Below are 288358 nucleotides of genomic sequence, written 5' to 3'. Positions count from 1 at the left end.
CTTTTTTGTTGTGTTTTGAAAACATTTATGTCACCGAATCAAGACTGCTTAACATGTTTATAGAGATCCGGGGGTCGATATGAAGGGAAAATGGAATAACAAGCGCTCTGAGGAAACGAATGGTAGAGAAATTAAATCTACTACTCAACAATATGAAATATTAGTCTAACAAAGCTAAGGGAAACCTTTGGTCTTACCGGATCTAATAAAGACTTTCTTACTATGTTAAGTGGCTTTTGTTATTTAGTGTTATATAATACTTTACTAGGATTGTTTCTGTATACAGTATCCTAATTCAGGTTTTTATTAGATTGAACAAGTTATTGGTTGGAAGATATCTGCAAGTTGTAAGATACCAAATGCTATTGCTTTGCATTGTGTTATTCCTATGTGCTCACACTATGTAAGGCTATGGTCACATAACATCTTTTTTTGGTCGTTGAATCGCTGGTTGTTTTTAGACGCCCATCATTTTGACGCAAAAGTAGTGCCGTTTTGTGCAAATTACGGCCAAGATGACGACCGTCCGAAAAATGGCCAAAAAAAGACGTAATGTGAACATAGCCTGAGATAGTGTTATACTGCTCCTTAATGTATCTAAGCTGTTATGAGATAGGGGCCTAATAGAAAACATTACAACTAATTTTACATGACAGAATATGCTGGTTTTGTAAGAGGAGCTTCCCTAGCCACTCAGAAGAGGAAATCCTGTTCAGGCCAGTCTACAGACTAGCATAGAGTGAGTAGAAGTGGGGAGTATCTGGTCTGTATTTACTTCATTAGATAGGCCTCACCACCTAGGGCTGCTTTGGGTATTATTAAAGGGGTTATCCAGCGCTTCAAAAACATGGCCACTTTCCCCCTACTGTTGTCTCCAGTTTGGATGGGGTTTTGAAACTCAGTTCCTTTGAAGTAAATGGAGCTTAATTGCAAACCGCACCTGAACTGGAGACAAGAGTAGGGGGAAAAGTGGCCATGTTTTTGTAGCGCTGGATAACCCCTTTAACACTTCTGTGAAGGCCTAAACATTCTGGACTACACCCACTCTTATCTCCTCAGATAACACAGGAGCTAATGAAGATTTTTCTGAGACCTTCTGTTGAAGGTTAGGTCCTGAGTCTGCTAAGGCTTTAGCCGTGGCATGAGGACATCATGGCTTTCAAACCATACATCTATTTCAAAAGTACATTCCTCAGTGGACATTGCAGCTCAGTTACTGTGGCTGCAGTTATACTATGTATAACCTAGAGTCAGTGAAGATTATCTATTCAGGACTAGTACCTACACCCTAGGAGAAAGGCAAGAGGAGAACATAGACCCCACACACATTTCCCCACATCTTTACCATAGGAGAGACTATACAGTGGTCCCTCAACATACGATATTAATTGGTTCAGGGATGATCATTGTATGTTGAGACCAAAACTCTATGGAAAACTGGTAGTTGGTTTTAAACCCCCAAACTGACAGAAAAATGAAAATTTAAAGGAAAATAAGCAGCTAATAAGCAGCCCTTACATACAACAGTCAGAAAGAGCTACAAGAGTTTCTAAATTTCTTTCTATGTAAAGGACAGGAGAGTTTTCGGGTCCTATACAGGTCACACAGGGTCCCAGAGAAATAAAATAAAGCCACCCTCACCTGATGCCCAAAGGTGCAACTGATCCTGGCCCAGGTAAAGCAGTAGTACAGCAGTACAGGACACAGCAGTACAGGACATGTAGTATCACTCTGTACTATAGAGAGGAGACATCAGACAGCCAACCAGTACTTGTACTTCACTAATACTGGGATTTTACTAGTAAAATGGCCACTTTCATTGGTCGATCAAGCTAGTTTTTTTTACATGTTCTGCAGATCTGGACTGTCTGTAGCGTTGTATGTTGAGTCTGGTCTCAAGTTACGATGGTCCAGAAAGTAACATTGTATGTTGAAAATATTATATATCTTGAGGCCATTGTAATTTGAGGGATCACTGTACCTCCAAACAATGGTGGTAGATTATTTGCCAAGGTCAACTAGTTGTCACGGCCGCGGCGGCGTCCCGTGTTCCGGGCCGCCGCCGCGACCTCCTCCTGCCCCATGCAGCCGCCGGGGTCCTTGTGCAGGGACCCGGCGCTGCTGCTAGTTCGGCCCCTAGGGGCGCCTCACCTCTCCTCCGCTCCTGTCTCCGTCTGTGCCGGCCGGCGCGCGCGTCCCCGCCGCCTAGGGCGCGCGCGCGCCGGCTGTCTCAGATTTAAAGGGCCAGTCCGCCCTTAATTGGTTAGTTGCACCAATCCCTCCCTATAAATCCCAGCATGCCCTGTCCCGTGTGTTGGAGCCTCTACATGCTTCCCATAGCGTTTGGCCCAGCCCCCTGTTGTTCCTGATACCTATCCGCTACCTGGTCCCTAGTCCTTGTTCCTGGTTCCTGCTCCCCTGTCACTCCATTGCTCCTGTGTTCAGCCTGTCACCTGCAGTTACGCCTACAGACCTCTGCCAGCACTATCTCCTGCCTACTGCTCCTGCCACGCCTCGCCTGCCGTCACTAGCAACCAACCTTGCGGCGGGCTCTGGTGAATACCAGCGGCCCCTTAGACTCCGCTCCCTGGTGAGGTTAGTGCCATCACTGGTGACGGTCCAGTGGATCCACTACTCCAGGCGTTACACTAGTAAATACCTTTTCGTCCACCACTGTGACTTATTGCACTGTTACCACTGTCACTTTCCTAACACCAGACATACCACATAGGGTTAACCCAATGTGTTGACCTGGAGGAGAGAGAAGGACCAGTGAATGTACTCCTTCCACCGTGACATCTAAATTTGTGACCTTTAATGTTGAGTGAAGTGGCCAAACTGTTTGGATTTACGAGTGTTCTTTGAACCCCAATGCTTGACATTTAACCCCCTTAACTGCAGCCCTAGAGGGTCATAGAAAGCATAGATACAGCCTATGATGCTTTCCAGGACTCCCTAACATCCTCCTGCATCTAACCGAGGGTTCGGGTTTGTAGAACGTTGCCAAACCTGAACAGTTCAGCCTCTCCACTCACTACTAGTAATCTTTCATACTACAACTACTACAACTTCCATCTTTATAGCTATCCTCTGGACCCCTTGTCACTGGATACCTATCCCCTGGGCTACTTGGGCAGTCTGGGTAAATGTGGGGTAAACAGGGGCCCATTGTGGACAGGTTGCCATTATCCAGCTTTAAATGGAATGCCTTGGTATTCAGAACTTGTGTTTCCCAATGGTCTTTAGTGGTCAGTACAACCATATCTGCTTGTCTCCATGATTTAGTCTGATAATTTCACACACTATTGGTAACACGCTTCTTATTTTGTGCCTTGTACCTGGTAAGCAATGGTATATTGTGACGGTCTGTGATGTACCCGACATTCACTTCAGCTAGCTAACGCAGTCGTTCATGACATAGGTGTCATGTAGCGGGGAAAAAAAATATTCTCGAATCTTGAAAATCTTCTCTGGCATTGATATCGCTAGTAAATAACACTAGTCAGTCTTTAAGATGTTATTATTTCAGCTTGGATTATCTGGTTTCAGATGAGTTGAGTCACTTGCTGCTTATTTGACTGGTCTAAAAAATAATCGAATCTATCCTGAAATTATAATGATTTTCAGAGTGGAAATTCAGTGCTAAAATCCCAAATCTCAATCATTGGGGCCCATAGACCTTGACAGCCATGAAAGTGCACTGAATTAATTGCATGGAATCCTACACTTCTGGCTCTTAATATTCCGTCTCACTGGGACAATTTGCTGCAGACGTCTTTCTAACCAGGGATACAAAGCGGCCAGATACTGCTCCCTCCCTGACTCTGTCATTCTTCATTTTAATGAGGAAAAAAATGTCACAAATACCAGGATGCGGTTGCTATATTATATTTTTCAAAAAGCTTAATAATTCCATTTTCTCTTTTTTTTCCAGGTTGAAAAATATTTATATTTTTGACTCTTCAGTATGGATTTTTTTTTCTTTTTTAAAAAAATTCATGAATAAAGATAGGAGAAAGTTGTTGATATAGTGTTTACCGGTAAATATATTTTTATTCCATTGCGCTATCTAGGAGGCACGTACATAGGCGTGTTGGCATGACTTTCTCCAAAGTGCAGCTATAATACAAGATTTATAGAGATGGGATTATAAGTAAATAATTTAAATCTATTATCGTAAAGTGACAGCTAGGTTGGAGATTTTGCTTTTTCTACAGTACATAGTGAAACTCTATCTTCTGCATTCAAGAGTGTAAATATACAGAATTTCCAGTGGCTACAAAATCATCTGTAATGTATTGTTAGGTTATAAAAATGTACACTACCGTTCAAAAGTTTGGGGTCAATTTGAAATGTCCTTATTTTTTAAGGAAAAGCACTGTACTTTTCAATGAAGATAACTTTAAACTAGTCCTAACTTTAAACAAATACACTCTATAAATTGCTAATGTGGTAAATGACTATTCTAGATGCAAATATCAGTTTTTTGGTGCAATATCTACATAGGTGTATAGAGGCTCATTTCCAGCAACTATCACTCCAGTGTTCTAATGGTACAATGTGTTTGCTCATTGGCTCAGAAGGCTCATTGATGATTAGAAAACCCTTGTGCAATCATGTTCACACATCTGAAAACAGTCTAGCTCGTTACAGAAGCTACAAAACTGACCTTCCTTTGAGCAGATTGTGTTCCTGGAGCATCACATTTGTGGGGTCAATTAAACGCTCAAAAATGGCCAGAAAAAGAGAACTTTCATCTGAAACTCGACAGTCTATTGTTGTTCTTAGAAATGAAGGCTATTCCATGTGAGAAATTGCTAAGAAATTGAAGATTTCCTACAACGGTGTGTACTACTCCCTTCAGAGGACAGCACAAACAGGCTCTAACCAGAGTAGAAAAAGAAGTGGGAGGCCACGTTGCACAACTAAGCAAGAAGATAAGCACATTAGAGTCTCTAGTTTGAGAAACAGACGCCTCACAGGTCCCCAACTGGCATCTTCATTAAATAGTACCCGCAAAACACCAGTGTCAACATCTACAGTGAAGAGGCGGCTGCGGGATTTGGGGCTTTAGTGCAGAGTGGCAAAGAAAAAGCCATATCTGAGACTGGCCAATAAAAGAAAAAGATTAAGATGGGCAAAAGAACACAGACATTGGACAGAGTAAGACTGGAAAAAAGTGTTGTGGACGGATGAATCCAAGTTTGAGGTGTTTGGATCACAAAGAAGAATGTTTGTGAGACGCAGAACAAATGAAAAGATGCTGGAAGAATGCCTGACGCCATCTGTTAAGCATGGTGGAGGTAATGTGATGGTCTGGGGTTGCTTTGGTGCTGGTAATGTGGGAGATTTGTACAGGGTAAAAGGGATTCTGAATAAGGAAGGCTATCACTCAATTTTGCAACGCCATGCCATACCCAGTGGACAGCGCTTGATTGGAGCCAATTTCATCCTAAAACAGGACAATGACCCTAAACACACCTCCAAATTGTGCAAGAACTATTTACAGCAGAAGCAGCAGCTGGTATTCTATCATAGGTAATGGAGTGGCCAGCGCAGTCACCAGATCTGAACCCCATTGAGCTGTTGTGGGAGCAACTTGACTGTATGGTACGCCAGAAGTGCCCATCCAACCAATCCAACTTGTGGGAGCTGCTTCTAGAAGCGTGGGGTGCAATTTCTCCAGCTCACCTCAACAGATTAATAGCTAGAATGCCAAAGGTGTGCAATGCTGGAATTGCTGCAAAAGGTGGATTCTTTGATGAAAGCAAAGTGTGATGTAAAAACAATGTTATTTCAAATACAAATCATTATTTCTAACCTTGTCAATGTCTTGGCTCTATTTTCTATTCATTTCACAACGTATGGTGGTGAATAAGTGTGACTTTTCATGGAAAACACAAAATTGTTTGGGTGACCCCAAACTTTTGAACGGTAGTGTACATAGAATGTAGGGTGTGGTAACAAAAAATATTCCCTATCGTGATGAAAAAATTCATCTATTGGGTCACCAGGCAAACCTGGCAAGATGTCTGGGCCAACCAGAGGCAATACAGGATTATCAGGTGAGAAGGTTAAGCAGTCATCCCACTACAATTCTGCCGTGGCCCGGGTTGCTGGAACTGATGTTGGGCCTTCTGGTTGGTTCTGGTGTTTTGGAGGCTACTTGTCTCATTGGCCAGAAGTGGCAACACCCACCGTCGTACACACAGCAACCGGACCTTGGTTTTGATTAAGGTGAGGTGCGAGGTGTAGGTGCAAGTGTGGTGGCAGAGATGACAGAGTCCGACTTCAAACAACTTTTAAACTTTACTTGGAAAAGGTTTCTTAGTGCAAAACAGTTACAAACAGTGCTCAGATACTTAGTGCAACAATAATCAGAGCTGGCATGTAGTGTCCTTCCTACAAAGAGTGTCAGTCAGTAGAGAGCGGCTTTCTGGCACTGTGCTCTACTGCAGGTCCAGTCTTGACTAATCTGTCCCTTTTATCTAAGGTGGTTGACTGTCCTGTTCTAGCTGTATGAATCCTCCATGTAGGCAAGGATAAAGACCCCCTTGTCTCCAGTTTCTCTAGGGGTCTTGTCTAGTGACCCATAGTGGTTAGGTGATTAGTGCAGGAACAACTACATACACGTCCTGCCTGGCCTGAAGCCAGGAACTAAATAACTGACTAACAACTAGTTGGAAGTAGTTACTAGAAAAGGAAGTGTGTGTGTAGCTAGTGTTAGATGCAGCTGTGCTGTGTAAGTGTGACATCTAGTGGTTGGAGTAAGGAACAGTGGCCACCTGTCCTAACTTGTGACACTAGAAAGATGCACATTTAGGCTAGGTTCACACTATGTATCTGTGCGGCTGTATTGCGGGCGGTAAATCATCGGCCGGATTTTTCCGGTTCATGCGTACGCTGGAAAGTATACGACATACGGCTGCACAGTGCACACTATGTATGAACCTACGGCCCTATCGTAAACGGACCCGTAAAAAATGAACAAAACCATTGTTTGCGGCTTGAAATGTGCAAATTCACGGCCGTGGATTGACAGGCGGTCCGTACGGAGTACTTCAAAAATAGCCGGCAATGATGCCGAATGCCGATGCCTCTAATAGTTAATATATTAAATTAATAAAACACATTTTTTTTGTAATAAAGTCCCTTTCGTTGTTCAATAATTTAATTCTAACGAATCCATCATTGTGCAATTAAATATACTGTTAAAATAAATATATATAAATAAATATATATTTATATATATATTTATTTTTTGACAGTATATTTAATTGCACAATGATGGATTCCTTTAAATTAAATAATTGAACAACGAAACTGATTTTATTACAACAAAAATGTGTTTTATTAATTAAATATTAATTAGTACAGGAAGCTCCATTAAGCCGTTAATTCATATTGCCGGCAATAGAGCTTTCTGTACTAATCATCACTTTACTTTAATTAAAACATCACTTAACCCCTTCCTTGCTGGGATGCAATACATCCTCACTTAACCCCTTGGGGGCCAGACTGTAAGCAGCGATCTGTAAAGATGCTGCATACTGTAAGGAGCACAACACCGCTCACAATGATGGGTGTTGTGCTCCTGTTTGTGTGTTTTTTGTGTGTTTCTCTCTTTTTGTTTTTCAGATATCGGTATCCTGTGGATTACGTCGGATTCCATGGACTACGTCGATGACCAGCGGTTGTTTGGTGTTTTTTTTTTAAATAAAATGGTCAATGAGGGGTGTGGGGGTGTTTTTATTTGAATAAAAAAAAATTTTCACTTGTGTGTTGTCTTTATTTCTTTACTTTATAGACTTAGTAGTGGAAACCGTCTAATAGACGGAATCCATTACTAAGTCGGGGCCTAGTGTTAGCTGGTATAAAATGGCTAACACTAACCCCCCATTATTACCCCAGTACCCAATGCCACCAGGGGTACTGGGAAGAGCCGGGTGCCAGTGGTCCCGGTGCGTCACAATTGGCGCTCCTGGACCGGGCGGCAGCAGGCTGGTAAGATTTAGGCTGGGGAGGGCCTAAACCAATGGCTCTTCCCACCCTGGTGTTACCAGGCTGCTGTCGTTTGGTTTTTAACCCGGCTGGTTATAAAAATAGGGGGGACCCTATGCGGTTTTTTAAAATTATTTATTTATTTAAAAAAAAACGCATAGGGTCCCCCCTATTTTTATAACCAGCCGGGTTAAAAACCAAACGACAGCAGCCTGGTAACACCAGGGTGGGAAGAGCCATTGGTTTAGGCCCTCCCCAGCCTAAATCTTACCAGCCTGCTGCCGCCCGGTCCAGGAGCGCCAATTTTGACGCTCCGGGACCACTGGCACCCGGATCTTCCCAGTACCCCTGGTGGCATTGGGTACTGGGGTAATAATGGGGGGTTAGTGTTAGCCATTTTATACCGGCTAACACTAGGCCCGACTTAGTAATGGATTCCGTCTATTAGACGGCTTCCACTACTAAGTCTATAAAGTAAAGATATAAAGACAACACACAAGTGTAAATTTTTTTTTATTCAAATAAAAACACCCCCACACCCCTCATTCCACAGGATACCGATATCTGAAAAACAAAAAGGGAGAAACACACAAAAAACACACAAACAGGAGCACAACACCCATCATTGTGAGCGATGTTGTGCTCCTTACAGTATGCAGCATCTTTACAGATCGCTGCTTACAGTCTGGCCCCCAAGGGGTTAAGGGAGGATGTATTGCATCCCCCTTAACCCCTTGGGGGCCAGACTGATGTCAGACTGCACCCATCCCAGCAAGAAAGGGGTTAAGTGACCCCCCTTCCTTGCTGGGAGGGGTGCAGTGCAGGGGAGGGGGTGGGGAGAGCTTTATACTCACCCCGATGTGTCCTCTTCGCTGGTCCGCAGCACAATGAAGTCACTGTACTGCGGACCGGCTCTTTATATGTGCGCTCAGCCGATCAGCCAATCAGCTGAGCACACATATAATTCAAAATGTTTTTTTCTAATAATGCTATTGTGATAACATAATTAGAAGAAACATTTGATGTTTTCATTAAAGTAAAGTGATGATTAGTACAGAATGCTCTATTGCCGGCAATATGAATTAACGGCTTAATGGAGCTTCCTGTACTAATTAATATTTCATTAATAAAACACATTTTCGTTGTAATAAAATCAGTTTCGTTGTTCAATTATTTAATTTAAACGAATCCATTATTGTGCAGTTAAATATACTGTCAAAAAATAAATATATATATAAATAAACATTTATTTATATATATATTTATTTTAACAGTATATTTAATTGCAAAATGATGGATTCGTTTAAATTTAAATATTGAACAACGAAAGGCACTTTATTACAACGAAAATATGTTTTATTATTTAAATATATTAACCATGAGAGGCATCGGCATTACTGCAGAGGATCGCAAACCCCGGTAATAGCGATTCCTGTAAACTGTTTCCCTGCTTTCCCAGATGCATTCCAGAGGTGTTTGCATCACTTTCTAAAGATTTTATTTGTTTTTTTTTTAGTTGAACCAGATTTCCAAGTAAATGACCGTATGTTTTCAGCCGCATGTCTATTTTTTCCCACGGCCGTAGTTTCAGCCGCACATTTCCAGCCGCATAAAAAATACAGCCGCACAGATACATAGTGTGAACATAGCCTTACCAAGGTGTAAGAAGAAGAAAGAGAAACTTGTAGTTGGACACTACAATTTTGACAACAAAGGGGCAACATGCACATGGAGCGGGAACTGATTTGCTTGCTAGATCCTTTGTACTGACAGGGCCAAGTTCTAACCATGCTATTGATATTTTGGTGTTATCGTCCATCTTTTGTGGTCTTTTTGAAATTATGGAATTAATTCGTAAGAGAATCCATTATCTTACTGTCATAAGAGAATACCGCTGCCATGCATGGGTATATAGGGTTCAGGTAGGCGGTAAGTGTCACATTGCCATCCATTGGCATTTCATGAAATAAAAACATCCATTCTGCTTTTTAGCCATTTGTGGTACACTAGCTCTTCTGGATGGAATGGACTTGATTGACTAGTCTGCTCACCATTAACATCAATGGTTCTTGGACCCCTATGTAGCTGTTGCTGGTTCACTTGTTCAACCAAGTTTCATAGGTACTAACAAGGTTCTGTATGTTTTTGTCCTTATCTGACTGATCCTTATAATTTCATTGTACATTCTGTTAGCCATTTTTTTTTTTTTTGCTTAGTCCAAGCGATGCGGCTGACATGTATGGCTTCTGTACATCTCATCACTGTCTATTTTTCATTTCTACGTTTTGGCAGTGTAGAATTTTCTCCAGTAACATGTTATTTTCCTCTTTAGAAGAACGCTGATTGCAGTCTCCTCCAGTACTCAGCATGTGAACTGAGTTTGCAGTAAATCAGATAGGAAATCATTATATAAATCTGTGTCAGCCAGCCTGTCCCATGCTTCCTGATTGCTACTGTCAGAGCCATACAATGCAGCGGACCTCAAACGCCTCATTTTTAGATGTTCCCTTAGTGATTACGCTGAAACCACAAAGCACACAAATCCCATGTTTACACCACATACCACAAATATCATGAATTTACAAATGTAATCCTGCAAGGTACCACAACAATATCCTTATAATATATATATATATATATATATATATATATATATATATATATATATATTACATAAACTACTGTGTTAAGAAATTACATATCATTAAGAACCCTTTTCATAATAACATTGAATTCACGCTCTCCCCATGGAGAAACATAACCCCTTTGGTCCCACTGAATTCACAATAAAATACTAAGGTGCATTTTGTATTCAGCATAGGATTTGTCAGGTTCGTGCCAGGGACTTTACTTCGATCAATTTCAAATTGCATGCAGAGATCTTAAAGAAACCAACACCTAGGGGGGACATTTATGAAGGTTACGGCAGGGACGTACGCCAGGGAGAAGATGCAGATTTGCCCCTTTTTCCTGGCGTACGCCTGCCTTATCCCCTGTTCGCTTAATAGGCGGGCAGGGGGGTTCAGTGGGGCGCGGTAAAGTAGGGAGGAGGAGTAGCCTCCTCCTGTGCCTCATTTATCATGATCTACGCCTGCTCACAGATGTAAATCATGATCCACATCTACGCCTCGATTTGTCGCGTCGGGTGGGGCGCATGGCGACAGGGCCTAATTTAAGGCTGGTCTTGAATAATTCCCCCCCCTTGTATTATGTCTTGTACAGAATCTAAAGGGGCATTGTCTCCTCAGGCTCTGCCTTACACACAGTGGCGTAGCCACCGTGGTCGCGGGGGTCGCCGCCGCGACCGGGCCCGCCACAAAGGGGGGCCCGCGGGGCCCTCAGGGCCCCGCAAGGCCCTCCCTTTCGATCACTCTTGTGACCGCAAGCATTGTTTTGCTTGCGGTCACAAGAGTCCGGCTCCGTCTTCCCCCGGCTGCTGCGCGGCTGCCGGGGATGTCGCGTCTTATCCCCGGCAGCGCACGCATCCCAGAGCTCCCTGTGCGCCTTGGACCCTGACTTCCGGTTCCGGCGCGCAGGGAGCTCTGGGATGCGCGCGCTGCCGGGGATAAGACGCGACACCCCCGGCAGCCGCGCAGCAGTCGGGGACAGACCGAAGGCGAAGGAGTGAGGATCAACGTGGGAGCGCGTTGTCAGGTGAGTTAAGTTTTGTTTTTTATCAGCCTGTACGGGTGGGGGGAAAGAGGGGGGCATCTATGAGGGGGGCATCTATGAGGGGGCGGGTGTGAAGGGGACCATCTATAAGGCAGGGGGGTTGAAGGGGACCATCTATAAGGGAGGAGGGGGGGTGAAGGGGCCATCTATAAGGGAGGGGGGTGAAGGGGACCATCTATAAGGGAGGAGGGGGGGGTGAAGGGGACCATCTATAAGGGAGGAGGGGGGGGGGTGAAGGGGACCATCTTTAAGGGAGGAGGGGGGGGGTGAAGGGGACCATCTATAAGGGAGGGGGGGTGAAGGGGACCATCTATAAGGGAGGAGGGGGGGTGAAGGGAACCATCTATAAGGCAGGGGGGTGAAGGGGACCATCTATAAGGGAGGAGGGGGGGGGGTGAAGGGGACCATCTATAAGGGAGGAGGGGGGGTGAAGGGGACCATCTATAAGGGAGGAGGGGGGGGTGAAGGGGACCATCTATAAGGGAGGGGGGGGGGGGGAAGGGGACCATCTATAAGGGAGGAGGGGGGGGTGAAGGGGACAATCTATAAGGCAGGGGGGTGAAGGGGACCATCTATAAGGCAGGGGGGGTGAAGGGGACCATCTATAAGGGAGGGGGGGTGAAGGGGACCATCTATAAGGGAGGGGGGTAAAGGGGACCATCTATAAGGGAGGGGGGGAAGGGGACCATCTATAAGGGAGGGGGGGAGAGGGGGCCATCCATAAGGGAGGGTGGGGGGAGAGGGGGCCATCCATAAGGGAGGGTGAGGAGAGAGGGGGCCATCTATAAGGGAGGGGGTAAAGGGGGCCATCTATATGGAGGGGGGAGAGGAGGCCATCTATAAGGGAGGAGGGGGGGTGAAGGGGACCATCTATAAGGGAGGAGGGGGGGTGAAGGGGACCATCTATAAGGGAGGGGGGGTGAAGGGGACCATCTATAAGGGAGGGGGGGGGTGAAGGGGACCATCTATAAGGGAGGAGGGGGGTGAAGGGGACCATCTATAAGGGGGGGGGTGAAGGGGACCATCTATAAGGGAGGGGGGTGAAGGGGACCATCTATAAGGGAGGAGGGGGGGGTGAAGGGAACCATCGATAAGGGGGGGGTGAAGGGGACCATCTATAAGGGAGGAGGGGGGGTGAAGGGGACCATCTATAAGGGAGGAGGGGGGGAGGGGACCATCTATAAGGGAGGAGGGGGGGTGAAGGGGACCATCTATAAGGGAGGAGGGGGGGGGGTGAAGGGGACCATCTATAAGGGAGGAGGGGGGGGGGGTGAAGGGGACCATCTATAAGGGAGGAGGGGGGGGGGTGAAGGGGACCATCTATAAGGCAGGGGGGGTGAAGGGGACCATCTATAAGGGAGGGGGGGTGAAGGGGACCATCTATAAGGGAGGGGGGGAAGGGGACCATCTATAAGGGAGGGGGGAGAGGGGGCCATCTATAAGGGAGGGTGGGGGGAGAGGGGGCCATCCATAAGGGAGGGTGAGGAGAGAGGGGGCCATCTATAAGGGAGGGGGTAAAGGGGGCCATCTATATGGAGGGGGGAGAGGAGGCCATCTATAAGGGAGGGTGGGGGGAGAGGGGGCCATCTATAAGGAGGGCAACATGGGGGGAGAGGGGCCATCTATTTGGGGGGGCAACATAGGGGGAGAGGGAATACACAGAGGGGGGTATATATTATTAGGGGGTCACATAGAGTCAGGGCTACCCACTAAATGAGGGTGTAAAGGGGACAATACAGATGTGCAGTGTGTATAGAGATGAGGATGGTGCCAGAGTGAGGAGACTAATATGTCTGTCTGGCAGATTCTGTGGATTCGTGGCTCGGAGAAGTTCTCATAACGGCCCAGGGCAAATGGAGAAGAAGATGAAAAGGGAAGAACTCCGATCAGAGAAGACGTCCCCCTGTGAGTCACCTAATATATCTGCACTGTAATGTATATGGTGTATAGAGCCTGTGTAGAGCTGGGGCCACCTCTATATGACTGGATGAGGTGATTTAGTATACTGGATTTGGTCAGTAACAATATGGTGGTGATGGTAGTGGTTGTGGTGTGGCAGTAATGTTTCCTTCCTATATACTTGTATTACTGGTAATATAGGTCTCAGTATACAGGATTTGGTCAGTAACAGTATGGCGGTAATATGTACGGTGATAATACTTTCTCTTCCAATATGCTGGTGTTAGTGGTAATATCTGTCTTGGTGTGTGTGTATATATATATATATATATATATATATATATATATATATACACACACCAATAGCATCACTTGGTCGTGAAAGGAGGGGGGGGGGGCCCAAGTTGGCCTCTCGCACCAGGGCCCGGGAGACATTAGCTACGCCCCTGCTTACACACAATACAGTTAGAGATGAGAGAACTTAACTTAAAACCGAACTTAACTTAAGCCGAACCCGATCGTTTGGCTGTTGAATCCCGATACCTGAAAAAGATGGCTGCAGCTGAGGGCCTGTCTGGAAAACATAATGAGAATACTATGTCAATATCGCTAGATCATCGCTCGCTTACCAAGATTATTACAAAGGCTCGATTATCGTTTAGCAAGGGCTGCAATGTCTGTTCAGCCCTCGCCCTAAACTGTTCATACATCACCACTCTGTGCTGCCGGTCATCTCCTGCCCTCTGCTTTCTTCCAGACACCACATGCTGCAGCTTCTCTGAGCTGACAGTCACTCAGCTGTCAGCTCAGAGAAGATGCAGTGTGCGGTGCCGAGAAGCAAACATAGGGCAGGAGAAGAACGGGAGCACAGAGAGGTGATGTATGAACAGTTTATTCAATTGTTAGCTTTAGGCCGCGCATCCTCGTTACATGTAAGATACGTGCCTGACGCCTGATAATTTTAGGTCTGGGCCTAAGGAAATGATCAGCCTATGACTGACGATTAGCTGATTGTTGTCTCCAGGGCCGCTTTAACCAGAGGGCACATGGTGCACGTGCACCGGGCCCACTGGTTAAAGGGGCCCCCCCGAGCAGGCCGGCCGTTGCTATGTGCGACCAGTGCGGTCGCACAGGGCTCCGGCCACCAGCCTGTCAGGGGGGAGCGCCATGGATGGGTAATCTACTTACCCCTCCATGGCGCCCCCTGCAGGGCCCCCCCCGTCCGCCGCTGCCCCCGTCCGCTGCCATTGGCTCCCTCCCTGTCAGTCACTCTTGTGGCCGCACTTCCTGCGGTCACAAGAGGCCGCGCTCTCCCTCTAGCGCCCGACGTCACTGGAGCGTCGGCGCGAGGGTAAGGGGAGTGCAGCCTCTTGTGACCACAGGAAGTGCGGCCACAAGAGGGAAGAGAAGAGGAACTCGAGGATCCAGGTGAGTAACAGTGTTTGTTTTTTTCAATGTTATATAGCAGGGGGAGCTATATACTATGGGGGGGCACAGGGGGGCTATATACTATGGGGGAGAACGGGGGCTATATACTATGGGGGAGAACAGGGGGCTATATACTATGGGGGAGCACAGGGGGCTATATACTATGGGGGAGCACAGGGGAGCTATATACTATGGGGGAGCACAGGGGGCTATACACTATGGGGGAGCACAGGGGAGCTATATACTATTGGGGAGCACAGGGGAGCTATATACTATTGGGAAGTACAGGGGGCTATATACTATTGGGGAGCACAGGGGAGTTATATACTATGGGGGAGCACAGGGGAGCTATATACTTTGGGGGAGCACAGGGGGCTATATACTATGGGGGAGCACAGGGGGCTATATACTATGGGGGAGCACAGGGGGCTATATACTATGGGGGAGCACAGGGGAGCTATATACTATGGGGGAGCACAGGGGGCTATACACTATGGGGGAGAACGGGGGCTATATACTATTGGGGAGCACAGGGGGCTATATACTATGGGGGAGCACAGGGGAGCTATATACTTTGGGGGAGCACAGGGGGCTATATACTATGGGGGAGCACAGGGGGGCTATATACTATTGGGGGAGAGCACAGGGGGGCTATATACTATTGTGGGAGAGCACAGGGGGGCTATATACTATTGGGGGAGAGCACAGGGGGCTATATACTATTGTGGGAGAGCACAGGGGGGCTATATACTATTGTGGGAGAGCACAGGGGGGCTATATACTATTGTGGGAGAGCATAGGGGGGCTATATACTATTGGGGGAGAGCACAGGGGGGCTATATACTATTGTGGGTGAGCACAGGGGGCTATATACTACTGGGGAGAGTGCACAGGGGGGGCTATATACTAATGGGGGAGCGCACAGGAGGGCTGTATATAACTGGAGGAGCACATGAGGGTCTATATACTACAGGGACACCTTAAAACTATGGAGGCACAGAGGGGTGTAACTATGTAGGAGTACAGAGGGGTGTAACTACTGTATAGGGGTACAAGGGACCTAACTACTGTATGTGTTGGAGCCTAAAATATTTGTCTGGCAGATTCTGGAGAGAAGATTCACAGCCAGGAGAAGACTTCAAGGTGGCCCAGGCTAGATGGAGAGAAAAAGAAAAGGTGACAGACTCTGATCGGAGAAGACGCCTCCGGTGAGTCACTGGATGTAACTTCACTCTGTTATAGGCTTGTACTGATAGGGGTCATGGTGTGGCGGTATTATGTAATGGTATCAATGGTGATATCTTTCTGTTTTGTTTAGTGCAGTTTTTATGTAATATGTAATCACTGTATGGTGGAAATAGTGTTATAAGGTAACTACTGTATGTATTGGGGCTCTTGATACAGTGTGGGGGCAAATTCAGTACATTATACAATGTGCAGAAAGGTAAGGGGGGGGGGGCCCACTCTTGAGGGCTGTGCACTGGGCCCACCAATGTATTAAAACGGCCCTGGTTGTCTCTATTACACAGAGCAATAAGCGTCCTGATTCGGCTGATTATTGCTCTGTGTAATAGGGCCTTTAGAATGGTAAGGCTGAATTCACACTTAGCTTTTTCAATCCGTTTTTTGCAAAAAAAAAAAAAAAAAAAAAAAAAGGATGAAAAATGGATGGAAAAATCTGATGCATTTGTGTGCATCCGTTTTTCCATTGACTTCTATTTAAAAAAAAAAAAAAATGGATCAAAATGCGGTCTTTTTTTAATGTACACAAAAACGTAGCTGACCTTACTTTTGTGTACTTTAAAAAAAAACGAATGCGTTTTGATCCATTTATTTTTTTTTTATAATGGAAGTCAATGGAAAAAGGGATGAAAACGGATGCACACAAATGCATCCGTTTTCCACCCCAGTTTTTTTGCAAAGACGGATGAAAAAAATGAATGAAAAAAAACGTAGTGTGGACCCAGCCTAAGGTTAATCTCGCTAATCACAATTGAGGATCACTGGTTACCCCATTCACTTCCTCTCTCACATTCATTTTTTTTTATAACAACCTCTATATTTAATCTATCATACACCCCTAGGGCTGCACCCATCTCCTCCAGCAATCAGGGTTGTTGCCAGCCCTAATTTACTGTAATTTGCACATCTCTAGTAATGACCCTATGGGTCAAAACATTTCTTTAATGTGATTGCATATGTAATAAACTTTGAATTCTTTTAACACTACACTGAATGCTGTTGGATCTCTTAGAATTTGTAAGTCTCTACAACATGTAATTTTTTTTTTTTGTAGTGGACATTGCTCATTTAATCCCTAAATGATGGAAACTTTTACGAATTTCATGTTTTGTCAATGCAGGTGACAACTGGTGTTCTGATGTGTGATTAGAGGTTTTAGATATCAATAAATATGAATATCTCTAAACACAGGAATAAATCAAAGCAGAACCATTTTGGGCAGATGTTGTGTCTAGAGCACTCTCAGGTTCGTCCAATCACAAGTGTGCAGCAGTTGATTACCGGTAGCTGAAGAAGTTGGATGCAGCCCTAGGGAGACCTGGAAAACATGGATGCAGTCTATGGCCTATAGCTGTATCCATGTTATCCAGGCAGCCTTAGGGCTGCATCCAATTTTGATTGCACGCTTATCTCTAGTTGTGTCTCATTTTTATTGGGAAGACAGCAGGACAGATCGGAAATTTTATTATTGTTAGCAGGTGGGTATTTACTGTTATGAATTAATCTGATGACTCTATTGCTTTATACTACTCTTTTATTTCTTTTTACCTCCAAGGCAATAAAATGTTTGTGGAATTGGGAAAGTCTTACAAAAAAACTAATCCTGGTATAGCAATAAAGCTAGTGTTGATGGTTGAATGAAAATCAGGTGCAGCATTACTGAGTACAGGAGGTAGGTCTTCATGTCCAGTGAACTGAGAAAAGCAGTCTATGTCATATAACCCAACGGTGGACTCCTCTGATGGTACCATGGTCATGGGAATAGTGGAGGTCATAGATGATTCGTTGGGTTTACTTTATTTCCAGTTCCAGATCCTTCTCATTATTTAGAAGTAACATTAGATGGAAAATTATTCAGCATTTTTTTAGGAGGAGACGGGGAGGCTGGATTTGTTTGTTTCTTCTCTTATCATTGTAGTGGGAATCTTTTTTTTATTGTCAGTTAACTGTTTTGTTGACTGGAAACTGTGAATATTTGTTTGGGTCTATTTTTGTTTTAGATGTAGTCAAAAAGGGGTCTGCAATGGATTACAACATTCATACTTTTCCCTTCTTTCTAATAGTGAGGCTACAATTGTGATGTCTAAGATCACCAAACTTCTTTTGTTTTCTGTCCTTTGCCCTATAAAAACAGTTTCTCTATACTACCACTCCCAGAATCCATTGTTTTTCCTCAGTTTTTCCTCACACCCTGCTCATTCCCCCCACAGCGCTCCTGCCTTCAACAGATCATCTATTTTTGCGTATGTTTACATGCTGCAGATTTTCTGCAACTGCTTTTAAATGTATTTCTTTGGTGAAGAAACACTGAACATTTTCTGCAACAGATTCGCAGTATTTGAACCTACGTCCTGTGTGTGCTAATGTATATGTCCAATGCCGTTTTCTTGGGGTTTAAAGAGTCACAGACTTTTCCCAGCCCCCCCCCCCCCCCCCTTCTCTTTTCCATTGACTGCAAAATATCAGGAAATTGTGACTTGTTGTCTAAGACACAACCTGCCTGTTCTATAAAGAGGGGAGGGGGGAGGTTGGAGTTAGTTGGCAGCAGAGAGCAGAGAAAAAAGGATTACACAACACAGAGCTGGGTGACAGCTGTATTCAGAGGTCTGAGAGGTCAGTGCTGACTGTCAGAGGAGATAGCCGGGTGATTAACTATAGATTAACTCTTTGTTGTCCTGTTTTGGTGCCTCATCTCCCTCCACCCCTCCCCTCTCCATAAGCAAGCCATGAAGACAAGGGGGGAGCTGCAAACTGTTTTTGTCATGATAAAAATGCATTTTTCGGCTATTAAACTCAATTACAAAGTTTCTTAAAATCGCCTGTACTAAAACAACAGTGACCAGTCAATAGGAACCAGTAATTGCACATTTGTAGGTGTTTTGGGGGGCATGCTTGAAGGGTTTTCTTTGGCCAGTGGGTGGGGCTCCAGCACAGAGACAAGATCCATCCAAGCCTCCTGAGACAGCAGAGGATGATGTCTTGTCTCAGAAGGAGGAGGTAAAGACAATATTCATTGAAAATGAAAGAACTACACAACTTCCTGTTAGGGGTGAATCACACAAAAATGCCAAAGCCAGTAGTTACTTTATATGTAAGTTATCATTATTGTAAACCAGACCTTAAAATCATGTAATCATGTCCCATTACATTTTGTCAGCAATGTGTCAAAAAAGGTTGCCAATTTATACTGCACTGTATTCCCAACAGGCCCATTGTGCTTAAAGGGAATCTGTCAACTTTATATTATGTTAGAGCTCAAGTGTCAAGGAGGCAGTGCTGAGCTTTGACTCCTCCCAACCCTCCGTGCCTTATTGAAGGACCGGGCTCAGTGCAGGAATGTCAGTCAGTCAACGCAAGAAGGGGTGGGGGAGGAGGAGGCATGCATGCTGTGGCTCAGCACTACCTCTCTGACACTTGGGCTCTGAGCATGATATACCCTTTTATTGAGTAATGTAGTCAACTAGTGACTACTATTTTTAGGTCCGTTTTCCAAATGTATGGGACTCAATAGCATAGTATGCTATACTATTTTCCTACAAGAGTTTTCACATACTGAGCATGGTCAAATGGGGGGGATATGTCCCCATATGTAATGGGGACATATCCTTACACGAGCAGTCATTTTCCTCCCACTATAAAAGGAATAATATGACTGTGATGACAAACTGGTTAAACTAAATGAAATGGGGTTTGGCTGTCTTTCTTCAAAATTATATGTTACCTTAGATTTTCTGGGCATTGATTCAGGGATTTATTCACAAAACCGGATTTAGATGGACTCCTATTCTTGTTCCTATTTCTGCATTTTTTACCTCCTGCAAATTGAAGGAAAATCTGATGACAAATTGGATTTAGTTTTCATCACTTTGCATCAGATTTTTAATCCTTCACCTATTGACCTCGAAGTAGTCAGGACTAAGCCTGTAAAAAAACAGTCCGCCATGACAGGAAAAGAAATTGATCATGACGGAACTAATGGAATTGAATTACTGGAAACCAATGCAATTTGGCATAGGTGTGAGTCCCATGGAAATAAACAGGGTTCATTGATTTTTTCATGCTATTTAAAAAACAAGTGAAAATATAGCCCAAGGGGTTATGCATGTACCAAGGCCATGCGCATGCTCATACTGAATTCTTATTAGACTGTATCATGGACCTGTAGGCAAGCCATGTGCCACCATATTCAGCATTAGAAAAATGTGTATTCTTCTAGATTGCTTCCAATTGAAGATTAAACCATGAAGAGATTGTATTGTACAATACAGGACCAATTGTGTCTTCTTTTCCCAGCCACAATCTTAGAACTAAATACCCCAAGGAAGTGCTTAAAACTTAGACGGTACCTGTCACCAATTGTTGGTTGATTTGTCATTGCCCCAACTAGCCAGGATCCTGCTCCACACTGACGAGGGGCAAATACCCTGAAACAACTGTCTGTGGATGGATGCCTGCCTTGGTACCCTTGTCATGTCGCAATACTCGCACAAAAGGGGCCTCCCTGTTGTTTCCCTATTTATGTTCCAATACTCACAACCGAGTGGGAGTTAAGGGGCTATGTATCAGGGTGGTGTGGTGCTCTCCCCATTTGGAGGCACCCCGTGACAACAGGCTAGGGATATCTGGCTATTCCTCTGTCTTGAGACTCGCAACAGAGGCTCCACGGACTCCTTTTTTGCATATTTCCCTGTCACCAATAGAATAGAAAACTTTTGACATGTCACATTGATCGATCAAGATCTAAGTGTGCAAGCCCCAACTGATCAGTAGAATTAGCGTCTCTATCAATGTCAGCGAGACAGCCCCATAGACTTACATTATGCAGTAGTCCGGAGAGAAGTGTACACTCCTCCTGGCTCTTTCCCCGAAGCAGTTGGGGGTCTGAAGAATATAAACTTTTGAAATATAAAACGTTATATTTAACGTTTCTTATGGTGACAGTGCCCATTTAACTTTGTTTTAATTCTAAAATACACCAAAAAGTTTTACCCAATATGCAATTATTATTAAATAAAGTAGTCAGTACAACCACCAAACAATAATTCACCTAGACCACTCGTGATGTGCCCCCTGCCCACATCTCAGAAATAATCACCATCAAGGATACTGTAAGGCTCACGCATTCCAATAATATCAATGGTGTTCCAAGTCTCCCGACGCGTTTCTGTCACATGAATTAGTAAGGTCATCAGGGGAGAAATAAACTATAGGGCATGTTCAGCTAAATGGGAACAACCAGCATCTTTTGTCTCATTCTATATTGGATTTCCATCTTAAAGCTTTATAAGCCTTTCCATTGTTTTTATTGACAGTTCTCTTGATGGGACCTTGTTTTCTCTCAATGACCCAAGCCCTATAGCTCAGTAAAGTCTGTAAGCACTGTTCCATTTTACTGCCAGACTAATCTGCATGATTTCCATCATTTTTTTAATGTATTATTCTGGAGAAATTTGCCCTTATTAAGAAAAAGTGCCTTTATTTTTTTTTTTGCAAGACTCGAAGCCAGACTGTCCAGCTATTAAAGAGACTCCTTCAGTAGGTTTATGGTGTCCTATCTAAGGGTAGCATAAACTAGTGATAGAGAAGCTGAACAGAATGATGTATCACTTACATTGTTCTGTACAGCTGATTCAGAGATATCCTTCTGAATAACATGGACAATAAGTAGTCCTCTCTATTATGTCCATGAGCCCAGTTGTCCTGGATATTCATGAGAAGCAGAAAACTCCGCCCACCAGCTGCTGATTGGCAGATATTTATCCATGCTGTGTATAGGCAGTCAACTGTCAATCAGCAGCTGGAGGGCGGAGGAAGTGGCGCAGCATAAAGCCAATTCTCCTGCATATTAGGAGAACAGCTGAACAGAACGCTGTAAATAATAAACCGATCTGTTCATAATTTCTGTCATTAGTTTATGCTGCCCTCATTTAAGGCACCATAAACCTAGCGGCGGATTCCTTTTAAACACTGCTTTGTGTCATATCTGTGATTAGTGCATGTGCTAAGATGGGTATTCATTCTCTAGTAATGCTCTGTAACTGTGGGCAATGTTGATTTTCAGTGATAAATTAATATTTTAGGTAGTTGTTGAGGAACAACATGTGGATACTTTGAATAGGTGTAAATAAGAGGGGAAAAAAAGGAAAACATCCAGTAGCTATTTCTTTTCTACAAGCGAAAGAACATATTCAGTCTGTCACATTAATGATGGCCTTTCCAGTTCTCATCAATGCTGTGAGCAATCTACACGTGCCACGTTGTGTTTATAAGCAGTTCTTATGAAGACAGATGGAACGGTTTTGTTCTCATGCCAAATTGCTCAGGTAGACTGATGATATTTACTACGTCTTTTTACAATAAAGCTAAATTTTTTATTGGTGAGAGCTTGAATTTAAAGGCTCATACACACAGATGTAATGTGGCTCTGCATATACTCTTACGGTAAGGTAAGATTTGCTACAAAAGTAGTGACCGAGCGGTCTGCAGGATGTTATAATGCAGGCTAGCAGGTGTTATGGCACTGCTGTGGCACTGCTGCGGGATCTGAGTAGTATGCTAGCTCTCCCAGGGTACCAACAAACACTGGGTGCCAACAACTCTAAGGCTTTAGAGATAGACAGTCTTTGCTTTGAGGATGACTGAATAGAGTAAATTTTAGGCAATTGTAGCAGGGAGACTACTTGAGGAGCACTGTCCATTAAAGCAATTTACCAGCAATACATTCGCTTAAAGTTTTTCACATGGATGCAACGGAGTGGGGAAGCTGGTGCCACGGTCCTTTTTTTGAACGGCGGCCCAGTTACCGCGTATGGAGCCGTTCTATTCTTGGGCACTGGCCTAGGGCGAAGCACTGGAGGAAGACCAGCCTGCCCCCTCTATGAAGCGGCTCCATTAAAGTCAATGGAGCGGCATCACAGAGCGCCAGGGGTTTCCTCCCACTGGGAGCAGGCCGGCCCTTCTCCGGTGCTTCACCCCCGGCCAGTGCAAAGGAATAAAATGTAGAAACCAGGCCGCTGTTCAAAGAAAGGACCATGGCACAGGCCTCCGCGCAGTTCTATCGATGGGAATGTACTGCTGATACATTCGCTTTAAGTATTGGACTCTGCTGGGAAGGGTCTTGCTAGCTTTGGCTTGGCTGCAGTAACGAAGTAGCGAGAGGAAAACCAGTACTCATAGAGAATCCGACCTCGATGTGATACAACATTTGTAAGGTGCATTCAGGAGTAATTGACATGAACATGACAATAGGTAGGAGCTGACCTCGCACCTCCGGTGTTTAGCAAGGCATACTACAGAAAGTCAGGATCACAGGAAACTGTAGCAGACAGCAACTTAGAACGAGGTGGTTCTTGCTCCAATACCAAAAGTCATGAATAATCAAAACTGTGGGGGAGATTTATCAAACTGGTGTAAAGTAGAACTGGCATAGCAACCAATCAGATTCCACCTTTCATTCCTCACAGATTCTTTGAAAAATTAAAGGTAGAATGTGATTGGTTGCCAGGGGCAACTAAGACAATACTACTTTACACCAGTTTGATAAATCTCCCCCTGTATGTCTACGGCAAGCTCTCAAATTCAACAGTTCTTGAAATGTTGTTAAAAACTGGACATTCCCTTAAAGTGTGCTTACCGTTATAACTTTCAAAACCTAAATCAACAGTAGATGTAATATAAAGCAAGTAAGCAATTAACTTTTTTTTTTTTAGTTAGTTATCATGGGAAACACAGTGATTCCCTTACGTCCCATTGGCATCACAACATATGGGTAAATTCGCCCCTGCGAGCCCCTGGGACGAAGGAATATTTAATGAAAAAATAACAATTAAATTTTAATCCCCTCCTCCATGAGGTATAAATAGGCTCCACCTCCCCCTAGACCTCAGTCTTTTTTTACTTCGTTGCTGTTAGCCCTAGGGGACTTTGTCCCTCCTCCGTTTTTATGCTTTGTTAACCTGTTGCATTCAGGTTTTCTCTCCAGGTAATGATTGCTGGGATGCCGCTGGAGCCGGTGTCCAGGTAGTATCCTGATATTTGCTTCTGCAGGTCTTAGCTTTTAAGTTTTTCTTACCTAGTGCGTCTTGGAACGCACTCTGCGTGTCACCCGAGCCGCTGGCTTTTCTTCCAGTCGTGTTCGACTGTGGAACGCATCGGCGCTGCGTGCATCTCAGCACTGCGGCATCAGCGTCATGTCACTCCCGGGGCCGGCAGCGGCGCGCGCTCTCTGCATGCTGGATTAGCTGTGTGTTCAAGGCATATGGTAAGCTGTTGCTACCTCTAGGTCTGGCTGTCTCCCTCTGGAAGGATTTTCTGTGGCTCATTTGGATCTAATAGAAAACATCTGAGTGCAAAGTGCTGTGATCTCTCTTCTATATACTTAAAAGTAAGTGTTGCTGCCACCTAGTGTCTCTTTCCGGTATCACTCTAGCCAGGCTATTGGTTTATATGTATTGTAATACATTGATTATTTTCAGATGGCTGAAATGGAGACCAGTCCTGCTGCTGGCAAAAGACCTTCTAAGGAAGCACTTCATGTGCCGAGTGTGAGACTCCTCTACCTGACGGCTATGGATACCGTAGGAGGATCATTTTTTCCAGATAAGATTCATCCTTTCTTTCATAAAAATATTTATGAATGCCTAATAATATTTATAATGCCTAAGTACGCTGTCCTTCATGCAGACCTAAACCTATGAGGAGCCTGATGTTCAGGATGTAGTTGTATGGGTCAAGGACTATGTGCAAAAGACTTAGCGGCTAATGAGAATCGCCGCCCGTGTCCTAAGTTAAAGACCAAATGGAGTATTTCTCTCTCTACTCCCAGCCTTTGAGTATATTACTTTATGGCTGTATGATTATGGTCATTTTCAGTTTACTGTGATTGATGAAGTTAAGTCATCATCTTCTTCTGAAACCTCTTCTACTTCTGAAGATGAGAGAATTATTCAGGGGGTATTTCACAGCTGATAGAATTCACAAGCTCTGCTAAGCTGTGCAAGCTGAAATACACCCTGAGGAAATAGAAGAGGATAGGATTGGTCCTCCTCAAAAAAGCCTAGGGCTTTTTCTGTGGGTAAGACTTCATTGTCTATGTTACAGGCGGAATGGAAGGAACCGGAAAAGACTCCGGGTTTGAGCAAGAGGTTTAAGACCTTATATGTTCTCAAGGAAGAACAATGTAAGGACTGGAATGAGCCTCCAAAGGTGGACCCGGCCATAGCCAAACTGTCGAAATGTACTGTGCTGCCTGCGGAGGACGGATCCAATCTTAAGGATCCGATGGATAGATGGGTGGAGGTAGCCCTCAAGAGATCATATACGGCAGCGGCAGCCCAAGGGGCAGTCTCCATTTCTTCTTTGAGGTTTCTAGAAGCCTAAGAAGATGGCTGGCCAAGGTCCAGGAAAATTTGGAAGGTAGAGCTAGCAGGGACAAGGTCCTTCGCTCCTTAAAAAAGGTCATTATGGCCATTGACTTCCTCTGCGATGATGCATCTCAGGGAACCAGGTTAGCGTAAAAAACTAGTACGCTCTCAACCGCTGCCGAAGGGCGCTATGGTTAAAACCCTGGGTTGGAGATGCTAACTCCAAAATTCAGCTCTGTAATATGGAGTTCCAGCCAGGTAGGCTGTTTGGCTCTGAGCTGGATAAATTAATGGAGGAATTGTCTGACAAGGAGGGGAAGTCCCTACCATTGTCCTATAAGAGCGGTGACTCCTTTCGCAGAGCAAAATCTCCTCAGCGAGGCAAAGGGAGATACCAGTACAGAGGTTGAGGAAGAAACTATTCCAGAAGAGGCTCCGAGAAGCAGCAGAATAAGGACACCAACAAAAAACCAGACTTCTGACGCAGAAGCTGTCCAGTGGGAACATGTCTGAGTTTGTTTCTCCCTGCTGGGAAGAATTAAGAAAAGATCACTGGGTGTTAAATATTATTCAAAATGGTTATGTCCTTCATTTATCATCTCTTCCTCCTCCAAGATTTCTTCTGTCAAGAAATCTTAAGCCAGAAAGACACTTAGTCCTAGAGACAGAAATTCTTTACCTCCTTTCCATTGAGGCTCTAGAGGATGTTCCTCTATCCGAGATATCTCAACAGGTGCATCGTAAAGAAGACGTTCCACATGGAGAACATAAGATCGGTAAAATCTATCCTCCAGGAGGGAGATTTTATGGTCACCATAGATCTACAGGATGCATATCTTCATGTACCGATTCTGAAGGCTCACAGGAGAGCCTTCGCCATCCAAATCCAGGGGAAGGTAAGACACTTACAATTCAAAGTCCTTCCATCCGGAATACCTCCGCACCCTTTGTTTTCACAAAGTTAGTGTCACCATGATGGTTCGCTTCCGTTTACAGGGGATAAAGTTATCCCTTACCTGGACGATTGGTTGATTATGACTCAGACTCAGGATCTTCTGAGAGTTCAGTTGAACTATGTCCAGGACATACTTCAACAATTAGGTTGGCTCATCAACATAGAGAAATCAGACTTAATTCCTAATTCCTCCTCGTCAGGTATCCATAAGAACATAAATGCGCTTTGTAGGGCTCCTTGCCTCAGCTGCGGACGCGGTGCCATGGGCGTTATGGCACATGAGATTTCTTCAGAGAGAAGCACTAACAGTATGGAACCGAGGACTGAAGGACTTGGATGCGATGCATGTTCTATCGACTCAAAGAAGACAGTCTCTAATGTGGTGGAGACAAGTCAAACATGGAGATTTATTTTCAGAACTACACTGGATAACCATCACGACAGATGCTTCAGGAACAGGTTGGGGAGCTCATCTGACAGTCATCACGACTGCAGGATCTTGGAGTCAACAGGAATCCGCTCTGCCCTCCAACGTGAGGGAGCTCAGAGCGATTTACCTAGCTCTTCTTCATTTTTCTCCTCCTATTTTACAGAGAGCAGTCAGAATCCGGATGAACGACATGACCTGTGTGGCGTACCTAAACAGGGAGGTACCAGATCCCCTTCTCTCCTCAGGGAAGTAGAGAAGATTTTTCTGTTGGGCAGAAACCAGAATAACCAGACTCTCTGCGATTCATATCAGGGGTGTCGACAATATATTGGCGGATTGACTGAGTTGAGGCCTGACATTACCGGGGGAATGGTCTCTCTCAAGGAGAGTGTTCATTCAGTTAACCCAGAGGTGGGGGCTTCCTCAGAGAGACCTCATGGCATCGTCAAGCAATGCCAAACTGAGGAATTTCTGTTCCCTTTACAGGGCAGACAATCCCACGGTAGTGGACTCAATGACAATACCATGGACATACCAGCTGGCGTATATCTTTCCTCCCATAGCCATGATTCCCAGAGTTTGACGAAGATCAGTCTAGATCAGTCATAACTCCCTTCTAGCCGAAGGGGTCATGGTTCACCCTGCCCATGAATATGAGCAGAGGGGAATTTTGGAGATTACCTCTGCATCCGGATCTAATATTCCAGGGAGGAATCTTTCCAGCCTCAGCTTGACAGCTTGGAGACTGAGAGGACCGTATTGGACTCTAGTTTTTCTGAGAAGGTATAGTATACTCTTTCTCACGCTCGTAGTAGCACTACAAATAAATCTTATGCACGTATTTGGAAGATTTTCAAGATTGGTGTGCAAGCAGGAGTATTGATGGACTTAAACCTTCTACTCCACAGTCATTGGAGTTTTTACAGGAAGGCTTCTATAAAGGATTAAAACCTAGTTCCATCAAGGTGCAGATAGCAGCCCTCTCTGCACACCTAAACTCACGTTTCTTTCAGATCTTGGAGGTAAAGAATTTTGTTAAGGCTAGACTAGGCCTAACCTGGTAAAGCAGGTAGATCCATGGGACTTATCCTTTGTGTTGAGACGCCTGTGTCTTCCTCCCTTTAAGCCTTGGGAGGAAGTAGACTTCAAGTTAACATTGAAAGTTTCTCTTTTACTAGCCATTACCTCTGCTAAGAGAGTTGGAGATCTTAAAGCCCTTGGCTCCGCACCTCCATATGTGATTTTTTTTCCCAAGACAAGGTTATCCTTGGGTTCCTTTCAGGATTCCTGCCTATGGTGGCTTCATTTGCCAACATCAACCAGCCAATAGTATTGCCTGTATTTTCTCCTACTGGATCATCTAAAGAAGACTTGGATCTTTCTTTATTGGACGTATCCAGAGCTATCAAGATCTATCTACATAGAGTAGGTGATTTTCGTAAAGACGAGAATTTCTTTATCCCTTTCACAGGAAAGAACAAGGGGAGAAAGGCTTCAAAACCTTCAATATTCAGATGGATCTGTGACTCCATTGCCTTATGTTACTCCTCTGCTGATCTGGATCCACCAGAATTTAATAGGGCTCACTCTACTAGAGCTGTGGCCTCCACTTGGGCAGAGCGTGCCGCTATGCCACTTGAGGACATATGCCAGGCAGCTACCTGGTCGTCTTTGACTACCTTTGTGAGATATTTCAGGCTGGATACTTCTTTCTTGTCAAGAACAACCTTTGCAAGATCTGTTCTTAATGTGGACGTAATAAATAACCCGCCCATTGGGGATAATGCTTGCTAATTCCCCATATGTTGTGATGCCAATGGGACGTAAGGGAAGCTAAAATTATTATGTTAATTTGTTTTCCCTAAGACCCATTGGCATCACAAGACTCCCTCCCTGTGTTTTATGTTTCTTTATAATTAGACTGAGGTCTAGGGGGAGGTGGAGCCTATTTATACCTCATGGAGGAGGGGATTAAAATTTAATTGTTATTTTTTCATTAAATATTCCTTCGTCCCAGGGGCTCGCAGGGGCGAATTTACCCATATGTTGTGATGCCAATGGGTCTTAGGGAAAACAAATTAACATAATAATTTTAGCTTCCTTTGTTTAAAAAAAAAAAAAAAAAAAAGAGACTAAACAGGAAGTCTCGGTCATCTGCGCTCACCGAGAAAGAAGTAATTTGATTAGAGGACACGTTGAGCCTTGACTCCCCGTACTGGCCAGGACGTCCTGTGTTTAGTCTCTTTTTTTTTTTTTTTCAACCCGCAAAAGACTAAAAAGCTTCAGGAGACTGGACCTGGATTTCCAGTAAGAATAGCTTTGTTTTACAGCATGATAACAAAATAAAAAAATAAAAAATAACATTCATGCAAACTTGCTTTCTTTCACATCTCCTGTTGATTCAGATTTTGATAGTTATAACGACAGGGACACTTTAGGTAATATCTACTGGGCAAAGGATCGGTTACCATTAAAAGATACATAATATGGTAGAATGCAGATTATAACGAATAGCAATTCTGTTTCCAGAATGAACTCTTGATGCCAAATATCATCTCTCCTCTCTCAGTAACGTGTTAATTGTAGACAATAAATATGCTGATCAGTGAAGAAAAGAAGATGATTATCTATGAGTCAATGGGTCCCGGCACAGATTATATGGGCAGACACTGCAGAGCTCAGCCATGCTTACATGTAAACAGATTATTGTCTACTGATTAAAAGGACGGTGCTATGATTGCTAGGATAATCCATATAAATACAGGCAGGTAGCCTCACAGAAATCTCATTAGTTTGTTATTTTGTGCATATGATAATAGAGTTCCTTGTTTTGGACCAATATTGCTTTTTAGAAGGGTCCCTTGACAATAAACTGATCATAAAGCCCCCCCCCCCACCCCACACACACACACCATGCTAGAAAGCCCAACAATGAGATGATATCTATGAATAAACCTGGAAGTAGGGCAGCACAAGGTTTCTGGGTTCAGGGCCTACGTGATGGTATAGTGCAGGAACTAGCAGGTGTTGTGGTAGTGCTGCACTTATCACTTGTCAATTGGTTGTATGCAGGACAAGAGAGGTCCTATACCGTAAGGGACCTATAACACAGGCCTGATCAATACTGTAAATGAGCGCCGATCTAGCGAGTCTATTACACGGACCGATAATCGTTTAGCAAGGGCTGCACGAACATAGTGATGTCCATGCAGACCTTGCACAAACAGTTAATACTTTACCTATCCACACTCTCGATCTTCTCCTGTGCTCTGTATGCGTCCCGGCACTGCACGTTGCAGCTTCAGAGCGACCTGTCTGAGCCGAAAAGGCTGCTCAGCCCATCACTGGCCGAGACCACCACGGCCAGAGATTGGTTAAGCGGCCTGTCACCTGAGAAAGTCTCGGGAAGCATACACAGCACAGGAGAAGACCCGGAGCGTGAACAGGGAAAGAATTAACTGTTTGGGCAAATCGTCAGCCGTTGGCGGCGCATCACTATTACACGTAGCGATGCACATTCTGCGGCTGATGATTTTAGGTCATTTCATCGACTGATTGTTATCTCTATTACACTGAGCGAAAACCAGCCGAATTGGGCCGATTATAACTCCATGTAATAGGGCCCTAAGAGACATGGTAACTGCTCTTCACTATGACCAAGAAAGTCCAGGGTTCTAGAAAAAGCCTGTTCCCTGCTACCTCCGCCCACACATTCTTGATTGACAGCAGATCTCACAAACTTTCTAGTACTTTCTATAAAACTTAGGAGACCTGAGAGATACGCTGTATGGGCTTATTTGCACAGCTAGCTCTATTATGGCTTCATATAGCTCTTGGAGTCTTGGACATCCCAAGGGGAGATTCCCAAGTGCACTCAGGTGCTTGAAGACTAGAAGGTTGGAGGTACCAGTAATAGTGAGTCAACTAGCTCTTTATCCAAATACCTTGTACAAGGTAAAATGGCTTATTAGCGTCCACAGGAAATTGTTTGGCAAACACATGCCCCATCAGCCCCCCCCAATGGCTTGTGCCGCACACCTGGGAGCTACAGCTATAATAATTCTCTCTTTTGACTTGTTTCTATTTATTGGCTCTGGAACTTTATTTATATTTTAACATAATCCATTTAAAGTTTCTTCTATTCCAGCATTCGGTTTGTGAGTTTCGGTGGCTTTTTCACACATTGCAGTTTCATGTGTTGATCGGCACAGGTGCACCTCATTTCTCCGAAACAGCTAGAAGACAAACTTGTCATATATCTTCACTGTCTCCATCTGTTTAGGTTGAAATATTAAAAAGAAAGTTGTTTTCTCACCCAAATACAAGCAATGATAAGCCAAAGAGGAAAAAAAAAATAGAATACAAATAATAAAATACAAGCTGGAATCCAATGCACTAGGGAAAAGATATATAGATGTTATTAAGAAATAAAGGTGTAGAATAGAGATGAACGCAACTCCAGCATGCTCCAGTCTGATTGCTTGGCACCGGTGGCTGATGAAGTTGGATGCAGCCCTAGGGTGCCCTAAAAAATATGGATACAGCCATAAACATGTACACAAGTATTGTCATGAACAGCAGCAGGAAAAAAGAGCCCACATTGATAGCCACAGAACCCTCTTCAGCAAAACTAGAATTCCTATACCATAGAGTTCCTCTACCATTCACAGCTATATGTACTGGAGTCAGCACACGACACTTCCACCCAGCCAATCACTGGCTGCAGTCATGTCCCGCCTCACCCATTGATTGGCTGAGCAGCCATGACTTGTGCTGACCCCAGCACAGTGGGTAGTGGAGGCTGCAGGGAGAAAGGAAGGTAAGTATAACCTCTTTTTCATTTGTCAGCCAGCTTGAGCAAATTTATTTAACAGGAACCTGTCACCATGAAAATGCTACCTAGGCTATCGGCATCATGGTATAGAGAAGGAAGAACTTCCTGCTTCCTGCTCTTTAACATGATGGTGATAGATTACATAGCATTGTCTTGGGGACAGGTTCCCTTTAAAAAATGGTTTTACTGGGCAACTCCATTCAATGTAACAAATATTTTGTGATAAGAATTAGAGATGAGCGAACCTGGAGCATGCTCGAGTCGATCCGAACCCGGACTTTCGGCATTTGATTAGCGGTGGCTGCTGAAGTTGGATAAAGCCCTAAGGCTTTGGAAATCATGGATATAGTCATTGGCTGTATCATTGTTTTCCAGACAACCTTCGAGCTTTATCCAAGTTCTGCAGCCCCCGCTAATCAAATACGGAACGTTCGGGTTCGGATCGACTCAAACCCGAACCCGGTTCGCTCATCTCTAATAAGGATCATCTTAAAATTCTGCAGATTTCTCACTTTTCTATGATCTATCAACAAATTATTTTAATTTCTTACTTTTTTATGATCTATCAACAAATACTAACGTTCATGCACATGGTCACATTGTATCAGTCATTATCCGTAATACTGGATTTATAATATCTCATACTGTCACAGTGATCCAGATTTACATGAAGGAACAAAACATTTCTATTTCACATGGAAACAAATCATGCCAAGATTACACAGGTATTCTCTTCTAACAGACACGCCTATCAGGGGCACAAGGTTTGTATGGTGGCACAAGGTTTGCTTTTAGGACTGTACTACAGACCAATAGGCACTTTAAGCATTTTAAGCGCACAGTGATGTAAAAGAGATTGTCGAGAGCAGGGGTGGGGAACCTCCGGCCCGCGGGCCGCATCCGGCCCCTGACACCTCCGGATGCGGCCCGCGGCACCCCTGTGACATGTGCCGCTCTGGAGGAGAAGGAGCCGGCATTCACAGCTTCCTCCTGTGTCTGTGACAGTTACCAGACACAGGAGGACGCTGTGTATGCCGGCTCCTTCTCCTCCAGAGCGGCACACGTCTTTTGCGGTTTGCGGCTCTCCTGTCATGTGCACCGCGGTGGTGAGGCAGGAGCCGGCATACATAGCATCTTCCTGCGTCTGTGCCGGCTCCTTCCCCAACAGAGCGGCGCACGTCTTGTGACTCCTGCGGGCCGCGCGCGATGACGTCATTTCACCGCGCGCCGCCTGCAGGAGAAGACCGGCACAGAAGAGAGGAGGGAGAAGAGGACCTGGATAGCGTGGGAGCGGAGGAAAGGTGAGTGGGATGTTTATTTTTTTTTTATTTGGGGCAGGCACTGGGGATTAACTAGGCCACCAGGGACATGACTGGGGGGGATGGGGGGTTAAGAAGGCCACCGGGGACCTGACTGGGGGGTTAAGAAGGCCACCGGGGACCTGACTGGGGGGTTAAGAAGGCCACCGGGGACCTGACTGGGGGGTTAAGAAGGCCACCAGGGACCTGACTGGGGGGTTAAGAAGGCCACCAGGGACCTGACTGGGAGGTTAAGAAGGCCACCAGGGACCTGACTGGGAGGTTAAGAAGGCCACCAGGGACCTGACTGGGGGGTTAACTAGGCCACCAGGGACATGACTGAGGGGGTTAAGAAGGCCACCAGGGACATGACTGAGGGGGTTAAGAAGGCCACCAGGGACATGACTGGGGGGTTAACTAGGCCACCAGGGACATGACTGGCGGGTTAACTAGGCCACCAGGGACATGACTGGGGGGTTAACTAGGCCACCAGGGACATGACTGGGGGGTTAACTAGGCCACCAGGGACATGACTGAGGGGGTTAAGAAGGCCACCAGGGACATGACTGAGGGGCTTAACTAGGCTACCAGGGACATGACTGGGGGGTTAACTAGGCTACCAGGGACATGACTGGGGGGCTAACTATGCTACCAGGGACATGACTGGGGTGTTAACTAGGCTACCAGGGACATGACGGGGGGCTGACTAGGCTACCAGGGACATGACTGAGGGGCTAAACTAGGCTACCACGGACATCACAGAGGGGCTTAACTAGGCTACCAGGGACATGACTGGGGGTATTAACTAGGCTAGCAGGGACATAACTGGGGGGATTAACTAGGTTAGCAGGGACATGACTGGGGGGATTAACTAGGCCTACCAGAGGCATCATTGGGTGTGTGTGTGTGTGAGGGGGGGGGTTAACTCAGGCTACAGGGTATCACTAAGGATTCACATCAGGTACAAGGGGCATCACAGAGGGTTAACTACAATAGCAGGGGCATTAGGGGAACAATACTTTGCCTTGCCCCGGGTGCTGCAAACCCACGCTACCCTGCTGCGCACGGTATGCGGCCCTCGAATGATTTTATAAATGCCCGACCGGCCCTCGACATGGAAAAGGTTCCCCACCCCTGGTCTAGAGCTATAAATTGATGTTCTATCAATCAGTGGGGTCCCGCAACCAGCAGGACACTGAAGCTTTAGGGTCCCTTGATTGTCTATTCACGCACAGCGCTAGCCATGTGGATGTGGCTGTGCCTGGTACTGCAGCTATTCAAGTGAATGGTTCTGAGTAGAGATGAGCAAGTACTAAAATGCTCGGGTGCTCGATACTCGAGACGAATATTTCCCGATGCTCAGGTGCTCGTTTAGAGAAATGAACCCCACTGAAGACAGAAAACAGCAGGGGCAGCATGTATGGATGCCTCTGGGGCTGCCTAATCGCACCATTACACCTAATTCTAGGCAACAGCTGGGTGGTGGCCCTCAATACAATTTTGCTGACCCAGGCCAAGATAGGCAAGGCACATGTGCTGGCATATGTTAGGAAAGCACCCAACTAGGTGCAACGAAGCATGGCACCACATGCACAGGACACAGCACAGTGAGGATAGGTATAGCTGAACTACAGATCCCAGCCAGCCAAGAGAATGTCAGCACACAGGACAAATTGACTACTGACAGCTGCACTACAAGTCCAAGCCAGCAGCTGAGAGTAGCAAAAAAAAAATTAAGCCCTTAGAAGGACTGTTGGGTTCTTTGTGTCGGATTCCTGCCTAACAGCACACTAATTCCCTGACACAATTGTCTCGAGTATCGCAAGGATCTCATCCGAGTAACGAGCACCATCAAGTACCCTAATACTCGAACGAGTACCAAGCTCGGACGAGCATGCGCGCTCATCACTAGTTCTGAGCAGAAATAAACTGCAGTTCTCTGCACAACCATAGCTCTATGTATAGCGCTGTGCATGTGTGAACAATAGTTATTCTGCTGCTCATTTTCAGTTTATGTCTGAAAGTTTATGGTCCCACAGAACCTCTTTAAAGGGGACGCCAAGGGGGGAAGTATGTCTCTGCGCCGTTCTGGCGCTGCAGTTAGTCGTGTGTTCCATGGTCTGGTAAGACCATTAGGAGCACTGCCCACCCATAGCACTGATCTGCCCCCTCTTTCTAATGATAATGAATTGAGTGGAGTGCCCGGAACGGGCCAGATCTGCGCTATAGGGGTGGGCAGTGCTCCTAATGGGTGATCCAGTGCTCCAAATGCTCTCATCTTACTGTGGAGCAAAATACTAACTGCACCAGAACTGCATCAAGGAGGAAGGTATGAAGGTGTCTTGGTGTAAGATTTCTCTAACAGCTGTTAGTTCCCCTTTAACTATTTTGCAGCTAAATGGAAGTACAGACTGTAACCCAGTGAACATCTCTCATACTGCATATGTCCCAGGCAGCTGGCTAATACCATTTCATTCTGCATTACTGTAACATGGTAGCACTCCAGTGATCTATAGTTCTCTCCTATACACTCATTTAAATACAAATAGGGGCACCCTGTGCACCAGGACAGATAGACGGCGCTTTAATTAAGGTCAGTCTTTTGATGAAGAGGATTTCTGCGAGACGATTCCTCAGTGTAATTTGTGCATTTTGTGGGGTATGTATGGTAGGTGGCTGCTACATTGAGATAAGGATTCTAATTTTGCAATTGAGTGCACTTTGAGAAGACAATTATGAAGTAATGTGATAAGTAATTGTAAATTATAACAGTGGAAGAAAGCGGATTTCCTCTCCTCTCAGAACATGGCTTTGTGTATCGGACGCCGCCTCTGCACCTCAATTCTTTTATTTTATTTCTAGAGAGATAAAAGGATTGTGGCTTTATCGGGATTTACGGAAAGAGAACCCGACGGAATTTTCCACAAACTTTGTATTGTATCTTCAGTGGTGCTACTTGTTGGGGCTTTGTATTGGGAGTATGGACACCTTGTAGTCCTTTTTCCATTTTGCCAAAATCTAATATATAGTGGGATGTTAAAGAGTTACTTCTATTTCCTTTTTTTCTTTTTTTTTTTTTTACAGATAACATACAACTGTACCTATACCTAAAAAATACCTATTATATGTCTCACATTCAATATCCAATCTTCATTATTTATCACTATCGTTCCTTGGCTCAGAATGATTGGTGAATGTTACTAGGCCTTGAGTCTGGGAGTACATTGAGGGCCCTATTCCACGGGACGATTATCGTTCAGATTATCGTTAAATCTATCGTTGAATCTAAACGATAATCGTTCATTTGAATAGAAGTTAACGATTTACGACCGAACGAGAAATCGTTAATCGTTTAATAAGACCTGGACCTATTTTTATTGTTGCTCGTTCCCAAATCGTTCGCATTGAATAAGACGTCGTTCGGTCGTTCGCAGTAGTGACGAACGCAATAGCGACGACAAGACGACCGCAAGTAACGATTATCGTTCCATGTCAATGGGTGAATGATTTCAGGTCTTTGTGTATCGATAGCGGTCGTTTGGATCGTTTATCGTTAACGATTATGCGAACGATAATCGTCCCGTGGAATAGGGCCCTAAGTGTGAACAGGGATGTCAACCAACTGTTCATGGACTCCTTTAGGACTGACAGGTCCTCTCCTTGTTCTTGCTGTGATATTACATGTTGTTAACTGTTTGTAGTGCCCAAGAGCATGACGAGTCATGCTGCGGGCTAGCTGGGAGTAGTAGTGTTGTGTCACATGACAGAGTGGGGAACAAACCTGTAAGTTCTATGTGAGCCCTTTATCAAGATAGTTGCTTCAGTGATGCAAAGTGCAGGAATGAGACCTCTGGACACCAGGGGTGACATTCATGAAATGTCTACCCGAGGCGTATGCCAGGGAGAAGGAGCAGATTTGCCCCTTCTCCCCGGCGCACGTCTGCCGGAAGATTTAGTGTGCCTGGCGCAGGTTCGGGCTCCCAGCCGGCCGGATTCACTAAGAGGGGTGCGCCTCTTAGTGAATCCTGCCGGGGAAAAGGGGGCAGGGCCTAATATAAGACCGGCATACTTGTACTTCATAAATCCCCCCTAGGATTCTATTAAACATCTTTAAGTGTGACTGTCGTGATAACTTTCAAAGTCTAAATCAACAGTAGATGTGATATAAAACAAGTTTGCCATATACATTCATTATTTTTTTTTTAGTTAACATGGAGAACACAGCACTTCCTGTTTTCTGACTGTTTTTCTCAAAAAAACAGGAAACAGTCGTGAAAACAGGAAGTCCTGGGTATCCCAGGCCATCTGAGTGCTCACAAAGAGAAGGCAGTCATGTGACTGGTGGACACATTGAGCCGTGACCCTCTGTACTGGCCAGATTTCCTGTGTTTAGTCTGTTTTTTTTTCAACCAGTACAAGTCAGAAAATCTACCTTCCGGAGACTGGACCTGGATTTCTGGTAAGTTCAGCTTTGTTTTACAGCGTGATAACAACAACAAAAATAATGAATGTATATTGCAAACTTGCTTTATATCACATCTACTGTTGATTTAGATTTTGAAAGTTATAAAGACAGTCACACTTTAAAGAAGTTGTTCAGGAGAAAACAATCGAAAGGTTATCCACAAAATACGCTATCAATATTTGATATAGTCAACACCTGGCACCCCTGATAATCATCTGTTTGGTGTCTGCACTACACTGCCTGCACTACGCTAAGAATAAAGCTAGAAGAATCAATGGAGCCGCGTCATGGAGGGGCGGGTGTTTCCACCCACTGGGGGCGGGCCGGCCAGCCTCCAGTGCTTCACTCCTGGCCTGGTAACCCGGTAATGAATAGAATGTGCCAAACGCTTCCCCGTGCCAGCGCCGTTCGATTCATGTGTGATTTTAAAGAGAGTGTACCTGATAGTACGTCCTCTTAAAGGTCTCTGTCCAAATATTCTCTCAGGGCTACACCATTTGTGCAACTTTGCAAAATTGTGTAACCTGCCAGATGTGGATTCCCAACCAAATCTGGCAGCCAGGAGGTGGGGGAGCCCTTGATCTGAAGATATGAATGGACCCCATTGTGGCATAACCAGAGAGCAGAATCTAAATCATTGTGAGTTTTTTTTTTTTTTTTTACCATTAGGGCGAGTGGGATGGATATGGATTTTCCCAGAAGGAATTCCCCTAGATACTATTGCTGTATTAGCAATGGCCGTCACATGAAGTAAATGAGCTAAAGTTTCCAAGTTGTGATACCAAAGCAAAAGGCTGGAATCATAGATAAAGCAAAGTACAGTTAGTAAGTGGAGAACAAGCAAAGATCCTAGGCACTAGACATTGGATGGGTCTCTTGGACACTGGCTGAAGTCAGCATTAGCACAGACCTGGGAGCTGGCGCATGTGTACAACCTATGGGCAGTGCGATGCCCAAGGAGATTGCCAGACGCCCAGAGAGGTGAGCTGCCAAGCCATGGGAGGCCCATTCATTCTGACTATAACATTGATGGAGAAGTTCAGAAAGTGACAGAAATTAAATTTGACAGAGAATTATTTTCCTCCAGCACTTTTCTCATAGAACAACTTGGACATAGACAAAAAGCCTTATTATATTATGTGTCATTTAATTGTATGTGAAGAGGTAGGGAGGCTGTCATGTCCTCTGCTGACAGTGGCCTACAGGTTGATTCCTTAAAACCATAATGAACGCAGCCTTCACATTGGTATACTATCATGTTAGCAGCTACCGACCTTTACATGACTTTCTCTCTCATTGCTTATTTGGATGTGCGTTCTTGAAGCTCGTGTTAGTTATATAACTTCCATTTTATACATATATTTATTCACTTTCTACCAATTCCCTACCTTGAGGGGAAACTCCAGGCAAATTTGTTTACTAGGATCATTTAAGATATTAGGGCCAATAATTCGAGCTTTCTGATCCTGAGTGCTTAAAGGGGTACTCCAGTAATTTTTTTTTTTAAATGGGTTTTAGAAAGTTATATTGATTTGTTAAATACTTCTATTTAAAAATCTCCAGTCTTCCAGTACTTATTAGCTTTTGTATGTCCTGCAGGAAGTGGTGTGTTCTTTCCAGTCTGACAGAGTCCAGAGCAGTAGCAAATCCCCAAAGAAAACCTCTCCTGCTCTGAGCAGTTCCTGTTTTGGACAGAGGTGGCAGCAGAGAGCACTGTGTTAGGCTGGAAAGAATATACCACTTCCTGCTGGACATACGGCAGCTGATAAGACTTGAGATTTTCTAAATAGAAGTAAATTACAAGTATATATATTCTTCTGAAACCAGTTCATTTGAAAGAAAGATTTTCTCTGGAGCATCCCTTTAACACCACTGGTAAAAATATACTGTTGTATGGTACTGGTTCATATAGGGGAAGATGCTGACATTATTTCTCTGACACTCTATAATCCTACAACACACATATATGGTAGTCGAAAATCTACTTTGTAGCTTATTATAGGCTCAAGCTGCTGTACTGTATTATGTCTATGTTTTAGCTGTTGTGTATAGACACATGTCTACCCAGTGGCGTAGCTTTAGGGGTCGCCGGGGTCGCCATGGCGACCGGGCCCCTACGCTAGGGGGGCCCGCATGGCCCCCCCTTGCCACTTGTGACAGTGTCACTTTAAGCATCCCGAGAAGCTGCGGCCGCGCAGCTTCTCGGGATGCACAAATCGCTTTGATGTTCCGCCCGCACAGTGAGCGGGCGGAACATTAAAGCGATCAGAATACAGGAGAAGGACCTGTCAGCGTCCTCCTCCTGTATTCTCTCCCATAGGCTGCCGGCACTTCATACCTCTGGGGGCATTATTATTGTATGGGGGCACCTCTGGGGGCATTATTAGTTCTTGGGGGCACCTTTGGGGGCATTTTTAGCTCATGGGGGCCACCTCTGGGGGCATTATTAGCTCATGGGGGCACCTCTGGGGGCATTATTAGCTCATGGGGGCACCTCTGGGGGCATTATTAGCTCATGGGGGCACCTCTGGGGGCATTATTAGTTGATGGGGGCACCTCTGGGGGCATTATTATTGTATGGGGGCACCTCTGGGGGCATTATTAGTTCATGGGGGCACCTCTGGGGGCATTATTAGCTCATGGGGGCACCTCTGGGGGCATTATTAGCTCATGGGGGCACCTATGGGGGCATTATTAGCTCATGGGGGCACCTCTGGGGGCATTATTAGTTGATGGGGGCACCTCTGGGGGCATTATTAGTTCATGGGGGCACCTCTGGGGGCATTATTAGCTCATGAGGGCACCTCTGGGGGCATTATTAGCTCATGAGGGCACCTTTGGGGCCATTATTTGTTCATGGGGGCACCTCTGGGGGCATAATTAGCTCATGAGGGCACCTCTGGGGGCATTATTATTGTATGGGGGCACCTCTGGGGGCATTATTAGCTCATGGGGGCACAGCAGGGAATCCTACATACAGGGGGCATCCCACATTCCTACTCGCTTTACTGCACATTACACCACACAGCGCAGTTACTATGGGAGCCTACAGGAGGGAGGAAGGGAAGGAAGTTGCTAGAAATGTGCGGAGCCTAAATTGTTTGTCTCGCAGGTTCTAAGGGGATGAAACGTATCTGGAAGGAATCATCATGGAGGTCTGGGCCGGATGAAGAGGAAAAGGGAAAGTGACGCCTCAGATCAAAGAAGACGTCACCTGTGAGTCACTGTATGACGGTTTTCTTATTTTGTAGAACATCATTTAGTAGGGGTGCCCCGAGGTGGAAAAGGTTGGGAAGCACTGCGCTAATCTGTCCCTCTGCGCCCGCTGGCACATGCTGTCATCTGATTGGGCCTCTTACCTAATCAGATAACAGCAAGTACCAGCGCCCCCTCCTCCAGACATCTGCCTTGGCGGCCCAAGCTATGTCCTATGGCCGTATCTTTACCACGTTGAGCTCCAGCTTGTGCTGCATCTACATTATCTGTACTCAGAGATATCACTGTGTTATCTGTGGTGTTACATGGGACTGCAGGGGACATCTACTACATGATCTGTACTCAGAGATATCACTGTGTTATCTGTGGTGTTACATAGGACTGCAGGTGACATCTACTACATTATCTGTACTCAGAGATATCACTGCGTTATCTGTGGTGTTACATAGGACTGCAGATGACTACTACATTATCTGTACTCAGAGGGAGATCACTGTTATCTGTGGTGTTACATAGGACTGCAGGTGATATCAGGTGACTTCTCCAGGTTGCAGAAGTTCAAACTTCATCATGCGCTGCTGACAGTTTATAATGGGAGTTGTAGTTTTGCAGCATGTGGCTCTTCAGGTTGCAGCACTACAACCCCCATCGTTTCCAACTGGCAGTTCATGATGAGAGTTGTAGTTTTTCAGCTGTAGAGTCAAAGATTGGAATACAATGATTAGACAATGACACAGTACAGTCCATTAATTATAGGGGGCAGTAGTGCAGTACATGAGGTGGAGGCAGTGGCAGGGCATTAGAACATGGTGGCACATTAGAGTAATTGGATGTAATGTTAGATATGACTTTGCCTGATCGGGGGGAGATGGGGGGCCCCAAGCTAACATTTTGCACCAGGGCCCATCAGCCTTTAGCTACGCCCCTGTGTCTACCACTAATTCCAAGAAGGTTACTAGATGAAAAACTAATTGACAGGTTCACAAATAGTATTTTAGCCAAAACCAGGGTTCAAATCTCAAAGAAAGGCCAAATTCTATTGATTGTAGTTTTTCTGTGTGATTACTACTGGCAACTGGCAACCACTGAAGACACACCAAGTGCAATCTTTTCTTCAGTGATTTTTTATATAAAAATAAGCACATAGGGGATTATTTATCAAACAAGTGAAACTGTCTCAGTTGCCCCTAGCAACCAATCAGATTCCACCTTTCATTTTCCAAAGAGTCTGTGAGGAATGAAAGGTAGAATCTGATTGGTTGCTAGGGGCAACTGAGCCAGTTTCACTTTACACCATGTTTGATATATCTCACCCATAGTCTTATAGGATGTGTATTGTTGTTGTTGTTGTTGTTGTTGTTGTCAAAAGGTGTTCTCTCTTTCTCAAACATGAAAAAGAGAGAACACCTCTCGAAACATCATAGTGTGTGGAACGTGGATGTTTCATTAACGTGTAAGCTTTCATTAACATGTAAGCTTGAGCTGTGAGATGAGCGCAAGTCTGATTACCTGCGGCTGAAGAAGTTGGATGCAGCCCTAGGAAAGCCTGAAAAACATGGATACAGCCACAAATATCTCTAGTGGGGGTGCCTATGGTATCACTACTTACCTCCTAATTAATATGAACTGAGCAAAGTGGCATATAGGGGGACATTTATTAAGTTCAGCCTTTTCTGTGCTGGGCTTAAAAATGTCCCCGCTGCGTCAACAGTACGCTGATTTATGTAGTGGCGCATTGCCTCTAAATGTGCGCCGAGGAAACATGTGCGCTCTGAGCTGTTGCAGGTTTCCTGATCATTTTCCTGCAAGAAAAATTATAAATGACCCAGAGTCTGCCCCCCCTTCCGCCCCCTCCACACCCCCTCCCCGCCCCCTGGCGCAGCTGGTGTAAATTGGCCAGATGCGAATATTTATTCGCAAAACGGCCGTTTGCAAATAAATTTATTCGCATCTGGCCATTTCATGCCAAAAATACACCTTTTTGCCTTGATAAATGTCCCCTATAGTGTATACCTTACTGTTCAGTGAGTACAATGGCAGGGGCTCCTTTCTTTGACAAGAGTCCCTGCTATAGTATTACAGGAATCTGAATTAGTTACAAAACTTTGCAATTTGCTTAACTGTACTTGTCACCATTGAACAGGTTGTGTGGTGAAATTTTTCCAATAAAATTGTAAACCTTAACCCCTTAAGGACAGAGCCTGAAATGGCCTTAAGGACCGGAGCAAATTTTATGAATTTGACCAGTGTCACTTTATTCATTAATAACTTCGGGATGCTTTTACCTATCCGGCTGATTCTGAGATTGTTTTCTCGTGACATATTGTACTTCACATTTCTTGTAAATTGGAGTCGATACTTATAACGAATCTTTATGAAAAAACCCAAAATAGCGTGAAAAATTGTGAAAAAATGCATTTTTCCAACTTTAAAACTTTTCTGCTTATACAGAAAATGGTTATACCACATAAATTATATATTAAATAGCATTAGCAACATGTCTACTTTATGTTGGCGGCATTTATTAAACTATATTTCATTTTTTTTAGACAATAGGAAGCTTAAAACATTAGCAGCAAATTTCCAAATTTTCAGTAAAATTTCAAAATCAGATATTTTTAGGGAACTGTTCAGGTTTAAAGTGTATTTGAGGGGACTGTGTGTTAGAAAGCCTCACGAAGCACCCCATTTCAGAAACTGCACCCCCTAAACTCTGCAAAAGCACATCCAGAAAGTTTTTTAACCCTTTAGGGGAGTCACAGAAATAAAAGCTAAGTGTGTAAGAAATTTGAAAATTTTAATTTTCTGTGCAGAGATTTTATTGTAATCCAATATTTTTCATAATTATAAACCTATTACCAGAGAAATGCACCCCAATATTGATTGCCCCATTTCTGCAGTTTATAGAAATACCCCATATGTGGCCCTATTGCGCTATTTGACGCAACCACAAGCCTCAGATATAAGGGAGCGCCTAGTGAATTTCAATGGCTCCGTTATTTTTGGTCATTTTTGACTGTACCACTTCAGGTTGGCAGAGGCTCTGGGGTGCCAAAACCTAAAAAACACCCCTAAAGGGACACCATTTAGAAAACTACACCCCTCAAGGAATGTAACAAGGGGTGCGGTGAGCATCTGGACCCCACAGGTGCTTCACAGATTTTCCAAACAATATGGCTTGAAAAAAGACTAAAGTATTTTTTACACTAAAATGTTGTTCTAGCCTTCAATTTTTCATTTTCACAAAGGGATAAAAGGAAAAAAAAAAACACAAAACATGTAGCGCAGTTTCTCCCGAGTACGGAAATACCCCACATGTGGACATAAAGTGCCAAGGGGGCGCAGGACGAGCCTCCAAAGGGAAGGAGCGCCAATTGGCTTTTGGAAGCTGGATTTCACTGGAATGGATTTCAAGGGCCATGTCGCATTTACAGAGCCCTCGTGCTGCCAAGACACTGGAAACCCCCCACAAGTGACCCCATTCTGGAAACTACACCCCTCAAGGAATCTAACAAGGGGTGCAGTGAGCATATGGACCCCACTGGTGACGGGCACAAATGTGGAAAAATGTGACGTGAAAGTGAAAATTTTCATTTTTTTCACTTTCATGGCACAAATGTGCCCGTCATCCAGGGGTCCATATCCTCACTGCACCCCTTGTTAGATTCCTTGAGGGGTGTAGTTTCCAGAATGGGGTCACTTGTGGGGGGTTTACAGTGTTTTGGCAGCACAAGGGCTCTGTAAATGCGACATGGCGTTCATCATCCATTCTAGCCAAATCCAACCTCTAAAATCCAAATGGCGCTCCTTCCCTTCGGAGGCTTGCCCTGCGCCCACATGGCGCTTTATGTCCACATGTGGGGTATTTACGGACTCGGGGGAAATTGCTCTACACATTTTGTGTGTTTTTTTCTCTTTTAACCCCTTGTGAAAATGATAAATTCAAGGCTAGACCAACATTATAGTGTAAAAAATTTAATATTTCATTTTCACGCCACATTGTTCCACATTTGTGCCCGTCACCAGTGGGGTCCATATGCTGACTACACCCCTTGTTACATTCCTTGAGGGGTGTAGTTTCCATAATAGGGTCACTTGTGGGGGGTTTAACTGTCTTGGCAACACAGGGGCCTTTTGAATGCAACATGGCCCCTCGAAATCCATTCCATCCAAATCCAGCCTTCAAAAACCAAATGGCGCACCTTCCCTTTGGAGGCTTACCCTGCACCCGCATGGCGCTTTATGTCCACATGTGGGGTATTTCCGTACTCAGGGGAAATTGCTCTACACATTGTGTTTTTTTTTATCTTTTAACCCCTTGTGAAAATGAAAAAATCAAGACAAGATCAATGATTTAGAGTAAAAATTTTAAAAAAATTACACTAAATGTTGGTCTAGCCTTGATTTTTTTCCATTTCCACAAGGGGTTAAAAAAGAAAATGAACACAAAACGTGTAGGGTAGTTTCCCCTGAGTACGAAAATACCCCACATGTGGACATAATTTGCCATATGGGCACAGGGCAAGTCACCAAAAGGACAGAGCGCCATTTAGAGGCTGGAATGGGGGATGGAGGCCATGTCGCAATTACAAAGCTCCTGTGCTGCCAGAACAGTAGAAACCCCCGACAAGTGACCCAATTCTGGAAACTACACCCCATAAGGAATCTAACAAGGGGTGCAGTGAGCATATGGACCCCACTAGTGATGGGCACATGTGTAGGACATGTGCCGTGAAAATAAAAAATACCATTTTTTCCATTTTCACGTCCCAAATGTGGCCGTCACCAGGGGGCCATATACCCGCTGCCCCACTTGTTAGATTCCTTATGGGGTGTAGTTTCCAGAATGGAGTCACTTGTGGGGGGTTTCTACTGTCCTGGCCGCACAGAGGCTTTGTAATTGCATCATGGCATCCTCTAATGGGAATAGCGGCCATACCTACTTAGCTGGGGAAAAGGGACAATTCTAATTTATTTGGGGGTATTAGGCCAATTATTAGTTTATAAGGTTGAAAATGACAGGTGTCCATCAAATTCAACCTGTGTTGATCCAGAGGAAGGCAAAAACCCCTCGTGAGGCAGACGACAGTAGCCTCATCACAGGGGAAAAATTCCTTCCCGACTCCATAATGGCGATCAGAATAATCCCTGGATCAACGTGACCCCTGAAATAGGAATAAGGGACAGAATTTAGATAATGTAGAACCCCAATGACGTGTGGTGCGCCTTGGAGCGATCCAGTATGCAGAGGCCGGGGGGATCAGGACAGGTGTCACACTGGTAAATGGTGTCCTTCCTGATCCCCCTGTTACTCCACACTCTGCACTTCTTCTGGGGTCTCCTGTTCTCCTGTGTGGGGGACGTCACCTGGAAAATGTTGCCCTGGTGCGATACGGGGTCCTTCATATCCAGAAGCGCTGGGTCCGCTCCATGGCTGCTAAATATTAGGGCTCTATTACTACTTCTGATATGTTCGGATCGTGCCGCAAGCTACAGTAGCTCGGGACCGGAAGAGGGGGTGCTGGTATAAAAGTTATCCCCGTACAGGTGGTGACCTTTATCCAGCAGTGGGAAGATCAGTTCCCGGACAATGTCCCCACTAACTCCGAGGATGGGGGGGGGGGGGGGCCAGTGGGCATCTGGGGGCTGGATTCGAGTGTCCCTTCCTTCATACACTCTAAGGGTACATGCACACTGCGGAATCGCGAAGGATAACCCTTTGTGCATTCCGCAGTTGGCACCCGCCGGCGGACTGATGCAGGCGCACGTCTCCGTCCGTGTCGTAGACTCCATTCTATGCACGGGCGGATTCCGCTCTGCGTCCAACGTGTTGATGGAATGACGGATAATGGAATCCGCCCATGCATAGGATAGAGTCTATGACACGGGCGGAGACGCGCCCCTGCATCAGTCCGCCGGCGGGTGCCAGCTGCGGAATGCACAAAGGGTTATCCTTCGCCATTCCGCAGTGTGCACGTACCCTAAATCTGTAAGTGTACCCTGAGGTACTCTCACAGAGTTTGTAGAATTTCACGCCATACCGTCATCTCTTATTGGGACGGTACTGGCGGAAAAGACGTGTCTGGGGGGCAGCGTACGCTACGCTACTCCCAGACACGTCACTGGATGATGAGGAGGATGAGGATGAATGGAGGAAAGAAGGATCCCCCCATTTCATCCTCACTGGCTGTTTCGGTGTCGGAGGCAATAATAATGTATGCGTCCAATACCGAAAACACCCTGGGGGCCATCTTTATATGGGGATTGGTATATGGGGTATGTAGTGGTGTAGTGTAAAACTTTATTCAATGTAGTGTGGTGTAATGTAGTGTTTTTTTACGTGTTTTTTACAGTAAGTATACAAAAAAAACTACGCCAAAAATGGTGTTGCTGATAAATGCCGCACTTATGTTCGGCACTTATCAGCAGACCGTGGCAGTAGGATATAAAAAAAACCACCCTACGCCAAAAAGGAGGAGTTGCTGATTAGCAGCGCACTTTCGTGCGATGCTGATCAACACTCAGCGGCGATAGGGTGCGGAAAATAGAAAAAAAAAAAATTGGGAAAAAAATTTTTTTTTTTACTACATTCTGAACATCCCTGTAGTGGCTGATACGTGTATTACACTTATCAGCCGCTAGGGGGCAGCAGAGCGCAAGATCCGAAAATAGACGACGCTGGAGCCGGAAAAATACGAAAATAGACGACGCTGGAGCCGGAAAGAGACGATCGGGACTCACGGAAGAAGCCGAAGATGAAGAGGACGCCGGGAACCCGGAAGACGCCGATCAGGACCCCGGGACAGGTGAGTAATGTACAAATACCTGCTCCGGACCCCTCAGCTACCTAGCTGAGGGGTCCGGAGCAGGTATTTATTACTTGTGGGGACTTTGATCGCCGTGAACGGCCGGCCGGCTGGCCGGCCGTTCACGGCGATCGGGACGGTGGTACCGTGACCACCATTACTTTTTACAGTAATGGCGGTCGGTGCCGTCCTCGGACAGCACCGACCGCCATTTTTTTCCGGGTCATCAGGCCACCGATGGCCCGGAAAGGTTCCGATCGCCGCTATGGGCTTATCAGCCAATAGCGGCGATCGTCGGCATGGGGGGGGTTAACAACCCTCCATGCCGACAGGGAGAGATGGCCTGCTATGTATTATAGCAGGCTATCTCCCCCGATCGGGACCCGGCCGGCCGCGGCGCCCGTTTAAAGGGATGACGTACCGGCACGTCATGGGTCCTTAAGTGACAGTGATCCATGACGTGCCGGTACGTCATGGGTCCTTAAGAGGTTAAAGAGTCACTGTCGTATTTTTTTTTTTTTTTTTTGCAGAAATCAATAGCCCAGGCGATTTTAAGAAACTTTGTAATTGGGTTTATTAGCCAAATCTGCCATTATCTGCATGTAAAAAGCCTTTTCCCAGGTCCCTCCCTCCTTCCTCTTTTTCATCCACTCTGAAAAATCAGAAAATTGTGACTTGTTGCAGGAGACGTACCCTGTCTGTTCTAGGGAGAGGGGAGGGGGGAGGAGGAAGGAGGGAGTTAGCCGGCAGCAGAAAGCAGATAACAGAGGATTACAGGCACGGAGCTGGGTGACAGCTGTAATCCGAGCTCAGACAGGTCACTGGTGACTGTCACAGGAGATATCCCGTGAGGGATTTGTAGATTAACTCTTTGTTGTCCTGTTTTGGTCTTTTCTTTAGCTCTCTCCATAGGAGAACAATGAAGACAGGGGGGAGAGCTTCAAACTGCTTTTTCATGATAAAAATGCATTTTTCGGATAATAAACCCAATTACAAAGTTTCTTAAAATCGCCTGGACTATTGATTTCTGCAAAAAAAAATTCACGACAGTGACACTTTAAAGATAATAAAAGGTGGATACTCACTTTAATGTCAGCATCAGCAAAACTATAGATAAATCCTAGGCTATTGCAGAGATATCCAATGGGACCCTAGACCCAACTTCTACCTATAGCAGTATTATAAGTGGACAATGGTAGTTGTGGGGGCCCTGTAACATAGTTTATAGTGATGAGCGAATACCTATTATCTATTCGATCGAATAGTAAGGTATTCGATCTATCGAATATTATCTAATAGTTCGCTAAATATTCGATAAATATTTGATAAGCGTTCAAATCCCCCAGCTTCCGGTTTTTACCTCCAAGTGGTCGAATAGATGTTTTTCAATAATCGAATACTGGTTCCCATAGACTTTAATGGTATAGAATATTCGGGAGATATTCGTACGAATATTGAATATTCGAATATTTCACTATTCGCTCATCACAAATATTTTATATTAGGTTTCAGGAATAATAGGCTACACCTCTATAGAAAAAAACTGAATTTCCCTGCATTGTGAGACGACTCCTGAACTACAAATATCTAGGAAAGCCCGGTGACAAATGTCACATTCTGCCTCGCGAACAAGTGGGAAAAATGACAAGGTCAAAGCTTTGTACAGAAAAGCCTTTAGCTCATTAACAATAAAGACAAATTTGCTATTTGCTATGTTAAAATAACATTTAGTCCTTGACAGTGTTCCACTTATGGCAGCGCCTTGTGCTCATTGTGCAAATTCTTTCACTTGAAAAATCGCCTCCCTTCTCGTAGCAGACAGTCCAGTTCTTGTATCTGGGCCAAGCATATCTCAGAGGAGAATTGATTTTCTTGCCACACACTCTGCTTTTTTAGGAGTACTGTAGAAACAAACACTCCTGTCCGGACATTGTCAGAAAGAGAGCATTTCAAAGGAGAGCCCAGCAGGTGCGGAGGGCCGTGGACGTGGCTCAGGCTCAGACTGATCATTTATTTTCTGTCCTTGACACCACCAAGGGAAAGATGAACCTTTAAACAGCTGGAGGGAGCACGGGGGCAAAATCATTAGATCTTCTGCTTAGAGCATTGCTATTGCATAGTCCAAAAATAGACAGAGGATTTCATTTAGATAACATATGTTCAAACATTTCTCTAACTATGACATCTGAACACGCCTGATATTTCTGTGATACTCATTCAGGCCTCTGGTAAGGTTTAGGTTACCATTATATAGTGTATATATTGTACCAGTATAGATTGTAAGCCCTTGCGGGCAGGGTCCTCTTCCCCATCTATCAGTCTGCCATCTGCCTTCATGTAATGTGTTTTGATCTTGTAATGTTCTTGTTTTTTACCCTTGTCACTTGTATAGAGCCAATCAGAGGCCATGGTGCTGTCCCCTCCAAGTCAGCCTGTGATTGGCTGAGAGCGTCTTTACTACAGAAGACACTGGGATGGGACCAGAGAACCACCACAAAACACTGGGGGAGCCTGCGAACAGGTAAGAATGTTTATTTATTTATTTTTTACATGAGTGGTGTCATCTTCCCAAACCCCGATATTTGCCGAAAGTTTTGTTTTCTAGCAAAGTTTGGAATGAATCTGGGTTCGGGTACCTCGGATCGCTCATCTCTAGTAAGGTTAATACAGAGGCTTTGCAGCTGTCTGTGGATGGGTACCTAGCTTGGATGGTTTCCTTGACTGGAGACATTCCTTGGCTTGGTTGTTCCTTCTTGGAAGAAGGTCTGGCTAGGTCACTGACGTTGAGACACGTCACGTCTCTGCGGTGTTTTGGTTGATCTCCCTGAGGTCAACCAGTGTCCTTTTGCATGCACTTACTAGGAGTTGCTCCCACTAGCCAAAATGCTGCTCCACACTGATGAGGGGCAAACACCCCAAAACAGCTGTCTGTGGATGGATACTTTGCTTGGATGGTTTCCTTTACTGAAGAAGGTTTGGCTAGGGCACTGACATTAAGACACGTCATGGTGTCTCTGCAGTGTTTTGGTTGATCTCCCTGAGGTCAACCAGTGTCCTTTTGCATGCACTTACTAGGCATTTCTCCCACTAGCCAGAATCCTACTCCACACTGATGAGGAGCAAACACCCTGAAACAACTGTCTGTGGATGGATAACTTACTTGGGTGTTTCCTTGACTGGAGACATTCCTTGGCTTGGTTGTCCCTACCTGGAGGAATGTCTGGCTAGCTCACTAACGTTAAGACACGTGATGGTGTCTCTGCAATGTTTTTGCATTCTTGATGTTCATGTATGACTCTGCTCCATTCATAACAAGGACCCATTCTGGAGATCTGGGACTCATCAGGATCTGACATTAAAGGGGTGGTTCAGCAAAAAAAATCAACTGGTGCCAGAAAGTGCTAGAGATTTGTGATTTATTTCTATTTAAAATGTTATAGGATAAGTCTGTCCAGACCCATTTTTTTAGCAAGTGCTAGGGAGGATAAAAAAATAATGTTTTCTTACCTCCCCGCATACCACTGTTTTAGTCCCTTGGTCCCCAGCCTCTTTCTGGTCAGAGAGAGGACCCAGGTTGTGACGTGTGAGGTCCACTTAGCCAGTCAGCATTCATAGGTAGGTCCCGCCTCGGCCACTGACTGGCTGAGCAGACATCACACGCTGGCCGTACTTCTCCTTTCGGTCTGGCCAGACTTCTCCTTTAAGTCTTTCAGTACTTATTAGCTGCTATATGTCCTGCAGGAAGTGGTGTATTCTTTCCAGTCTGAAAAGCAGAAAACATTTTCTATGGAGATTTATTACTGCTCTGGAAAGTTCCTGTCACGGACAGAGGTGTCAGCAGAGAGCACTGTGTCAGACTGGGGAGAATACACCAGTTCCCGCAGGACATACGTTAAGTACTGGAAGACTTGAGATTTTTAAATAGAAGTAAAATACAAATCTCTGCCATTTTCTGGCACCAGTTGATCTGAAAGATTCCCCTCTGGAGATGTGTTGCACTGTATCTATGTTTTTGCAGCTATGTTTTTACAGTCCTATAATAGTAATATTTTAGTGAATTGCTAAATATTAATTTATTGTATATCTAAGTCTCTGAAAAACTAAGGTTATCCTCAATCCAACTGTTTCTGGCCATAATAAAATAGATTTTTTTTAAATGTTTTTTTTTATTTTTTTTTATTTCCCCATGTAAAAAAAAACTTGGCTATAACTTTTTTTTTTTTTTAATGTGTAAATCTTGGGATTGTTAGACTTGACATCGTATTTTGTGAAATATGTTTCCTGAAATCTGTGCAGCAACTGACAGATTGAATTCCTGCAGCTTGCTACCCCAGGGCCTGTTTTGTACGACTTTTTCCTTTGTCTTGAACAGCATAAAAGAACATTTTTGTCTTTAGGAGCCTTCACTGGAAAAAAATGTTTGATATAATCGACTTTCGCATTTTAAACACTTATAAAACCAGAGCAAATATATTTCCGTTTTTTATACATACCTACAAGAAAAGTGATAAATAATTTATTTTTCAACTTAAGAGTTTTGGCAGAAATAATGAAACTGCTCAGTTCGATTTGCTTTTACATTCCATTTTTCTTAAAGGGGTACTCCGGAGGGGAAAAAATGTTTTTAAATCAACTGGTGTCAGAAATTTATATAGATTTGTAAAATACTTCTATTAAACAATCTCAAGTCTTCTAGTACTTGTCAGTTGCTGTATGTCCTGCAGGAAGTGGTGTATTCTTTCTAGACTGACACATTGCTCTCTGCTGCCACCTCTGTCTGTGAAAGGAACTGTCCAGAGCAGTAGCAAATCCCCATAGAAAACCTTTCCTGCTCTGGACAGATCCTGACATGGACAGAGGTGGCAGCAAAGAGCACTGTGTCAGACTGAAAAGAAAACACCACTTCCTGCAGGACACACAGCAGCTGATAAGTACTTGAGATTTTTAAATAGAAATAATATAAGAATTTATATAATATTCTGGTACCAGTTTATTTGGGGGAAAAAATCCCTTTAAAGAAATATATCCATCTCCATAAGAGGCCTCCCCGTTGCTCTCCAGACTGCTTGCAAGAAGGCAGAAACTACTGAGCTTCTGTGAGATAGTAATACCCCTGTAATGATTAAAGGGGTTGTTCACCAAAAAATGTTACTTTCAAATCAACTGGTGCCAGAAAGTGCCAGAGATTTGAAATTTACTTCTATAAAAAAAAAAAAAATCTCAAGTCTTCCAGTACTTATCAGCTGCTGTATGTCCTGCAGGAAGTAATGTATTTTCTACCGTCTGACACAGTGCTCTCTGCTGCCACCTCTGTCCATGTCAGGAAGTGTCTCGAGAAGTAGCAAATCCCCCCAGAAAACCTCTCCTGCTCTCCAGACTGAAAAGAATATACTAGTTCCTGCAGGACATCCAGCAGCTGATGAGTACTGGAAACTTTTAATAGAATAGATAAGTTCTGGAGATTTTTTTTAAATAAAAGTAAATTACAAATCTCTGGCACTTTCTGGCACCAGCTGATTTGAAAGAAAAAATGCCTTGGTGAACAACCCCTTTAAAGTTTTAATTCCCCCAGTATATAAGGATACTGTATCAGGAGTTATTCCCTAATATACGTCTATGGTGGGATTAACCCCCAGGCGACCCTGGACGTACCTGTACGTCCAGGGCCACCCACAGGTGTTCAGAGTGGGGCCGATTACCTGATACAGCTGTTCCCTGGTGTCTAGTTGCGGAGATCGCCCCCCGAGATGTTGTCCCGGAGGAGTGATCCCCGTGTCTTCACCTGGCCGGGGTCTGCACTGTAATGGCGCTGATGATGGCTCTGCATTCGGTTGCTTCTGGCTGCTGCAGCCGAAAGCAACCGAGTGCCGATCTCATCGATTTATGCTGTATTACTATGCAGCATAGATCGCAATGAGAGATCCGTGTACTTATACTAGAAGTCTCCCAGGCGGAATAACCCTAACCCCAGGGGGAATAACCCTTGCCCCAGGGGGGCTTCTAGTAGAAGTAAAAGTAAAAAAAAATTGTCATTAATAATAAAAAGCCCCTTCCCCTAATAAAAGTGTGAATCACCCCCATTTTGCCATGTTATAAATTAAAATAAATAAATAAATATGTTTGGTATCGCCGCATGCGTAATTGCCCGAACTATTGAAAAGTACAATTAGTGACACAAAAAATAAGGGCTCATGTGGGTCTCTAGGTGAAAAAATGCAAGTGCTATGGCCTTTTAAGCACAAGGAGGAAAAAACGAAAAGGCAAAAATTGAAATTGGCCCGATCCTCTAAGGGTTAATAGTAGAGTGGATCTGATATTGTCAGTGAATAGGACGGAGCTGTAATACCAGACACAGCCATGAATAAAAGTGGCACTGGCTGTCAGTACAATATCCTTTTCTTTAATTTAAGGCATCCCCTTTAAAAATAGAATTCTATAGATTTGGTCTAAGGGCCCTATTCCACAGTAACGATAATCGGCCGGATCGGCCCCATTTGGCCCGATTCGGCCGATTATTGTTAGTTAAAATAGAGAGAACGATCAGCCGATGATCGTGTCATCGGCTGATCGTTCATTTAGGGCCAGACCTAAAATCATTGTTTCCCCACCGCGCATCGCTATGGTAGAATAGTGGTGCGCGGCGGGCGACCGACGATTTAATAAGCAGCAGCATCATCATACATTACCTGTCCAGGCTTCTTCTCTGCGCTGTCTTCATCACAGGGTCCCACGCGCTCTTGCTTCAGAATGGCCGCTCAGCTGATGGAGCGCTCAGCCAATAACAGGCCGGGACCGCCGTGGCCTGTGATTGGCTGAGTGTGGCTGCTGACCAGCCATTCTGAAGATAGAACGCGCAGGACCCGGGGATGAAGACAGCGTGGAGAAGAAGCCTGGACAGGTAATGTATGATGCTGCAAGGGCTGCAAGGACATCGGTAACAATGTCCTTGCAGCCTTTGCTCAACGATCATCGGGCCGTGGAATAGGCCCAGTAAACGAGCGGCGATCTAGCAGATTGCCGCTGGTTTACATTGTTGATCGGGCCCTCCTCGTCCTGTGCAATACCACCCTAAGTAACCTTGGAGCAACACGAACCAATCCCTAGAATAAATTCACCATGTTTGGCATTTACATTGAATCTGAAGGATTCTCATTTTGGAGAAAATCACTATAAGGAGAATTAAAGTAGTTGTCTGTGGATATGCCATAAATCACAATCAATAAGGATTCGGAATGATGTCACCCTTGTCATTAACAAGAGCAAAGTAACAATCAATTTACTATCGGCACCACCAAATTTATTTATTTTAAACAAGGACCATTAACTGTTAACCATTTTCACTGCAGTGGCATAGCAGTGATCAGTGTATGAAATCTAATGTATTGATGTAAAAGTCCCCTTAAAAAGTGTAAAAAAAAAAAAATCTATTAAAATAAAACAAAATTAGTCCTGCACGGTGAACGGCGTGAACAAAAAGCAGTAAAAAAAATTATATAAAAGTTATGTTCAGATCGACCTATAGAATAAAGAAAAAATGTCAGTTTTACCGTAAAGTGCATTACGTAAACATGAAACCCACACAAAATTAGCGGAATTGCTTTTTTTGACCCAAATTCCCCCCATAAATGATATTTTGGGGGTTATGTCATTCATTTTATGGCAGATTGAAAGATGCCATTACAAAGTACACCTGTTCCTCAAAAAACAAGCCCTCACATGGCCCTGTAGGTGGAAAAATAAAAGTGTTATTGGTCTTAGAAGGCGAGGAGGAAAAAACGAAAAGGCAAAAGTGACAATTGGCCCGGTCCTTAAGGTCATTTCAGGGCCTGTTAAAAGGGTAAGGTGGGCCTCAGGGAGGCCACGGGTCAGCACCCCCTGTATGAATACTGTCTAGAGATGAGAGAAGCAAATCTAGCGGGAAAAAAAATATGCTCACCTGTCCAGACTCCCCTAGTGCCCTTTTCCATGTCTCCGTTGTCTACAGCCACCTCCAGCTCGATCAGCCAATTACTAACTGAGATGGGACAGTGCTGTGGCCAGTAATTGGCTGAGCGGGCTGTCAATCTCCAGACAAGTTTCACATTTTCCATAATCATACAACTCAAAGCATTTATATACTGTTTCTACATAGAGCTTACTAATAAACCAGTATGCAGTACTCTCCTAAGCTTCCATTCTGGATGGCTGCGGGCCAATCTATGTCTATTGGAAAGATGGAGAACTGCATCAGAAAAAAGAAAAAAACAAGGATATGGCCACTAAAAAGATATACAATACTTTTCAAGGATTTGTCTTGTAAATCTGTGCCTATCAAGCTCATTTTGACAGCACACTATTTATAACAGGGTCATAGCCACTTTAGATAGTCTAGAACATGGATTAGGGCAGATAACTGCACTTTAAAGGGGAACTCCAGGTAGAGGTTAAAAAAATTAAACTTCTGCAGAGGCATAACGCATTACTTACCTGTCTATCCCAATTTTGAAACTACCAAAAATCCATTTGTTTGGGGTTTTTTTTTTTCTGTTTTGTGTTTCTGTTCTTCCTGGTTTGGCATTTCCCAGAATGCAATGCTTTCCCTCATGTGACCATCACAGCCTCCACCCATTACAATCAGTAAAATTAGTGCAGCACCTGCTTCTGGTCGGTCAGAGATGGTGAATTATTCAGCGGATTGGGTTATCCAGCCAAGCCTCTTGTGACATCACACCCTGCCCCCTGTCTGCATCATCAGCCTGATCTCAGCAAACACACACAATGTGAGACAGAGGCATGAAAGATTTGTGTCCTAGGGGGGATAGCAAAAGGAGCAGGAGACAATGTGAATTGGCACAGAGGCCATTTTTCTTCACTTCCTGGATTTCTATCAGCTACCAGTGAGGCAGAACCGTACAGATACAGTAATACATTATATAGACACATCTATATAACTTTTAATGTACTTTTAATAGAAAACAAGTTTTTCTTATCCAGAGTTCCCCTTTAACAGGATCTGTCACCTTGACAAGTCCCTTCAGAATAGTCCCCCTGTAAGAGAGATATCAGGAATATGGCACCATGGGGTTGGTTTTAACTCTTTACAATCAAACACTGGCTCCTAAATAGAGATGAGGAAGATAGAGTCAAGTGACAGTAAATGCACAGATTGGCTTTTCTAGAGACCTAAAACCATTTTGGACAGATTGGGTGAAGATTTTTATTTTATGGGAACACCATCTATAAGTTTATGTTGGATTTTTAGTGACTGTTATCGGGGGTCCCCTATCTAGTGGACTTTTAGCTTTACATGTTTAGCACATGCTTACCCAGATTGTCCTGACTCCTCAATAGAGATGAGTGCAACTGGAATACGCTTGAGTCTGATAGTTCCGCATTCCAGTACTTGAGCATGCCTGAGTTGCGCTCATCTCTACTCAACACAAAAAATCAGTAAGTATAGTATACCAGTGAGTGGTATGTCCTGTGGTTCTAACAACTGGTAACCAAAGCCTAAGAGCCCTATTACACAGAGTGATAATCGTCCAAATCAGGAGGTTCTGACCTTAAATCGCCGGGCGTGCATCGCTACATGTAATAGCAATGCTGATGACTGTAATATAAGATAATAACTCACCTTACCACGTTTCCTGGTGTCCTTGGGCCTTCTCTGGTGTCTTTGAAAGGCCTTCCCCAGTGTCTGCAGCCCCGACTTCTCTGCACTTACAGGCCACTGGGTACTCAGCCAATCACTGGCCGAGACAGGTCTGTTAGCGGCCTGTCAGTGCAGAACTGCAGACACCAGAGGAGGCCCAGGGACACCAGGGAACCTGGTATGGTGAGTTATTACTTTTATACTAAAGGCAAGGGTTGCACAGACATTGCTAATGATGTCCGTGCAGCCCTTGCTGCCCGATAGTCCATAGTCTAATTGCACGAGCACCGTCTAAGATCATCAAAAGCTCTGATTGTGGAGAACGCCTTTAAACCGCACTGAGCTGTTCTTAATTTCCACTCTATTCAATAGTCCAGAATATTTTTCAATGCACATTTATTCTTTGTATCCATTTTTTGTATTCTTGTTGTGTATGCTTCCGACATCACCAATACAGGCACGTATGGTAAGAGAGTAATATTTTACTAAATGAAATCTTATGTGCCTCCGCTCCGAGCACGACCCCTTCAGGAATCCCGGCTAATCAATATCATTTTCATTGCAGAAGAAAAAATAAATCACATGCACAATTTATTAAATGCGGCCATCAAATTAATTATAGTTCAGACTGACTGAATGAATGGGCCCATTTATAGAGAATTTCCCTGAATAGGCCGCTACCACTCGTCCTACAGTTTGCAGTAAATGAGGGATATTCATTATTGAACATTTCATCAGGTGTCATAATACTCCATTATTAACCTTTATTATCCACCGCAAAGTTACTTGTCTATTGACATCCGCTGCTGATGCATTGAAATATTCATCCGCTGCATTTCCAGATCTGCTTACATTTGCAGATACACAAACAAATGGAACAATCAGGTATAGAGCAGAGGGTTCCGTCTCTTGTGCCAAACAGGTTTCATATTAAACTTTGAATTATTTTCACATTAAGTCTGTGACTGACAGAATTCCTGGCGCCAGACGTCATTCCTAAATTATCAACAGCCTCAGAATGGATCCCACATGTAAAACTGACTTTATTGAGCATAAATAATAAAATCCATCGCATGGAACCATCAATGTGTTTTGGGCTACATTAGACCTTATTTATAGGCTGCTCCACTCGCAGAGCAATGATATTAAATTGCTTACAATTAGCTCAACTGATTTGTCACTGTGCCCCAAGCTATAACTAAGGTCTATTTCAGCCCAGAATGCTTCAGTGGTGCCATGTGATGGATTGGATCAATTGTCCTCGGTATGGTGATTTCACATGTGGGCTATGTGACTGGTAGACTGGGTTTTACAGCATATCCATTAAAAGCAGAGAGGATGGTGAGAGCCCAGAAAAAATAATAGTTGGACCTCCCACAACCATATATTGCCCATATAAGACAATCAAGGCTAAGGGTGGTATTACACGGGCCGATGGGCGCACGATAATACCTGTAAACTAGCGCCAATCTGCTAGATCAGCACTTTTTTTTACTGGGCCTATTACACAGGCCTATAATCGTTTAACAAGGGCTGCAGGGACATCAATACTGATGTCCTTGCAGCCTTTGTTTAAACTGTATACATCCTATCCATGCTGCAGGGCTCCTCTTCCTTTGTGCTTCTCCCCGGGTCCCGCGCGCTCCAGCTTCACAGCGGCTTGTCTCAGCTGACAGGCCACTCAGCCAATCACTGGCCGTAGTCTGATCTGGGATTTGATCATTTTTTAAAGGGGAACTATCAGCAAGTCAGAAGAATCTAACCTGCTGATAGCCCCTTATAGTGCCAGGGACACTGAGGAAGAAGACATGTGTCTTATCTTCCTCCTTAGTGCCAGTCCTGCACTGTAAGTTGGGGTAATCTTTGGCCAGGAGCACTGTTAGGAGTTAGGAGTGTTGATAATCAATGGGCGGTTGGGCCGGATGATGTTGTGGGGGTGGGGCAGTGCTCTAACAGTGCTCCCAGCTGAAAAATACCCTACTAACACGCGGGAGAGGCGCCTAGGAGGAACATAAGACACATTCCTTCCTCCTCAGCGTCCCCCGCGCTATAAGGGGCTATCAGCAGTTTTGATTAGTCTAACCTGCTGATAGTTCTACCTTTAAGGAATAGCCTGGGGGTCTGAATTCATTTTAGGGTCTGGATTGGTCTGGAGTCTGATAAATTTTAGGTCCTGGTCTGAGGTCTGATTCATTTCAGGGGTTTGGTCTTTAGAAAACAATTTACCGGTCTGCTCTTTAGTCTTAAGTGAAGTCTTGTCTGAAGGGGTTTGGTCGTGATATGTTAGGTCTGGGGTCTGAAATAAATTAATGGTCTGGTTTTCACACTAACAAATAATAATAATAACTATTGATGCAAATGGTTCTATAAGTTTTTCTAATGTTAACAATAATTGTTGGTGTTAAGGACTGCCATCAGGCCAAGGTAAGGGGAATGTTACTTAAACTAGTTGACTATAGTTATGCCTCCATTATTAAGCTATTATGCCCCTATTGCGCTTGAGATAGGGAAGACCATGCAGGGTCCCCCTTTTATATGGGCCCCATAGCACCTGCAGAGTTGTCTGCCTCTGTGGACTCTGACCAAGTGCCTCTGACTCATGAAATGATCATATACCCCAAATTACCCATATTCAGAACAATTGTATGTTGAATAGATGTATGTTTGCATCCCCTGTAAATGAGTCCACCTCCCTATTACTTACTGATATACATCATACATCATGTAGAACCATGAAGCCGAGAGATACCGACATCTTTTTCATTAGGAAGATCGTGGCTATTGTAGAAATACCAAATACTATACATTACATTTTAGACATATATTCGACAAGAAACCTGTTTCAGTATTATCTTACATACATATTCACTGCCTGTATGTGAAATCTATCTCCAATGATACACAGAACTGAGATAAAATACATTATGGCCATAATGAGTCATCTTAAAGGACATGTCCACCTTGAGATATCTTTATGGCTTCAATGTCTGAAATAAATAATGGAGCACATTCGCAACAGATCTTAATTAAAACTCTCCTGCCGTTTTGTGTCTACAGCTTCTCTGCTGACCTATGTGTTTCCATGTTTACAGACTATTTATTCCATTCTTCCTTTCATTGGTTGACTTTTCCAAGTATATCTCAAGTGATTTATCCATTCTAAGTTATTTTCTCCAATGTAAAAGGAGGGTTATGCCAGCTGGAGGTACAACCGTGCAGGAAGATCCGGGACTTTTGGTGGCGCTGACGGCATCAGATAAACATCACTCCTTCAATGATGGGAGTAGTAGTACTTGATGTAAAATCAAAGCTTGATGTAAAATTAAAGTTTTATTGCAGGAATTACGCGTTTCAAGGCACAGCCTCTTCATCAGATTCCCATCTGATGAAGAGGCTGTGCCTTGAAACGCATAATTCCTGCAATAAAACTTTAATTTTACATCAAGCTTTGATTTTACATCAAGTACTACTACTCCCATTGAAAGAGTGATGTTTACCTGATGCCGTCAGCGCCACCAAAAGTCCCGGGATTTCCCGGCCCGCGGACTGGCTGCAAGAGGCTCGTTATTTGATCATGCGTTCGGCGGTGTCGGGCTCGTAGCATGACCACCCCAGGTGAGTGGCTCCAAAGCCACCATTTCTAATTGAATGTCCAGTTCTATGTGCACCCCCGGTGTTTTTTAATCTCTCCATTTTCTCCAATGTATGGCAGGGATTCTCAAGTCTCAAGTATTCCAAGCACCCAAATCGCTACAAGGAATCTCAGTTGGTGTGCTAAAACTATCTGGATTTTACATTATTGAAGAGACTGATTATTGTACTATGCCTTTAAGAAGATTTTACAAGTAAATTTGCACTTGTTTAACTTTAAGCTGGACTCTGTAGTTCATTGCACAACACCTGCACCTACACTGTTCTACTTTAACGGCCGGGTGTGGGACATGGGTAGGTACATACCACCCAGAGCCTGTGACAGGAACTGAGAAGGTGCACCATCTGCCCTAGCTAACACCACCTGGATAACCTGGCTTACCGCAGCTATAAAATAACATAGTTCATTGTATACTTTATCTTTATGCAGATATACGTTACACATGTAGTATGGATCTAGTGCAGATGTGCAATGTGGTGCTCATAGAGTGTAATGGGCACAAGTCAGTGACTCTATAGCAGGGATGGGGAACCTTTGGCCCCTCCAGGCTATTGCAAAACTACAATTCCAAATATGCCTGGAGAACAAAAGCTCCAGGCATGATGGAAATTGTAGTTATGCAACAGCTAGGGGGTCAAAGGTTCCCCATCCCTGCTCTATAAGAAAAAAAAAATTGAGACATCATGTTGCTACTATGATTCTATAGCAGCTAGTGTGCCTACTTATTTATCAAATTTTCTGACAATGACATTTAATTTAAATGAGCCTCAAGTCTGGAGAATCCCTTTAAATAAGTAAAAAGCAGCAACTTGGACAGCACCGAGGACTAAGTACAATGGCAGCGCATTCACATACAAATATTACATTGACTTTGTATCTGTCGTCTATAGTATAATTTCCAATCTATGAGATCAGCAATCATGCCAAATCAATTAAATGAAAGCTTATTACGCTTCTACTAAACCCCTATTACAGAGCGAATTAAATTGGAATGGCATACTTGGTGTGTATGTCTGTCTAGGGAAAGGCAATGAATATGATCAGTTAAAATATTCAAAGAAATGGGCATAAAACAAAAGAAAGTGTAGCTCGCTGCCGAGCTCAATTATTGCTGCCTGTATCTCAGCCAAAAAAGCAGAATCTTGTTAAACTTGTGACTTGCATAGCAGGCTCCCTGTAAATCAGCCCAGCTTATGCCAAGTCAGACTATGCAAAGACTTTGACACACCAAGAATGGAAGAACTGACAGACACACCATCAGAATTATTATATTTCATTTGTGTCATTTTATTGTATGGCATTAATCTGCCCAAGCTGTCTCCCTCCTCATCTCTATCTAAGCTAAGGAGTGAGACGCAGATGGGGGAAAAATATATTCTCTCTTATATCTGGTCTGTGGATTCTGAAGGTATGCAAACTTGCTTTTCCATAAAGAGGGAGACAGTCCCTCTACTGCCACCTGCTGGAGGTAGCTAATCTGTAAGTAGTTACCCCCCAACGTAAACCCAGCTACTCATTACACTGTCCTGGTGTGGTGCAAGAACCCTGACAAAGCCGTAATGTTGTCTCTTCCTTCTGGAGGAGATTTTGGTTTGGCTGATAAGCCTAAGGCTATGTTCACACCTTATAGAAATCAAAAGTTTTATTATGTAAGTTTGTAAACCAGAATTGTTTGGTACATGGTTGAGAAAATATTTTAAGGGGTACTCCGGTATTAGAATATTGTATTCCAACAATCGCTGATAAATAATCACTAATAGTACTGGCTTCGGCATGCTTTTGTGTGCTTTACCCCTGACATATAAAATAAAACTACAAACGGTGTATTATCTCCAGCTCCCCAACTCCTCCATCTTTTCTGAGACAACGCATCATCTTTGATGTCACAGGAGGCTTGGCTGGATCTTGTCTCTGAGCTCCAGCCCCGCCCCCTGTTACTATCCCTGAGGAGCGCATACAGCCTACATTGGAGTACTCAACAACTTTTAGTGAAGGTCCACCCACCGGGGTCTATTGTCAGGTGAAGGTCCGAGCTGAACATCAGTAGTAAACGTGTTTTGTTAACTTTCACAAACATTGTTGAACTATTTACATACAGAATTGATGCTTATTAGTAAGATAACTGGATTTTTTTCTATCTCACCAGCCCTTTAAAATAAGGTACAAAGGGGGTGACTGCCCCCAGTAGTATAGTAGTATATAGACCCCCTGTTGCTCCCCCAGTAGTATATAGCCCCCCTGTGTGCTCTCCCCCTGTAGTATATAGCCCCCCTGTGTGCTCTCCTCCAGTAGTATATAGCCCCCCTGTGCACTCTCCCCCTGTAGTATATAGTCCCCCTGTGCACTCTCCCCCTTCCATATAGCCCCCCTGTGCGCTCTCTCCCTGTAGTATATAGCCCCCCTGTGTGCTCTCCTCCAGTAGTATATAGCCCCCCTGTGTGCTCTCACCCTGTAGTATATAGTCCCCCTGTGCACTCTCCCTCTTCCATATAGCCCTTTTGTGCGCTCTTCCCCTGTAGTACATAGGCCCCCTGTGCACTCTCCCCCAGTAGTATATAGCATTCTGTGCACTCTCCCCCTCCAATATAGCCCCCATCTTGTCCATGTCTTTCCTAAACATGAAAACACAGTAAATAAATAAATAAATAAATAAAAGAAATAAAAAAAACTGCCCAAAGCCAGTACTATGCTCATATTTATAAGGTTGGTATACAGTAGTTACGGCCATAAAAAGTGTAATCAATGTGTAAACTGTCAATAATTTTCCCAATTAATTCAGTGCAATTGAATAGGCAATAAATTGTCTTTTTTTAAAGACATAAAACAGATGATAGACCCTCAAAATACACTCCAAACAACTGTGAGTGAACATTGCCTTACAAGTCAGATAGGATTTACAGTACATCCACCTCCAATAGGTGGCGGAAAAGAGGCAGTTTCTCTTCATCTGGAGGCAGGGTAATTTACATACCCCTTTCCCAGGGAGCCCTGCCTGACCTGAAGAACTCCATTTGCCATTAAGCTATCTCCACAACAGATAGAGTACTCCTTGAGAGCATGGATTTTTTATAGAAAGAAAATATGTACTATGTGCAAGGTAACTAGAAAAGGACAGAGTGGAAAGTGGTTCCTTGGGCCCACCCATTATCTATATACCACATGCACATGTCCTGGTTGGGCTCCTTGGTGGCCTACAGGTATCCTACTGAATACGACTGAAATAGAAGGGTAAACAATGGTTCTTTCTGTGATTGTATTACTGTGTCTATTGTCTGGCTGTTTGGTGTGATAGGCACATGTGCGATTCTGTTACTATATGGTTGGTAATTAAGTACAATTAACTTACTGGCTAATTGATCTGTTCAATTTAAAGGAGTTAATTGATCCGTTCACTTAAACATAATGATTGTAATTTGCTCAATTTGTTCCTAGGCGAATAGCACAACATGTGTATCAAAGCTTTCTTTACAATATTTCGCCATACCTGACAATAGGCTAATGCCATCATCCCAGTAGTGGTAAGAGTCCTACATATCTCTAGAGCTGGAGGTATCTGATACAGACCACCGATCTCTATTAGCGGCATAGCATACTTAGGTCTGTTTCATAATATGGATGAATTTTAACCCACATAACATGACCACAGACAGCGCCAGGACTTCTCATGATATTATTGAACCAAACATACAGTAGCTTACTCTCAAAATCTAATTTGGATTAATAGAACTTGGGCAGTATTTTACCAAGGGGATAGAAAATCCACTGCCACTGCCTATGGTGGCACTTTGGAAAGGGCGGCACTGCACGGAAGAGTAAAAAAATTGCCTTTTGTTGGACTGGTGCCACTACCTCCTGTACAGATACAGATAATGCTGGTCCCAACCATTCACAATGTTAGCTGCTTCTAGCCAGCAGCCTACACTACTCCCTGTATTGCTGCTCTCTTGTCAATATAGTGGATAATATTATTACCCTCCACCTGTCTGTGTTGGGGTGAAAGCTACACTGGTATAGAATGGGGTGTTGGGCCCCTCCAGGGATAGGAAGGTTTTTCAATGAGCCAGTATTAATTACAGCAAGGGACACTATGTGTACGTTGATTGCTTTAAAGTGAGTGCCCCATCCTTGAATGCTATATTGCTCTTTTTATTTGTCTTTTTGAGTGTAATACTTCAATCTTTATAGTAGCCATAGCCCTGTCTATCTGATACAGAACTCTTTATCTGTTGTATTACCCTACATATATATAAAAAAAAAAATGATAATGTGGTTTTTCCAACCACCACTAGGGGAAGCTTAGTGCATACTGATTATATATTAAAGGGATTGTCCAGTTTTTTTTGTTTTGTTTTTTTTAAATCCTTCTCATGGTAACTCTTAAGGTGTTATGAGAAACAAATGTAGCCAGTGCCAAAGATGTCATATAGGTGTTGAAATATGCCATCACTGGCCACAGTACACAGCTCTACATAGACATCACTGGCCACAGTACACAGCTCTACATAGACATCACTGGTCACAGTACACAGCTCTACATAGACATCACTGGTCACAGTGATTTCTGTGGAGCCCTAGGCTACCAGCATGTACAGTAGCACTACACAAAAAAATGCACATCTGCATTTACTAAACAATAAGCCAGTGATGCTTTAAACATTGCTGGCTTACTGTTAGTAATTACTATTAAATGCACAGATCGCCAGTGGGGAGGAGCGGGAGGGGCCGTGGGAGTGGAAGCTCGGATGTCAGGGCCCATTGAAGTCAGTGACAGTCAGGGACTCCTATTACACAGAGCAATGAACATCAGACTGTCGTAGCCTTTTAAAGAAGTTATCCAGCGCTACAAAAACATGGCCACTTTTACCCCACTCTTGACTCCAGGTCAGGTGTGGTTTGCAATTAAGCTCCATTTACTTCAATGGAAATGAGTTTCAAACCCCACCCAATCTGGAGACAAGAGAGGGGGGAAAATGGCCATGTTTTTCTCCTATTACGCCAAACGTTTAATGGCCGGAATGTCTGTTATTTGGCCAAGTATGTAGTATGTAGTAGGTCAATCGTTTTGAGAAATAGGGCCTTTACTGTATTCTGCGTAGTGTGACAGGGTTATTTGGGCAAAGGCAGAAAGGACAACATATTGTGGCTCAACCTGATTGAGGTAATCGCTGAGGATCTAACCTCTGGGACCCCCCCCCCCCCCCCACTGATCCTGAAAACAGGGACACAATTGTCCCCAAAATGAATACAGCACTCATCACGTCTGCACTCCCTTCATCCTCTATGGGGCCACTGAATCTTTCCAGGCACTGATCAATGTGTGTGCCCCAGTGGTCGGACCCCCAGCAGTTAGTGTTATTCCCTATTTCATTATAGAGGATGGCAAGCTGAGATGGGAATACCACTGTAATGGGAACCCTGATAATTTATACGCCAGCAGTACGGATTCTATAGAGCGGGTTACTCAGCTTTCTCATAGTCCTGGATCATGAATCTGACTATACCTATATCGTGATGCATCATGAGTTCTAATATAAATCCATTACTAGGCAGGTTAGCTAAGATTTTGGGATTTTTATGGCATCATTTTCTGATAATGGCATTAGACCAAATAATTCAGTTCACCCCATGCACCATTTATGTTAATACTTTAATTGACCCTTCAATTGACTGTTCACATTGCCGTAAACTTGACACAGGGTTCAGGTTACACTATTCTCCATTTGTGTTGAGAAAATTGACATTAGTCGCCATATGTATTGTTAGTTCCATAGTGTGCGGCCTTTCAGGTCACTGCTATTATTGCTGCTTGTCGCTCGCTTTACAAAGTGACTCTCAGCCACAGTATAATAGTAATAATAACATGATATAAGCACAGAGGGGCCGCTATATAATGCTGGAGAAAGTATGAGGCAGCAGAATCTAAGAATTCATTCTGACAGCAGACCTCCTCCTGGGAAGAGTAATTGTCCATGTGCCGACATGCAGAGCGAAGGGAAACAGAACCGCGGCTACAAAGTCTGAGGACAATACATATTGATGTGTAGTCACAGCAAAGGAGACCAACAATGTGAATTAATGGTGTAAGAAAGAGGCCGAGGAACCTATAGAGAGAGTACAGATGGGGAAAGAGGTCAGGGGTCATGTATGTCTATGAAGAAAACCATTTTAGATGTACAGTATAGAAGTATTGTGTCTTCTGATGACAAAAATTCTTACTGACATATTAGAAAGAAAGATCTTAGATGATTGACAGATAGATAGAAAGATAGATAGTAAATAAATAGATAATAGATAGTAAATAGATAGATAGATAGATAGATAGATAGATAGATAGATAGATAGGAGATAGATAGATAGATAGATAGATAGATAGATAGGAGATAGATAGGTAGGAGATAGATAGATAGATAGATAGATAGATAGATAGATAGATAGATAGGAGACAGGAGATAGATAGATAGATAGATAGATAGATAGATAGATAGATAGATAGATAGATAGGAGATAGATAGATAGATAGATCATAGATAGATAAATAGATAGATAGATAGATAGATAGATAGACAGATGAATAGGAGATAGATAGATAGATAGATAGATAGATAGATAGATTGATAATAGATAGAAGATAGATATAGAAGGTAGATAGATATAAAGATAAATAGATAGATAGATAAATAGATAGATTGATAATAGATAGATATAGATAGATAGATGATGAATAAATAGATAGATAAATAGATAAATAGATAGATTGATAATAGAAGATAGATAATAGATAGAAGATATAGATAGATAGAAGATAGATAATAGAGGAGATAGATAGATAGATAGATAGATAGGAGATAGATAGATAGATAGATAGATAGGAGATAGATAGATAGATAGATAGATAGGAGATAGATAGATAGGAGATGGATAGATAGATAGATAGATGGATAGATAGGAGATGGATAGATAGATAGATAGATAGATAGATAGATAGATAGATAGATAGATAGGAGATAGATAGATAGATAGATAGATAGATAGATAGATAGATAGGAGATGGATAGATAGATTCATTCATAGATTCAGATCCCGTTTGAAAAACTTGGCATTTATCCAATATGGCTGCTTTCAAGATGGCATCCATGTTCCAAACATAGCTTATAAGATAGCGCCCCCCCCCCCCCATTACTTGCTCAGGTATTTAGATCTCTTTCATATCTAAGATGAATGGGTGTCCTGAGACTATTGACTCATCCTGTATACAGTATATGTATTAGATGAATATTTCCTGGCCTAGCCCTCTACTTTAAAAGGGGTAATTGAAGGTTAAAAAAAATATATAACAGACATATTTTTAAGCAGACTGATAAAGTATAGGAATAGTAACTGTAGAGAGCTTTCTTTCAAATCAACTGGAGCCAGAAAGCTCCAGAAATTTTTATTTACTTCTATTAAAAAATCTCATCTTCCAGTACTTATCAGCTGCTGAATGTCCGGCAGGAAGTGGTATTCTCTCCAGTCTGACACAGTGCTCGCTGCTGCCACCTCTGTCCATGTCATGAACTGTCCAGAGCAGCAGCAAATCCCCATAGAAAAGCTATCCTGCTCCAGACTGGAAATAATACCACTTCCTGCAGGACATACAGCAGGTGATAAGTATCGGAATTGGACTTTTGGATTTTTAAAGTAAATTACAAATCTCTAGCACTTTCTGGCACCAGATTTTTTTAAAGAAAAAAAAAAGCGAATTACCCCTCAAAACAACTACATTGGCCCTTTAGGCTTTGGTCTATGAGCGATACAGTATAGATCGCTTGTATAGTACATTGCGGTGATAGATTAACTGGCTTCTACTGCAGAGATCATAACAGGAGGTATCAGCCCCAAAAGCCCACTCTGTAAAAGAGATTTCATAGGAAAAACGGATGTGCTAATTCTCTAGCTAATGGTGCAAAAAGATTAAATAGTTACTTGTTAAAGGAAAAGTCCGGCAAAATTTTTTATTAAAGTGTTACATTGCCCCCCAAAAGTTATACAAATCCCCAATATACACTTATTACGGGAAATGCTCATAAAGTGCTTTTTTCCCTGCACTTACTACTGCATCAAGGCTTCACTTCTTGGATAACATGGTGATGTCACTTCCTGGATAACATGGTGATGTCACTTCCTGGATAACATGGTGATGTCACTTCCTGGATAACATGGTGATGTCACTTCCTGGATAACATGGTGATGTCACTTCCTGGATAACATGGTGATGTCACTTCCTGGATAACATGGGGATGTCACTTCCTGGATAACATGGGGATATCACTTCCTGGATAAAATGGTGATATCACGACCCGACTCCCAGAGCTGTGTGGGCTGTGGCTGCTGGAGAGGATGATGGCAGAGAGATGGTCAGTGTCCCTCCAGTGCCCTGTGTCCCTCAGTGTCCCTCTGCCATCATCCTCTCCAGCAGCCACAGCCCGCACAGCTCTGGGAGTCGGGTCGGGATATCACCATTTTATTCAGGAAGTGATATCCCCATGTTATCCAGGAAGTGACATCACCATGTTATCCAGGAAGTGACATCACCATGTTATCCAGGAAGTGACATCCCCATGTTATCCAGGAAGTGACATCACCATGTTATCCAGGAAGTGAAGCCTTGATGCAGTAGTAAGTGCAGGGAAAAAAGCACTTTATAAGCATTTCCCGTAATAAGTGTATATTGGGGATTTGTATAACATTTGGGGGGCAATACAATACTTTGATAACAAATTTTTGCCGGACTTCTGCTTTAAACTCGGGACCAAATAGCAGCTTTTGTCTTGGTGGTCCTGATGAGATGGGGTCCATCTATGTTTCTGCTATAGGGTCTCATTGCATAATCATGAATCTAACTTTTCATTCCATTACAGTCTTAAGTCTCGGGGAATGGCCAAAATATTATAGACTACCAACTTATGGTCTCCGTAATGCAGCGGCAATTTATAGGAACAGCATTGATGTCTATGACGACAATAATAAAGCAGGTACCTGGATAATCCGGCTGGATAATCTCAAATTGAAAATCATCTTTTCCCACTTAAAGTTTCAGCGGTGTCTTCTGTCGTTAGAGCCTCCTGTCAGGGTGAATTAGTCATGTCAGGTATATGGGGCTAAGTATACGGGAATATCTCAGCGCACATCCGGCTACTTTCTTGTCTGCTGTCTGTCACGTGTAATTGGATAAATTCACCTAGATCTCTCCGGCTCACTAATATTAACAGCAGTATCAGCTTGTGCCTCGGTCTCTGGGCATTTGTTTTTGGCTGTACATTATATTTCATTATCTGTCATGGTAACTGAATGGCATGACAACAGCCTCAGAGAGAGAATGTAAATTATTGAGCATTAGACGAGAGACCGGGAAACAAGGCTAATCATCTGCCAAAATTAGTCACTTGTTTGTGCATGTGCCGCGCTCCTCTACCGCCATTACTCCGGGAATTATACATCCTGAAAGGGAAAATGTGAGACTTGTAGTGGAAACTAAAATAGTCCACAAAATAGTCAGTCATCTATCTAATTACATCCAATTATCTATATATCATCTCATCTAGTATGTATCATCTATCTATCTATCTATCTATCTATTATCTATCTATCTATCTATCTATCTATCTATCTATCTATCAATTATCTATCTATCTATCTATCTATCTAATTATCTATAATCTATCTATCTGTCTATTATCTATCTAATTATCTATAATCTATCTATCTATTATCTATCTATCTATCTATGCAAAAAAGGGGTTCGTGGAGCCTCAGTTACGAGTCTCAAAACACGGGAATAGCCAGATATCCCTCTCTCCAGAGAAGGAAGCCCATTGCCAAGGGATGCCTCCTAGTGGGGAGAGCACCAAACCACCCCGATACGTAGTCCCTCAGGTCCTCACTCTGTTGCGAGCTTTGGGACCTAAATAGGGAAACACCAGGGTGGCCCCTGTGAGTCAAAGTCTAACTCTGTGGCGAGGATAACGACATAAGACAAGGGTTACCAAGGCTAGGCATCCATCCACAGACTGCAGTTTCGGGGTATTTGCCCCTCGTCAGTGTGGAGCAGGATTCTGGCTACTGGGGCAATGATAAATAGACCAACAAAACACAACAATCACTGAACTCAGGGAGAACAGTGAAAAATTCCAATGGAGTACTCATTTACGAGTCTCCATTCATTGTCCCATACAAAATTTTAATATATAAAAAAGGGGTCCGTGGAGCCTCAGTTACGAGTCTCAAAACACGGGAATAGCCAGATATCCCTCTCTCCAGAGAAGGAAGCCCATTGCCAAGGGGTGCCTCCTAGTGGAGTAAATGAGTACTCTATCTATCTATCTATCTATCTATCTATCTATCTATCTCATATCTATCTATCTATCTATCTATCTATCTATCTGTCTATCTCCTATCTATCTATCTATCTATCTATCTATCTATCTATCTATCTATCTGTCTATCTCCTATCTATCTATCTATCTATCTATCTATCTATCTATCTATCTTTCTGTCTATCTCCTATCTATCTATCTATCTATCTATCTATCTGTCTGTCTACAATCTATCTACAATGCACCATTTGTAGCGTGTAAAGAACAGATTGTGTCTTTCTTAAAAATGCCTGGTCATTGTTTTACATGAAGTTGACGTCAGCTTTTGCACAGTTTATGACACTTGACTCAAATATTTACTGTACTTTTATGTAGATCCTTGTACAACTATTTGCCACATATTGTAGTGGAAACGTGTAACATATTCGATAAAAGACAAAACCTACAGTAAGATGACATATGAAGAAAGCTAAGGTAAAGTGGAAAGTGTAGTGTAGTGTAGTGTAGTGAGGAGTGAAACTGTCAAACACCGGATTGGCCTAAACTTTGACTTAAACCTCAGAATATTTTTTTGGGCCAATCCTGCTAAAATTCATGACTAGAGATGAGGCAAGCTTGAATCGCAGCAAATTTTTGCTAAAGTTGTTAAAACATTCACAAAAAAAAGTTGCCATGCTCTTCCTGTGTCCTTTGTGTCTTCAGCCATGCATTCAGGCAATCACTGACTGAGGGACACCACCAAGGCCAGTGATTGGCTCAGTGGGCTGTCACTCTCTAGACACAGAGTGATAGAGCGCTCAGCCAATTACTGGCCATGGTGCTGTCCTGTCCCAGTCAGCCTGTAATTGGCTGATCAGGTTGTCATTGCTGAGACAAGAGACTCGGGGCAGCACCACTGCCAGTGACAACCTACTTATCCACCTGCTTATCCAAGACAAGTGGGCTGGAGGTGGCTGAAGACACCAGAGACACAGAAGAGGACCCCAGGGGAGCGTGGACAGGTGAGTTAAACACACAAACTGCACTAACATAGCTAAATAATTTTTAAAGTAACTCTGTACCCACAAATATGACCCCCCCAAACTGCTTGTACCGTCAGATAGCTGCTTTTAATCACAGATCTGTCCTGGGGTCCAATCGGCAGGTGATGCAGTTATTGTTAAAAAAAAACCCTTTACAACTTGCAGCCCTGTGTCAAATTGGCGTGGCTTAGAGTATCTATGCCCTAGGCTTGCCCCACCCCTCCGTCCCTCCTCCCTGCCCTGTTTCTCATTAGGAATGCGCCAAGAACAATTTCTCCTATTCATCACCTGTGTGAACACTGCACATGAGCTGGATCATTAAGGCACCTGTGCAGTGTTCAGACAGGTGATGAATAGGAAAAATCCTGCCCGGGGACGTTCCTAGTGAGGGCAAGAAGGTGTTGCAAGCCTAGGGCAGACACACACTGTAGGCCACGCCAATTTGATACAGGGCTACAAGTTTAAAAGTTGTTGTTTTTAGAACAATTACTGCATCACCTGCCGAACGGACCCCAGGACAGATCTTGGATTAAAAGGAGCTATCCGAAGGTACAAGTGGTTTGGGGGGGGGGGGGGACAGATTGTGTGTACATAGTCACTTTAAGCTGTTCAAGTGGGGTTCTTAATGTTCAGTTCGACTCTCATGATTACACAATCATCACCTATTCTGTGGATTTGGTGATAAATAATTTTAGAGGGAAAAACCTTTAACCTCTTAACCGGTACGTCATGGATCACTGTCTCTTAAGGACCCATGAAGTAACGTGCGAAATCGCGCGGCGCACCGGTGAAGATGGCTGCTGATTCTATCAGCAGCCATCTTCCTTTGTCACGTAGGGGGCCCCCCATGCCCCCCATGACATTGATCACGGTGATTGGCCGTTGACTTGTCATCGGCCAATCACAGCGATTTGCTTAGTTTCCGGGACCGGATCCCGGCACAGAGCTGTGATTGGTGCTGTACGAGACAGCACTAATCACAGCTGCCCCTGAGCATCATCTGCCCGTGGGTGCTGGCTAGTGATGCACGATGCACCGAAATATCGATACTACTATCGATATTTCGGGCAGAAAAAAGGTTCGGTACCAGGATTTCCTGGTATCGATACTTTATGTTAAACTGCCTAATAACGCAGCTTAACATAAAGTATGGTGCAGAGAACACGGCCGGCGGCTACCTGAGCGCCAGCCATGTTCTGTGTGCCGCCCCCTGCCCCCTGGTGTCCCCTCCTCCGCCCGCGCGCTCTCCGCTCCCGGCGGTGCCAAATTTAAATAGCCGGCACATAGCGATCGCTAGTGCCGGCTATTTTACAGGGTAGATGCCGCTGTCACACCTGACAGCGGCATTAACACCTCCTGAGCCGCTCCATATGCAGCAGGAGTCTGCTGCATATGGAGCGGCCCCCACTGCTAATGACTGCGGCCCGCGACCTCGCGGGCGGCAGTCATTTAACTATTCCCCCCCCACTCAGGACCCAATGCTGCAGCCGGGTCCCCCGTACCCACCAGTTCCCGCTGCTGCAGCCGGGTCCCCCGCACCGCACCACCCCCAGGACCTGCCGGTGCAATGCGGTCCCTCGCACCTTCCGGTGTCCACAATCCTGCCCCTTCCCTCGGGGTCCTCCGGTACAGTGGCACAGCAACTCCCAGCATACCTTCTTGTGGGGAGTTGTTGTGCACAAGGAGGTATGCTGGGAGTTGTTGTGTCAGGAGGCTGCTAATGCACTACAACTCCCAGCAGCACACCTTCTTGTGCACTACAACTCTCAGCATACCTCCTTGGGCACAAAGGTATGCTGGGGGTTGTAGTGCACAAGGAGGTATGCTGCTGGGAGTTGTGGTGCATTAGCAGCCTCCTGACACAACAACTCCCAGCATACCTTCTTGTGGGGAGTTGCAGTGCACAAGCAGGTATGCTGGGAGTTGTAGTGCACAAGGAGGTATGCTGCTGGGAGTTGTTGTGTTAGGAGGCTGCTAATGCACTACAACTCCCAGCAGCATACCTCCTTGTGCACTACAACCCCCAGCATACCTCATTGTGCACTACAACCCCCAGCATACCTCTTTGTGCACAATGAGGTATGCTGGGGGTTGTAGTGCACAAGAAGTTGTGCTGCTGGAAGTTGTGTCAGGAGGTTGCTGCTGCACAACTGCAACTCCCAGCATACCTCCTTGTGCACTACAACTCCCAGGATACCTTCTTGTGCACTACAACTCCCAGCACACCTTCTTGTGGGGAGTTGCACACAAGGAGGAATTCTGGGGATTTGTAGTGCACAAGGAGGTATGCTGAGGGTTGTAGTGCACAAGGAGGTATGCTGGGAGTTGCAGTTGTGCAGCAGCAGCCTCCCGACAAAACATCCCAGCATACCTCTTTGTGTACTACAACTCCCAGCATACCTCCTTGTGTACTACAACTCCCAGCATACCTTCTTATGCACCACAACTCCCAGCATACCCACTTGTGCACTACAAATCACCACAAGAAGGTATGCTGGGAGTTGTAGTGCATAAGAAGGTGTACTGGGAGTTGTGCACAGGGAGGTATGCTGCGGGGTAGAGAGGAATTAAAAAGTGTTTAAAAAAAGTTTAAATTAAAAAAACAATAATCATAATAAAGGTTCTAATAATCCCTGTTCCCTTTTTTAAAAAAAAAAAAAAAATTATATTTGTATTTTTACATATTTTTTTTCCAAACTTTATTTAGTATCGAATTAGTATCGAGTATCGAAATAAGAAAGCTGGTATTGGTATTGAACTCAAAATTCTGGTATCGTGACATCCCTAGTGCTGGCCCCCGATTGCTCATGATTGGCCGGGTGCCACAAGCCGGCCAATCACGGGCGATCCATACTACTCCCCCCATTATCACCTTCTCTGCTTGCCAAGAATCAGCAGCAGAGAAGGTGATGATGGGGGTGGTGCCTCCTCCCCCTGTGCTTCCTCTTCCTCCTCCGGCCCCCCCACCCGTGCATCCTCAGACACAGGGAGACAGCTAGGAGCTGATCTCCCCGTGCTCTCTCCTCCCCCTCCCCGGTAATTTCTCCTCTCCCGTGTGTTACCTGCTCCCCGTTCCGCCGACACCCTTCCTGGTTCTCCCCTGCTTCCTGGGGAGCAGGTAACACACGGGGGAGGAGGAAGTACCAAGGATGGGGAGGGGGAGAGAGCACAGGGAGATCAGCTCCTAGCTTCCTTTGTCTCCCTGTAGCCACCCTTTCTCCCTGCCATCACCCTGCTGCCAAAGCCACCCTCCCTCCCTGCCATCACCCTGCTGCCTAAGCCACCCACCCTCCCTGCCATCACCCTGCTGCCAAAGCCACTCTCCCTCTCTGCCATCACCCTGCTGCCTAAGCCACCCACCCTCCCTGCCATCACCCTGCTGCCAAAGCCACTCTCCCTCTCTGCCATCACCCTGCTGCCAAAGCCACCCTCCCTCCCTGCCATCACCTTGCTGCCAAAGCCACCCTCCCTCCCTGCCATCACCTTGATGCAAACCCCACCCACCCTACCTGCCATCACCCTGCTGCAACCCCCACCCACCTTCCCTGCCATCACCCTGCTGCAACCCCCACCCACCCTCCCTGCCATAACCCTGCTGCAACTCCCACCCAACCTCCCTGCCATCACCCTGCTGCAACCCCCACCCACCCTCCCTGCCATCACCCTGCTGCAACCATACCCCACCCTCCCTGCCATCACACTGCTGCAACCTCACCCACCCTCCGTGCCATCACCCTGCTGCAACCTCACCCACCCTCCCTGCCACCACCCTGCTGCCAAAGCCACCCACCACCCTGCTGCCAAAGCCACACACACACAACCACCCTCCCACCACCCTGCTGCTAAAGCCACACACCCACCCTGCCTCCCACCACCCTGCTGCCAAAGACACCTACCCACCCACCCTGCCTCCCACCACCCTGCTGCCAAAGGCACCCACCCACCCTCTCACCACCCTGCTGCCAAAGCCAAACCCACCCACCCTCCCACCACCCTGCTGCCAAAGCCACCGACCCTCCCTCCTTTTTACCACCCTGCTGCCAAGCCACCCACCCTCCCTCCACCCTGCTGCCAAGCCACCCACCCTGCTGGCATGCCAACCACCCTCTCTCGCACCACCCTGCTTTCATGCCACCCACCCTCCCTCCCAGGGCCGGACTGGGACTTAAAATCAGCCCTGGCAATCAAACCCCAGCAGCCCACATACCATATCCTTCCCTATATATCATGGATAGCCGTGTAAAATACGAGCTGTAGCAAATTCTGCTTCATTTAGCCATGTCCCCACTACTCCCCTAAACATGTGAACCCCACCATCAGCACCTAAAAATAATGCTATAACATGATCTGCTGATGATTTGATGCGGCATATATATGCATTCATTTCAACTGATTAAATAAGAAGCATCAAATCCGCATTTGATTAGGTATGAACGTGCCCTTACAGGAAACCTGTGGGCTCTATACCAGGTACACAGCTGTAGATCCCAGCGTACAGATCAGGGACTGGACCTTTAGTCCAGTGTAAACCTCTGTAACCATTCTTTTCATTACCAGCTGAAGTGTCACAGAGGTGGAGCCACAGCAGCACCTTCTGCCCCGCCCCTTCCTGCTCTGACTGATGGACATATAGGGTGCTGCTGCTGCCGCTGCTGTTGTGAAACTTTAGTTGGAAATGAAAAGGACAATTATATAAGTTTACACTGGACTAAAGGTCAGTGATATCTCCTCACACCTGTCTGCTGAGATTTATAGCCCTAGACCTGGTACGGACCTCACAGATTCCCTTTATAGGAGAAAAACATGGCCACCTTCTTCCAGAAACAGCGCCACACTCTTCTTCAGTTTGTGTGAGGTATTGCAGCTCAGTTCCATTGAAGTGAATGGAGCCAAGTTGTAATAACCATACACAGTCTGAGGACAGGGTGGTGCTGTTTTTGGACAAAAGTTACTATATTTTTTAAATCCCTTTTATCCTGACTATGTCTGCACTCCATATAATGGCGGTATAAGTAGTAAGGTTTAATTATCATAATGTGTCTGCTGGTTGTGATCTCATGTGTAATCAAAGCTACATAATAAGCTGCTAGATAGCCATTTCCTACTGGATATCTATCTATCTATCTATCTATCTATCTATCTATCTATCTATCTATCTATCTATAGTATCTATCCCCTATCTATCTATCTATCTATCTATCTATCTCCTATCTATCTATCTCCTATCTATCTATCTATCTATCTCCTATCTATTTATCTATCTATCTATCTATCTATCTATCTATCTATCTATCTATCTCCTATCTATCTATCTCCTATCTATCTATCTATCTATCTATCTATCTCCTATCTATCTCCTATCTATCTATCTATCTATCTATCTATCTATCTATCTATCTATCTATCTCCTATCTATCTATCTATCTATCTATCTATCTATCTATCTCCTATCTATCTATCTATCTATCTATCTATCTATCTCCTATCTATCTATCTATCTATCTATCTATCTATCTATCTATCATCTATCTATCTATCTATCTATCTATCTATCTATCTCCTATCTATCTATCTATCTATCTATCTATTATCTATCTATCTATCTATCTATCTATCTATCTATCTATCTATCTATCTCCTATCCCCTATCTATCTATCTATCTATCTATCTATCTATCTATCTATCTATCTATCTCCTATCTATCTATCTATCTCCTATCTATCTATCTCCTATCTATCTATCTCCTATCTATCTATCTATCTATCTATCTATCTATCTATCTATCTATCTATCTATCTATCTCCTATCTATCTCCTATCTATCTATCTATCTCCTATCTATCTATCTCCTATCTATCTATCTATCTATCTATCTATCTATCTATCTATCTATCTATCTCCTATCTATCTATCTATCTATCTATCTATCTATCTATCTATCTATCTCCTATCTATCATCTATCTATCTATCTATCTATCTATCTCCTATCTATCATCTATCTATCTCCTATCTATCTATCTATCTCCTATCTATCTATCTATCTCCTACCTATCTATCTATCTCCTATCTATCTATCTCCTATCTATCTATCTCCTATCTATCTATCTATCTATCTATCTATCTATCTATCTATCTATCTATCTATCTCCTATCTATCATCTATCTATCTATCTATCTATCTATCTATCTATCTATCTCCTATCTATCTATCTATCTATCTATCTATCTATCTATCTATCTCCTATCTATCTATCTATCTATCTATCTATCTATCTATCTATCTATCTCCTATCTATCTATCTATCTATCTATCTATCTATCTCCTATCTATCTATCTATCTATCTATCTATCTATCTATCTATCTATCTATCTCCTATCTATCTCCTATCTATCTATCTATCTATCTATCTATCTATCTATCTATCTATCTATCTATCTATCTCCTATCTATCTATCTATCTATCTATCTATCTATCTATCTCCTATCTATCTCCTATCTATCAATCTATCTATCTATCTTTTTTCTGTGCATGATAACACTGTCATAGTTAACACCAGTAAGCAAATATTATCCCCATACTGTACACGTTACTGCCATACTGTCACTAAGCAAACCCACCAATATTTCCTATACTAACAGTATATAAGTAACAAATAATATCACCCCACCATGAGCACGGCCATTATCACCACATAGTGACTAATACCGCTACACTGTGACTGAATACAATCCACTATATACAACACTAAAATTACCAATAATACGAGTAATACCATCACACCATGCCCACTACTCCCACCATACGGTGACTGGATAATACCACTATACCATCACACCATGCCCCCTACTCTCACCATACAGTGACTGGATAATACCACTATACCATCACACCATGCCCACTACTCTCACCATACAGTGACTGGATAATACCACTATACCATCACACCATGCCCACTACCCTCACCATACAGTGACTGGATAATACCACTATACCATCACACCATGCCCACTACTCTCACCATACAGTGACTGGATAACACCACTATACTGGCACCAAATAACAGCCACTATCTAAAGACCAATATTCTCCCAAAGCAGCGACAATAGAACACAGATGTTACACTCTGTCCCTCCAGCTGTTACAAAACTACAAATCCCATCATGCCTGGACAGCTAAAGCATGACGGGAATTGTAGTTTTGCAACACCTGGAGGGCAGGAGTGTGACACCCCTGATACTGAGGCAGATCCCAGCTGTATAAAGGTTCTGCAGACCTTACAGGTGATTATAGTGCAGTTACATCCTGTCACTCACAGTAGGCGTCTTCTCTGCACTTTTCTTTTTCTTCTCCATCTGGCTCCGGTCATCAGGAAGGCTTCTCTGGCCATGACTCCTCTCCACGGGATCTGTCAGACAGACATTTTAGGCTTCTTGCTCCAGCAACATCCTCATCTATAAATCCCCCCATATAGAATAGCCCCCCCTGCATCCCCCCATATAGAATAGCCCCCCTGCTGTACATCTCCCTATATAGAATAGCCCCCCCCCGCATCCCCCTCCCATATAGAATAGCCCCCCTGCATCCCCCTCCCATATAGAATACCCCCTGCATCTCTCCCATATAGAATACCCCCCCTGCATCCCCCTCCCATATAGAATAGCCCCCCTGCATCCCCCTCCCATATAGAATACCCCCCTGCATCCCCCCCATATAGAATACCCCCCTGCATCCCTCCCATATAGAATAGCCCCCCTGCATCCCCCTCCCATATAGAATAGCCCCCCTGCATCCCCCTCCCTATATAGAATAGCCCCCCCTGCATCCCCCCCATATAGAATAGCCCCCCTGCATCCCCCTCCCATATAGAATAGCCCCCCCGCATCCCTCCCATATAGAATAGCCCCCTGCATCCCCCTCCCATATAGAATAGCCCCCCTGCATCCCCCTCCCTATATAGAATAGCCCCCCCTGCATCCCCCTCCCATATAGAATAGCCCCCTGCATCCCCCTCCCATATAGAATAGCCCCCCTGCATGCCCCTCCCATATAGAATAGCCCCCCTGCATCCCCCCAATATAGAATAGCCCCCTGCATCCCCCCATATAGAATAGCCCCCCTGCATCCCCCTCCCATATAGAATAGCCCCCTGCATCCCCCCCCCATATAGAATAGCCCCCCTGCATCCCCCTCCTATATAGAATAGCCCCCTGCATCCCCCCATATAGAATAGCCCCCTGCATCCCCCTCCAATATAGAATAGCCCCCTGCATCCCCCTCCCATATAGAATAGCCCCCTGCATCCCCCTCCCATATAGAATAGCCCCCTGCATCCCCTCCCATATAGAATAGCCCCCCTGCATCCCCCTCCCATATAGAATAGCCCCCTGCATCCCCTCCCATATAGAATAGCCCCCCTGCATCCCCCTCCCATATAGAATAGCCCCCTACATCCCCCTCCTATATATAATAGCCCCCTGCATCCCCCTCCATATAGAATAGCCCCCCTGCATCCCCCTCCCATATAGAATAGCCCCCTGCATCCCCCTCCCATACAGAATAGCCCCCCTACATCCCCCTCCTATATAGAATAGCCCCCCTGCATCCCCCTCCTGTATAGAATAGACCCCCTGCATCCTCCTCCAATATGGAATAGCCCCCTGCATCTCCCCATATAGAATAGCCCCCTGCATCCCCCTCCCATATAGAATAGCCCCCTGTACCCCCTCCTGTATAGAATAGCCCCCTGCATCCCCCCATATAGAATAGCCCCCTGCATCCCCCCATATAGAATAGCCCCCTGCATCCCCCTCCTGTATAGAATAGCCCCCTGCATCCCCCCATATAGAATAGCCCCCTGTACCCCCTCCTGTATAGAATAGCCCCCTGCATCCCCCCATATAGAATAGCCCCCCTGCACCCCCTCCCATATAGAATAGCCCCCCTGCATCCCCCTCCCATATAGAATAGCCCCCCTGCATCCCCCTCCCATATAGAATAGCCCCCTGCATCCCCTCCTATATAGAATAGCCCCCCTGCACCCCCTCCTATATAGAATAGCCCCCCTGCATCCCCTCCTATATAGAATAGCCCCCCTGCACCCCCTCCCATATAGAATACCCCCTGCATCTCTCCCATATAGAATAGCCCCCCTGCACCCCCTCCCATATAGAATAGCCCCCCTGCACCCCCTCCCATATAGAATAGCCCCCCTGCACCCCCTCCCATATAGAATAGCCCCCCTGCACCCCCTCCCATATAGAATAGCCCCCCTGCATCCCCTCCCATATAGAATAGCCCCCTGCATCCCCTCCCATATAGAATAGCCCCCTGCATCCCCTCCTATATAGAATAGCCCCCCTGCATCCCCCTCCCATATAGAATAGCCCCCCTGCATCCCCCTCCCATATAGAATACCCCCCCTGCATCCCCCCCCCCCATATAGAATACCCCCCCTGCATCCCACTCCCATATAGAATAGCCCCCTGCATCCCCCTCCCATATAGAATAGCCCCCTGCACCCCCTCCCATATAGAATAGCCCCCCTGCATGCTCTCCCTGTGTGGCCATATGTGAAGGGGTTAAAAAAAAAAAAAAACATTCTCACCTCACCTCGCTCCCAGCAGCTTCTTTCTCCGGATCTTCAGCAGCTTCTTTCTGCTGCAGCAGCGTGGCGGCGGCGGCTGCGGCTCTCCTCTCTCTCCTCCAGGTCCTCAGCGGCGCGTCAGGGAAGTGACGTCACCGCTGGGGGCCTGGTGGAGGTGGCTGCAGACGTGCCTGCGCGCGGCACGTCTGCGGCCCTCGGCACTTGGGAGGGGAACAACGGGGCGGAGACACGCCACCGCAGCCCGCTCACCTTGGCCCGGCTGGCCCGCTCCTGACGTGCTCCGCCAATCAGCGGCGGGCCGCATCGGCCCCACGTTGATTGGACTGGAGGAGCATGTCAGGAGCGGGCCGCAGCGGTGATTTTTTTTTTTTCCAATAGACAGCCCGGGCGGCCCACGGACTAGTAATCTGGCCAGCCCAGCGGGCATTTGCCCGCCTTGCCAGATTACCAGTCCGGGCCTGCTCCCTCCCACCACTCTGCTGCCATCCAACCACCCTCCCTTCCACCACCCTGCTGCTATCCAACCACCCTCCCTCCCCCTGCTGCCATCCAACCACCCTCCCTCCCACCACCCTGCTGCCTTCCAACCACCCTCCCTCCCACCACCCTGCTGCCATCCAACGACCCTCCCTCCCACCACCCTGCTGCCTTCCAACCACCCTCCCTCCCACCACCCTGCTGCCATCCAACCACCCTCCCTCCCACCACCCTGCTGCTATCCAACCACCCTCCCACCACCCTGTTGCCAGCCTTCCTCCCACCCTGCTCCCAGTCACCCACTCTGCTGCCAGCCATCCTGCCACCCACCCACCCACCGTCTCTGCTGCCACCCACCCTCCTGCCACCCTCCCTGCTTTCACCCACCCTCTCTCCTGCCACCCACCCTCCTGCCACCCTCCATGCTTCCACCCACCCTCTCTCCTGCCACCCTCCCTGCTGCCACCCACCCTCTCTCTGCTGCCACCCTCTTACCCTCTCCTCTGTCCTGCCACCCTCTCCCCTCTCTGCTGCCACCCTCTCCTGTTACCCTCTTCTCTCCCCTGCCATCTTCCGTCCTGCCACCCTTATTTTTTCCTGCCCGCATCATCCCCTTTGTGTGCCCCCTAAGTAAAAAAAAAAGTCAAAAACACACAAAATGTAAAAACAGTACATAAAACACACACACACACACTTACACGTGTAAAAGCATAACACTTACACACCCCTCTAAGGATGCCTTTAAACACCGGATCCGCTGCGGATTTCACGCTGCGGATTCGCAGCGAAATCCGGATGTGGATCCTGTGTCAGTGCATCCCTATGAGAATGCATACTCGCAGCGAGAATTACATCCCACTGCGTGTATGTAAGTTAACCACCCGGCGGCCAGAGCATACATCACCTCCTCCCTGCTCCGGCTTGCCTCAGATGTTCTCGGCAGGACGTCCCGCTTAGCCAATCAGTGGCTGTGGCGGGGCAGCACACTGATTGGCTGCGCAGGATGAGCAGATGCCGGGAGCCCCGAAGCAAGCCGGAGCGGGGTGGAGGTAAAGTATGCTCCGGCCGGCAGGGGGTTAACTTACATATACGCAGCGGGATGTCAATCATAGGGATGCACTGACGCTGGATCCGCAGTGTGCGGATCCAGTGTGTGAAGGCATCCTAAAGAAAAAAAAAATGGCCCACAGGTTGTTCTCGGCTGAGGAGGAATTCGCCTGGATTGCCTCCGATACTGAGACAACCAGTGAAGGAGAAGAGGAAGATCCCTCGTTTCCTCTTCCTTCCTCTTCTTCCTCATCGTCATCATCATTTAGTGATGATAAGCCCCCAAGGCGCCGCCCCAGGACTAGGCCCCAGGAAGCCCCACAAGCCCCCTCAAGTGACCCCACCCCGTATGAACCACAGATTCCTGAGTTTGGTGGGGTCACTTGTGGGGGGTTCCAATGTTTTGGCTGCACGGGGGCTCTGCAAGCCCTTCGTCCTCCATTCTGGGCAAATCCAGCTTCCAAAATCCAAATTGCGCTCCTTCCCTTTGGAGGCTTTCCGTGCGCCGGCTTTGCACTTTGTGTCCACATGTGGGGTACTCCTGTAATCGGGGGGAATTGCGCTACGTGATTCGTTTTTTCTTTTAACCCCTTGTGAACATGAAAAATTCAAAGTTACATCAACGTTTTAGTGTAAAAAATTTAATTTTTTATTTTCACAGCACATTGTTCCACATTTATGTCTGTCACCAGTGGGGTCCATGTGCTCACTATACCCCTTGTTACATTCCTTGAGGGGTGTAGTTTCCATAATGGGGTCACTTGTGGGGGGTTTCCAATGTTTTGGCAGCACGGAGGCTTTGTAAACCCGACATGGCCTCCGTCCTCCATTCTGGCCAAATTCAGCTTCCAAAAGCCAAATGGTGCTCCTTCCTTTTGGAGGCGTGTACAAGTTTTATGTTTTTTTTTTTCCTTTTAAACCCTTGTCAACCTGAAAAATTTAAGGCTAGACCAAGTTTTAGTGTAAAAAAATTGTTTTTTTTTCAATTTCATGGCACACTGGTCTGTCACCAGTGGGGTCCATATGCTCACTATACCCCTTGTCACATTCCTCAAGGGGTGTAGTTTCCTAAATGGTGTCCCTTTAGGGGTGTTTGTTAGGTTTTGGCACCCCAGAGCCTCTGCCAACCAGAAGGGGTACTTTGAAAATTGGCCAATTGTAAGGAGGCTTCAAAATTCACTAGGTGCTCCTTTAAATCTGAGGCTTGTGGTTGTGTCAAATAGCGCAATAGGGCCACATATCATAGATTTCTATAAACTGCAGAAACAGGGCAATAAAAATTGGGGTGCATTTATCTGTCAATAGGTTTTCTATTATGAAAGATATTGGATCACAATATAATTTCTACAAAGAAAATTGAAATTTTCAATTTTCTCACACTTTTAGCTTTTATTTCTGTGACTCACCTAAAGGGTTAAAAAACTTTCTGGAATGCATTTTGAACAGTTTAGGGGTACAGTTTCTGAAATGGAGTGCTTTGTGGGGCTTCATAATATACAGCCCCCTCAAATCCACTTCAAACGTGAACTGGTCCCTTGAAAAATCAGATTTTTTAATTCTTGTGAAAATTTGAAAAAATGCCGCTAAACTTTGAAGCTTTCTATTGTTTTGAAAATTGAAAAAAAGTTTAATAAATTCTGCCAACATAAAGTAGACATATTGCTAATGCTATGTAATATCTAATTTATGTGGCATAACCATTTTCCATACAAGCACAAAATTTCAAAGTAAGAAAAATGCAATTTTTCATAATTTTTCACGTTATTTTGGGGGTTTTCATAAAGATATGCTGTAAGTATCGACTCAATTTTAACAGAAATATAAAGTATAACATGTCAAGAGAAAACAGTCTCAGAATCAGCCATTAGGTAAAAGCATCCCGAAGTTATTAATGGATAAATTGACACAGGTCATATTCCTGAAATTTGCTCCGGTCCTTAAGGCCATTTTGGGCTCCGTCCTTAAGGGGTTAATAACAATCCCATAGCAGGATAAAAAAAAATGTTAATGCCTGAAGGAACATAACGCCAAAACTGTTTTCCCTTTGCCCTGGAGATTTTGGGAGGATAGGAAGGAATGGTTATATTGATGAGAAGTATTGTTTTATAATATTTTTTAAAATTATTTTAAAATATTATAATATAATATTAATAGGTAATAATTAAATTTATGTACAAACAAACAAAAAAAACCATGCAAACATAATACATTTCATCCATTTTTTTTAATGTACTTGTTCCAAAGCACCAAATAAAATACTGGACATCTACTTGTTATCATCAGAATAGTAATGACCTCATGAATACAAAATAATAATAATAATAATAATAATAATAATAATAATAATAATAATAATAATAATAATAATACATTTTTATACCCTAAAATACTACTGACTAAAAAATAGTGCCCCATACGAACACGTAAAGAAAGGCCTGGTCAATATGGGGTTAAAGAAAGTAAGCACAACTGTTCTCTCCAGATAGATATTATGATATTGTAGCTATCTTTTCTGAGGGCCTCCTAAGGAAGCTCAATGTAGCGCAATTCCTAATGAATCTGTGACTGTGGCAGATGGTGGCGCCATGCTGGGCGCCTAGAATACTGAGATTTTCCCACATTTCCCCCAGTATGCTGCGGGACGCACTTGATGCTACTTCCATTTTTAACAAGAGCCTCAACCTGTTAATTCATAATCAGTGTGTTGGTGAACCTTCTTCATCGAGACGTCAGTGTTAGGTCAAGTCAGCGGGAAACTATTTTAATTACTTGTGGTTTGGAAAAAAGGAAAGGTTTTCCATCTGTTCTTAGGAAAAAATAATACTCAGGTAAACGTCACAATAGGTTCAAACAGCTCGCTATGGTCGACTCAGTAGATGCCTGGAGTCAGTTCATAACAATTACAACCAAGCCTTTTCCTACAGCGCAGCCAAGAAATCTAGCACTATATTGCAGTTAGCGCAAAGAGGAATTAATGAGATTTTTTATCAATACTATTATGATATTTTTATATTTAAAGGGTTGTGTTGTATTGCATCTCCGCGCCATACATTATAAGGTCATGTTCACACAACGTATAACACTGGCCATTCTGATGAATTCGGATGCACCCGCATCCAAATTCCCTGCTGCACACAATGGAGTGTGCGGCCGGAGCCGCACCCTCTATTGTGTGAACTGACAGTTCAGTTTTTTGCGGGTCCACTAGCAATCCCGGCCGGAGTGTATACTATGTGTATTCACTCCAGTCAGGACTCCCTCTAGCTGCAGCACAATGTAAGTAAAGTATTAATCAGAGCCGTGTTGCATATCATCAACAACAGCCCTGATTAATTCTTTACTTACATTGTGTGAACATGGCCTAAAGAAGCTGAGCTACGATACCAGTCACAACCTATGGACCAGTGTGGCACTGTTTCTTTTAAATCCTGGACAATAGTGTTGATCGAGCAATAGTGTGCTTAGGTACTCAAAAGGGATATGCAAAGGAAATATACAAAAATCAATTGTAATCTAATCAACTGGTTTCAGAAAGGTATATAGATATGTAATTTACTTCTATTTAAAAATCTCAAGTCTTCCTATACTTATCACCTGCTGTAGGTCCTGTAGGAAGTGGTGTACTCTTTTCAGTCTGACATAGTGCTCTCTGCTGCCACCTCTGTCCATGTCAGGAACTGTCTGGAGCAGTAGAGGTTTTCTATGGGGATTTGCTACAGCTCTGGACAGTTCCTGTAACAGACAGAGGTGGCAGCAGAGAGCACTGTGTCAGACTGGAAAGAATCCACCACTTCCTGCAGGACATACAGCAGGTGATAAGTATGGGAAGACTTGAGATTTTTAAATAGAAGTAGATTACAAATCTATATAAGTTTCTGAAACCAGTTGATCTGAAAGAGATTGTTGCTGGATAACCCCTTTAAAGATATATAAATTCTTTAGTTGAACATAACATTCATAAAGAATTCTGCCATCTTCTGTACTGTATCTACAACAGTAACAGGCATCTTACAGAAGTAAATAAATAAGCCTTCTATAGTGTTTTCTATATTCTATATATTCTGACCTTAGTTGAAAAAGATGTGTTCCAATCATCCTTATTCATTGCCTCCCCCTGTGCTGCTCCATGCGGTGATTGCTGCCTCCTGCCGGGTCCTCTCTGCCTCATCTGTCCCCATTGATCTGCTATCTCCCATGGGACTCATGTACAATGGGCACACGCTAACCTATGCACATGTAAGAGTCTGGTGCATGGTGTTCTCTTCTGTCTTTCACCAACACCCAGACTTATGGTACTTTTACACGGAGCAATAATTCGATTTTGAATGAACGATGTTTTTTTTTATAACGATCAAGAAGGAACAATACATCGTACGGGAAAATCGTTATGCGATCGTCTTGCGATCGCTTAAGCCTATCTCACACAATGAAAACGAACCGCGGCACCGGCTTCCCCGTGCCGGCGCCGTTCGATACCAGAATATATACCTGGTGGTACATCCTCTTTAAAAAGGTAGTTCAGCAAATAAAAAAATAAAATAATCAAGTCAACTTGTGGCAGAAAGTAACACAGATTTTTAATTTACTGTACTTCTATTAAGAAATCTCCAGTATTCAAGAACTTATTGCGATGCCCTGACCCGTGAGGGCCACTCCGCAGTGCAGGTGTTACTAGCAGGCAGGAACCGGGCAGCTGCAGGGTATAGAGTTGTCACGGTACTGGCACGAGGGTGGCACAGCTGTAGGCCAGTCTGCGGTTCTATCCTGGATACTGGGCATGCGATTCTTCGCTGTACCTAGTCGGGGCACCAGATAAGGGACACCAATGCCAGGGTTCAGTAACAGCGGTGGTTACAAGTTTATTGTAACTGAGGTAACCGATAGCAACAGTCTCTTCCGGATGCAACCGGGTATATAGCAGGTTTAAACAGACAGAGCAAAGGTGGTGCTGCATAGGCTGAGGTGAAGCGTGCCAGATGATGGGAGTAGTAGTGATAGAGGAATAGTGAGGCTGGGTGGAGTATAATACTTGCGGTGAATATCTTGACTTGATGAGGAGATTGAGAACAGGAACGACACCCAGATGAGAGGATACTCCAGGCACTTGAGCAGGCGGACAGCCAGGAACTGTTACAGCAGAGCACCAGCCACTCTTCTAAAGGTGAAGAGGGACGCAGGAACACATCTGTCCTCTCTGAGGTAGAGGGCAGAACTCACACAGACATCCTATTCCCTTTATGGCAGGGAATAGACTGACTTGCAAGAAGAACGTCACATGGTAACCCCTGGCCAAAGCTCGACGGCCATTGGAGGAACCATGGTTATGGGGTACGGTCACGTGATCACCAGCCCTTGCATACCACTGCACATAGTTATGCACACAAGATATACACATGAACCTGAGAGTAATAGGGATTACACAGTAAACAGTTGCAGTGCATATAGTTTCCAGGACAGGCATGGCTATAGCAATAAAAGTAACTTAAAGTGAGAAACTGACAGCATGTTCTGGGACACTGCATTATCAGCTACTGTAAGTCCTTCAGGACATTCAGCAACTGATAAGTACTGGAAGACTTGAGATTTTTTTTTTAATAGAAGTAATTTACAAATCTCTGACACTTGCTGCCACCAGCTGATTTGAAAGAGAAAAAAATTCACTAAATTTTCTCTTTATCAAGGACTATGGCCAATTAAAGGGGTTGTCCAGCGAAAAATCTTTTTCTTTCAAATCAACAGGTGTCAGAAAGTTATATAGATTTGTAATTTACTTCTATTAAAAATTCTCAAGTCTTCCCGTACTTATTAGCTGCTGTTTTTGTTACCTTGTGGTCCCTCAGCTAGGTCATGTGATGTCAGAGGGAAAAAAAAAAGTTCTGCACACAAAAACAACTGCTCCAGAAAAAAGATAATTCACACATTAGTCAAAAACACAAGGAAAAACATGCCTGAAAATAACACGTTGACATTTTTTCAGGCTTTTTTTGGGTGGTGGGATGGGGCGCACCCTAAGGATATATTTACACAAAGTAAAATAATATCCAAATACGGCTGTAATGTTGAATAATAAATAATTTTTTTTCACTGTTAGGCCATGTTCACACAACGTATGTTTAGCATAAATCACTGCCGTTGTATCAATTTGCAACAACGGCTGTGATTTATGCTAAACATATGTTGCATCGGAATGGATGGAATCCTGTCCGGAGCGTATACTGTGTGTATACGCTCCGGCCGGGGTTCCATCCGGCCGCAAGAAAAACTGACAAGCCAGTTTTCTGCGGCTGCTATTCACTGAATAGAGGCAGCACAGAACATGTCAGTTCACACAATGGAGCGTGCGGCTCCGGCCGCACGCTTCATTGTGTGCAGTGGTGAATTGGGATGCAGGAGCACACAGGTGCGCCCGCTTCCGAATTCACCAGAAATGAAGATCATCCAGTCGATACTGCAGTATCGGATGGGACGATCTTCAGTACCACCGGTCGGGTCACAGAACAGTCGGTGTTATACACCATGTAAACATGGCCTAATGTCTGTGGGAAATTATTAAAAAAAACGCCTGTAATTGAGTATGGCCATAAAAATAAGGTGCATGCTAATTTTTTTTACCTGTTTTACAAAAAACACTTTTTTTCCCCACCTATTCATCTCTGTCCGAGACAGGAACTGTCCAGAGCAGGAAAGGTTTTCTATAGAGATTTGCTCCTGCTCTGTACAGTTCCTGTCTCGGACAGAGGTGACAGCAGAGAACACTGTGTCAGACTGGAGAGAATACACCACTTCCTGCAGGACATACAGCAGCTGATAAGTATGGGAAGACTTGAGATTTTTATATAGAAGTAAATTACAAATCTTTATAATGTTCTGAAACCAGTTGATTTGAAAGAAAAAGATTTTTGCTGGACAACCCCTTAAAGGCAGTGTGAAGCCAGCCTAAGACATTCAAGATATTGGCCTGTAATTGAACATTTTTGTTTAAATTTGGCCTTACAATTGGAAACTTGTATAAGGAATAATGGTGCAGTTATTGGCAACTATAGAAATGTGGATTATGGAAATGGGTTCCATCTTCTGGACCTCAGAGATTCACACTAAAAAGCCTCAGGCGCGTGGGAGCTAATCTCCATTTCAATAATTCATGATCCTATTGTATTTCCAATTGCTGAGTTGTTTGATAGACCCCAGAACTGTTTGTACGACACGGAGCTGCTTTACCATCACTGTATAATGTAAATGTTCTACATCTGTTTTACTTCCCCGGAAAGCCATCCTAGGATAAATACTGATTATGTATGGATGTGTGGCAGCATGGAGGAGATCACCGTATATTCCTGGGTAAATAGAGAAAAAACACTGCGCCCAATATTTGTTTCATTAAATTACACAAAGTGTAGGTGGTAATAGTCTGCAGACTCTGTGATGGGAAGTTTCCACAGAGCCTGGTCATTGCTACAGCATACAAATATAATACATCTCTCTATCTATCTATCTATCTATCTATCTATCTATCTATCTATCTATCGATCGATCGATCGATCGATCTATCTATCTATTTATCTATCTATCTATCTATCTATCTATCTATCTATCTATCTATCTATCTATAGTAGAAGTATACATTTACTTACACTAAGCTCTTAAAGGGGAAGTCGGGTGATTTATAAAATCCGGCAAGGGGGAAATAGACTACAAGTACGGACATACCTCTCCCCATACCCGTGGTAAGTGGCGGGACTGGCCTCGGGACCTCCCCAGGCTCTGGGATCTCCAGCGCTGACATGCAATGACCCAGCTGATGTATTGGCCGCTCAGCCAGTCAGAGACTGGGGTGGGACGCTGCTCCAGTCACTGATTGGCTGAGCGGCCAGTCCATCAGCCAGGACAGGCCTTTTCCTTCTTTGGTGGGGCTCCTGAGGCCGGTCCCACCACTCACCACGGGCACTGGGAGAGGTAAGTGCCTACTTGTAATCGTTTTCCTCCCTGCCAGCTTTCTGATTTTATAAATTGCCGGACTTCTCCTTTAAGTACAGATAATCAAATTGATTTGTTTGAAATTGAATTCTATCTGAATTTGCCCCAAATTTTGGATTTCGGTGAATTAACACATGCCAGAATTGTGTGTGTGTGTTTTTTTTTTTTTTAACATCATATTTTACAAAATATGCAAAAATGCAACCAAAGGCTATGTTCCTACAATATAAAAACAACAGCAAATTATGGCTGTTAGTACGAAACAACGGCCATTATTAATGATTATGAGCAATAATAACAGCTCTGGAATTCTTTGCCCCTGCTTCTACAAGTGAGAGGCAGGTCTTGGAGAAATCCTGTGCAGGTGCTGTGTAATGTCACATGGTAATGGTGGTCCTCACAGTCACAGATAGCGGGATGGGTAGGTCAGGAAGGGCAGAAATTGCGAGCTGCAAAGGGGTGTTGTAGCCAAGAGCACGTCATTGCCTAGGAACACCCCTTTGACACTTTACTGAGGGGGAAGAGACCACGGAGAAAGATTATACAGGTTCCAGGGGCGTAACTAGAAATGGCTGGGCCCCATAGCAAACTTTTGATTGGGCCCCTCCTGACTGACCACAAACCCATCATGTGTAGTCAGAACCTTCAACATTTGGCTGCAAGTCCTCATCAGAAACACTTGCAGTTAAAGGGTTATATGCAGCACCCTGAAGGCCACCGGGTGCTGCAAATTATGTCTTCTCAGGGCCCAGTGTATTGCAAGAGTGGACCAGTGGGCCCCCTGATGCGGCAGGCCCTGTAGCAGTCGCCATGGCTGGTAGTTACACCCCTGACAGGTACCAAGACTCTCTGTGAACCATGTGCTACGAAATTGCATCAGTAGATTCCCTATGTTAGACTAGACTATGTTAGACTTAAAACAAATGACAAAACCAGACTAACCCATGTTAGCAGTGTCGGACTGGGGTATCTGGGCCCACCAGAGGAAATTAACCCGGGGGGTCCACCAATGAAGAACCAGTGAGAAACACTAGGTCAGTCAGTGTTTGTGCAGGATCTAAAGCTGGGGGCCCACCGGAGGATTCTCCAGTCCTCTGGTGGGCCAGTCCGACACTGCATGTAAGGCTTATCCGTTCCTGTTCCCACCTTGTCTGGGCTTACTTGACTGTACTAATCTTATAAGTTTTAGCTTTGCTGCTTAGCTCAACAGTTTAATAGTGATTTTTTTCTTGGCAGATTCCCTCTTAAGGGGACCTTTTTTTTTCTCCAGGTTTGTATCCTTTTTCACACACACACACACGCACGCACACACACACACACACACGCACGCACACACACACACACACACACACACGCACACATACACGTGAGTTAATGTCCTGCAGGAAGTGGTTTATTCTTTCCGGTCTGACAGTGCTCTCTGCTGCCACCTCTGTCCATGTCAGGAAGTGTCCAGAGCAGTAGCAATTCCCCATAGAAAACCTCTCCTGCCTTGCAGATTGGAATGAATACACCAGGTCATGCAAGAAATACAGCAGCTGATAAGTACTGGAAAAGATTTTCTTAAAACTACCCCTTTAAATAGTGTCAGTAAAGTTGACCACTAGTAAGCATCTATCTATCTATCTATCTATCTATCTATCTATCTATCTCCTACCTATCTATTTCCTATCTATCTATCTATCTATCTATCTATCTATCTATCTATCTGTCTCCTATCTATCTATCTATCTATCTATCTCCTATCTATCTATCTATCTATCTATCTATCTATCTATCTATCTATCGATTATCTATCTATCTATCTATCTATCTATCGATTATCTATCTATCTTCTATCTATCTATCTATCTATCTATCTATCTATCTATCTGTCTCCTATCTATCTATCTATCTATCTATCTATCTAGTATCGGGATGACAATATATATATATATATATATATATATATATATATATATATAGTGGTACCTTGGTTTAAGAGTAACTTGGTTTAAGAGCGTTTTGGTTTAAGAGCTCACAGTTTTTCAAAATTGTGACTTGGTTTAAGAGCATTGCTTTGGTTTAAGAGTTCCCTATACTGGGTGGGAGCGCAAGTGGAGGAGGGGTATGGTCTGCATAGCGGGGTCTACAGCCCTGTACTCTGACCCAGGAAGTCTCCCTCACCTTCCAATCATAGCATATCCACTTCAGGCTGGGGCTCACATCAGAGGACAGGACTGTGGAGGTAATCTCTCCATAGCTGTACCCACTGTGTATACTGTGCCCACTTCTGCCCTGCTCATTCCTTCCTGCTCCCTGCATTACCTGTCCGCCCTTGTGTTTCCCATCCTCTCCATTACTGTATAGTAACTTATAATATACACCAGTATACACCAGCATACCTCATCCGGTAGCCATGCGGGCTCTCCAGTTCCATCTGGAAAAATATAGTGGTTACAGTGGTGAACTCATTGAGTTCGTTAAAAGTGTCACCTGGTTCCTTATGACACATAATTATTTCAAATTTGGGGACACTTTCTACCTTCAAACCAGTGGTGTTTCTATGGGAGCCAAGTACTCACCCTCTCTCGCTAACCTCACGATGTCACATTGGGAAGAGATTTTCATTTACACGAGTGACAACCCGTTCCTGGACTCCATTCAGTGGTACGCCAGATTCATTGACGATCTGTTACTCATCTGGGACGGTCGTGAATCTGACGTGCCACTTTTTCTGGAGTATGTTAACTCTAACAGTATGGGCCTCCGCTTTACTCATAATTGTCATAAAACCAGTATGATTTTCCTTGATCTTGAGCTTATTGGCAAACCTTTACATATTGTAGAGACTCGGACACATAGAAAACCTATCTCTGGCAACACCACATTACATGCCACCAGCTCGCACCCCAGACATACTATTAAGTCTATCCCAGTTGGGGAACTGACTCGTATGCGTCGCAACTGTAGCACTGAACATGCATACTTGGAGGAAAGTAAATTGAGTCAAGACAGACTTAAAGCTAGGGGTTATCCAAATTGGATGCTGAATCGTGCAGCTCATAGATTAACCAACAGAGATAGACGAACATTACTTATCAAACAAGATAAATCACAGACTACTTATGTCCCAACACTTGTAACCCGATATAGTCCACAATTCAGACAGATCAAGGAAATCGTACTGAAACATATACATATTTTGCGGGGTGATCCATTACTAGATCTAATTTTGCAGTCTGGCTGTCGGGTAGTATCTAGAAGAGCTTCTACTCTAAGGGACGTTCTCTCCCCCTCTAGTCCTAAATACAAACCACCCTCTACATGGTTAAATTGCAAAGGCTTTTACAGATGCGGGCAAAACCCTTGCCGCACTTGTACTGTAGCCTTACCTAGCAAATCCTTCACTAGTAGTTCTGGTAAAGAATTCCGTGTTGGATGCTTCCTAAATTGTAACAGCACTAACGTAGTTTACATCATATTGTGCACTATATGCAACCTCATGTATGTTGGTTGCACAACGCGAAAATTTAAAACTCGCATTGTGGAGCACTTATATGATGTGACACACCATTCCAACCGCAGCCCATCCGGAGCCTCCAGTCACTTTATTACCACACATGGCGGCAACGTGAACTCATTCAAGGCCTTTGCCATTGATCGAGTACATCCATCACCCAGAGGGGGCGACATTAGACACGCTCTCTTCAAAAAAGAAGTGTACTGGATTTTCCATTTGAACACTACTGCCCCCAATGGACTAAATCTCCGTAGAGAACTTTTATTATACTACTAAAGTGTGTTTTGCATGTTGTCTCCATATTATATATTGCAAATGATAACCATTCTGCTGTGACTCAATATGGTATTATTTATACACAGTACACTTGCATATATGATTTAATTTTAACTATACCATTGTTTATTATGAGGTGTTGGTTTATGTAAAGACCTGACGTCATCACGCTTCCGAGCGTAGACCAGGTAGCCTACTTATACACACCTGTATGGTTACTCCTTAGCCATGATTAAGGGTACGTGACGTACCGGAAACGCGTTGGCGTGGGTCTGAGAGAGCGCACTATATGTCTCCGTTGTTCTTTGGATCTTAAAATAAAGCAAGTTTATTCAAGCACTGCATCGCTGAGCCCAGGTGAACTTTCTTTAACTTATAATATCACATATTCTGCTGTTTCTGAATGTTTGTTTCATTTGTTTTACATGTTATTCAGAATAATAAATCATTATTTTTGGGGTGTGGAACCAATTGTCTGCATTTCTAGGATTTCTTATGGGAAAATTTGCTTTGGTTTAAGAGTTGATTTGGATTACAAGCACGGTCCCGGAACGAATTATGTTCGTAATCCAAGGCACCACTGTATAATATATATAACTCTATAAGAGTAATGCGCAGTATGCAGGCCTAGCTCTGTATTATATTAGTCCCCACCTCCATTACTACCACTATTGAACGTCTCCCAGACATTTGTCTTGCTAGCCTTGGCTTTGCTGCCATGCAGTCATGTTCTCTTATTGACAAAGCTTTCCATTCCTCAGGTATCAAGTTTGCAAACAAGCCTCCATCCTTCTCGATTCAAGCTTGCAATTTAGAGATCAGGAGAATCGCTCGCTATGTAAATACTTTGTCTTTGCAATCAATCTTCCTTTTCATTCAAAATGAATTTAGGAGAATCTGCATAATTGGCCGCGTTTAATGGAAGTCTGATGTATGGCGGTGTCTCCGGACTCTCCACTGTGCAGAATGATGATGAAGAGGGAAGGGAGGATTGGGAAATGGACATGTGTAGGGGAGGGAGTTGGGTTTTACTTCATTCATAGTTATTTTATTTATAGAAAATAGACACTTTTACAGCAGTATTTTTTCTGGCATAGAGTGAGGAAGATTTGCTAAGAATGTCTAATATTTGACCGTGTAAGCTTAGAATAGACAGTCTACGGTTGTGTTCACACCTCCTTTTTTCTGTAGTTTTACGACTATATTTTGGCTTGGTTCACCCTGCGTTCTTTGCAATCCTTTTTTTCCCCATCCATTTTAGAAAAAAAAAAGGATAAAAAAATATGGATGTATTTATGTGCATGTCCATTTTTCCATTGACTTCCATTATAACAAAAAATTGAAAACGAATCAAATGCATCCTTTTTTTTAGCATACACCAAAAATGTGGTCGACCACGTTTTTGTGTACTGGAAATGGAAAAATGGAAGTCAATAAAAAATGGATCAAAACGGGTGCACACAAGTACATCAGTTTTTTCATCTGCAAAACGCAGTGTAAACCAATTTGCATAATACACCCGTTTTTTCAGACTCAGAATGACAGGCGTCAAAAAATATGGTCATGAAATGTGTACACTTCAGTCATTTGCATAAAACACCTGTATTTTCAGCAACAAAAAAGGTTGAATATATCATAAGAACGTGTCATCAGAAAATCACCTATTGTTTAAGTCAATGTTAAACATAATTTTTGGTGAGGTTTTCTGATGTTGTTGGTGATGTTTTTACAAATTTAAAATTTTTCGATAAGTGTTATAAAATAATCATGAATTCCTGCAGTTTTTATTATGGCCATTGGTCTTGAACCTAAGATGAGGCTTCCACTTCTGTCTGTGATGGTTACTATGGGGCAGACTATGGGAAGAATGACCTTTCCACGGGTCACAGAGGTCACAGAGCATACTTACAAGTGCGTCCTATACAAAGAATACGGTCTGGAGATGTTCATTGTGTCTATGTCCATGAGGTTTGTTATAAAACATGTCACTGAATGCTGCTAGCTCAGTCAAAGACACTGTTGCCATATCTGGCTCTAATAAGTAAAAAGAAATCTAGACTATATATTCCTTTTAAAAAGCTAAAAAGAAAAAAAAATCAGCCATGTGTTTTTTCTTTTTTTTTTTTTTTTGCATTTGGCCTCTTTTAAGGCTGTGTTCCCACTTTTAGGGGGAAGACGGTCGTCTAAGAAAGATCATGAACATTATTAGCAGCCATCCATATTATGAGACATCCACCTTTCCCCGCTATGTTCCAGAAGTGGGAACATAGCCTTAAATGAAAACTATAATGGTGCGTTTACACAGACAAATTTATCTGACAGATCTTTGAAGCCAAAACCAGGAACAGACTATAAACAGGGATCAGGTCATAAAGAAAAGACTACAATCCATCCTCTTTTCAAATCCATTCCCGGCTTTGGCTTCCAAAATCTGTCAGATAAATCTTTCTGTGTTAACGCACTCTTAGCAGGTTACTGCATATTTGACCCTATAAAAATATGTAAATGAACTCTTTAGCAGCACTGGGGGTGTTCCTTGGCTCCCCAAGAGCCTGCCCAAAAGGCTCATGCTCAAGCCTCCTCATTCATTTTCCAATCTGCCCGCTTATGCATATGCATTAGTAGATGTGAGCATCTGAGCTGGTGGGTGGGCCGAATGGTGCTCTGGAGAGCCGAGGAATGCAAGCAAGGACAAGCTTCAGAAGATCCATGAATTAAGAGAATACAAGGAGGCAATCACCATTAAAATCTTCTTCATTCATGCAAAACCATAAAAACTTGCAGGGTCTGTAGCAGTCGGCTTGGACGCCAATCAATCACTGAAAAGTGTAAAAACCGTTTCTCACGCGTTTGCGCTTCTTCAGACTAATGTCTGAGGAAGCGCGCATGCGCCTGAGAAATGGCTGTTACACTTTTCAGTAATTGACTGGCGTCCACGCAGTCTACTGTGCACCCTGCAAGTTTTTATTTTTTTGCACGAATAAAGAAGATTTTTTAATGGTGAGTGTTTCATACATTTTAAGGACCAGATTTTTTTTTTGCTATATTCTAAAACGTAAAATCATACAATTCTAAGAGGGTGTATTTTTTTTTTATTCAAGAATGCATATGACTTTGCTCTGCTGCATATCTCTATACATGATGTTTGTGAGCGGCACATACGTCTGTGTAGAATGTTCTAGCTTTAACGTTCAGACACTTATTTTTTTTTAGGTTATTCTTCAGAAACACTGCTGTGCCCACCTTACAGAACACTTTATAGAAACTCCACTTTGATGTCTTTGTCTGCCTACATTCTCGAATAAACTGCAACCCTCAGGTCCAATATTCAACATCCGCTGCTAACTACGAGGGCTGGAAACAATGTTTCGCTTTGATGCGATTATGCGCCATCTTTGTATTACCCTTGAAAGGTGACAGTAAAAGAACATGGATAAAAGAACAAACATTGTGACACAATCACAGGAACGCATCAATGGCGCAACTCACGAATTGTGGAGCATTGACGGAAAGTTTTATTGTTGGTCTGGGTGCTGTGATACTTCAAGGAACATAAAAATACTATTTAAAAATCCCTGCACGTCCTTCCCTGACCATTTTTGGACACTTTGTACCATTGTTAACAAGGACAATGTTTGTACTTTTGACGTGTATAAAAAAACTAGGTTATCAAACCAAAGAAAAAACAACGGAACACAGCCTATTAAGCTATGGGATCCCAGCCGGGATCCCATACGCCGCCGCAAACAACTGACGTCAGTTTTCTGCATCTGGAATTCAGTGAATTCCGACCGCAGAAAGACCTGTCAGTTCACACAGTGAAGCGAGCGGCTCCGGCCGCTCGCTTCACTGTGTGCTATGGGAGGTTCTGATGCGGGCGCGCGCTGATGCGCCCGCATCAGAACCCTGCGACCGAAAGGTCATCCGGACGGTACTCAAGTACCGGCCGGGATGATCCGGGCAGAGAACGGCCGTTCCGTGACCCGGCCGGGTCACGGAACGGCCGGTCTCTATACGTAGTATGAACATAGCCTCAAAGTGTAATTTATAGTTTTCCTTATAAACGTTTAAACATAAACAGCCGCAAATCAATGACACAAATATTAATTTGACGTCTGCTTGCGAACAGAGAATGCTATTTTATGCATTGTGAGAACCAACATCTACTGTTTCCATAGACTTCAAGGGAAATGATTAAAGATTGAAAATAACAACCGTTATTTTAAATTAATATGGTGGCCGTTATTTTACAGCATGTGAACATAGCCCAAAGGGGTTATCAGAGACATTAAGAAATCACAAGTGCTAGAAAATGTGAATATATGCATGAATAAAGAGTTCACTATTGAGGGGTGGACTGGCATAGGTTTCTCTCCGTGTGCACACTGGTGCGCACAGGATTTATGTAGAGGCAGTGCGCCGTTGGCACTGCGGGGACATTTTTAAGCCCGGCGCAGAAAATGCCTGACTGAATAAATGTTCCCCTTTGATTTCACTGAAGTTTGATGTACTTGGAGTTGTATTGTGTTGTTTTAGTTTTGTCTCTATTTTTTGAGCAATGTAATAACCAAGTAGAAAGTTGGGAGCCAGAAAAAATAACTTTTAGGCCTTTATTCATGCGTTCAGTGATTTTGAAGGTCCGTGGATGAAGTCCACAATCTACCTCCATGATTCGTGAAAAATCATCCGTGATCGCATCCGTTATGCATCAGTTTCCATGTTTTTCACGAATCTGTTTAAAGTTTTTTAAATTACACTGATAACATCACTTAGAAGTCTATAAGATCCGTGTTTTTCACAGATTGCACAGATCTGACATCCGTGCTATCCGTGGAAAACACGGATCTCATAGACTTCTAAGGGGGAATCCGAGCCGGTATCTTATCCGAGTTATGACATGTCCTATTTTTTCAGAGAACTGATTGCAAATCCGTGAAAAAAAGGGACATGTGAATAGCTCAATAGACAGCAATGGGCTTCAACTTCAACAGAACGTGTGAATAAGGTCTAAGGCCATTTTAAAAAAAATGCTACAGCAGTTTTTGAGCCTAAGCTAGGAGCAAATCCAGCACTAGGGAGGAACATAGCTCCTTCCTTTATATTTTTCAAAATTCATAGTTCATATCTGCTACAAACATTTAATGTGCATCAACAAGAAATTGTGCTTTCAAAAATGCTAAACCAGAAGCCATGTAATTTATCCTTCATCCAGTAATGTGTTATAACTATACACTGCACACTGCAAACAGCTACTATGCCACTAAAATGTCTCGTTTTTGAGAGTTCACAGCTTATCGTGTATAAAAATACAACTTCATCATCAATCTCGCCTGAGCGATTATAATCAATTACACAAAATTTCAACTTTTTGACTAAAATGCTTGCTCAAGCAGAATCCTCATGCGAACAAAATGTTTTGTTAAAACCAGTCTAAGATATGAGAAGTTTTCTCAGATAAGAGGCTCCATCCTGGGGAGGATGGAATCAGGAGCTCAGGATGGTGACAAGCTGGGAAGGAATGCTGAGAGTGGAAGTTCCTTGGCATAGTCTTATCACTGTCTGAGTCACGGTAGTCACAATGACTGGGGTCTTCCCACTAGACCTTTCATGCTCATGTAATTGCAGGCAACGATTAAATGACTAACAAGAAATCGTTGATCGCTTGTTTAGACCTGGACCTAAATTAGTTTGGTGTAATAACATGTCATTCAGTCGTTCCAATAGGTTCTGCAGGAGTAATAGCTTTGAAATGAGTGAGGACGACCGCAAGAACGAACACAAGTAACAAATGTCTTTCTGTGTATTTGAATGAATGATTTCCGTTTGTTCGCCAAAATGGCCGTTTGAGATTGAGCTATGGATCCCCTAGTCCTCTACTGTAATTTCCAGCTGTAAGGTTCACTAGTCTTCTGTAATTTCCAGTTGTGGGATGAACTAGTCTTCTAGCGCAATTTCCAGCTGTGGGGTGCACAAGTCCTCCACTGTCATTCCCAGCTGTGATGTGCACTATTCTTCTACTGTAATTCCCAGCTGTTGGGTGCACAAGTCCTCCACTGTCATTCCCAGCTGTGGGGTGCACTATTCTTCTACTGTAATTCCCAGCTGTTGGGTGCACATGCCCTTTATTGTAATTCCCATCTGTGAGGTGCACTAGTCTTCGACTATAATTCCCAGCTATGGGTCTACTAGTCCTCCACTGTAATTTCCAGCTGTGGGGTGCACTAGTCTTCTACTGTAATTCCCAGGTATAGATCCACTGGTCCTCTACTGTAATATCCAGCTGTTGGGTGCACTAGTCTTCAGCTGTAGTTCCCAGGTATGAATCCACTGATCCTCTACTGTAATGTCCAGCTGTTGGGTGCACTAGTCTTCTACTGTAATTCCCAGCTGTTGGGTGCACTAGACCTCTACTGTAATTCCCAGCTGTGGGGTGCACTAGTCTTCTACTGTAATTCCCAGCTGTGGGGTGCACTAGTCTTCTACTGTAATTCCCAGCTGTTGGGTGCACATGTCCTTTATTATAATTCCCAGCTGTTGGGTGCACTAGACCTCTACTGTAATTCCCAGCTGTGGGTGTACTAGACCTCTACTGTTATTCCCAGCTGTGGGGTGCACTAGTCCTCTACTGTAATTCCCAGCTGTGGGGTGCACTAGTCTTCTACTGTAATTCCCAGCTGTTGGGTGCACGTGTCCTTTATTGTAATTCCCAGCTGTGTGGTGCACTAGTCCTCTACTGTAATTTCAAGCTTTGGGTGCACTAGTCTTCTATTGTAATTCCCAGCTGTGGGTGCACTAGTCTTCTACTGTAATTCCCAGCTGTGGGTTTACTAGTCTTCTACTGTAATTCCCGGCTGTGGGTGCACTAGTCCTCTACTATAATTCCCAGCTGTGGGTGCACTAGTCCTCCACTGTAATTCCCAGCTGTGGGTGCACTAGTCCTCCACTGTAATTCCCAGCTGTGGGTTTACTAGTCTTCTACTGTAATTCCCGGCTGTGGGTGCACTAGTCCTCTACTGTAATTCCCAGCTGTGGGTGCACTAGTCCTCTACTGTAATTCCCAGCTGTGGTTGCACTAGTCTTCTGTAATTTCCAGCTATAGGGTGCACTAACCTTCTACTGTAATTCCAAGATGTGGGTGCACTAGTCCTCCACTGTAATTCCCAGCTGTGGGTGCACTAGTCCTCTACTGTAATTCCCAGCTGTGGGTGCACTAGTCCTCTACTGTAATTCCCAGCTGTGGTTGCACTAGTCTTCTGTAATTCCCAGTTGTACGGTGCTCTAGTCTTCCACTGTAATTCCCAGCTGTGGGTGCACTAGTCCTCCACTGTAATTTTTAACTGTGGGTGCACTAGTCCTCCACTGTAATTCCCAGCTGTGAGTGCACTAGTCCTCCACTGTAATTCCCAGCTGTGGGTGCACTAGTCCTCCACTGTAATTCCCAGCTGTGAGTGCACTAGTCCTCCACTGTAATTCCCAGCTGTGGGTGCACTAGTCCTCTAATATAATTTTCAGCTGTGGGTGCACTAGTCCTCTACTATAATTCCCAGCAGTGGGTGCACTAGTCCTCTACTATAATTCCCAGCTGTGGGTGCACTAGTCCTCTACTATAATTCCCAGCTGTGGGTGCACTAGTCCTCTACTGTAATTCCCAGCTGTGGGTGCACTAGTCCTCTAATATAATTTTCAGCTGTGGGTGCACTAGTCCTCTACTATAATTCCCAGCTGTGGGTGCACTAGTGCTCTACTGTAATTCCCAGCTGTGGGTGCACTAGTCCTCTACTGTAATTCCCAGTTCTGGGGTGCACTAGTCCTCTACTGTAATTCCCAGTTCTGGGGTGCACTAGTTTTCTACTGTAATTTCCAGCGGTAGGGTGCACTAGTCCTCTACTGTAATTCCCAGTTCTGGGGTGCACTAGTCCTCTACTGTAATTCCCAGTTCTGGGGTGCACTAGTCCTCTACTGTAATTCCCAGCTGTGGGTGCACTAGTCCTCCACTGTAATTCCCAGCTGTGGGTTTACTAGTCTTCTACTGTAATTCCCGGCTGTGGGTGCACTAGTCCTCTACTGTAATTCCCAGCTGTGGGTGCACTAGTCCTCTACTGTAATTCCCAGCTGTGGTTGCACTAGTCTTCTGTTATTTCCAGCTATAGGGTGCACTAACCTTCTACTGTAATTCCAAGATGTGGGTGCACTAGTCCTCCACTGTAATTCCCAGCTGTGGGTGCACTAGTCCTCTACTGTAATTCCCAGCTGTGGGTGCACTAGTCCTCTACTGTAATTCCCAGCTGTGGTTGCACTAGTCTTCTGTAATTCCCAGTTGTACGGTGCTCTAGTCTTCCACTGTAATTCCCAGCTGTGGGTGCACTAGTCCTCCACTGTAATTTTTAACTGTGGGTGCACTAGTCCTCCACTGTAATTCCCAGCTGTGAGTGCACTAGTCCTCCACTGTAATTCCCAGCTGTGAGTGCACTAGTCCTCCACTGTAATTCCCAGCTGTGGGTGCACTAGTCCTCTAATATAATTTTCAGCTGTGGGTGCACTAGTCCTCTACTATAATTCCCAGCAGTGGGTGCACTAGTCCTCTACTATAATTCCCAGCTGTGGGTGCACTAGTCCTCTACTATAATTCCCAGCTGTGGGTGCACTAGTCTTCTACTGTAATTCCCAGTTCTGGGGTGCACTAGTCCTCTACTGTAATTCCCAGTTCTGGGGTGCACTAGTTTTCTACTGTAATTTCCAGCGGTAGGGTGCACTAGTCCTCTACTGTAATTCCCAGTTCTGGGGTGCACTAGTCCTCTACTGTAATTCCCAGTTCTGGGGTGGACTAGTCCTCTACTGTAATTCCCAGTTCTGGGGTGCAATAGTTTTCTACTGTAAATTCCAGCGGTAGGGTGCACTAGTCCTCTACTGTAATTCCCAGTTCTGGGGTGCACTAGTCCTCTACTGTAATTCCCAGTTCTGGGGTGCACTAGTTTTCTACTGTAATTTCCAGCGGTAGGGTGCACTAGTCCTCTACTGTAATTCCCAGTTCTGGGGTGCACTAGTCCTCTACTGTAATTCCCAGTTCTGGGGTGCACTAGTCCTCTACTGTAATTCCCAGTTCTGGGGTGCACTAGTCCTCTACTGTAATTCCCAGTTCTGGGGTGCACTAGTCCTCCACTGTAATTCCCAGCTGTGGGTGCACTAGTCCTCTACTATAATTCCCAGCTGTGGGTGCACTAGTCCTCTACTATAATTCCCAGCTGTGGGTGCACTAGTTCTCCACTGTAATTCCCAGCTGTGGGTGCACTAGTCCTCCACTGTAATTCCCAGCTGTGGGTGCACTAGTCCTCTACTGTAATTCCCAGTTCTGGGGTGCACTAGTCCTCTACTGTAATTCCCAGCTGTGGGTGCACTAGTCCTCCACTGTAATTCCCAGCTGTGGGTGCACTAGTCCTCTACTGTAATTCCCAGTTCTGGGGTGCACTAGTCCTCTACTGTAATTCCCAGTTCTGGGGTGCACTAGTCCTCTACTGTAATTCCCAGTTCTGGGATGCACTAGTTTTCTACTGTAATTTCCAGCGGTAGGGTGCACTAGTCCTCTACTGTAATTCCTAACTGTGGGTGAACTAGTCTTCTACTGTAATTCCCAGCTTCAGGGTGGATATTATAAAAACATGCAGCAATTTAGCGGGTGCTAAGCCCAAATACCCAATAATTAATGATGCCGTCTCCCAAAACATGGTAAATGTGGCAGACCTGTAATGCTTTATTTATGTCACTGACATCTTGTGTCTATCAGATTTTATTGCCTGCCCCCTGCTTGCTTGTCAATTGAAAAGCTTATGGGGTGGAAGTGGTGTTTTCGCTAAGCGATTATTAGCAGAATATTTGTAGATTAATACATCAGGGGGAACATATGGCTATCACATATGGCTGTGATGTACAACACAGATAAATCTTTCTCTGGACTGCCAGATCTCACACACAGAAAACCTAAGACCAAATATAAGAGATAAGGAACATATTGGTCCTTCAGTTTCTATATTTCTAAAAATGTATCCCAATTTTACTCAGCCCTTATACAGTAGTTTGACCTGCTTCTAGGTAATGTGGATCATGACCATGTACAGCTACTACAATTGTTTGGCACCCAATTCTAAATGGAGGAGTCTCAGGTTCGGATAATATGACATAATATTCCTTCTAATAAAATAGAGCTAATTTGCATACATCTTCCCATAAAACATTGCCTGAAAGAAGGGGGGGGGGGGGGCACAGAAACTATGTACGGGAGCAGAGACTCCCTGCTTCCATACAGTAAGTAGTGGTGCTGTTTCTTCCCAGAAATTCTAGCAGAGCATGAATGGCCTACAAGTAGCGTTGAGCAAATTTGTTAAAATATATGGGTTTGGCAACGTTATCCAAACCTGAAGCATTTGATTCCTGTGGCTGCAGAAATTGGATACCACCCAAGGGAGCCCTTAAAACAGCCATAACTTTCAGTCTTGCATTCTTCATTGGCTCCATTCCTGGACTTCTCATATAAGCCCAGCCTTTCCACTTCCTCCTTGCGAGCTAATAGTGCTTCCTGCCTTAGGTGATTCACCCCACTGATCTGTTATTCGACTACGTTCCTGTGTAAACCTCCAACCACATTGCTGTTAACTGTGTAGCGACCTCTGGCTGATTACTGATCACATTTGTCTCCACCACATCGCTGCTACCTGTGTACCGACCTCCGGCTGGCCACTGACCAAGCATAGTTTCTTTGACATTGTTAGTAACAGTTATTGTTGTTACTGCAGTAAGGCTCCAATCTAGACTAAACCATAGTACAGTTACAGTGAATTCACACAAAATTTGCTCACCTCTTATAATGATAATCTTACAAGTTATAGGTACTGTGTTTCCCCCCAAAATAAAGCATCCTCCTTAAATAAGACACCCAATCTAATCTGCCAAGTAGCCCAAAGTATGGCACCCCATGAAAATAAGGCACCTTCACCCTGAACGTTAAGCCCTCACCTAAAGTAAGGCCGTCCACCACACGCCACCGCTCACCCCCTCCCCCGTGATTGTCCCCTGCCACTCACCTGTCTCCATCCCATGCCGCTCACCAGTCTTCCCTCCCGTGCTGCTCACCATTCTTCCCTCCCGTGCTGCTCACCAGTCTTCCCTCCCGTGCTGCTCACCTCTCTCCCTCCCGTGCTGCTCACCTCCCTCCCTCCCGTGCTGCTCACCTCTCTCCCTCCCGTGCTGCTCACCTCTCTCCCTCCCATGCTGACCTCTCTCCCTCCCCTGCCGTTCCCCCCTCTCCCATGCCGCTCACCAGTCTCCCTACCGTGCCGCTCACCTCTCTATCTCCCGTGCTGCTCACCTCTCTCCCTCCCGTGCTGCTCACCTCCCTCCCTCCCGTGCTGCTCACCTCTCTCCCTCCCGTGCTGCTCACCTCTCTCCCTCCCGTGCTGCTCACCTCTCTCCCTCCCGTGCTGCTCACCTCCCTCCCTCCCGTGCTGCTCACCTCTCTCCCTCCCGTGCTGCTCACCAGTCTTCCCTCCCGTGCTGCTCACCTCTCTCCCTCCCGTGCTGCTCACCTCTCTCCCTCCCGTGCTGCTCACCTCCCTCCCTCCTGTGCTGCTCACCTCTCTCCCTCCCGTGCTGCTCACCTCTCTCCCTCCCATGCTGACCTCTCTCCCTCCCCTGCCGCTCCCCCCTCTCCCATGCCGCTCACCAGTCTCCCTACCGTGCCGCTCACCTCTCTATCTCCCGTGCCACTCAACCCTCTCCCTCCCATGCCACTCACCCCTCTCCCTCCCATGCCGCTCACCCGTCTCCCTCCCATGCCGCTCACCCCTCTCCCTCCCGTGCTGCTCACCTCTCTCCCTCCCATGCCGCTCAATCATCTCCCTTCTGTGCTGCTCGCCAGTCTTCCCTCCCGTGCCGCTCACCTCTCTCCCTCCCGTTCTGCTCACCTCTCTCCCTCCCGTTCCGCTCACCTCTCTTCCTCACGTGCCACTCACCTCTCTCCCTCCTGTGCTGCTCACCCCTCTCCCTCCTGTGCTGCTCACCTCCCTCCCTCCCATGCTGCTCACCCGTCTCTCTCAACATGCTTGTGTGGTGCCAATCTCGAGATATACCATGAAAATGACTGTCTTATTTTCAGGGAAACACAGTACTATACAGGATTCATTGGGATTCGTGATTAGGATTCATTATTTTATTATGTCTTCTTATTATGTTACAAATTGGCAGTTAGTAATTCATGTTTTGGGAGAATAAAAAACCATGGACCAGAATGCCCAAGAATAATGTGAAGATAAATTATAGCTCCTTTCTCTTTATTGTTAGCACAGGCACAAAACAACACATTTCATATCAGAAATGAAGGGACCTTTCATCAGGTATGGCACACATAGTATTTGGACTAGCACTGGCACCCATACACAAGTCATCACTAGTCTGGGGATGATAATAATATTGCATTTTGAAACCTGACATTCTCATTGAAATGAACTGGACCGTACTTGTCACCTTCTGTTATTTTATTATTCGCTATTTAATAAAAAGAAAAAAAAATGTGGGATTTCACTTCAATTGTTACAACAGAATCTATTTTCTCGCTTCATTGTAATATAATTTGAGGAAGTGACAAGTGATTCTGCTGGAAATTATCATCTTCACGCTGATGGCAATTTAATAAGCAATTATTAAAGAATTTAAAGTGGCATGGAAATTACAAATGACAATGTAAATTTAAGTAACGGGGGCGCATTTATTCTTTCATACAACGTCTGTATTATGCAAGTTATTATTTTTTTTTTTTTATCAGTGCTCTTCTTTTTTTTATTATTATTCCACGGCCATCAAAAAAAATGTCAAAATGATGCCTCATATATACAGCGGAAATGTGGGCACAGAGCCTGTACAGAATTGGTTCTCTAGTATGTGAGCTGCCTTATAGCCTGTATGTATAAGATGTGTCTAATGATACAGGGACACCAGGGAGTGCCAAGACAATGACCTGGGCATTTTATGACTACGCTCTTAGAAGAGATTCCCAGCTCTCTCCCACTTTCAACTATGTCCACATCTTTAGGACATGGATACAGCTGATGCCTTGCTGGGATTGATGGCCTATCCATAACATATGCTATGAATTGCTTATTGGCGGCGTTTAGTGCCTGCATTACACCAAAAGTAGTTGGCTCCATTCACTATATAGTAGTAGTGGCATGGCAATCACTGCAGGTCAGCTTCTCTACTATACAGTGAATGGAGCCAACTGCTTCTGGTGCTGAACAGCTGATCGTTGGGAGTGCCAGATGTTCACATTCTGCTAATCAGCAATTAATGACTAATGCTGCGTTTACACGTAACGATTATCGTGCAAATTTGTGCGATAACGACCGAATTCAAACGATAATCGACGTGTAAACGCAGCGAACGATCAAACGACGGACAAGAAATCCTTCGTTTTGATCTTTCAACATGTCATCAAATCGTTGTTCACAAAAAATTTGCAGATCGTTCCGTGTAAACAGTCGTCGCGGGATAGTCCGGCCGCCCGCCGCCTGCAGCCCCGCCTGCCGCCCGGCCCCCGCTCGCAACCCGGCCCCCCACTCATCCGCAGTCCCCTGTGCCGGCTCGATCACCATCCCCGCCGCCGCCGCTCTGATCACCGCTGCCGCCGCCGCTCTGATCACCACCCCTGCCGCCGCTTTGATCACCCCCCCGCCGCTGCTCCGATTGCCACCCGCCGCCGCTCCGAGCGCCCCCGCCGACCCGCGGGCATACGTTACCTGCTCCGCGCAGCAGGTCTTCCGATATCCCCGGCTCCGCTCTTCAGTACACTGATTGGCTGAAGAGGGGAGCCGGGAATTTCCAACGCCTCCTTTTCAGCACTGATTGGCTGAAGAGGAGCCGTTTGAAATTCCCACCTCCCCTCTTCAGCCAATCAATGCAAGGCAGCACTGATTGGCTGAAGAGGAGCCGTTTGAAATTCCCGGCTCCCGTCTTCAGCCAATCAATGCAAGGCAGCACTGATTGGCTGAAGAGGAGCCGTTTGAAATTCCCGGCTCCCCTCTTCAGCCAATCAATGCACGGCAGCACTGATTGGCCCGCTGCTATCTTCTATAGGCTCTAGCGATCACTCGGGCAGCCCCCCCCACAGCTCCCCGTTGCCCCCCCCTACACTCACCCGCTCACTGCCAACACGTGTATTAGCGCTGGCAGTGAGCGGGGAACGAGGAGCATAAGAGCACTGACAGCACAGCGTGTAAAAGGGGCTTTAAATATGCTGACAATATAAATAAGCTGAATTGGGGAAACAACCCATTTAAACAGCAAATGTAGACCCCAAGCAGTGCAATACACCAGAAAAAAAATCATATAATTAAAGGAATATAAATTAAAATGATATGTCAATTATATCTAAAGGTATATCTAAAAGACAGGTTTGTCCATCAGTATAAACTGTATGGGGTCGGGTGTGGTTGATTTTCACTGCCCAACCCCCTTTCTATTAGGCCGCAGCTTATCCTTCCTCTCCATAGAAAACAAATGAACATTTATGTATATGGGGAGGATGGGAGTTATAGCTGTAATCTTAAGAGTATGGTCCTTTTGATGCAACAGAGAAGAAATCCAGCACATTTGGATGTTAATTTTTCATTCGCTTTAATTTTTATTAATTCTGCAATACCTATGGAATCTATAGCCATATACAAGTTTCTATTGTTGGCAATGGCAATGAATCCTCTACTCTTGCCTGGCTCCCCATCTAAGCTTCATATATGATGTTGACAGAGAAGACTCCAGCGAAAATGTTTTTCTTTCAAATTAACTGCTTTCTGAAAGTTCTACAGATTTGTAATTGACTTCTATTTAAAAATCTCAAGTCTTCACATACTTATCAGCTGCTGTATGTCCTGCAAAAAATATTGTCTGACACAGTGCTCTCTGCTGACATCTCTGTCAAAGACAGGAACTGTCCAGAGCAGTAGCAAATTCCCATAGAAAATCTTTCCTGCTCTGGAAAGTTCCTGTCTCGGATAGTGGTGGCAGCAGAGAGCACTGTGTCAGACTGAAAAGAAATACCACTTCCTGCAGGATGTGCAGCAGCTGATAAGTATGGGAAGACCTAAGATTTTTAATTAGAAGTAAATTACAAATCTATATAACTTACTGAAACCTTTTAATTTAAAAGAAAAATATTTTTACTAGACAACCCCTTTAAAGTTAACCGTTTCCTTGTATCCACAATAGTGTAAACTGTGTAAACATACCTTCGGAATTGTAAATTGCTGCAGAATATGCTGGTGCTACATAAATAGGATTATTATTAATGTAATAGTACCACTTTCAAAGGGTAGAAAAGGATTTATTAACAAACCAGACATGGCAACTCTAGCAGAAATATTGCTCAGGCCTGTCCTCCCATAAGTCAGCCATACTGCAGGTGATGTGCTGAATGCTACAGTATGATAAGTATTGAAACATTAGGCTTAAGGCCAAGACATCATCGCCTTTGCCTCAGGGTAGACTTATAGTTTACTGAATGATCTCTGTGAAAGCCTTTAAGTGCAGCGCTCTTCTTTGTGTTCTGACAGTGGTTGGAGAATTGCTTCCCGCCTAATGGCCTCTTGGCAATGTATAACATAGATTCCCCCTCTTCTCTTATTTATCTATCATCTAAAGAAAGAAAGCCCGGAGTAAAGTATGCCATTCTGAAATATATGTATACACATTAATCCAATTCTCTCTGATCATTGTGGATATTCTTGGTACAGTGGTAATCTAGCATTGTGATGTACGGCCAGAAATGAGTTTATTGCTTACAGCTCCAGCATCTTCATCATTAGTTCACCTACTAAAGCCAGCAAAATACGCCATCATAGGAGAAATATAGCACTATGCAGTGACTAACCCAGGTGGAAGGGGTAAGCTGGAATGGATAGCTGGGGAGATGCACTTGTGGCATAGGCGGGCCTTGTGGTGTCACATCTCTGTCATGGTAACTATGGCTTGAGGGTCTTCAAAGGGCAAAATCCCATGCCGCTGTTGGTTGGCTGAATGACGAGGGAGCAACACACTTGTTAAAAAGGTTCCAAAAGGTCAAACCTTAGTTACAATATCGTGTCTAGTGGGTTTCCTGTCACCTGAAGTATGATGTCTACAAGGTTTGGCTCCTGGTGGATGATTTACGTAGAGTTGTGGTCCTCACTATAGTCTAGCTTCAGTCTCCTACAGCCATAAAGTACTGGTCCTAACTAGAGATGATCCAACATCGGGAAATCTTAGGTTCTATAGAACTCAAACCTTGTTGAACATTTCACATTCAATCCCCTTCCGTGGGGAAGAAGAAGACAGCCTGGGTACCGCCTGAAATTCCGGGATTCAGCCTATTACCTAGGAATCATAGATAGGAATCAGGAACAACAGGGGGCTGGGCCAAAAGCTATGGGAAGCATGTAGAGGCTCCAACACCTGTAGTGGGGCAGGGCTGGAACTTATAGGGGAATGATTGACATGTGGACCAATTAGGAGCGCACTGCCCTTTTAAATCTGAGACAGCCGGCGCCCTAGGAGGCGGGGACGCGCGCGCCAGCCGGCACAGTGAGAGACAGGAGCGGAGGAGAGGTGAGGCGCCCCCAGGGGCCGAACTAGCAGCAGCGCCGGGTCCCTGCACAAGGACCCCGGCGGCTGCATGGGGCAGGAGGAGGTCACAGCGGCGGCCCGGAACATGGGACGCCGCCGCGGCCGTGACAGTACCCCCCCCCCCTTTGGCCTCCCCCTCTTTCTTGCCTGCAGATGGAGGCATCAGGCAAGTCTTGGTATTCCGCCGGTAGGCCGGATAAAGGCTTGGCGGGCTCGGGTGACAACATAGAGTACTTGGGCTGAGGTGACCTCAGACACTGGTTGGAACAGTCCTGACCCCAACTAAGAATCTTCCCGGTTCTCCAGTCCAGCTTAGGGGCATGTAATTGCAGCCAAGGGAGTCCCAGGAGGATGGTGGAAGAAGAATGGGGCAGGACGTAGAAGGAGATCTTTTCCAGATGTGAAGTGCCCACCTGGAGGACTAGAGGTGCGGTCTGGTAGTGCACATGGTCGGTAAGAATCTCGCCGAGGAGATAGTCAGGGGTCTGGCTAGTGGGGTCACGGGTAGCCGCCATCTCTGGACCAATGTAGCTGCAATAAAATTGCCTGCTGACCCAGAATCGAGAAAGGCAGTAGTCTTGTGAGTTTGTCCTGAGGGTGTCTGGATGGAGACTGGCACAGACAAACTTGGAGAGGTGGCATTCACACTTAGGGAGACCTCTCCCACCGGACCTAGGTGCTGGAGTTTCCCGGACGCTTGAGGACGTTGGGGACATCTCAGCCGAAAGTGATCCGAACCACCGCAGTAGAGGCAGAGATTCAGCTCCAGACGACGAATTCTTTCATAAGGCGTCAGGTGAGCCCGTTCCACCTGCATAGGAATCTCAGGAGTCGACTGGGACTCCGGAACGTCAGGATTCTGGAAGACCGGCGCCAGCTGGTGATGGCGACGGGACAGGCCTAGTCGCCGTTCATGTCAGACCTCCTCCTCTCTCTCAGAAAAACGAGTATCGACCCTGGTGGCCAGTAGGATGAGTTCGTTCAGGGAGGTAGGTAGGTCTCGGGCGGAAAGCACGTCTCTCACCCGACTGGACAGGCCCTTCTTGAAGGTGGCTATTAGAGCGGCCTCATTCCAGTCTAATTCTGCCGCCAGGGTGCGGAACTGGATGGCGTAGTCACCAACAGAGGAAGTTCCTTGGGATAGGTTGAGGAGGGCAGTCTCAGCCTAAGACGCACGGGCAGGTTCCTCAAAGACAGAGCGGAAATCGGCCAGGAAAATTCGGAGATTAGCAGCCACAGGATCATCACGGTCCCACAGTGGTGTGGCCCAGGCCAGAGCTCTACCTTCCAATAGGCTGATGATGAAAGCCACTTTAGAGCGCTCGGTGGCAAACTGACTGCTTAGAAGTTCGATATGCATGGTGCATTGGGTCAGGAATCCTCTGCACAACTTGGAGTCACCAGAGTATTTACTTGGGAGAGCCAGTCGAAGTGTAGAAAAAGCAGCAGGAGGTGGTGAGCGCTGGGCTGTAGTATGCTGCTGTAAGGCGGCAGTGAGTTGCTGGATCTGCTGCGACTGTTGCTGGATTTGTTGCGCCTGTTGGGCGACCACTCGGGCTATGTCATGGATATCAGGCACCTCGCCGGGATCCATGGTTGGAGCCTACTGTAACGCCTGGAGTAGTGGATCCACTGGACCGTCACCAGCGATGGCACTAACCTCACCAGGGAGCGGAGTCTAAGGGGCCGCTGGTTTTCACCAGAGCCCGCCGCAAGGCGGGATGGACTTGCTGCGGCAGGCGACCCCCAGGTCGCTACCCCTGGCTTGGTTGCTAGCGACGGCAGGTGAGGCGTGGCAGGAGCAATAGGCAGGAGATGGTGCTGGCAGAGGTCTGTAGATGTAACCGCAGGTGACAGGCTGAACACAGGAGCAATGGAGGGACAGGGGAGCAGGAACCAGGAACAAGGACTAGGGACCAGGTAGCGGATAGGTATCAGGAACAAGGACTTGGGACCAGGTAGCGGATAGGAATCAGGAACAACAGGGGGCTGGGCCAAAAGCTATGGGAAGCATGTAGAGGCTCCAACAGCTGTAGTGGGGCAGGGCTGGAACTTATAGGGGAATGATTGACATGTGGACCAATTAGGAGCGCACTGCCCCTTTAAATCTGAGACAGCCGGCGTGCGCGCGCCCTAGGAGGCGGGGACGCGCGCGCCGGCCGGTACAGTGAGAGACAGGAGCGGAGGAGAGGTGAGGCGCCCCCAGGGGCAGAACTAGCAGCAGCGCCGGGTCCCTGCACAAGGACCCCAGCAGCTGCATGGGGCAGGAGGAGGTCGCGGCGGCGGCCGGAACACGGGACGCCGCCGCGGCCGTGACACATCACTTCCTAATGTAATTGTATAAGCATTTCATAGATTTACACAGGAAAGTTACTTCTGAGGTAACCTAGAAGCTTCAGGTGTTATGGCAGGAGAAAGGTGTTGCGGTACCCAGTAGCACAGGTCTCAGGAGGAGCCCTAGAAAAAGCCAGCCATTGGTTTAATCCTTAGGTCCTGGGGAGTTTGCAGTAGGGCACGTTGGTGAGAAGCTCTTCTCCAACCGCTGTCTGGTGCCGATAGCTCTCTGCGGATTGCAGGGCATTGAAGACTTGGACAACCCCCTCAGCATACACAGGCCTTAGTCCCTTGTCAGAAAACTTGGAGGATCAGCATATACTTTAGAGACGCAGCATCAGGCACTGGCCAAATGACCAGGTCCCGTGTAAAACACTCTCTGGCCCTAGGGATGAACTGGATACACGGATGAAGTGGCCACAGGCACGTCCTAGTGGACAGAGGTGGCATTGCAGCAGAGGCCAGAAGGAACCAGCAGAGGCAGGGAGGAGTGAGGATGCCAGCAGACCTGGGACAAGCACTGGAGGAATGGGCAGGACTGAGCCCAAAAGTCTGAGGTTGATTCTTGGATTTCTTCCATGGATTTTCACTTTATTAGTCCACATATGAGCAGATAAATTACTCCCATTCATTGGGCCTAATCCACATATACTGCTACCTTTCACCATTTCCAGATCCTCACTGAAAAAAATGAGATGTTTTATGTGGATTTCTAATGAATTTTGGTGAAGATAAAGTAGACAACTAGTTCAAAAAATGAAAATCTATTCAAGATGAGGTCAAATTAGTTCAAGACTATAGTTACACGTTTACAACAAGACCATGTGAGTCTTTGCATAGTTCTGCCTTTTCAGTTGGTCGTGGTGATAGATTAGCAAATGTAATTAGTATATTGACTGCTAAGGGTCATCTGGATGACAATGACAGGTCAGCACGTAATGTGTTTACTGCTGGATGGGAAATGATACACCTAAACCATGAGACAGCAAACAGCTCCAGTTTTCTAGAACATAGTTCAAGAGTTCAAGGTACACAGGATTTGAAGCAATAGTGGGGTATACTGTTGCCATCATTTACTGACCCGTAGGGGTATGACAACTGAGGACTTCACGATCTTTAGCGGTGAAGGGGTCATAACACCCACTAAACCATTGCTACTTGTTCACATATTTTCTCTGAACAGCAGTAGGGTCCTATGCCCATTTGTTCTCATTATTAATGGGGGTCCCAAAGTTTGGACCACTAGAATAATATTTTGGCAAACCCTAGTGATAATAAGACCATAAGAGATGAGCAAATCTCCTGCGCACTAAGGTTCGTCCAAACGCGAGCGTGCATCATTTGATTACCGATGGATGCAGAAGTCGGATGCAGCCCTGTTAAGTCCTGGAAAAAATAGATTCAACCTATGGCTATGGCTGTATACATGTTTTCAAGGCAGCCTTAGGGCTGCATCCAACTTCTGCAGCCACCGGTAATCAAATGCCGCATGCTCGGGTTCTGACGAAGACGAAAAGACAAAATCTTTCATGGACATGAGGCTGGGTTTACACCTATGCATTTGGAATGCTTTTCTAATGCATTGGAAATTACCCCAAATTTCTCCCCCAATATCTGTGCAATGTTGCAGATAATCCCAGCATCAAGTGCCCACTGGACAGGATTTAGAAAGAAACATACATATCTTATCACAGCAAAAACCAATGAATGAGGAGGAAAGAACTGCCAGTAGAGCTCAGAAACAGGATTCTGTTGAGGCACAGACCTGAAGTAGGGCACAACAAATTCTACTCCACTAAAAAGTTCCCAGGAGAACAGCATATTCTTTAATTCTTAAATGGAAGTTTGTAACAGCCAGTATTCTTCCTACAGCTCATCTCTCCCCCAATTTATGGGGGAGAAGGGCCTGGTAGGAGACAACTCAATAGTGACAATGCAAAGAACTCAATAGTAGCTCCAAAGAATTTGTATGCAGATGGGAGAAAGTTCTTAAAGGGGTTGGCCACTTTATAGTAAAACAGGTCAGTGTACAGTGTTAGAAAGTGTACTCACTGTATATACTGACAGCAGCTCCCCGTGTACCTTATAGAGCTAAAATCAGACTCCCTTCCTCGAAGCTGGACTGCCCTGCTCTGTGGTAAGTCTGTCCATAAGATGGCTGACACGGAGGAGCATGTGACCATGCCCCGCCCCCCTGTGTCCACCACTGATCCTGTATATGTCTATGGAGGACACTAAAGGTGGGGCATAGTCACATGCTCATCCATGTCGGCGGTCTTATGGACAGAAACACAACAGAGCAGGGCAGCCCAGCCTGGAGGAGGGGAGACTGATATTAGCTCTATGAGGTACACAGGGAGCTGCTGTCAGTATATACAGTGAGTACACTTACTAATACTCTACACTGGACAATTTTACTATAAAGTGGCCAACCCCTTTAAGAAACCTAGAATAAATTTTTTTATATAATTCTAAGCGTCATGTCTGGAGGGAACCTGCCTAATACTATCCATACATTAAAGCATTGTGGTTGCAGTATCATGCCATGCGTTGTTCTTCAGTGACTAGTCAGGGTTGAGGGAAAGCAGAACGCTGAGAACAAAGAATAAATAGCACCATAAAGATTACAATAAAACATTTTTAAAAATGAAAAAATCTGCAGGACTGAGACCATTTTTTTTTGGGACTCAGCATGGAGATAGGACCTGCTTTCTGTTCTATATACAGGATGCCTTTGAACAATTAGATAATTTACAGTGTATTACAAAGATGGGTCCTACTTTTAGGAAACTTTCCTTGTAACATATTATTCGTCTCCCTAATACCAGTGATATCATACATCCTAAAGACGTATTCACTCATTGACTTCTTCTACAGTATTTGTTCTGTAACCTGTACAAAATATTGTTTCCTGCCAGTGGAAGTGAGTTTTTAGTGTAGTACATTTGAAGTTATGTAACTGTATCTCCAACACTGTACTTATGCCTTCAAACTCTCACTTATATCTGCCATGATAACTGGTAATTATTTTGATTCCAAAATCACTACTTTTCAGGATATTTTACATTACAGCGGATGTCAAAAATACATAATATAAGGTAGGGAATGTTGTTTATCTTCAGTGTTGTCCCAGTCGTGTACCGTGTTATATAGATCGCATGTAAATGGATTACAGCAACTGAAACATTCCCAGATACTCATTGTACCAGACTACTGCTACTACTGAAATCAAAGACTAAATTGATAAAAAAAAAAACTATGTTTTTAAAGGTGCTTTCTGTCAAAAAAACATTTGGCAGAATGAATGGGCTGAGCTGTAGTACCAGGCACAGACCTAAATACATGCAAACACTTCATTTAATACCTTATTGTTGCTTATTGTTGGGGTCCCAAAGTTTCCATAATTTAAAGGGGGTGTCACGAAGCAAAGAAGTTATAATTAGTGATGAGCGAGTACTAAAAGTGCTCGTTACTCAAGAAGAGTATTTCCCGATACTCGAGTGCTCGTTTCGAGTAACGAACCCCATTGAAGTCAATGGGAGACTCGAGCATTTTTGCAGGGGACTCAAGTTCGGTAGAGGGAAGGTCGTGTGAAAACCTGTGAACCTCAGAAAATGATGGAAACACCACGGAAATGGAAAGGAAACAGCAGTAATACAGGGATCGGCATTACGGGGGTTAGCGATCCTCTGCAATAATGCTGATCCCTGTATTGGTTAATATATTCAATTAATAAAACACATTTTCGTTCTAATAAAGTTTTTTCCCTTGTTCAATAATTTAATTTAGGGATGGTCCGAACCTGCCGAGGTTCGGGTTCATATGAACCCGAACGCTTGGCAGCAGATTCCCGCTGTCTGCCCGCTCCGTGGAGCGGGCGGATCCAGCCGGAGTAACGCCCTGAAAACTGTGATACAGCCTATGGCTATGGCTGTATCCCAGTTTTCCAGGCGGTCCTTCCGCTGGATTCGCCCGCTCCACAGAGCGGGCAGACAGCGGGAATCATTACCTAGGGTTCGGGTTTGTACGAACCCAAACCGAACTCGGTTCGGACCATCCCTAATTAAATTCTAACGAGTCCATACTTGTGCAATTAAATATACTGTTAAAATATATATATATATATAAATAAATAAATGTATATATATATATATATTTATTTATTTACAGTATATTTATTTGCACAAGTATGGATTCGTTAGAATTAAATTATTGAACGAGGGAAATAACTTTATTAGAATGAAAATGTGTTTTATTAATTAGATATTAATTATTACAGGAAGCTCTATTAAAGCCGGCAAATTCCTATTGCGGACAATTGTAAAAATGTTGTCCCGGAGGAGCGATCTCCGTTACTGAAGCTGGCCAGGGACCGCTCCAAGATGGCGCCGTCCCCGACTCGGCACTCATTTACTTCAGGCTGCAGCAGCCGGAAGTAAACGAGTGCCTATCTCATGGATCTCTGCAGCATATCTATGCTGCAGAGATCTCTATGAGAGATCAGTGCACTTATACTAGAAGTCCCCCAGGGGGGCTTCTAGTATAAGTGTAAAAGTTAAAAAAAAAAGTGTTATTAATAAAAAGCTCCCTCCCCTAATAAAAGTCTGAATCACCCCCCTTTTCCCAGGTTATTAATAAAAGTAAATAAATAAATAAACATGTTTGCTATCGCCGCCTGCGTAATCGCCCGAACTATTAATTAATCACATTCCTGATCTCATACGGTAAACGGCGTCAGCGCAAAAAAATCCCAAAGTGCAAAATTGCGCATTTTTGGTCACATCAAATCCAGAAAAATGTTAATAAAAAGCGATCAAAAAGTCGTATATGCGCAATCAAGGTACCGATAGAAAGAACACATCATGGCGCAAAAAATGACACCTCACACAGCCCCATAGACCAAAGGATAAAAGCGCTATAAGCCTGGGAATGGAGCGATTTTAAGGAACCTATATTTGTAAACAATGGTTTTAATTTTTTACAGGCCATCACATAATATAAAAGTTATACATGTTACATATCGTTTTAATCGTAACGACTTGTGGAACATATATAACAAGTCAGTTTTACCCCAGGGCAAATGGCGTAAAAACACATATCCACTAAATACACAAAATGTGTTGATTTTTTTTTCAATTTCACCACACATTGAATTTTTTCCTGCTTTTGCAGTGTACTTTATGCAAAAATTCAGCCTGTCATTGCAAAGTACAATTAGTGGCGCAAAAAATAAGGGCTCATGTGGGTTTCTAGGTGAAAAAATGCAACTGCTATGGCCTTTTATGCACAAGGTTCGGACCATCCCTAATTAAATTCTAACAAGTCCATACTTGTGCAATTAAATATACTGTTAAAATATACTGTTAAAATATATATATATATATATATATATATATATATATATATATATATATATACAAGTATAGATTCGTTAAAACTAAATTATTGAACAAGGGAAATAACTTTATTAGAACGAAAATGTGTTTTATTAATTAAATATATTATTAACCAATACAGGGATCAGCATTACTACAGAGGATCGCTAACCCCAGTAATGCCGATCTCTGTATTACTGATTCCCTGCTTTCCCAGGGAGCTGAAACTTTATTATTATTAAACCAGCTAAACAAACAATTGTTTAGCTGTTTTATCGAACTCGAACCCGAATCTTTGCGAGATGCTCGTCCGAGTAACGAGTACCATCGAGTACAAAGCTCGGACGAGCATGCTCGCTCATCACTAGTTATAATCACATGTGTACCCTACTGTTGCCATGCACTTTAGCACAAACCCACTTGCTTGCATGTGAAATGAAAACCAACTGCAAGTACTAATGAGACAGATTATGTGACTGCGATTGAACTGAGCATGAGTGACCCAAGAAAGTGGGTGCCTGGTGGGCCATTACCAAGGGCAACAGGTTATGAAACAAAGCAGACACACTAGTCTATATCTCTCAAACAATACATTTTAAGCAATGCTTGTAAATTTGAATTATGTTACATTAAACATAATCCATCATTATAGACCTAGTTTTCTTTGTTACACAACCCCTTTAAGGATACACCATTAAGACGCACATGCTTGTTTGCCGATAATCCTATACTAAGGTTTGCTAACCGTCTATAAATATAATAATGCACCTTTTACAGCTTATATTTTCCATCTATATTAAGGCCCACTTTACTTTAGTAAGTAGTAGTAATTACATTACTTAGTACTCAACCTAGACTGTGCACTATTATTAACCATACTGTAATAGGTTTGTGGTTATGGTCAAGGCTCCTAGGAAGAATTAAGTTCTTAATGCAGCTTTAAAATAGTCTTCTCAAGGTTATTATCTTGAGGATGTAAGGATGTCATCTACTACGTATCAGGGTAGCAGCTAATTTTTAGCAAAAAAACAGACAATGGACTATTCAGATAAAGGGTCTATAGAGACAACCAAGGCAATTGCTTATGTAGAAATGCATAGAGCTATATAGATTTAAAAAAAAAAATGAGGATAGTTTTCTTGTCCCAACAGTACAGCTTGCCGACTGCTCCATTTTATTTCCCCTGTATCATTCGTTATTACATAACTTATGATTAAAGGCTCACTGTGGACAAAACTTACACATATCCCATTGTCTGATATAGGGAATTAGGAGTCATTCCAAGTAAGGGTTAACATAACACAATGAAGAGAAAATCCCTAAATATAACATAGTTTCTTTTGGCATGATCCTTTTATATATATTCTTACCGTTTATTTAAAAAAAAAATTCAGCTGGCAGGGGCAGGGGGGACATAATAAACAAGCACTACTTACCTCTCCCCGTGCCCATAAAACACCATGTTACAGACTCCAGAAAGCATTGGAAAGCATTTTCCCTTAAGTTCCAATGTCGTCACCCGACCTGGTTGATGTATTGCCCTGCCCCAGTCACCGACTGCCTGAGCTGGCAGTCCATCAACAGGGTCATGATGTTGCAGCCGAAGGAGATCATGGAGTCCGGCAGGAGTCCCGGAGCATCAAGTCAACTGTGCCCCTGCCGGCTGACAATTTTTTTTCAAACTCCGAACTTCTCCTTTAAATTAAAGCTGCTCCCCACCAAGAGCGATAAGATACCCAAGCATGTCATATGTATCTTAGCATTGCATTGTAAGGCTTGTGCAAAACCAAACCAGATTTCACAGTCTATGGTTTCTGCAACAACCAAGCCCTCTTTGCATCTCTACATGCAGTAAATCATAGTATAGTCTTAAAGGGGTCCAGTGCTCAAAAATGATTGATAATTGATATATTGCTGGGGCTGGTCAAAAAGAGGAAAAAAAAAACAATAGTACTTCCCTACCCTGGTTCCCTGCATCAAAAGGAGAGACTGAAAAGTGGAAAGGGTTAAGTAGAAGGTGGGGGAGGAACAGGAAAAGGAAGTGCTTAAAGTGAAGGGTTGGGGAGGAGTAGACAAGAAGGTATATAGGGAGAAACCTTTGGATAAAAGGAGTTTAGAAGCTGGGGCAGTAGCAAGGCCAAGGTCACAGGGAGGTTATGGCTCTCCCGCATGGTACCCTCAGATCAGGAGGTTGCAGCTGGGGTTATAGTTGGAGTACCCTTTGGTGTTACTATGATTTGGGTGTCTTCAAGTTCCCCTCTGACTGATTGGAAAATTTTAGGGACTGTTAAAAAGTTATTTATGTAAATGTTGTATACAGCTTATTTATATTTTCTGAAGGGACAGAGGAGCTGGAGAGATGCTGAGACAACATCACAATGACTCACTGTTGGGCGTGAAAAGGCGAATGCATGCTGAAATTAGTACAATTCGTGACAATACTATGAAGGTGTGTGTGTGTGTGTGTGTGTGGCGGGGGGGGGGGGGGGTGGGTAATAGTTATTAAGACCAACATTCCCTGCCCCAGTCTTAAGAATCCCCTAGTGGCCCACAGGCTCACAAGATTTATGTAGAGGCCCGATGCCTCTACATAAATCCCATGTGCACTGGAGCCCTCTTGTTTGCACACAGTGGAATCTACAGCAACTCCAGAGCTGGCGTAGATTTCACTGATTATTTTCCACCAAGGAAATGTTAAATACGGTAGAGAGGACAGAATGGTGGGTGCGGCCGCACTCAGAGGGGTTACAGCCCCCGCACCCATTATCCCATTCTCTCCCCACCTCTATGGGGGCAGAGAGTTAAGATGCATATAATTTTTTTTGCAAAACAAGCATCTGCCCATAGATTTGTTCTTATCTCAGTCCTCTATTGCAGAAAATGCCCTCTCCGTCTAATGATAAATATTCATCTATATGTCTTGGGGTGATTTTTATTTAGCTATAGTTTACTGGACATCTGTCCAAAGGTTGTATGTGCCATAGCGGCAGATTATGACCTGCTAGGGGTCCTATTCCAAGCTTCCTCCTGCCCATTTTAATGTATAGAGAGTACAAAAAAAGATAAAAAATGTACTTACACATAAGAGAAGGGCATTATGTCTGGGGTAGTTAGTAGGGATGGTCCGAACCCTCCGAAGTTCAGGTTCGTATGAACCCAATTGCTCGGCATCAGATTCCCGCTGTCTGCCCGCTCCGTGGAGCGGGTGCATGCAGCGGGAGGACCGCCTGGAAAACTGGGATACAGCCTATGGCTATGGCTGTATCCCAGTTTTTCAGGCGGTCCTCCCGCTGGATCCGCCTGCTGCACGGAGCGGGCAGACAGCGGGAATTATTACCGAGAGTTCGGGTTCGTACGAACCCGAACCGAACTCGGTTCGGACCATCCCTAGCAGTTAGGTGTGTCGTAGTATCAAGTTGAGCCTGTAAAAGCTGTCTACTGTATGTATGCTGCTGGTATGACCTTGCTTTGATGTCCCTATGGAACCCACCACTAATTGATCCCATTCAGATTCTCATTAATGCTGGTAATATTTTTAGCGTGACAGTATGACAGCGTCTACGAGCCATTTCAGCCTAATAACAGAAGAGCCTACGAATCAAGGCGATAGACTTCAATGAATAAGAAAGTGCTCATTTACAACACAAAACTTATGGGAAGCGTAGGAGACATATAATGTTTAAAAGTTCAAAAAACCAATCTAGTTCCCCCTAGAAGGGCGACACATATTATAGAACCATTAGTCCTATGGTGGTTTTTATAACAAGAGCATTCGACATATATTGGTTTCTCAGAAGACTGTTCTTTAAGTGCACTTAAAGATAGAGATGAAAACAAATAAACAGTCTTTGATCTGCAGTTCTGAAGTAGTACAGAGAAATCAATTATGATACAACTGAACTTGAGATGTGAAGCTCTCGACGCCTTCATCATTACTGCTCTGGCAATCGAGATAAACTCCGCCGTGGTGGACAGTGCGACTGTCAGATATTTAGGCAAGAAAATGAAGGTCTGCGTAAAGTAGAATTCACAAAACCCGATGAATACATCTCCATTTCAAAGATGAATGAAGGGAGAAGTGGTTTTCTTATGTTTTTTATTCTCAATCTTTGATTCTTCATTTTGTCAGATTCTTTTTTTTTTTGTGTGTGTGTGTCAAAAATCTGTTTCAAATTATCTCTTTAATTCCAAAATGGTAAAAAAGTGTATAAAGGAGGGAGAAGGGGAAAGAGGACAACATTACTGTCATTTAAAACTTCCCAGCTCGACATTGATTTGACTCACTTTTGGAGTCAGGCTCTATAGACTTATAATGGACATTGTCTCCTGCAATGAGACCGATTGAGTGGCCAACCCAGGGGGTGAAACGCGTTGTCGAAATCTACAGGTCAGTAGGGGTCTTAGTATTCTGACCAATTAAAACATTTTGTTTTTGTGACACAACTTAACAACAAGAAAATCCAACAGCACCTGGGACCATGGTCCGAAAACGGCTTAACAAACAAGTGAGGGTAGTTGCTTGCCGGTAGCCCTACTATCCCAGTGACAGTCAGAAATAAATGTAAAAAATAGTCCGACAGGATGCGTAGTGAAATAAGGCTGATGTTTATTTGACATGCTCAAGTACAAGGAATGCGACATTTCGACTACAAGACTCTTTAGCATGAAAATGTCAAAATTTACATCACCTTTATTTTTTTACTACCAAGACAGTTGAGTCATTGAGTCTCTTGCAGATTTGTTTTGGAATTTTGTATATTAGCCATTTTACTACTCTGTAACACTACAACGCACATTTGTAGTTTTAGTGATGCTAATAAAAATATTGCTGAAAAAAAAAAAAAAAAACTGTTTCTGATAAAGAAAATGATCAAAGTCAACAGGAGCTTTAGGGCTGGCCCACAGCCTAGCACCCTACATCAGTATATTTTTTGCCCATATAAATATACTCAAAGGCTACGTTCACACAGTATTTTGGGCCGTTTTTCTTTAGCTATTTTAGAGCTCAAAAATTGTTTGAAGAAAAGCAGTTCATTTTTATTCTGTCGAATTCAGAGGGGAAAAAAAACTGCTGGTAATTCCTATTCAGCAAAATTTTACAGCAATAAAATGAAGTGAAATGTTCTCTTTATTTATTTTTTCAGATGTTTTCATCATCAAAAAGGCTGGTAAACAAGTCGCATAATACAAATGTTTTGTAGCAAAAAAAAAAAATAAAAAAGCTTGAAAATGTCGAAATGACAGAAAAACTGCAGAAATATTCTTCTGTTGCTCTTGCATTTTTTGAGTGAGTCTATTAGTCTTGTCGTGTGCTGTTTTCTAGGGAACTCCGAACCAAGTTTCAGATAATACTGTGGCCCATAAACCCCTGGTCAGGAATATCTGTTATGGAAACTTATAAGGTGAGACTGGTAGGTTTGTCATCACAGTTGACTTCATTTTTGACTTAAAGAGTGAACTTCCCTAAAATTTAGGTTTGGCAAAATTTGTCTGAACCTGAACGCTCTTCGTTTGACTCCCAGTGGCTGAAGAAGTTGGATACCACCCTAGGGAGTACTGTAAAACATGGATACAGCTATAGACCCTAGGGCCACATCCAGCTTGTCCTGACGCTGGGAGTCAAATGCAGAGCCTTTGGGCATGGACGAATGTTGCTCAACATGGTATGAAAAAGCCAAAGCTCACAGTACCCTCAGATCCTCAAGCACAGAAATTTCCCTAAAGCACAAACTAGATATGCTACAACCTTGAAAGGGGTTATCCAGCACTCCAATAAATGTTAACATGTTGCTGCCATACAAGGCTGGGTTCACACTGCGTTTTTGCAATCAAGTGTTTTTTCATCCATTTTTGCAAAAAACGGATGGAAAATGGGATGCAATTGTGTGCATCCGTTTTGATCTGTTTTTCCATTGAGTTTCATTATAAAAAAAAAAAAAGCGGATTAAAACATCTGTTTTTTTAACATACACAAAAACGTACTTGACCTTATTTATGTGTACATTTAAAAAAGGGATGCGTTTTGATCCATAGAAGTCAATGGAAAAATGGATCAAAATTGCATCCATCTGTTTTTTGCAAAAATAGATGAAAGAAAAACGGATTGCAAAAACGCAGTTTTATCCCAGCCTTAGTAAACATAACAAACACATTATGCTCCCCCGGTGACCTGATGCAGTCGCCGATGTCCACCGCTGTCTGTAGCCATTTTTACTTCTGAGACAAGAGTGACAGGCCCTTTAGCCAAATACTAGCAGTGGTGCTGTCCCGTTTCAGTCAGCGATTGACTGAGCCAGCTGTCACTCCCAAGATGGCTCGCTCCGGAAATGACAGCATCTACAGACAGTGGGGGACACCTACGAGACTGCCTCTGGACACTGGGGGAGCACAGAGAGGTAAGCACAAGATGTTTGTTATGTTTACTAATATGGCAGCAAATGGTAAAAATTTTGTAGCACTGGATAACCCCTTTAATACCTTAAAGAAGCAGTTCACCCCAAAAATTTTTTGAACACCCCCCCCCCCCCCTGTGGCCGCTGGCATGTATACTCACGGAAGATGATCGATGTCCAGCGGCGTAGCTCCGTTCCCGTCCCGCGGTGCAGTTCAAATCTAGTGCACGCTCACTTCCGCCGGCGCTGTGACTCCTCTTCTCTCCCTTGAAATTTGAATGTCGGAAGTCACGCGCTTCCATAGAGAATGCATGACAGCGAGTGACTTCCGGCCTATAATGACAGCTCAGAGAAGAGGACTCACAGCGCCGGCAGAAGTGAGCGCGCGCCGGATTTGAACAGCACCGCGGGACCGGAACGGAGCTACGCCGCTGGACATCGATCATAGAGTATACATGCCAGCGGCTGCTGGGGGGGGGGGGGGGCAAAAATTTTTGGGGGTCAACTGCTTCTTTAATCATTTACAGGAGGTTATTATTATTTCATGCTATGAAGCTTGGTCCTAGTGACTCTTTCTACAAGCTAGCTGATACTTCACTTTTTGCTTAAAAAAAAATGTCTGCTTAAATTAGCAATGATGCCGCTGTGAAGTCAGGACTATGAGAGTAGGTGCTGACTACGGAATCCGGGAGGAAAACCCGCTGCGGATGCCGCCAATCCCCGCATCACCGCCCGTGCCATAGACTCCATTCTATGCACAGGCAGATTCTGCCGTCCGCCCAAAGAATGAACCTATGGCATGGGCAGAGATGCACTCGGGCACGAGAGGGGGTGGATGGAGGAATCCACGGCAGGTTATCCACCTGGATTCTGTAGTGTTTACATACCCTTAGCTAGTGAACACCTTCTACAGAAACACACATACTGTAGCTTGAAATTAAACTTAATTAATAAGATTTTCGATTTATTTTAACTACAGTGTTGTAATTACTCCAATGAGCAGAGAGAAAGTAAAGGACTGTAGTAATAAAGTTATTTTAATATGCTGCTAGATTAGGGCTATGTTCACACTGGAGGGCCTGGGAATGCTCATTATCTTATCATTGCGGATGTAAAAGAGTCAGCAATCAGCTGACAAACGAGCAAACGTTAGATCTGCATTCTATTGGTACAGCCTGCCGTAGCAGAATTGTGCAGCCATGGGAGGCCTAGCAGAGGCCTCGAGCTGCCCTGATAACAAATCAGCTTCCTGCCACCAGTCTTCTGCACCACCAGTGCAATGCTGTAAGGCCATTTAAATGCTGCTATCAGTTTTGATAGCAGCATTTAAATAGTTAAACAGCGGGCACAGAAATGGCTCCATACTGGCTATTATCTGCTCCTTTGGTATGGAGTGAGCTGGAGTCCAGAACATGTGCTGTACATGATTGTGCATACAAGGGTTAAATCCATGGTCTGTCTGGTATTACAGCTTACCCCCATTCAAATGTAAGGACTGAACTGCAATACCAGACGCAGCCCAAAAACAGCTGTGGTGCTGTTTCTAGGGGGGGGGGGGGGAATCATTGTCTTTCTCCTGGGAATGGAACATATCATTCAATATAGTAGACTGCAGTCAATGACATTCCGTATACTAATCTCACATAACTGCATTATCCTTTTAATACAAGAAGATTTTATAGCCTCTCTTTTTTTTTTTTCTTTTCTTTAACTCATAAATGTTTCATTCGTCCCCTTTAGGTTCATTAGGAAAGCGTTAGAAATTGTGGCCTTTAACAATGTAAGTGAGACTTAAACTAAAATGAGGGCGGCCAAAAAGGCTTTAAAATATTCCTTGTAGATCCAGTCAAATAAATGTTCCGTACTATATTATTCATACATTAGCTTTATAGCCGAGTCCCATTACTGGAGAAATGAATATTATTCTACAAAGACATTTGTTTCTTCTGGCTTTCTGGAGGAGTCCGGTGTAAAGCCACCGCTGCATTATTGATGAATCAGCCAGCCGCCATTACCGCTCCTTGTAATTTCACCGAGTTGGTGAGAGGTTTTAGGCGGCATTTATTGTTGTAGTATAATTCATGCTTTACATGATTGTTAGCTTAAGAATGATTATCACCAGATGGCGGTGGGATAAGAATATATATTTGCTTTATGCAGTAATGATCTGGAAGATCACGTCCCCCTGTTTAATATGCAAACAATAAAGACTGAACGGACCGTAAAACCCACTGATGGCTTCACTTGTCGTAGAGACGGTTACGGTAGAAATATGGGAAGTGTCATCTATTGTTTTAACAATGTACAAAGAAAAGGGGACATAATTTGTCTTGTTATTATTACAAGCTAGTTAAATATGTATAAATATATATATATATATATATATATATATATATTTTTTTTTTTTTTTTTTTTTTTTACTGTATATTAACTGTCTCCTACATAACATATGCTACTTATGGAAGATCCCTATAAACAACTGTCTCCATCATGATTGTGAACATGCACTCAGTCAGAAGCTAAACTGAGATGTAACTGACCCTTCTGAGCCTCTATACAAAATTTGTAACAGGGTAATCCACCTACCATGTGTATAATGCTGGTATCTACTCATGGCCGCACCTGCCATGAGGTGAGTTGAGTCTCTCGCCTCAGGTGGAAGATTCTCAAGACTCAACTTCTGCCCTTTTCATCATTAAGTCAGTCTAGCATAATGAAAATGGCAAGACCCGGCTGACAGACTGACCCACTATGTAGTGGTGCATGCCATGCAGTGGAGTGGACTCCACCTTACATGCCCTGATGGTGTAAACATCATCTATTGTCTTAACTATACACTCGTGTCATCTTTAACTGTAATGCTGTAGAACTACAGCCTTCTCCTTATCATTACAGATAGAACCGTAAGACTGGGCTTAATTTTAAGAAACTCTGTAATGGGTTTTATTAAGAAAAACAGTTTCCTTCTGTACTCACAAGGCTGTTTTGCAGCCTCCCCCCTCACTTCAGAAGAAGCAGCTTTCCGTGTCCATTATGGTCTGTGGTGGGGGGTGGGGGAGGTTGAGGGGGATTAGTGAGCATGGAGAGGGGAAAAGGCAGCCCTGCACAGCGCAACATCCTGCAATCTTATCTCACCAAGTTCCCAGACCAGCAGTGACCTTTCTGACCTGTGAATCCAGCGTTTTATGTGCCCAGACCATCACCACAGCTGTTTGTCTCCTCTTCCTGCTCACTCACCCCCCTCAGCCCCTCCCCTTTCCCTAGGTTATAATGGACTCAGCAAACCCATCTTCACTTTGCTTCTCTGTAATGTGGACGATTTTGCCCGATGAGTGAACAGATAAGAAGTGGGAAGGGAGGTAGAAAAACTGCTTTTTGAGTACAGAAAGAGGCTTTTTGCCTATTACAGAGTTTCTTAAATTCAATTTTTTTTATTGATTTCTGCCATAATATTTGAAATGACAGCTACACTTTCAGTAATGATTGAATTCCTCATGAAATAAAAATTTCGGAGTATTTTGTGCCATTCCTCTCTTATTATTAGAAATAGATGAGAAGACAACAGGGTGCTACCAGTTTGGACACTGTCCAATGCGAGCCAACAGTGCCAGTCTGTGTCAGGGCACTCCCTCAGCTGGTATCACCTAATTTGATATTAAGTCATATATTTCTACTAAAAGGAGGAATGGTTGTATAAGAATAGATGCCCGAGAATTGTTATTTCATGGGAAAATTAAAGGGAACTTGGCAGTCAGTCCCCTTCTTCCTCTTCAGCCCTGCTTCAGGATAAAAGTCCTTTTTGCCATATAATTAGAATTCTTCTTGTATCATTGCAGATATACTTGTTCCATCACCATAGGACTGTCTACAGCTTCTTATAAAGTCTTCCATAGTAAACAATATATCATACAGTGTCTTTTACTATCTTCGTTGCCAGACATGTTTTGTCATACCTTCAAGGGATAATATCAGAAGAAATTTGGATGTGAAATAGCTTTGCATTATTGCTTTAGAATCACTGTGTGTGGGAGTCTGGAGACATACAAAGCAGTTCTGTCTGACAATATGGATATATTTATATACATGCACTAAGTTGTCCTACAATTTTATCCCATGGATTTGCTGCGTACATGACACTGAGGAATACAGTGATGTGCAGTATTGCATTGTCATGGATTCTGCACCGCTATGAACAAAGTTTAAAAGAAAATTAATTTTCCAGAATAGTCATCTGTACTGGTTGTTAAGAATTGATAGAATATAGAATACAAATAATACAGTAATGCATATGCCTTGTGCTGCCGTTGTCTGTTTACATGTGTGCACAGCTGCTGTGCTAAGTTGGTTCAGACTGATAGCCTTGAGTTGTGTCTGGGAGGGTCATTCTGCAGTGTCCCAGCTCAGGTGTGCCACTAAGGGCCTTATTACACGGAATGATTATCGTTCGAAAAATCGTTAGATCGTTCGGATTTGAGCGATAATCGTTTAGTGTAATAGCAGACAACCGTTAGTCCCTTGATAAAGTTTGGACCTATTTTTATCGTTGATCGTTTGCAAATTATTTGCATGGAATAAGACACCGTTCGGTCTTTCGCAATAGCGTCGACAAAACGACCGCAAGAACGATCATAAGTAAGGATCATCGTTTCGTGTAATTGGGTGAACGATTTCAGGTCGTTCGTCATAGCGGTCGTTTGAGATCTTTATCATTAATCGCCAAAAAATCGATTTGTGTAATATTACCCTACGTTCTTATGCACCTGGGCAAAGTGACTCGCTCAGGTTTTCACCAAAAGGGGATAAAGGAAAGTGTATTGTGTGTTTTCCCCACTAGGTGTCGCTGCTGTATTTATTATGTATACTGTACTATGTACAGCTGAAGGTTTCATGGGTTAACTGTGTTTTTTACATGTTGTGTTTACAACCTATTACAGGCGCAGGCCTCTTTCCCTCTTCTTTCACCCTATCACCTCTCTTCTTTCTGTCAAACACACACACCGCCCCACCAATCACCCATTTGCTAGGTAACCATTGAACCCTTTACTGCCTTAGGCTTTGTTCACACTACGTATATTTCCGGCCGTAGTTCGTACGCGGCCGGACATGTGCGGCTGAAACTGCGGCCGTGGGAAAAATAGACATGTGGCCGGATTGCGAACATGCGGGCGAACCGCGAACATACGCCCGTAGTACAGTTATGCTTCCCTAGCTTGTTTCAAAGCGATCTGAAACAGGTCATTTACTTGGAAATCTTCGCCCAGCCCCGTAAACCACACAGAACCTTTTAATCTAAAAATCAAGTTCAATTTGGCTGCAATAAGTACTCCGTACGGGACCGCATTGTAATCCACGGCCGTGAGTTGGAACAGTTCCGGCCGCAAACAATGGTCTTGTTCATTTTTCGCGGCGCCGTGTACGATCCGGCCGTAAGCTCATACGTAGTGTGCATTGTGCTGCCTTATATCGTATACTTTCAAGCGTACGCATCAACCTCAAAACTACGGGCGTATATTCGTGGCTTGCACTACGGCCAGAAATATACGTAGTGTGAACATAGCCTTATGCTGCGTTTACACAGAACGATTATCGTTCGAATTTTCGCAATAACGATCGCATTTGAGCGATAATCGTTCCGTGTAAAAACAGCAAACGATCAAGTGATCGAAAAATCGTTTATTTTGATCCTTCAACATGTTCTCAAATCAACGTTCATCGTTCGCTAAGAAATTGCAGATCGTTTCGTGTAAATGAAAGATTCACCCTATGTAAAAGATGGGCTTAAGCGATCTTAAAAACGATCGCATTAACAATCTTTCTTATGATTTTTCTAACGATTTATGCGTCTAAACGCTGATCGTTATAAAAACCAAATCGTTGCTTTAAAATCGTTAAACGATCAATTGGGCGAATTATCGCTCCGTGTAAACCCAGCATTAGAATACCAGGAAACTTTAATAAGCATGACTTATTTTTCAATTGTCTACACCTTATAGTCAGGTGCATCTTATAAAGCAAAAAATAAGTTACGTTATATATCTCGAGGTCATAGTTTTATTTAAAAACAATTCTCTAACATCTAATATACTGTAGATGTCTCTATCCTGGTCCATCCCTACCATCTGGACCTCTATTTCTACCATTTGTGGTATGTACACTGAGATCTATGGGGGTGATACTTATTATATCCAGTCCATATTCCCAGGTGGTTCTACTCATGATGCTATAAGTATCTGCATCGCACGATCTTTCCATATAAAATACTCAAAAAAGAACAATTATGGGCATTGACTGAACTTTCCATCTAAAGTACCTGCTAAAGAAAAACACATTGAAACCATTCAGTTTACATTGCTCAACTCTACGTTTTTCCACCTGTTAAGCAGATCCTCACAAGGGAAACCCTGCTGTGAAAATGTACAAGTTCTCATTTTCTGGAAGCCGAACCCGAATGCTGTAGGAACCTTTGTAGTTATTTGGTGGTTCTGCAATAGTATATGACAGCAACATGATTGCAAATCGGCTTCTGAAGAAATAATGCTGTAAGCCCTGACAACTGACACATTTTGCTATGAATACTTGGCACGATTTACGTTTTTTTTGCTATATTCCCTTCTATAGAAAACTACCCATAGAAGTCTGTCTTTAGTGATATAGATAGGATTACATCTAGCTCGTAAATCTGTAGCCCTAAATTCGACCGGCTACCCTGTATTTACCTACTCGGGGTATCTGCCCTAAGAACTGGCAGCTCCAACTGGGCAATAGTCCCTACCTAGCTAAGTGGTTGGAGATTTATCAAACATGGGGTAAAGTGAAACTGGCTCAGTTGCCCCTAGCAACCAATCAGATTCCACCTTTCATTTCTCACAGACTCTTTGGAAAATGAAAGGTGGAATCTGATTGGTTGCTAGGGGCAACTGAGCCAGTTTCACTTTACCCCATGTTTGATAAATCTCCCCCATTGTGTCAAAATCAGGTGAAGAACGACACTCCGAAATCCAGAGCCAGGAGATCATGCAGTAGCAGAAATTGCAGACAAGACCCAAAATTTATTCCGAGATCAAAGTCGGGAAGTCATTTAGACAATCTCCTGTTTTCCCATCCTTATCAGCTGCTGTATGTCCTGCAGGAAATGTTGTTTTCTTTCCAGTCTGACAGTGCTCTCTGCTGACACCTCTGTCCGAGATTTGCTACTGCTCTGGACAGTTCCTGCCTCGGACAGAGGTGGCAGCAGAGAGCACTGTGTCAGACTAAAAAGAAAACAACATTTCCTGCAGGATATACATCAGCTGATAAGTATGGGAATATTTTTAAAGTAAATTACAAATCTATTTACCTTTTTGAAACCAGTTGATTTGGAAGAAAAAAAAATTCTTTCAGACTGGGGTGAATATCATGTATTGGGGGATTATACAATTAGAGTGTGTGAATGTTTTAAATCCAGGGATGTATATGTTGAATACACCCCCCCTGACTGTTTAATCTCACCCATGACCCAATATTGACCCAAATTTCACACCCATCTGGCTAATATGCTCAACCAGGGCACCCTAAGCTATTGAATCATAGTAACATCTTCTTTTGGGTTATCCTTAACTATGGAATCCACAGACATTATGTAAAAAAACAACGTTTTTTGCACTTTATATGAACCCTTAGAGAAGGAGCACAGAGTGAAGCCCTGTATGAAGGCCATATAATGGATCAGCCCCTTCTCTGGATTAGGGTACTCCAGGAAAAATCTTTTTCTTTTAAATCAACTGGGTCCAGAAAGTTATATAGATTTTTAATTTACTTCTATTTAAAAATCTCCAGTCTTTCGATACTTATCAGCTGCTGTATGTCCTGCAAGAAGGGTTGTTTTCTTTCCAGTCTGACACAGTGCTCTCTGCTGCCACCTCTGTCCATGTCAGGAACTGTCCAGAGCAGTAGCAAATCCCCCCAAAATTGTTAAAAACCTAATAAATATATTGAAACAGAAAACCTCTCCTGATCTGGACAGTTCCTGACATGGACAGAGGTGGCAGGAGAGAGCAATGTGTAAGACTGAAAAGAATAACCACTTATTGTAGGACATACAACAGCTGATAAATATGGGAAGACTTGAGATTTTTTAATAGAATAAATTACAAATCTGTATAACTTTCTTAAACCAGCTGATTTGAAAGAAAAATATTTTCACTGGAGTACCCCTTAAACATCTACAGATTTTTAAGCACCATGACACTATACATTCTTAGACTATATATAAGCTGAATTTACACAGCCTAAGGGCTAAGTCCTATATTCTATAGACGCTACAGACGGGGGAACCGTGCAGTGACAATATTGTGCCAGAAGCGGGGAAAGTGTTTGAATCTTGGCTGCACTGTAATGAAGCAGCCACGCAGAAGAAGTAAACAGAAGTCATTTACAAGTCTATATAACTTTTGATTGATTTAAGTTTTTTTTTTTATTTGATTAGATTTTTTTTTTCTCTGGAGTACCCCTTTAAGGAGTCCATTTAAGGGCCCTATTCCACCGGACGATTATCGTTCGCATAATCGTTAACGATTAACGATCTCAAACGACCGCTATTGCGAAAGACCTGAAAACGTTCACTCATTTCAATGGAACCATAATCGTTACTTATGATCGTATTTGCGATCGTTTTTTCTTCGCTATTTCTTCGCTATTGCTTTCGTAACTACTGCGAATGACCGAACGACGTCTTATTCAATGCGAACGATTTGGGAACGTTTTGCGAACTAGCAACGTTAAAAATTGGTCCTGGTCTTATGAAGCGATCAACGATTTCTCATTCGGTCGTTAATCGTTAACTGCATTTCAACCGAACGATTATCGTTTATATTTGAACGATTTAACGATAATCTGAACGATAATCGTCTGGTGGAATAGGGCCCTAAGACAAGTCTAGTTCTGGAATAAAGGAGATATAGGCAATGATCTTGAGAACGTCCATCTTTGTGCTGTAAACACCTGAGGTTCGCTTTACTGCAGAACAGTTAATGGTTACACTGAATCTAAATGATATTTAATACTCACAAACATAAAAACACAAGTAAAAGAGTCAACAAAAATATTTTAGTGGTTGGAAGCTATAAATGCGGTTTAAGCTTTTCAAAGGGCTGGGATATATGTTACCCTAGAAAAGATCTTTCATGCACGACGCAATAAACAAAAGCAGAGAGATTGATTATTTTAGGAATTTGCAAAACTGCATACGGAATGAGGTATTTCCACTGGCTTCTCTGTGATCAAAACCAGACCTGCAGCATAAATCTTCTTTAATTAATACAGTATAAGAAACAAATTATACAGAGGGTTTTATTGGTTTTCTCTAATCTCTGCATGATGCGAGGGATAGATCACCATTTGCCATATGTTCCCTTACAGCAGAATATTTATCATTTCTGCAGGCATCACGTCCATACATTCCTTGGAATCCTAAAGTTTCATCGTTGTTATTGATGGCAGCGGGGCATGCAAATCTTGGGTGGCAACTTGTTCTTAGCACATGTTGCAGTGATTAAAAATCATAAGAGGATGAAAGTCGGGACCAAGGGATCCATTGGTAAGACAAAGCTCCCAATAACAAGGGGCCCTAACGTTTCGGGAGAAAAGAACTTATTCACTTTTATGAAACCATTGAATACAAAATCAGTATGGTAAAGGGTTGGTTGGCACACCGGATCGAGGTACTAAGGGAAAATGGTACAGTCTATGTAGAAAAAGATGTTTACGTCACTCACCAAATCTTCTGCCTATGGATTTATTTACAAAGGTACAAATAATATATACATAATAGACTCTGTATACCAAACAGGACGCGTTTCGGCTCGCAAAAGAGCCAAAACACGTCCTGTTTGGTATACAGAGTCTGTTATGTTTGTACATTTGTAAATAAATCCATAGGCAGAAGATTTGGTGAGTGCCGGAAACATCTTTTTTTCTGAATACAAATTAGGACTGTATGTATTTAAAAAGAGAAGAAATCCAGGAGTTATCCAGGCTTAGGGTCCTATTACGTGGAGTGATTTTTAACGATTAATGACTAACGATAAACAATTGCAAACGAGATTGTTTATCGTTAACCCGAAATTGTTCATCATATTACACTAAATAATAATCGTTATTGCGATCGTTACTATGATTGCTATTGCGATCGTTACTATAATCGTTTATTCCTTTTGATCCCAGCAAAACAATGGACAATGTGCAATTACACTAAATGATTACGGAAAAAATGCGGAACTTGAGCAAACAAATGTGGAATTAGAGCGAACGATTAGCGAACGATTAACAATAATTTTAGGTTCAGATCTAAATCAATGATCAACAACATACAAACGATTTTTGATTGTTGCCTGCAATTACACAAAATGATTATCGTTTAAATTCAAACTATTCTTCGCACGATAATCGTCCCATGTAATAGGGTCCTTAAAAGAACATCACCATTTCCTCCAGAAACAACACCACTCTTGTTCTCAGTTTGGGTGTAGTATTTTAACCCAGTTCCATTGAAGTAAGTGGGGCTCAGTTGTAATACCACACCCAACCTGAGGACAGGGGTTGAGCTTTTTTTTTTTTCAAGAAAGTAGCAGTTTTCCCAACTCTTGATAATTCTGTTACTGGTCTTGTATTCAATAATAGCAATGAAAATCCTGAATGTGTGAACACAACCTATAGCTAATGTCAAGTGATTGACACCACCAATCCTTTAGGAAGGGTAGGAAGGGTGATGCACATGGCAAGGCAAATACCAACAGCACAGTATGAAGTAGATCCCGGCACTCACCGGTAAGTGCTTAAAGGTTTATTAAGGAATTCACATATCCATTATTGACACAGGACGTTTTGGCGTCCAGTTGAGAAAGGCTGATGCCAAAACGTCCTGTGGCTATATAATGATATACAGTAATGCCTTGGATTACGAGCATAATTCGTTCTGGGACTGTGCTTGTAATCCAAATCCACTCTTAAACCAAAGCAAATTTTCCCATAAGAAATCATAGAAATGCAGACAATTGGTTCCACGCCTGAAAAATAATGGTTTATTATTCTGAAAAACAAATGAAACAAACATTCAGAAACAGCAGAATATGTGATATTATAAGTTACTGTACAGTAATGGAGAGGATGGGAAACACAAGTCAGAGACTGCAGGGAGCATGAAGGAATGAGCAGGACAGATGTGGGCACAAACATACAGCACTCTCTGTCCGGGGAGAGAGGGGTTACAGCTATGAAGAGATTACCTCCACAGTCCTGTCCCCTGATGTGAGCCCCAGCCTGAAGTGGATCTGCAATGATTTGTAAGGTGAGGGAGACTTCCTGGGTCAGAGTACAGGTTTGTAGACCCCGCTATGCAGACCATGCCCCTCCTCCACTCCCCCTCCCACCCAGTACAGGGAGCTCTTAAACCAAAGCAATGCTCTTACACCAAGTCACATTTTTGAAAAGCCAAGTTACTCTTAAACCAAGGTACCACTGTAATGTGATCTATAATGATATCTCTCCTGACACCCCCCCCCCCACACACACACACATTTATATATGCTAGCATAGTTTCTGAATGGTAGAGGGGAATAGGCTAGTGCCAAACAAAACACAGCTGATGGGGGATTATGTCCCCCCCCTCCTAATCCTTCTCTCCAATAAATACATCATTCTTTGGGAGGCCCAACATAATCCGTGGGTTCAGCCATTTGCTAAAAGTGGTCATACACCTTCATTAGTTGTTGGTCAAGCACACAAAAAAATCTCTCCCAATATTCCCATACCATACACTGAATGAACAACTCTGGTGGCAGTTTATGTCTCTGAGAACAAAAGGGTTGGGCAGTTTAAATCCAAATGGCCTGACCCTTCCACAGATATCATCAATTGAGAGAGAATTGGCATGCCCCCTATATACCTTAGATAGTAGGCAAGCCCTATCTAGGTCACTTTTGACTAAAGTGTATGGGAAACAAGTATGGCCAGCAGAAGAAAAAGTATCACTATTTCCAGTGGGTCATGGTTTTGGCATATCTTTAAAAAATACGTATGTAACCGATAGACCTGCCTAAATCCGTTGAATTATGGACCACACATATTCATAAACTATGCACACTGATATCTTAATTATATAATCTAAAATTATTTCTATGGCTCTGAAAAATTTCAAACAAAAATTTATATCAATTGGAAAAATAGTAAATTTATAGTGTCTGACAAAAAAATTATTAAGGGTATTTGGAATCAATAGAGGGGCATCATCGACAAAGAGCAGTGTTCATTTGGGGTCAACATGACGTCCGTCCAAATACACAGCCGCCAAACGGCCCAAAAAAACGTCCATCAACTGTCAGGCCATCAACTCAGGTGCTCGAAGGTGGTAGTGCTTGACAATAAAAAGAGAATACTTTCAAGCATCACTCCTGGGGTTCTCCACTAGGGAGAGCACAGTCCATGACTTGTTCTTGGAGTGTTCCATTTCCCAATTCTTGGTAGTTTCCTGGCATTGGACCCATTAGGACTAAACCCATTATAAGCTACATATATTAGTATAACTGTGTTTTACAGATGCTGAATTGGTTCTTTTTTGTTTATTTGGGTTGCCGCTCACAGGGAATTACATTTGCATCTGTTTATTTCTTGCATATGCTAATTCATTTTGCAAGCCTTATAAATACTACTGATTTTATAGAGCCTTGCAATCTAATTACTAATTATATTCTTGAAAGAATTTGCATACCGACTCTTATATTTAAAAGCCACAAAATGTTATCTAAAAGTATAGAATACTAGGAAGAATACTGCGTTGATTTGATCCTGTAAGGTGTGAGTTTTTCAAAGCCGTGCCAAAAAGCCATCATGTAGAATATTCCGGAGGAGGGGAAGGGAATTATCAATGCCAGGCTCCATTTTTCTTCATTAGTCTTCATGTCCTTGCTATTTACTGTTGGGTAATGCTGCATATTGAACATCCATATTATGGCTACACGCACCCAATCCCGGCCATTTTACAGATCCGAGCTATAGTGTTTAAGGTTTGCTCTGAAAAGCTGTGAGGGTTAGATTTAGGATTTACTGCACTAAAAAAGTGTTATGCACGTGCAATAGTAGTAATTAGTGAATTTTGTATTTCCCACAATCTAATAGCACAATAAAGACCGGATTCAGGGTATTAGGGATCTTCCCCTTTTAAGAACATCAAGCAGGTGTGAGATTCTCCAAAGGTTGGAATAAAACTGGATTGGTGAAGTCTGAAAGTAGAATGAAAGCATTGGGATAGTCAATTTGAAGACAGCATAGGTACCAAAGTAGTGTGCATGATCAAAGTCCAGTAAACAAGCCAAGCGTCAAATCCATAGAGCCAAAAGTCATAGTAAATCAGGGAATAAGTGGAAGAATAGTGAAGATAGTCTAAAGGTAATGAAACAGGAATTGCAAAGACATATAAGTTATTAATATAACACCTATAAGTAGGCAAGGTCAGTAGGAAGTGGTTTTAAATGCTGCTTATCACTTATGGGCAACAGCTGTCACAGCAATAGAGATAAGCAAATAGTGAAATATTAGATAATTCGAAACTCTATTCGAACAGCTCCGAATATCGAATCCCATTAAAGTCTATGGGAGAAAAATCTTGAAAATCAATATTCGACCACTAGGAGGTCATCAAATACATAATGAAACCTCAGGAGATGATGCCAACACCTCTGGAATGCATATAGAACAGCAGGGGAAGCATGCCTGGGTACGTTAGTACACACATTGGTACACTAATGATGAATGTAAATGTGTGTAAAATTAGTGTATATATATATATATATATATATATATATATATATATATATTATAATGTATAATATAATATATATTAAAATGAAAGAGCTATTCAACTCCTTTACAGGACGCACACTGCGCAAAGCAGTAGTAGCAAGATAACAGGTATATCCCGCAATCACTTTTTTTTTTCAAAGTCCTGCCTATTCCTAGTGCCTGTCCCTCCCCTCTGCATGTTTATTGGCTGGAAAAAAGCTAATCGAATTTTCACTGCTTTATTGTTCAAATATTTGAATGCAATGGAATAGCACAAATAGCGTACTATTCGTTTGAATAGCTATTTGATCGAATACTACTCGCACATCACTACACAGCAACCCTTCAGTACAGGCAGAGGAAGGGGTACATGGAGTGGGCTCTGGAGTACTATTGAGTGTACTTGCTGAACTGTTCGGGTTCGGTTACATTCTTCAGACCTCAATACTCAACATTTGAATCCCGGCATTTTCAGAAGTTGTATGCTGGCTCAGGACTGCCAGAAAAACCTTTGGCTGTATCCATGTTTTCCAGGACTCTCTAGGGTGGCATCCTACTTCTCCAGATGCCAGGCTATATATCGGCAAAAAGTCACAGATTGGTCAAACCAGATATGGGCAAACCAAATATCTGTGAATTTTTGCATGTATACACCAGTTACTCTGATAATAATTACCTCAAAAGTCTTAGGGTGCGTTCACACTACGGAATCCATGCAAAGACTTCAAGCGGATTATGCCGTGCGGCCTTCGCTTGAAGTTCCGCCTGTCCCATAAACTCAATGATATTTGCTGGCGAATTCCGCCATACTCTCAAAGAATTGGCATGGGGGAATTTACCGGCAAATAAAAAGAAATAAGTATATTTTACACATCTGACAGTTGATGGGCAGTTCACACAAGCAAGTCAGTGAAATTAAAGGAGAAGTCTTACCTTAAAAAATTAAAAAAAAAAAAAAAGAACAAGGGAATATAACAAACTGTACTAAATCACCTCTCCCTGTGCCTCCGGGACCCCTGCCAGGCTCTGTGATCTCCTGTGCCGCCGACGTTACAACCCGGCTAACGGACTGGCTGCTCTGCCAGCCAGTCACTGATTGATCAAGTGGGTTGTCAATCAGCCGAGTCATGTCATCACAACTCATGGGAAAATGTCTTCCTGCAGGGGTTTGGGGGCCAGTCAGATGGTGCATTGTGGGCACAAGAAGAGGTACATCCTTGTCAGGCCCGGACTTCTCCTTTAAGTACAGCTCTATATGGTGAAACTTTGGTTTTTGCTTTTGTTATAAACTTCATTTCCGAACAACATAAACATATTCATTGTCATCAATCTTTCAGAGAAGCCTGAGGATTATACTTTTGTGCCTATAATGCTCTGATCCTCAATCTTCACATTTCCTTGTCTGTTCGGATATTTCACTTACGATGATATAACTATAGCTTACAAAATGGCTTCCAGCAGCGTAGGAACCCTCCGTTCACTGCGGTAAATTCGGCTCTCAGAACGAGAGGTAGATAAAAGTACAGGACCACTATTCATTAGAGCGATAATGCTGATAAACTGACAAAGTCGAAAAGAAGGATCATTTTTCATTTCAACCTGTTTCGGCTAAGTATAAGGGACTTCCAAGATCAGGGACATTTATTTCAACTAGAATAATGAGATTCATTGTCGTTAAATCGCTTAATTGTTTGCAGTCACGTCTTTTGCCAAGACAGAGATCTCACTAGGAATAAGTGAAGATTTCGAGAGTTCACGGCTCCGCAGGTGCTCGAGTGCTCGTCTCATTTCGGTATCAGTAACCACACCTTCTAATTACCTTGGGGAGACCTGTCACTTAGTTAGATGATACTCATCATTGAGCTCGTTTCTACTTTATTAAAGCGTATGACCTCCAGCTTTTCAATTCTGTTATGCAGATGCATTTCTCTATCAATTTAATTAGAAGATTAAAATTCCTCCATATTTAATTCCTGTTCTCATTTTTTTCCCGTTGGACGGTAGATTATTAAGATTAATATACAGTTGCTGCAGAAAACAAATAACCAGATACTCCTTATAAATTAGTCATCGTAGGATTTTATGGTTTACAAGTGATGCTTTTTGAAATTAATGGAGTAAAGTCAAAATTAAAAAGAGAGGGAGAGAAAAAAAGAACACGCAAACCCCAAAATCCAACACTTTTTTAAAGGCCTACATACTGTAGAAGCAGTTAATACAAGACATGGCCCAGGTTGGATTATCCCTTCTTTTAAAGGCGTTATCAAGTGTAAATTTAAATCTACAGGCTACAGGGAACATAATAGTTGTGTATACTTACCTTTCCCTCTCCACCACAACTGCAAGTTTCCAGGCCGTCCGGTGTGCCACTGTTTGATTAGACAGTATGCTGAGTGGTCATTTCCTGTGGGGACGTCAAAAGAAGAGGACAGTGGCAGACATGTGGTGGCCTGAGAACCAGCAGCTGCAGCACAGCAGGACAGGTAAGTATACATCGCTAAAATGTTTCCTGTAGCCCCATCAGCATTGTTAATTACTAGAGATGAGCGAACCGGTATTTGATTAGCTGGGGCTGCTAAACTTGGATAAAGCCCTAAGGTTGTCTGGAAAACATGGATACAGCCAATGACTATATCCATGTTTTCCACATAGCCTTAGGGCTTTATCCATGTTCAGCAGCCACTGCTAATCAAATGCCGAAAGTTCGGGTTCAGATGGACTCGAGCATGCTCCAGGTTCACTCATCTCTATTCATTACCAGTTTACAATTGATAACTCTTTTAATGGGTAGAATAAACATATGCAGAGATTTCCTCTCCATGTGCCCTACAAGGTAAGGGTGGTACACATCATATTTTATCTGTATGCAAAGATATACATTGGGACAAAAAAACCATAAAAATTTTAAATATACCCAACCGACCCCTGATCCTGTTTATTGTCAGGTATGGCTCAGAGTTTCTTACTGTGATGTGTTAGTTACTGGCCTATACAGCCCTTTTTTACAATGTTCTTAATATATGGTAGCAAAAAAATAAGTAAACAAATGGAGGTATGACTGTACGATCAGACTGTGCAGGATTTGTTAAATTAAAAATATTTACAAACCTGCTTCACTTTTATTTTACATACAATAAGTTAAAAGGTGAATATAACCTTTAACTAATAAAAATTATCTATATGCTCTAGACACTAACTAGAATGTTGGAACTAACTTCATGGTGGATTTCAGTAAAAGGCTTTAAAAAAAATCAGAGGGCTGGGGGTGGTGGGAACATAATAATCAAGGCATACTTACCCATCCAAATGCCCCTGCAATACAGAAACACTGTTTACTGTCAGCCTCCGGTCTCCCATCTCAGTCAGTCAGTACCTGTCTCTACTCAGTCACTGACTGGTTGAGCGGGCATTTTGAAATGGGTCATGATGTCACAGGACTGGGAGATCCTGGAGACTGGTGGGTAAGTATTTCTTGATTGTTTTGTTTCCACTACCCATCTTTCCATAATTTTCTACATTTGGAGAGGGAAGGGCTAGCACACTTTTTCCGCTAGCACACTTCTCACTTCACTGGGCAAAAAACTCTGGTCCATGCGCAAATATTTTCAAAAGGAGGACGAGCATTAATAAATAAGGCGCAATTTTTTGGCTTACAAAAAGGCTGACAAACTACGCTACGGTCTAACGTGAGTACTGCCGTGCAATATGTTTTGTGCAAAATAAAGAATCGCACATGATAAATATGGCTAAAATTAGCTAATATAAACCATACCCCAACAACAACTTCTCCGAGAGAAAATTTAAAAAAAAAGTAGCAGCCAACGCAAAGTGCTTAAAAATAGCACAAACCGCTAGAAATACACAGAATACAAGTAATAACACAAAAAGAATGATATATATATATTCCCCTTGAAGTTCCCCTTTAATATGGGGAAATTATTGGCTTTATATGTTTTGTGTGACAATTTGTATATCTTAAAAAACTATTAAAAAAAAAAATCTTTCTACTCTAATTATTTTTCTTTTTCTCTTTTTGAACTATTGATGGCGGAAGGTGAACTTTCTCAAGAGAGTAAATGTTATTAAAAGCACTTAACCCTGCACGGCTCTGGCTATCAATTATATCCTTCATTTACACTATACAAAGCTGACGGCTTATTGCAAGTTCAAGAGGTTTTTCTGTAATGAGATGTTAATTGACTACACCTGTAGTTGGTGAAAGTTTTCATGGACAATTAAGTCAATCATTTTACCACAAAATCCGCTAGATTTCCCCAGGCTTTCAATGTACCAAAGCAAAAACTAAAATATAAATGCTTGTGTATAATTTGGGGAAAGATCGACTCCCAGCATTTATTTAGATATCTGTGCAGGAAGTAGCACTGGAGGGGATCCGCTTAATAGTATTGTGAACATAAACCGACTAGACGCTTCAATACAAAACCTCACATTAATGCAAATATTCTCATTTCTGGGTAATGGCGGCGCTGGAGTGCTCGCTTGTATATTTGATGGACTATTTATTGTGGAATTAGACTGTAGGAGTGCTGTGTAATACTGAGTGTTATATGCAATGCTATAGGATTTCTAGATAAAAAGTAAATTTAAAGGGGTTTTCCAGAGAATATATATATATATATATATATATATATATATATATATATATATACATATATTTATTTATTTTTTTGCATATTTTATGTAATATAACTTTATCACAGGGATACCCCGGAGAGATACATTTTGTATTTAAATCAACTGGTGTCAGAAAGTTATACAGATTTGTAAATTAGTTCTATTTAAAAAGCTCAAGTCTTCCAGTACTTATCAACTGCTGTATGCCCTACAGGAATTGGTCTTTTCTTTCCAGTCTGACACAGTGCTCTCTGCTGCCACCTCTGTCCATGTCAGGAACTGCCCAGAGCAGGAGAACTTATCTATGGGGATTTGCTACTGCTATCACAGACAGAGGTGGCAGCAAAGAGCACTGTGTCACACTGGAAAGTATACACCACTTCTGGCAGGACATACAGCAGCTGATAAGTACTGGGAGACTTCAGATTTTTAAATAGAAGCAATATACAAATGTGTATAACTTTCTGACACCATTTGATTTAAATCCATTTACCCCTTTATTTTTATTTTTTTTACATTTAGTGACATCAGTAAGGGGCCTCTATACTGCCACCAATGGGAGAAGAACTCTGTGTCATTAGCACTGCAGCCATGTGAACACAGTGAAGCAGAACAAGCAGAGATAACTGTCAATCACTGCTCGCTCTCCTTCACTGTGCCATGACTCCAGCAGTACTTACGCAGGCTGCTTCCCCAACTCTAATGTCTATGCTAATATACTCAGTATTGCTAGCACTGCATGCAACAGCACTAGTGATCTGTAACTGTTGGGAAAAGTGGCACCCTGCAGTTCCTGACACAGCCACTGGTGGCAGCAGAGGGGCCATGCCACTGCTTATTGTTGCCTGCAGTTTGTCTTTAAAGGGGTTGTCCAGCTGAAATCTTTTTTTTTAAATCAACTGGTGTCAGAAAGTTATATAGATTTGTAATTTACTTCTATTAAAAAATCTCAAGTCTTCCCATACTTATTAGCTGCTATATGTCCTGCAGGAAGTGTTGTTTTATTTTCAGTCTGACACAGTGCTCTCTGCTGACATCTCTGGCCGAGACAGGAACTGTCCAGAGCAGGAGAGGTTTTTTATGGGGATTTATAGAAAACCGGGACAGAGTTCCTGTCTCGGCCAGAGATGTCAGCAGAGAGCGGTGTGTCAGACTGAAAATAAAACATTTCCTGCATGACATATAGTAGCTAATAAGTATGGGAAGGCTTGAGATTTTTTAATAGAAGTAAATTGCAAATTTATATAACTTTCTGATATCAGTTGATTTGAAAGAAAAAGATTTTCGCTGGATAACCCCTTTAAGGTGTTTCACTTCCCAAGAACTCAATTTTTTCAAGACTAAACAGCTCAACATCCACAGAGATGTGTTTCTATGTACAGTACCATCATCCTCATCACTTCCGCTATCATATGTGTAAAATAAATATTCCCTGTGCATTTCCTGCGTTTGCTTTTTATCCAGTATACTCTATTTGCATTCAGATCACTACCAGAATTTTTTGGTCTTTTATGTGAACGCTTCCTTTGAGCTGATTGAACGTGACTACTGGAAAGCGGTAGCATGAAGCAGGCATTAAACGGGTTGTTTAAACAGCAGGCATTATGTAATTGGGACATTTCTTGGTTAATGAAACTGAACGCGGAACATGGAGAAACAGTTTTCATTTTTTTTTAAGGAAGCAGATTGAGCTCATTTAGTTGGAAAATATTAAGTAATCCATATGTTCCCATCATTAGCCGTAGCAATGTTATCTATTGCGTATGTCCACAACCATTCCCAAATTCATAATAAATATTGTGGAACAAAATCATAGACGGGAAAAGAGGAGAACAGTAGAAAACTCTGAAAAGTAACGTCAGCCAAGATGGATAAATAGTATGTTCATGCCTATCAGGACGAAAACTTAGTTGATATAAGATTGTAAGAAATCCAAATGTTTACATTTAGATACAATAGGAATAATGGAGGAGATTTAGCAAACATGGTGTAAAGTGAAACTGGCTCAGTTGCCCCTAGCAACCAATCAGATTCCACCTAACATTCTTCACATACTCTTTGGAAAATGAAAGGTGGAATCTGATTGGTTGCTAGGGGCAACTGAGCCAGTTTCACTTTACACCATGTTTGATAAATCTCCCCCATAGAGTTTTATTCTTTTGTTTATTTATGATATGGGGGTGATTGTGTCTCCATTGTCAGGATCAGTGGTGGTCCCGGCAGTTTTCTGATATCAATATATATATCACTGTTCATTGGTTTCAGAAAGTTAATTTGTAATTTACTTCTATTTAACAATCTCAAGACTTCCCATACTAACCAGCTGCTGTATGTCCTGCAGAAAATTGTGTTGTTTTTTTTTTCAGTCTGACACAGCGCTCTCTGCTGACATCTCTGTCCGAGACAGGAACTGTCCAGAGCAGGAGAGGTTTTCTATGGGGATTTGTTACTGCTTTGGACAGTTTCTGTCTCGGACAGAGGCGGCAGCAGAGAGCACTGTGTCAGACTAGAAAGAAAACACCATTTCATGCGGGACATACAGCAGCTGTTAAGTACGGGAAGACTGGAGATTTTTTAAATAGAAGTAAATTACAAATCTATTAAATTTGAAAGAAAAAGATTTTCACCGTAGTACCCCTTTTAAAGTGGAGATGGAAATACCTCAGTCGCTTGGTGCAGTAGTTAAAAAAAAAATGGTAATTTACTATGGATTTACACATTAAAGGGGACCAGTCACCTCCCTGGTGGAGTGTATACTGGCCCCAGAACTTTATAGCTACCGGGTACAGCATCAGTCTCCAGAGGGACGGCAATTAAAAAAAAAAAAAATGTTGATCTTCAGACCTGTCATCCATTAACTAGCTACCATATAGACAGACCACGTTCTATACCAGGAGTCAATATGCCGATGGCATCTTTAGTGATAACAGGGCCGATTGCTGGGGGTTCGCCAACGGCGTCCCTAGCAGAAGGCCTGCTCTTGTAGCGCTGCGGCGCTTTCTTTTGATGTAGCTGCGGCCGAGGTTTCACCGCCCCTGGCCAAACGGCATTAGATGTAAGTTATTTAAGTGATATTGACTGACAGCTGACATGGCCAGCTGTCAGCATTTACTTCCTGATCCCTATAAGTTTCCACCCCTGATGTCTATTCCTCGCCTGTGATAGCGCCTAGTTTCTAGTGCCTTGACCTAGCGTTTCTGACCTGACTATTCTGTGTTATTTGACCTTAGGCTTTTTGTGACCTCGACTTCTCCCCGGGACTCCGATTTATACTTTAGCTCCTGCACCTTGCCTACTTGGACCACTGACTATTCATTTATTGTGTGAGTTTTGTCTTGTCTTGTTTTGTGTTTTCACTTGCTGCAGTATAGGGAACACCACCCAGTTGCCCGCTGCCACCTAGGGCAGAGTGCAACAAGTAGGTAGCGACAGCTGGAGTGGGCTCAGTATCAGGGACTGCACTGTCTGTGTCTCTTCATACCAGTTCCTGATTTTACCGCACTGACTGTATCCCTCCAACCCGGTTCCTAACATTCATTGAATTTAAAATTTAAAACGGAGAAAGAACGGTGAGAAAAGAAAAACTGTGTGTGAACAACTAATAAAAAGCGTCAGCTGCTTGCAAAAGATGTCCGAAAAGAATTGTCATAATCATTGTTTTGACATCCGCGGTGATAACGTCCAATACATTGTGTTCATTGGACGTCCGTTATTCCATTGACTTCGATGCATTGCATTGCAGTCAGTTAAATCGCGGCAAAAACGGACGTTATTTTAAATTGCAAAAGCGGCAGCTTTTTCTCTATTTTTGACGTTGTGTGAACATAGCCTTAGAGAATTTTTTATGTAATGTGTAAACTTGGCCATAGATGGAATTTTATTATGTAATACTTATGTCTATTCTGGAAATACAAAGATGCGTATTCCAGGCTTTACATCAACTCTTTTATATCGAGAACTTCAGGCTTTTTTGCTCCAATTTCCACATTTGCAGTCAGGCTCTAATCACAACAGCAATCTCCAAGACACATTTGCTGAAATGGGTTTACAAAATTTGGCTTTTCATTCTGAAGACTTTCGATGTGTTTCGGCCTTTTTTTACCTCTGTAATCAGAGCCACGGGGTGCTGAGGGATAAGGTTCCATTATCCAAGGTTTTTCACGTTAACACGGTCCAGTGAGCTGGCTGTTGAATCTTGTGGTCTTGTGTGAAGAATATATTCTTGAAATAACCTGCACATCACCCAAATAAACCCAAATAAATTGATCCCTCAATAGAGAAAGAGAAAAGTTAAAAAAAAATAAAAAATGATCTATTGTACAGGAGCATGATGCATGATATTATACAACCATTCTATGATTTAGCGCCATGGACAAAAATATCCAGTTCTATACACCCAAATAAAAGTCCTGGTAACATAATAAACAACTCCATTTCATTTTAGAGCTCCGAGAATTACGTGCAAGTAAGGCTAGATTCACACTACTTTTTTGCAATCCGTTTCTTTTTTCAGCCGTGTTTGCAAAAATATAGATGAAAAACAGATGGAAAAAACGGATGCAGTTGTGTGCATCCGTTTTTTTTATTGACTTTCATTATTTTAAAAAAATCAAAACGCATCCGTTTTTTTAACATACACAAAAGTAAGGTCAGCTATGTTTTCGTGTATGTTAAAAAAACAGATGCGTTTTGATCTGTTTCTTTTATAATGGAAGTCAATGGAAAAACAGATCAAAATGGATGCACACAACTGCGTCCGTTTGTTTCCATTCGTTTTTCATTCGTTTTTTTTTTTTTTTGCTAAAACGGTTGAAAAAACGGATTGCAAAAACGTTGTCTGGACCCAGCCTAAGAAGTATGTACATGTAATAAATGAAAAGCTAATAGGACAAGAAAATCAGGAAATTAATGTGTGTATAATTTTTAAATTTAATTTATAGGTAATAAAAATAAATGACCATTTAATAAACCTCTAAATAAACGGAGGTAAAAAGAACAATACAGGCTGCTTTTACATGTTTGTTTTTGGCTGTATTTTTGGGGTTTTTTCAAACAAATTATATAGCATTTAAAGGAGAAGTCCGGGCATTTAAAAAATTCCACAGGTGGAACAGGAACATAAACAATCATTGCTTATCTCTCCCCGTGCCCACAATGTGCCATGTGACAGGCTTCGGGACCCCCGGGAAGACAGTTCTGATGATGTTCTGATGAGTGGGTAGTCCATCAACCGAGTCGTGACGTTGGCAGTGCAGGAGATCCCAGAGCCGAGCAGGGGTCCCGGAGCTGCAATCCAAAGCTGAAAAGGCACGAGGAGAGGTGAGTTGCTGTATGACCTGCAGGAAGTGGTATTTTTTCCACTCTGGAGAGCAGGAGAGGATTTACTATGGGACATTGCTACTGCTATGGACAGTTCCTTACATGGACAGAGGTGGCAGCAGAGAGCACTGTGTCAGAGAGAATAGACCACAAACTTTTTTGGGTGAACAACCCCTTTTATAATTACTGGCACCTTAAGGATGCTAACACACATGACCAATGTGCAGCAGATCTGCAGCAGATTTGATGGTGCAGATTTGATGCTGTGTTCAGTTATTTACAACAAATCTGCTGCGTATCTGCTGCGTATCCGCTGCATATTCCGCAGCAGAAAATTCACTGCGATACGGTGTGTGTGTGTAAAGCTACCCTAAGGCTATGTTCACACAATGTTTTTTAAATTTCAAGGCTAAAATACAATGGTGTTTTTATAAATACGCCCGGATGACCTCAAAATTACGGCCAACTAAAAATACAAATGTTGTGAGAGCATAGCTTTCAGCTACAGTATGTTTTCACATAGTTTCTGGAGTTTATTTTGGGATGTAAAAAATCCATTTACATCAGTGTTTTTCATGTTAAATTGCACTGAATTCAATGATAAAATGCCAGTTCATATTTAGCTTATCAGCCAATAACAAAGTGCATGGTACTTGTTTTGGGCCATTTTATGTCCAACATTTTATTACCATTACACGACTGAATATTATCCCCACGCTGCTCTGGAGTTCCTGACACAAACATTGGTGACAGAAGAGGGGCCTGTGTCGCCCCTTACTGCTATCACTCAATGGAAGTGTATATGTACATTAAAAATAATTCATTCATTTGAATTAAAGGAGAAGTCTGGCAATTTTTTTTTTATTAAAGAATTGTAATGCTTCCAAAAGTTATACAAATCCCCAATATACACTTATTACGGGAAATGCACATAAAGTGCTTTTTTCCCTGCACTTACTACTGCATCAAGGCTTCACTTCCTGCATAACATGGTGATGTCACTTCCTGGATAACATGGTGATGTCACTTCCTTGATAACATGGTGATGTCACAACCCGACTCCCAGAGCTGTGCAGACTGTGGCTGCTGGAGAGGATGATGGCAGAGGGATGCTCAGTGTCCCTCCAGTGCCCTGTGTCCCTCTGCCATCATCCTCTCCAGCAGCCACAGCCCGCACAGCTCTGGGAGTCGGGTCGTGACATCACCATATTATCCAGGAAGTGACATCACCATGTTATCCAGGAAGTGACATCACCATGTTATCCAGGAAGTGAAGCCTTGATGCTGTAGTAAGTGCTGGGAAAAAAGCACTTTATAAACATTTCCCATAATAAGTGTATATCAGTAATTTTTGGGTGGCAATACAATACTTTAATTAAAAAAATCGCCATATTTGTCCTTTAAAGGACAATTCCAGGCAGGGGGAATTTTTGCAGAACTGCCGGGGAGGAGAGGATGAAAGAAATAACGTGCACTTACCTCCCCGGCTCCAGTGCTGGTGGCCGCATACCTTATGTTCCGATCCCCAGCTGCTTCCTAGTTTGAGAGGGGTCCCTGCTATATTTTTACATGTTATATTTTTGCATTACACCGAAGATATTTTTCAAGTAAAGCATTGTTTAAGTGGGATTCTCTTGCCGCACCCTGCAGCTCACCCTAGTTCTACCAAAGGTCTGTTCCAGTGCCCGTCTCTCGAGGGTTGTCATTACCACTCCTGACCACTGTGACAAGTCACCCAAAAACACCAGAGCGCACCGGCAGGTTCAACACCATCCAGCGCCCGGGGCCACGGCATTAGTGTACGTGATCTTTGCTCCTTTTACTGTACCTAATTGTTGCTCCTGGTAGTGGAAGGACCTTTACCAAAATAATGCCAACAATGGTTTAAAATATTCTATTTTCTCCCTCTAAAACCTGGGTGTGTCTTATTGAAGCAATGTATAAGCAAATTAAGCAATAAAAAATAAATAAAATAAATCTATTTTAAGTATCTTTTTAAGTAAAAGAAGATAGTAAAGAGATCATCTCATGTTATAATGACCTGAACAGAAAACTATAATAACTGAACCCTTTCTATGGTTTATAGTGTTTTCTAATTTCACAGACCAAATCTTAACACTTAATGTCTACCAATTGAACAAAAGCTCTTGCTTAATGTTGAATCCTTATTATATAAAGACAAAATCGAACCAAAAGTTATTAAAGGGGTCGCCGCCCTGGCGGAGAACATAACAAATAGGCTATTCTTACCTTTCCAGGCTCCCCCAGTGTCCTCCTACATCATCTTAGGGTCCCTGGCTGAACAATCCTGTCTCTACTTCTGAGACAGACTTGTCTAGTCAGTGACAGCCTGCTCAGCCAATCACTGGCTACTGAACCATCTCAATCAGTGATTGGCTGAGCAGGCTGTCACTGCCAGATGGGTCCATCTCAGAAGTTGATGCAGGGTCATTCATAGGAGGACACAAGGGGAGTGCGGAAAGGTAAAAGTAGCCTGTTTTCCACCAGGGCAGCAACAGAGTAAACGTTTAAATTCAGTGTAATACCCCTGTAAGCAGAGTTAAATGTCCAACATAAAAGAATATAAATGCCATAGTGCTGTTCCTAATTCCAAATCTGTCACAGGGTCCTCTACCAACTATGTGCTATTTATACCGCTAATTCTAAAAGAGTACAATACAGAAGTCCTGCTGCCATAAGCGTCAATAAAAAGAAAAAAAATGGAGGAAGTTTTTTTTTAAACGAGGAGTAAAATCATTTCAGGGCAAACTAAAACTAACCAGCGTATTGCTAAGCATTAGTACTGTATTACCAATGGTAGTATATAGTGCCTGTGCTTTCCCTGGAGCTTTTCAGTCAAGCTTTGCATTTGTTGGTACCAATTATATCAGTCTGTCACTGAATTACCTAATGGAATGAGTGGGAGTAACATCAAGCACTGGCTGCGGATAAGGAGGCTATTATAACCCCTGTGCATTCCACCCATTTTAACAAATTGATATGTAATTTAGCTTCCCCAAAAAAGGAATAAAGCTGTCCTTCTATAGCTACTTTTAGCCGGCCAACTAATCCATAAGCCAATGCTTTATGCCTTGACACATGACTGGGCATCTCAGTTAAACCAGAGATAGCAGAGGCTTTATAGAGGCTGAAATCCCTAACAGGACCGGGACAAGGTATTTCGGTGCCCTAGGCATAGAAGGTAAATGGCACCCCCTCTTCTAAAAATGCAAAAAAAAATAAAATAAAAAAAAAAATATATATATATATATATATATATATATATATATATATATATAGTTCAGGGAAGAAAAAGAGCACTGCACCTCACACCTATGGCTGATACTAGTACCTCTCGGCTGCATAAAAAACATCAGAATTCTGTATGTGAATTGATCAAGCCACACTGCCCCATGTACCTTGTGCAGGTATCTGATACACATGGGTCCCTAGGGTAGGGAGGCCACCTAACGGCCCTGCAACCCCCATGCCACAGGACCAGACCCGAAAATGCCACACCAGAACCCAGCCAGCACCACCGGCGGAGGAAGCTGCCCCCAAACAGCACAAGTCTGGATAAGGTATTGCACTCACCATAGCTATCAAAGATAGAATGGGACAGACAGGAGGGATTAAAACCATAAGCACTCAGGTGTCTCCTGCTAATTGCGGTCATGTGGGTCTCACCAGGAGGAGTGCAAAACACGGAGAAAAGAGAGAAACAAAATACAGTTCAGGGAGGAAAAAGAGTGCTGCACCTCACACCTATGGCTGATACTAGTACCTCTCGGCTGCATAAAAAACATCAGAATTCTGCATGTGAATTGATCAAGCCACACTGCCCCATGTACCTTGTGCAGGTATCTGATACACATGGGTCCCTACACTAAGTCCACACTGTGCCGGTCAGTGACAACCACCCCCGCAGGCGTGCACAGTCAGGGAAGGGAGGCCATGGAACGGCCCTGCAACCCCCATGCCACAGGACCAGACCCAAAAAGGCCACACCAGAACCCAGCCAGCACTGCCATCAATTAGCAGGAGACACTTGAGTGCTCATGGTTTTAATCCCTCCTGTCTGTCCCATTCTATCTGTGATAGCTATGGTGAGTGCAATACCTTATCCAGACTTGTGCTGTTTGGGGGCAGCTTCCTCCGCCGGTGGTGCTGGCTGGGGTCTGGTGTGGCATTTTTGGGTCTGGTCCTGTGGCATGGAGGTTGCAGGGCCGTTCCATGGCCTCCCTTCCCTGACTGTGCACACCTGCGGGGGTGGTGGTCGCTGACTGGCACAGTGTGGACTTAGTGTAGGGACCCATGTGTATCAGATACCTGCACGAGGTACATGGGGCAGTGTGGCTTGATCAATTCACATACAGAATTCTGATGTTTTTTATGCAGCCGAGAGGTACTAGTATCAGCCATAGGTGTGAGGTGCAGCGCTCTTTTTCTTCCCTGAACTATATATATATATATATATATATATATATATATATATATATATATATATATCCTATTGTTCACTGCTGAGTGAGGTCTGGGGCAGTGCTTTCGATCAGTGCCGAACTGGAGCACCTTTATTAGAGGGCATAATGTTCCATGTGGTAATATTAACACATATATATATATATATATATATATATATATATATATATATATATAATTAAGGGACACAGTGTATATTATACAGAATTTCAGGACATCATTGTGTGAAATATATAACATAAATTTTGAAGAAGTAAATTGTATATTATAATCAATTTCAGAGTACCACGGTGTGTATTATAATGAATTTCAGAGAGCTGTAGTGTGTTTTATAATAAATTTTAGAAAGACACAGTGTTTATTAATGGATTTCTGGGGACGACGGTGTGTATTATTATAAAGGGAACACAGAACTGTTTTTTGGGGGTACAGTGCATTGACATACCTCCCAACTCTCCCACTTTTGGAGGGACACTCCATACTTTTGACCTATGTTCCTCTGTCCCTCTTTGCCCCTTACATGTCCCTCTTTTTGTTCTAGGAATTAGATTTGCATTAATAAACCTTTTTATGTTGCTCTAGAAAGTGTCTGGTTTCTTCCTGTATATATAATAGACCCAAACTTGCATATTATTCTATCATATGGTGCATGTTGGATCCTAAAAATTGTTATATTCGGATGAATCATGTGACATTATGGCCCCTTTCCCGCATCGTTTCAGTCATGCAGTTCATATGGCCCCATACACACATCTGTAGGTGTTACGGATCCATTTTGGAGACATAATCCGTGGCACAACAGCCATTGTGCATCCATGCCACCTATATGACAGTGGGTCCTTGCAAATGTGGACAGTTACTGAAACACATTTGTAATCCTGTCCACAGTTGTGGGTCTGTAATTACAGACAAGGTTACTGATGTGTGAATGGGACCCAAGGATGCGGTCACACATACAGAATCTGCTGAAGATTTACAGATATCAATGTAACTAAAGTCATCAATCTGCAGCAGATCCTGGATGTGGGGATGCATCCTTCAATCAAAAAGTATAGAAATGTCTGTAAAATGTTCCTAGCGTGAACCACAAGTGTCCCCCTTTGGCCATCCAAAAAGTTGGGAGGTAGACATGGAAATATCCAGTGGGCACAGTGTGCGGAGTTGTTGTGGCAGTAGTCTTCATACAGAGAATAAGGAGAATAAGGACTGGCTCTCTGCAACTAGGGAGCAGAGGGGAAGGGTTGGTGATTGGAAAAATGATGGACACACATGTATACACAACACACACACACACACGTATACACAACGCACACACGCTTATGCGTTGAGTATACAGCACTGCAACTCTGCAGATGCAGCTCCTTACTGATCACATGCTGTGTCACCTCTGCAGGCTGCTTTGCTGTGTTTTCTCCCCCCTCCTCTCTGACTTGACATTTGCAGACGGCTGTACAAAGCCCAGGACTACAGGAAGAAGACTTCTAGACACCCAGGCTTCACTCTCCATGTAGATCAGAAAAATGTATGTTCCTATGTGGCCTTCTCCCATCCTGAGAAGAGGGGGCGGGGCCTAGAGAGACACAGGTGCCACTGCTACAGGAGATGCACAGAGAGTAAGTACAGCTTACTGTGTCTGTGTAACTTTATACATAGAATATGAGTAGGCCTGCAACAGGAATTCTGACACCTGGGGCCCCCCTGCCCTGGACCACTAGATGGCCATCGTCTACCCCTGCCTATGCTTTGTGATGGCCCTGATCTTTACTCATGTTTCTAGGCTTAACCCCTAGACGACTTAGGACGTACCGGTACATCCTGGAAGTCTGTGCCCAGACGACCAAGGACATACCGGTACGTCCTGAGCTATAAAGTGCGCTCCGGAGCGGAGCACGCTTTATAGCAGGTGGGGGCCGGCTGCAATCAGCAGCCGGTACCTCACCATTAATGACAGGCTGCAACGTGCCATTAACTCCTTAAACGCCACGATCGCGGCTGGGCCGCAGAGTTTAAGTGTAAGTGACACTTACCGATCGATTGTTAAAAAGGACCGCCGGAGGTCTCTCACCTGCCTCCGTGCGGTCCGATCGGCGCTTTGGTCACTGAGCCTGCACAGGCAGGCTCAATGAGCAGAGCGCCGATGACACTGATCAATGCTATGCCTATGGCATAGCAGTGATCAGTGTGTACAATCAAAGTAATGCATGTACAAGTCCCCCAAAGGGACTTAAAATGTGTAAAAAAAAAAAAAAAAGTTAAAATCACTAACCATTACCTCAAAACCCCTCCCCCAATAAAAGTTGAAATCACCCCCCTTTCCCATTATATAAATAAAACATATAAAAATAAATAAACAAATAAACATATAATATACCGTAGCGTGCGTAATTGTCCCATCTATTAAAATATAACAAGCGTCATTGCAAACGGCGAACGGTGTAGACGAAAAGAGGGAAAAATGTGCGCGGATTACCGATTTTATGTTACATTATACTGTATAAAAAAAAATCAATAAAAAGTGATCAAAACGTCCGATCTTCACAAATATGGTATTAATAAAAACTAGAGATCATGGCGGAAAAAATTACACCCCATACAGCCTCATAGGTGAAAAAATAAAAGCGTTATAAGTGTCACAATAGGCCCATTTTATTAATATTTAATTGCCAAAAAAAAGGATTTCATAAAAAAAAAAAATATATAACATTAGAGAATCTGTGTAACCTGCATATGGTTGTGTTCGGGCTGACCTATAGAGTAATAGCATCATCTCGCTGTTACCATATAGTGCATTACGTAGACACAGGAACCCCCCAAAAGTTACCATATTGCATTCATTTTTACGATTTCACCTGTTTATATCTTCATAAATAATATATTTGGAATTCCATCATACATGTTATGGTAAAATGAAAGACGCCATTACAAAGTACAACTATTCCTGTAAAAAACAAGCCCTTACATGGCCCTGTAGATAGAAAACTGAAAGTGCTGGAGCTCTTAGAAGGGAAGGAGGGAAAAACGGAAGCGCAAAGAACAAAATTTGCGCGGTCCACTGGGTTATTTAGGGCCTGGTCCTCAAAGGGTTAAAGTGTCTCTGTCATTAAATTTTTTTTTTGCAGAAATCAATAGTGTAGGCGATTTTAAGAAACTTATTAGCCGAAACTTTATTAGCCGAAAAATGCATTTTTATTATGAAAAAGCAGTTTGAATCATTCCCCCTGTCTTCATTGTTCTCCTATGGAGAGAGGGAAATAAGACACCAAAACAGGACAACAAAGAGTTAATTTACAACTACATGACCCGGCTATCTCTTCTGACAGTCATCACTGACCTCTCTGACCTCTGAATATAGCTGTCACCCAGCTTTGTGCCTGTAATCAGGGCCGGTTTTAGACTAGATGTGGCCCTGGGCAAAGTTAAAGGTGGGGCCCCAAATGCTGAAATATTTTAGCAACAATTTAAGGTCCCCATACATTTTACTCTTTTGTTGGTGGTACCTGTTGCTCCTGGTGGGTTCAGCCATCAGTGTAAGGTGTATGGGGCTCTCTGGACAGTCCTCTGACAGATGATATCAGTGGACATAGGGGATCAAGCTTGATGGAAAATCAATGCCCAACCTCTTTGTTCTAAGAGAGATAAGCCGCCGTCAGATCTGTATGGCTATGGCTTTACCCTCTCATAGAAAACACAGGAAAACTCAGATGTGCCAAATTTCTATGTATGGTGAGGAAGGGGCCAGATGGGAGAGATAATTGTCAGCTGAAGGAATGTTCAGCCAGCAGTTATTGGAAGCATACGGCCACTTTTAAGGCCGTATTACACGGCCTGATATTCTGCAGAAGTGAGCGCCAATCTGGTAGAATGGAGCTCGCTTAGAGAGCCTACTACAGCAAAAGCTATGGAGGAGATTTATCAAACTGGTGTAAAGAAGAATTGGCTCAGTTGCCCCTAGCAACCAATCAGATTCCACCTACTTAGAATCTGAGTAATGAAAGGTGGAATCCGATAAGTTGCTAGGGGCAACTGAGCCAGTTTCACTTTACACTATGTTTGATAAATCTCCCCCTATGTGTATATATACAGTATATCATTAGTGATGTCTGTGCAATCCTTGCTGTATATAGTAAACAATAAAGATATATATACTACCTGATCACGTTCCCCGATGTCCTCAGGCCATGTCTGTGATATATACTACCTGATCATGTTCCCCGGTGTCCTCAGGCCTTGTCTGTGATATATACTACCTGATCATGTTCCCCAGTGTCCTCACAGAGCGATAGCGTCCTGATTCGGACAATTTTCGCTCCATGTATTAGGGCCCTTACTCAGTTCAGAAGTTTACATGCCGCTACATGTCAGGACTACCGCTACATGCCGGGACCGCCGCTACATGTCGGGACCGCCGCTACATGTTGGGACCGCCCCTACATGTCGGGAACGCCCCTACATGTCGGGAACGCCCCTACATGTCGGGAACGCCCCTACATGTCGGGACCGCCGCTACATTCTGGGACTGCCCCTACATGTCAGGACCGCCGCTACATTCTGGGACTGCCACTACATGCCAGGACTGCCGCTAAATGCCAGGAATGCCACTAAATGCCAGGACTGCCCCTACATGCCAGGACTGCCGCTAAATGTCAGGACTGCCCGCTAGTGGTGTAAATACAAGAACTATTTATATGAATTGCTTTAAAAAAATAAATTAAAAAAAATCACTATAATCAGGACCAAATATTACCTCCATACCGTTATTGAAGAAAACACACTATATATAGGCCAATATTACTACCATAAAATTGACCGCCCCATAATGACTCTATATACACTATATACAGACCAATATTACCGCCATAGAGTGACCACCGCATAATGACTCTATATACACTATATACAGACCAATATTACCGCTATAGACTGACCACTGTATAATAAATGACTGTATATACACTGTATACAGACCAATATTATGTGGCTGTCACCCTATGGCTGTACTATTGGTCTGTATATAGTGTATATATAGAGTCATTATGTGGCAGTCAATCTATGGCAGTAATGACTCTACGCTATATACGCTAAATACAGACCAATATTATTGCCATAGGCTGACCCCTGTATAATGACTTTATATACACTCTATACACAGACCAATATTACCGCCATAGAGTGACCACTGCATAATGACTCTATATACAGACCAATATTACTGCCATAGACTGACCCCTGTATAATGACTCTCTATATACACTGTATGCAGACCAATATTATGTGGCGATCACTCTATGGCTGTACTATATATACTGTACTGTGGCTGTACTGTATATAGTGTCATTATGTGGTAGTCAATCTATGGCAATAATGACTCTATATATACGCTATATACAGACCAATATTAATGCCAAAGAGTGACCACTGCATAATGACTCTATATACAGACCAAAATTACTGCCATAGACTGACCCCTGTATAATGACTCTATATACACACTATATACAGACCAATATTACCGCCATACAGTGAGCACCACATAATGACTCTATATACACACTATATACAGACCAATATTATGTGGGCGATCACTCTATGGCTGTACTTTCGGTCTGTATATAGTGTGTATATAGAGTCATTATGTGGTGCTCACTGTATGGCGGTAATATTGGTCTGTATATAGTGTCATTATGTGGTAGTCAATCTATGGCAGTAATGAGTGTATATATATATATACGCTATATACAGACCAATATTAATGCCAAAGAGTGACCACTGCATAATGACACTATATACAGACCAATATTACCACCATACAGTGACCACCACCTAAAGACTGAATACCACCTTATTTTTTTCTCAATAAAATACACTGTATTGCCTTAGTGATGTCATCATACACTATACATAGGAGCTGCAGCAATTACATAGGACTGATGAGGCCGGAGAATGGCTGCAGCTCCTATATACAGTCTATTCACCTCAACACTTGGAGTCAGCAGTGCTTATACACACACACCATTATATATATATATATATATATATATATATATATATATATATATATATATACACACACACTCACACACCCATGAAAACACATTATACAGATACAAATCATCCAGTCCACACACTATACACAGGACATGTAACACACACTACATTCATGCATTATACACCTACATTCATACACATTACACACTACATGTACAGAATACTTACTCCTTCTAGCATGCTGGTTGTAGTGGTGAATACCCCTCATGTTCCTTGCAGCAGCAGGCTGTCATCCTCACCTGGCAGCCCTCTCCTCCATCGTCCCGACAGCTCCACACCAGAGGAGGAAGTCACGTGCAGTGAGAGGAGCTGGAGGGAGGGGGAGGGGGAGCAGACACGGAGCCCAGCGTCCTGCAGCCTCTGCGTGACCCCTGATAGCAGCAGCCAGGGATCACTCCCAGACGCTGGAGGACGCTGTCTGTGCTCTCCTCTCCACTGGAACTGCGGTAGGGGGCCCCTGGGGGATGGGGGCCCTGGGCATTTGCCCTGCTTGCCCCCCCCTAACGCCGGCCCTGCCTGTAATCTTTTGTTCTCAGCTCTCTGCTGCCAGCTAACTCCCTCCTCCCCTCTATATAGAACAGACAGGTTGTGTCTGATGCAACAAGTCACAATTTCCTGATATTTTGCAGTGAATGGAAAAGAGGAGGGAGGGGGGACCTGGGAAAAGGCTTTTTAAATGCAGATAATGGCATATTTGGCTAATAAACCCAATTACAAAGTTTCTTAAAATTGCCTGGACTATTGATTTCTGCAAAAAAAAAGAAAGACAGTGGCTAAGTACCAGGGATTGACTTAGGGCCCTATTACACGGGACGATTATTGTGTGAAGTATGATTATATTTGAATGTTCGAATGTAAACGATAATCGTTTTGTGTAAATGCAGGCAAAAATTAAACGACCAAAGAGAAATCATTAATTTTTCATTTGGTGCTAACACCTAAATCATTGTTAAACGTTCGCTGTAAATCCACAATTGTTTGCTAATCGTTTACTGTAATTTTTTAGAGATGAGCGAACCGGGTTCGGGTTCGAGTCGATCCTAACCCGAACGTTCAGCATTTGATTAGCTGGGGCGGCTGAACTTGGATAAAGCTCTAAGGTTGTCTGGAAAACATGGATACAGCCATTGACTATATCCATGTTTTCCACATAACTAACAACTATCGTTCTGTGTAATATAGTGAACGATTTCAGGTTAACAACAAAAGATCTAGTTCACGGTTGTATATCGTTAATCGTTGAAAATCAATAGATTGATTTTCAAAGTCCAGTATTGTGACAGACATACTATAGTTCCAAATTCCCACAGGATATACTGATACTATGTAACCCAAGGGGAGGAAGCTTCCATTAGTGAACCTGTCATGATGTAGACTATAGCCGAGAAGATTGACATATATGGGGAGATTTATCAAACATGGTGTAAAGTGAAACTGGCTCAGTTGCCCCTAGCAACCAATAAGATTCCACCTTTCATTTTCCAAAGAGTCTGTGAGGAATGAAAAGTGGAATCTGATTGGTTGCTAAGGGCAACTGAGCCAGTTTCACTTTACACCATGTTTGTTAAATCTCCCCCATAGTGTTATAGGAAAAGATTTAACATTACATTTTGTATAAATCTTTGTTTTATGGGCTAAGGAGTCCAGTGGGCAGTCCTAATCAGTGATTGACATCTATCTAGGTTTGCATGCTTATGCTGTCAATCATTGATTGACTTCACCCTTTGGACACCTATGTTCAGCAGATCAATTAATAAGCTACAAGTTCTATTATTTGTTGTTTTTTTTTACACAAAACTCTATATCAATCTGCTCAGCTTCCCTGCTTTCTATTTAGATTGGATTGTATATTCATGGGGTTCTTTTTTGGTGCCAATTGCTGATACCAAAATCAGAGCTATGGACCCTTTTATTTTGTCTTTATCTTTAGGAACAGAGAATAACCTTTATACACATTTGTGCAGCCTTCTGCCAAATACTTGCTTTGAGTGTAAACCATTGTTGGTTGTGCTACCATTTAACAGGGTTGTCAAGGCTTAGAAAAACATGGCTGCTTTCTTCCAGAAACAGCACAACCCCTATCCTTAGTTTGAGGCTAGGTTCACACAGCATCTAATTTCATTAAACAACGACCGTAGTTGCAGTTTTGCAACACGGCCTTTATTTAATGAAATTGCTGATCACACTATACACACTGAATACACTCCGTCTGGGATTACAAGCAGCCGCACAAAAAACTGATATGTCAGTTTTGTGCTGCCACTATTTATTGAATAGCAGCTGTACAACACTGACAGAGCAGACAATGTAAAGTGCGGCTCCAGCCACACTTTACATTGTCGGTTATGGTGATTCGGGTGTGCCCGCATTCCAAATCAAAAGAAATTAAGTTCATCTGGCTGGTACTACAATTCCGGCCAAGATGAACTTCACTGACACCGGCCGTTTTGTAACAAGGCCGTATCACAGAATGGCCGGTTTAATAGATAGTGTGAACTCGGCCTAAAAATTGGAGTGAATGGAGCAGAATTGTAATACCACACACAACCTGAGGATAGGAGTGGTGCTGTTTTACAGGAAAGTAGCTGTATTTTTTTTCTCTAATCCTGGATAACTCCTTTAAGGGGAAATGATATATCACACCAAAAACTTGTCCCATGGATAATATTCTTCCAAATTTTTATAACACACAGTTCACATTAAATCAAAACATCTTTACTAAAATACAGAGCCATAAGGCCATAGTGAAGATGATACCTTTAAGACTGTTATTTATATCCCTACAATAAGACCACCTCAGCCAGGTATAAATCTTCATAGAGCTGCCCGAGTCTCATAAAGAATCGAGACTACAGCATTTGTTACATCTTCTAATATTAAACTATTTTATCTTCCAGCTATCGAGACACATCTCTCAAACAAATAGACTGTAAATTGTACGGCGCCCGTTCATTTATAATGTATGGCCGTGTCCTGCTGTTGATAACACAGAGAGCCATTCCCTGGTTTCTTTACATTACCGGCTACATCACCTAAAACAAACATGACCTGTATCAATCACAGCAACCATCAGGATGGAAGGGCCTGATACATCACACCCAATAGATTAGCCAGCTCGCCACTCCAAGAGGAAAGAGATACTGTAGGAACCTGATGCTGAACTTTGTGGAAAAGTTATACTTTACCTATTATTAGTGCTTTGTGGGATTATGTACAGTGACCTCTATAGATGTCATAGCTATAGATGAGCTGGGCTTCCACCTGCTGTTCTTCAATATCGTTAGATTAGTTATACTAGATAATCAATACCAAATATCAGGAAACATGTTCCTTTATTGCAACTTAAAGGGGTTATCCAGTGCTACAAAAACATGGCCACTTTCTTTCAAAGACAACACGACTCTTGTCTCCAGTTCAGGTGCGGTTTGCAATTAAGCTCCATTCACATCAATGGAACTGAGCAGCAAAACCCCGCCCAAGTTAGAGACAGGAGAGGGGCTGTCTTTGGAAGAAAGTGGCCATGTTTTTGTAGCGCTGGAAAACCCCTTTAAGGTCAGGTTTACACGATGTAAAAATAATGGCCCTATTTCATAACAACGGTCGAAGATATGAAATACGGACGTTGGGGGAGATTTATCAAAGATGGTGTAAAGTGAAACTGTTGCCCCTAGCAACCAATCACATTCCACCTTTTATTCCTCACATACTCTTTGGAAAATGAAAGGTGGAATCTGATTGGTTGCTAGGGGCAACTGAGCCGGTTTCATTTTACACCATGTTTGATAAATCTCCTCCGTTGTTTTTACATAGTGTGAACCTGGCCTAACAGTGTAAGGCTATGTTCACACAATGTCAAAAACTGAGAAAAGGCTGCCGAATTGGATATTTAAAAAGACATCCGTTTTTGCCGAGATTTAACTGACTGCAATGGCAATGCATTGAAGTCAATGGGAAGACAGATGTCCAAAACACACAGTGTATTGAAAAACTGCGGACATCATTATTTTCGGACGTCTTTTGCAAACAGCGGACGTTTTTTATTAGTTGTTCACACACAGTTTTTCTTTTGTCACAGTTCTTTCTCTGTTTTTACTATTAAATTCAATGGACTTTTTAGTTAAGCCACAGCCAAAGACCAATTAGTAACCCCAAACTAGAATAATGTACCAACAACTGTGATTGCACTAAAGCCCCTATTCCACGGGCCGACTGAGAGGAGCAAACGAGCGCTATTAGCGCTAGTTTGCTCCTCGTACCCCGCCCCCTACTGCCGCTATTCCACGAGAGTGCGGGAGGGGCAACGACGCAACGATCAGCTGACATGAACGATGTCGGCTGATCGCTGCCTTCTATTCCACGGGACGATTGTCGGACGTAACGGAAAAAACGTTGTGTGAACATAGCCTAACAGTATCCTTTATAGTAAATTTTCTTCAATTAAAAAGACTGTTCACTCTTGGGACAATGCCGATTAATAATACACTGATCATTTGTTTGGGTTACAGTATGAATTTAATTCCCCTGCAGCGCCACCACTGGGGAAATTAAAGGGGTTATCCAGCAAAAAAATCTTTTTCTTTGAAATCAACTGGTTTCAGAAAGTGATATAGATTTGTAATTTACTTCCATTTAAAATTTTAAAGTTTTCCAGTACTTATCAGCTGCTGTTTGTCCTATAGGAAGTGTTTTTTTTTCTCGTTTCAGTCTGACACAGTGTTCTCTGCTGCCAACTCTGTCCGTGGCAGGAATTGTCCGGAGCAGGAGAGGTTTTCTCTGGACAGTTCCTGTTATGGACAGAGTTGGCAGCACAGAGCACTGTATCAGACTGGAAAGAATACACCCCTTTCTGCAGGACATAATGCAGCTGATAAGTATGGAAAGACGAGATTTTTTTTTAAATAGAATAAATATACAAATCTATATAACTTTATGAAACCAGGTGATTTAAAAGAAGATTTTCGCCCTCTGCATATGTCACAAAGCATGCTCACAATACTCACCAGTGAAGCTCATGAATCACTTATAGCACATCTGTTAAAAAAAGCTAAATACAGCAAAAGACAGGAGACAGCTCCGCAATTCCCTTGCTACACCTCTACAAATGTCACAGAGCATGCCCACACTACTCTCTAGTGACATCAGCAAGATATTATTTTTATTTCTTGTGCCAAGGTAACAGTAAAAAAAAAAGAATAGAAGAAAATTAAAAGAGATTAGAAAAAGGTCAGGCTTCAATGTACAAGTTCTGTGTAAATTGACAATTTTAAGTGAGAAAAAAAAAACAAAACCCATTTGTTACACTGGCTGGAACTGTGTTTGCTCTGCTACCTTGACCATTTATTTCTGCGTTCTGTGGGGGAGATTTATCAAACATGGGGGGAGATTTATCAAACATGAGGGGAGATTTATCAAACATGGGGGGAGATTTATCAAACATGGAGGGAGATTTATCAAACATGGAGGGAGATTTATCAAGCATGGTATAAAGTGAAACTAGCTCAGTTGCCCCTATCAACCAATCAGATTCCACCTTTCATTCCCCACAGACTCTTTGGAAAATGAAAGTTGGAATCTGATTGGTTGCCAGGGGCAACTGAGACAGTTTCGCTTTACACCATGTTTGATAAATCTCCCCCTTGGTGTAAAGTGAAACTGGCTCAGTTGCCCCTAGCAACCAATCAGATTCCACCTTTCATTTTCAAACGAGTCTGAGGAATGAAAGGTGGAATCTTGATTGGTTGCTAGGGGCAACTGAGCCAGTTTCACTGTACACCATGTTTGATAAATCTTTTTCATTATCACACTGGATAATTAGACATGAGCGCACATTAACACAATCCAATTCACATATACTCCACACATCAGATTCATGGATGCAAAAAATGTACATAAAACAACATAAAAGAAAGGGTTTCTATTAATAGATAAGTGTGATCCGCATCTATCACTATCAGGCTCACACGTGTCATCCCAGTTGTAGAGAGGTCACACATCATTTCATCACGACTGCAGGAGCCTATAGAATAAATCTTCTTGTACTATTCAGGGAGCAGCCTACGCTGAGATCTGCTAAAACACCCAACACTTGGGAATGGGTTGGTGAAAAGCTACGAATGAGTCATGAAACTGTCTAGCAAAAAGATTATAGTAAATGACAGTGAAATAGATTAGCCTAAACACACACCTTCTTATGAAGTCTTAGGGGAGATGCAAACAATAATTCACTAGACAGATCATTTTATGGCAACTAAACAAATTGAACAGAGGAGGAAACTCAAACCCATGTTTTTTAGCAATAAAAGACAAATAAACAGTAAAATATTTTGTCCTGACCTTTTATACTTGTCATCTCATGGCTGCAATTCCAGCAAAAAAAAAAAAAAAAGGCAAAAACACACTTCTTTCCTACATGGTGTAAAAGAGCAGAGAGAAGATTAATCATCCCCATTGCATTTGTTTAAAGGGAACGCTGATTTAGATATGTAATTTCTGATTTAGATATGTAATTTACTTCTATTTAAAAATCTCAAGTCTTCCAGTACTTATCAGCTGATGTATGCCCTACAGGAAGTGGTGTATTATTTGCAGTCTGGTACAGTGCTCTCTGCTGCCACCTCTGTCCAAGACAGAAACTGTCCAGAGCAGGAGAGGTTTTCTATGGGTATTTGCTACTGGTTTGGACAGTTCCTGACAAAGACAGAGGTGGCAGCAGAGAGCACTGTGTCAGACAGGAAAGAATACACCACTGTATGCAGGACATACAGCAGCTGATAAGTATGGGAAGCGTGGATATTTTAAAATAGAAGTAAATTACAAATCTATATAACTTTCTGAAACCAGCTGATTTGAAAGAAAAATATTTTCTCTGGATAACCCATTTAATGGTGTAGATGGTGTTGGACATAAAGACGAAATCCTTCCTATCAACCAACCAACCAACCAACCAGTGAAGGTCATTTATAAGGCAAGAGAGATGCCATCCTGCTGCATGCTGGTTTCTCTTCTGTGCCATATATTTGTACTTTTGCAGCTATTATTGTTGTGTGATTTACGTCATTATTGTATGTGTAGCAATGTGCAGAAACATGCAGGGCTAATGGATGAGAAGACACTGAGAAGTTTTATGCTCCCATCCATGGTGGACAGTGGTTTGCTGCCTCAATGTTTGGTGGCAGGTTTGTTTGATCCACAAATCCTTATCATTAATGCTTTGATGAATTCCCCACACCCAGTTATCCCATGACCTAATTTCCTATGTTCGATGGACCAGAAACTGGGGGTTTTATACTCCAGTGTATAGTAAATAGGGGTTAAAGGGGTTGTAAATAAAAGAAAATGGGAGAAGGCGCGGCCTCCTTCGGCACCAGATTTATCATGATTTACGCTTGCTTTCCAGAGCAGGTGTAGATTTGCTCCACGCAATATGCTGTAACACTGGCGTCTACTCCGCAGCTATACCGGAGTACGGTTATGGACATTTGAAAATAAAGCACAAGCGTTTTTGCACATGGAAGTTATTAGATTCCCTCTGCAATGCGTACGCCTCTTTGTAAATCCGGTCGGGGAAAAGGGGGCAGGAGTTTATTTAAGACTGGCGTACAAGTATGCCAGTCTTGATAAATATATACAAAAAGGTTCACGGTAGAGGAACTTAATCACCCTTACTCACAGTGTAGCCTACTAATTGGTTACAACTATGGGTGTCACCCTACTCAATTACCAGAAAAACCCACCATAAAGATGAATACACAAAACAACTATGGGCATAGATTCTGAATCACTGCAAAATGTATTTATCACAATTATAATGATAACATGATAAAAACAATATATAAAAAATTATCACTAAAGTTCCCTGAAGAAGCCCGGTTGCGGTGAAACGTACATAGGGACAGCTGTGACCCTCATAGGAGAAATGGGTGAGTGTTGATAAGGTCTATGATTACCCCTGGTGTGTCTTGAGCCATAAGATTGCTGGAATAGCAGGTTTACTTTTAGGGAGTGACATACCATTGTGACGCATTTTTTATTTTTGATCACCCATTCAGCCTATGTTGTTGTCTATTATATATGTATTGTACCTGGTTGTTTTTAAATACTTTTTAGTGATATTTTTTTATATATTGTTTTTATCATTTTATCATTATAATTGTGATAAATAAACTTTGCAGTGATTCAGAATCTATGCCCATAGTTGTTTTGTGTATTCAGTCTTGATAAATGTCCACCCTTTTGTGTAAATGTAATAAATTCACATAGTGCACTCTGTAAACATAGTAAATTACGATAGTGCACTCTGTAAACATAGTAAATTACCATAGTGCACTCTGTAAACATAGTAAATTACCATAGTGCACTCTGTAAACATAGTAAATTACCATAGTGCACTCTGTAAACATAGTAAATTACCATAGTGCACTCTGTAAACATAGTAAATTACCATAGTGCACTCTGTAAATATAGTAAGTTATCACTGTACCTCTGTATAACCATAGCTACTTACCATAGAATGCTGCATGTAAACATACCAAATGACCATAGTGCACTCTGTAAACATAGTAAATTACTATTCTATATAATATATTATATTACTATATAATAACTGTACTCACTGCACTTACTGGCAGCAGCTCCCTGTGTACCTCATAGAGCTAATATCAGATTCCCCCTTCCAGGCTGGGCTGTTCTGCTCTGTGGTGAGCCTGTCCATAAGATGGCCGACATGGAGAAGCATGTGACCAGGCCCCGCCCCCCCCGGTGTCCACCACTGAGCCTGTATATGCCTAAGGAGGAAACTGGGGGCAGAGCATTGTCACATGCTCCTCCATGTCGGCCATCTTATGAACGGACTCATCACAGAGCAGAGCAGCACAGCCTGCAGGAGGGGAGTGAGATTTTAGTTCTATGAGGCACACAGGGAGCTGCTGTCAGTATATACAGTAAGTACACTAATACTGTACACTCAACTATTTTACCATTAAGTGGCCAACCCCTTTAATTTCCTTCCCCCCCCCCCCCCCCCCCTAAAAAAGACATTGTGGGAACAAAGTCTAAAAGGTGGCTACATATTAAAATCCTGGATGTATAATCTGCATTGCTTAAATTGTGCGTTATAACAATTGTACTGTTAAGGTGTAATTGATAGTAGAAGATTCAGTTAGTTTCATTAGAAGGAATGGGCCAGGGCAGATCAATTCTCTCAGGGTGTGTCCTGCCCCCAGTGAACCAAACCGCCTCCATCCTCAGTACCCCTTTAACTATTTTCTAGTTCTTTTGTAGACAGAGCAGAGGGGGGAGGCTCCTGCTGCAGCCATATAGAGAGGGGGAGGAGGCTGACATGGCGCTGTTCTCTTTATATGTTTGTTTGTTTGTTTTTTAATCAAAGTGAAAGAGAACATTAAAGGGGTTATCCAGTGCTACAAAACCATGGCCACTTTCTTTCAGAGACAACACAACTCTTGTCTCCAGTTCAGGTGCAGTTAAGCTCCATTCATTTCAATGGAACTGAGCAGCAAAACCCCAACCAAGCTGGAGACAAGAGTGGGGCTGTGTCTGGCAGAAAGTGGCCATGTTTTTGTAGCGCTGGATAACCCCTTTAAGGACGGCGTAGGATAGTTTCTATCTGTGTGTACATTTCCTATGCACCTTTAAGTGTTCCTTTTTTTCTACTTTTAAATGCCCTTAACTCAATTTATTGCACAGGTAAAAGAAATATATTTTCTCATTAGCACCAAGGACAGATCAATTATGTTTAATTTAACATTTATATCGCTATCCTTCTGGCCAGTTTGCTTCCCCCCGCCGTACCTGTTTACCAGCACTGCCTTTATGTTATTGCCTTTTGTCAACCTACGGGAGGAAGCAGAATGATAATATACAGACATATTTTAGCTTCTTCCAGCAGGATTTCTTGGACAACGCATTTGTCCTGGCAACATAAACCGAAAAGAGGATTGGAAAGCTGTTATTCTTCCTGTCCGCCACAACTGGTGTAGAAAATGTACTGCTGAATCCATTTATTTGGCTGGGTCTGATGCCACTGGGGAAAGCATTAATAAATGTTCAATTGTCTGAAGCTATTCCATTACTGATTAGGCGTGATCACATCTGTGTTTCTAGTGTTTTCAGCTACAAACTTAATAAAGCACGAATAAAATCCTTTGAAATAGAGACACTCTGCAATCATTGTCGCCTGCATAAGATACACAGACCATGGCTAATGTCACACGACAAGTGATCTTAAAAAATGTGTTTAACCACAGAGAGGTTTTTTTTTTTTTTGAATTTTAAAGTAGTCTGTAGTTTGTCTAGCTGTACTTAAAGTGAAGGTCTGACATTTAGTTATTTTAATCTAAATAGGTTAAAAATCAATTTTAATATAAAAGGTGTTTTTTTTTTTATAATACAGAGATCCATCTCTCCCACATAAACTTAGAATAGATGATAAAATTCTGACACCACTAGGGGGAGCTCTTGAGCTTACTGTGTACTTTTTTATTTATTTATACAAATAAATAAAATTCAATAATAAACATTAAGTAATGAACTCATAAACACATTAGATAAATGTCAGCCAAATAGTTAAGGCCCTTCAAAAGCACTCATGGCTTGGCCAGGCTGAGCATGCATGCGTTTTTTAAGGGGATAGAGTAGTTAGCGTCTTGCACGAACTCTGACAGTATCTTATCTAAAGGGAGAATAAAAGGATCATGTATGGTAAAATTTAACTACATAATACATTGTCTGTTAGAGGAGAGTCAGGGTATTCATTTGATGCATACTATTTACAGATGCACGAAGCAAAAACAATCTGATTTGATGATTTTGATCCCACAGGCTGCCCGCTCCATGTTAAGGGTGAATACAGCCTGAAGATCACCTGGAAAATGCCTGGAAAACATGGATACAGCTATGGCTTTTACCCTTTTATTAAATTTAAAAAAATATTTTAGTTTTTCCTGTAAATAACAAAAGTATGAATGAAGAGGAAAAAAAGAAACATTATCTCTGTGTTGCTTACTGTCACAGGGTTTTCTAGGCAGAAGCAATGTATACAGCAGTGTTAGCTTGCTGTACGTAAGTTCAAGTTGGGATTCAAATGGCAGCATTTGGCGCAGTATATGTGGCCCTGGGAATCTACTAAGGGTGGTATTACACGGGCCGAGCAGGGCCCGATAATACCTGTAAACGATCTGCTAGATCGTTGCTTGTTTACTGGACCTATTACACGGCCCGATAATCGTTTAACAAGAGCTGCAAGGACATCGTTACCGATGTCCTTGCAGCCCTTGCTAAACTGGCATACATTACCCATCCAAGTTCCAGGGCTGCTCCTGCCGTCCACTTCTCCCCGGGTCCCGCGCGCGCTCTAGCTCTAGCAGGACCTGGGGAGAAGCCGACGGCAAGAGTAGCCCTGGAACGTGGATGGGTAATGTATATCGTTAGTCGCCGCCCATGCACCACTATTACACGCAGCGGTGCGCAGTCGGCGCCCGACAAAAATAGGTTCTAACCTATATCAACGATCAGCCGATGATCGTTGTCATCGGCTGATCGTTGCATTTATTACACGGAGCGATAATCTGCCGAATCGGGCCAATTCGGCTGATTATCGTTCCGTCTAGTAGTACCCTAAGAGTAGATACATAAAGCTTCTCTAGTTTATTGTCCCTGTTGTAGTTTTAGGGTCTTTCTATGCTTAATAGAATAGGTTGCTGATCAAACTACGCAAAGGAGTAAGGACATATGACAAAATGCTACAGGCTACTCTTGGCTACATCTGTATCTACTGGGGACAGCTACCTAATGAAGAGGTTACCTACATTAATAAGGTACTACCTAACTACTGAGGGCATCTACTCAATGGAGCAATGGGGGGTACCTACTAAGGGGGAATTGCTCACCTACTGCAGGCTTTTACCTAATGGAAGGTCAACCTACGGACTGTAAACTTAATTGTTGGGGGATTCTCTACTCAATGGGGTTGATTATTTTGGAGGGACTTCTACCTACTCTGGGTTTCTTCCTTTTGTAGGATTACCTACAAAAGCAAATAGAGAGGGCGAGGAAAGAACCACCAATAGAAGACACCCCCTGTGAGTCACTGGATGTAACTATGGTCTGCAGTGCCTGTGTATAGCTGGAATCACTACTACATGGGCCATATTGGTCTTTATACAGTGGATTTTATCCAGTATCAGTATGGTGACTTTGGCCGTGGCCTAGATTGTGTATGCATTAGGCTAGCACAACCTCTCCGTCCCTCCTCCCCATCCTCTTCACCATTTTTCCTATTCCTCTGCAGTGAAAACTACACAGGTGCCTTAACAATCCAGCCCATGAATAGGAGGCAATCTGCCTGGAGCATTCCTAATGATGAGGAGGGCGGGGAGGAGGGACAGAGAGGTTGTGCCAGCCTAATGCATACACAATGTAAGCCACAGCTAAAGGGCACGGGGCTGCCAGTTTAAAAGTTGTTTTTTATTACATTAACTGCATAACCTGCCAACCGGACCCCAAAACAGATCTTGGATTAAAAGCAGCTATCCGAATGTACAGGCGGTTTGGGGGGTCAGATTGTGGGTACAGAGTCGCTTTAAAAATTACAACACTTTAGAAAAAGCTGTGTGTGTCTCTGGTCAACGGTGATGCATACACTCTATGCTTTACAACTCTCTTACTTTCGAGGGCCTTGTGTATGTGTGGGCACAATACTTTGCTATACCCTAGGCGCTGCCAACCCATACTACTCTACAGATAAGAGCTTTTTCCTGTTTTCTGGAGGTGACAAATGGCATGTTTGAAGGGGGCTTGTTGTGCGACTCCATCCGCTCATTGGTAGTGATTTAAATCCATGGGGTTCTGCACGCTTAAAGGGGTAGTGCGGCGGTAAAGAATTATTCACAGAATAACACACATTACAAAGTTATACAACTTTGTAATGTATGTTATGTCTGTGAATGGCCCCCTTCCCCGTGTCCCACCACCCCCACCCGTGTACCCGGAAGTGTGGTGCGGCATTCACAGACATAATAACTTTCACAGACATGTATAACTTTGTAATGTGTGTTATTTTGTGAATAATTGTTTACCGGCGCACTACCCCTTTAAGTCCTGGGATTGGTTGTTTGCAACCACATGGGGCTTTGGATTGGCTAGGACCAGGAAAGTATATCCTTAAGACTATGTTCACACAATGTTTTTTAACGGACGTTATTTGATACTAAAAACCACTTTCATTATTTTGAGTATCAAATGACGGAGTTTGTTTAGCATACTACGGCGGCCATTATTGCAATGTCGGCCAATGGTAAATTTTCCAAGTTTATGTCACTTTATGTCAATTTTCCAAGTTTATGTCAATGTCACTTTTGCAGAAATCAAAAAGTATCAATAGTACAAGCAATTTTAATAGCCTCTCCTCACCATTACGTGCATGAGCCCGGTAGTCCTCATTATTTATGAGAAGCAGAAAACTCCGCCCACTAGCTGCTGATTGGCAGTTATCTATCCATGCTGTGTATAGGCAGTTAACTGTCCATCAGCAGCTGGAGGGCGGGGGGGAGGGGTGTGGCAAGAATCTTATTCTCCTGCATATTAAAAGAACGGCTGAACAAAATGATGTAAGTAATAGACCGATCTGTTCAGAATTTATATTACTAATTTATGCTGCCCTCATTTAGGGCTGACAGATTCCTGTGAAGCAATAGAGTATCCTTCTGTACTCAAAAAGCTATTTTGCAGCCTCCCCACTCAGCAGCTTTTCTGTATCCATTTTGGTCTATGGAGGGGGGAGAGGCCTAGGTGGATGAGTGAGCACAGACAGGAGAAAAGGCAGCCCTGCACAGCACAACATCCTGCAATCTTATCTCACCAAGTTCCCAGACCAGCGCTGAGTAGTCTGACCTGTGAATCCACCATTTTGTGTGCCCAGACAGTCTCCAAACTGCAGGGCTGTTTGTCTCCTCTTCCTGCTCAATCATCCCCCTCAGCTCCTCCCTCCCCTCTCCATGGGTGAGGGGAGGGTAGGCTGCAAAACAGCTTTTTAAGTTTAAAAAAAGGAGGATTTTTTGCCTTATAAATCCTGTTACAGCGTTTCTTAAAATCGCTTGTACTATTTTGCCAAAAAATACTTTAAATGACAGTTACACCTTAAATTTAAAAAGCGGCCGTTATTATACAGCGTGTGAACATGGCCTAAGGGGAATGTTTGCATTTCAAAGCTACGCCAAGCCTTGATTCTCAGCCCCAGCGTTCACAATAAAGTTGTCTGCCAGGTTTATATTACAGTACACTATAGAGACTGAGAACTCTGTGGCGTGTGCACTTTAAGAGAAAATTTGCCCAAATCTCGAAAGACCGATCTTTCAAACATTTTGGCCTGAAGTAAAATGAAAGAAATGCAATTATAAACTCAATATGAAACGGCTCTATTTCTCAACAATTCTTCTTTCAATGACTGAAAAATCTAAAATGGCACCTCAAAAGAAAGGCGGTAGTAGACAAAACACTACCGAGGAACAAAGTGAATACACTGTGACCTGCTAGCTGGATTCTGCTTGAAACCTTTCAGACCAATTCAGTAGTTAAAAACCAAACCTAAAGGAAAACTCAATAAGTAAGCTTTTCATGTTGTTAGCCAAAGTTTTAATATAATAAGAGAAAAGTTCACAGAGAAGAAAGGCCATAACCTAAAACATATTTTTTTAAGAAGTCAAACAGTTCAGACATTACTGCGGGTTTGAAGAGCTTTTTAAAATCCAGAACTAATTTAGATAAAAATTAGGTTGTAGGAATCGGCATCTGCTGTAGACAGGATTTATTATTTTCTTTTACAATGTTTTATGCAGATTTAAATATCAAAATAGAATGTGAACCTGAGATCAAAAAATGATGAAAAACAAGTCAATGGTGCAAAGGACCATGTATGCGCATAACCTATAACGTTGGATTCATACACTGTAAAATGGGAAAAATGGCTGTAAAATAGGTATAAAAGGCAGTCATTTTAAACATCTTAATAAACACAAAATTGCTATTTTTTTTTTCCTTTGACAGTGTGTGAACCCAGCCTAAGCCAGAAAAAGACCAGGACAGCAGTTCTCACATGAGGTGCCCTGAAAACCTGCCAGGGGAGTCATGGCATTCCAGTGGACATTTTGACACTGTCACTTTAACCCTTTCAAGACCATGGGTCCTTGATGCCTCAATGCCCAGGTTGTTTTGGACTTCAGCTTATGGAATCATAATGCCCCCTCTCCTCTATCCCCTGCCGCTGTTAGAAGCTTGTAACAGCGGCAGGGGACAAAGAGGGGGGGACAGAGCTCACGGCCGCGATGGTTATCAGACAGAGAATTCTCCCTCTGTAGAGGGAGAATTCTCTGTCTGAAGGCCTATAGATGCTGCGGTCGTGCCTCCACGGCTCCGGCGCTGACAATTGTGGCGAGTCCCCGGCTGTCACTGACATCTGGGACTGCCCCGGATGACACAGGCGCAGTTTCTGTGCCTTTGTCATCCTGCATCGTAAATTAAAATAGCTGCAGCCTTGGGCATAGGCTGCAGCGATGTTAATTTACTGTGCAGCGGCGGGAAGGGGTTAAGCATCCCTAGAAGCTGCGACCGCGCAGCTTCTAGGAATGCACCACTCACTTTGATATTTCGCCCACTCACTGTAATGCAGGGAGCTGTCAGCATCCTGCTTCTCCACAGGCTGTAATCATGTTTTCTAGGACTCCCTAGGCCTGCATCTAACTTCTGCAGTCACCAGTGATCAAATGCCCCAAGTTCGGGTTCGGACAAACCAGAGCGTGCTTGAGATACACTCTTGAACAAAAAATTTCAGTTTGGTTGATTTATGTCTTGACCTTGAAGAGGACTTGTCAGTTATCCTGACATGTCTGTTTTGGTAAATAAATTGGATCGATAATCTGCCCCATCAGGCAGATTGATTATTGCTGTGTGTAATAAACATAAAAATCAACAGCTAAATCATTAGCTGATTGTTGTTGTTTAAACCTACTAAAAAAATCGTCAGCCACTGGCCACATCGATTTATGTAGTGGTGCATGGCTGATGGTTCATGAGTCTGTAAAAATAGTAAAGTTCATACTTACCTATTCTCTCCTGGTGTCCTGCTGCCTTTCCCCACTCCCCGGTGATATCTCTGGCTTGGTCTCTTCAGTGATAGGCCGCTCAACCGATAACTTGCGAGAGTGTTCCGTCTCAGTGATAGGCTGAACGGCTTGTCACTGAACAGACTGAGACAGAAGTGGTAAGTGGGGAAAGGCTGCAGGACTCTAGGGGAGCATAGGTAAGTATCAACTTTTTATGTTTTAAGTATAAAATTTTTATGATCATCAAGCCATGTATTGGGCCGTCTAATACAGCCCTTTCTGCTCTTACAGTAAAGAATTCCCTTCTGTGTTTCTAAAGATATTTTTTGTTTCCTTTAGTTGCAAAGCATGCTCCCTTGGTTCAAATAAAGTCAAGGGTATACATAAATTATGGGACAGATCTCTATACTGCCAGCCAATATTGTTATATTTTTTAGCTAAATAACCCTAATTTTGATTATCTTTCATAGCTTCTAGAAGGTGAGGAAGAGAAAATGAAATTTAAAAACAAAAATAGTCAGAGTCATTAAGAGGTCAATGAGTTAGGCTATGTTCACATGTCGTAAGAGTACTGGCCGGATGATCTTTATGGCCGCAGAGTTCTGATGCGGGGCACCCGTGCGCGCCCGCATCAGAACTCCCCATAGCACAATATGGAGCGAGCGGCCGGAGCCGCTCGCTCAACAGTGTGCACTGACGTTGTTTTCTACGGCCGCTATTCACTGAATAGCGGCCACAGAAAACTGACATGTCAGTTGTTTGCGGTGCCGCTAGGGATCCTGGCCGGAGCGTATACTATGTGTATATGTGTATGTGCAGACAGTTATTAGATATCTACCATATTATTATGATAAAAACATTTTCTTTATAGAATAAGGCTGGGTTCACACTGCGTTTTTGCAAACGGAAAAAAAACGGATTGCAAAAACGCAGTGTGAACCCAGCCTAACCTGGGATGTATTTTCATAATAGAACCATTATAGTGGCCCTAAAATAAAAATTTTAATCTAGCTGAGTATAAAAATAATAAACATATTTAGCCTTAAATACTTTAGCAAATACTTCAGCCTAGGATTTGCTTTGTGATGTTCAGCTTCATTTAGAACTGAAATCTTTTTTTAAAAAGGTTTCAGCCTATGTATCCGGAGAGTGAAGAATTTCCTGTCTGGATTCTGACATAATAAAAGTACAATGACTGATGGGAAGTGTATGTGGAAACATTTAAAGCAAATAAATACAATCCAGTAGGAAAGGTCACATTCAACTTGTAATTTATTTGTGGATTAAGGTTACATTTATCTCCAGCACTGAGTACTTCCTCACTTTATCATACACGATAGACAGATAGATTAGACAGATAGGTAAAAATAGATAGAAAAATAGATAAGAGATAGATGGATGGATAGATAGGTGGGAATATATAGCTAGAATACATAAGTGAACCTGTAGAGGTTATAACATTTACTGCCTAAGACATAGAACGTGCAGATTTACACCATGGAAGTATTTTCCCTCATACTCGCTCTATGTAAAGTTCATTAAAATTAACTAAAATTAATTAAGATTTGGAAAGCAATAAGTTCTTGATATAAATGAACATAATTAAAGCAAATGTTTGACAGTACATTATTTCTCATATTAGTATGACTGATAATGATCATAAGGAATTACAGTAGGTTCAACCCCATTCATGGTGACAACACTTTGTTAATGTGCCCGGTTGGGATACAAAAAAAAAAAAAAATAATGTAGCAGTCCAGACCAATTATAAAGGATAGATGAGAATAATTTAAAGGAGAAGTCTGGGGATTTTAAAAAAATCTGGCAGCTGGTAGGGGCAAATTTGATTACAAGTGGGCACTTAGGTCTCTCCATGCCCGTGGTGGCAGGATCGGCCTCGGGACCCCGCCAGAAGGCATTCCCCCCCGCCCCTTAGGGGAATAGCCCTGTACCGGTTGATGGACTGGCCGCTCAGCCAATCAGTGACAGGAGTGGTGTTCCGCCCCATTCACTGATTGGCTGAGTGGCCAGTTCATCAGCCGAGTCGTGATGTGTGCAGCACAGGAGTTGAGTCCTGAGGCCGGTCCCGCCACTCACCTCTGGCAAGGGGAGTGGTAAGTTCATACTTGTTTTCAAATTTTCCCCATGCCCGCTGTCGGATTTTCAAAATCCTGGACTTCTCCTTTAAGCTACAGATGTATACACAACAGATGTCTTTTTGGCTCATCAGCATTTTATAGCGTGTCTATGGCATTGTCAGAGCCTATTTTGCCTTCTATCATATTGTTTTTGTAAAGCACGTTCTGTACCTGAGCACATTATGGACCTATTATCTATGTACTGTACTGCATAGCACTATATGGATGACTATATGTACCATTATTCAACCAAGTCTGGCTCTTTTTTTATATAATACTGTATCGCAAATTATCTTTCCACTGTGTACCATTGCATTTTATTGCTAGTTTTATAGCATAGTTATTTGTGCACTGTATCAGTATAGTATGCAGCTGCTGTATGGCAGTATAAGCTCCCCCCTATAGGATGCTATTTGCTTATTACATAGCATGTGGGCACTGTGTTATATCATTGGACATTTGCAGCCAGAATAACCAGGGAATGGGCATAGAGTAAGTCGCCCACTTCCACCCATTCCAATAGCCACCTGGCAATGTTTTTTCTGGAATGTAAAGCTTATGGTCCTAAAGGGTTGCTGAGCTCTTTTGATTGTACCTGTGTTATATAGCAGTTTTGGGAAACACCCCAATTGGTAACACCCAGTTGTCGATTTATTTATACATTTCCAGGAAGGACAGCACAGTCCAGAATTCACATAAAATATACCCAAAATTGTAATTTAATGATCAAAACATATTTAATAAAGTAGACTTGTGAGTGCCAACAAATCCTCTTACAGATCTCTAGATCCTCTTCAAGGGGTTATCCGGTATTAGAAAAACATGGCCACTTTCTTCCAGAGACAGCGCCACTCTTGTCTCCAGGACAGGTGTGGTGTGCAATTAAGCTCCATTCACTTCAATGAAACGGAGTTACAAAACCTGCAACCAAACAGAAGACAAGAGAAGTGCTGTCTCTGGAAGAAAGTGGCCATGTTTTTCTAACATTGGATAACCCATTTAATAACACTTAACTAAGAAAACGAAGATGCCAGATTTGCTCCAGTTTAGTCATCTAAGGACTAGCCAGGTGTTCACCTCTCTTTACAGGTAACAAAATGTGTGCAAAACAGAGGAAATATCCTGTGGGTCGCACTTTTTATGCTGGCCATATACCTTCAATAGCTGTTCTCCAAGTGTTTATTTTGCTGGAAGCTATGTCCCCAGACACCTCTGGCAGTGGCTTATCTCTTAGAGAACAATAGGGTTGGGCAGTTGAAATCCAACATGCCCGATCCTTCTATTCCCTGATATGAGAGAGTCAGGAGCTCATCATACACTTCATAGACAGGCTGGACCATCAATGCCGGAGGGTTTGACCTATTGATGACTATGGGACTCTTACCAAGAGATGGAATAAAAGAGCTGGAGATTATTATCCTTCTTTTTCTGGGACTAAATTGTAGTGGTTTAAACTTGTACTAGAAGCAGAGGCCATTTTGACTTCTACTTTGGGTCCCCAATTCTTAAATGCTCATCTAGTATCTTATGTATGACATTTAGTTTGCTAACCCCTTCATACCTGGATTTAAGAATATCCCATGCACAACATTCCGAATATTGTAACTAAATATCTTAGACCGAATATTTTCTTGCATCCACGGAATTTACGTCATATTGAGCCAAACCCCGGAGTTTTCATTCTATTTGATTCCAGCATTGACCTTCAAGAATTCCTTGACTTCAGTTTTTGTCAATAAATTAGTTATTTTTGAAAAGGTCTTCTGGAATTAAAGGGCACTAAAATACCTGTAATTGTGTTTCCATACTAATCCTGTCCCATATCAGCTGCAGGATAACACTGATTGATACTTTCTTAAATCATTCATGACCACAAGAGCTTGCAATCCATGGAGACCATTACTGGCTTAGATGATGAATTGATTTTTCTGTACTCCATTGGACAAGTTTCTAATAGCTATTTGCTTCCTTTTTGTCGATTCTCATTTCATGACTTGTTTTCTCTAGTGAAATATTGGACACGTCCTGATAATTAGTTTTAAAAGAAGATTCGGCTACCTTGTTGGTCATTCTGAGTTAATCTGATTTTACATTCTATAAATCTAACACAGTAAAGGTTTTGATCTGCATCAATGTTTTCCACACAGTCCACCTTCTCCAGGCAGCGGAATTCAAAGGCTGATCGCCCAGGTTTATGTAAACTCCACTCAACTTTCTACTTGTTAACAGAATTCACTTTATAATATACTTTTACTATTTTACTTGTTATTCACTAGATTGCATCACAGGTCACATGATGTTGCCAAGACAAAACTTCTGTTTCCACTTTTGTGCCATTGACCTTTTGTAACATCATTATGGACCCCATCACTGACATGGGAATGGATTAGTTTACATGCCCCCAGAGAAAGACGGTGAAATGAGCTTGATTGGAACTAGTGATGAGCAAAAATCCCAAAATTCTTTTTGGAGGTTTCACATCAATCAAAATTACAGTATTTGGCATTCAACAACCAATTCAGATATGGCCCTACATCAGCTGAATCAGATGTAAAGCTACCAGCTCATAGAATAAAAAAGAGTTAAGTGGCAATGCATAGTGTCACCAGTTAACTACGTAGTCCATACAATAAGCAGCCATGCATAGCATATCTCTGCTTAAAGTAGGGAAGCCAAGACTCCTGTCAAAATGACAAGAGTTCCTGTGTCCTAAGTAGATTCTGGGCACACTATGCTAGTAAACTACATAATACTATCCAGGTATATTGTAAAAGGCAGCAGATGTAGACCTACTAAAAAGGTTTGGCTTTGGGCCACACCAGGCAGAAAGTTTAAGTGCCCTCTTGGTTGTCACCTTTTATGTTGCTCCACAAGCATGGTCATATGGTGGGTATGATCAAGCACTAGACAATGCATGAACACTGTACCAGGGATGAGACAAGGCAGACAGCTTTAGATGCAGGTCAGAGATTCTGCGGTTTAATATACACAGAATTGCAGTGGAATAGCAATCGCAGGAACATACCTTCAATCAGGAACTTGGGGATCCAGCAATGCAGCTATATTGTAAGTTATTGCAGATATCATTTGATTACTCTTAATGCTTAACTATGCAGTGAGACATACAGTGTAGTTGACTGGAGCAGGGACACTTGTCAAAATGACAAGAGTCCCTGCTCCTCGTCTCTGTGGTGCCCTTCTAATAGGTGTCATGGAAACTTCTAACTGTTCTGGAGGCATATGCTTTATACCTTTTACTAAGTCTATACTCCAACCCAACAAGCTGCCGTGCTATAGGACTATAAATCAAACTATGCTTGTGAGTACGTATCCTGTCATATACAGCATCCATAATATGCCCAGAATTCACATGGTTCTACTGAACCCAAGTAAAATCCTTATGGGGTTCTAGGGTGATGTAAGTTTTGTTCGGTAGAACCCAGTAGAAGCTGTAGAAATACAGCTGTATTATAGACAGTAGAAACTTATTTGCGAATGTGATCTCACTTGAAGCATTTATGTTATTCCGCAGATGCTTTGTACAGCCATTTGGTCGCTCACAAAAGCAGATTTTGTACTTTTGCAGATATTCACTGCTAATTCTATCCAACAATTCAAAAGTAACACTTTGGATACCATGTAACATATAAAGCTTAGAGCTTGCTGGCAAGGTCAAACATTTCTTAATGTATTTCCATCTCACAGTATGCTGATAGTTTTATAGGAATATAAAGATTTTTTTAAAAGTTTCACAGTTTTTGAGCTAATGATTTGTAATGACAAGTCTTATATAATATGTGTGATTTTTTTCTAAAATGAAGCCGAACTGTGGAGCAACAAGAAAAAAAGGAACAGTATCAAAATATTTAACGCAGCGCTTATGATATCAATTGTGACTAGAGATGAGCGAACCTGGAGCATGCTCGAGTCCATCCGAACCCGAACTTTTGGCATTTGATTAGCGGTGGCTGCTGAACTTGGATAAAGCCCTAAGGCTATGTGGAAAACATGGATATAGTCATTGGCTGTATCCATGTTTTCCAGACAACCTTAGAGCTTTATCCAACTTCAGCAGCCACCGCTAATCAAATGCCGAACGTTAGTGTTCGGATTGACTCGAACCCGAACCCGGTTCGTTCATCTCTAATTGTGACTCTAGTTCAGGTCGAATAGTTTTTGTTTCATGCTAAGGAAATTGACTGGGTGAGCCATAGAGTCTGTTCTGTCTCCCTGGTCCTTGTGAAAAGAAAAATGTTAAAAAAGATCCACGATTAAAGTCTAGATTCTGGTTGTATACCTGCCAAACATTGTCTGGAATTCTTGTTGTGCATACAGAATTGTACTACCAACTATTTTGCACCGCTATGGTATATGGACATCATAGATAGGAGTTATCTACTTAGTCCGCTATGTGCCAGAATTAAGAGCCACTTTGTGAGATCATCTACCAGTCTGGCAGACCTGGCATATCTTTACATGACATGGACAGCTATTTACTTAAAGGGAATCTGTCAGCTCCCGAACCCTACCTAAGGTGCTGACAGTGTGCTGTAGTGCTGGCAGTCTCCTAGTGAGCATGGTACCTTTTGGTAATTTGTCTGTGCAGTGGATTATGCACAAGCCTACTGTAATAAAGTGTCAAAGAGGAGTGTACCGCACTCTGGCTTGCCTCACCACTCCATCCTCCCTCCTCTTCATGAATAATCAATGCTACCCGTCCTCCTGCTCGCTCAGCTGTCAGTCAGTGTCTCTGATTGCAGATCAGTCCTCTGTAGGCAGTTTATGTCTGAAAGAAACACTCACATATGGTTGAATCTCTAAGCCTAAATGTGTTGGAGCTGTGCTCTAAGGGTAACTACAGACCTGCTATCCTTATATGTAGGAGAATGAGCTTCACACTGAACCACCACCTCCACCCTCTGCCTGCTGAATGACAGCTGCCTGCCGATGCACAGTGTTCATGAATATCAGCTGGTGCTCATGAATATCAAGGACTACTGAGCACACACAATGGAGAGGAATAGTGTGCAATGCTCAGGGTCCTTGTTATTCAAGAGGATATCGCAGAATCAGCTACACAGAACAATGTAAGTGATGCATCATTCTGATCAGCTTCTCTCTCAATCAGGGCAGCATAAACCTACTGACAGTCTCTGTAAGAGACTGTCCTGACTTTAACTGTCAGGACGCTTAGTTCAAGAAGGAGGAAGACTGATAGGAAATACCACATTAGAAAATGGATATTGCCTTGAAGATTAGTAGAAAGTGATGCTGGTCTAGAACAATCCATTTGTCATGAACCCCAACATGTAAATGCATGCATGCTATCTACAATTACCTACTACTTTACCCTGTATATAACCATTCTTCCCTATGCTGTGTTTGTCAATGGCACTGATTTTGTTCCTTATATTCAAGGTCGGCCTTGAAGAAACCACTAAAAATCAGTGATCCTATCTACTGCACACAATCCAATCAAAACTACACAAAACAAACATTCTAGGATCGATATACAATCAATGCAATTCTGGGATCTTTGTTTCACAATACAAGGCATCATTATTAGAGGTCCTTTTCTAAGGTCTGTATTATGGTGATTATGTCAATGAACATGAGGTTAGTTTGCAATCTGGGAACGTTGTTTATTTTATTTCGATAATTATATTTTCACACATTTATTGTATTACAGGTATCGACGTATAGAACACAAGCCTCAAGCTTATTGTACTATGTATTTTATTAATTATTGCAAAGTCACGCAACTGCAGACATATGCAGGATTTTCTCAAGGGTAGGGGGTTAAGAAAAAAAATTGTATATATATATATATATATATATATATATATCACACATAAGGGTCACATTTTACCACTACATAGTGAATGGATAATATCACCTTACTGTTGCTAAATAAAGCATGCTATACATAGACCAATGCCATCTCTTTACAGTGACCATATAGTGGTAGATACCAGCCCTACAAAGTCTCTGCTGATTAAATAAGTGATTTCAGTGCCATTTAGAGATGAGCGAACTGGGTTCGGGTTCGAGTCCATCCAGCATTTGATTAGCTGGGGCTGCTGAAGTTGGATAAAGCTCTAAGGTTGTCTGGAAAACATGGATACAGCCAATGACTATATCCATGATTTCCACATAGCGTTAGGGCTTTATCCAAGTTCAGCAGCCACCACTAATCAAATGCCGAATATTCGGGTTCGGATGGACTCGAGCATGCTCCAGGTTCGCTCATCTCTAGTGCCAGTATATTCAGTTCCTCACAGGTGACGTCTTCCATGATTGAATTGTTCACTTTCCCTTTTGTTCTCCATCCGGCTCCGTCCACCATGATGACTTCTTCCAGCCACATTTTGTCTCTGCATAGTTTCCTACCTATCTCCACCCGCTACACAAACATCCAATTCTGGTGCCCCAGTACTATCCTGTGCCTGCGGTCTCCAATAGCCCACAAAACAAATACTGTATAATAAAATGATGGCATAAGCCACACCAGGGAGCAGAGTCTAAGGGGCCCCTGGTCTTCAACAGTGCCCATTGCAAGGGATGGATTTGCTGCAGCAGGCGACCCCTGTTCGCTACCCCTGGCTTGGCTTAGCGGAGGCAGGTGAGGCACAGCTGGAGATGCTTAGGCAGGCTGGAACACAGCAGGATTCACGGCTGGAACAAGAACAGCAGTTACAGGCTGGAACCACAAGCAGGCAGCAGAAACCACGGGCAGGAATCATGGGCAGGAATCAGAATCAGGAATCACCATCAGGAATCAGAAGCAGGAATAACTGGCAGGAATCATGGGCAGGAATCACTGGCAGGAATCTCGGGCAGGAAGCACGGGAGAGCTGGGACCACATGCTAGGACACATGCAGAGGCTCCAAAGAGTAAGGCATGGCAGTGCTGCGATTTATAGGTAAAGGCTGCTATGCAGCTGCCAATCAGGGGCACGCTGGCCCTTTAAGTTTAAGCAGAGCCGGCGCAGCACCCTAGGAGATGGGGCGCAGGAGCTGGCAGATAGGAGGCGCCTGGGGGAGCAGGTGGCTGTCAAACAGCATGTGGAAGCATGTAGCCACAGCAGGGGTGTGATAGCGCGGCCGAGGATGACAGCGTGACCGTGGCAGACGGTACTTGTCGCGACCATGGCTGTAACAGAATGTGTGTTCAGCTACTTGACCTTAAGAGACCTGTCGCAGTTCATATTATCATGTCAGAGGTCTGGCCCCAATCATTAGACTTTATAGGCAAAGCCATAGTTCAGTGAAGATGCTGGTTGTCCATGTGTCCATGTTACTATATAAACAATGAGCTTCAAAGAGTTTTTTGTTGTTTTTTTCTTTCTTGCTATTTTGGAAAGACTTTAACATTAGAGAAAATTGGCAGAAAACAACAATCTTAAAAAACAACAATCTAAAACTCTAAATATAGAAACGGCAATACATTTACTTATGAAGAAGAATACAGAGAAAATGTGGAATTATTGCTCATTCGAAACAATCAGATTCCTATTGTGATTCATCTAGCGCACAATGGAAAGCAGTGACCTGATTCCTTGCTTTGTCCATTATTTTTCTTGCACTATTTTTCCCCTAGTGGGAGGCTCCCCCATTGGAATCATGTAGAATGACGTAGACCTTGCGCAATTGAAAAAAAAAAAAAAATTACTCCAGGTTTTTTTGCTAAACACCTTTGGCCTATGCCCCTAACTGCACAACAGTAAATGTAAATGTAGTTATAATAAGTGGAAAAATGATGGGCATAGGGAACTTAGCCAAGGAGGGGGAGTGCTGAATATTTTGTAAGCCTAATATGTATTCTAATGTTAGAATAGAGATTAGAGGAGGCTCAGTGTCACTAACAATGCATGCAGCATTGCTAGCGATAAGTAATTGTTCTAAGAAAGGGCTTGTGCATCTGTGCGCTTCCCAACACATCCATTGGGGGCAGTAGGGGGACCACATTGTATGTTACTGCTGCTAGTCAATAAATAAATGGGGAAAAAATGTGTATTACAAAGTTCTCTAACTTGATTAAAGAAATGTAAAATAAATTATTTTAAATCCAATGGTATAAGAAAATTATGTAAATTTGTAAATTACATCTATCTAAGAAACGTAATCTTTCCAGTAATAATCAGCTTCTGTATGGAAGTGCTGTATTATTTCCAGTCTGGCACAGTGCTCTCTGCTGCCACCTCTGTCCATGACAGAAACTGTACAGAGCAGTAGTAAATCCCCATAGAAAACCTCTCCTGCTCTGGACAGTTCCTGTCTCGGACAGAGGTGTCAGCAGAGAGCACTGTGTCAGACTGGAAAGTATACACCACTTCTTGCAGGATATACATCAGCTCATAAGTACTGGAAAGCTTGATAATTTTATACAGACGTAATTTAAAAATCTCTAGAGAACGCACACATCTTTTTTTTTCTATGAACTACTATTATATGGTGTACCCTATTCCATATTCTCAAGATTTGGGGTTGAAATCAATCTCTGTGATTGCATTATTTTTAGGAAAGACTAAAGCCAAAGAAAAAGTTTTGTGGCACAAAACAAATCTCTTTAAGTGTTTAGTATTTTTTCCAGCCGTGATTGTTGCAAAAAGTAATAAACATTATGGGGGACATTTACTAAGAAGTTTGTGTGACTCTTCTAAAGAGGATTGGGGGATATTTTGTTCCAATATCTTGTGACTAATTTATTAAAACGTCGCACTGCCATAATGAGTGTATTTAAGTAAAAAGTCACACAAAAAGTCGCAAAAATGCAAAAACTGCACAAGCACTGTTTGTGCAAATTTTTTAAATGATAAATTGGGCGCTAATCCCGAATTATGGGAACTTTTGGGTGAATACTAAAAACAGGCAGATTAAAAAAAAAGTCGCATCTAAAAAATATTCACCTGTTGAATACTAGTTCATAAATAGAACTTAAACCAAAAATGGTGAAAAATCCAATAGTGTACCTAAAAATAGGCGCAAAGACCTTGATAAATTTCCCCCAATGTGTTTTCTATTACCTTAGATTAAAGGTGGGTATATTCAGTATTTTGTTTCTCATTGAATTATAAAGCAAATATGCAAATATCCAAACCTGACAAATAGATTCATATTTTTTATTTTCTCATATGAGAAGTCGATCCCTCTCACCACCAGTTTCAACTTGGCACCAGTTACCATTTGCCATTGGCCATTAGAATGCATTGACAAATTTACTCCATAGACTTCTATTCCACTTTTAGTGGATTATGAGAATAAATGGTAAAAGTATCATATCCTAGGGATCAGTAAATTGACAATACAGGCATTGATTCATATTGATTCACTAATCCAGTTGTGATGGAGCCACATTATATTATAAGTTTTACTTTTGTGCCTCATAGTTGCTTTTTTTCCGGAGAACAAATAGATCAGGGAGTTAATATTTTAAAGAGAATCTGTCACTAGGTTCATTTTACCTTAAATGATGGCAGCATAAACTAGTGACAGAAATGCTGAGCAGATTGGTGTTACTTACATCATTCTGCTCAGCTGTTCTCCTAATATGCAGGAGAATAGGATTCTTTCCACTCCCCTCCCCCCGCCCTCTAGCTGCTGATTGACAGTTGACTGCCTATATACAGCGTGGATAGATAACTGCCAATCAGCAGCTAGTGGGCGGAGTTTTCTGAATCTCATGAATATTGAGGACTACTGGGCTCACGTACATAATGGAGAGGACAACTTATTGCCCATGTTGTTCAGGAGGATATCTCCGCATCAGCTGCACAGAACAATGTAAGTGATACATCATCCTGTTCAGCTTCTCTGTCACCAGCTTATGCTACCCTGAGATAGAACACCATAAACCTGCTGACAGAGTCTCTTTAAATTAAACATTTCGATCCTTCTCTCCCCAAGATCACCCTCAGAAGGAGAAAAGGAGAATCAGGACCCCCCCTCCCCATCCCTCTTTATACAAGTGGTTGGTTGCTGGTTTCGCTGAAACCAGTATAACATATATGGAGAATAAAGTGTTAATAAAAGTCATGGCGTCTCCATCGCGTCAGTTTTTTCACATGTACGGAAGACTTTAGGGAGAAGCTTGTCCATACGTCTAGCCCGTTTCATTGATGTCATCTCAGCTGTTTCGAGGGTTAATTTTCTTACAGTTTCCATGCAGAGTGCAAGACAATCCAAGCTACAATTACAGGCTTAGACACCATCCTATGTTCTCGTGAAATAGAAGAGTAAGTGATACAGTGTTTATTGATCTCCCAGGGCCTTTGATATAGCTGCTCACAGAATACAAAAAAAATATAGTATTCCCATCTTCATTTTAAATCTGCCATTGTGAAGCCCTGCTTTATAGGCATCATATCGTAATGTAGATGATATATCATCCTTAATTAACAGTATAATTGATTGCACTGTTTTTATTGGTGCGCCAGGGCCAAGTTTAGTATTCTTCATCTTTTTTTCGATAAAGGAACTGCTAATGCAACATTGTAATTTGTGCAGTAGACCATTAGCATTGACCAGAAATATGAGCATAATATTCTAAGCAATAATAAATTTAACACTGATTAATAGACTTGACAAGCGTATGACCCAACCTCATTGTAAAAAGAAATGTATCTGGCAAAACTATCTGCTCTAGTGCTGGGGTGAACATCAACATTAGAGATGAGTGAATTGTATTGTCACAAAATGAATTTGAACCAAATTTCTTAAAATGGATTTTCTTCAAATTTGGATTCCTTGTTGGTGAAACACTGAATCGCTGCAGGTGCAAATCATATACTTTGCAGTAAGGGTATGTTCACACTGAGTAAGTACGGCGGAGTTCCGCGGCAGAGCTCTTCGTCACGGAATCCCGCCGCGCTGTGTCCCACTCCTCTGCAGCCGCCGTTCTCCACTCGGAATTTCGCCGTACTCAGTGTGAACATACCCTAAATGAGTATGATGATAATGGACCATATCATCTCATGATCTCATAATCATAAAAAAAAAAACAGCCAGGTAAAAAGCAAACAGCAGGAACCTAATAACACCAGGATGGGAAGGGACATTTATTTAGGCCCTTTCCAACCTAATAATACTAGACTGCTATCACTTAGTCCAGGAATGCCAATTTTGATGCTCTGGGATTGCTGGAATTTGGCTTTTCCCAGTACCATTGTGGCGGTGGGTACTGGGGTAATAATTCAGGAATTAGTTTCAGGCAAAAAAATTGAATAAAAAAATAAAATAGATAAATAAATAAATATATATAATTTTGTGGACTGGACCAAGGGTGCCTAGGTAGTTAATATGGTCCAGCTTCTTTATCATCTTCCATACTCTACTGCTGCTGCTGCTACTACTACTACTAGTCCTGCACAGGGGACACCTCCTGCACTGCTCATAATGTTCCATACAATACTGCTTCACATTGTAAATTTAATGAAAAAAAAAACAAAAAAAGGGCCAGAATTGCTGTTTTTCTTCTTACATTATATATCAAGAAAATAAACCTCCACCAATATGATACCTGTGAATGCTAGAGATCGGGGCACAAAAAATAAGACCCCAATCAGCCCTGTAGGTTGAAAGTACTATGGATCCAAAAATGAAAATTGGCCTGGTCTTCCACTGTTCCTTAAAGCAAATGTACCATGACATCTACTGAAATATTTTTCTTTGCAGTATCTGCACGGCACTGGCGTGGTGATCCCGTTGGCATGGACCTTCCTTTAAAACGCTGCCCAATTCCTGCGCTCTGCACCATTTTCTGCTGGAGAAGCGCCCCGGCTGGGAGCACTGGCTCGGAGGGGTTATCATCACACCAAGAAGCGCCAGGCCCCCAGTGCTCCAAGCCACGCCAGAGCTCAAACAGAAATGGCACGGCAACCTGGCAGTGTTTAGAAAAAAGAACTGCGTCACCGGAATCCCCATGCCGGCGCCGAGCAGATGCTACTAAAAAAAATTTCATTAGCGGTGATGGTCCATTTGATTTAAGGGGTGGAGAAGTCAAATCTGTAATGGAACAAATTTGAAAAGATTTGCTCATCATTAATCACAACATTTCATACTTTGAGTTACACCTCTGTCTGGGTCAAAACAAGAACACGATGATCCAGTATGGTCACATCATCTGAGCAGCCGATGACAGGTTGAATAAGTCCCTGAATATTTAAAGAAGAAACATTGATTAATCCTCGTCTGTATCGCGAATATGGGAACTAAAAAGTCACAAACACTATGAAGGGAATGAATTTGGGAAGAAAGGTCCTGCAGAATTACCCACTATTGCCACTCAAAAGAATAGTACAACAGGTACAATTTGGTATAGAAACATAAACTGAATAAAAACAGGTAAAAATAAATTAACAAAGTGCTACAGACAACGTACGACTCTGTTCACATAAGCCATATGCTTTGGTTAAATCACCTGCTATGTGCTCTAAACATACTCTAACTCTGGACACTTTGTTATACAGTTACACATGTTGCCCATATGTCTTTGTGAAGAAAATCATAGCCTGCTATGCTTCTCAGTACAGCATAAAAATGTATTCCTCCTGAATATATGCCCTTAGGAAACTCATTTGGCATACCCTGAATTGAAGAGTACCCAGGACATCATTTAGCCTATACCCTGGATGTCACCACTCTAATATCGTGAACTATTCACAGACAAAGTGCCGTTCTTGTTTAACTTCTTGTTGCAAACTATATATCCAGGTCCAGAATGAATGAATGAATGAATGAATGAATGAATCATGAACAAAAACCTAAAAATTTTCTGATTTTACCAGTGTCCATAGCCATCTTAGGAAGAGATAAGCGAAGAAGCTGAAATTTTTTTCCGCGAGGCTTGCAAATTTTGGGTCAAATTAGCAAATATTAGCAAATCCGATCTTAACAAATTTATATAAAACAGCCAAACTATATTAGCTACAGTACTGGGACTATTACAGGAGGACAAATTTGTTACCGCATGTTTTTGCACAAGTGTCAAAAATTGGAAAATCACAATTTGAAAAAAGTCCATCAGCCAATTTTCGCCATGGACTGCAGTGAACATCGGAGGAACAGCAGCGTAACATCTATTTTCTTGCAGGAAAGCAGTGGATATTGGTAAATGAGCTGTGACACTTTCACACATTTTTAGAACACAGTAAGAGTGGAGTGCGAACACTGATTATGTAAGGTGCACACTCCATTCACTGATTCCAGTAAATTGGTATAACTCAATAGGTGTTTACAGTGCCCAGTGAGCAAATAATATGGATTGTGTCTTCACTGGTCCCAGTGAATTCCCATAGGCACCCAGTTACTTAGTAAACTGGACACTTAATTGACAGCTGCAACAAAAAATCACCCATAATTAGTCCTCCTCTCCTTTATTCTCCTCTCCTCTCTGTCCTTATTGTGCTCTGTTAGTCTCTCCCTGCTCTGCTGTAACTACCTGCTGTGATCCTGCTCTCTCCTCCACACACAGCCAACTGGCCACCACCGTTACCGAACTGCCTTTTATAGAGTGGGAGGTGCTGACATCACAGAAGGGCCGGCAGCTGATTGGACGGGCACTAAGGATTATGATTAATCCCTTTCTCCTGCCCAGTGAAGCTCCAAACAGCATGTGCGGCTACCATGTTTTTTGCCATTTTTTTTTAACAAATCCGCATAAATTTGCTTCGCTCATCTCTAGTCTTAGGCCCTAATCTTGCTAAACTGTGTATCAGGGTCTGTTACATCTTTCATGCAGCAATTATAATATTAGCTCTGCAGTCCTTCAATTTACACCCATTACTTTCATGTTATTTGATTCCTTGTGTCATGCTCCACCCCCTTAAGTCTAAGGGTCCTATTCCACAGGCCGATGGGGGCCCGATTAATAATGGAAACGAGCGCCGATCTGCTAGATCGGCGCTCGTTTACTGGGCCTATTACACGGCCCAATAATTGTTTAGCGAGGGCTGCAGGGACTCGTTACCGATGTTCTTGCAGCCCTTGCTTAAACACCATACTTTACCTAAGCATGTTGCAGGTCTTCTCCGGTGCTCCTTCTTCCTCCCAGTCCCGTGCACAGCAGCAGCTTTGGTGCGGCGTGTCTGAGCTGACAGACCACTCAGCCAATCACTGGCCACGGCGGTCCTGGCAAGTGGTGAGTGGTCTGTCAGCTAAGACAGGCCGCACAAAAGCTGCTGCTGCGCGCAGGACCAGGAGAAAGAAGGAGCACTGGAGAAGACCTGCAACATGCTTAGGTAAAGCATGATGCTTGCGTAATCATCGGTTGCCAGTCGGTGCCCAATGATTTTAGGTTTGAACCTAAATAAACGATTAGCCGATGACACGATCATCGGCTGATCATTGTATCTATTCCACGGAGAGATAATCTGCCGAATATCGCTCCGTGGATTAGGAACCTAAGCCCATGAAAGTGTACTTGTTTACCTGAAGAGTCATTTTAACCCCTTAACGACAAAGGGCGTATATTTACGCCCGGTGCTGGTAAGGGGCTTCAGAACGGGGCCGCGCGGCGACCCCGCTCTGAACCGCCGCGATCCCGGGTGCCACATGTAGCCCGGGACCGTGGCTATTAGCAGGCACGGTCTGATCGCCGTGCCCGCTAATCAGGTAATCGGAGGCAGCTGTCAAAGTTGACAGCTGCCTCCGATTACCGGCTGCAGCACTTCCCTGGTGTCTAGTGGGTGAAATCGCTCCTCCGGGATGTTGTCCTGGAGGAGCGATCTCTGTACCTGATGCCGGCTGGGGACCGCTCCAAGATGGCGCTGTCCCCGGCTCGGCACTCGTTAGCTATCGGCCGAAAGCAAACGAGTGCCGATCTCATTGATCTTTGCTGTATATTTATACAGCAAAGATTTCAATGAGAGATCGGAGTGTATATACTAGAAGTCCCCCAGGGGGGCTTCTAGTATATGTGTAAAAAAAATAAATAAAGTGTCAATAAAAAGCCCCCTCCCCTAACAAAAGTCTGAATCACCCCCCTTATCCCAGGTTATAAATAAAAATTAAAAAATAAATAAATAAACAAACATGTTTGCTATCGCCGGGTGCGTAATCGCCTGAACTATTAATTAATCACATTCCTGATCTCGCACGGTAAACGGCGTAAGCGCATCAAATCCAGAAAAATTGTAATAAAAAGCAATCAAAAAGTCGCATATGCGCAATCAAGGTACCGATAGAAAGAACACATCATGGCGCAAAAAATGACACCTGACACAGCCCCATAGACCAAAGGATAAAAGCGCTATAAGCCTGGGAATGGAGCGATTTTAAGGAACATATATTTGTTAACAATGGTTTGAATTTTTTACAGGCCATCAGATAAAAGAAAAGTTATACATGTTATATATCGTTTTAATTGTAACAACTTGAGGAACATGCATAACAAGTCAGTTTTACCCCAGGGCGAAAGTTGTAAAAACAAATACCCCTCAAATAAACAAAATGCGTTTTTTTTTTTTTTTTTTCAATTTCACCACACATTTATTTTTTTTCTGGTTTCGCAATGTACTGTATGAAAAATTCAGCCTGTCATTGAAAAGTACAATTAGTGGCACAAAAAATAAGGGCTCATGTGGGTCTCTAGGTGGAAAAATGTAACTGCTATGGCCTTTTAAGCACAAGGAGGAAAAAATGAAAACTCAAAAATCGATATTGCTCTGTCTTTAAAGGGGTTAAGTAATGACATAAAATTCCAAGGGAAGTTGTCTGATAAGTCATAAATATAATCAAGATGTATATTTTATTTTACGTTCAATCAAAATGGCTTCTTGCTTTTATTAGCGTGTTGTAAAACAAGTAGAAGCTCATTTGTCCGCGCTGAAAGTCATGACCTTTCTCCTACTATATTATGGAGATTGAACCACTCTGCATCTACTTGAGACTTGTAGAAATTGAATTTTCCATTGCCGTGTTCTGCTTAGTTTACAATGTAATTAGCATCCACATCAATGTGTGTATTGTGCGCTCTCTTGAGTCACGTCATACATGTGTACACATTTATCCAGCCTCATTCCCATGCTAAGCCTTTATTGTTTTGTCATAATCTTTCCCTAAATGTCTTCTCCCCCATATCCGTGTAATGTACAAGACCAAATCTTGTTCTATTGTTTGGCTCATTGACTGATCCTTTGCTCATTGTGTTCAGAAATGACACGATCTGAGTACAATTCCCTTGTCTTAGAATGGGGCCTGTCCTAGGATCACTAGGAAAGAATCATTATTCCGCTTTCTTTTTCCTTGAATGATATTTGTGTAGCATTCCCTCTAATTATCTTCATGGTCTGCCTGTAATGAATGACTAGGTTATTTAGTATTATAATTATGTGACTATAGCACCTTATAATGTAATTAGCCATCGCGGCATCGTACATAAAAGAGGGGGGTGTACGAGACACCATGTGTTCAGTCTTTGTAATGTTTACAACTGTCATTTCTACTTATTGGTTAAGAACGGCAATTAGGCTTTGTAAGAAAAAAAAATAATAAAAAAAAACAAAAAACAAACACATTCATTATAGCGATATGAACAGAATAGAGCTCAGCCTAAAAATACACACATTACTCTGATAGCATCACAAAAGAGCACAACCTAAGGGTATGTTCACGTAATGTACTATTTTTGAAAAGAACGGCCGTAAAGTCCTGAACCTGATCCATTACAACAGCAGGAGAGAGGTGACAGGGACCGATAGAGGATGGTGGATAAAGAGCGCTCACCCCGTTGCACGGCACCGTTCTGGATGGGGCAGGAGAGAGGGGCATGGAACGGGATAGATGGTAACTAAGGAGTGTTTACCTCACTGCACGGGAGAGGGCTGGTGCGATTGGGGGGATTGTTGCACTACCGCTCCTGGCCATGGCAGAGGAAGGGCGCTGTTATCAATTTTTTACAGGTAATTTCTACATATACTGCACCCCCTGCTGGACCCTTCAGGTATAGACCGGGTCGTGACATCATGTTTTTTTTTTGTTTTTTTTTTGAGAAATTAAAGCCTGTCTGATCTACTAAATTAAGGGAAATAGCGCTATATGTGCATTTCCCATAATTAATGTACATTATAAATTTGTCTAACTTTGCTTATGTAATAACATACTTAAAAAATAGATTTTTGCCGACGTTCTCCTTTAGTTGATTTCTATACACACCCTGAATGGGCCGTATGGAAATAAATGTTCCTTTGATTGTCAGTGCTCTGAGGGCGGCAGGAACATTCAAACACTGGCCAGTATAACAAGCAACGGTCGTTGTTATACTGTGTGTGTGAACATAGCCTAAAAATGGACAACGCACAAAATGCTCAGCTTAAAAATACACCCACATTCTATCATGTCGACGCTGTTCATACAACATTCAGTTTACAGTTCTGCCCAGCCAATCAGCTACAGAGGTGGGACACAGCTGCAGCCACTAGTTGGCTGGGTGGGCCTGCCGCACCACAGCAACAGGTCTCAGAAATGCCTGAAGAGTGGGACAAAGCAGTTAGATACCGGCAGTGCCGATTCGTGCCATCGTCTAAGGGTACTAAAAAAAGCTGCATCCGGTCCTGGGAAATTTTTGTTCAGGACTGGATCCAGCTTTTCCCAGCACCGGGGGGAGCAGCACAGAGCCACAGTCAGGTAAAAAGCAGCCAGCTGATGAGCAGATTTCAGAGACAATGAAGTTCTTCTCTTTGTTATTACTGTAAATTTGCAAATCTCTATTTGTAATGATATCTATGTATACATGATCAGCTGTGACATCGGGAAGCACAGTAAGTATACTAAGAGCGTTTCATGACAAATTCAACCACTTTATGCTACAAAAACTTAGGAGCTTTTCCCATTTGTATGTTTCCTAAAACAAGTCAGGTTCTATATAAGACCTATAGATAGAAGATCTGTTTCCATTGACCTTTCCATTCATAGCAATACATAGATAATTTACTGCAAGAGGAAGGTAGATAGGACAGGAATAGTGTAGTGTAATTCACTCAGCACTCTATAGGGATGAGCTCATCACGACAACCAGAGAGGTTCTACATAATGACTCTACACAAGCTTTCATATGTCTTTGCATGCAGTACTTGGAAAAAGCTTTTTCTGTCCAGGCATGATAAGAATTATAGTTGTACAACAGCTGGAGGGCTGGAGGTTCCCCATCCCTGCTTTAAAGCATTCAGGTAATAACAAGATGTGTAGGGTATAGAGTAGTTTTGCTTAGACATGTCCACACGTTTTATTCCATATTCTTGTTTTGACTTCCTTGACTATTTCTAGTTCCTATTTATGTTATCTTGATTTGGAATCCATTTTTTCTTGACAAATTTTTCTCTGGGTCTAAGTGCCTTGGGTACTTTCCTCTGTGAAGTTTAGTCTAGTGCCAGTGCAGGGATATTATAGGGGCAGCTAGCTTAGTTTTTATGTCAGTTTAAGTTAGGGAAAGATAGAGGGAAAGATGGTGAAAGTATGTTAAGTACAGATAAGTGATTTAAAAAAAAAAATAATAATTCGGTTCACCAGTGAGCAAATTTTTGGCGTAAAATCCCCAAATTCCCAAACCTTAGGGAAACATCCAAACAGCAAAACAATTATGTAGCTTTTTTAATCCAGTTTTGGTGACCAACTTACCTGTCTGCCGCCCCCCTCCCGTTTACTTTTTTGACTGGCTGTGCCTGCAGCCTACTCAACCGATTACTGACTGAGATGGGACAGCCCCACCGTTAGTAATTGACTGAGCAACTGTCACTATCCAAACGAGTGACAGCCTGCTCAGACAATCACTGGCTGCGGTGCTGTTTTGTCTCGGTCAGTCACTGATTGGCTGAACGGGCTCTTCTTTGTTAGTGATCCCTTGAAATGTTTTGATAGGTTGATAGGATTTCTGTGTTGGGTGACATTTTTGTTTATATCGAAATATTATATTCTAGTCACACTCAGTCCTTAAAAGTATAGTATTCTCTTATTCTCAGATGATCTCTCTCGCTATGATGTCCATTACTTCCCATACAGTAAGCCATGGGGAAACTGCGTTTGATCTCCTGAGAGATAGAAATAAAGGAAATTTTAAATAGTAAACAAAATCAATAGGTGCCAGAAGAGGATTTCAGTTTTTTTATTTTACAGTGTGTATGTGGGTGTGTCTCCTCAAGGATCAGTTAAAACTTAGTCAGTGCTGTAGTGTTTCATGTAATCTTTCCAAATATCTGTCACCTGACATATGATTACATTTATTACTGTATTCAGTATAAGGGGGTATGGGAACAAAGATTAAGTGTATGAGTATATAACATGGGTCACTGTGTGGACTGCCTAATCCCAAATGGCTCAGGTTTATCTAAGTTTGGTTGCTACCTGCTTGAGAGCAAGTATCTTTACTAGAGATGAGTCCGTCCGAACCCGAACTTTCTGCATTTGATTATCGGTGGCTGCTGAACTTGGATAAAGCCCTAAGGCTATGTGGAAATCATGGATATAGTCATTGGCTGTATCCATGTTTTCCAGACAACCTTGGAGATTTATCCAAGTTCAGCAGCCCCAGCTAATCAAATACCGAACGTTTGGGTTTGGATGGACTCATCTCTAATCTTTACTAAGTAGGGAGCATCTTTACTAAGAGGTCAAAGAGTAAAAACACTGGAGCTCCTAAAAGCAAATCTGTACTCACCCCCCCCCCCCCAACCAATGGTACTGTTAGTTCGTTGCAAGTAAACACTTCCTGGTTGCATCATTCCAAATTCGCCTAGTGTCGTTGTCAGGGTGAAAAGAAAGATCTTCTATTCTTCAGTAGTTGTGTCATAGAGGTGTGGCCTAGGGCATCCGTGCCTTAGGCCTGCAAAGCCTCTCCTCCTTCTTCCTCCACCCCCCCTTGTCTTTAGTTCTGCAGCTGGCTTACTCCTATTCACCCCTGTTTATAATACTTCTCATGCGCCAGAGCAATGCACAGCAGAGTAGGCGCACTGAAATGCCAAGGCTTCTTGTTCTAGGCTACTACCAATCCAGGATCTGTCATTTGTACGGCACAAGTGCTGTGAGAGGTACGAACTCCACTTTGCAGTCAGTCTATGTGTCAGTCAGCCTATGTGCTGCACAATTTACAGATTTCGAATGCTGGTAGCCTATGACAAGCAGCTCTGCTGCGTCAGTGTGCCTGCGCCAATTCAGGTCACTCTGGCGCATGCACAGTATTGGAACCAGGGCTAATTGGTGAAATATAGTCTGGGGCGTGAAAGAAAGGACGGGGGGGGGGGGGGGGGGGGGCAGGAGGAAGTAGAAGAAGAGGCGTTGCAGGCCCTCATTGACACCGCTGTTAAAGAATAAAAGATCTTTTTTTTCCCCAACCATGACACCAGGCAGATTTTGAATGATACGACCTGGAAAGATTTACTGCGGGGTGGAGAAGAGTTGTCAAGAACAGATTCACCTTAAACTCTACAAATCAGAGTAGTGTAGGCTACTCTGGTTTGTAGAGCCTAAGGGGCTTTAAGGTCCATGATCAAAATGTTAAAAAAGGCAAAAGGTATATCTTTGTCTATTGACCAAAATCATCAAATAGCTTTAAGTTCTTTGGATGGTCAAGTACCATGACCATTGACATATGATGCTTCTTATTGTGCCTTTTGGCCAACTTTAACCAGCATGCATTGCACTCTGAACATTCCTTTGACCAGAACCTTAATCAATAAACCCAATGACATGCAGTGACGCTAGAAGAAACATCTGATATGTTCTTTCTAAAAGAATACATTTAGTTGTGTTCTCCATTTAATTGACTCTTTCTGCATTTGTACATCCTAAAATGTTGCCTCCTTAGCAATCTCCACATGTGAATTCCCTTAAACTTACACAAGGCGCCATTCCACATATGAACATGGTAATCTGTGCCCTAGGTGCTAAGTCATGAGTCAAAATAGTTTAGCTTGAGCAATACTTAACAATAGTGATATTTTCTGACCCTGTATCCTGTCAGGATAAAAAAAACTAACGCACAAATGTCCAATCCGAATCTGGAATCCTGGTTAAATCCAGCCTGTAGCTAGAATATATGTAAGTGATTAATATGGATCTGACAAGTTCATAAACTTTATTAAAATGCCAAAGAACTGCGTCTGGCTTAGGTATAAAAATAAGCAGCTCACATTAGCTGAGTCAAAAGGGCATTCTACCCATGGTTCTTATGAAGCAAGTAAGGGCAATGGCTGACCTTGAATGGGCAAATACAATGCTTTGAAGGATTTCTAAGAATCTATATAGAGAAGACAGGGCAGAATACTGTTGTTTGTATTCACTCTTGGCTATGCTTTTTACTGTGGTACCTAAACATAGCATGACTAGGTCACAGTTATTCCAACCGGATGTCCTTTGTTGTTTTTGTGCATTGATATTTCCTACAGTACAAAGAGTGCGGTCCAGTATCACCTAGGGATCAAAGTCCAAGAAATAGACAAAATTGATACACGCCAGTAGGTCAGCAATCCCAGTAGCTGATCATTATAACATCAAAACACGTTGCTTCATGTACCTGCTATGCCGATATAGCATTGACCTTCATATGGGATGCTGCCTGCTTCTACAGTCAGTTTTGGACAAAATAAAAAGGTACACCTGTAGCTCCATATGGTATGTTGAGTTGATATGCCCAGTGTAGTAAATTTACTGTATGGTGTAAGTGAACACAATCAAATTATTTTGACATGTGACCTCTTAGGGCCGTATTACATGGCCTGATATTTCAGAGCAAGCAAATGCCTGTCGGGTTAAAGAAAAAGTCAGGTGAAAACTTTTATTAAAGTATTGTATTGCCGCTCAAAAGTTATACAAATCACCAATATACACATATTACGGGAAATGCTTATAAAGTGCTTTTTTCCCTGCACTTACTACTGCATCAAGGCTTCACTTCCTGGATAACATGTTGATGTCACTTCCTGGATAACATGGTGATGTCACTTCCTGGATAAAATGGTGATGTCACTTCCTAGATAAAATGGTGATGTCACGACCCGACTCCCAGAGCTGGGCGGGCTGTGGCTGCTGGAGACAATGATGGCAGAGGGATGCCCACTTTTTAATTAGATTTGAATTATTTATAACACAATCAAACAAACGTTTCAGGAGGCGGGGCTCCCTTCCTTCTGCCAGAAGAGCACCTGGGGGATATGTTTTTGTATCTATGTGAAAAAATATTTTTTTGAGATACATAGAGAAAAAAGTCTAAAGCAGAGAAGATTTCAAAAACGAGCTAGCTAGCGTGGTGTTTCCTACTCAAATGACACATATATATATATATATATATATATATATATATTTATTTATCAAGACCGATTCTGCGCCCAGTGTACCAAATCTGCTTGCAAGCAGGTGTAAATCATGATAAATGCGGCGTGGGAAGAGACCACACCTCCTCCCCACCTTGCCCATCAGGGGAATCTGCATCTTCTTCCTGGTGTACGTCTCGGGCTGACCCTTCATAAATGTCCCCCAAAATGTTCACTATTTTATAGAAAACTCTGTCCAAATGAGCAGATGAGTAGAATTTACTGTTTCAAAAGGCGCTGGACTCTCCTGTCATTCTCTATGGGTGTTGGACTCATCTCTCAGCGCGCGCTCCGGGCTGCAGCGGCTGAGATCTTCATCACCCGACCACCTCCAGAAGCGGGACCCGGCGGGATTAGGTAAGTATAGGGGGCTCTAACGGGGGTCGGGAGCCTGTCACCCCGGCACGGGGGTGACAGGTTCCCTTTAAGAATTACAGCAGCTGGAAACGCGTCGGCGTCTCATTTGCATCTTTTATGTACAGGACCAATGTACTGTTCTTAACCATAAGTAATAAAGATTGAGATGTTGATACTGACTGGAAGCCAGTGGCTCCACTGTTTTATATTGTGTTGCTGTTGTCCCCGAGCGCCTAAATGCATAATTATCCAAATAACCCGATAAGATATTCCGTTACACCAATCCACGGAAACACACACACATCATGATTATCAAGCTTTATTCGCTCACACACCTCATTACTTGCTATGGGATTCATGTCCACCGAATCATAGCAGCCTGTAACCTCCTCACACATGTTTATGCATTCAGAGAAGTATCATTTCATCTGAACATGGATTTAACAAGGCTTTTAAAGAATATCGCATGGATTATAATGATTCCAGTGCCTGGTACAGCTGTGCTTAGCTGTAAGGTAATGTATTCCATACCAGCTATCCCAACCCAACAGATGGGAAGCTGGATTTCATCTGAAGACCAAAAAGGTCATTGCATTCAACCAAGTTTGCTTCAATCGAGCTTAGAATCTTGTTATGAATCATTAATCGGCAAAAACATATTGCACCATTGGATAGAATAATGTTCACATTTCATGTTTTATTATGAATCCATACTGTAGGTCTAATGATGTGTCTTACAAAGATGCTCAATGTGGTTGTAATGGTTATGGAACTGCTAGATAATGGCCTTGTGACATGATACATTGCTCTACCCAAAGTGTCTTTTACAGATAACCTCCTGTTGATAACAATTACTTCTTAAAGTGACTCTGTACCCACAATCTGCCCCCCTCCCCAAACCGCTTGTACCGTCGGATAGCTCACTTACCCTAGTCCCCTGCATCTTCTTGTCTGACAGATCCAGTCGCTCACTCAACACCATTACTTCCTGCTTTGCAGACAAGAAGGGCCCACTCTGCCAATCACTAGAGACAGTGGTGCCCACTAGTATGCAGGGTTTAGGATGTGATGTTCCACTTTATTAACAGAGTACTCTGGCGCTGATAAAAAAAACAAAACAAAAAAAAACAGTCAATGAATTATAAACATAGTTTTCCCACTTACCATCCCTCCGGAGTCGGTCTCCGTTTGAATTTCCCACTGTTCGCAGGTCACTAAACCTCCAGTTGGTGTCTTCATTTTTTCTTTACTTCCTGGTTTGGGCTTTCCCATGATGCACGTTGTCTCCTGGTATGTCTAACTGACTCTGTAAAACTGTTAGATGGCTTAAAGCTTCAGAACCTGAGTCATATGACAAAGGGAGGCTGGCCTAACAGGGCTCAGACCCGCCTCCCTCTTGATGATGTCATTGTCACAAAATGGCTACCACAGAAAAGCCTGGGGTCAACAGTCATTAGGTAAGAATGAGTTTACTTCACTTCCTGGTGGGGGGTTGAGGGGGGACAAGATAGGGAAGAGGGACAGATAGCTGATTGAAGCATATTACAAAGTTATATAACTTTGTAATATTTAATTACTGAGTACCCCTTTAAGGTTTGGAACTCTATAATGCATGTTACATATGTTCCTATGGAAGTGTATGTGTGGTGAGATACTTCTGTTATCAATGAGTTGTCAATGGAGCCTTATACTAATTATAAACATGTATAGCACCATTTCTATCATTGAAATTGGGTACCTTTACATAGGTGCTCCACATTTTAAAGTTACTGGGCTTTGTCATGTGATCAGCATTACCAGGCTTCAACTTAGATGTTTTTCTTGTCATAAACAATCCTATAAAGCCTGATAATGATAATCACAAGCCCAGACGGCAACTTAAAAAAAAAATTCAGAGCGAACATGATCAATTAGACTAATTATGGAAATGCAACAAAACTGTGAATATGGGAACACAGCCGTACTCCCAGTGCAATGTTATCTCCCCATTAAGAGGCCACTCCAATCCTGCTGTACAGTCACATGACTGAGCCTCGGACTTTTATGCATGGTGCATTTGAATAGACCAGAAGTGACTATGTTATACACAGTATATCCTTATAAGAAGCTTCTTATACAGATCTACAGAAGACATTGAGAAAAATCATGTATAAAAATGAAAAAATGGAAACTGTCTCGGTCTTGCACAGATTGAGCTCTGCTATACGTGAATGATACATCTGTTTTATCAATTCAATATTAGATCTCCATTAGCATGCAATCGTCAACCTAGTGAAGGAATATAGATAGTCACAATGGAAGTTGCCCCGTGTTTCTGTTCTCTAATGTAGCAATCAGGAAAATACATGTAAACCTTTCAGATTTCATATTACACAGAAGCAATTTCCTTTACTCTCTCCATTTCAAAGGATACAATTGTATCCTCCAGTGGGTTGTAAATAGAATGTGTACTTTAAAATGTCTTTTGTTCTGCCTCCTATAAATTGTAGCTATTACATTTGTTGCGCTCAGGTAGAAAGTAGAGGTGTGTGAACACTTGTGAAGCTTAAGAGGAACCTAATGAAACTTTAATACTCACTGGCAGGGGTATGCATTAATGTTCTCCGGTCGTATACAATTACACTGAAAATCTCCCAGCTCCGGATAAATACTAATTGGCTGCAAAGGAAATATTGAAATGTTTTTGTTTTCGTTTCCTAAAATTGGATATAAATTGATATTTTATGCTTTAAAGGAGTTATATAAGATTAGAAAAATCACAGCTTTCCCTTAGAAACAGTGACACCCCTGTCCATAGGCCATGTGTGGTACTGCAGTCTTCAAGTCACTGCACTCCATTGCTGCACAACAGTGATGCTAATGTCTAATCTCATGCAATCATTTTAACCAGCTATCGACTAGAAAGACCTTTATTTAAGAGTTTGTACAAGATTGGAAAAAGATGGCTGCTTTCTTATAGAAACAGCACACACGGACGTGTTTGGTATTACAGCTCAGTTCCATCTAAATGAATTGGGATGAATTGCAATCTCAAACGCAACCTCTAGAGGGTGTTTTTAAAATAAAAACACCATGAGCGAGATTTATCCAACTGGTGTAAAGTAGAACGGTTCCAGTTGCCCCTAGCAACCAATCAGATTCCACCTTCAATTTTCCAAAGAATCTGTGAGGAAAGAAAAGTGATTGGTTGCTAAGGGCCACTGGGCCAGTTCTACTTTACATCAGTTTGATAAATCTCCCCCTATACTTTTTTTTCTCCCTAAATCCTTTACACCCCCTTTAAGTGGCAATAAAGCCCCCATATATAACTGTTGGAATTAAACATCTGCACCACTATTTCTTGTTAGAACGGAAAACTAAAGCAAGTGACAGTGCCAAGTAACTTCCCTGCCAGACAACATCTACATCTGACAGACCCGTTTACTTTAATGGGGGCACTCAATATTTGCAGTGCATAGAGTGTGACTACATCTCTGTATCATGGAACCACAGGGACTGTGTAGGTAGTCAGGCACCATGCACATGGCTTTGGGGAGAGTAGGGGGAGGGGCGTGGCAAGAATCCTTTTCTCCTGCATATGAGGAGAACGGCTTAACAGAATGATGTAAGTAATACACCGATCTGTCCACCATTTCTGTCACTAGTTATGGTGCCCTCATTTAAACCTAGTAACAGATTCCCTTTAAACTATTCATTTACAACTGTTATTTTTTACCAGTAACAAAATTACAACTCCCCACATTTCTTAATAGGGTGCGGATGTTATCTTTCAACAGCTGGAGAGACGCAAGTTGTGTATAAACACTAAGCAAATTAAAGAGTCCATGTAATGTTCCTGCACATCTACTCCCTTTGTAGGTCCCACTATGGGAGTCACTCTCCTAAGATTTCCAGCACCTCCATCATCTAAAGCACCGATCCCATTGACGAGCTCCCTTTAAATCTTCGAACGCTCGAGTCCACTCTTTTCCTACTTTGAATAAAGTTGCTCTTGACAATTTACACCTTATTGATTCATTTCTCCATGATTTTTCGTCGGCATTAGCAGTAGGGCCATTTCTCAAAGCGGAATCTTGTAGAATAAATCAAAAGATTATGCAGAGTAGATTAAAGCCTCCCTCGCTCTCTATCAATTCCTGCAAAGGCATTTAGTATATAACACATTAAAACACAGCTAACATCATAAAATCACTTATCTATCATTGTTATGATTATGTGTCAGCATTTTCAATGAAATCCCAAACACTGGACCAGTGAAATATGTTACCTCCTGCAAGCCTTGCTTTAATTTATATCCCAGCTCCGAGAAAATCACTAGCCATGGTGTTTAATTATGAGTCAGCAAGAAAACATATTAAAGATTTGTTGGGAACACACTCCAGAGCCGAATAGCCTTCCATGCAGATAAAAGGCTGAATACGCTGCCGTATAGACACGCACAAATGGCAAACGTAAAGGTCAGGGAATATTAACCAGAAATACTGTAAGGAGCAGCATTTTCCGATAATTTATTGTCAAGGTTTATATGCACAGTCTATAAAATGGTGCAACACTTGTTCCTGAGATTGTGTTGGAGACCTTCTGTTTAAGGGGTCGTCTTATCTCAACAACCCTTGTTGATATGCCTTGTTTGGACAAATGGATGACGTTGAGGGGCCTGTAAACAAGGGCTGACTCCTGCTAACAAGCAGCACCTCCGATGCTGATGGAGCCAATCCAGTTAAATGGCTCATGCAATACTACATTCCTCCTCTAGTGGCCGCTGATGCCTTCCCTCATGTTTGCATTGCAATTCATTACCATGGCAGTTCTCATATTAAGGATGTTGTGTGTGAAAACATAACCCCTTTCAAAGGAGTGTATGAAATTAAAAAATTCCCTTTGTTTAGTACTGCACCCTAGCCATATATGTTTTTGAATATAACATACATTTGAAGTCAGTCAAGTCACTGCCCTAGACAAAAAGGGAAAAACATGAGACTCTCTTTCCTAGACGTGGAACTGTCTATATAATAATAATAATAATAATAATAATAATAATAATTATTATTATTATTATTATTATTATTATTTGCTGAGATATTGCCATTAACCCTTTGAGGACCAGGCCCAAAATTACCCAGTGGGCCCAGCGCAAATTTTCATTTTTGTTTTTTCCTCCTCCCCTTCTAAGACCTCTAGCACTTTCAGTGCTCTATCTACAGAGCCATGTCATGGCTTGTTTTTTACAGGAATAGTTGTACTTTGTAATGGCATTTCTCATTCTACTATAACATGTATGATGGAATCCCAAAATTATTATTTATGAAGATATAAATAGGTGAAATCGTAAATAAGAATGCAATATGGTAACGTTTGGGGGGTTCCTGTGTCTACGTAATGCACTATATGGTAAAAGCGACATGATACCATTATTCTGTAGGTCAGTCTGAACACAGCCATATACAGGTTTACACAGATCCTCTAATGTTATATATTTTTTTTAATGAAATCCTTTTTTTTTTGCAATTAATTATTAATAAAATGGGCCTATTGTAACGCTTATAACGGTTTAAGTTTTTCACCTACGGGGCTGTATGGGGTGTAATTTTTTGCTCCATGATCTCTAGTTTTTATTAATACCATATTTGTGAAGATCTGAGGTTTTGATCACTTTTTAATACATTTTTTTTATATATATAATGTAACAAAAAATCGGTAATCCTTTTTTACTTTTTTTGGGGCGTTTTACATACACTTATTACATTACATACACTGTACAATGCTATGCCATAGGCATAACATTGATCACTGTAATAGGCGTTCTGCTCATTGAGCCTGCCTGTGGCCGCACGGACCGCACTGAGGCAGGTAAGAGACCTCCGGTGGTCCAATACAGCGATCGGGACCCCCACAGTCACACTGCGGGGGACCCGATCGGTAAGTGACAGGGGACTGCCCCCGTCATTACAGCGCAGCGCATATCTGTCCAGTTCCCCGGCTCCCAGCATCTTATCACAGATGCTGCTTGGGCAGGGGAGAGTCCGTTACAGGCATCTCACATCCGTGTTCCTTTAGGAACCAGGAACGTGAGAATGCAGCCTTAGAATTATGTGCCAGCACTAAACGCCCCCATGACCTTGTCCACGGACCGATGGTTGGGGACCCTTGACATACACCATTCAGTGCAGGCATTTAGCTTTCTGAAATACAATCTGCAGTTTAATCTCACAATTCGCTAAAATAAGAGTGAAAAATGACGTCTTCAGAAGTTCATTAACTAAGACACAACAAATCAATAAACGTCAAGCAGTTGCCGAGTCCTTGGACCTTCACTACTCACATACAATTTCTCAAAAGTTTATTAAATTAATCCCTACAAATCCATTTATATGGAATGACAGTAAAATTGGAGATGATGAGAAGTGGATTGGAAATTATTTCACAGTCAATCAATTTATATCAGTCAATAAAAACAACAAAAGAGAAAAAAAGAGTTCTGGGTAATAATCAGACTTTATATTGTTGGAAGTTAGAGGTTCCAGCCATAGATAGATAGATAGATAGATAGATAGATAGTTCGTTCTATAGAATCGTAGCAGCACCACCAGTTCAGGTAATGAGTCTAATGCCCCTATTCCACGAGTCGTTTGGAGGAGCAAACGAGCGCTATTAGCGCTCGTTTGCTCCTCATTCCCCGCTCGCTGCCGCCGCTATTCAACGCGGCTGCAGCGAGCAGGTGAGTGCGGGAGGGGCTGCTCGGAGGATCGCTGATCGTCCGGGCAGCCCATAGGATATAGCAGCATCTGCTGCTGATGCTCCTATTCAACGGAGCGACGGCAGCAGATCGCTGCTATATCAGTCGCTTGTTTTTCAACATGTTGAAAAACAAGCGACTGCAACGATCAGCCGACATGAACGATGTCGGCTGATCGTTGCACTCTATTCCACGGGACGAATATCGTTCGTAGCGGCCGATATCGGACGAATACGAACGATATTGCTCCTTTAAACGACCCGTGGAATAGGGGCTTGAGTGTCAGTAGGATGGAGGTCTGACCAGGATCCATTTAGCTATATCAATGAATTTCCCGCAGCACTTCTTTAGTGGAAAAAATCTTTAAGTGTTTACTCCATTAACAGTGAAAAAACATCGGTGCAGCACAGCAAAATAATAGCTTCATGCTTAAAAAAGGCGGTGGAGATCGCCAAAACGTTGCATCATATTTTAATAATTTTGCTGTGCTGCACCAATGTTTTTTCACTGTTAATGGAATAAACACTTAAAGATTTTTTTCCACTAAAGAAGTGCTGCGAGAAATTCATTAATATAGGTAGATAGATAGATAGATAGATAGATAGATAGATAGATAGATAGATAGATAGAGATGTATATAGCGATGTATACCTAATGGTCTCAAGATTACTCACTTTGCAATGTTTATACCATTTAACACATTGGAAAGAATAAATTCCATGCAACTAACGCCCATCTACTGATGTCCATCTCTTCCAATGCCCATGATCAGATTTGCTTTGACAGCAGCTACCTGACACTGGTTGTTGACATTAGTTTACTGTCAGCTAAAAGTCCTTTTCCATGTAAGGTTTATCCAATGTTTTCCCATTTACCAGGTAATCTTGGCATGGATTTTCTGTTCCACTGTGGATAACCTTACGTTTATTAATGTTGACACTTCTCTACCCAAGCCCCCAACTAATCCAGAGTAATTTACAATAGAATGTTATCCTCCAATGTGTTATCAATGCGCAGTTTAGTAACATCGATCTCTTTACAAGGTCTTTCATAAATATATTACTGAGAATAGAGCTCAATACTGCGCCCTGCTGTGCCATTACTATTAGTGACCCATCCAATACTGCCCCCTTGTGGTATCCCACTACTAAAAGAGATCCCTCCTAAACTGACTCCTGTGGTGCCACTACTTGACCTTTTCATTACTGCCCCATTGGTACCCTCTACTATTAGTGACCCCTGCAGTAATGCCCCCCTGTGGTACCTATATTAACAGTGACCCCTCAAATACTGCCCCTGTAGTACATACTACTAACACTGACCCCTTCAATACTGCCCCCTGTGTACACAGTTCTAACAATAACCCAAATAAAGTATGTTCTACCAATAGCCACCCTCTGTTATCTACCACTGAGTCAGTTACACACATTTTTCTCTGGCCCAGGGATTCTAAATTTGATGGGAGTTATCTGTAACAATGCTGATATGGAATGATAAGTTTCTATAAGATTATTATAGTTATACTCCAGGCAGGGCCGCTTTAACCAGAGGGCACATGGTGCACGTGCACCGGGCCCACTGGTTAAAGGGCCCCCCCGAGCAGGCCGGCCGTTGCTATGTGCGACAAGTGCAGTCGCACAGGGCTCCGGCCACCCGCCTGTCAGGGGGGAGCGCCATGGATGCGTAATCTACTTACCCCTCCATGGCGCCCCCTGCAGGGCCCCCCGTCCACCGCTTCCCCCGCCCGCCCGCTGCTGCTGCGGCGCTTCAGCGCTTCAGCGGCAGCGATACTGACAGAGAGAGAGCCATTGGCTCCCTCCCTGTCAGTCACTCTTGTGGCCGCACTTCCTGCGGTCACAAGAGGCCGCACTCTCCCTCTAGCGCCCGACGTCACTGGAGCGTCGGCGCGAGGGTAAGGGGAGTGCAGCTTCTTGTGACCGCAGGAAGTGCGGCCACAAGAGGGAAGAGAAGAGGAACGCGAGGATCCAGGTGAGTAAAAGTGTTTGTTTTTTTCAATGTTATATGGGAGGGGGAGCGCATATACTATTGGGGAGCACAGGGGGCTATATACTATGGGGGAGCTATATACTATCAGGGAGCACAGGGGGGCTATATACTATGGGGGAGCACAGGGAGCTATATACTATGGGGGAGCACAGGGGGCTATATACTATTGGGGAGCACAGGGGGCTATATACTATGGGGGAGCACAGGGGAGCTATATACTATGGGGGAGCACAGGGGAGCTATATACTATGGGGGAGCACAGGAGGCTATATACTATGGGGGAGCACAGGGGAGCTATATACTATGGGGGAGCACAGGGGAGCTATATACTATGGGGGAGCACAGGGGGCTATATACTATGGGGGAGCACAGGGGGCTATATACTATGGGGGAGCACAGGGGGGCTATATACTATGGGGGAGCACAGGGGAGCTATATACTATGGGGGAGCACAGGGGGCTATATACTATGGGGGAGCACAGGGGGCTATATACTACTGGGGAGCACAGGGGAGCTATATACTATGGGGGAGCACAGGGGAGCTATATACTACTGGGGAGCACAGGGGGCTATATGCTATTGGGGGAGAGCACAGGGGGGCTATATACTATGGGGGAGAACAGGGGGCTATAAACTATGGGGGAGCACAGGGGGCTATATACTATGGGGGAGCACAGGGGAGCTATATACTACTGGGGAGCACAGGGGGCTATATACTATTGGGGAGCACAGGGGGCTATATACTATTGGGGAGCACAGGGGAGCTATATACTATGGGGGAGCACAGGGGAGCTATATACTATTGGCGAGCACAGGGGAGCTATATACTATTGGGGAGCACAGGGAGCTATTAACTATTGGGGAGCACAGGGGTCTATATACTATTGGGGAGCACAGGGGGCTATATACTATTGGGGAGCACAGGGGTCTATATACTATGGGGGAGCACAGGGGGGTATATACTACTGGGGAGCACAGGGGGCTATATACTATTGGGGAGCACAGGGGGGCTATATACTATTGGGGAGAGCACAGGGGGGCTATATACTATTGTGGGAGAGCACAGGGGGGCTATATACAATTGTGGGGAGAGCACAGGGGGGCTATATACTATTGTGGGAGAGCACAGGGGGGCTATATACTATTGTGGGAGAGCATGGGGGGCTATATACTATTGGAGAGCACAGGGGGGCTATATACTATTGTGGGAGAGCACAGGGGGGCTATTTACTATTGTGGGAGAGCACAGGGGGGCTATATACTATTGTGGGAGAGCACAGGGGGGCTATATACTACTGGGGAGAGTGCACAGGGGGGCTATATACTAATGGGGAAGCGCACAGGAGGGCTGTATATAACTGGAGGAGCACATGAGGGTCTATATACTACAGGGACACCTTAAAACTATGGAGGCACAGAGGGGTGTAACTATGTAGGGGTACAGAGGGGTGTAACTACTGTATAGGGGTACAAGGGACCTAACTACTGTATTGTGTTGGAGCCTAAAATATTTGTCTGGCAGATTCTGGAGAGAAGATTCACAGCCAGGAGAAGACTTCAAGGTGGCCAAGGCTGGATGGAGAGAAAAAGAAAAGGTGACAGACTCTGATCGGAGAAGACGCCCCCGGTGAGTCACTGGATGTAACTTCACTCTGTTATAGGCTTGTACTGATAGGGGTCATGATGTGTCGGTATTATGTAATGGTATTGGTGATATATTTCTGTTTTGTTTAGTGCAGTTTTTATGTAATATGTAATCACTGTATGGTGGAAATAGTGTTATAAGGTAACTACTGTATATATTGGGGCTCCTGATACAGTGTGGGGGCAAATTCAGTACATTATACAATGTGCCGAAAGGGAAGGGGGGGCCCACTCTTGAGGGCTGTGCACTGGGCCCACCAATGTATTAAAACGGCCCTGACTCCAGGATAACATCTCTTAGAATACCTTCAAACTGTCAGGTTGTGGGACCAGAAAGAAAAAAGACAGGTGCAGCCCTGAAGCTTGCGCCCGCCCCACTGTACCTGCCTACTTGCCTCAAGGCCCTAATGGCAGCAGACAACTGGTCAACGGTCCCTAATCCTTACAAGGTGTAAAGACGGAACAACAGACAAGACAAATGCAACACAATACAGCCAGGTCAGAGGTCCAAGTCAGCAACAAGAGGGCAGCACAGTACAAAACATAGTCCAGGAGAATGATCCAAAAGCTAGAAGTCCAAAAGCTAGAAGTCAGATAAGCAAGTACACAAATGCAGGAAGGAACGCTAGGTCAAGATACACTAGTAAACTGGGCTCTATCGCAGGCAAGGAACAGAGGGAAAGAAAGGATACTTATGGGGCTTGCAGTCCCAGCCCCTGGCGTAATTGGGACTAAGACTCCAGCCCATGGGCAAATACAGACTTCTGACTGGCGGTGGCTGCCGTCAGTCAGTAATTGATATAACACAACTAATGCCGATCAGTCGGAGATGGTGAAGCCCCGGCCGCGGCAACATCACAAGAAAGTGCCAACGCATCCCCAGCAACCCGGCCGGCTGCTAAGGACGCCATCGGCGAGCCACTAGTGACAGCCAGAGCCAGTTCCCATAGACAGACTGTAGGCACTCTCCCATAGACACTCTCCGCGGCTCTCCTTTCAAAGAAGTGACATGAATTCTTTGAGCGGAGTGGAGAGTGGAGGCGTGCGAGCCCTCCCATAGACAGACTGTATGACACAGAGGCAGGCTGTATTCTACACTGCGGAAATCCACTGCTTTTACTCAGCTTGAACTGCCCCTTACTCTCCTTAACAATAATAGACTGAGACAAGCCTTATACAGTATGTCCAGCAAGGAAAGGGAGGAACTATAGCTTAAAGATGGAGGGCATCAAGAATTTTTACTTTACATTTAGCTTTAGACCGATAGATTGGCAGTTGATAGCAAACAACTATTAGTATTTTATCACTACATATAATTCCATGTTCTTTCCCTAAAATATTCCCTCAGTCTTTTCCCCTTCTCCTTTCTTACAAACCCTTCTAAGCTACTTGTAAGGCTGTAAATTACCCGTCCAGTCATTGACATCATCCAGCCATGTCTCAGTTATTTCCACTATGTCATATACTTTCCTCAGACATTAATTCTAGTTCATCAATTTTATTTGTCAGGTTTCTTGGATTACTCAGCATTAGAGATGAGCGAACCTCGAGCATGCTCGAGTCCATCCGAACCCGATCGTTCGGCATTTGATTAGCTGGGGCTGCTGAAGTTGGATAAAGCTCTAAGGTTGTCTGGAAAACGGATAAAACCAATGACTATATCCATGTTTTCCACATAGCCTTAGGGCTTTATTCAACTTCCGCAGCCACCGCTAATCAAATCCCGAACGATCTGGTTCGGATGGACTTGAGGTTCGCTCATCTCTAGACAGCATTCAATTTAGATTAGCTTTTTGATTATAAATATCTTAATTCATTATTCTAACCCCCTATTTTGCTTCAGAGTCTGAGTTTCCTATCTTCACTATCTTGCTCTTTACATGTGCCCTCCCCCATTTAAAAGAAGCTTCACCTCTCTCTTACTTTGTTATTGGTGCCAGTGTGCCCCATGACCACTGGGTCCTCACCAGCCCCTCCCAGTAATCTACCAATCCAATACACAGCATGTTAAACTTACAGAAATTTAGGTGGTTAAACTAACTGCATGGTTATATAGGGCTTCTTAGTCTGATTTCACACATACCTTGCTTTTACAGGCTGAGCCCTCCTGTGCTGACATACAGTAGCTGCATTTTTATCTATATAGAAATAATCTCCAAGAGTTCAGGAGGTGTTCCAGCCTGATGCAAAAGCCCAGCTCTGTACATTCGACAACTTGCCTGCAACACCCCTATGCTCACTTCTATCTATCAGCCTCCAGCTGCTTGATTGACATCCACTAGGCTTTTTATTTTCAACTTTACCCCAGCTTTTCCCAGCAGCCTCAATGGCAGATCTGCGCTTGGGCTTTTGAAGGCTCAGAGAAGCTCTAGAGGCAGCCTGGAAAGCCCAGTAAACTGTGCACATGCTGAGCATGGTTTCCAGAGCGAATCACGTAGAACAGTTTAAATTAAAGCCTAATGATGTCAATCAACCATTTTAGCGATTGCAGCATTTAAGTGTGTCGGTAACAGGAGCAACTGAACAAAGGTGCATCAATGACCTTTGGCCATTAAGGGGTTAAACAGCATGAGACATTGTGATACATTTAGTGCTTTCTTAGACTTCTTTAGTGCTTTTTAGACTGTCACTGTCTAAGAATTAATTTTAGGGTATATTCAGACGGGCGGGCTCGCAGCGAGATTCTCGCTGCGAGCCCGGCAGGTCCTGGCAGTTCCCATACACTACATACTTGCTGCGGTCTAAACGACCGCAGCGAGTATGTAATTATACCGCCCTTAACCCCTTCTGCTCCCGCCCGGCTCCCCCGCTGTAAGCATATATTACCTGTCCTTGCTGCACGGGTCCGGCGTCCTGCTCTCCCGCCCGGCCAATCAGTGGCTGCGGCTGGGCAACACACTGATTGGCCGGACGGGAGAGCAGGACGCCGGACCCGTGCAGCAAGGACAGGTAAAGTATGCTTACAGCGGGGGAGCCGGGCGGGAGCAGAAGGAGTTAAGGGCGGTATAATTACATACTCGCTGCGGTCGTTTAGACCGCAGCAAGTATGTAGTGTATGGGAACTGCCAGGACCTGCCGGGCTCGCAGCGAGAATCTCGCTGCAAGCCCGCCCGTGTGAATATACCCTTAGTAAGAATTAGTTTCAGTAAATTGTCCCCATTGCACGTTGTGTGAACATAGCCTATTGTGTTTTACTTGAAATTCGGCATATTTTGGGGGATTTATTATTTTCCATAATAAAAATTTATACATGAGGTTTCACTGCATGCTTAACCCCCAATGGCTCATTGGAACATAGATCTCCATTTTCACTAATCTGCAATATTTAGGCATAGCAAGTAAGTAATATTTAAGAGTTAAAAACAGAATAAGGCCATGTTCACACAACGTAGGTTCCGTAGTAATCAATGGTCGTGATTACTACTTAGCTTACGTAGTGCCACAATGTATGGAATCCTGGCTAGAGTGTATACTATGTGTGGTTGTGATTACTACAGGATTACTGGGATCCCTAGCAGCGCCGCAAGAAACGGACATGTCAGTTTTCTATGGCCGCTATTCATTGAACAGCGACTGCAGAAAACCTTGTCAGTTCACACGACGGCCACACGCTTCATTGTGTGCAGCAGGAATTTGGATGCAGGCATGCACAGATGCGCCGGCATCCAAATTCAGCGGCAGTAAACATCATACGGCCGGTGCTGCAGTACCAACCAGGATGATCGGAACGGCCGATGTCTTACGCCATGTAAATATGGCCTAAAACTGTAGGAAGTGGTTTTCTTTCCAGTCTGGAGTGCAGGAGAGGTTTTCTATGGGAATTTGCTACTGCTCTGGACAGTTCCTTTAACGGACAGAGGTGGCAGCAGAGAGCACTGGAAAGAAAACACCACTTCCTGCAGAACATGCAGCAGTTTATAAGTACTGGAAGATTTTAGATTTTCTAATAGAAGTAAATTAGAAATCTTGTGCACTTTCTGGCACCAGTTGATTTAAATGATTTTTTTTTTTTTTTTGAACAACCCCTTTAACCCTTAGGCGACTCTGGACGTACCCGTACGTCCAGGGCCGCCTCCATGTGTTCCGATAAAAAGTGTTTTTTTCCCTGCACTTTATGTGCATTTCCCATAATAAGTGTATATTGGTCATTTGTATAACTTTTGGAATACTTTAATAAAAAAAATTTCGCCGGACTTCTCCTTTAATTATGGAACTAAATAAAGTAACCTACCCTATTTTCCCTGATCCTTATTCTCTTTGATGTGATTTTCTTTTCATAAATGTTCTTTTATTTTTATCCACAGTAAATAGTTCTAGTTAAGACCAGCCCAGACTGGAAGCCACACAATAAGGCGAATGCCTCCCATTAGTATACTGGCAAATACAAATTTCAACAACTGACTAACAATTAAGTGATTGTTCCTTTTTCACGGTGTTAATGGCTTCACTAGCCTGGAAGGGACAGCTATGGTGCATGCCATAATAAAAGCTCTTATCTTCTCAAAAATCCTTGCCAAGCTTAGATGAAAATTGAGAAGCTGTGCGTTCTTGCAGAACAAATCTAAGGATCTTACATTTTTCTCTTCGATGATAAACCTCATTTTAGCTTGTGTGGAATATTTTTAGATATGGCAGAATGAAGAAGAAGTCTATTTATAAGTCGTTTGTTGAGCTTTGCTTTTAGTAAACAGTCACATTTCTTCAACACTTTTTCTTTCTTGTAAGCAATTGAAATTATTACATTTCCTGACAATAAATATTAGACGATTAGCGAGATCAAACTGTTCATTGGGAATTCCAAATGAGAAGAATGATGAATTGTCATGGGAGATTGTTCATATTCAAATAGTCATTTGTAACAATTTCCCTTTATTTGATGTGATTTCTAACATGTTTGAAAAATCCTTCACCAAAACAAACTCCTTAAACAAGAAAATCAGCTCTAAAGTTTTGGCCACTAGGTGTCTTCTTTCTTAGCAATCTGCTGTTAGGGAATATTTGTCTCTAGTAACAAACAGACCAGTACAGGACACAGGAAATTGGAGTGGGGCTTAGCTACTGCTCTGTGCAGGAGAGGAGGAGAAAGCCTGGACTGTGTACCTCCAAAATGGAGCCAATTCACAAAGGGGAGGGGGTTTTGTCACACTGGGGGCCGCAATGCCCATCCCCGATGCTTCTTGCCGGGCTGGTGCTCGGGAATAGACAGGCGCTGTGCACAGGAACTAGACAGCGGTTAAAAAAAAAGGCTGCGTCACCGGCATCCCTGCACCAGCGCCGACCATTCATGTAAAAACCCCAAAGTGATATACCTGATACTACATTCGGGTTTAAAGTTTCACTATATTTTTAGATTGTTATATGGTCGCTAATCGTTCCTCAGGACGACCCACACAACATGTTTTATCGGCAAATGACCAATTACACAAACAGATATGTAAACGATCGGCGAACTACCAACGATAATTTTTCAACCTGGTGAAAAGAAAAAAATGAACGCTTTTTGGTTCGTTGTTTGATCGTTGGGTTTTATTACACAGATTATTGCTCATTTTCGATTGTTATAGTGAATTTTCAAACGATTATCGCTCTTTGTAATAGGGCCTTAAGATATACACTATAAACCATAGGACTATGCCCGATGACTTTTATCAAAAAAGCCCTAGAAGTCTTCGCCTGAAAGATCAAAACCTTGTTTTTACATCTAGTTTACATGTGATGGGGCGTTGATCCAGGGAATTACTCCGATTGCCATTTGAGTCGTGAAGGAATTTTCTCCCTGTGATGGACAAGTTGCATCTGCCTCATAAAGTTTTTGCCTTCTTCTGAATCAACACAGTAGGGTTTGTAGGCTGAACTTGATGGACTCTTATCTTTTTTCAACTTCATTACTATGTTACTACAGTAGTTTACTATCATGTGTTTTTTTTTTTTGCCTATGGCCAGGCAAGAAAAAAGTTGAGGTGCAAACTTTGACTATGGAAAGTCTTGTGAAGGACATATCAATAATTTACAAATTAATATTGAGACGTATAAATTGTCGAGCATCCTGATTAGCATATATTGCTTAAAATGTACCAGTAAAACATATGGAGCTTTATCTCTTCGGAATGAGTTCCATTCCATATAATGACATCTGGGCGGTGTCACTGTGGCAGTAAGCAATTATAGAAGCAATTGTTTGAACTGCCTGCTTTTCCATTTATGATAATGTATTCAATGCAAGCACAAGGTGATGCATTGAGAAATGTAATTTTTCTTTATATTCTTCCAAAGTGTCACATGCAAAATAATCTTGGATTTTATTACTATGCATGTCCACCTCAAAACAGAGTTTATAAGAATTTAAATAAGTAAAGGGATTTGGAGTTCTGTACCTGATAAATGGAGCTCTGGCCACTACCGTGTTTTTCCAAAAATAAGACACCCCAACTACTCTAACCTCTAGCCTAAAGTAAGGCACCCGCCAAAAATAAGGCACCCCTACTCTAAACTAGGGAACCCCCTGAAAGTAAGGCCCCCCCCCAAAAAAAGGCCATCCATTGCCACCTGCCGCCACCCAAGACTTACCTAATCCCCTCATGGAACTCCGAAGCCAGTGCTCCACTGTTCCATGGCCCCCATGTTTCTATTTTTTTTTTTTTTTTTTTATACTCATGTCCCCTAAAGCAGTGTCGGGACCAAATGGTCTCTGTTGACTATCTTTAGAATAATCACTTATCAATGCCTCGTAGGAAAACAGGAAGACAGCTCTTAAATGCATCAAGCTCATCTCAGCCCTGTGTTTTGATGGGTCTATTTTGGGCTTCACTTACAAGTATAATTCCCATAGGATGCTTTGCAATTATATAAAACCCTGTCCATATCCTGGAAAGTGGGAATTTGCTCTGTGTTATTGTATAGCTATCATAAACAATTTCATAAGTAGAAGAAAATAAAAAACAACCCTCGAAGTCTGATGAATACAATACTTGGGGACTATGTTGACTTACTCCTACAGAATTTTCAGTAACATGATGCCAATTCTAAAGAGATTGAAAGGTCGCAGATAATGTCACATTCTCCTTTGTTTATTATCGGTATACTCACCAATATGTATTTTAGAACATTTCTAAGCAGCTTTTAAAGCAGCGGTTTCTAAATTATAATACTTAAGCCTCATTTCTTAGCCAACACGGTTCTTTGACATTTTGTCTGAAAGCCATTATAAATATGGTCAGAGGTGAGGCGTGTTACCCAGTCTCCACAGTAACAGCCACATCTCTCCAGCCTCCGAGACAAACAAAATGAGAAATCATTTATTTCCATTGGGTTTTACTTGGAATTCTGGGAATAAAAATATCCATGAACTAGAGGAAGAGAAGTGTTTGTTAAAATATTTACACTGATTTGGCCAAAACTTGGACTATTGGTATAGTTACTTACATTTTTTCTCTGTTGTAGTTCAGATCCTTGGCAGCTTATGGGTGCTAATCCTGAGGCTATATGACAAATCCCATCTCATTAACATTATATCGGTTGGAAAAATAAGTGGACCATTTTTGTCTAGTTACTATGGTTGCCAACTCTATCCTACCTATTTTCACCCAACGGCTATGTTCACACAACGTTTTTCTCTCTCTGTTTAAAATTACGTCCTTCTTTTCGCTGTTTGGCCGCCTGTTTGGGTTTAATAATTGGCCTTTCGGTGTGTCTTTAATTAAAAAGTCCATTGAATTTAATAGTAGAAAACTGTAAAAGGACAGTGAAAAAAGAAAAAGAAAAACTATTAGTTTGACGTCCATGTGCATTGCATTGAAGTCAATTAAATTGCCAAGTCAAATGCACAGCGCTGGGCTTTTCGAAAAATGCCCAGCAAACTTACTGTAGTTTTCCCCACCTCTAGATGTAACCAACATTCCTTACTTTTTTTTTTTAAATAACTATAATTTCTCATAATACAAATAAAATATATTATAGTGAAATGTTAGCAAAACCTTTGACAGGCTTCAATTGTCATTACAACCACTGGATCGTCACCTATTGACACATATAGCATAAACAGCTACTGTCAGTGTACTGCAAAATAATGTTTTCTTTCAAATCTAAAATTATCTTTTTTTTTTCAAACTCGGTAACTCACTCATCTTGAGCTATGTCTTAGAACAGGGATAGGGAATCTTTGGCCCCCCATCTGCAAATGCAAAGCTTCATAGTTTTGCAACTGCTGGATGGCTGAAAGTTATCCATCCCCATCATAGAAGATGGGATTTCTAAACAGGGACCTCCTCTAAGGCATCTGTAAGCCCCATTATGTGGGTAGGATGGCCACTGTCGGAAGTCAGGAAGGCCATACACCTTCAATAACCGATCATTCATCTAGCAGTTATCTTTCCCTCTCACTGCCTGCATTGCCTACACACAGGAACGTTTGGCAGAGTCCAGAGTTCCTGTATATTCTGTGGGTAGGGGATGCAGCCAGAGAGCTTTGCCAATGGCTTATCTCTCCCAGAACAAAGGATTTTCCATCACGCCCAACCACTATCTCCACCAGTATCATGTGGTGGTGGTTGTTCGGGAGAGCCCCATATACCTCTCAGCCCTGCCTTACAGAATAGAGTGACACTGACTGAAGTAGTAGGTGCCATATATTACTCAATGTCTTAATCGCTATATAAAATGACTGTTATGACCGTCTATTATTATATTATTGGTTGTCTTTACAATTAATATTGTAGATGATGTTTGCAGTCTGACCTTAGAATTTCATCATCTGTATCGTTCTATTTTCATAACAATTTTCCTCCTGACAATGACTATGTACACGTAGAACACCTCACGTAATCACGATTAATTCTTTAATTCAGGACTGAGTTTAGAATCATAATTGGTTATAACTGTTTAATCTCTAACAAATGAATAAAAAAAAGAAATTCAATCAAGTAACATGAACTAATCACAAGCGGAGCAATTGCTGAATGCTGATTGGATTTGTAATTTAAATGGCTTGTTGTGCTCACATCATTGCAGAAAATGTGAAGATTTAGAAATCACCATGACGAACTTTTAGACATTTTAATTATTTTAAATAGATATAACCAATGAATAATGGATTTTTTTTTTTTCAATTTTAACTGTGATGTCTCTAACCGCAATCTGTTTGGAACTGGCTAGACTGGGGAGCGGAGTCTAAGGGAATGCACACTCAGTCAGCCATAGGTGAGTTTCCGTTGTGACCAGTGATTTCTAGACATTTTCGCTGTATGGAGAGGGGACAAAGAAGTAAAGATCAGCAGGGACCTCAGCACCATTCACATGGCAAAAGTTAGGGTCGATAAGTAGTGCTCTTCTGTTTTTAGATCCCAACTAGAAATGAGCGAATCTGGAGCATCCTTGGACTTGTCCGAACCCAAACACTATGCATTGGATTACCATTGGCTGAACAAGTGTGATGCAGCCCTAAGGAGTCCTGGAAAACATGGCCTATGGCTGTATCCATGGCTGTAGCCTTACCACAAACAAGGCATTGAACTTCCCAGTTAAATTCATACGATAGTTACTGACTAGTAGTATAGTCAGAAATGGATCCATGAGTCATTACCAGGAAAGTAGTAAGCAGGTACCTAGTAGATGGACCAGGGGTCAGAATTGGTAGTAGAAAACATGTATCAAATGACAAACTAATGGGATAGTATAATCACGACCAGAATCACTTTTTAGAAGACAAGTAATCTACCTTCATCAGGTGTGATTGTTGAGCCAAAGTCCCCAAAAATAGACCACTATAACATCATCTACATCATCTGTCATCCCAACATAACCAGCAACAGAGAAGAGGAGAGCCATGGGAAGAATTAAAAGGGGACTTCAGGTTGGGGAACTTTTTTGCATATAGTAATTTTATATATTAAAATTACTATTGAGGCTATGTTCACACATAGTATTTTGATTGGTGTTTCTATCAGTATTTTCACTATTTTGTTCAGTATTTGCAGCCAAAATCAGGTGTGGAACCAACAGACAAAGTTTATCATGGAAAGATTTGCTAAGTTTTTGTTATTTCAACACACTCCTGGTTTTGGTTGAAAAGATACTGATCAAAATACTGAGTGAAATACCACGTTTGAGCATAGCCTAAAATAGAAAGTAATTAGAAGAAAAAAAAACCTGTTTCAGCATCTGGCTCTAATCAGTAAAAAATAAATAAAATAGATCTATTTGATACATTCCCTAAATTCTGGTTACCTACAGTCACCACTAGATGGAGCTGAAGAGTTTACTGCATACTGTTTATACATTCAATTCAACAGCAAGATAGTATATTGTGAGCTGAACCCTTTAAGCTTTCTATACTGTTTTATATGACAAGACTTTTTTCATAGATAATTGCCAATGACCTTGAAGGCTTGCACTAATAGATGAAAGCTAGCACTTACTGCCGTTTCCATCCTCTTCAGGCCAAAACAGGAGAATTTTTCACACTTTTATAAGCGTCTATACCAGGACACAACACCGTGGCTTAAATTGTATTTTATAAAAGATATTTTGTTTCTGTCTATCTGAAAAACAGCATCAAAGCTACCAAGTCAATTTTGCTTGTATCAAGCTGAAAGAGAAGAAGAGCATTTTAACTGTCAATTTAAAGTGTTCTCCGCTCAGATGTGCTCTGTTTACATCACGTGGGGCAAAAAACAATCAGAACTCCATCAAACAATATTAAAGCTATTTTCTGCCTCCACCAACAGACAATAAAAAAGATATAAACCCCTGAAAAGACACATTAAATGACAGTACATCTGGATGGAAAGCCTTTTGTAATCTGTTTTATATGTGTCTCATTTCTAACTGAAGCAAATTGGAAATTAAAACAATATATAAGGGAAACAGATTTTTAGGACTACTCAACAAATAAACCTGCCTGAAACCACATGCTTGGATTTGTACCGAGATCTATTCATTCTAGCGTGTGGGGAGATAGGGAGGAGCCTTTATATCCAGGATCAAAAACACCTGGTGAATGCACCGTCAGCGGCCACCTTGGCGTTGTGTCTGTGGATCATTGCAGGATGCTCACTGGATGTTTTGTTTTCACCCCATGAGACTACATAGGCATATTAATAGAAATTTAGGAAGGACCCTCTATGCAGCGAATCGGGCGTTTTATTTGCCTCATTGCGATTTGCTAATTCACCAGATTCGCTTTGCAAATTCGCTAAACATGGCGGCCGCAATAGCCACCTCACATGTTAGCTTATACTTACGCAGTTGCTAACATTATGCAGTTGCGAATATTACGCAGTTGCGTACATCACAAGATAAACGTTCGCATGTTAGAGAATTATTGTTATAAACATTTCGATTCGCCATTTTTGTACAAACATACGAACATTTACGAACATGTTCGCTCGCCGCTATTTTTTGTGAAATTCGTTTGTCTGCAAATCGTGCAAAAATTGGTGAACTTACCAAACGAATTTCCAAGTGATTCACCCATCTCTAGTATTGATGGTGTTTTTTTAAAAAAAATATTTGTAACTAATAATTATGTTCTTTTTGTGCAAAAATTAAATAATAATAATAATCATAATAATAATAATAATAAGTCTGTATCAAGAGACAGACGTTTTCCACGTAAAAAAAAATGTGGTGGAAACATAGTCTTTAACATACTTTGACGGCCATCATTGCAATGATGGCCGTTGATACATTATTTTAAGTATATAAGTTTCCGTCGAATAATGGCCACTTTCAACAGCCTTTTGGGTTTGGCTATTTTCAAAGATCCTTTGAATTTTGTTAAAAAGACGGTATAGGGACGACCAAAAAAAAATCTGTGAACAACTTAAAATAATAGCTAAATAACGGCTGCCAATAGTTGTCCCGAACATGAATTTGATGGCAACCACGAACAACAGCCATTATTCTATGCATTGAGTGAACTAATGGCCATTACTCTATACATTGTGGGAGCTAACTGTCGTTGTTCTATACATTGTGTGAACCAACGACTAGTGATGAGCGAATACTGATCGATCGAATAGATATTCGATCGAATAGTAAGATATTCGAATATTCAATATGCATACGAATATCCCGCGAATATTCGATAAATATTCGATAAGCGTTCAAATCCCCCAGCTTCCGGTTTTACCCTCCAAATGGTCAAATAGATGCTTTTCACTAATCGAATACTTGTTCCCATAGACTTTAATAGGATCGAATATTCGATCGAATATTCGCGGGAAATTCGTACGAATATCGAATATTCGAATATCTCACTATTTGCTCATCACTACCAACGACTGTTGTTTTCATAGACTTCAATGAAAATCATCGTAGACTGAAAATAACTGCTGTTATTTTACTAAAAAAGACAGTGTGAACATGGCCTCAGATACATAACTTTTTTTTTTACGTTTAGACTATGTTCATGCATAGTATTTTTGTCAGTCTTTTTTCCACCAAAACCAGGAGTGGGTTTTAAACTGAGAAACTGGTCAAATCTTTCCATTATTGGGCTGGGTTCACACTACATTTTTTCAATCTGTTTTTTTTATCTGTTTTTGTAAAAAACGAGTGGAAAAACAGATGCACTTGTGCGCATCCGTTTAGATCCGTTTTTCTATCCCATCGACTCCCCCCCCCCCCCTCCCAAAAAAAGGAACAAAACGCATCCATTTTTTTAACGTACACAAAAACCTAGTGTTATACTGGGATAAATTGAATGTGTGGCATCTAAGCTTGTGGATGGTGCGGAGAACCACTCATAGAGTGGGGGGGGGGGGTGTGTGACAAATATCACTTTAATGAGGCCAATCTGCAATACCAGGCACAGGCTATGGATTATAGTGGCTTTGTTTGGGAAAACATTGGACCATTTTTATGTTACAACTAGGCATGGTCCAAACCTGCTTCGGTTCGGGTTCGTAAGAACCCGAACGCTTGGCATCAGATTCCCGCTGTCTGGCTACTCTGTGCAGCAGGTGGATAGAGCGGGAGGACCGCCTGGAAAACTGGGATACAGCCTATGGTTATGGCTGTATCCCAGTTTTCCAGGCAGTCCTCCCGCTCTATCCACCCTCTCCACGGAGCGTGGCAGACAGTGGGAATAATTTCCGAGAGTTCGGGTCCGTGCGAACCTGAACCGAAGCAGGTTCGCACCATCCCTAGTTACAATTTATTTCAAGTGTTTTTAGTGACTTTTGTCACTACTCAAGTTTCCAATTAAAAAAGAAAAAAATGGGGAAAAAATCTATATAATTTCAGGGTCGGGTTTATCATCCATTCAGATTTTTTTGTACAGCTGTCAGTTATTACACGCCACAAATAAACTTTTTTTCCCCGCACAAAAATTATTATTTGTCCCTCGTGCATTGATTTTGCACAATGATAGGAGTTACTGGGTATATGAGAATGCAGTTGTACTAGGTGCATCAGGTGGACCTTTTTAGATGAATTCTAAAAACCAGTAGGGGGCACCATCGCAAAAAGGTAACAGTAATATCTAGACCCAGGGCCATATTTAAACATAGAAATTAAATATTCCATCATAGGAAAACATCTTAAATCAGCTTGGGATATATTATTGAACCCAATGAGTCAATGGATGCGTGATGTCATTTCTGTGCTCTGGTTATACTGACAGTGACCAATGAGAATTACAGCTAAACACAGCCAATAAATCACGACTCCCAAAGATCTGCGACGCAACCATCTATTCATTGTGAGTATTCATTTCATCCAAGTTTTCTGTTTTATTGCTTGAGACACCAATCACATTAAATCAAAAATATTTACGTCCATTCACTTTTATACGTTCCCTTCACCTTGGAATCATCATATGTAATAAAATATATTGCAGTGAAATAATCCTGTCTTCAATCAAGAAGAGTATGTCAAAATTTATGAGCCACTGGCTCAAGTAATGAAGTATGCTGAAACAGGCACGATGGTGTCCACAGTAGAGTTCATGGCTGTGATAGTATCTCTCTCAGCTCGGGAATTAGACACGTGTCCTATTGGGAACTCCATCTTACGCCAACCAGTGGACACTTTTATTATGTTTTTGCACATCTAAGAGTTATCGTGACCTTTCTACTGCTGAATAACTATTTGTACTATGATTTTTACTTACCTGTTGCCAGGGCCGCCAATAGGGCAGTACAAGTGGTACTGCCATATGGGGCCCGGACCCTAAGAGACATGGGGGGGGGCCCGCCGGCCCCGCCCCCCGTCCGCTACGCTAGGGGGGCCTGCACGGCCCCCCTTGCCAGCTGTTTTTGAGCATCCCGAGAAGCTGCGGCCGCGCAGCTTCTCGGGATGCACTGATCGCTTTGATGTTCCGCCCGCACAGTGAGCGGGCGGAACATTAAAGCGATCAGAATACAGGAGCAGGACCTGTCAGTGTCCTCCTCCTGTATTCTCTCCCATAGGCTGCCGACACTTCATACCAGCAGCCTATGGGAGGCCGGGCCGTGACCTCTCCGGCAGGCCTGATGATGTGACGTCATCACGTCTGCCGGAAGTCCCGTCCCTGCGGCTCGCAAGATGGAGCCCGAAGAGGAGGAAGAGCTGCTGCCTGCACAGCGCGGATTAGGTGAGTAGGATGTTTGTTTTTTTAGGGGCACCTCTGGGGGCATTATTAGCTCATGGGGGCACCTCTGGGGGCATTATTAGTATATGGGGGCACCTCTGGGGGCATTATTAGTATATGGGGGGCACCTCTGGGGACATTATTAGTGTATGGGGGCACCTCTGGGGGCATTATTAGTATATGGGGGCCCCTCTGGGGGCATTATTAGTGTATGGGGAACCTCTGGGGGCATTATTAGTTCATGGGGGCACCTCTGGGGGCATTATTAGTATATGGGGGCACCTCTGGGGGCATTATTAGCTCATGGGGGCACCTCTGGGGGCATTATTAGTATAATGGGGGTACCTCTGGGGGCATTATTAGTTCATGGGGGCACCTCTGGGGGCATTATTAGCTCATGGGGGCACCTCTGGGGGCATTATTAGTATATGGGGCACCTCTGGGGGCATTATTAGTATATGGGGGCACCTCTGGGGGCATTATTAACTCATGGGGGCATCTCTGGGGGCATTATTAGTATATGGGGGTACCTCTAGGGGTATTATTAGTTCATGGGGGCCACCTCTGGGGGCATTATTAGTTCATGGGGGTACCTCTGGGGGCATTATTAGTTCATGGGGCCACCTCTAGGGGCATTATTAGCTCATGGGGGCACAGCAGGGAATCCTACATACAGGGGGCACAGCAGGGGATCCTACATACAGGGGGCACAGCAGGGGATCCTACATACAGGGGGCATCCCACACAGCGCAGTTACTATGGGAGCCTACAGGAGGGAGAAAGGGAAGGAAGTTGCTAGAAATGTGCGGAGCCTAAATTGTTTGTCTCGCAGGTTCTGAAAAGATGAAACGTATCTGGAAGAAATCATTATGGCGGACTGGACCGGATGGCGAGGAAAAGGGAAAGTGACACCTCAAATCAAAGAAAACATCACCTGTGAGTCACTGTATGACACTTTTCTTATTTTGTAGAACATTATTTAGTAGGGGTGCCCTGAGGTGACAGCTACTACATTATCTGTACTCAGAGATATCACTGTGTTATCTGTGGTGTTACATAGGACTGCAGGTGACTACTACATTATCTGTACTGAGAGATATCAGTTTGTTATCTGTGGTGTTACATAGGACTGCAGGTGACATCTACATTATCTGTACTCAGAGATATCACTGTGTTATCTTTGGTGTTACATAGGACTGCAGGGGACATCTACATTATCTGTACTCAGAGGGATATCACTGTGTTATCTGTGGTGTTACATAGGACTGCAGGTGACATCTACTACATGATCTATACTCAGAGATATCACTGTGTTATCTGTGCTGTTACATAGGACTGCAGGTGAAATCTACTACATTATCTGTACTCAGAGATACCACTGTGTTATGTGGTGTTACATAGGACTGCAGGTGATATCAGGTGATTTCTCCAGGTTGCAGAAGTTCAAACTTCATTGTGCCCTGGTGTGCTGGTGTCTGTATACATGTGTGCTGGTGTCTGTATGTGTGTATACATGTGTGCTGGTGTCTGTATACATGTGTGCTGGTGTCTGTGTGTGAGATCAATTCTAGAGAACTGGCTCATATATCCCATTTTCCCCAGTGGCTTAAAATGTAACCTCTGTTATACAGTTATAAAATTGTAGAACCTAAATGTGAACAAGGTGCAATTCAAATAGACACTTACTTGTATAGCTGTATGCAGTGCATTATATTCACCCTTGCAACGGACAATGTATAGCGTGTCTACAAGCCCAGCGGGGCTCATTATGATGGAGACTAAAACTTATACAAGAGTGGGGTAGGGGTTCCCCTGTATTCAGAATGCTGTTGAGTGCTAGGCAATGCCCCGTCTGGGATTATTGAATTTCGAGGGTCTATGCAGAGCAGGATAAAGACACCTCTGCTGCACAAACAGGATCTCCTAGAAAGCGTTCTCACCGCCATGTATTCGCTATCACTGTCTTGGGTGAGCTAAACTAGTCTGCCTGGGGGGGGCGTGATTTGTACATGCTCACTAACATGGAACAGCCTCATTATATTAGCCTTATCAACATATTCTATGTTAGTGAGCATACCGGGGGGGGGGGGGGGGGGGGGATATTGGTGAACATATACAAATCAAACAGCCCCCCAGACCCTCGAAATTCAATAACCCCATCATAATGAGCCCCGCTGGGCTTTGTAGACACGCTATAAATTGTACGTTGCAGGGGTGAATATAATGCACTGCATACAGAGCACAAGAGGCAGCTATACTAGAAAGTGTCTGTATGGTGACATTTAAATTGCACCTTGTTCACATTTAGTTTCTACAATTTTATAACTGTAAAACAGAGGTTACATTTGAAGCCACTGGGAAAAATGGGGTATATGAGCCAGTTCTATAGAATTGATCTGAACCAAATTATACCTCCCAGCAAGGCGTGGGTCGAACACACAATTTTTTTTTTTTATTAATGTGGGGGGCCCAGACACTTTGGTTGTATGGGGCCCCGAAATTCCTGATGGCGGCCCTGCTTGTTGCTATAGATCTCAAAATCTAAATGAACAGTAGATGTGATATAAAGCAATATACATGAATTCTTTTTTTTCTTATCAAGCTGTAAAAAAAAAAGCTGTACTTACCAGAAATCCAGGCCCAGTCTCCTGAAGCTTTTTAGTCTTGTGCTGGATTAAAAAAAAAAACAACAAAAAAAAAAAAACAGACTAAACACAGGAATTCCGACCAGTACAGAGAGTCATGGCTTAATGTGTGCGTCATTCACATGACTGTCTTCTCTCTGTGAGCGCTCAGATGGCCTGGGATACACAGGACTTCCTGTGTTCAGACTCTTTGAAAAAAAAGTAGAGACAGAAATGACTAATTTCAAATAGTTTCTTGTGGGTATAATTGGAGAATTATCTATCTATCTATCTATCTATCTATCTATCTATCTATCTATCTATCTATCTATCTATCTATCTATCTATCCTATAACAATCATTTATAACTATAAGATTATAGGGGTGGTGTAATTAAACACTGTTTTTTGCACGTCTAATTTTAAATTTCCCTGGTTTTCCCACCTGTAGCACACCTCTTAATAAATCCAGAGTAGAAGAGGCTGCTGCGTAGCAGGTGAAAAAATCTACACAAGCTCGGAGCTGGCGTAGATTTTTACCCAGTTTCTGCCTTATTTCTTGGGAAAATTTTAATTAATTGTGCACATGGGGAGAACATGCCTCCCTGTACGCATTGCCCTGCCTTCACCCTCTTTGCCCATATAGCGCACAAGATGAAAACTTTAAAAAAAAAATAAAAAAAAAATTTCTCTATAGACCCCTTTAATTCTGGAAATTGATGGTAGTCCTACAGACTTTATCGATGTGATCTCCTTACATGTATCAATGACATTTACCCTTGAACCCATAAATTATTAACCCTGAATTATTATACAGTAATTTGGAAAAACAGCAAACAGGTTATTTTACTAAACAGTTAATGCAAAATCTACTGTAACAAATGGCAGAAATGCACAATGTATGGCGATCTGAGGTGAGGTTTTTCTGCTTGTATAACATGACCACACTAGCTAAAGATTCATGATGGATCCAAAGGTCTTAATGTCCGTAATCATCCAAGATTGATGCTAACATATTGGGTGTTCTGGCCAAGATCCAGACCTTTAGCTCTTGATAGCTTTATCATTACATGATGAGGATATATAAAGAGTAGCATGCTATAACGGATGGGAATTTTATCAAGGTAAGCAACAAGAGTTAAAAGGTGATTCCCGTCTTGTAACGTTATGATATATGACTGGGATATGCTGTTTTTTTTATTAGTATTGGTCTAACCACTGGGACCTCCACAATACTGAGAATAAAGGGAATCTAGCGATGATTTTGTGCTGTATTCCCTTCTAATTTTCTTCAGTACAGCAGAGCTCCAGGGGACCCAGCTGTGTAGGAACTGATTCACTTGTATGGGGCTACAGCTCTGTATAGGGGTGGGAAATCAGTATAGTGATATACAGTGCAATTATAGGGCTGCCAGGAAAACATGGATACAGCCTATGGCCGGGTTCACACTATGTATGATGCCAGCTGCCCTGTGACCTGGTCGTGTCACAGGACGGCCAGTGTCAGTGAAGTTCATCCCAGCCGGTACTGCAGTACCAGCCGGATGAACTTAATTTCTCATTTGGAATGCGGGCGCATTTAGGTGTGCCCGCATTCTACTTAACCATAGCCGACAATATAAAGTGCAACTGGAGCTGCACTTTACATTGTCTGCTCTGTCGGTCTTGTACGGCTGCTATTCAAGGAATAGCAGCCGCACAAAACTGCCATGTCAGTTTTCAGTGCGGCCACAAGGAATCCCGGCCGCAGTGTATACTGTGTATATACACTCCGGCCGGCATTCCACAGTAATTGATGTAATAGGTAAATTGATTAAATAACAGCTGGGGTTGCAAACTTGCAACTACGGCCATTGTTTAACTCCTTTAAGACTGAGCCCGTTGATGCATGGATGTCCGGGACAAATCAATGCTATGTTCCTCCCTGCTGATCTAACTGGCTACTTTTTATTAGAAAATGGAAAAGTATCTGTAAACTTGAACTCCGTGCAGATGGGTGTGGAGAAAGCATTTCATGCTGTCAGTACAGATGCCAATGTGCCCAGGCAGGTTTGTGCACGAGCCAATTTCTAATTAGTATGAATCGTGTAAGAAACTTATTGAGCGCGGCAGAGTGGACTGTGTCCCTGCATGCCCGATCCGACGGATGGGCAGGAGTTTACAGGTTCACTTGGGTAAAGTTATAAGGAAGCAAGAGCTCACAGATTTCCTCTAAATATATTGTATACTTCTACAAAAGGTGGATTTGTGCTACTAACAAGTTGTATGATGGCCCAGTCAAAAGTGCTCATAAAGGACATTCAACTCTATTAAATAAAAGGGCTGAGACCCCAACTAATCACAAGATGTAGCTGGGAGAAACACTTGGCATTGTGCTTCACTCCCAGCTATTGCAAGATACAGGTTCCATTGTAAGTCTATGGAGCCTGTAACAAGTCAGATAGAGTGGAAAGCCAGGGAGAAAAGCTCACAGCCCTGCACTTCTCCAAACTATATCTTAAGATTGGCAGGGTTCTCAGCACTGAGACCCTGAGCAATCAAAACTTTTGACATTTTTGTTTCAATTTTATTTTTATGTTTAAGTGACAGGTGCTAAATCCTTAGACTTTTAACAAAATATAACTTTTTTTTTTCCAGAAACATTGATAAAAATCTATAGAAAAGGTAAACTAGTAAGCTCAATACCCCTTCCTTTTTATGTTCTTCTCTGAAGAATACAACATAGGCAAATGACCTGCCATTCTTCAATGTGAGTCTAGTGAGCCACTACAGGTCAGATACAGGTCAGATACTTTCCAGAGGTCTATATTGTGGACATGTCAGTACTATGTAATACTATGTATGGTACCTCCAAGGGAGAGTGTCTGCAAGATATAGAATGCAATAGAGCATGCCACATTTTTTTTTTCTCATGGGTAACATAATGTATGTATTCATGCAAAAGCCTTCCAAGTGCTTCTGTATTAAACCAAAGACACATAGATACACAGTATGGACTTCACAGATTCATATTACAGCTGTTTCAATGAGGCCTTAGACATATTACTAGCCCCCGCCTGTAACAATGACCATCTGACTAGATGAGAGAGCTTTCCGACAGCCGTGCTGCATTAATAGCCTATGGCTTCCAGTGAGACTATTAGTATGACAGCTCGGCTTTACTAGGACATCATGAATAGACTTTTAGTATAACTGAGATTTAGCATCTAGTCTACAACAACAATATACTGATAATCATTTCTCCCCAAAAACCTGTTAACAATGAATAATGTATAAATGTAATAATACAAGTCAGTGAATCACACACAGGCGTAATATGCCTAACAAAGCTTTCTTTGTCTAAAAGTACTGAATAGTTTTCTTTACCCAGAAAAAAAAAATCCAATTTTGAGAAAAATAGATAAAAAATAGGTTCCAACTGCTGTGCCGAGCGGCATTAGCATTGTCATTTGGAAACTAATAATGTAAACTCTGTGAATTTCCAGGTACCAGATGTTGATGAATACATTAGCACCATTGAAGCTCTACATGGTGGCAAGGGTCAAATAGCAGCTCCAGGAAGTAACCAGAGAAAGGTGGCCGGAGGTGAAGATCCAAACAAGCTGCTTTACTGGTGCAGAGCCAGACAGGTATTCATCTATAGCTAAAGGAGAGGGGTACAGAGCCTATAGTCATTGTTCTGCTGGAGCTAAATGAGAAAACTGTTGTTTGTGTCCAAGGCTCCAGACAGTGTCGGAATAAAGTGCCTTGGGCCAACCAGGGGAAATCATTCTTGGGGCCCACCCATCAGCCACCATACTTATCTATGGTAACCTTAATAAGGGTCCATTTACACAGCGCAATATGGGGCAATGTGCGGCCAACAGCAATGATTTTTACAGCCGCACAAAAGATCAAATCAGCTGACTATAGGGCATTTGCGTGTCAGCTGATCTCTGGTACAGATACATGGGCCGATCATTGGCTGAATAGGCTGCCTAGGAGCGCTTGTTACCCATAATTGGCCTATGTAATCGGCTATAAGATAATTTTCTTTGCATGATAACACTGTATAGTTAGATACAATGGGACTTCCGGTACACACTCCCTGTACCGGAAGTCTCAGCAGCCACGGCACACATTGAGCTTAGTGATGGTGTTCATCTGTCAGGGGCCGGGCCGACACTCTTGTGATCGCAGGCAAAACACAGGGCAGGAAGCCTATGGCTTCTTGTGCTGTCAATAAGAAGACTGCTACGTTTAACTGGAAGTGATAGTTGTGACCTGAGTGGGCCCCACAGGAGCAGGGGGCCCCGGATGAGCTTGCTGGGTGCAGACCACAATCCTGCGGTCTCCAGCCCTGTGTCCCCTGACTGGGGGATGGGGCCCATTCCAGCACGGAGCTCACCGAGGATTTCCTTTGCTCCAGATGACAGACATTGGTTACGCCACACATTCTTTTAGTTTATTGCTCATTACAGTAACATGGCTGATACTCTAAAAAAGACACATAGATGTAGCTATACAAAAAGAGAAGTTTGCTGAATGGCACTGTGTGGCTCAGTGGCTCAGGTTCGGGTGCTCAGTCTCACGGTCCCAGACCCAGGTCCCAGCGATACAAGAAATGTAGAGATGAGGCGGCACTCCAGATGTAAGTGAATAAGAAGTGGTTTAGTTTATTCACCCAACATGCAACGTTTCAATCCACTCAATGAGGTCTGCTTGACAAAGATCTCATTGAGTAGATTGAAACGTTGCCTGTTGGGTGAATAAACTAAACCACTTTTTATTCACTTATATCTGGAGTGCCGCCTCATCTCTAAATTAGATGTAGCTATTGGTGGTGTAGAAGTTAAGGTTGCATCAGACTCCAATCCAAGTCCAGCAGCATGAGGTTTCACCAACACTACATGTGCCAGCAGACAGAGGTATCAAATCCATATATGATCGATCCAGTGGTGCTCAGCTTGGTTATAGGACAGTCCATGCGTGAATAAGTAAAGAATGTCTAGCGGCACTCACCATAAAACTTGATCTTTATTCAATATCCAAAAGACATACCAACCAGGAACATGGAGATACCTCTCCTCACAACCTCAGCTGGGGCCACTAGTTTATGATTCCTGGAAACCCTGTTTATAGGGTCTGCTATTGATAATAGGAAAGGGACATGGATAATCTTCTCCCTCTTCTTCTCTTCTCCTGCACATGTCATAGAGCATGCTCACTACACTCCCAGAGAAGTAGAAAATGTATTTTATGACAAAGGGTTTTCTGGGCAAAATTAAAAAAAAATGCTGGGCATCTGGGAGTGCTGTAAACATAAGTGACACTTACCCAGCCCAGTCCAATGAATCTGCAAGGCACACTTCTATCTGGTTACCTAGGTAATATATGTATAGCAATTTACACACCTGTTTATGATTTTTTTCCCCATGCACTTGGCACTTTTTTTTAAAAGTTGCCGTACTATGTACACTCTTGCATAATGTTACCTGATGTGATATGTGATACATCAATGACATAAACCATTATATTGCATGATTGCATGTATTTCTATATACATGTACTTTCTCCCATATCACTATTTCCTGGATGCCACTTGTGGCACATGCTCACCAATATAATTTTTTTTGCGTTGGTCTGGCATTTTGCGATGTAGGTTTTGTGCACTATGTAGTGGTAAAATAAGGTAACACATTCCCTCTAGTGTTACATTTTAAAAAAAAAAAAAATTATTTAACTATGCAAATGCACATTGTCAGAATCATCCATTTCAACACTCTTTTACGCGCACAGCATCGGCTGATGGATTCCCGAATCTAGGTCAAAACTTTTTCACTGAGTAACAAAGTACGTCCCTGTTCTGACAGAGAAGCTAATTTATTTTGCTACTTTTTGGAACACATAAGGGGGATTTTAGGATGTGGCACCTGTGCATATTACACTTGTCCAAAAGGATTCCAAACTCATTGATTTACTGCGCACAAAGTTGTCACAAAAGATTTAGAGAAATCTTTGAACGTTGTGACACGGACAAGGTTTTTCTTTAGAACTAGCAAGACAGATAAAAAAGTCAAGTGCGGATTCCTTTTTCTGCTATATTATTTAGGTACCAGATGGAAAGTTTGTATTTTGTTGTCATAGATTTTGTAATATATCCTCCTCGGTGGAGAGAGCTCCTGACGCAAGATAATAGAAAGAGACAATAGATAATTGTGATGGTGATGTATTGGGTTTTCCATTGGCTATGACATATACTCCGGGTCATGACCACTTTATAGGTCACAGTGTTACAAGTGATATTAGGGAAGTTGCTCACGTACATGTGAGCTCTCTCCATTGGTCAATTGTGCCATCTTACAGAGACAGTCATGTGACCACAAAATTTAATTCTTCAAATGGGAACTGTCATAAAAAAAATAATAATAATAATATGTCAGAGAGACATCAAAAGTTTTGATCACTCAGTTCCTAAATGTTTAGATTGCAACTAGAGAAGAGAAAACCGAATCTTACAAACAGAGATTTGTTGGAGACTTTGCAAAGAGTTTGGTTTGGTCACAAACGGAATTTTTTGCAACGTTTAAAGCGAGTTCATAAAGATGGCGACAGCACAATAAAATACATACACATGCACACAAAAAGGGTATGCTTACCTGTTCGTGCTCCCCCAGTGTCCTCCTACTTGAAGGAGCATGGACAGGTAAATAGACATGAGCGAACTTGCTGAACGTACAGCTAAACGCTTGCAATCGTTTAGCTGTTTTAGTGAGGTTGGTTTAAGGTTTGGTTTGGATTAACCTGAACTTTGCCTCAAAATTTATCAAACCTGCCAAACTGAACTTTTAAAAAAGTTGACTCATCTTTAATCAGGACCAATATTGCAATGCAAGTCTATAGGATTCATTTAGGTCGCAGACACATAGAGAGGAGCACATGGTTAGGGTCTGAACATTCACACCTTGAACAACAAAACAAAAACTTTGGATACAGTTAGTGTCTCTGACATATAGTATTAAAAGTTTTTTTTTTTTTTTTAAATGACCGGTACTCTGTCCAGCCAGAACTCCTAGGGAGGGGGTCGGTGTAAAGTAACATACACATAGTTTCCTGACTCCTCTTCTGCCTGTGCTACATTATACAGCCACTGACATTGTGAAATACTGTAGCATGTCCCCTTAGCCATTCAGTGGTGAAAACGTAGACTCCCTATTATTGGCATGTTCATAATGACATAGGAAGTGATTGAGTCTTTGTTCACCAACAACCAGTTAGTCCATTGTGGTTCTACATTTTGGCCTAACTTCTTCAATGACTTCACCCATAATTTTGAGAACTATTGGCTCCCTTTTGTGATCTCCAAAACCTATATTGATGTACACTTACAATGGAATCCATAACTCCTGTTGACCATTGAGCAGACATAGATAGAAAAAGACCCCAGTACCAGAAAGTTATGTAGACCCATTGAGTTGTATATTGTATTACCAACACCACAAATAGACACAGGGTGGCATTATTTAGTAGGCCTCAGGGGTAGTGTTTCTCCTTGAGTAGACAATTGACTTAGGCAGTCAAACGGACTTGGCAATGCTTCCTGGGAAATAAGTATGCAAACCAGATCTTCTCCTGAGGAATGAAAGCTGCCTATGTACTGCCGCCTACTGGGGATGTTACTATTGCCAACCTCCAATGGAGAGACAGCTTTCATCCATCTAGAGAGAGAAGCTAAATTACTTACGTAGGGGTATATGAGGACAAGTGTTCACAAACCATACAGTCAGATGCTTTCCTAGTGAATATCTTCATTTAAAACTGAGAAATTCTGTACAAAAAAATCACTGGTAAACAACACAATAAGCAGAAGGATTTCATACTCCACTATTAAATTTACGGTTTTCACAGACATTACAATGTCAGAGTAATATTTCTTTAACTACGAGCATAAACACTGACCCAAATTGTCCTCGATTTGGTTGGGAGACCATCTGTTTAGCCAGCAGGGGTGCTCCAAGACAAGCTGCTCAGAGCCGTGCCCTGGAATATAACTGCTTATAGTCAACATCAACTTTATCATTCATATGTTTTGCTTCTACTATCTGTGTGAGTTATTATTTCACACTCAGTGAAGCGATGATATGTAATTTATAGTAGGATGCAGCTTTTACAAGTAACGTCGCTCATTATGAGATACACGTATGTCATTGATTGTGTTGTCTTGCTGTTTTGTCTACCTTCTTACAAAAATATTTATGAGGCTTTGTCTTTTTCTGAATCCATGTGTCATGTACCATTCCCTGGGGCCGTGCACCAAGCAGAACAAGACACCCCTTAAAGCCCATGCCTTGCTACTGTTCATGAATTCTGCCTCAGTGAATCTAGCCGTGGGCATTGGCCTTTACTGAAGAGGGGCAGCTCAGTATTCACTAGGGGGAGCCTCAGCTGTTTCAGTGAACGGAGGAGTAAAGGATTGCTTCCAATGCACCAAAAGGCCTTATCATCAAATGTATACAATTTCTCTCAAAACAGAGCACCAGTGCCCCATGGTAGAGGTTCCTGTACCTCTTTGTAACATCCCCTATTAGAACTCAAGTTAGAACATCCTTAGCAGGTTAGGACATCCTAACAAGAGATGAGCAAACTGAACATCCCGGACCAAGATTGGTTCCGAACTTTGCAAAAAGTTTGGTTTGGTACCGAACCAAACTTTTTGCAAAGGTTGGATCAAGTTTCGAAAGATGCTGGTCACACATCTAATAAACAAACAAAAATTGTTTCCTCACCTGTTTACACTCCCCCTGGTGTCCACGCTCCCCCGGTGTCCTCCTCCAGGTCTCCCATATCTCCAGCCACCTTAAGCCCATTCAGTCAATCACTGAGTGACTGAGACTGGACAACGCCGAGGCCAGTAATTGGCTGTCATTCTTGTCTCGAGAGTCACAGCCCATTTAGCCAATCACTGGCCAAGGCCCTATACCTTCTCAGTCAGTGATTGGCTGAACAGGATTTTAGTGGCTGTGTTTTGGACAAACCTGAAATTTCCGCTAGGGTTCAGCAAAAAAACTTTTTAAAAACAAACTCCTCTCTAATCCTAACCTAAGCATTTTTTAATATACTTCATTAACCCTGGGGGGGGGGGGTTCATATCACTTGGCGAGCTGTTTGTTTCCATAGGAGGATCTCCACAGTTATACAGGTTGCTTGACATGAACAGGCCTTAAAGGAGAGCTGGAAGGTGTTTAATACCCGGCAGAGATGATGAGGTAGCACGGGGTTAAAATGAGAGAGCATCCTACTCAGGATGGGGACACAGGGGGGCTTGTATTACCAAATCTTTCTCGCTTACTAAGTTAAAGTTTTTTTTTTTTTTCAATTGTTAGCTTGTCTTGCAAAACGCTCTCAGACCGACGAACTTGTAATTCAAGGTTTCACTGTACTGTTTCATCTGTCCCCAAATATAAAAAATGACAGCAGGTGACATATTGTACAGTGAAATATTGTTTATTTTTTGAAGCTTATGTAGAATTTGGGGCAGAAGGGGAATTAGATAATAAGACTGGGATTCTATGATGGCATGACTTCACTGTGGATCGAGCATTGTAAAAGTAATTCAATGTCTGCCCGGTCTGTCTCGTTCCAACAACTTTGAAGATTATCAACCTAATAATTGCAATGTTATAGCAGAAATAGGATCAGCTACAGCGTGGTTTAAGAAACCCATTCATTTCTCCATTCACCTGACAGAATGCCATAGACAGATTATCACATGTGCTAGATTCCCATTTTATTCTTGTTTATGAGCGTTTCTAGTGTGTTTTCTATATTTGAAGCTTTAAAAGCGATGGTCTGTAAATATAAGGATAAACAGTGTAAAATCTACCTCTAAACTAAATGAGATAAAGGCTGCAATAAGGAGTTCAATAAAGTGGTATTAGCATTTTATTGATTTGGAAGAAGCAAAACTAACAATTCTATGGTTGTACGCTTAAATCGACTCTGTACCCATAATCTCCCCCAAAGCGCTTGTACCATCAGATAATCCAAGATCGGTCCTGGGGTCCGTTCAGCAGGCAATTTTTAAACTTGCAGCCCTGTGTCAAATTGGCATGGCCTAGAGAGTCTGTGTCCTAGGATTGCAACGCCCCTCCGTGACTCTTCATCATTAGGAACACCCCCGGGAAGGATTTTTCCTATTCATCACCTGTCTGAACACTGCAAATGGGCCTTAACGATTCAGCACATGTGCAGTGTTCACACAGGTAATGAATAGAAGAAATTGTTCTAGGGGCATTCCTACTAATGAAGAGGGCGAGGAGGAGGGACGGAGGAGTAACGCAATCCTAGGGCATAGACACTCTAGGCCACATCAATTTGACACAGGGCTGCAAGTTTAAAAGTTTTTTTTTTTTTAGGACTATAACAGCATCACCTGCCGAATGGACCCCGGGACAGATCTAGGATTAAAAGCAGCTATCCAAAGGTACAAGCGGTTTGTGGGGCTCAGATTGTGGGTACAGAGTTGCTTTAAGAACCAGGCCAATTTTTTCCAGTTCTATGGCTCTTTTATTACTGTACCAAAGCCACAGAGCCATGAGGACTTGCTTTTGCAAGATCAGTTGTAATACGATGCCACCCTTCATTTTACCATGAAATATATTGTGAAATTAAAAAAATATATATTTATATATGGGGTAGATTTGAAAAGGATTTTTTTTTTTTCTACTGACATCTCATATATATACTTTTTTTTTTTTTACCTTTTTTTTTTTACTGTTTTCCACCCGCCTATTACTCATATAGATGAAAGCAATATATATATATATATATATATATATATATATATATATATATATATATATATATATATATATATATATATACACCCAATCTGCAATCTACTAGTACAACCAGAGGGGAGTTGTTGGGTTAAAGCATCATTTTAAGTTTATAATCACACAGCAATTTTCAACGCCCGTTATTTTACTAAAAAGACAGTGTGTGAACATAGCCTAAAGGACACAGGAATAATTGGATTTTTCACCCATTTTTGGTCTAAGTTCTATTTATGAACCAGTATTCGACAGGTGAATATTTTAAAATGCGACTTTTTTTTTAAATCTGCCTGTTTTAAGTGATCACTCAAAAGTTTGCATAATCCGGGATTAGTGCCCAATTTATCATAAACAGGTGCAAGCTTAGTCTGGTCAAAACCAGGTGAATAAATTTGTGCAATTTTTTCATAGTTGCGCCTTTTTTGCGCCTTTTTATTTAGATACATTTACTATGGCAGTATTACATTTTAATGAATCAGTCACAAGATATTAGAACAAAATACACACCAATCCCCTTTAGAATAGTTGCACTTATTAGACTCCTTAGTAAATGTCCCTCTATATGTTGCTGTCGTTATATAAAACAAAATAAACATCTTATCTTTACCTCTCGTCCTGTGTTCTCCTGTGGCATACTGTATCTGTCGATCTCTGCTCAGGGTGCAGTTAAATAATAATTGAAAAAAAACAAAATAGACATGCTGTGTTTGCTCCCTGCTGCACCATCCATTTCAGTGTCAGTCTCCCAATTTTTTTTTTTTTTTCACTTTGGCACAAACTAATGGGTCCCATCATGAATTCGAAGGAAAACTGTCCCTAAACAAATAAAGTGCACAGAGCGTGTGCAACCAGCTGTCCATTCATTCTAAACATTGGCAAACACTGAACTGGGAAATGCCCTATTGAGAATAAGGGGAGTGCTGGCCATGTACACTTGGTGCACCCCATCATTCTTATGATCAGTGTAGGTCCTAGCACTTTGAGCTCAACTTATCTGCTTGTTATTTCCTATCTCGTGGATAGGCAATCATGTCGCATGCTGAGAATACTCATTTAAAGTGACTGTACCACCAGGCCCAGGCTGAAGCACTGGAGGTGGGCCGACCCACCCTTAGTGGGAGGAAACCCCCACCCTTCTATGATAGGGTTCCATTGATTCTAATGGAGTCAGGTCATAGAGGGGCTGGGGTTTCTTCCCACTGGGGGTGGGTCGGCCCGCCTCCAGTGCTTCAGCCTGGGCCTGGTGGTACAGTCACTTTAAGTGAATCTGAGCGTCAATTTTTTTCCAAGTAAAATGAAACTATTTTTTTCTCTGTAGTGTCAGAAGGATTTAGGATTTCCATGCAGTGTCTTCTGGCAGATTGCCTTAAGAAGTATTCTGTAGCCAGTTCTCAGCTCTCTTAGAAGCAGTTACACAGCTCTGTCAAGTCACATATGTCATAAGCATATCTGGAGCTGGTGATTGGTGAGGGCTTCCTCTCAGGTATGACATACCCTGTGTTATCCTTGAACTTTAGTGGGAGCTCGGGTTATGAAGAAAAATGCTGCTCATTTCTCCTGTGTCTTTTACTAATGATCCTGTGATGATGGATTAAAGGGAATATTGTCACAAGGAGCGATGGCTGCAGAGGATCAGCAACTTCAACACATATACTGTACAAACTATAAAAAGCTACTGTTATAAAAAGAATATAAATACAAGATAGATAGATAGATAGATAGATAGATAGATAGATAGTAAATAGATAATAGATAGACAAATAGATAGATACATACTGTGGATAGATAGATAGATAGATAGATAGATAGTAAATAGATAATAGATAGACAAATAGATAGATACATACTGTGGATAGATAGATAGATAGATTAGATAGATAGATAGATAGATAGAAGATAGATAGATAGATAGATAGATAGATAGATAGAAGATAGATAGATAGATAGATAGATAGATAGATAGATAGATAGATAGATATGAGATAGATATGAGATAGATAGATAGATAGGAGATAGGAGATAGATAGAAGATAGATAGATAGATAGATAGATAGATAGATAGATAGATAGATAGATAGATAGATGGTGTGAGTCTCTGGACATCTTTTTATTTTAGAAATAAAAGGGCAAATGACATATCTGAATACCCCACAAGTAATGGGTGAGGATACCCATCTTTTAGGTTATGTTCGAAACATGGCCATTATCTTCAAAGCCACCATATTTAATCAAGGGCAATTTTTTTTTCCAGTAGGAAGTTAATAATGTAACATTTTAAAGAAGACCAGAATTGATTTAGAAATCGATTGCCGGAATCAGATTTGCAATATATTTTGTGGTTTAAAAGTTATCAACACAGAAAGTTTAAGACTTTTGTTGTTATGCCTTCAGCTCTGTGTTCAGCACCAAGGACAGCACCACACCGAATACAGTACATCAAATAGCTGTGCATCACAAGGAATGTTCCCAGTTGTTGATACAAATTTCAATGTTGATCACTTTTGAGCCACAAGAAATGTTGCAAATCTGACTGTGGCACTCAATGTCTGAAACTGTTTTGGTCATCTCTGACCACCTACTTATTAGAAAAACCTGTAATCCAGCTTTCAATATGGCTGCCATGTTCCAGACAGGAGTTAGGCCCCGCTCACCCATTACTTGCTGGGGTATTCAGATTCCGTAAAGGGTTTTCTTTCACTAACCCTGTAAATAGATAGATACACAGATAGACAAATGATTCAAGATAAGTAGGAGAGAGATAATTTGAATGAAAAAAAAAAAAGATAGACAGATTGATAAAATGAATACAGAGAAAATTAAACACATCCATGGAAACAATATGGGCAGACTGGATTAAAAAATAAAACTAGCATTAACACCTATCGGAGCCAGTGACCTCCACCTCCTGCTCCAGTGCAAATCACCGGCTGAGGCAGGACACCACTGGGGTTAGAGTTTGACCAGGAATATTACCTTCCATTTCCTTTGTGTAATGGAGAAGGATATTGAGATCAGCAAGAATACAGGCAGCTTCTAAGGTGCAGCAGACAGAGATTAGTGAGGTGAGTATCCCCCTTAAACCCAGGGATCATTTTAAAATTTACCGGTCATTTAGACAAACTTCTGACATGTTTTCGCGGCATGTCAGAAATTTGTATCGGTGAGACCCCCGCCAATTGCTAGAATGAAGAGGCAGAAGCACTCAGCAGCATGTACTCTGCCCTTTCATCTCTGCTATAACTGCTAGTACAAGCAACTTGCGGTAGATGGAATTGCTGTAAGTTCCATCAGCTTCTGTTATAATCCAGTCGACTGCTAGTTTAGTAGTAATAGCGGAGATGAAGAAGCAGAGCACACACTGCTAATGATAGGCGGGGATGGGTACACTTTAAAGGGATTTCGGGAAGAAGCTTTTCCTTGTCTCAGTGGATTTGGATATGGTAGTGTTACCTGCACCCATTTCACTTTCTGTGTTTAGGGGGCACATAAATGTGAAGACGCCATTCAGATAATTATATTTACAGCCAGTATACTTTATCATGTGAATAATGCGCCTGAAGAAGGCCCAAAGCTACATTTCCGAATAAAGATACGTATAAAAAAATATATAATTCCAAATAAAACATTTGGCAACTCAAGTTCACATGAAGGCTAATTACTTTCTCCAACATTTACTTATCAAATGAGAAGCGTTTACAAAAGAAATATTTCAGGAGAGACATGAAATGTTGCTAATGATTTGCTTTGTCAGGTCATTAGGTAGCTGCAGGCTTCATGGTAGATATCAAACACAAAGTGACGTAGAGGTGGACGGTTCAATGTTCTGCCTTTATGTTTCTTGGCTGCATTCACTATTCCATGTCATACGTCTATGACTAATAGAAGCTGGAAAGATTAAAACCTGGAGACAAAAGCCCTGGAGGTAGCCCATATAACTGCTAAAGAGAGCCTTTCTAAGGCTGGCTAAATCCATATACTGACCTTGCCCCATAGAGCAAAAACTTTACTTTGAATTGTGTAACGTGAATGACTGGTATCCAGCCTTGACTGACAGGAGAAGGGTGTGGTGATCATAAATACACACCAATAGCTGCCGGCCCTGCTTATAGTGATGTTTTAGCAGGGCCGGCATAATCGCAAGTCCGGCATCAGCACAGGGCTTACCAAGGCAAGTGCCGGGGCCCACAGCACCCCTAAGGGCCCAGAGAGGGAGAGGGGCCCTGTGTTCTAATGTTCAGCCTGATCACTGTAGTGCAAGATGAGCAGGCTGAACATCAGAAGACACAGGAAATGGAAAAGGACCTGCACAGAGAGAGAAAAGTGTTAAGGACCTGATCACATGACCCAAAGGTCCTCAACCTTACAGTGTGGAGAACAGCCCGACAGAGAGGAAGAAGGAGAAGACTGAGCTATAAGTGCTGTAAAGTGGTTTTGCCAGCATGGATCTCCACAACCCCTTGATATCGAAAACAGGGCTCCTGAAGCTCCCATCTGAATGGAGTACAATTGAGTGGAGTACGCACACTGCAGCTCCATTTAGATGGGAATCCCAGGAGTCCTGTTTTTTTTTTTTTTTTTAAGAGTGAGTACTAGTGGTTGGACACCACAATCAAATTCCCAATTCCCAATCACAATCATGGGATAAAAATAGCGACATCTACTGTATGTGACCCCTTCTTAGGTTCCATCACTTCACTCCACAGAGGCCTTCTTCTAGGATTGTGTTGCCTTATAGAAGCCTCATCTGCCTATTCACCTTTTGATAAACTCTAAAAACCTTCTCATTATAGACCCATCTATTCCACCACACTCAAATCCTGATACAAAGAGTCTTGGTTGAGCACCCTGGGCCTGCTCTCAGGAGCCACGTACCCACTACCTTCTCAAGGACGAACTTGTTCATTCTGGATGACTTCATAATAGATCACACTAGGTGGCCTCTGGCCTCCAGGTGACCAGACCTTTACTATAGCTTCCCTCACAGCTTTGACTGGCCTCCACTTCTCATAGCTTTGATTGGACTCAGCTATTAGCTCTGCCGGGGCTCAGCTTAGTACTGTTCACCCCTTTGGCTCCTCATGGTCTTCTCAGCCACAGCAAACTCATCCAAAGGAAGCCTACCCAGACAATAGACTCAGCCCATACACCTTTAGTGTCAGGCTGCATGGAACACTACAAACTGTCCTCCTTCATGGCCAGCTTCCCTAGTTCTTTCTCTCAATTACTACATCAATCACTGTCAAACTCTTACCCTCAAGAGACTCACTCCATACAACAGGAGAAACTCTTAACAGCTCTCTGCCAACTCCCAGCTCGCTTCCAGTATCCCTAGTGAAAAATCCTCTCCCAGTCTTCACCAACATTACTAAAGCCCAAGCTCTCAGTACACTGCAACTTTCCCAGGTGGCCCAATTACTTCACAGGTCAACAAATAGCAGTACTACAGCCCTCAAGGCACCAATCAACCCACCACTCTTCATAAATATTCAGGCAGTGCTCAGAAATGGCGTCACCTTCTCCGCTCATCACTGCAGAGTGCCAGATGAATATTCATGGAGAGGTGCGGATGCATCAATGCGCAAAGGCTTGTACATGTACACCAAACCGGCTAATGATGATGAAGATGAAAACGAAGCTGAAGATGAAGGTTACAAAACTACCTTCTCATCAGCGTACCCAACTCTACGAGTCTTATAACCTTCTGTTAGTTTCCATTTAAAGGGGTAGTTTACCATTTTTTTTTCTTTCAAATCAACTGGTGCCAAAAAGTTCCAGATATTTGTCATTTACTTCTATTATAAAAAAAAGTCTTCTTGCACTTATTAACTGCTATATGTCCTACAGGAAGTGGTATGATTTCCAGTCTGGAGAGCAAGAGAGGTTTTCTATGGGGATTTGATACTGCTTTGGACAGTTCTTGACATGGACAGAGGTGGCAGCAGAAAGCACTGTGTCAGACTTGAAAGAATACACCACTACTTGCAGTACATAGAGCAGCTGATAAGTACTTTTTTTTTAAAGAAGTAAATTACAAATCTCTGGCACTTTCTGAAACCAGTTGATTTGAAAGAGTTTTTATTTTTGTGAACTACTCCTTTAAAAGGGTTGTCCCAATTAGTCAATTCCTGATCAAATGTCATCCTATGTCACATATGTTATAGTATAGAGGGCAATTGTCAGTATTTAGGCAATCCAAAATAGTACTAGCTTAGCACAGGAACCAAAGAAGTTAGTTTCCAAGGCATGGACATCCTGGTCTAAAACTATAGCCAACCAAATAATGTGTACCTGGCCCTTTAAAGGTAACCTTTCATCACTTTCATGCTGCCTGAACCATGAGTCATCAGGGTGGTCGTCGCAGGCTTCTGTCTGCCCAGCCAGCCTTGAGTGATGGGTCTCCTCCTATACCCAAACAAGATAATATCTACCAATCAAGGCTAATGGGGTAAGGAGAAGCCACCAGGGACCTCCTAATGACTTCTGGTTCAGGCAGCATGAAAGTGGTACCAGGTTCCCTTTAAGAAAACATGTGTTGCTTTGAGTGACAAGGACGTTTACAGCAAAAGTGACAATCCCATTATACAGGATTTAGACATACTGTATATTGCATTCCTCTAAATACACTGGCTACACATAAAGCTGAGAATATAGAATAAGTCAATGGTGCGTGAGGGGCAAGAAACTGTTAAAACACCAATAATACAATCTTGCCCGCATTACCGCCCTTTTACACTGAGAGTCATTTTCGGCCCGTTTACCAGACAGTGCATTGAATCCCGGCTCTGAGAGCTTTTATTAAAATTCCTTATCAAGTTTCTTTAATAGCTTGGCTTCACAATCCAGAAATCGTTTTTATGTTGCAGCTCAGCGGGTTGAGCAGAGATATCTGTTCTAGACTGCTGTTTATACCAGTTATTCTCCCTGCAGGCTACAATTCTATGCCAGGCTGCAATACAATAAACATTTATTTTAAGGAGGCTGAGGAAATCTGAAAGTAACAGCTTCTGCTGCCGAGGCTGGAGCCTGGACCTCATGTGGCGTCACATGCATTAGTACCTCAGGTACCTACAATCCCTGCTCTATATATTGCCGCATCATTAAAATAAGGGGCTTCGATGTCTCTATAGGGGATGATGGGCTTAACCTGTTCTGCAAATATCAACAAGATGAAATATTGTAATTTACAAGATACGGTTTAGTGGTTTGACTGTTGTAGGCTCTGTTCTCACTTATATACAGTATATGCACTAGAGGGGTATCCTTGGGGTCCAGGGCACCGAAAACTATCCCATTAATATACACTGGGCCATTATAACTTTTGTCACCATGTTGAAGCCATGCACTTCTCCCACCTCTTCTTCTATCAATCTGAACACTTAGAAGGGGATTTTTTATTAGGTGCAGATTTGCCCCTTCTCCCTGGCGTACACTTTCCGTATCCCCGCTGACCCTATGGGTGGGCAGGGGGGGGGCTCGGGGAAGTGAGGCAAGGCCGGGAGGTATGGCCTCTTCCCATGCCTCATTTATCTTGATTTACGCCGGATTTACTAAGAGGTGTACGCCTCTTAGTGAATTCGGATGGGGAAAAGGGGGCGGGCCTAATACAAGTTCGCCAGTCTTAATAAATGTCCCTCTTAGATCCCAATCGATCAACACTTAACGTGTTGCTATGACAAGTGTTTTTTTTTTAAGTGACAGGCACACTTCAAGAATAGTTTAAAAGAGTTGTCTGAAGATTTTTTTTCTAAACAAATCAAAATGTTGCAAACTTATAATTTTAATGGTAATAATAATGTTTGCTATAATTCCTGGTAAAAATCTTGCTGCTTTCCATTAGCTACTAAACTATCACTCCCTGTCTATTACAATGAAAATTACCGCCTCTGTTAAAAGCTGGAAGAGGTAACACATGATCAGTTCCACCACTGACAATAGGTGATATGGACAGCTCCTCCTTCCTTTTCCCACTTCCTGCACAGTGACCTATATGCCTGCCACCGAGTATGCTCACAACACTCCAGCCACCGGAGACAATAATATCTTTTGCCTATGAAAAGAAACAGAAAAAAATTATGCAAAAAGTAGAAATAAAGAATAACAATGCACTTTGTGTAGTAGCTGTATTTAGTAATAAGATAGATTCCCTTTAAAATACCTAAAAGCAGACCTGTCAGGATTTTTTTTCTCGCTGAAATGAATAAATAAATAAGAAAAAAATATTTATTCTTACCCCGAAACAGGCGATACAACTTTTACATCAATCCGTTACTCCAGCACTGAGATATAAGCTTTAGAAGATTTATGCAAATTAGGATCTTTCTCTCCTAAATAATGCCCACAAGTTATAATTCATGTGTTGAGCTTTGCTGGGCTTTTTCTGCTCAAGGGAGCACCCCATGAGCTTTATCTTCTAATCTGCAAAAATATTGTAAAGCTTATATCTCAGCTCTGGAGCGATGGATTGAAATAAGAGTTATATTTCCTGATATTTACTGCAAGATTGTACACTGCCTTTACTTTAGGGCCCTATTACACCAACAGAATATCTGACAGATTTTTTTTTAAGCCAAATCCCGGAATTTATTTGAAAAGAGGAGAAATCTCAGTCTTTCCTTTATTACCTGCTCTCTGTGTATAGTCCGTTCCTGGCTTTGGCTCAAAAAAATCTGTCAGAAAATCTGCTGGTGTAATAGGGCCCTTAGTCAGTGAAAAGTTGCTGACAGATCCATCTAAATTAATAGATACCTACGTGGTTATGATGCACGCATTCTGCTAAATTACATGCTCAACTGAACTCAGCTCTGCTACATGTGTAAACTTGTACGTATCTTTCATTCAACCTAGAAGGTAATATTATTACATTATTAATAAAGATGAGCGAACCTCAAGCACGCTCTGGTTCATCCAAACCCAAGCATTTGGCATTTAATTACCGGTGGCTGAAGAAGTTGGATGCAGCCATATTCATGTTTCCTAGGACTTCCTAGGACTGCCAAGCACTACTAAGCAAATGCGGCATGCCCAGGCTTGGACAACCCAGATTCCCATGTTCAAGGTTTGCTCATCTTATTATATGTCTTTGAGCTTTTTGTACAGATAGTCAGTAAAGTCATATGACTCTTATAGCCAAAGGAAAGCACTGAGATGCAATGTGACAGGACAACGGGTTGAGGAATAAAAGTTACAGTTTTCTAATATACTTTGTGTTTCAGTTCATCGCAGATTTCTACGTCTCTGCTTGCTCTTAAAGGGGAACTATCAGCAAGTTAGACGACTTTAACATGCTAATATCTCATTCTACACAGGAGACGCCAAGGAGAACTGCCCGCCCCCATAGCCCATCCATGTTAGGAGAACTGCAAGCCCCCATAATGCCGATCTGACCCTGGTTGGCCCACTCCATTGGTTATAATTAAGAGGGGTGGGCCAGCCGGGGCCAGATTGGCTCTGTGAGGGTACATAGTGCTGCTAACAGATGCCCCAGTGCTCCTGCCGGTGTCACCTGACCATGAACTGCATAGGAATAGGAACGGCGCAGAGGCGGAAGGTAAGAGACATACGTCTCCTGTGCAATAGGGACATATAAGCAGGTTAGATTCGTCTAACCTCCCTATCGATTCCCTTTAACCCCTTGCCGCAAAATGACGTTTGGGGAACGTCATGTAAAACAAGTAGTTCCCGCAACATGACGTTCCCCAAACGTCATGCTTTCCCTGCCTCCCCCTATGTCACATAGCATCACATAGCATCACATAGCATCCTTTCCCTGCCTATGTCACATAGCATCCTCCCGCTGCATCTGCCCGGAGGGGAGCCGCGCTCCTCGCGGGCAGTTAACCCCATAAACGCCGTGGTCAATGCGATCTGATGTGTCGCCCCCCACCCCCCCCCTGTCACCCCCGTCCCCCAGTCACCCCCCCTACCCCTTATACGTTACCTGATCCTGGAGCTCCTTCCTCTTCAGTGTCCTGGCTGGTTATGAAGTGCGCATGCGCTTCACAACCAGCCAGCTCTGAAAATTTAAAGTGACAGAGACCAATTTGGTCTCTGTCACTGAACTATGATTACTGTGATAGAAAATATCACAGTAATCATAGTAATACAGTGAAAATGAATGTATAAAGTACAAAAAGTGAAAAACATACAAAAAAATAAAACACACACTTTTTATTATAGTAATAATTGCAGTTTACTCCCAAATTACCCCTAACCCCCCCAGATTACCCGTCACCACCGCAGGTTGCCCATATCCGCCCCAGGTTGCCCGTAATCATGCCAGATTGCACGTAATCACCACACGTTGCCCCTAACCACCGCACTTTGCCCCTAACCACCGCACGTTGCCTCTAACCACCACACGTTGCCTCTAACCACCGCACGTTGCCACTAACCACCACACGTTGACCGTAACCACCCCGAATTGCCAGTGACCCCCTCCAGATGGTGCGTAATCAGCCCCGATTGCCTGTAACCCCCCAGATTGCACGTAACCACCGCACGTTGCCTCTGACCACCGCACGTTGCCTCTGACCACCGCACGTTGCCTATAACCACCGCACGTTGCCTATAACCACCGCACGTTGCCTCTAACCACCCCAAATTGCGAGTGACCCTCTCCAGATTGCCCGTAACCATGCCAGATTGCCTGTAACGACCCCAAGTTACAGGTACCCATCCCAGATTACCTATAAGCACTTCAGTTTATCCGTAGCCACCCCATGTTGCCCGTTACCACCCCATGTTGCCGTTACCACCCCACGTTGCCCGTAACCACCGCAGGTTGCCCATAACCACCGCAGGTTGCCCATAACCACACCAGGTTGCCCGTGACCACCCCAGCTTGCCTGTGACCACCCCAGCTTGCCCGTGACCACACCAGGTTGCCCGTGACCACCCCAGGTTGCCCGTGACCACCCCAGGTTGCCTGTGACCACCCCACATTACCTGTAATCTAATTTCTTATTGTATTTTAGTAACTGCGCTATTCTAATAACTATTTCTAGCTGCGGTTTTGCTCCAGTAAATTGGCGCTCCCTTCCTTCTGAGCCCTGCTGTGTGCCCATACTGTGGGTTATGCCCACATATGGGGTACCGTTTTTTCTCCCATTCCTCGTGAAATTAAGAAATTTTTAACTAAACAAACATATTATTGGAAAAATTCGAGTTTTTCATTTTTACTGACTTATTTTGAATACTTTCCTCTAATACCTGTGGGGTCAAACCGCTCACTGCACCCCAAGATGAATTCTTTCAGGGGTGTACTTTTATAAATGGGGTGACCTTTTGGGGAGTTCTATACTGCTGACACTACAGGGGCGCTGCAAACGCACCTGGCGCTCAGAAACTTCTTCGGAAAAATCTGCACTGAAAATGCTAATTGGCGCTCCTTCCCTTCTGAGCCCGGCTGGGTGCCCATACAGTGGTTTATGCCCACATATGGGGTACCATTCTACTCAGGAGAACCTGCGTTACAGATTTGGGCATGCAGCTTCTCCTCTGTTCCTAGTGAAATTGAGAAATTTCAAACTAAACGAACATATTATTGGAAAAATTCTAGTTTTTCAATTTTGCTGTCTTATTTTGAATACTTTCCTCTAATACCTGTGGGGTCAAAATGGTCACCACACCCCAAGATGAATTCTTTGAGGGGTGTACTTTCCAAAATGGGGTGACTTTTGGGGGGGTTCTCTTCTGCGGACACTACAGGGGCATTGCAAACCCACCTGGCGCTCAGAAACTACTTCAGCAAAATATGAACTGAAAATGCTAATTGGCGCTCCCTTCCTTCTGAGCCCTCCTGTGTGGCCATACAGTGGTTTATGCCCACATATGGGGTACCGTTGTACTCAGGAGAACCTGCGTTAAAAATTTTGTGGTGAGGATTCTCTCATGTTCCTTGTGAAATTGAGAAATTTCAAACTAAACGAACATATTATTGGAAAAATTCAAGTTTTTCATTTTTACTGTCTAATTTTAAATACTTTCCTCTAATACCTGTGGGGTCAAAATGGTCACCACACCCCAAGATGAATTCTTTGAGGGGTGTACTTTCCAAAATGGGGTGTCTTTTGGGGGGTTTCTCTTCTGCGGACACTACAGGGGCTCTACAAACGGACCTGGCGCTCAGAAACTTCTTCAGCAAAATCTGCATTGAAAAAGCTAATTGGCGCTCCTTTTCTTCTGAGCCCGGCTGTGTGCCCATACAGTGGTTTATGTCCACATATGGGGTACCGTTGTATTCAGGAGAACCTTCTTTACAAATTTTGGGGTACTTTTTTTCTCTTGTTCCTCGTGAAATTGAGAAATTTCAAACTAAACAAACATATTATTGGAAAAATTTGTGTTTTTCATTTTTACTGTCTAATTTTGAATACTTTCCTCTAATGCTTGTGGGGTCAAAATGCTCATCCTTCCCAAAGATGAATTCTTTGAGGGGTGCACTTTCGAAAATGGGGTGACTTTTGGGGGGATTCTATTCTGCGGACACTACAGGGGCTCTGCAAATGCACCTGGCGCTCAGAAACTTCTTCAGCAAAATCTGCATTAAAAAAGCTAATTGGCGCTCCTTCCCTTCTGAGTCCGGCTGTGTGCTCATACAGTGGTTTACGCCCACATCTGGGGTACCGTTGTATTCAGGAGAACCTGCGTTACAAATTTTGGCATGCTTTTTTTCTCATGTTCCTTTTGAAAATGAGAAACTTTAATCTAAACGTATATATTATTTGAAAATTTAAATTTTCGATTTTTTTACGGCCTAATTGTGAATACTTTCCTCCAGCCCCTGTAGGGTTAAAATGCTCATTATACCCCTAGATTAATTCTTTAAGGTGTCTAGTTTCCAAAATGGGGTCACTTATGGGGGTTTCCAGTATACAAGCCTTCTAAATCCATTTAAAAAAAGAACTGGTCCCTAAAAAAAATCAGTTTTGGAAATTTTCACAAAATGTGATAATTTGCTAATAAATTTCTAAGCCCTGTAACACCCTAAAAAAGTAAAATATGTTTCTCAAATTATGCCAGAATAAAGAGGACATATTGGTAATGTGATTTAGTAACTAATTTATGTGCTATGACTTCCTTTTTTAGAAGCAGAGAATTTCAGAAGTTCATAAAATGCTAAATTTTCAAATTTTTCATGATATTTTGATGTTTTTCACAAAAAATACACAAAGTAGTGACCAAATTTTGCTACTAATATTAAGTGTCATATGTGACGAAAAAACAATCTCAGAATCGCTAGCATGCATTAAAGCATCACTGAGCTATAAGCGCATAAAGTGAGACAGGTCAGATTTTGAAAAATGAGCCTGGTAATTAAGGCCAAAACAGGCTGCGGAGGCAAGGGGTTAAAGAATGGCTTGTTTGATTGTTTACTTCTAAAGAATGAGAATTTATACCAGTCATGTATATAAAGGTTCCTGGCTGGTTTCACAACCAAGCTCAGCTGTATTGCAATTGTAACCAGCCCTATAGCAGCAGATGCATCACTATCCTCTGGGAGAAGACATTGAGGGCTTCTGTTGAATGACAGAAAGTGGAGAGGATAAAATCTGTGATGAACTGGAACACAATTGTCCAAGTTTTCCATGAATAACCAATAACCATTTTGTTGAACCTATAATGCCCCATGAAAAGATGTATTGGCGCCTTTGTTCTCAATTACAATTCTTTGCTGCGCCGATTCCCATTTCCTATGGGAAAATGTACTTGTGTGTTTCACAGCGTTACTTTTGTTCCATAACATGCTGTATAATAAAGATTTTCTACTCTAGATGAAATACAATGTGTGATGGAGATGGGCATATGGCATCACATGGGAGTCCATAATACTAACCTGTAGAGATGTAAAATCTCCATGCATACACCAATACTAAGTATATGGACGCTGCAAAGGGAAAGCAATTTAACCACAATGCATCACTATTTCCCATTAGTTTACAACTCCCTCGTATCCTGCTTAGCATCTCGTCTTCCTTATACCATATGCCGTGAGAACTTTTCGTTCTCTTTAGGGACCACGGATACAGTTTAGATCTGTAACCAGCTCTCTCGATGCAGCTCTAGCATGTACCTAAAGCCCTCATCAAATTATATCTCCAGATCCTCGCTAGGAATGCCAGATATCCTGTCATTTATAGTTAGGTATATTTCCCTCATGATCACAGAGTAGATCAAATATTTAACAGGAACTACTGAACACTACCTGGAGCCTTTATGGTGAGCAGAACAGGCTGTCTGTAAAAGAGATCAGGAGACATATCCTCACACTTCTAGTTCTTTTCCTGAGCTACTGTTAGTGATGCAGTTGGAAAGGAGCTTGGCTATACTACTATATGTTACATGTTTCAGTTATACATGCTGTATATATATATATATATATATATATATATATATATATATATATACTACCGTTCAAAAGTTTGGGGTCACATTGAAATGTCCTTATTTTTGAAGGAAAATAACTGTACTTTTCAATGGAGATAACTTTAAACTAGTCCTAACTTTAAACAAATATACTCTATACATTGCTAATGTGGTAAATGACTATTCTAGCTGCAAATGTCTGGTTGTTGGTGCAATATCTACATATGTATAGAGGCCCATTTCCAGCAACTATCACTCCAGTGTTCTAATGGTACAATGTGTTTGCTCATTGGCTCAGAAGGCTAATTGATGATTAGAAAACCCTTGTGCAATCATGTTCACACATTTGAAAACAGTCTAGCTCGTTACAGAAGCTACAAAACTGACCTTCCTTTGAGCAGATTGTGTTTCTGGAGCATCACATTTGTGGGTTCAATTAAACGCTCAAAATGGCCAGAAAAAGAGAACTTTCATCTGAAACTCGACAGTCTATTCTTGTTCTTAGAAATGAAGGCTATTCCATGCGAGAAATTGCAAAGAAATTGAAGATTTCCTATAACGGTGTGTACTACTCCCTTCAGAGGACAGCACAAACAGGCTCTAACCAGAGTAGAAAAAGAATATATATATATATATATATACATATATATATATATATATATATATGGGGCGTGCCCCAGTACCCCTAGGTTGGCACTGATTGGTTATGTTTCAGGCTACTCTATGGATATGAGTTCCTATCTATTTTTGGCCACAAGATGGCGCTATTTCTTTTACAGAGAGCACAGTGAAGTATGCAAAAGGATTATTTGCTCATGTGACATTTGTATGCGCTTGAGATTAAGTTGCCAGCCACCTCTGTAAACTCTGGGCCTACTACAGTTGAGCAAAAGTTTTTCCTCTAGTTCTTTTCTATCAAGTGTCGAGTTACCACCCAGCCTGCTCCACTAATAGGGAACTAGTCTCGTCCCTTGCTTATAATGTTGGTGAGCAGTGCCCTGGGCTCGGGTAAGTTCCTGGGTTAGTCCAGTGTTTAGCTAGTAAGGAGAGCAAAGCAGAGTTCCTGAGGGGGCCCAGTGAACAGGTGCCTAAGTAACCAAAAGAGCACAACCTGATTTTCTACTACAAGTTCTTGCCAACCAGTCTATGACCTGCTAGAGTAAAGAAGGGGTAAACTACAACAGTCAGGGTGGATTATCTCTCTCAAGTCTCAAGTATTCTAAGAGCAGTTGGAGAATTTGCTGTAAGCCTATGTATCCTGCTGCCTGTTGCTGGTTCCTTTTGGGCATAAGTCAAGGAGCCGATTCTGCCCATTCATTCAAACAAAGGGGCCTGTACTACTGGATCTGGCACCCTGTGATCTCTTACAGCACCAACCCACCTAATATACATATTGAAGATGACAGTAAGAAAATGACCTTCATTATCAGCTTTCCCAGTCCTATGGGAACATAACAGCAGGTTAGAGTCTTCTAACGTCCTATTAGTTTCTCTTTAAACACACATGAAACCACCCTGACTGACTTTTGTACTATTATGTTCTTAAAATATTTTTTAAAATAATTTTTAAAACCTGCAAGCCTTCAGAGCAGTGGCAAGGGGATATTAACGCACTCTCTGCTGTTAAGCCCTTAAAGTGTCACTGTCTTTACGAAAACTTTTGACAGGTCATAGAGAAACTTCAAAAGTTTTGAGAGGTCCGAGTGGTCATGCCCATACCGATCCGGAGGACGTGCGGGGAGAAGACGCACTCTATAGAGTCGAGCTCCATAGAGTTCAATAGACTCTTTTTTCCTCTTTTTAGGAAAATGCATATGATTCAGGAACAAGATCTATATACGCTTTATTATTAGCGACAGTGAAAGGTAAATTCTGACCACATGTTACATTCCCTGCTGATACAGACTGTTCTTTTTACCTCTTTATATAGAGTTTAGGGGTCTAAGTGAAGACGCCATCACACATGCTGCTCAATGGTCAAAGCAATTCCTATGGCTGGTTTTTATATACGGTAACTGTAATACAGCCTCATTTATGTATCCATATTATGGCAGTAAATTCGGGCCTGACCAGAGATTTGGTAACCTGAACAGACAGAGAAGCAAATGCCCCAGGACTAGTGGCAATATCATGGATGCAAAATTGTGGCTATATTACATCACTAAAGAGGGATGGGGGCAGTACTGAAGCCCCTGGGCCCATGCAAACTCTAAAGGAGTCACCTACAGTACCTTGTGGCAACAGAGACTTCTTCAGGACCCAAATTCCAGGTGTGGCTGCTAACTCTGCCCCTCTCCCTTTAAAGTTGCATCACCCCTCCTTCACCGCTTCTCCGAATCTCTAGCCCATCTTCTTCTGATGACTGCACACATCAGTCACCTCATGTAAAAGAAAAAAAAAAGTTGTTGGCCAAAGAGACTGGTTAGTCTCTGTACTGCAGACACCAGTTGCGGATGAGACTATGATTGTAGGATCAGACTACACAGAGGTTTGTTTGTAGTCTGTTACCATGGAGATTAACCCCTAGACGACTAAAGACGTACCGGTACGCCCTGGAAGTCTGTGCCGAGACGACCCTGGGTGTACCAGTACGTCTTCATACCGGTACATACGTTTCATAAGAGGTGGGGGCCGGCTGCAGTGAGCAGCCGGCACCTCAGCGTTAATGACAGACTTCAGGGATCGTGCTGCAGCGTGTCATTAACCCCTTAAACGCAGCGTTTAAGTGACGCTTGGAGACGCTCGGCTGCCAGGAGAGCTTCAGGAGAATGAGAGAGGCACCGGAGGTTCCCAAAGCCTCTCTCATTCTCCTAAAGCTCTCCCGGCAGCCGATTGTCTCCTAGCCTCTCCGATGAGACGCTTGGCTGGCAGGGAGAGGTTCTGCTATCTCCATCCCTGGCGCAGCTAGTGTACGTCACACTGCCTGCGCTGGGAACGGTACGGGAGGTGCGCGGAGGCCAGGAATGGGCCCTAGGTGAGTTAAATGTTTTTTTTTTTTATAGTTGTCGCCCCATATGGTGGGGATGGTGCCATTTTTGAGCCCCCCCCACCGTATGGGGCAACCATACCCGGCGTATAAGACGACCCCCGACTTTAACCCAGACTTTTCAGGGTTAAAAAGCTGTCTTATACGCTGTAAAATACGGTAGTATTCACCATACATTATATAAACCTGCTTATCTGTATCCTGATTTATAGTCTTCAACAAAGTGACTGGAGTTTTCTGTTTTCTTGTAAAAACAAATCTCCAGTATAAATAGTTATATGGAGGAAAAAGACACAAAACGAAGAAGTAAAGGCAAACTACTCTTTGTAGTGCGAAATCCGGTTGTCAGTCAAGGCCTGGGAATGGTGAAGGACATCTCAAAGTAGCTGTAGTCAGTTGCTGCTGTCAGTCTATGAGGCTTAGGAGGGCGTTTGGTGACAGAATAATGTCATGTGTGTGATAGAAAAACTAATTGTCATTTTTAATGTTTTACTTACAGAAAATGGCTGCATATCCCATTGCTTCATAAGCTCTGTAGTCAGGTGAATTGTGTATTGTAGATTGCTCTTCTCCATAATAAAGACTGAGGTTATAACATTGGATGGGGCACTGTGCATTGCCTTTGGTCCTTGTTGTCATCATGGCTGTATTTGCCACTAGGCACCTCCAAGCCTGTGTCTAGGGCAGCAGTGTTAAAGGATAACTCTCCTGTGATTTTTCTTTATTTAAGTGTACTTAATTATGCTATTGGAAAAAAAAACAAAAACATTGCAATTTACAGTATTTTCTTTATATTGGGAAATAAATTCTGCTGTGTTTATACATTTTTATCCATTTCAAGAATATTAAACTTATATGTTAAATGTAAAAAAAAAAAAAAAAAAAAAAAGCGTGAACCTAGTACAGTGGCTTGAACCAGCACTCTGCATTCGGCCCAGCAAATGTGAGTGGAAGAATTATCTATTTAATTAGAATTGAATCCAGCACTTGGATAAGGACTCCCCAGTGTTTCCTGACATGAACATTGATGTTGCCCTTTACTGCAGCCACTCAATATATACTGTATCGTAGAATATAAACAATTAAGGCGATGGAAATAATAAAGGAGAAGTCCTACTAAATTTAAAACGGGGTGGAAGTCAGGGGGGCTGCAGGAAAATAATAAACTACCGAAACTCACCCATTCCCATGTCTCCGCAGCACTGTGTCCCACTGACCGCCGTCAGAAGTAATTTTCGGCTAGAAACCGGGTACGTCATGTACCTGGCTTTTCCAGCTACAACGTCACGACCCAGCTGAGCGATTGCCCACTCAGCCAGTCAGTAACTGGGGTGGAACTGATTGGCTGAGCAGGCAGTCACTCAGCCGGGTACATGACACTGCAGTTGGAAGAGCTGCAGGTCACCGTTGGCTGTCATCAGGACCCAGGAGCGGTCTATGGGGCACAAGCATAGGTAAGTTTTCTAAGTTTATTATTCTCCCGTACCCCCCTAGGTTCCTGACTATAATTTGGTAGGACTTCTCCTTTAAGTTCTATTATAAAGTAATATTAATAATAATATTTATTAAAGAAATGTATAAAAAATACAACCTTAAAAAATTACCTCATTAAAAAATTACCCCATTAAAACAAATAGCAGTCTATGAAGTTATACTTTACCTACAATAGATGCATATTACAGAGGTTTTCTCCTCTAGATTAATCTGCTGATCTGTAGTGTGGACTATTCTATTTGCCTAACCAGGTCCTGTATTAACTCTTACACTTTTATAATACCATTAAGCGGAATTTTAAAAACGTTGTTTAATGACTAACAATATATTATTTCTAATGGAAAAAATACAAAAAAGTACCTTGGTTAGCAGCTGTGCTATCTATAATGCATAGGATCAAATGTAACAATGAACACAAGTAAACCCAGTTAAAAGGCTGAAATCGCTTTGTTAATTATACAATTAAAGGAAGGCCCTTTTTTCACAGCAGCAAAATACTAACTTTTATGCTCCATTTAGCTAACCTTTAGCCAAGATGAAAATGCTCATTAAATTCCCATTTTGGCTGGACGCGTGCATCACAGCTTCTGTAATTAATATGATACAATAAATATTAATCAAAATAATATCAGCCCTCCGCAAGGCTATTACAATAAATGAAGGATCTGCTGGAGCTGCTCTGTTTGTGTTACTTTTGATTAGCAGTAAAAATAGACTTTACTCATTTTATTGGATGAGACTCAATCTTCTGGCCTGTTGGCACGGGCCGCTTTTAAAGGGAAAGTAAAACCTGTTAGGAAAGGCTTATAGATCTAAGTCTTGTGACAAAGGCTTAATTTGAAATGATGTATTCTTGAGAGGGGAAATGGGGCATTCGTCTCTCTGGGTTAGAATGGCTATGACTCGGAGGTGCTAACACTGTGGAGCTACAATTAGACTTAAAAGATCTCCGACTAAAAACAGTCATTCCAGTGTACATACTAAGTACATTGTGTTTTACACCAGACTTCCACTCAAATTTAAAGGCCAAATTTCCAGGCTAAAAAAGGCCCGAAGCCTTTGCCTCCTACGTAGTGGAGGCGACTGCAACCTGCAACCTGCTGAGCTGCAGTAACCAGGTCCAACCACTACACAATATCCAACCTGATTATTTTATAGTGCAGGTGCTGAACAGGGTTGATGGGTGTGATGCCTTACCTACCAGTGAACAATGACCTATCTAGTGGATGGCTCATCAATCTGTTTTGCCCAGAAAACCTCTTCAGCCCTTTCAGCCCCTCCTGCCCCCCCCCCCCCCCAAAGTAATAACATTGACAGCGAGCGAGAGGAAGCAAGCGCTAATCTGGTTAAGTCTATAGAGGGATTTTCACCAACAACCTTATTGCTCAGGAAGGGAAAAGTCAGCAGCAGAGTAGTGTGGTAACAGCATTCCACTTTCACTACAATTTTTCCTGTGTAAGGTTAAGAGAGATAATTGTCAGCCGACAATTACTAAAAATTTATGGCCTTAAAGTCTGCTCAACCTAGAACAAGGACCTGGGACCTCGTACTACCCTGACAGGACGGGTACCCTTACACTATAGGGCATAAGGCAGTCAGATCACAGAAATCTATACGAGTATCTTCTTCTCTTCCCTACTACAAAGTCTACTGCCACTACCTTTTGCCTGCACCTGCATCCCAAAGTGTGTTATCTTGTATTGCACTGAACTACCTAAGTAAACGGAAGTCATCCTGGTTATGCTGTTGGCCTCTGGCCTGTCATTTTGCACCTGCACCTACACACCAGGTTACCCTTGGCCTATCTAAACCCTGAGCGCAGTGCTCGTTTGTTCGGGAGTGGGTTCCATGGCCACTCCAGGCTACCCAGGCTACCAAGTGCCCAAGTGACCCAACACCCACAGAGCACTGCATAGGCTACCCTGGCATATGGCATTACCACCTCGTCTCTTAGGGTGTAACATACAGTACATCACCATATATTGACAGCAGACAGCAGAAAGAGAACAGTAATGGCAGTATAGCTTTAATGAAAAATGTTTTTTTAATAAATCCATTTTTTACATTTAAAAGATAATGTGATGTTGATGGCAGAATAGAAGAATATTTTACATAAACTTTAACTGTTCAATGATGATGGATTGTCAACTAAAGTGTACTTGTTATGTTAGATTAGTCTAGAAAAATGGAACAACACCAGCTCAGACTCTAAGAAGCTGGATCTGTGGGTGTGATATGTGACTATTACATAATGTACATAACATGGAATACTGGAAAACATGGATACCGCCTATGAAATAGGCCCTATTAATGCATAGAAGCAGTATGGGCACTGTATTAAGGGGTACTAAGCAGGGACACTATTACTGCACTATAAAGTGAGATACCAGTTCTATGTTGTTGCTTTTACTTTTGAGGTACTATTACTGAATGGAGACTATAGATTGGCCAATTACTATGTGGGGGATCCTTTTTGGCACTATTTTAGTATACCATAGTTGTGATACCATTATTTTTGCTGTACAGTAATTGGAGTCAATTTACTACACAGCAGGTAGAGTATATGGACATCTCCGGGGCTGGTGGCATTGGGAGTTTATATAATATAGATGGTGGCCACTTTATACTACGTTGTACAGTAGTTTTTACTCCAGAACTGTTTATATCTATTTTCTGATATTATGCGGTCGTGATGTAGTGATATTATCGTGGTCTTCTATTGTGGTCTATATGACATGGTTACTGTATGGTTGTATATATTTTTTTAATAGGGCAGATTGTATGGGTGCTGGGTTTCTATGGACACATTTTGTATGCCCCACTGAACTGGTATGTTCACAATTTTTCCCCAATATGGTTGGGCTGTGGGGGTATGCGACAACTTTGCATGTGGGTTGGTGGGGCCCCCTCTCATAAATAGGGATGGGCAGACTTGACAAATCCCCAACACTCCTAGGGCTGCCAGGAAAACATAGATACATATCTATGTTTTCCACGACTCTCTAGGGCTGCATCCAATTTCTTCAACCAACGGGAGTAAAATCCAAGTGCTTGGTTTCGGACTAACCCGAACGTTTGGCATGATCACTCATCACTCCTCATAACATAACCTAATATTTCCCATCAAACACATGTCATTGTGTAATTAAATAATTGTTATGTAATTAAATAATATTCTCTAGGTATACAATGTGTCATCAGGGCTATACACGACTTCAGGGGCAAAGTCACTTCTTGTCTTCTTTATACATAATGGATTTATAATATGCCACATCAGATTAAAATTGAAAATGCCAAATTTCTATGGGGGTGCACTTACTTTTTAATCCGATAGGTATCTTCCTACAGAAGCTAACAAAGACAGTGAGTAATGCGGTCATCTCTACAATAAGGACGACTCCCATTTCCAGCTCCACACAATTGATTGCTTACGATGTCCTCTCATTATCCCATTTATTAATGACTTTGGATCCTAGAAATCGTTCATACAGGATTAATACATTCGCACATTCCCACATTGCTTTTCAGCCTATATTTCCCAGCATCAATCTCACTACGATAGAAATTGATGACACTGAATCATCTTTAATGAGCAAGATGACTACTTAATGAATTCTAAGCAAAAAAAGCGGAATAATCCATCTGTTTATAAACCAAGCTCTCATCTCACCATTACTGGGAATGCAAATGTCACATATTTTTACAAATTAAAAAAGAGATTATAAAAATATGTATTTCATCATTCAGCCCAAAATGCGTTTGAATGTGTTTTTTTTCGCTGTTACACATCTTTTGCTTTGAAATCTATCAAGAGTTAGAAGTTGATATTATTCAACGCCGTAGGCTTATAATTCTGAGATCTAGTTATGTGTCATATTAGAAGATAATGAAAATTGTAATTTGCTTTAAATGATACCAAAATGTCATATTACATCATGGGTCGGATACCTTTCACACTAGTTTTCTTACCCTCTAAATAGTCTTCATTAAAAATTTCCTACCATTCAGCCGTTAAGATAACATAGGACTGTCAGAATCTGACTTTGTTAGAGGTAGTAGTGGGAGGTTAGACACCAGGTTCACATAGTAGTTGGGGGGGGGGGGTGAAAAGGTAAGAAGGACAGCTCACACAGGTTAGAAAGAAAAGAGAACACCTACAAGGCAGTATGCAAGAGAGAATGGTATATAATGTGTGCAAGTAAAGAGGGAAAATAGAGCTCATACAGCACATTGCAGAGACTGTAGAAACAAAAGTAAGCAATTTTTATAAAGACCTATAGAGAAAATGTTTTGTATTATAATAAGTACAAAGTAAGAATATAAAAAGTTTTTCAAAGGTGTCTATAGCCTTTAATATCTTATATAAGTTTGTTCCTTTAAATATTGTATGATAGCCTTTCTGAAAGTATACTTATCACTTGGGCAAAATGTTAGGATGAGTTAAAATACTCCTGCAGGTAAATGGTCCTCCTCTGATGTGGGCCCAAGACCCCTACGTGTTTAGTGCAGAGCCTTGAAACTGTAGGACAGGACAGGGCATAGTCTTTCAATTATTTGAATAACCAGAATGCAATACTGCTGCACATTGACCATACAGCACTTGCATTGTATGCCCAGCCACATCCCCCCCACCAATACTGTTATCCCTTAGCGGTTTCCTATGCTTGACCTGTAATAATAAGCTGATTGTCAAACTGACTTGGAAAAATAGAGATAAGTCCTATAAAAAAAATATATATATACATATATATATATATATATATATATATATATATATATATATATATGTGTGTGTGTGTGTGTGTGTGTGTTTGTTTGTGTGTGTGTGTGTGCGTATTCTAGCTTGAAACTTTGTCCCTTGAGCATTCCAACAATAATATCGACGGGGCTGCTAGAAGTTTTAATTGGCTTTTTATTTTGTTCTCTGAGAAGAACTAACGTGTGATAATGAGGGAATATGTCATCACAATTACCTATTGTTTAACTCAGGTTTTCATGTTTAGCAGATTTTTTTTATAACTCTTTCTAGTGGTTTAATTGTTCATATTACTAGCTATGACAGTTCTCACACTGGCCACTGAGCCTGGGGCAGGGTCCGCAGTTGTCGTGCCATTGTCACATACAGAGATTTCTATGAAAGGTAACACTTTTATAAGCTGGTGCGGTGGTGACAGATAACACAGCATTGTCAATGGGTGATGACAGCTTAGCTTTTCGTCCCTCCTCACCCTCCTTGCACAATTACTGATATTGTATATGATAAAGAGCTTTCCACTTGCCTAGATAATTCATTGCTCAGTGGTCCAAGTGCCCATTATAAGAGCTTTCAGTGGTGGACTGGGGCCAGTAAGGTCATCAAGCTCCAAACAGCTGGCTGCATTGCACTCATACAAGTTTCTATCATAGCCATCAATAATGTCTTGATCCACTTCCTATGTGAATAGATAATCTTTGGCCACTCGTAACCTTGTCAATGTCTCACCTGTTTTAAAACGGTCCTTTCTTGAACCATTTTTGGTAGGAACTAATCACTACATATCTGTGACTCCCCCATAAGGCCAGTTGTTTTCTGATCCAGTTATCTGAAAACATTTTAGCCTGTGTCAAAGTGGTTCGGTTTCTTAGGCTAGCCAGATCTAGGTCTCCTCCTCTTATTGTGTTCTCCATTCTACCTCCGATCCTGCATCTGCCTGTCTTTATGCCTGTTTGTAATGTGTGTGCATGCTCTCTCCCTGGTTCATAAAGGGCCAATGCATGTGCTCAACCTGTCCCCAACCAACCACCTTCTTGTATAATCTATTTAAAGAATCCCACCTTTGCTTAAGCAATATGTTCCATTATAGAGTTGCCTGCCATAACCATTTTGCCTTTCTCTGACCATCCTACTGTGCCCCCTGCCCATGACCTTGGCCAGAACCCAAATTTGTGTCTACTTGACCCATTGATGCCTCACATTAGTGTCTCTTGGTCTACTGGGCAAGGCAACACTCTCAGAGGAAACCACCTGGTAGATGTCTATAGTAAATATGATGGTATTTGTGGTCTCCTTCCAGGAGCCACCCCTTGGCTGGGCACTTCTCTGGAAGAATATCTGGCTAGTGCCATGTTTCAAGACTTTTAAATGACGGTCCACGAACTCTTTTTGCATATAGTAAAGTAGAGGTCCCCATATGGAGATGCAAATCACTTAGCCCAAAGCCTAACCACTTGCCTGGTACACACATTTTTCCTGCTTCTAATGGCTCTATTACACCAAACGATTATTGGCCGTACTTATAATAGTGCATGTTAAAAGACCACAATGTTGGCTGAACGTGCTGCGCGTTACTAAGGATCGTCCGTGCAGTCCCTCCTGCTGCTCCCCATGGCCTCTCCTGCTGCTCACTGCTTGCTCTCCATGTGTGTAATAGCACAGGCAGCGATCGGGGAACGAAGGGCAAGCGAGCGCTGACCCGACAGGTCAGCCCTTACTTTTCCCTTATATCGTGCCGCGTAATACGGCCTTAACACATCAACTCAGAGAACTAACCATTCACTTGCATCCCAATATATCCCACCTCCTGAAAGGCGCCGCTGTCACCAGACAATCAATGTTATTTACTTCACCTGTCAGCGGTTTTAAGGTTATGATTGATCGGCGTATATAGATGTATATTTAACCGCTCCACAGTAAATCTATCTCTGGTTGCCAGGTCCACAACAAAATGGTCATCGAAAGGAGCAAAGTTAGAAATAAGAAAAATACAGCTCAGGGAATCAAGTACCACTACAATATAACTTTCTATTCTATTCATTATAAAGATAAGGAAAGTAAAACAAGACTTGGCAGAAAGTACCTTATTTTAAGCAGTCGGGGGGAAAAAAAAGTAATTTGGTAGAGGTTAGAAAGGCTTTCGATTAAAGGTGGTTGAGCGGAGGAATCTGTGATAAGACATAGCTGCTTCAGCTGTCTCACCTTTACTGAACCTAATTCAATTCCATTTTACCCGACAATGCCTATGTCTATGGTCAACTGATGATAACATTACCACCTCGCTAACAATACATATCATATATCCTATTCAGTTATTATCCGCCCCGCCATCTGCTTTTCAGCTTTATAATAGTTATGTAGAATTCTTTTCCCCCTGCCATAGCTGTGAAAGGCAGAGCTGAAAGGAGGTATTCATTTATATTAGAAAATCAAAGACAAATTTGACTGACTGTGATACAATAAAGCGTATGACAGGCATAAAATAAATGCATTCACTCAGAAGTAAAATGATGCTTTCGCTGTTTGATCTTCTAAAGGATTTCGGTATTGTACCCAAATAATTTTCATTTTTTATGTGCCCCATGTATTAAAACTTACTTTTTTTTGTCATGAATTAAAATGAAGGAAAACTGAAAACTTTTTATTATTATTATTATTATTATTATTATTATTATTATTATTATTATTATTATTATTATTATTATTAATATTATTATTATCTATAAGTTCTAAAGGCTGAGAGTTTATCAAATATCTTGAAAGAGTTAAAGAGTACCCGTCACAAAAAATAACATTTGACATGTCATCAGATATGGCTACCTCCTGTTGGCTTGCAACCCCCCATTCCCTGACCCTAACAGATGAAATCTGCTGCGGATCTGGTACGTGTGAAGGCACCCTTAAAGGGGTTATCCACTTTCTTCCAGAGACAGCTCCACTCTTATCTCCAGCTTGGGCGGGGTTTTGCTGCTCAGTTCCATTGAAGTGAATGGAGCTTAATTGCAAACCGCACCTTAACTGGAGACAAGTCGTGTTGTCTCTGAAAGAAAGTGGCCATGTTTTGGAGCACTGGATAACCCCTTTAAGTTGGATCCTTCATGACCAGTTGTAGGCTTAATGTGGGTCCAAGAGAGGTTCATCTCTTTCTGAGGTCACCTTAACGTGGTGAGATGGTACACTTAGTTTGATTAAATGGTTTGCTAAGAACCTAAATAAAATAAAATAAAAAAAATCTGGAGCAGTTTGTTATTGTGTGTATGATGGGGGAGGGGGAGTATACATTATAAGTTCTGGCATGTTCAGGTTGCTGTTGCACTTTTCTTTTTATGTCATTAGACATGTCAGAAGTTATTGATGCCTCCAGGTCTCACTGCAATCCCAAGATGAAAGTGACAGCCTGCTCAGCCAATCACTGATCGAAACAGCACCGCAAGCCTCTTACTCTTGTCTTAGGAGTGATGGCCTGCTCAGCCCATCAGTCAGTGATGGGCTGGGCAGGCTATCATTCCTGTGACAAGAGTGACAGCCCGCTCAGCCAATCCGTGACTGACTGAGACAGGACACTGCCCCGGCCAGTGATTGGCTGAGAGGGCTGTCACTTTCATCTCAGTCAGGAAGTGGAGGCGGCTGCGATCAGCAAGGGAGTGCGGACAGGTAAGTATTGATGAGTGAACTTGTGAAATCGCACTAAAATAGCTAAACACCTACAATCATAAATTTGGTTCAGTGTGGTTTGTTTAAGGTTCGGTTTGTACGAACCCGAACTTTGCTTTAAAGTTTGGTGAACCTGCTGAACCAACCTTTTTAAAAGTTTTCTCATTTCTAATTTTATGCATTTTACTATTAGTGTTGAGCGAGCACTAAAACGCATTTTTCAAAGCAGTCGCAAATTCCCATAGAAAATCTCTACTGCTCTGGACAGTTCCTGACATTGATAAAGGTGGCAGCAGTGAGCACTGTGTCAAACTAGACAGAATACACCTCTTCCTGCAGGACACACGGCAGCTGATACGTACTGGAAGACTTAAGATTTTTAAATAAAAGTAATTTACAAATCTGTATAACTTTCTGACACTAGTTGATTTGAAAACAAATTATTTTTCACTGCCAATTCCAATTAGCAAAAGAACTCTGGTTAAGATAAAAATCCAGGGAGGGCAGGGGCTGGTGGGAACATAATAATGAGGTGATACCTCACCCGCTGGTCTTCTACATCTTCCAGTTCTATGACATTACAAGTGTGCAGTCACTCTCTGACTAATTCGGTTGTTCCCATGGTGTTATGACTTAACAGGAACTCAGGAAATTCAGGAGACCAGAGGGTGACAGTGAGATGGTGGCGTCGCGGGAGCACCAGGGCGGTTGAGTATCACTTCATAATTTTCCCACCCCCCCCCCCGTCGTCCCAGGATTTTTACCTTTGCCCAAAGCTCTTGGGTCCTAGTTAAAAATAGGAAACAGAGACCCCACCTACTACGTCATAAGTGATAGAGAAGTGTTAGTGGTCCCATGAAGCACCAGAGGCCCGAATGCGGTTGTTATCCTTGCCTCCTCTATAGCTGTGCATACATGGTTAAAGGGAACCATTCACCCCGTGGCCCCAGGCAGAAACTGACATACAGTGACATAAAGGTCAATATACTTACCACATCGCTCCCGGTCCCGTCCCGGATCCCGTTGTTGACACGGAGAAATCGCCGATTCTTTTTCTCGCGCCAATTATGGTAATGAGCCGAGATGAGTCCAACGTCCATAGGAAACGACGGACGAGTCCAACTTATTCATGAGGTCCTCTTCTCGTCGCCGCCCATCCACGCCTCCTGGAACTTGATTGACGTCTTCAGTCTTCTGACGAATTCCCGCGCAGGCGCCGTTGCGATGGTCTCGTCACCTCTTCTGTGCCTGCACAGTAAACAGGATACGTGCTCGAGACAATCGGCGCACGCGCAGTAAACAGTGAAGCTGCGGAGCGGCTTCAATTGTGAACTGCGCATGCGCCGAAAACGACTGTCACGGCGCCTACGTGGGATCCGGCGAGAAGAAAAAAACGAGGAGGAAGAAGACCCGGCATCAATCAAGTGTCGGAGGCGGGGAGAAGGCTGGACTTCGGGCCCGGCGGCGCTCATTACCATAATGGGCGCGAGAAGAAGAATCGGAGATTTCTCCGTGTCAACACCGGGATCCGGGACGGGACCGGGAGCGATGTGGTAAGTATATTGACCTTTATGTCACTGTATGTCAGTTTCTGCCTGGGGCCACGGGGTGAATGGTTCCCTTTAAGCCCACTGTATCTCATACATTTCTCCATTTTCTTTTACAGCCATTTCGGAGCAGAATCTCTTCTCAGCTGTAAAGTGTTAGTGACTCAGGCTGATTTACATGCAGATTGCCTTTCTGCTTTTTTGTCAGTAACTCTCTAATTTGCTTCAGAGGAACAAATCAATAAGTAGGCAATGAAGAGGCTGTAATCTTAAAGTCAATTCAAATAGGCTGAAATTCAGCTCAATTGTAAATCTATGAAATATGTGACACCATTAGTTATTCAAACAGCCATTTTATATGTTGACAGGTGAAAAATACAACATGCACTGACAACAGAGGTCTTCATGAAAAAAGCGATTCATCCACCGCTAAAAAAAAACAAAAAAAAAAAAACATTTTGTGTCGCTCGGGTAGTAAAGATCTTTATGTGAAGTGTTCCTCCGGTGGGTGTTGTGTGCTGACACCTGAAGCATGCTATATAATGAAGACTCATTTTATATCTGTCATGCTTGGATTTCACATCTAAGAGAACTAGAAGGAAAGCGCAGGATTCAGCTCTCGGCCCACAGCAGTCCATCCATAGAATGTACTTTCCTAACATGACAAAAACAATGATTATTATACTTGCCACAACATTGGCCAATTAAACTTAATCTAGCCATTTTATCCAATATAAAAAGGATTTTCCGAAACGTTTGATGATTTTCATGAATAGTCCCTTAGAGAGAAGAAACGGTGGTTAATAAAAAAAAAAAAGTTCTATATCGTTTTGTAGCCTTGGGTGCCCTGATCTAATCCTGATTTTATTTTGTTGCTGTGCCCCTCAGGTCCTGAGTACAAGGGATTTTCATTTTGGCTTGACATAAGAGTATGAATATAAGTGTGAGGAGGCATAAATCAGGCTAAGGCTATGTTCAGGTAAGGCTATCCCGGCTGGAGTGTATACTATAGGGGACATGTATCAAGCAGCAAAAGCGTATTTTTCGGCAGAAATTGCCCATTTGCAAATAATTTTATTCGCAAATGGCCGTTTTGCGAATGAAATATTTGCAAATCGGCACTTACCGCCCGGTACGCCAGGAAGGGGGTGTGGAGGGGGTGGGGATGGGGTCGCGGACTCAGCCTTTTTTTGGCGGAAATATAGTCAAGAAACCTACTCCAGCTCTCAGCTGGCGTAGGTTTCCTGCCGTGCGCAGCGGTGTGCACAGGATTTATGTAGAGGCAGTCCGCCTCTACATGAATCTCTGTAGTGCCAGAGCTGCGGGGACATGTTTAAGTCCGACTATGTGTATACACTCAAGACGGGATTCCCTCAGCCTGCAGTGCACCTAAGTTTTGAATTATTCACAACCATTATTGTGAATCGGCAACAATGGCCGTGATTAATTCAAAACTTACGTTGTGTGAACATGGCCTAAAAGGGCATGACTCGGGATCAAGGGCTAATTATGAGACTGAGGAGATGTAAATCGGGCTCAGAAAGTGTAAATATAAGGATAGGGGACATGAAAGGATTGTGAATTTGAGGCTGGGGGCATGAATCAGGCTTAGCAGTGAATATAAGGCTGGGAGGGTATGAATCAGGCTTTGTGCTTGTGAGTATGAGACTTAGGGGGCAAGAATTAGGCTTAGGGGTGCATATGAGACTGAGGAGGCATATGTTAGGCTCAAGGAGGGTGAGAATGAGAAAGTTAGGGGAGACATTAATCAGACCATACAAGACCATATAAAAACCATATATCCATAGGAATGGGGATGGGGGGTTGCGGGGACCATGGGTCCTCTTTAGCACACCATATTATATATTTATATAATATCGCTATCTGGCATAGCAGATAATGCAAAGATATTTAGACATGCTGCAGTACAATACATGCTGTGCAATGTCTAAGGATACTGCATTAATGTTAACTGTGTTTTTTTTTTCCTGGTAGGATATTTCAATTGGCCACTTTATAGTAAAATTGTTCAGTGTACAGTATTAGTGTACTCACTGTATATACTGACAGCAGCTCCCTGTGTACTCACTGTATATACTGACAGCAGCTCCCTGTGTTCCTCATAGAACTTAAATCAGACTCCCCTCTTCCAGGGTGTGCTACCCTGCTCGGTGGTAATTCTGTTCATAAGATGGGCGACATGGAGGAGCATGTGACCATGCCCAGCCCCCCAGTGTCCACCACCAAACCTGCATATGTCTATGTCTACTATAAAGTGGCCAACCCCTTTAAACAGGGCAAGTTTTGGTTTAAAAACAAGTATCACTGATACCTCCCTGATCTCCCAACACTACCATACTGATGTTTACCCGGTTCCTGAAATGAAATGAAATGCCTACTCAGCCAGTCACTGTGATGAAAAGTGGGTATTTCTGCCACTTTTTGCCAATGAGGTCAGAAGGTAGAGATCAGCAGGAACCTAATAAGTGTCAGAGCAGTAGAGGTGGGGGATCGAAAAGGTGAGTTCTGCTTATTTCATTATTTTAATACTGTCTGTCCCTGCTTCTGCCAGACACCCCGTATAAGGTCACAAAGATCGTCTTGGTATCTGGGTGATAACAACATAAAATCTGATATGATTGACAATGCCATCAGACAGCTACTTCTTGTCACAGTACGTGAAGGCAGAAGAAATCACAGTGAAAATATACAGTATTTTTAGATGAAAACACTTGGAGGGGAGAGGGAAATACAAAAACATTCTCAAAAAGTTTTCACAGTGAAAGAATGGGCAGAGGTGACCCATATTAACCGCTTAATGACCGGGCTAATTTTCATTTTTGCGTTTTAGTTTTTTCCTCCTTGTGCTTAAAAGGCCATAGCACTTGCATTTTACACCTACAGACCCACATGAGCCCTTATTTTTTGTGTCACCAATTGTACTTTGCAATGACAGGATGAATTTTTCCATAAAATATGCTGCGAAACTAGAAAAAAATTATATGCGCAGTGAAGGGGGGCCTTCGTTTTTACGCCGTGTGACCTATGGAAAAACTGACATGTTATGAATGTTCCTCAAGTCATTACAATTACAACGATATGAAACATGTATAACTTTATTTTATTTGATGGCTTGTAAAAAATTCAAACCATTGTTAACAAATTTATATTCTTTAAAATCACTCTATTCCCAGGCTTATAGCGCTTTTATCCTTTGGTCTATGGGGCTGTTTGAGGTGTCATTTTTTTGCGCCATGATGTGTTCTTTCTATCGGTACCTTGATTGTGCTTGATTGCTTTTTATTACAATTTTTCTGGATTTAATGCGACCAAAAATGCACAATTTTGCACTTTGGGATTCTTTTGCGCTTACGCCGTTTACCGTACAAGATCAGAAATGAGACAGATTAATAGATCGGGCAATTACGCATGCGGCGATACCAAACATGTTTATTTATTTTTTTTTATTTATAAAATGGGAAAAGGGGGGTGGTTCAAACTTTTATTAGGGGAGGGGTTTTTTTTATTAATAAAAACACTTTATTTTATTTTCACTAACAGTAATTAAAAGCCCCCTGGGGGACTTCTATCTACACAGCACTGATCACCCATTGAGATCAATGCTGTGTATATAATAGAGCAATGATCCGTCAGATCGGTGCTCTATTATAATGGTCTGCTGCAGACCATCTAAATAGATTGCCGAGCCGGAATCAGTGTCACCCCACTAGACACCAGGGACAGGGGGCACATATACTATTCAGATGCAGCTGTCAGCTTTGACAGCTGCATTTGAATAGTTAATTAGCGGTGGCTAATACCTGCGGTCCCTTGCTGCACATAGCAACCGGGGACCGTGGGCTGCAGAGAGGACTCATGCCGGGGGCCCTCTCTGTTTACCCTTAACGGCCGCGTGACGGGTATACCCGTCATGCGTCGTTAAGGGGTTAATAGGCTGCACTATACATTAGGCACAAAGAGGATGATATCACGGAAACAGGAGGAAGTAACAGAGACTGCCTGGAATAGACATTGATAAATCTGAACAGTAATCAGGTTAAATGGCTTCATATTTCTGTTTGTTTTATATTTTTGTCTACAAAAAAGAATAAAATCCAGATGTCAATTTAAGCTTTTTATGTGGAATTTATATAAATAGAACATGGCAATGTCATTATACAAAAAAAAAAAAAGGTTTCTCTAACTACCCGGAGTGATTTAAATTAGTTTGGAACCATATGAAAGACTATTTTAAGAAGAGAATTGGTAAAGTTACTTCCTACTGTGGAAGGATACGCTACTTTTCTGTTGTGCTGGTTTTAGAGATTTCGGAGAACAACTGTCAGGGGATTTTCGAGTCACGTCATGTGGTTGTACTTATCTTTTTAACAGATTATGGTAAAATAAATCCTGTGGGATAAAGCTTCTAATTTTCTTAAATTAGGATCTGTAAAATACAGCTGTTTTAATCTCGGGACTTTCCATGAAAGAACAAGAAAGTATTTTTTCTAACTTTTTAACTTTTTTTTTTAAATATAAACCTGCACTCTAAAATATCTCATAAAACGTGTATAATTTGGTGAATAATAAGTATATATGTTGCAGTGAAATAATTGATCAAATCCCAGGAAATGATGAAATGACCAAGCCTTTCCATCATTTCCCTGAGGAAAGTCAGGGATTTGATCAAATCCCTGACCCCTTTCAGGGAACCTTGTGCTAAGACCCTTGACTATCACCAGATCGAAAGGACAGATGCTCTCAGCAATCCATAATATCTTATATGTGTGTATGTTGCAGTGAAATAATTGATCAAACCCCGGGAAATTATGAAATGATCAAGCCTTTCCATCATTTCTCTGAGGAAAGTCAAGGATTTGATCAAATCCCTGACCCCTTTCCGGGCACCGTGTGCTAAGACCCTTGACTATCACCAGATCAAAAGGACAGATGCTCTCAGCAATCCATCATATCTTATTCTTAATTTTCTTGAAATTTATCATTAGTTCTATGTCTATGTCAGTCGTGCTTAAGTTTTTGTAATTGTCTTTTTAGTCTTTTTAGAATTTGCCCATTGCTCTGGACAACTATGTATCGTGGAGAGTACGATCTCTACCCTAGTTCACAGTGATGGTATGTCCATGGAAAAAACCTGAAGAAGACCAAATTATGGACTTTATAGACGTGATGATTATCGTGCGGAAAATCGTTAAATCTTACGGATTTAAACAATAACGGTCCTCTGTAATTGCAGGCAGCGATCGAAAAATCGTTCATGTGTCGTCGATTTTTGATTTAGATCTGACCCTAAAATCATTATTAAGATGGAGAAAATGATCGCAGTAACGATCGTTTTAACAATCGAAACTAACGATTATCGTTCTGTGTAATATAGTGAACAATTTCCGGTTAACGATAAATTATCTAGTTTGCGATAGTTTATCATTAATCGTTAATCATTACAAAACACTTTGTCTAATAGGACCCTAACAGCATTAGTGACCAGGGCAAGAGCTATGAGAAAAGCGGTCTTTTCATACAGGGACTTAACTCACAGGAAAACTAAGGAACCCGATAGATCCGGGAAAGGGCCCTTCAAGTTTAGTGTCAAATTAAATGTAAGCTGATTATTGGAAAAGTCATATTTTTGTAACCAGCAGTCACCTATTTAATGCCGTCTCCTGCTTCAAACTTCTATTGAATTAGATTTAGGTGCAAATCACTCAAGCCATAATTTAATTACAGTTCTTAATATTATAGACCAGAGCAGATTTTTAGACTTAATGTAATGAAATCCATTATCTTGATTCAACAAAATGCTGTAAGTGGGACTTTAAAGTAAATGTGAGGAAATGATTTCTTGCTCTGTAACATAGGCTCCTGGCGATAGAGGTGGAAAGGAAAGTTACACATTAGTTAATTAATGTATTGATCAAAGTAATATGTTAATGCAGAGTCTGCTCTTATCCTCATCCAACAATTGTATTGGCATAGTAGTTCCGGTTGATACTGAAAAAGTGTAATGAAATTATAGTTTTTGTCACGTCAGTGAATAGTTTGAATTGACCCTTTAAGTAGAGATGAGTGAAGCAGCCGGAAATTCGCTTTGCGAGCTTTGTAAATCTTGAAAAATTTCATTGAAACAGCCAAACTATAGTAGCTACAGTACTGGGACTATTACAGAAGGGCAAATTTGTTAAAGCATGTAGTTGCAAAACTGTCAAAAATCTGAAAATCACAATAAAAAAAAAACAATTACCCAATTTCCGCCATGGACAGCAGTGGACCTTGGTGGATCCGGTGTAATATAATTTTTTTTCATTCCCCAGTATGGGAGTGGAGTGCAACCATTGCTAGACGCATACTCAGTTCAGTAATGAAACCAAACTTGCATAACACAGTAGGAATGGAGTGCGAGCACGGATTAAGTAAAGCGCACACTCAGTTCAGTAATGAAACCAAACTTGTATAACAAACTAGGAGTGGAGTGAGAGGACTCATTATGTAAGGCACACACTCAATTCACTGATCCCAGTAAATTAGTATGACTCAATAGGAGTTTACAGGAGTTTACAGTGACCAGTGAGTTAATAATATGGACTGTGTCTTCACTGGTCCCAGATTGGAGATCGCTGCGGGAGGTCCCAACAAGCAGAGTGACCAGGAATATCAGGCGCTGACCGGCTGTCCGTTTGCTACTCCCCAATGGATGATAGGAGACGTAGTTCGGGATAAAAGTATTTATTAGTAGATGGATTAAGCGTTTCAAGAACCTTCTCTTCATCAGATCCATAAAAAATGTACACACAGTGGGGTTTAAATAGGTAAAATGGTGGGAAAAACAATTTGTGAAGTGAGCCCTGATTGGCTCCAGTGTAAAAACTATCACATGCAGTAAAACAAAAAAATTCATCTTATAGCCTTCTGGCATATAGCATATATAAGCTGTTATACACATTAAAATATAAAACATTATCTAAAACATAAATAGATCAAAGATAAAAACATTACAATCCTACAACCATTTTTAGAATTGTTACATTTAACATCACAACTGATAATGTTTCTAAATGTCAATGGTAATGTAGTGCAGTGGTCTGGTGTTTGGCTTGAGAGCCAGGAGTCTTGGGTTCGAATCCTCTGATGGACTGTTGGTCAAATGATGGATTGTTGGTCAAATGGGTTTATATTTTCTCGATTGTGACTGGCTAAATTAAACTACAGACTAATATTTTATTGCAACTGTATTTGTATAAATGGAATTAGGGAATGATAGAAACAATAATAAATGGTTAAAAAGCCAACCTTTACAATATTTGCCCCTATGAATACTTGTACGGCTCCTGATGCGATTGTGATGCATTCAATGTCTGCATTGTATGGGGGTCGGAGAGGACCAGAATGAATGTGTTACTCTAGGGCTGGGTTCGCCTATATGTGACAGAGTGTCAAAGCTACATATTCCCAAAGAGATGCTTGTCTAGTGGCAAGTGCATCATTTGGCCAACGAGGAAACTCAAGTTCAAATCCCGTCGGGGGGATGAAGCACTCATTTGAATCAAGTTTTTATTCGAGTTACATAGTTCCTATTGGTTATATAGATGCGTTTTCGTGAGTGTTAATTTATCAATTCACGTGGAGGAGGAGGGGATTGGAGATGTCATTACGTTATTACTTCTGTTGCCTCGTTCAGCCCATTGGGCTGTAATGTTTCCATAGAATAGATCCAGAACATCTCTTTTTTTACCAGGTTACTGCATCTGTTGTTACAATTCGCAGGTATTTGTTCGACCGGATATATTTTGAGGTCCATAAAATTACAATTGTGTTTCTCTAAAAAATGCTGCGAAACACTGTTTTAGGAACCCTCTTTTGATGTTGGCTCTATGGTTATTTAGCCTAAGATGTAAAGGTTGCGTGGTTCTTCCCACGTATTGTAAATTACATGTACACTCTATTATATAAATGACAAAATTTGAAGTGCAGGTCATTTTTTGTTTAATGTTGAACACTTTACCTTTCTTGTTGGAAAAGTTGGTTATACCTGTTTTAATTGAACCACAGCAGAGGCATCTAGTGGAATTACATTTATAAACTCCTTTTACATTTGATTCATTGCACACTGTTGCTGTGTGCTGCCTGATTCGGCTTGGGGCTAGTATTCCGTTTAGACTCGGGGCTCTTCTGTATATGATTCTTGGTTTATTTGGAATTACTTTTTGTAATAATGGATCCAACTGTAATATGTGCCAATGTTTGATCAGGATGTTTCTGAGATGTTGGTAATCCGTAGTGTAGGTGGTAATAAAGTTCATTGATGAATCCGATAGTCCAGGTGTCTCTTTCTTTTCTTCCTTTTTTGTAGTAAGGCATTCCTCCTGTGATAGGGTAGCCGCCTTCTTTGCTGCATTCTCAGTTAGTCTCTTGGTCCCAGTGAACTCCTATAGGCACCCAGTTACTTGGTAAACTGGACACTTGGTTGGCAGCTACAACAAACAATCACCCACCCACAATTAGCCCTACTATCCTCGCCTCTCCTCTTTGTCCCTAAATCGTTCTGTTAGTCTCTCCCTGCTCTGCTCTAACTGCCTGCTGCCATCCTGCTTTCTCTCCACACAGAGCCAACTGGCCACCTCCATAAATGAACTGCCTTAAATAGAAGGTGAGGAGGAGATGCTGACATCACAGAGGGGCTCACAGCTAATTGGATGGGTGCTAGGGATTATGGTTAATCCCTTTATCCTCGCTCTAGGCAGCATTTGGCCTCCATTTTGTTTTTCTGTGAATTTCAATAATAAATGGGCAGGAATTTGTTTTGCAAATTTCAATAATGAATGGGTGGGAATTTGGATTCGCCGGATTTGCTTCGCTCATCTTTACTTTTAGGTCCCACTATTTTCCCTATAAATATGACCAGAAAGTGCTACAGTCTTTGTAATACTATAAACTATAAGGGGAATTTGCCCTAAGCAAAAGAAGAATGTAATTGCTAAAACTAACTTGTCAACTGAACTGTATAGACTGGGAGTGGATGAGCAGAGTCATGTCATTGTGCTTAGAAGGTTGGTGAGTACATGACAGTTCTATTAAACTGCTGAAAGCCTAGATAAGGCAGACTTTTTCTTACAGTCTATACAATACACAGAGATAAAGCTCTGAATGCATCTCCCCTGCCGCTTCCTTGTCTCTGGGGAGGGGGTCTGTACTCTATCACTTCCTGAGGACTGAATGAATTTATGACATTTTTATGTCAATTATCGCTTATTCCCTTTAGCAGCTCTAAACTGCACACACTCTATACAGACAATACAGTCGACTCTAACCAGCAACTGACTCGTACAATACAGTTTGCTAGACAATAATTTTTATAATATTAGCTGTGAGCCCAGTTATACAGGATGTTGCTGCTCTATTATAACTGAAGCTTTCTCACAGAGAATTGTTCTGACCTCAGTTTATCTATATACATTTTTATTTAGTATTTTCCTATTTACTGTGTACCCACCATTGGGTCGTGGGACTCTTCTTTCCTTTAGAATGTTATTTGAAGTGATACATTTTGTAATGTCTAGTGCAGGGCAAGAGGAGGAGAAAAATGATACAGTGATTTAAAGGGAAACTGCGGTCAGGGCTAAACCCTCAAAACTGCTGAAAGCCTTTTATAGGGTCCTGGAAAAAAAGGAAAAAAATAAGGTTCCAGTTATCAAAAGAAAGGTATTTCAGTTTCTCAGGCGTGTATTTTGCAAGTGCCCAGGAGGTTGGCTCTTCATGGTAAGTGTCCAGCTCTGTACGCTGAAAATATCAAGGCCTCCTTTTCTATGAAGACATATACTGTTCTATAGTCAGCCATATCAGGTAGAGTGAATAACATTGATTTTCTCATTACAATGACACATGTCAAGGGATGGGATATATTAGGCAGCAAGTGAACAGTTCTTAAGGTTGATTTGTTGGAAGCAGGAAAACAGGAAAAGGCAAGTGGATCATTTAGCAGCACGTAGTCACATACTGTACGCTGCCTTGAAATTTACAAACTACCTGCATTGTACTATCATCTTATTACACAAGAACCTGGAGGTCTGATATTTCCCTGATGCAGCCCAAGGCGAACAAACCAGCTATTAGCCAGTAGTTCTCTAGACTATAAGAAGTAATATGGTATTGCAATTAGGCTTCATTCACTTCAAAATAATTTAGATGCAAAACCCACACCCAAATGGCCATGTTTTTCTCAGTCATAATAAACTGGACTGGAATTCTTTTCTTGGTTATTAGTGATGAGCGAATAGTATTTGATCGAATAGCTATTCGATCGACTACTACCCTATTTGAGCTATTCGATTTAGTTCAAATATTCAAACAATAACGCAGTAAAAATTGTATTTGCCCTCTCACCCCCCTGGCGCTTTTTTCCAGCAATAAACATGCAGGTGGAGGGACAGGCACTAGGAATAGGCAGGACTTAAAAAAAAAACTCTTAACTGTGATTGGTTGGCTAAACTATATCACCTCCTGAATATAAGAATAGTTATTTCAAATTTGTGTCTCTTGCTGGTTGGAGCTAGAGAGGGACAGACTTTACACCAGGGAGAGAAAGCTTTTAGGTGAAGTTAGGTAGGAAGGGACCCCCAAAAGCCCTTGTTAGGGCTAAAAGTATAGAAAGCAGAGATTTAGAAGCTGTTGTAAGACAGTGTGTTCAGACAGGCAGACAGTGCAGTGTCAGCGATAAGCTTTAGTGTATCTGATAGGATATACAGCTTTATACTGTGAGTGTGCCATAAAAACTATTATCTTGGTACCAGTGATTTGCGCACTGTGTGTCTTCTAAAGAATTCGAATGCCTTGGCATTCTAAAAAAATGTATATATCTGGTATGAGGCTGTAGGCCATGTTCCCACGTAGTAGAACATCGGCCGTTCAGTGACCCGGCTGGGCCACAGAACGGCAAGTGTCAGAGAAGGATGATCCGGGATGATGCGGGAGCATCCGAATTGGACGCTGCACTGACATGTCTCCTGCTGCCACTATTCATTGAATAGCATCCGCAGAAAACTGACATGTAGCCACGCCCCCATATAGTATATCCTCACCTAGTATAGCCCCCTTTGAAGCCCTCCACATAGTATAGCCCCCTGTGTAGCCCCTCACATAGTATAGCCCCCCTGTGTAGCCCCAGCTTAGTATAGCCCCCCTTTGTAGCCCCACATAATATAGCCCTCCTTTTATCCCCCACATAGTATAGCCCCCACTTTTTATCCCCCACATAGTATAGCCCACCTTTCTATCCCCCACAGAGTATAGCCCCCCTTTGTTGCCAACCCCCCCACCTACCGTGTAGACCCAACATTGTATATTCTCCCCTCCCCCTTCGTGTAGTACTTTCTATGTGTATGGGACAGCGGGATATCTCCCCCAAACTGGAACTGTGCCGCTGGATGACCTCCTAGTAATTAAATATTGATTTCCAGGTCCCGAATATTTTTCTCCCATAGACTCTAATGGGATTCGATATTCGAATATGCCAATATCGGGGGCTGTTCGGATCGAATTATCAAATATTTCACTATTCGCTCATCTCTTTTGGTTATGTATTGCTTTAATAAACTTATACCACTTAGTAATATAACTTTATTAAAATGAATGTATTTTTGATTTATAATTATTCTTTATGGCCCCAAAACCTGGATAGGACTGCAAGCTGTGCACCCTCTTTGGTTTCAATGATGTAAAGTGTATTACAGAGGATAATGTACTGCGCTTTAAGTATGGATTCCTGATTGTTGAACCGTAATCTATAACCTGTAACCAGCTGGTGATTTAATTTACCTAAATATCTGACCTAATATCTGGTAAGGTTAAATGAAGGTCATTTTTACAGTTCCTTTCTTCCAATTATCACAGCATTCACAATAGGATAACACTGACTAAAGACCCTTTTACAAAGGTTGAACATCAATCTCTCATTTACACGGGGCTTTGTGCGGCAGATAACAATGATTTAAATGTCTGTGTGAAAGATCTGATCAGCCGATGAACAAACATTTTCTTGTTCCTCAGCTGATCGTTGGTCCCTTTACACAAGTCAATTATTGGGGTGCTATTCACATTGTGTAACACTGCTAGCTACATTGCAAGCTATTATTTGGACACTTTACTGTAGTAGTTCTTATAATTAGGCACTGAATGGTATTACAAATTGTAGACTGTATGACTGTATTACATATAGCAGCATACAAACAATACAAACACCATACAACATGCTATATATATATATATATATATATATATATATATATATATATATATATATCACAGTAGAACATATCACTAACAGAGTATAGAAAATATTATTATTACTGTATTTTCCTGCATATAAGACTACTTTTTAACCAAAAAGTAAAAAAAAAATCAGGGGTTGTCTTCGGGACCGTATTTACCACTGTGCCCAGAAAAACACACCTCTTTCACCCATCTGGCCCGCCCTTGTATCCTACTGTTATTACTGTACCTCCTTCTCGTTCTCTCAGATCTCAATGCTGTCTGATGTTTTTTATTAGTTTTTACTTGGTGTGCGTTGAAAGAGGGGTAGTCTCATACGGCGAGTATATCCCAAATTCTATATTTTAACTGAAAAAGTTGGGGGTTGTCTTGTACACCCAGTCGTCTTATACGCATGAAAATATGGTTATTATTATTATTATTATTATTATTATTATTATTATTATTATTAATAAATAAAGAAACAGGTTTTAGAAATTCCTTAAAGAGGTTGGTCACTTTATAGTGAAATAGTTCAGTGTACAGTATTAGTAAGTGTACGCACTGTATATACTGACAGCAGCTTCCTGTGTAGCTCATAGAGCTAAAATCAGACTCCTCTCCTCCAGGTTGTGCTGCCCTGCTCTGTGGTGATACTGTCCATAAGATGGCCGACATGGAGGAGCATGTGACCATGCCCCGCCCCCTGTGTCCACCAATGACCCTATATATGTCAATGGAGGACTCTGGGGGTGGGGCATGGTCACATGCTTCTCCATGTCGGACATCTTATGGACAGAAACACCACAGAGCAGGGCAGCACAGCGTGGAGGAGTACCTGTCATTAAAAATAACTTTTCACATCTCAAGTAGCAGTGCCATCCACTCCTTTGCTGTATCTCCTGATTGGCTTATTCCGATAATATATCTATGAGGCTATATTGTTGGAAGTAGTGAGGCTGGGGAGTGGATTGTGCTACAGCCATGTTCTCTGCCTGGCTATATCTGCTGGACTAAGCACTGAGACCCACTTCAAACAATAACTCTTCACATGCCTGACGACATAAAGTAGAAAAGTGCCGCAGCATCCGTGGTTTAACCAGAGGAGATTTATTTCACATGATCTGGTACAGAAATGCCATGTTTCCACCATGTTTTCATCAAGCATTCTCTGAATAAACCAAGGATGCTGCAGGACTTCTCTACTTTACGTTAAGTTTTTATATCTGGGATTGTGGGCCCAACAGCATGCATCCATTCACTATGACGGCCATATTGGACCAAGTTCCTTCGCGCCATTGTACTTTCTTTTTGCTATAATAGAGGACATATCAGAAGTTATTATTAATGACAGTAACTGTTTTAAAATCTATTTCTGCCACACCATATTCCTCAACATCAAGACAACGTATTCCTGGATTAATCAATACATTTTTTTTTTTATACTGCTAGTACACCAATATTGTTTCCAGAAAAAAAGTCACTGTCTGAGGGAAGTAAGGATTTGTCTAAGTGAAGGGAGTTAAGAAGAGAAGCAACCACTGGTAATTATTTCCCTGATCCTATATCAAGGGTTGAATTTCCAAGCGGGTCACACAGGGTCAACCACCCAGCTCCTTTACACATAAGTGCCTTTCAGCAGACTGCAAATCATGTTTTGTAGGCAATAAATCGTGAAATGACCTGGAACCTTGTCTCATAAAAACTTCATCCTGCCTCTCTCCAAAATTTGAAAACATGGTCCATCTTTTCTCTTCACCACAATGTTATCTAGCGTTGCATTTTCCTTCCTATATGCTAATCAGTTTGTTGAATTTTGTAAAAGTGTATGTGTAATAAAGATGTGATCCAGATTGTGGGGTGCCAATCAGAGATGAGCGAATACGATTCGATCGAAATGGTATTCGATCGAATATTGGGGTATTTGAGAGATTCAAATTCAATCGAGTAGTGTGCCGAATATGTGGGAAACATTCGATAGCCCTCCCATCGCAGTTGGCGCTTTTTTAAATCCAATCACCATGAAGGGAGGCCGTAAGGGACCCTGGGAGTACGCACGCAGCGTGAAAACGGAGTCTACCCTCATTGGATGGCTGAACCACTCGAATCTTAAATACTTGGCTCCCGCCTCTCCACCGCAGATGCGCTTTCAACCTAGTTGAACCTAGGTTTTAGTAGCGTTTTGGTTAGGCAGGCTTACTACAGAACCAAATAAGGCCTTTTCAGGGCTAAGATCCAGCAACCTGATATGTACTGTTCCAGTAGCCCAGTAAAGGCATGTTATAAATACTGTTCCAGTAGCCAATAAGGGCACCTGATATATACTGTTCCAGTAGCCCAGTAAAAGGCACGTGATACATATTGCTCCAGTAGCCCAGTAAAAGGCACGTGATACATATTGTTCCAGTAGCCCAGTAAAAGGCACGTGATACATATTGTTCCAGTAGCCCAGTAAAAGGCATGTGATACATATTGTTCCAGTAGCCCAGTAAAAGGCACGTGATACATATTGTTCCAGTAGCACAGTAAAAGGCATGTGATACATATTGCTCCAGTAGCCCAGTAAAAGGCATGTTATACATACTGTTTCAGTAGCCCACTAAGGGCACCTGATATATACTGTTCCAGTAGCCCAGAAAAAGGCACGTCATACATACTGTTCCAGTAATGTTCGTACAGCATGACGGTGTTGGGTGCACCCAGGCATGCTCCCCCTAATGTCTCAGTGTCATTCCGGAGGTGTTTGCATCGTTTAGGGAGGTTTCATGGGGGACTTGGTGACCACCAAGTGGTTGAATTTGGATTTCCAAGTGCCTTAAATTTTTTCCCATAGACTATAATGGGATCGACTATTCGTTTGAATAGTCGAATCTCAGTGACTACTCGATTCGACTTCTCGAAAGTCGAATATTTCACTACTCTCTCATCTCTAGTGCCGATCAGTGGTAGTAGCAGCCAGATACCTTATGAAGACTACTGTTGATGCCATGTTAGATATCTTGTACACATAGGCAGGCAGAGTGCAGAAAAGACAGTTCACTGCACTACAATAAGGCTATTGTGTACTAAACTAACAAAAAAGCAAAAAGCTTTCCATAAAATTAAATAAAAACATGTCCTCACACATTGCTACAATCACACTGATCCGCAGTATAAGGTTAACACGTCAGTTTTATCACACAATCAATTACATAGTAGCAAAGCCCTTCAAAGCAGAATTGTGTAATTTCTTTTTAATTTCACCCCACAAATATTTTTTTACGTTTCATAATACGTTTTATTATCCCATCATTAGGCTATATTTATGTGTATTTAAAGGGGTTATCCAGGATTAGGAAAACATAGCTACTTTTTTCCCCAAAACAGGGCCTCAGCTCTATTTGGTCCAGTGGACCTGAGCTGCAAACCACATACAGATGTTGCTGTTTCTGGAAAAAAGCAGTTATGTTTTCCTAGTCCTGAATAACCCCTTTAAAGTAAATCAACAGGTTGGAAGATATGTCCCTATAGCACATGGGGCACTGAGGATAAACTTTCGTACCTTAATCTTCGGTGCCATTTAGGAGTTTAACCCTTATCAGGCGTTTTGGTGCACCGAGGAGGGGGCTACCACTCCTAGTGCACCAATCCAGCCGGCCCCCCTCACAGATATTGAATAAAAGGGACAGACCAAAACACCTAATTATCATGAGGATTAAACCCCTAATAGCACGGAAACAGCGATGAGGATGAAGGTAAGAAACGCACCCGTGCAGAGACAGATTCTTCTAACCTGCTGATAATTTCCCTTTAAGTGCTGAAACTATATTTCCTTTATTGTCCTAGAATGTGTTATCCTGTATTCAAGGCTGCTTGTGTTTGTCTCTTCTCCACGGCTATAGATTATTCCCAAGACATGACACTTATTACTATGCTCTTCGCCCGACCACTCTGCATTGTAAAGCACATTTTAATTGCTCCGTAATGCTACGACCTAGAAGCAGCCACACGTTCCTCCCTTAAGTAGTTGCCGCCACAAAAGATCAGTCGTATTGTAAAATAAAAACGCTCTAGTAAAGTGATCTAATTTGCAAAAGAATGGATGGATTGTCTTCCTCTGAGGGTTCCTTAGAAAAGAAGTCAATAAAGACTCCATATAGAGCATTGTTCTAATTTCCTCTGACACGGGTCTGAATGTCAAAGGCCAACGCAAAGAAAGTGATGGCTTCTAGAAACCCTTTACAATCCTACATGCAATAAAGCTGTACAGGAGTAAAACACAATTTGCTGTTAGCTACAGGGACCCGTCATGATGTGTGCTGCTGCCTTTAGACAATACTGGTTTCATTGGTTCATTACATTGTGCGATATGTAACCATAAAGCATGAAGGTCCGTGCACCCTATCAGGGATTTTTAGTTATTCCTATATTATATTCTGCGATTTTTCTAGTGGTTTACATAATAATGTCTCTATAAACGGTAAAAGAAACGGTTATGGTTGGAAATACAGCATGATGCATGTAGCTCCGCAATTACTGGTGGGCTCCCCATGCATTATAATTTCCTTGCCATGGGGGATGGGGGCTGTCAGCATAAGATTAGAAAGCTACAGATCTCCAAACTAAAACTTGAAGGGAACACAATTAAACCATTCATTCTATTTAAAAAGTAGCCCAAGAACTTCTTAAATAAAAATTGGCGAAAAGTTCAGTTTCGGCAGTTTTCTTCGAACCCCAACGCTTGGCATTAGACTGCTGGCAGCCAGAGAAGTTGGATGCAGCCCTAGGGCTGCCAGAAAAATATAGATTTTATTTCAGGACTCCTTCTTTATATTAGGTCCCAATTACATATGTTTTAAGTGTAAGTTGCCAGTATACATTAAGTATTTATAAATATACTAAGGCATGCTTGTGGCACCCTGACTAGACCAATTGACATCTAGTGACTATGTTGGATCTATGTAATTTTACTCAAATACTATGGGGGGGATTTATCAAGACCAGCGTACTCGTACGCCCCTCTTAAATTTGGCCACGCCCCCTTTTCCTCCAGCCTCCAATTGAATCAGGCCGATCGGGCACCTGAACCTGCACCTGGAGTTCCAAATCTACACCTGCTTCCAGCAAGTGCAGATTTGGATCATGATTTACGCCTGTGAGCAGGTGTAAATTATGATAAATGAGCCGCGGGAGGAGGCCACACCTTCCCCCTGCCCGCCCATTGGGAGAGCAGGCTATACGGCAGGCGTACGCCAAGAAGAAAGGGTGTATCTGCGCCTTCTCCCTGGCATACGCTTCTGCCTGACCCTACATAAATGTCCCCCTATGTGTAGATTATTAAAATCAATTGGTACACTAGGGTATCGGCAGACTTTGTTACGGGTATCCCAATATATACTGTTAGTACTGCTATGTACCCCAAAAATATGACCTGAATGGGGACTTACAAGGACATAAGAGCAATGTTGTAGTGATAGTATTCCTCTAAAGGGAACCAGTCAGAAGTTTTACACTGCCTAAATCACAGACAGCATGAATTGGAGTGAGGTTCCCTTGTTTATGTCCTCCAGCTGTTGCAAAACTACAAATCCCATCACACCAGGATACTCTAACCCAAAGCTCTGACTGTCTAGGCATGATGGGAATTGTAGTTTTAGAGGGTTGAAGATTCCCCATCCCTTCTTTAAAGGGGTTATCCAGTGCTACAAAAACAAAAGCCCTTAAATCACTCTCTATGTAAAGAAAAAGATGTCACCCAGCCCATAAGAACGGACCAGATGGAAAACAAATAATTCTTATTTTTAATTCTAGAGCGTTAGGAGCAGTTTTACTAAACACACAGTGCAATAATAGACCTAGATCCCCCCGATGCTAGGCAGATCCTGCAGAACATCAATAAACAGGAAAACATTCTGAATAGACATACGGCTTCACACAATTCAGGAGTTTAACTATAGTATCCAACCGGGCCAAATATAAACATAAAACTGATTCCTCAGGAAGGACAGGCATCTGCGGATAAATGCACAGAGCCGTGTTGATACAATAATTCATTCTCCGCATCTCTTTATTTAGTTCAGAGGAAAAAACATCTGCCGCCTAAATAGACCTTGTAACCCACAACAAGCGCTGACAGTAGAGCTAGAAGCTTTTCCCATGTGATGTCATCCCTAGCATCACGTACTTTCCTTTCTGAGCAGCCACATTCAATGGTTTAACCCTGAGTTGAAACATTGAAGCCCAGGGATAGGTGTCTACAGTATGTGCACACTACAGGCCTCACTTACTAACAATGCGTCAATTTGAAGCAGTTATGCTGTCAATTATGTTGTGTGTTTTTTGTGTGTGTCAAATTCATTAAAGAAAATCTGTCACTAGGTTTATGCTTATTTAAATGAGGGCAGCATAAACTAGTGACAGAAATGCTGAACAGATCGTGTATTACTTACATCATTCTGTTCAGCCGTTCTCCTAATATGCAGGAGAATAGGACTCTTGCCATACCCCTCCCCCCGACCTCCAGCTGCTGATTGACAAAAACAAAGGGCATCTGTTTGATTCCGTTCTTCCATTGACTTCCATTATAAAAACAAAAACACATCCGTTTTTTTTTTTTTAAATGTACACAAAATGTGGTTGACCACTTTTTTTGTTTATGTTAAAAGTTACCCTTTAAAAACGGATCATTTAAACCAGTGCTTCTCAATTCCAGTTCTCAGGCCTCACCAACAGGTCATGTTTTGAGGATTTCCTTAGTATTTCACAGGTGATATAATTATACTCAGTGCATCAGGTATTATCACAGGTTTTCTCTGTATGGGAAATCCTGAGGACTGGAATTGAGAAGCACTGATTTAAACGGACTGCAAAAACACAGTTTGAACTCCATACTAATATAAAACACTGGAAAAACTTTGTTGTGCACTTATAGTGGTTGGCCACATTACAGTAAAATAGTTCAGTGTACAGTATTAGTAATTGTACTCACTGTATATACTGATAGCAGCTCCCTGTGTACCTCATAGAGCTAATATCATACTCCTATCCTCCAGGCTGTGTTGCCCTGCTCTGTGGTAAGTCTCTCCATAAGATGGCCGACATGGAGGAGCATGTGACCATGCCCCGCCCCCCAGTGTCCACCACTGAGCCTGTATACATCTATGGAGGACACTGGCGGTGAAGCACAGTCATATGCTCCTCCATGTCGGCCATTTTATGGACAAGAACACCACAAAGCAGGGCAGTACAGCCTAGAGGAGGGGAGTCTGATTTTAGCTCTATGAGGTACACAGGAAGCTGCTGTCAGTATATACAGCGAGTACAGTTACTAATACTGTACATTGAAATATTTTACTGTCAGATCCTCCTTCATGGATGTCCTCAACTCCGTTTGAATTATGAGAGCAGAGAACAACCGCTCAAGACCAACTTGGGCAACACGGGCAACTTCAGGGACAATTTCAGGACACACAGGAATGATCACTTAATGCTTTGTTTCGTTATTTATTATAAACATTTTCACACCTCTCTTTTCACAATAAAAATTAAATAAATTATGAAATATTAATGACATTTTTTGGAGTTGAAATCAGTACACTTCTATCGACTCCAACTACGACTGCAGCCAAAACAAGCTCCAATTTCAACACCATATATCTGACACCACAGCCCTTCTTAAAGGGGGACTCCTGAGAAAAAGTTATATAAATTTGTAAATTACTTCGGCGTATTCTTCCCAGTCTGACACAGTGCTCTCTGCTGCCACCTCTGTCCATGTCGGAAACTGTGTAGAGCAGAAGATGTTTTCTATGGTTCTATGGGGATTTGCTCCTTCTCTGAACAAT

Source organism: Dendropsophus ebraccatus, chromosome 9, assembly GCF_027789765.1.
Source record: "Dendropsophus ebraccatus isolate aDenEbr1 chromosome 9, aDenEbr1.pat, whole genome shotgun sequence".
Taxonomy (NCBI): domain Eukaryota; kingdom Metazoa; phylum Chordata; class Amphibia; order Anura; family Hylidae; genus Dendropsophus; species Dendropsophus ebraccatus.
Note: the sequence above shows the minus strand (reverse complement) of the source record.